This window comes from Anopheles coustani, chromosome 3 (genome assembly GCF_943734705.1).
Source record: "Anopheles coustani chromosome 3, idAnoCousDA_361_x.2, whole genome shotgun sequence".
Lineage (NCBI taxonomy): Eukaryota > Metazoa > Arthropoda > Insecta > Diptera > Culicidae > Anopheles > Anopheles coustani.
Genome location: NC_071288.1, coordinates 26,453,916 through 26,742,273, shown reverse-complemented (window position 1 = coordinate 26,742,273; position 288,358 = coordinate 26,453,916). Strand labels below are relative to the sequence as shown.

Genomic DNA, 288,358 nt, shown 5'->3' with positions numbered 1-288,358 from the left:
GCCCCAATCGTGGTAGTGAGGAAACAGAACGGCAGTATAAGAATATGTGGAGATTATTCAACTGGCCTGAACTCAGCTCTCCAGTCCCATGAGTATCCACTACCACTTCCAGAGGATATTTTTGCAACACTTGCTCAGTGCCAGTTTTTCAGCAAAATTGACCTTTCGGACGCGTTCCTGCAGGTGGAAATAAATGAGCAGTATCGTCCGTTACTTACGATAAATACGCATCGCGGACTATACCACTACAACCGCCTGCCACCCGGGATAAAAATTGCACCAGCGGCATTCCAGCAGCTGATGGATGCAATGCTCGCCGGATTGAATCGTACATCCGGGTACATGGACGACGTAGTCGTGGGAGGAAGAACAGAGCGTGAGCACGATGAGAACCTGCTAAACCTTTTCCGGCGCATCGAAGATTACGGATTTACCATCCGCGCGGAAAAGTGTGCATTCAAAATGACTCAAATTGAGTATTTGGGGTTCATCGTTGATAGCCAGGGTCTCAGACCGAATCCCGAAAAGATAGCAGTAATTCACGAGTTGCCGGCGCCAAGGAATGTGAGTGAAGTACGATCCTTTTTAGGAGCCGTGAATTATTACGGGAAGTTCGTTCCAAAGATGAGAGACCTTCGGTACCCTCTGGATGTGCTGCTGAAAAACGAGTCACAATTTGAATGGACACGCGAGTGCGAAGATGCCTTTCGGAAATTTAAAGAGATACTGGCCTCCGACCTGCTCCTGACGCATTACGACCCCAACGCGGAAATAGTGGTTTCTGCGGATGCTTCGTCGGTTGGTCTAGGCGCAACGATCAGCCATAGATTTGCTGATGGATCGATGAAGGTGGTGCAGCATGCTTCACGAGCCCTAACGAAGGCAGAAGCAGGGTACAGTCAGATCGATCGTGAAGGTCTAGCGATCATTTTTGCCGTTAAGAAATTCCATAAAATGCTGTACGGACGCCATTTCCGGTTGCAGACGGATCATCGACCACTGTTGCGCATTTTCGGCTCCAACAAGGGCATACCTGTTTACACAGCCAACAGGTTACAGCGTTTTGCTCTGCAGCTTCAACTGTACGATTTTAGCATCGAATATGTTAAAACGGATCAATTTGGCAACGCGGACGTGCTCTCAAGGCTAATAAGGGAGCACGCAAAACCAGATCCAGAGTACATCATTGCAAGCGCTGAGTTGGAAGAGGACGTGAGTTCCGTTGTAATAAACTGTATTAACCTATTTCCGCTTCATTTTAGAGATGTCGCGAAGGCAACGGAATCCGACCCGGTACTGCGGCAAGTAACAAAATACATTATGGAAGGTTGGCCGCGAGACAAATCATACGGCGAAGATTTGGCTCGCTTTTTCCACAGAAGCGAGGCCTTATCCACGTTCCGGGGAAGTATTTTGTTCGGGGAGAGGGTGGTCATCCCAAGAAAGCTACAGCGGCGTTGCTTGGAGCAGCTGCACGAAGGACATCCAGGGATCCAAAGGATGAAGGCGGTGGCTCGCAGTTATGTGTACTGGCCAAGCATCGATAGAGACATTGCCGAGTACGTGAAAACATGCCACGCCTGTGCAGTAGCATCGAAGTCCTCCCCGCGTGAGAAACCCGTTTCCTGGCCAGCTACCAAGAAGCCCTGGGAGCGCATCCACATCGATTATGCCGGTCCAGTTGACGGTGATTACTTTTTGGTAATGGTTGATGCGCATACAAAGTGGCCAGAGGTGGTAAGGACGTGTAGCACTACGACAAAGGCTACTATTGCGATGATGCGGGGCATCTTCGCAAGATTTGGCTATCCCGAAACGTTGGTCAGCGATAATGGACCCCAGTTCGTATCGTCCGAGTTTGAGGATTACTGTTGTAGAAACGGCATAGACCACGTGAAAACCGCGCCGTTTCATCCTCAATCGAATGGGCAAGCTGAGCGTTTCGTGGACACGCTAAAAAGAAAAATGCAAAAGATCCACGAAGGTGGAGCCACACGAGAGGAATCACTCGATATTTTCCTTGCATCTTATCGGATGACTCCCAACCCGGTTGTAAGAAATGGCCAAACTCCGGCGGAGGCTATGCTGGGGCGAAAGGTTCGGACCGCCCTAGAACTATTGAAACCTCCCTCCGCAGAAAAGGAAGCACCGCCAGTGGGTGATAAACGGTTCGGTAGCGGTGACGCCGTTTATACCAAGATGTATGCTAGAAACTCTTGGCGGTGGGTTCCAGCACGGATTGTACGAGAACTAGGTACGGTGATGTTCGAGGTGGAGACCGAGGATCGCAAGGTGCATCGCCGTCACCTGAATCAGCTTAGAGAGCGCGGTGCTGCCACGCCAATTAATGCACCTAGTAATACCGTAGAGCCGAACCGATTGCCGTTGGATTTGCTCATCGATCCAGCGCCGCAGGAAACAAGGCCGATTTCTCCTGCAGGGCAGCAAATCAACACATCGGATACGGTTGCATCTCCACGTCCAGTCCCTTTCGTGACTAGCAGACGACGGCAGCCGATACAAGAGCCACGCCGGTCTTCTAGGCCTAGAAGACCCCCACGTAGGCTCGACGAGTATCGTCTCAATTAAAAGGGGGAGATGTTGTGATAGGACCTGACCCGATGGATAAGCTTTGGGCCACTCACTGATAACTCGCCGTTATCAGCTGATGTGGGTTCCTGCTATCCATCGGGGTCAATGCGCAGCGTCCGTCGATCAGTTGCCTTCGGCTGGGGATCGCTAGAGCATCGGGCACGGACGAGCCGCGCGAGGCGTCCGTTTTATGTATCGTCAATTACCGTTAAGTTTTAGGCCAAGGACCTCTGTTTTAAAGTGTACGTGATCGTCATAGTAAATATAGTTCTAATGGTTAATAATGTAATTTATGTGTACTGATTGAAAAGACCAGAGCTACACGAAAGAACATAAAAAAAGTAATGGCAGTGAACTCGGTCGACAAATGGGGGGGGAAAAAACAAACAAACAAAATGGAGTTCTGTTACGCACAACAGCAACTGAAACAAAACACATCGCGAAGGATGAAGGAAGGGCCTGTGTGTCTGCAAAAGTTCGACACCAGGCTTTTGGTGCATGATGAACCGTTGACGATGTTCCTGGCCGGATCGTTCCCATGGCGGTAATTAACGTGAACCCCGCTCGTCATCGTCAAGGGGTGGGAGATCTTCTGTTTTTTTTCTTCTATCCCCCCAGCGACGACGACTGATGAAACTTTTGCATTCACGTTAGCAGGATCACGTTGTTGTTGTTGGCACACGAGACGGAAAGCACACAAAACATTCCACAACCGGTTTTGACGACCCTCAGGACTACCGTTTTGCCGCTCAGTTGGAGATGTTTTGCGGACGCGTTTCTCAGCCCGACCCGAAGCATTTTTACGGTGCCCGTTTTGCGTGTATTTGCCCCGCTGCAAACAATACGTTTTTTTGGAATAAAGCCATGAAACACCGGAACGAAGCAAATCCTGTCCAAATTAGAAAGATTAAACGAGCTCCCGTCCCGAACCCGAGCGATAAGCCCAATCCGACTTAGTATGTGTGTGTGTGTATGTGTGTGTGTGTGTACTTCCTTCAATCCGGAATGAACCGCTTACCCACTTACACTCTTTTTACGCTCGCCACGGATGACAAACGACGAGGACAGAAATACAGAACGCCAAACCAGCAACAAGCGGAAATAGAACACATTAGCGGATGGAGATGGTAGTAAGGTGTGGGGGGAGAGGAGGGTGGAGCAAGGACCAAAAATCAAGACTATCATTATTGTCATCATCATCATCATCATCATCAACATCATCAACGTCATCATCTACCGTTGTGATTATCCTTCCCAAGGCCGGAATTTTGTCATTCGGGAGTCGTGCTCTAAAATTCTCTTTTTGGCATCCCCCATCCCACGGGACGACGTCACGCTTTGGCAGTCCTTTGATGATGACCGTTTTCGTCTGACACGGGGAGGAGGGGGTAGGGTGACGCAACGTTGCCACACCGTTTCCGTCTTAACTAGTCGTAAGTTGACTCCGCATGCATTGCGCTTCCGGGCTTTGCGTTCCGGGCCGGCCGTTCGTCCGGATGGCACTGTCTAATTCCTTCCCTCCTCCCTCCCTCCTAGGAAAGGAAGGCCATCTCCCGGATGCGAGTGTATTTACATGCTATTTTCTGCTAAATATTTGCCCTGTTCGCTATCGCTGTTTGCATTGTCTGCCGGGTTTGTCGGGCGTCAATGTCATCAAGTTGCTGCGCCTTTGTGCTGGTGGGAGGGAGGGGGGGGGGGTCACCGAGTCGGTCGGGGGGTCCGTGTACTTGCCGAAACCGGGTCAACTATTTCACTTTACCCCAGCGACACGTGGACGAGGGAGGAAACATGAATTCGACACCGCAGTGCGGAACGGAACAAAAGAAACACCATTCGTAAAAGCCGGCGTCGATCGCTTTTCCCCCCAGAGCGTGTGACAATCGTTTTGCATTCCCCTTCGCACCCCTCCCCTTTCCCGCGGACGTGACGCACTACGGATGGCGGCAATGTCGGTAGCGACTTCCGCCTTTTCTGGCACTTATCTGGTCCTCCCCTCGACCGACCCTGTCTTGCTACACTGTTTCGCTTTTAACCAAGAAAATCCAACGCCACCCGAGAAAGGAAAGCTTGTTTCATTTAATATCTTTCACTCGAAAATGCTTTACATGCTTTCCCCCGCCGTTTGGCCCTTGTCTTTACGGCCAATATCTGCGATAGGCCTCGGGAGGATCAACAGGAGAATCCCCTCTCCGGAAAAGGGAAAACACAGCATTGCATTGCTCAAGCCCGATGCTTCGACACGCAACGTGCGGAAAGGGTCGGTCAAGGAAACCGACCGGATCTTGGCCGCATCGTTCGCAAATTTGAAGCAAAACGGAGAACGGAACGCCATGCGAAAGGGACGTTCGGATGCTTTCGGAGTACCGGTTTCCGGTGGAGGCCCTAACAATTGCTCCCGACATTCCCGACAAACAGTTGTCATGTTTGTCATGGCCAAGTGGCCTTTCACCATCCCGTTTGGAGTCCCCCAACCCCCCCACCCGGGGCGAGATCCCTTGAACAAAACACGGATCACACATCTTGCGCATTTCCGCAAATCGTTCGGGTGAAAGTTTTCAAACTCTCATCACACTTCGCAAACAGACTTCCTCATTCACTCACCGCTTCCTGCTTTCCGGAAGCTGGGGGGAGGGGGTTCAGTTGGAAGCATGTGGAGTGCCATGTTTTAAGCTTTCGTGCCCCATTTTGCAAATGAGTACAAATTGTAACGCCCGACGATGCACGACTTTGAAGCCAACCGGAAGCAGAAGCGTCTGCGTGTGCAGTGGTAAAAGTAAAAAACATTTAAAAAAAAAACAAGAGGAAAACAATCGTCACTGTCGCTCGGAGGCACGTCCGGGCGCCTTTCCACGTTCGATGCAACGTCAAAGAGCTGTATTTGCTGCTGTTTAACTTTTGCAAACGTTCGCTCCTCGACGGAGGGGGGAAAAAAGGCACGAAAGCCTGCGGAGTAAATAGCATGAGAAAAGTTCCGTTTTTGCATCCGTGATCCATGCGAATGTTGCTGCTTGCTAAACACGGCAGAAAGTCACAGTAAATAGGGATGGAATCAACAAAACTAATCATGAAAATGGGTTCATCTGCACACCGAAGGGAAAATACCTGAGCGAGGGTGTATGCACGGTTGTAGCATTATTAAAGTAATACGATTGATGTGAACCAATATGTTCAAACAGCAGAAACCAGGATGGATATTAACTGATAAACCTGTATGATTAGTTTTGTAAGGTATGCAAAAATTACAAAAAGTTAATTTTTGTTTCGTTGCTAAAAATGTTCTCTCGTATCAATTTTAACCTGGATTGATCATATTTCCGTTCCTAAGGTGTTTTAAAAATTTATTCAAAACAAAACAGACAACGAAATTGACAAATATTTTAGAAAAAATTTCTGGTAATAGCAAAAACTAGCGACTTTAATTTGTGATAAACTTGAAGTAAATATTACAATGTACGTTTCTGAAAAAAACATGCAGCCAACACCATTTTAAGTACTGGTTATTGGGTAAAAGTTTTAAATTGAAAATTTGTTCATGGAGCCACATATGAACTTTATTACAACTGAACATATTACAGTCGAAAACTTTAAAAATGATTGCTTGTATGTTTAACTTTTAAAAATACTTTAAAAAACGTCCTGAAGTGAAATGTACTATCTGAAATACTCAGCTATTGACTAAAACAACGGGTAATTTCATCGAAACACAGGGTGTTTTATTTATAAACGGATTTGAAATTTAAACAAATTCTTTTCAGAGAAACAAATTTAAGAATTCCCATGTTATAAAAATGTTGGTACACACCGAAACAAAATGTCTTAGATTCCTCTTGCATTCATTTCTCTATTTCGCTGAAATATTCTTTATTTTTCCCCCTTCCTCCGGTCGGGTCGGGGTTGGCAGTAAAACGATTTGGCTGGACGCCGGGAACGCGCCGCGGCACGGCGGAACGTGTTTTACGACGAAAGATAGCTGATAAACTGTCACCGGCAGGACAAATGAACGGACCAACAATTTGTGGAAGGGTTAATTAAAATTCGTGCCCTCCCGTCAGCGGCAAAACCCGTGTCTTAAGGACGGGGCCACGGGAGAAAACGGGGCGAATTGTTTTCGTTGCTTCTTGTTCCCGTTTTTCCCTTCACCCTCGTCGTTCGCTTTTCTTTTGCGGATTAGAATTTGACCCTTTTTTTCTGTACCTTCGCATCGGAGGATGGGTGATGTTTCGTTGAACCCGCCCGGAGCGTCCGCTCCTTGGAGAGCGTACCATATCGGGCACCGGGTACGATCTCTTCCATCTTGTGCGAGTCAAAGGCAGCGTTAAGCTGGACCTCCTTGGTACGGGGTTGGTTTTTTTTGTTGCTTTTTCCATTGCCAAGGGCCTTTTTTTTGCCATGCACCACAAAGGAAACAAGGTGTCACCCTCGATCCCACGCTCTCCGTGGGAGGGTCGGTCCATGCGGTCGGTTTCCTTACGCAAATTCATCTGAAATCCGCACGATAAGAGAGCAAAAAGGAGGTACACAACAACGAAAGTTTTCGTTGTTAATTTCCACCCCGCAATCCCAGCGGAGCACAATGGAACTCTGCAGCAGCAGACGGTCATTGTGGAACAGAAGAAACGGCATGTCCGACGCAAACATGCAGACACACGCACTCACAAGCACACTTTCCGAAAGGTCGCCGAGTGACGTTTGCCCTCTGGGAACTTGTTTCTTTACTGCGGGCGGCGTTGGCGTTGGGGAGGGCGAACGGGGATCAAGGGTGAAAATTAAGAAAAGATTAAAATACTTTATCGCTCGCTTACACACACTAACACACACCTATCGTCCAGCATACCCCGCCACCAAGGCCGGGGCACATTTGAATACCAAAAACCAAACCTAGAGCGGTCCGTCCTTTTTCGTGCGAATGCCAACGATTGCCGGCCCTTTTTTTGGGGGGGGGGGGTCTGGACCGATATTTTCTTTTCAGATCCCCGTGTTTCTCCGGCGGAATTTGCGTTGTACTCTCCCTCTGTCTCTCTCTCTTGTTCCTGCTCTCGCCCGTACCTTTCGGCGATCCCCGGGTTTGAATTTTTCTCCGAAACGAAAGGCAATCCCCGGGAGACCAAGTAAAACGTGACGGAAGAAGTCCTTCAAGGCATCATCAGCACGGGCCATGATGGATGAAAAGAAAACATGACCTGTTTACCTTTGCCGTCGTAGACCTCCCCCCGTGTCAGGGACCGGGATCCCTTAAATGAGGAGCAAATTCTCACCGAATTGACATAAAACCTTTCGCTGGGTGTCGGTGTGAATGTAGCCGTGTTTTCTTTTTTACTCCTCCCCATTTCTCTACTACTTTCTTTTCCCTCAGTCAACTCAACCACGGGCCAACTTCTTCTTTTCGAAAAGCATATTAGATTGCTTTCCAAACCTACCTTCCCCCCCTCTCCGGATCCCCACCTCCGCTTCCGGACCGAATCGGTCCGATGCAAAACACTACCGAACCTGTCCCATTCCATCGGCACGAACGGAGGATAAATATTTAAACAGTTTTCTGATGAAAAATGACCAACCATTGGAAAGAAGAGGGGGGGAGGATGTCGGAGCGTAGACCGGAGGCATAGTGTCCCGGGTTTGCCTAGAGCAGGTGCGGGGCGTGCGGTGAGCCTTTTTTAAAGGCATTAGCTTTCGTCACGTGCAGTTCGTGTGGGACGCATTTTGCCGCTTGTGTTGTGTTCTCGAGAAGGACCAGCACCGGGTAACGACATGCTATCTGCTGTTTGGACAGTAATATCACTGACACGCAGATTTTGAGTGGGGGTGTGTTTCCGGGGACACGATTCTTCCAGGTTCGAAAAGGTACCACACGAAAAATAAGTCACTGAAAGTTTTATTCCTTTTGGATTATGTTTTCCTTTTTACCACAGCGCTCTAGGATTAGGTTTCCCTGTTATGAGATCTGTTATATTTATCCCTTTAGACCAGAGATGTCAATGTTCCCCATTGGCTCTCTTTGAAACAATACATGGAAAATTTTAAACCTAGAGTATTTATTGTCGTTTAAATGGCTTAAATTGGTTGCAAACGTGATATCATATGAGCAAAAAGAACTGAGCCACCGTCAATTTAATCCATTTCTTTAACAAAGTTCGTAAGAGAGTACGGTGCCACATGGCGACGGATATGAGCAAGGATTCTACGCAGATTTTTCGAGACAAGCGAACAAGAGCTTTCTCAAAAAACACTTTGCTTCAACTTCCTGCTCTGGAAGAAAAGCTGTTTCCCAAAAATCGATAAACTGTTTGCGGCTACTTTAATTAAATTTTAAATAATTTGGAATAAGCTTTTTATAGAATGTACTTGTTCAAACTTATGTATACTTCTCCTTATGATTCGTGTAAGAAAGGGGTTTCATTAATTGGAAACGGTGAGCAGCAAGAACTCCGTCCTAAGCGCATTGAAGACATGCAATCGTTTTCCAAATTCTAACGAAATCATATCAAGTTGATTTAAACATATTTTGCATTTCAACACTATTGCTTTTTGATAGAGAGTTGCGATAAGTAAAAGTGCATAATTACTGCAGCCAACTGATTGCAGAACATCTGTAATTTCAATTACAATTTTCTTGTACTTCGTCCGCTTTATTTTCCATGCACACAATATATTTGCTTGCTCGAAGAATTCGTGTAAAACACCCCCATATGTCGGCGTGATAATGAAAAGTTGGATATAATTCATAGCAAATTTATAAAAGGTAATATAATACACCAAACACAGAAAAGTGTAAATCATAATTGTTCAATTAAAATGTAAATCATAATTGTTCAATTCACACTGATAAGAACCTATTTTCATAAATCCAGCCAGCCATGTTACATTTTGGCCTGCAAAGCTATTGTGGTAGGAAATTCGACCCACGAGGTCAACTTAGTTTGGCAGAACTCTCTTTTAGTTAACTCTGATCCAAAAATTAAACTTATTGCAACCGAATGAAAACTCACAGTTTCAACGAGGTACCATTCGCAGCTTCAATGATACGACTTAGGAAACAATCCGAATTGGCACCAAATTCATATCAATATCCCACTCATTGCGGGATTTCCGCCAAATTAAAACGAATGGCCGAATCCGGCGAGTAATCAAAGTTTTCCCACTTTGTTTCGGAAGCCATTTAATAATAACCGAATGCGAAACAGCATCCTCCGGAAAATGGCGCGTCTAATGGCACGCTCATCATAACAGCAGAACAAAATCCAGGTAGAACCGGGTTCGGAACAATTCTCCCAGGTGTTATCGGTTGGTTTTGTGACCATATCTCGTTCGTTTGGGTTTAACTTTCGACTGTAACCGCGCAGAAGTATGACGATCAAATTATCCCCAAAATATTGTGGATTTCCCTCGGTGGTACGGTTTGGAAATATCTTAGTCACGTTTATTTTTGGAACCTTTCGATTGGATGTGCCCGAGGACTCGTGGTAAAATCATCATCCTTTCACCCATCAGCCACGAACCATTGACCGGGTGCGAGTTTCTCGCTGGCGGAAACACGAGTGTCTGTCGCGTGGAGTGTACGCCTTTCATCACACCAGAAGCTTTGGCAGGAGAAAACATTGTAGCAGTTAATTTTAACGGGCTACATAATCCGTCCGTAATTATCTAAATAAATGCTGATGTTTTCCTCCCGGAGCAACCTTTGGGCCGTTTTCTCCGGCGCCTCGGACGGAGCCACTGCGTCAGCGTGCCCTTGACTGGCATCGACAGCATCGCGGCCTCGGGATAAAATTCATATCCCGAGTTTATGCGCCCATTTGCACCCAAAGCACTTAATAAGCTCTCGTCATCTTTGCCATCTGTCTGGCGCAGGACGGGGATTTTTGTTAACGAAAGCCTTGAACGGGAGTGGAGTGGCTGGTTCAGGGGAGATTTTACAAACGGAAAGTACCATCAGGCGTTACGTTAGGCATTAGGGATAAAAGATGTTTGAGATTTGGATGACATAAAATTATCGGCATTGTTGGCATTCTCTCGTTTCCAGTAATTACGGGTTCGAGTTTGTGAGCGGGCGCAACATTTCGACGCTTATTTGAGCGTCTTAATTAGGCCTTGTGCTGCGAAGGCGTTGAGCGGATAATCTAGCGTAAAAACATCCCGAAAAGTGTGTATAAAAGTTCAGTGCACGCATCTTTTAACGTTAGGAAAAGGTCACACTCAAACATCTGCTCGAAGGTTAACACACAAAAACGCTCTCAATAAAAACACCACGGATATGCGACATTTAAATGCTTCTAATCTTCTCAAATTAGTTGGTTCACCTTCTCCTAGGAGAAAATGATCTTCAACAACAACACCAACTTCACCGACAAAAGCACGCCCTTAACGTCCCTCGCCAAATCCGGTGAAGGTCGTCGTTTGTTCACAAATGCCGTGTTTTTTTACGCACAACGCATCCGCGACAACCTTGGCAAGCATTAAACGAGTAATGCTCCAAAACGACAGCAGTCATAAATTCACCATAATTGTCCTCCGGAGTCTCATCGAGGTCAAAGTGCGGCCCGGCGGCAGGCAGTGGAAGGTGATAAATGGCACAAAAAGCGCGCTACCTAATTGACAGCGAAAAGGGTTTCAATATGAAGAGCTGCTCGAGCTGGTGGAAAAAAAGTAAAGAGTCACACACACACCAGAAGCCTGCAAGAAGTTGCCTCGTAAACAAACGAAGTGTCTTCATCGGAAGGTACCGTTCGGTCGCATTGGAGACGCACTAAAGGTGTCTGGCCTTCGAACGAAGCCGGCGGTTGCTTAGGCGAAGGCGTCCTTTATCCACAATTTTCCACTCCTTTAAACATCCATTTTCCACCCCCCCGGAACCATGATGGCGGCGAGAGGAAGAAAAAAGGGGACACCCAGCCAGCCGCGTTATTCATTGGCCGAGCAAATTGGTTCGATTATTAACGACTTATTGACACGGTGACGGTGCGAGAACATCGACTCCGCTTCGCCGGAATTAACCCCGTTTTCCGAGCACCGAGGATAGGTGCGAAAATGGAGCCATAATCGGATTTTTATCACGGCTCATTTTTATCGCATTATCCAGCCCGGTGGGTACGTGCTGCTTGATTTCGCTTCAAACGCGGGTAGAAATGGATACGCAAACTGTTTGACAGCACCGGAAGGGAACTTGTCAAACGAAAGGATAAAAGGTTCCCACTCTTTGGAAATTTAAATTCTACCAGAATGCTGCATTGAAGAAGAGATATGATGGTGAACGTAATGGACAAAATTAAAAGTTCTAAGTTTTACACAAAGAACACTGGTTTTATGAAGTAGTGAACATTCCATGTAGGCAGAGGCAGATGAAAACCCCAGATCGCAAAAGTAACTACCGATTTTATTTATTCTCGCAGTGGTATACATACTTTTATCAAAGTTAGTACAGATGTATTTTGATATTGCTAAACCATTGTTAATTTTGCACCTAAAACCTTTCCAGAATATGTTTTCATGAATCTTCTTTCTGATCAAATAACGTCCGTTTGACTTAAAATGCTCTCAATTTACGGTCCACTAGCAAAAGTCTCCATTGTTACTCTTTTAAATTGTTTTCGTCATTGCTGTTAAATTTGATAAAAAGATTTTATAATTTGAGAGCGATTTAAAACCCCCAATTGCAATTTAACACACAAAACATCAGTGAACAGTAATTAGTCATTAGTTTTCAATATGTTTATTTGATTTAGGATGTGGAGGTGATAATTAACAGCACGAAAGGAATTTTATTAACTTGTTCGGATTACTTAATTCAGAGCGGTTATTTTCAGATAATGAAGATCTAATATCTAATTTCATAAAATAAGCAAATTATGCGAAAGGAAATATAAGTTACCTATCTCATTATATTAATTGAATTCATTGATTTATTTTAGATTATTTGAATTAATATTTACCCTAAGATATGTGACGAAGTTATGGATATTAACGAAAAGATGTGTAGAATTTATACCTATAAAATATCATGGAGATTATATCCTAAAAATATGTATTAAGGATTGCTAGCTGTTGTAAAAACAAGTCCAATTTTGGCCATAAGTATAGAAACATTTAGATCAATGGAAATGTCTGGAGAACCCCATCCAACCGCTTGGGGCCCCCGAACGGATTGATCCGCTTCTGCATGTAGGTAATCTTTACACCATTTGTTTGCGAAATATTCGATGAATTTAATTACAAAAAAAAAAACAATATATTCTCGCTTCGGTAAGCCATGTGTTCAGATAAAATAATATTATTACCTCAGCGCCATTTTGTTCAAAGTGCTAACCGAACGTGGCAAGAAAGGTTCCCTGCGAGACGGAAGAAGAACGACTTTCCTTTCCCGGTGGTTTGACCCCAACAAAGTATAAATGAAATGTTACACGAAAATCCATCGAGCTGATTGCATTTCCCACCCCCACTCCTCCCCGCACCAGTTCGACCTTCGGAAAGCGGGTCACCGGCGGGATAACCTCGTCGGAATTGGAAAACCGGACAAACCGGGACCGGGAAAAGTTCCCACAAACTATCATCCAAAAACAATCTTCCCAACATCGGGCCCCGGGGTTTGGCGGTTTTGTGTGAATTATTCGAAGCTTTCCTCCGGCTAACGGTCACTATTAATCACCGTACGGAAAAGTTAACGAGTAACGGACATTGTGGCCCGTTCCGCCCTTCGATGGATAGAAACGGGGTGATAAAATGAGATGGTGCTCCAGCGAGGGTAGGGAGGGAGAGAAGTTGGCCGCACGTCGAAAGTAAATGAGCTGAGTTGAGCAAACGCTCGGGCCATTATTTGGCAACCGGGGACGGTTTTTCGGGGGCTTCTTCCCGGCCGTTAAGCAACTGAGAAGCTGGAAATGGAATATCTTCATTGGATGCGCACCGCCCTCCCCGTTCCACCTCCCCATTCCATTGTTGGCCACTCGATCCAGTGTCTGATTTTTCCGGTCAATTACGGCATGAAAAAGTGTGATCCAGCCGATCCCGAGGATTTGTTCCTTCGGCCAACCCGGTGGCAGTAAAATGAGAAAGAAATGAGGGCAAGAAATTTTGCTCCTTAACTTCTAGAGGGCCCTGCACACACACACAAGCACAACCGGGAAACGTCACTAGCAGCGATTGGAGTTGAGGTATCATCCCAGCCCTGGCCTCTGTGTTTCCCTTAATCCCGATCAAAGGGGCATAAGCCTTCACCGGAGCCCTCCGGCAGCGAAATGACTGCACGGCACCGGGCGAGTTTATTTATAGTGACGCGTTCGGGATGGGCGGGAAAAGTTTTTCACTTAATTTTTGCTCCAACTTTCTATTTTATTATTCGATTATCTCTCTTTTCTGCTGTGCTCCTGCTGGCGGCTCGGGGTGGAGGATAGTTTGGATCGCTTGTGGCTGGCCGACGGTGATGGGAAAAGGAAAACCCAAGGCAGCAATCGAATGCCCAGCGTTGAAACAATATTGCTCGGACAACGGAGTGAGCACGTCAATACTGCACGATTTCAACGATTTTCCTTCTGCACCGAGCTTTGGTTGATGGTTGCCGGGCTAAAAGGTTAAAGTATTCGGACAAAGTTTTCGTTTTCGTAATGTCCGAAATTGATCAAAGCCAGCCGCAAACCTTGACTTTACCCTCGACGCTGCAACGAGCATTATGTTGATCTAACTTTTCCCAGCAGAACCGAAGTTTTCCTATTGGGTAAGAGAATACAATACAACCTTGTACTGAGCAAAAAGCAAATGGTCTCTGTAAACATCTTCATTTCAAACAACTGAAACTGAAAGATTGACCAAGAATGTAAAGTAATCATATTTGGATAATGGATTGGGGGAGTTCACACCAGGCAATAAAACAACTTGTTTGAAAAATATGTTAAGACATAACTCGCGTTACTAAAGTTATTTGACTGAATCTACTCTGCCAACTGTTTCAAAAAGTTTGCTGACTCCAGGAACCGATTTTCAACCACCCAAACGAAGCCCATTAGTCACGCTGCCAGTTCCCTCCTGCGGTGCGTTACTTTTGCATTAAATAATGCATCGCAAAATATGCGCGCGTGTAAATAAGAGATGAATGTGATAATAATAATCATTTTAATGCCTCATGCACAAACGAGCCGACACCGTTTCGGGGAAATGGACGCAAATTGCAATAAAGTGCAACAGCAGGTGTGCATCGAACGACGTATGAACGTTGGAATTTTACCACGCTTTTCCTCCGTTTTACCTGGCTCCATTTTCTCGCAAAGAAAAAACAAACTACTCGTGAATTTGAATAGTTCCGGGCGGTTCAACAGAGTGTAGGAAGGATTACTCTGGATTTGGGTTTGGATGAATATAATTTGTTTCAAAATCGGATCTAAACTGTGGACTAATTGTATACTATGATTTGACATTTAAATTTCTAGACGACTCAAAATTATGCAATAAATATTCAGAAATTATGTATTCGTACATATTTAATGAATACTACTTGTCCAGTTTCATTTTTTCAAATTCTAATAAATTTATGAAACTATATTACATTTTATGGAAATTTTTCCTGTTTGGCGTTCGTTGATTGATTTCTAGATTGTTGAAGCATTACAATACCTCGCTTTTTAATTATCTCTCCCATTTTGTAAAAATGTTCTAAAACTCAAAGTATTACATTCATTTAAATTTTGCAAAAATGTGTAGTTTAAAAAAAAGTTTAATTAAAAACCGCGTTCTCTAAAAGTTAAAGAGCTAAATGGACGCACATACCCGACTCGGGACTATGTAATTCTTGTGTTCCTCAAACTTGCATATTTTCTAGCATGAATTATATCATAAGAACCACAAATTGGCAGCTTAATTAAACTGGCTCGCAACTTCAGTAACAAACGCACGTTAACCTCCTCGGTTTGAAAAGCCGAGTAGAAATCTTTCGCTCAACTACAATACATTTGTCATCTAATCCTGAGCCCCTGTTCGCAGAAGGAGGGAGTCAAATTTACCTTCAGCTTCAAGGGAAACGTAAAACTACTACACTACAAGACATCAAACAACCCCATTGGAGTACCGTTTCCTCAGAAAAATCATTACGAATTGCTTTTCCCGCTACCTCGTTGAACCCGGTGACTGCTCCTTCAGTTCAGCAAGAATTTTACCGACTTGCGATCGTGAAACAGAAGAAACGAATAGTGAGCGAAATGCCACCGGTTCGCTTTCGCACAACTCGTAAAATCGTCCGTAACCGGATCTGCTGGTGCTATTGCTGCTGCTGGTTGCTGCCATCCGAGGTAGGGACGTGCTTGAAAAATATTCCGTGGAAATCAAATCGTTCGCCTTGCCGGCTATGCCGGATCCGGTTGATCCGGTGGAGCTTTTCTTGCCCTGTGCCGCTGTAAGGAAACCCGGTGCAATTGAACCGAAACTGGACCGAGACAAGCACAAGCGTACCCCATCCAGGAGGACCAGCACGAGCGGACCATCGAAAGGGACCACCGGATTCCGGGATTTAGAGTCCCGTTTCACCGGCCATCGACCGCACGGTCCTGAAACGAATATTACAGCACTCGAGAGCACGTTGTGGGGGGAAACAAAAAAGTATGAAGCGCAACACTCGGCTCTGGTTCGAGTTCGAGTTCGGCACAAGGGCGCCTCGAGCAAAAACAAAACCGCCGGAAAGTGAACTGGCAACGATCGACCAACAAAAAAAAAAAAAAACACGCGGGCAAAGTAATCTCTCGTCCACAAATCGGACCGTAAGAAGTCGCCGTACAACTTCACTTTGATGCTGGTTTATTCGATTCCGAAACTCCTTCGTTCACTTCTTGGCGACTTCTTCAAACGTTGGGAGTGTTTTTTTTTCTGCATAGGTATTGGGTGCTTTTTTTTCGCTCACTCCGATTTCACCAACTCCAAGCGTCGGGTAACGTCGGGTGTCTCCGACCTCGAACGGAATATCGGCTTACTCGCAAATCAAAGTAAAACGAACCTGGAGCGTTTCTTTCGACCGGCGGAACCCAAATCTGAAGAGTCTCTCTAGTTGACAAGTTGGATGCTGCAACTTCTTATCAACGTCGACAACTAGTTTACTGACGTAACTGGCTTTATGCTATCAGCTTTTTTTTGTCCGTCCACACTGGCAGTCCACTTAAATCGTGCTTCATGACGGGAAAAACTTTCCCTCAATCCTTTCGTTTGATCGTGCGCACCCTTTAGCTGATAAATGTGCTTCATTTCGCACCGTCCCGTACACAACAAAAAGCTCCTAAATGATGGATGGAAGGTGGACGCGGTTGATATATTCAAATTCATGCCACTTCCGAGTAACACTGGCCATTGGGGGGAGGTCTCCGGAAAGCCCCACACGCAGGTCACGGGGTTTGGAGTTTTTGCTGCCCCGTGTTGGCGCTTTTTCGTGCGTCCAATTCTAATCGATCACATCTCGAATCGATTTGATGAAGAACCTGTCTTGCAATAAGCCACGTTTCTCAATAAAACAACCTCCGTCAGACCTCGACCGGCCATTCATCTTCTCGTCGGGTCTTTGCGGTTTTTATGAGGTTGCCTTACGGCTGAAGGACAAACCAATATAGGCGCCATGGAAGGGTTTGACCCTAGCTTGGCTTGTGTTCTTTTTTCCCCCGAAGCTTTATAACCAAAAAAGGCGTGCATCTGTTCGTATTAAGTTTACCGCTGTTTCGTAGGGAAAACCGCATTAAAAAGCTTCTTTTCGAGCCTTAAAATATGTTTATCCTTGTATCACATCAAGTTTAAACACTTTATCAATCATTGACAAAGGAAAACTATCCGTGTAATGATTTCTTTTTGCTGGAAACTTATAGTGATGATAAACAAGAGTGACTCCAGTAAATTCACAGACTTAAGTCTGTTTCATTTTACTTTATTGACTTCAGAAAAAAAAAAATGAGCTGCAGGTTTCACTTGATGGATCACTGAAGGGAGCCACAAGAAATGGTTGCAAAACTAACACACTCCTCGAACACACAAACACTTGGAAAAGGTATCGTGAAATGAAATTTTTAAACCGCATCTCCTTTCACCAGCCACTCGAAGCGCAATAGAAATAGACAAAACTAAAGAAAAAAACCCCCATTCAATCGGATCATCATCATTCACTTCATCACTCATCCGGTCTCAACGTGTCATCGTGTGGTATTTTGCGAGCGCGCGCGCACCAAACCTTTCCTCCAAACGAGCGGCTCACAATCGTCAATCTTTTCCCCACTTCCGAGGGAAACGTCATATGACGTGCGCGAGAATCGGGTGTTACCCGGAGGGATGGCTTAGGCCTTGCTTTATTTTGTGGTTTATTTGTTTTTTTTTTGCAGCCCCCCTCCCACCCGGTACGATGTTTCCCCTATTGCTTACCCTCCGAAAAGGGGCATCATTTTCGCCACCATTAAAGTCATTCAGCTGACAGCGAAAATCCTTCAGGGGTGGATAAATAAATCTGAACCAATTTTTTCCACCCACTCGGCGTGGGTCTTCAATTTATACGATTCTTTTTCTCGATATATCTTTTTTACTTTTTGCCATTCACCCGCCCACCGCGAGCTTTTACCCGGCACTCGGCTTCTTGGAGAAAGGCGATGAAATGTCTTTCCGTATCCGTATCTTTACCGCTAGCACGTTCCCAATCCCACACTCAAACGCATTTCCTCCGCAATTGGCACTGACGTATGGGGCATCCAGAACCGGGGCAGGGAAAAATACGACCTTCCATCCCTTTTCCGGGTAACAACCGTTCCCTTACAATTGACGAACCGGGGAGAATATTCATTCCCGAACCCGAATCAATTCCCCCCGGTTTGATGAGTTGGCGGAGGGGGGTTGGAAGGAAGCGGGCCGCTACCGAATGGGCAAATAAATGTAACCAAAACGACCGCAACTGACAATTGACAGTTTCCTTGCCCGGTAGGGGGGCGGTGCGAAGGTGCGAAAGTGAAATTGTCCGCTCCCCGTGTCCACAAATCAACCCGGAGCAATCAAATCGGGAGCTGGCCGAGGAAGTGTCCCGGGGGTAGGAAGTCCATAAAAGAGAGCAAAAAAAAGGGAAAAAGAATGATGTACCTCCGTGCCCTTCCCTCGGTGGCCATTTTCTCCGAAGGCCGGACGTTTATCGGTCGTCTTGCGGGAGGTGAATGAATGAACATTCGCACCTTGGTTGTGCATTCCTTCCATCATGAAGGATTTTTGCTCAACCGGTGAAGGCAGGTTGATTAAGAAGACCCGATTGGGGGATGGAGTGGTGTGCTTTTTTTTACGATGTGGTCGAGTTCCGCCTCGGAATTGTTACCGCAATGAAAGAATGATGACATCAACGTCAATTTGAACGCACGGTGGGGCGAGGTGTCGCATTTGATGCTTCACCAATATTCACGCACCATTTGATCGGGCTTGGACAGGGCGGTTCTTCACCATCCGATTGGACACTTTGTGCCGGAATCAATTGTGAATTCGAAATGTGCCGGGTTTTTTGTTATCCCACAAATCCGCTACCGGCGAGTTACTTCGATGAAAGACTTCCTGGAACGGGTTGGCCAGGAATTATGGGCGTCCACAACGATAGGCATCGATTATTTATTACACTTGACGAAGCAGCGGATTGCGTTACCCAAATCCTTTGAAAACCTTAGCGAAAAATATAGAATAAAAAGGTCAGGAAACCTCGGAAAGATTTCGTTTCCTTCCGCCACTCGATAACTACCATCGCAACATCGACATCGAAGCAAGCGGTAATCATAAAAAAGGCACAACCACGGGAAAGGTAGCGAATTACTTTGCTGCAAAAACTTACCAACGGTCAATTGGATTCCATTGGTCCCCGCACCGGAGTCGTGAAGATCGTTGGGGCTGGACGCGCAATCATTTTCCTGTTTCAACGTAAAATGTGACGCAATTTCGTCCGCAAGAAGTTTTTTTCCACCGCCTGCTGTTACGGGCCACTGGGCGTCTCCATGGAGATTGGACGGACGGCTGGGCCGCTTCACAGCCAACTTTTATGGGCGGCAATCAACGGAAGATTCACAAATTGCGATTTGCGTTGATTCGTGCTGATTCACCGGTTGTTAGCTGTTTCGTGCGTTTTGTTCCGGGTCCGGCTGAATTGGAGTGTGTGGAGGGGGGGATGTAAACACTAAAAATTAACTATCGTGCTGCAGTTATCCCCGGGGCACAAAGTATCGTTGTGTGTTACGATTGATCCAGTTTTTATTACTACCATGTTGTGTCAGTTTACTTCGTTTCAAATTGTCAAACCGAATTTGTTCAATCAGCAAAAACCCACCCGATATGATGGTTTATTATTAATAAGGCCACATCATTCTATCGTAATGAAGGAAATTTAATAGTGTCATCAGACACTAATGAAGTCTTCAATCAGGTCACATGGACTCTTGAAAGAAAAATAAAGAAGAACATTTATTGAACTTCAACTCACCTGAGGTGAGAAAACACATTGAACGTAATGTAGTACCTTTATGAATTCTCAGTACAAGGTGTTCTGCAAACCATCCAACAGATCCATCACTCTGCTATCATAATATATTATATATGCTTACATCCATCACCTGGCCTGTAATGAATGAGTGACGAATGCATTTCTTATAGTGCATCAACTTGCCAACACCATAAAGCAGTCATACTTCTGACGTTTGCGATGAAATTTGCAACGTGTGTGCATGATCCCACCAAGTAACAAACGAACTTGTTCTCGTAAATAACCGCTTGAATGAATTGCCGAGAGTATTGCGCGTGCAGCCGCACTTCCTTTTTTTCATTTATTCAGCTTTTAAAAAGTGCACTTTCTTGCCCCGTCGATCCGCGGGATAAGGATCTGCCCTTTGCCGTGGCTTAACCTAAAGTATATGCTAGATATGCCGGTCCGTTGGTTGGTTTTCTCTGAGGGGAAACAATTTATCGCCACTCATCTCACGCCACGCTCTATCGCTCGGCTTTAACCTTTTTTTCCACGCCCGTTGTGAAAACGCGGGATATAAATCGATTCCCGGAAGTGCTAGGTGCCGGTTACGTATTTCTTTTAGAACACCTCGTACACTCGGTCCAATCTTGCAAGGATGCAAGTTCCCGTCACGGTGATGACTTATCCTCACCTTGTTATGCTCATGTCTCTCTGGTGGGTTCCGCGAACTGCAAACGAGTTCTTCGCGCGAAAGCGGTCTGAGAAGCACGTGAAGCACTAGGATGAAATACGGTGGTATGCACTTGAAAACTTCTTGTTCCGCATAAAACATAAAAAATCTCAGGCTTGCCCACCGTCGGGTTGCATTTTTATGCACAAATAATTCTTTTGCAGTGTTTTTTCGTTTCAAACCAAAGGGGAAGAGCCAGGAGGCAATAGAATGGCACTAAAAGTTATGACCCGAACTCCACGATTTGGGATGTTGTGTTTTGCTCTTCTACATATATCTTATCTGAGATAAAAACAAACAGGCTTAAGTGTTGTCTTGGGAACCCCATGATAATATTTCAACACAGATTTCGTACATACTCTTTGTTCGAAAAACACATGTTGGAAAAAGTAACGCTTGAGTATTTTTAAGAGCATCTCTTCTTGGTAAAGTATATGTTTCGCTAAATTATTTTGTTCAATTGTTAATAACCATCTCTTTGACCCCAAGAGTGATCAAAACAAACGATTAAGCTACAGTGAAAGAACAGCTGTACTTCACTGACCGGAGAGAAATCATTCTGCAACCGTTTGAACGTTAATTTAATTATGCTTAATCGCAACTACATGCACCACGACAATTCCATCTACGTCAATCGTATGTCGAGTCTCTCAATGCCTCACTCGATTGGCCCCAAAGAATGCACCAGCACCGAAGCACGTCGTTTTCCTTTTCTCACATTTGCCTTTCCCTGCGGGAACAATACATAATGAGAAAGCAACTAGCTACTTAAGGGGCTACGATTTGCCTGTGCAAAGCTCCCCAATGGCATCAGTGCGGAAGGAATCGGATCCCATCCACGGGGGAGGGGGATGTAGTAAGCGTGGGCTGCAGGGAAGCATAAGCGTGACGGGACAGGGAAGCAGATTAAGGACAGATGTTCTGGGTCGGGATCAAATTCCATGCCGCCATGATTAGCATAATTATCGTCGACGGCACAGCCGAGCCAGCGGAATGCCAACGGTAAGCATCAACACCAGATTGGAGGTGGAATGTGGCAGAAAATCTTCCCCTTTTCCTCACCCACCCATCCGCTACTCCTCTCCTCACTCTTTGCCTCTTCTCGGGGGGAACGGCATATTTATCAACATTCCAAACATTCGCTCCGCGGCAGCCGTGTCGGGATGCGAGCCAATCCCCCAATCCCCCCGGTTCATCGCCTTCGCCTTGGCGCTGCTCGCTATCGAATCGGTTTCGCCCGACGAGTCGTCAAATGAAACAGGCAAACAAAACGCCCGAACACCCCTTTCTCCAGGGCGAGATTTCGCACGAGAGGAAATGCGTGAGATATGCTTATCCATCCGCAGACATCAGCGTCGCTGGCAAGTTGTCTTACATCGAGTGCTTCTGTGGGTTGTGTAGCGTTGGGTGTGTTTGTCAAGCCGTGCCAACACACTTCAAAATAACGCAAATTCCCCCCTCCCACACCGGTAGCATGATCTCTCCCATCCGAACGCGCCCGCTTGATCCCGCGCCCGGTTTGAGGGCGTCCGGTGAGCTGCAGCTGCGTTGACTGCGATAACCGCAGGAAACTTATGCCACACGTTTGCGGTCGTGTAAGTTTCGGGCGTGCCGATCCGGACGAGTCGAGTGTCAACCACCGTCGTGTCAGCCATTGACTTCCGCTCGGCACGCCTTGGCCTGGCAACCGCAGAAAGTTTTTCCCACCCTCGGCCGTACTATCGCAGCGAAGATTGAGTTGCAATCCGATTTCCGATTTTCCAAAAACCCCAAACCGATCGGCGCGGGCTTACGGCATCGGTCAATGGGTTTACAGGATCGAGGGAGGTTTGGGGGAGGATTTTCCAGGACATTTAAGTTTTTCTTCTATCATCCCTACCAGGCACATCGTATCAGACACCATTTAATACCATCTTATCTAGCACAGCTTGCGGTATGCGTGAAAATGAAACGGTGTGAGCAGACGGCTGTAAACCACAACGCAAAACGGTCACCAAAGGGTGTTTCTGGTTACCGCAGTGGTGCACCGATAAGCGTGACATTTTGACACCACACCCGGGTGCAGCACAAAAACACCGTAATTCATAAAAATATTTAAACTAGATGCGAACTTCATAATTGAATAGTTTTTGTTTGCTGCAATAGTTGGTTGAATTTTACAAACATTTTGAAAATAATTTGCTCTGTGCTCGCTTAACACTTTGTCATCCGGTAACACACACAATCGGTTTCCGATTACATCATTACGGAGTGGACTGTCAACACTGTCACTTGGCCCCTATCACATCACCCTGGATGTAAACAAACATCAAATAGACTGTAAATAAACTTCACAGGGTACATATCCGTATGCAGAATGAAAGATAGGACATAAACAGCCGGCCAAACCCCAAAGGTATTGATGCTCGTAACAGTGCCAATTACATTCTAAGATAACATCAACTAGATTTAATAAGGATATTATGAAACTGCTGCAACGTCCATATTAAATCTCGTTGACGTTATCTTAGTAAGTACGATGATAAAAAAATAATGTCATTTCTGTGTTTCCTAAAATAAGCTTTTAAGCAGTTTTTACTCAACACCAAACTATGCATGCACCTATTGCATGCTGCTTATCGAGAAAAAAATATTATGTACGAGGCACCAGGCGCCTCCATTACACCAACATTGCTGAACAAAAAATTATTAAACTAGACTCACAGAGAATTCAAAATTTTAGATTATTTCAAATCATAAGGTTTACATTCTTATGAAATCTTGTGATTTTAAAAGTAGAGGAAAACAAAGTGGATTTGTCACAAAGTAACATGGTTTATGAAGGAAATATTATTAGTTTGATAAAATGGACAAAAACTGTGTTGACAAGACCTGTACGTTAAAGTCACTGCAAATAATGACTACTCCTGAAGCACGTTGGTTTGAAAGAAATCGTACACAATTTGATTGTAGTCCATCGGTAGGTAAATACGATGTACAATTCACCAGGCGCCTCCATTATACAAACAATACTGTATAATACAAGAACGTCGGAAGCAGATAACCAAAATTCTAAATGAGTTTGATGCAAAAATTCTCAACCGAGAGATATACCCTCCGTTGTTCGAGAAGACTGAATATGCAAGTAAAAACTTTAGCAAGCCATTAAGGTCAAGAAGAAAAAGATATGTAAAAATATGTAAAACTTGATCCACTTGAGCGAAATGAATAATTATTTTGATAAAATGATCAAAATTTGTTTTTGTCAAAAGTTGCTCATCAAATTTGACGTATTTAATTACCATTCCTCAAGCATGTTTTTTCTTTTTTGGAATGATGTCGTGCAAAGCGTCGTGACCGATAACATCTACACACCGAAGGCTCGCGGACCCAGGGCAGGATAGAAGACGATATGAACCGCCGGCAGCCAGGGCCGATGCCAGTGAAAAACACGACCGTTCCGAATCATTCATTTGATTGGATTATGCTATCTTGTTATCAACCCACTTACATCGGGCGCCTTTCGTAAGCGTGGCAAAACAAACGCATCGTTCGCAACAGAGCGTGTGGCAAGCCGTGTCCTCGCCCCGGACGGGACAAGTTCCGAACACACCCACATGCTCCTGTTTAAGATCCCAAAGAAAAAATCCACGCTTCGATGCATTAATTTATGATAATTGCGCTCACCAGCCCGCTTACACGTCGAAGCGAAAAATAATGTACACTCCGCACGCGCTCCGATGAAAGTGGGCGAAGTTCCGTCGCCGCAAGGACATCGTTCGGCTGGTTTGTGCATGTATGTGTGTGTGTTTTGTTAGGTTCTTTTTTCGCCCCCACACCCCCCTTTGTGTCCGTTTGTCGAATGTCCCATCCCGGGGAGTATTTTTTGTTACGTGATTCGGTTAGCCTGTCCTAATACTGCTCGACCGATAAGTGATGATTGACATAATTCGCTGGGACATGTTTATCTTTGCTCGTTATCGGGGCCTATTGAAATTGACAGTACACCCCGCCGGCAGCACGTGAACCGGGAGGCGACGGGACGAAAACGAGGGACCAACAGGACCGACAGAGCCGACGGTTGCTAAACGACGAAAATGATGACAACGCGTTCGCCGAAGTCCAAGCTACGGACTTTGCCGACGCATTTTTCACTCCACCGCTTGGCCCGAGTCGGGGAAAATGTTTGCGACCGGAATTTTCGATCAGTGCCCAACAGCAACACGGACGGTTACTGGGGAGTGACATTTTGTGCACGCTTGTGCTAGAACGCTGGCTGGGTGGCTCACAACGTTATTTGATGAAGTATCTAATTAAGTTCCAGTGAGCAACGTTTCCCAGCGGAGTCGTTGTAGGCACTACGCGGTTACAAAGTTACAAGCGAGCTGTGCGCTTGTGCTGATCAGTAAGGAAGCTGTTTTCTGTGCCAAATCTTGTGATGATGGAAAGAAACATATTAAAATATGCTTAAGCAACAAAGATCGAGTAATCGACCACGCGCATCGTTCGTTACTGTGATTGGAACGAATACTTTGCATGTATTAATTTTCACCAATTAAGAAAGATGCCTTATTTATGTTCGAATTTCCATACCCTTTCGGAGAGCCTTTCGAGCAAACGTCAGACTAAAAATGGAGCACAAAAAACGCAGCACAAATTTGTCTCGTCGGCGTACGCTTATTTTTCCGTTATCGATCGACACGGAGCGAAGGCAGCCAGGCCACCCGAGGGGGGTAATTTTATCGGTTCGCCACAGTAAATGTTGTGAGCCCCCGCACCGAATGGAAATTACCTAATGGCAGCCGCTTCCGACGAAAATGCGCACACCAAATCCAAACCCATGGCAGGGGGTTCTACTTTCAAAATTGGGCCCACGTAACCCATCGTAACGAGGGAAACCGTTATCGAACCGAAACCGGCGCATCGAAACCCTTCTCGTGCATCCTTCGAGACGGCGCGCGCGCTGCCTTCGAGACAATTCGGAATACTAATTAGCCCCCGAAGCGCACGCCTTGGCAGTTCGATTTTCTGCTGAACCCGTTCGAAGGGGTTTTTCTTTCCCAGCCACCCGGCTGAGGCAGAAGATTTTCCACACACACACACACATACACACCCCTGGGCGCTCTGGCCGTGGTCTCTAAATCCAATTCTCATTCGAAAGCGTCACCCAGGTTCGTCCGGATGGCTCCCCGGGGCGGCTAGCGAAACCTTGAGCGAAGGATCTAAATAAATATTATCCTTTGGCACGCCGCCCCTCCTCAAGCCGACCCTTGCGAGGTGTGGAAAAATGGCAGATCATCGGCCGGGCACCGGCGGGTCCCTCGAGCGGAAAGGCGTCGAAATCTAAACTCGAGCATTCCGCTCACGTCCCGGGGCGTTACGTTTCGCTCGTCACCGCCTCGGATGGATGTGTCGAAGTCTGTCAGTGGTTTGAGAACGGTTGATTTTGCGTTCGCTTGCTTACTCGCTTTGTGCCACCACACCGTCTAGTTATAAGCAAGCGCAAGTAAGATATGCAAAACGTGATTGCCGAAGTCATACTTACCGGCGCTTAATCATACCAGCATGTGGTTGACTTTTGAAGCGCCGCTTTTAAAAATTTTCATCCAAATCGCAACCCCATCGCACGGAATGCCCTTTTTGCTCGCAAATGAATTGAGATGCTGTGTGTTGTTTTGTTTTGTAATTTAAAAGCAAAGAAAAAACAAAAATTTCCCATTCATCCACAAACCAAACCAACCGAACTAACTCTTAAGTGTTCTCTTTTCTTCTGTTGTAAAATTTAACAAACAAACTCTTTTGAAGTACCCATTAAAATGGTAAAGTGGCAATTACTCAGAATATAAATTTACTCCCGAGAAAGAATCCTGGCTTCGTGCGAACCAGCATTAAAACTTACACCGAACTAGTTTTGCCCACTTGCTTGTGGAGTTAATGAACCTAGGTACATCTAAAGTTGAAAATGAACCAGGAAACGTGAAGGACCAAGGACAAACGACCGAGTACGAACAAAAAGGGAAGATGATTAGCTTTAATCACATCATTTAAACGATCTTTCAGAATGTTAAGGTGTTCGTGAAACTGTAAAATTGACGAAGAGTTTCTCACCATTCAAAGTTTAAACAGAATATTCAAGTTTATTTGGAATGGAGAAGAGAGGAGACAAAAAAATGCCAAAATAAGCACATGCAATCGACAACAATGATATTAAACATATTATTACTTAACTGATTTTTTCCGTTGGTTAAACAAATTATAGATATTTTCATTTTTATAACGATTTCAAACAATTAGATAACACTTTTTCATTTACTCGCATTCCTTTCATTTATCATTCATCGAAATCTATAACGATTTCGTAGGATAAATGAAATGAAATTGATTATTCAGAACATACTATTTTTCTTCAAAAGGTTTTTTAAGGTTGAGAAACACGAAAACATAGTATTCAGTTGATTTCCGTTTAGGAATCTAAACATAATCTACGCGAAAGTGGTAGGAAAATGGTTGTATACAAAACCTTAATTTTGTTCGTAAAATGCTCTTCCCGGAAGGTATTATTAAAAAGCAAACTTTCACTGAAAGATAATAACCTTTCCCTCAGCTGTCGCAGAAGAGCTTAGTACTTCGCCTAACTTACCGCAAAGCGAGATTCGTGGCCGTATTTATTAATTGAAACTTACGCTCGCATCTCCGATGGTATCTCCGAGCGCAACCACAATGATCCGCACACCGGGAATGCACCGCAGGAGGAACACTTAAGGACTTTGCACGCCCACCCAAAACCCGGAAGCACTGCCAATGCGAGCGAGTCAGTATTTCTCTCCAGTTCGCTGTTCGTTCCACCGAAACGGTGGAACTAGTTTACCGAACGGTTCAGCACACACCCGCCCAGCCGCACACATTTTCACACTAACAGGCAAACACCGGAAGCACACCACCGTCCCGAAAACACTTAATCGTTAGTGCAGATAATATCACCTGGAGACGGCGAAAGGCGGCAACTAATGGAATTAATTTGCATCTCACCTCGGTGGCAAGTTGGAGGCTGCGCGGGGTGCCACTTTCTGCGTTGTGGGAAATTTGCGGGAAAATCGAATCATCCCGGGGAAAGTACGGCGCGGGAGCGGGGTTTCCCGCCTGCCGTGCACGCCCGTTTCGTCGATCACTCTGACTCCGAGTTCGCACGGCTGGCCAGGTGGCAAAAGTTGGACGTTGCTGTCACAACGAAGTCTACGGAGGTTTCTTTCCAACGACCACCCTCACTCCCTCTCTACTTGCCTCCTCTTCTTGCCCGCATTTCCAGCGCCAAACTGGACAAGATTTGTCCAACATCAGTGTTCGGAAGCGTGTTCCCGTGACGCTAAGTAGCTTGCCGACCGGTCGCACCAGGATCAAAGGCACGCTGGCGCAAGTTTCCACCCAAAGTGCTCGTCTGTGTGTACCAACAGCCAAACGTCAACAGTGTCCTGCTGAGGGAGAGAGAAAGAGAGGGGATCGGACCGCGATACGGCTCGATGTCAGCTTTGTGTCAAAACCGATCGAAAGTTCGTTTGAACATCCCGGAGCACTCGGGCGTTTTTGGCGAGGTGGAAATAAAGTGGCCTTCGCAGTCTATTCAAGGATGCCTTTCACCTGCCCTCGAAACTCTTTGGCAACAGCGCCATCCGCTTGAAAGGTAGAAAGATTAGAGCAGTATAACTAAGAGGAGTGAAAAAGCATGCACACTCCGTGAGGCTCCGCTTTTTCCAAATTCTTCCCCAATTTGGCCATCCATTTTTAAATCCTTTTCGAAGAAAAAGAAGCAGCTCCGGTAAGATCCAACGGAGGGCGGCACAATCTCGTAGCACAAATGTGACATTTTCCAGCTTTTCCAGCCTGTGACTCGTGGAGGCGACTGCAGCAAAAGGAAACATCAAACCAAACCGCCGGTCGCCATGAGCCAGTGGTGGCAAACCCGGTCCGAGAAAGCCCACCAATGCCCAGTTCCGACCGATAACGCGCATGAATTATGGAAACGATTTATGACTTTGATGTTTTCTTTGACTCCCCGGTCCGGGATGGCCCGGCCCGAAATGTGTCTGAGGCCGGCCGAACTTTCCATTCGCAGCGCCGGCTGGTTCGGCAATGTCCCGTTCAAAGGACCTGCAGCTCACCTGCAGCTGCGGCCCAGCAGTTCCTCCGATCTGCTTGCAATCGATCGGAACCGTTGAAATGTGAAATTTGGCCGCATTCGCTTCGATAAGGTATTTTCCAGCGTCGCTTTCCCCGATGCCCGACCGGCGTCCGGGCCATCCATAATTAAGCGCTAATTGAATCGAATCCTACCGACTGGAAATTGATACCGGACGCTGGGTTTGATAGGTCCACCAACACACACACACACACACACACACACACACACACACACACGACGTGAAGAAGTTCCATCACACGTGAAACCCTCCTCTTCATCGCCGACATTATCACCAGCATATCATCATGCGAAACCGTTCGGGGACGCCTTTCAGCAGCACGAGGTTCGCAATTTGATTGCATTTGGCCAATGCCGATATCGGGGAGCGCATCTCTCGTGTTTTTTTTCCCTCCCACACCGGTAAAGGCTTCCTTTCGGACACCAAGAAGTCTCGGCTTCACGTTGGCTACAGCATCTCAAAAATAGCTCCGGTGTGCCTAATTGAGTTTGAAACTGATACCGAGCACTAATGACCGACGGATTGCCGGACGGTTTTCCCAAAAGCACCAGAGTTGGAATTTTCCGTCTTCGATAACTGTATTAATTCCAGTTAAATCCCCCCCCCCACCCCCTCCGTTCCCCTCCTCCACGGCGAGGTCATCCATCATGCAGGGGAAATCTTTTGAACTGTTAAACTGAGCCTCTGCGAATGGATGCAAATTAAATTGATTGATGATACTGTCGATTCTGATTAAAGTGATTCCATTTTTCGTAACGAAACTCGAACAAGAACAAGTAGTATTACGAAACCGGCTGTCTGTATGATTTATCATCACTCAAACGACAAAATATTTATAGCGTCCAAGTGATTAGTTAAATATTAAACTCCATTTCGCCTGATCTGAAAACAATTTTCCAAGCAACTTATACTAAACAACCTAGCTGCGAGCAACGGTACACTCTTATTTTTCTTCCATTGCATTTGTGTGCTAGTGATTACCATAAGCTTTCGGAGTTTGCTGGACAAATTTAAAACAATCCACTTGCTGATACTTTTTAAGCCGTAGCACGATCGGTTCCTCAATCAACGGCTGCCGGTGTGTGTATACATACATGGTGGCGCAGGAATATTGCAAACTTTCCACCATGCAACACTAAGCAACGAAAAAGAGAAAGCACAGGGAAAACAAGGCAAACCCCCACCCCCCACCCCCGGTTTTCCGCCAACAAGCTGATCAACTTCATCACAACAGATGTTGCAAGCCGAGCAGCTCTCTAAACTGCAACAAAACTTTCCCATTCACTTCGGCGAGCTGCGGCGTGTGTGTATGCGCGCATTTGTGTGGGCTTTTCCTACTCAGCATGCATGGCCCACGCTGGTTTTCACGTCCATTCGTCGATTAGTTTGACTTCGGCGAAAATCCCGCTCGAGCAACTTTACCAACCGGGGCGACTGTGTGCGAGCAACTCGTCCGTCTAAATTGAATATGTTCTATTTCGGTCGGCAATATGCGCATGCATATATTCACCAGAACGCTTGCCGCCCCTCCCCACACCACCACCCTCCAAAGCGGTTCCGAGCCGTTGTTCTACTCAAGGACTGCTCAATAAAGTTGACAAACGACGGCACTTTGTGGGGCAGAAAAACTTTCCGCTTTGGCACCACTACTCCACTCATCCATTTGTGTCGGTAATCACACACGCACACACACACACACACGCGCAGATAAATGCACAGCAAAAAGTTCAGATATTCACCAAGCCCTGCCTCCGGCCTGCTCCAACCACTGCTGCTAACGATCGTTTGGCATTACCCGAACGGACTCGATGAAATAAAGAATATTAAACCATGCCGTTGCATGTATTGAGCATTTTTTTCCCTCCTCCCCGCCCCCCCTCCATCCCAACATTGTCGCACTGCCGAGACATTCCCGGGGCAAGAAAAAGGGGGGCGACTATAGTTTTCCCACATCATCGTACGTGATTTTCCTTGCCAAACGCGCACCCCGTCCGTGCTTTTCTCAGCATCACTTTACTGACTGACTGACCGGGCCGACCGAGCTGCTAAAGTATGCGCTTGTGTGTACGCGTGTTTGTGGGGAGATGGGGTGCATTTGGTGGGGGTACTTAGCGAGATTAAATCCTTTCTGCAAACCCCCCGTCCAACGGACACTTTCCCCGCTAGTGTTCGAGGCACCATTAAGCCGTTTGATTCGAATAAAAACTCTACAAGCGAACGACGAGGCGAACGATAAGAAGAGAGCATAAAACTGTGTGAATTATGAAAAATCATTTGACTAACACTGTGTGCCGCTTGTCATTATGAGTATGTCTAGCAAAAAAAAGGGATGTGTGGATGGGAAACTCTCCGACCGTGTAGGACATAAACATACAGGCAGATGAATACAAAGCATTTTCAAACAATGGTGGTTTTCCATCTCTGCTGTGTTTGCAATATGTTGTGATTGATTTTAAATTAGTTTTGATTGCCATTATTCTACATAGAATAGTTACAGCAGCAAATAATTACTTCTAATGGCAGCTTTTATGAGCTCCTGTTGCTGATTTAATAGTAAATATGCATAAACGGAATGACATCCATCTAAAACCATTTCCCGCTCATTTTCGTTGTGTGGCGTAATCCTCGCTGAAAGAGCATTTATTTCAATACTTTTATGGTGTTTTTTCATGTTGTTTGCGGTTAAAAAAATGGTTTGTATCACGTAACTGTACGAAGTTTTTTTAAATTACTAGTACGAACTTATTTCCACTCGAAAATGGCTTTCAAATCTATCAAAAACCTATAAACCAACACCAAGAGCTACGGTGTGATTATAAACGCCGAAGCATTGAAAATCAAATATTCATTCTTCATAAAGGAGCGTGAGAAAAAAGTTCTAAAATGATTTTTAAATCATTAAAACATCCCTTTTTTGCTTCACATTTTCCAAAACTCTAAAATTGTAGAAAACCGTTTCGATGCAGCCCGAAAGCTTGGGTCAATGTGGGCAAAACCAAAAACAAATAAGATCCTCTCAGCAGGATCTATCTTTCGGACCGTTCAAATAAAATACACTCGCATGCTTTCCCGACCGCCCGAACAAGGGGCGGAACGCTTTTTAGCTCAGCCACGAAAAATCTGCAAACGAAAAGCTCTTAGCCAATAAAGTGCTCGACTAACATTTTACCCTCCGGGACACGAGGGGGGAGGAAAACGGTGCCCGAAAACGAAGCATCCACTTTCGGGCGGCAGTGCAGCTACTGGAGTGCAAGTTTCCTGCCGGTTCCATAACTCGTTTTCACGCTCTCGAGGGCCGCAGGACTCGTCGAACCGTACGCGACAACCCTTGAGCGGTTCCCGCTGCCAAACAAATCGATGGTTTAGTGAAAGCTTCTTTTCTTTAATTGAAATTTACCATCTTCCGGACGTTAGTTACATCCGGTCGGTCAGCGTCCGGACAATGGCGGGTGCTGTTCGGGTCTTGGGCCGCTTGACTCGCACTCGTTTGGTACTCCCTGTGGTAATTTGCATTGGAGGATGCCTTGGCAGACGCTAAGTGCATTAGGGATTTCGTTGCAAGTTCGAGCTGGTACGACTTCAAGCCAAAAGTTAAATATGTGGCGGCTACTTGAATGGTGAATAGATTCATTAGTAAACATGCCAATTTAAATGCCCGCTGAAAGCGTAAAATGTCTAACGAACGTCTAGACGAATGTTAAATGGCTTCTATTTCTATGATTTGGAGGATAAGACAATACATGCAAATATTTTTCAATCTTTCATGATAAAAAAATATTGTGGATGTTCTCTAAGGAACATTACAAACTTTGAATTTATTTCTCTTGTTTCCTTAACCTGTTAAAAGTTTTACTCATCGCAAATGCTTGCAACCACAAGTTAATGCTTTTCGCAACAAAAATCATAAACTATAAACCGTTTTCAAAAACATTAGCTAAATGTATTCAAAATTCTACAATGTACCAACGTGTAAGCAACAGTGTGAAAACCATCACTCCTTCTATTCCCGAGCCAGTAAACCATCGACGGAAGCTTCCACCACCGAAGCCAAAACCGCACCAACGTTTTCTTCAACACCGTTTGCACACCCTTCTTTTTGCTGTGTTTTCCCGGGTTTTTCCTCCCCACCCCATACCTTCGTTCGTTTGTTCGGCTGGATCGCGCCAACGAAACTTACACAAGATATCGTGCATATTTTAGCCATAAATTTTAAATGTTTTTCCACATGTCAGACGGAAAAAGGCATTGGCCGCATTTTCCCCCTCACGGGCGCAGGCTTTTTTCCCTTGTCGAAGCTGTACACAGCTAGCGCGGGCATTTCGAACCGCAGCGATCATTCTTCTCGCCGAACCACGACGGATCTTGCCGCTCGCATGCTCGCCTTTTCCCCCTTCACTTCCAAAAATTCCTCACCACCCAGGGCCAGTGTGAAAATGCGTGCAAGTTTTTCCCCCGCTTGTTTTACTGCATTCGAAGCGCTTTCGATATACCGTCGCCGGGGAAAGAAATCGCCAAGATTCCCACACCGTTGCGGAACCCTTTTTCCGCACTTCTGGTTGAGGTGAGATCGAACAATGCTTCGACGGATGCAAAAAAGGAACAAAGAAACCTCAAAGCTATCATAACGCGCCCCCATTTCCCCGAACCGCGTCCACCGAGAAAGTTCCTTGGCGTGCGTTTTGTGATCATTCCCAATTGGTACATGATCCTGCACGGTACGGCAACCGTGCAGCAGCTGTCTCGTGAACGAATGATTCATTTCCCGAAGGCGACACTTTTTCCCAAACCACCAAAAATGTCGCGCAAAAGGGTGACAGCAGCGCCGTACAAGTTTTTGATCAGTTTTCCTTAGTCAAATTGGCAATTCTTTTCACACCCTCGCGTTGCAAAACCGGGAGTCATCGGGATCTGTGAGGAGACAACGTTTTGGTTTGGTATTTTCGGGAAGGAACAGGGCATTTACTGATTAGGCAAACCAACAAAGCCTTCTCTTCCAGACGTTGGCCACAGATAAACGGCTCGAAATCGATTCCAGTCACGTTTCGCTGTCAAATATTTATTCGATATTTTGTGAGAAGCGGAAGAGAGAGGGAAGGAGAGGGTGGGAGATTTTTGGCAAGAAAATATTTAAACTAGGCCGGCCGGAAAAACAACAAGGTGTCATCGCACGCGAACGGAACCACACAATCGTGCATATGTTACGGGATTTTCACAAAGAGTTCTGTTGGTTTGATTTTCCTGTAGGAGATAAGTTTTGATTTTTTTTTTTGTAACGAATTAAAGTAATTTTTTGTTTCTACTGATATCCAGGTTTACCTGCTTGATGGAACAAAAATCATAACCTAACACAACTGCCCCGGAATGTTAGTCATTTCACTAAAAATCGCAAAGTTTTTCGGCATTGGTTTGTGCGTGCACTTTTACCTTAGTTTTTGCTCGCAAATTTATTTTCCAACTCTCCTACCCGTGTAGCGGTCTCCAAATACAGTCGTTATGCTGGCCCCATATCGTTACACGGAATAGCGACCATTGCGCATTCGGAAAAACTCCGCTTTATATTTCGATCACCGGTCATTCCGGGGAAAACAATGGCGGCAAATAAAAGTTCAAAAGTCGTTTCCATGAATTGCACTTTTCTCACACAAACACACACACACACTCAGGCACCACCCGCTTTTCACGGTTAGCGTGTTATCGATGAGTGCTCGGGGACAAGGTGCAGAAAACGAACCGATCCATTCAAAGCGATTCGGCTGCAGAATGCTGAAAGGGTCCGGAAAATGGGCCACCAACCGCCACCAACCGTTTTGGCATTTCCTTTCTCTCGTTTTTTTTTTCTGTTTGCTTTGGTCTGGCCGAAAGTGCACTGAATGGAACCACTCGGTGCCGTCGTGGGTGAAACTAAGAGACCATAAAATAATTAGTTAGTGCTGTAAAAGACGACGGACCAGCTCTGGACGGGAATGAATGCCAAATTTCACGCAAAGGATCAGATTATTTTCCGGCAAAACGGAGAACCGGCGACAGGATTGTCTGGCCGGTGGCAAAACCATAGAGAGAGAGAGAGAGAGAGAGAGAGAGAGAGAGAGAGAGAAGGAGAACAAAACAACAGTTCCATTGAAATGGAAGAAGTTTTTAGGAAGAAAAACTTAAAAAAAACAGCTCCAGATCGCAAAGCAGATAGCGATGCGGGTGTTAGTATTACTTACATCTTCCACCGTGGAATGGCTGCGTGCTTTTTTCTTACGCCCAAGGAAACCACGAACGACCGTAAACTGTAATGACCAACTAATGTCGTCTTAATGCAAATCTTGCCCCTTTTCCGGCCGATGCGCTTGGTTTGCTTCATCTGCCCCTCCCTCCTCGCCAGAGGAAAATGAGAAAAATATAAAGTTTGCAAAAAAGTAATTATCATTCCCCCTTTTTCTTGATGAAGTCGTTCCGCCACGAAGGACAATGTTTTAAGGTCTAAAGATCGGTCGGTCAGAGATCGCTGCTGATTTTAGTGAAACTATCCGCACGATAGGGGATATTTTCCGAACGTCCGGTGGAAAACAGATCGGAGTGCGAACGGTGCGGTAGAGTCTAGAGGGAGACGAATTTCCTTTACCATCAGGTAGTTTCGATTATCTTTCCTTCCCTAATCTGAAACTCAAGTGTGCGAGGATAATTTCATGGCATCTGATCAAAGGCAGAGTAGTTTTAGTGTCAGTGGAGAATGTTTACGGAGTGGTCATTACCAGGGTAGGACGTTTGCACCAACGTCGGTGAGGGAAAGGAGAAGTTACACACCCTTCAATATTTCCATTAAACTACGCTGCTTATCATTTCTTGTACTCACTTGTTTTCGCATCATCTTCGCAGCTAGCAGGGCGCTTTCGCAACTATTATCCGGCGTTCTCAACCCTCCCTCTTGTTTTAACACTGCTTTCGACAGCTCTTGACACCAACCTCGAGAAACGGCCACGGTGGCACGCAAAACGGACGGCATCATCGCCCCTAACACTTTCTCATCTGCTTTCGACGGGCTGTTTACGCGATGTCGCGGAACTTGTCGGCCCCGCCGCGTTCGTCCGGTGGCCGGGGACAGTTTTCTTTTCCTCCAAGCGGCTCGAGTTGTGAGCACCCGCAGCTGCGCGGCGGTACAGCACTAGGGAAACTAAATTAAAACTCAAAAATTGAAAAAGTTACCACCCGGCCGGGGGCCGAAACGAGACACCAGGGGGGGACAGGGTAGTTTGTTCCCCGATGAGAAACCAAGAAAACCATCGGTAAACCTGCCGTTGGCAGCATCGAGAAGAGTGAGTCGGAAATGGGAAGGATAAGGGATGTTTTTTTTTTCGTCCATCTCGCAGCTTTGTGTGGGATAATAGGTTTTACTTGTGTTTGATGGTGCTATGATGCGAAAGACACCCTGCTTATATTATGTTGATACGAAAACAAGTTAGAAATATGTAAAAATGTTGTACAAAATAGGGCACGAGATATGATCCTAAAGCATACACTTTTATATGCTTTCTTTATTTCGCTGCACACGCACAAAATGGATAGGTTACATTTTGTTTTATAAAAGTGCGCAGAGTTTAGTTTCAGCTGCCAACCACTAAATTTCATTAGCGCACCATTTTTGAGAAGATATTTAATTTCATAACCATTAACGGGCTAGCAAAAGCTTAAATTTATTGGGCGCGAAAGGACGCATCATATTACTGCACATTATGAAATGCGCTTACCACACGCGTCCGTGCATTTTGAAACGAAGTTTTAAAAAACAAAATCCCAACCAAATGGAAATCCATCCCAAAAGAAACCACTAAATTTCATTAGCGCATCATTTTTGCTAAGATATTTAATTTCATAACCATTAACGGACTAGCAAAAGCCTAAATTTATTGGGGGCACTCAGAGGCGAAAGGGCGCATCATATTACTGCACATTATGAAACGCTTACCACACGCGTCCGTGCATTTTGAAACGAGTTTTTAAAAAACAAAATCCCAACCAAAAGGAAATCCATCCCAAAACAAACCACTAAATTTCATTAGCGCATCATTTTTGCTAAGCTATTTAATTTCATAACCATTAACGGACTAGCAAAAGCCTTAATTTATTGGGGGCACTCAGAGGCGAAAGGGCGCATCATATTACTGCACATTATGAAACGCTTACCACACGCGTCCGTGCATTTTGAAACGAGTTTTTAAAAAACAAAATCCCACCCAAAAGAAAAACCATCCGCCCACCGCACCTGAAAGTCGTGCACTGCAATTGGATCTACCGGCGGGCATATCATTTACTCGCTTGCCGAAATCGCAAATAGACTACACAAACATCCTGCCACACATATGCGTATATGCACACACACACACCGCGGTGCAGCGGAAAAATTGGTGCCACAAACTAGCGCCAAGCGAAAAGGCGCATATCTCATTAATGCACTCGGTGGCTTTATGCTATCAATCATCATAAATCATTCAGCCCGTATTCCCGTTACGCCGGTATCGAATGACAGATCGATGGTGGCTTTGCTTGGAAAATGGATTTCCCCCCGGTGGTCAGGCCCATTGTCTCCGGCGCCATCCTCGCCGGGCCATGCGGGAGACGATGCACGAGGGAAAAACGCGAGCTAATTGCAGGCTAATTAGATTTATTATTCCAATGCCTGTTCGAATGCAGCACGCAAAACGTCGGCCGGCTGCCCGATGAAAACGATAGATTTGCCGCGGGACGGTGCGAAACGGGTTTTTCCTCACCCCACCGAACTGGTCAAATTGTGTTTCCACCATTTCAACACCGCTGGGACAACACATCCGGTGGTGTGTGGCGCAAGAGGAAAGTAACCCCGGGGAGGCCAAAGTGAACTGGCCAAACCCCAAACGCTCGCAGGCGATTCGATACAATGTTTATTCTTGCTAATTTATTTGCCACCGCTCTTAATTATGCCTAAACAAACACGGTACAATTTACTGACCAACCATGCAGCGTTGCACCAATAAGCAGGTCATAATAAGCGCAGGCCGAACAGGACTCGGCTTCCACCGTTGATTTCCACTGGTCTGGGAGCGTTCCCTTCTGTCCGGTAGCCGGGAAACTCGCCGTCAAACACTCCGGCCGGTTTTCGGCAATGAGCGGCTTTTGTTTTCCTTTTCCTCGAAACTCGACAACGCGACAAGCGGAATGCACCGTACGCGGGATGCACATTGCACCGTAGCCTGCACCGTGAGCTTTCCACTTTCTTGGAACAGGATTCAACAGCAACACACCACGGGCTAACGGTTATTGCGTTCATCCACATGAGATGTTGACCGAATAACGATCAGCTCAACCTCGTCGTCCCATCGCATAGTGGAATTTAAAATTCAGCTTAAGCAAGCGTTCACCTACATTTATTATTAACTGCAACGATAACTGCGTGTGCATTAGATTAATATTTTTGGGGGAAACTGTTTCCGATTACACCTGAAAACTTCCACTTTTTAAATTATTTTGTCATGATTTGAACAGACACACGGAGGTAATTTCAAATTTCAGTAGAAAACTGACTTTCAAACTGAAACCAGGTTATTAAACTAATAAATATAAAATAATCAATCCAAATTGGTAGTTAAATTTCGGCCATAATATGTTGAATGAATGTTGGTAAGGAATTAATAGGCAAGTTTGCATATTGACAGTAGTTTTCATATACGATTGCTTGGCAGAAATGTTATTCAAACTGTCACCCTAATAAAGAGAATTCCCTTTATAGTGAGCGTTTCGAGACATCGTTGGCTCGTGAAGTCATCTCTGAATTTCCCAGCAACTTGCCAGTTCTCGAAGATAAGATGACAGGATCAGGATGAAGATATTGCTAAATTAATTTTGCAAATATTTACACTCGGTCGCTTGCCAAGGGGAAATTCGCTTAATTAGCCTACATCTTTTCATCCACATGCCTGTCCCTGTTGATGCACAAAGTTCAGACATTGAGAAGAATTGTTAAATAAAGCGTTCTCACACATATGGATGTATACGTTTGAAATGCTGCCATGCTAGAAAATTTCATGAATAAAAAATATATATCGATTAAAAATGTTTTCAATGTTATTAATCTATGGCATTCTCATTTTTAAAATACGTATCTATCATCAAAGGGGGTCCGCGACAGCCGAGCGGTAGCGCCAGTTAGAAAATCGACCCATGAGCGCCGGGGCTCACCACCTCGGCGACGTGGGTTCGAATCCCAACCGAGACCGGACCTTCCCCTGTACGAGAGGACTGACTATCCGAGTACAACAGGCAAACAAGTCTCGTAAGCCCTTACGGGCAGGCATGACCAAACAAGGTCGTTACGCCAAGAAGAAGAAGAAGAAGAAGATCTATCATCAAAATGGCCTTATTCTGTTCTTCAACCTAGCATTGAGCAGCCACTAATACATATCAATTGATCAAGAGTGATATACACACACCAGAACACAAGAATAAATTAATTGACTCGCCATCTTTGCTATCCCTTAAAAACTTCTACTTCGAGAATACAATAGCCCACCCCAAAAGTCAAACGAATTGAACACATTTCTCTCCATCTCCTTCTCTCGAGCTATATCCGCCATTTCATAATGGGAGAAAAATCCAAACGAATTTACCATCGCTTTTAATCTTCCATTCGTTCTGGAAGCAGTTAATTAAGTTTCTCTCTACCAGTCGTCGATTATACAGAATTTAACAATCAACTTACTTCACCTCCTTCCATCTACTCTTTAATCCGACTACAAAGGCTATCAGAGCGGGAATTACTGTGACGTTCCGAGCAGGCTCCGAGGTGAGGGTGTTAGTTGAGAAGAAATATAATCATTTCTTTTGGGTTTCCCACTGCTACAAACGATCGATGGTTCGGTAAATTCTGTTCAGATCGTTTTCCCCCTCCGTATCATTGCCAAACCCATTCGTCTGCGTTGTTCATCACCCTTTTCTTTCATAAAATTTCATCCTTTCAGGATTATTTTTAACGATTGACTCCTTGTGCAAAAGACCCAAAATAATATAGGAAGAAACGGAAAAGAGCGATTTGATTTTAAAATCTATCACTTCACATGCTTCTTCACCAATTGATAGAGCATTATCGTCGACTTCATTGTTACTTCTACAGCAATACAAATATTTCTCACTGCACAACATGCGATGTAATTAATCTGTAAATCGGATTTATATTTTCGCCACCAAAAGAGAAGCAAGCACACCTATTTTCAATTAACCGGTTTCAACATAAGCCATGCACATTTACCCAATTCTTAGTAATCGCAACCAAATCCTTTGATCTAGATTATCACAGTTCAGTTGAATGACATAATCCTAACACATCCTAGGGTTTGCGGAAACAATAAATAAAAAAAACTTGTTTAATAGTTCTATGGTGGTTCCATTGAGTTAGATCCATAATAAATATTTTATACACAGAACAATGGTGTATACGATTTTGGGTTTACAAAAACCAAATTTTAGAAGCATTCCGTGTTAACATTAAACTTTGTTTTTAGCTGAATTTAACATTGGAAAATGCAATTTGGATTAACATTCTGTGTTCAATAATTTCGTCAAGGTTTTGGTAGCATGTTTTGACTCACCGCCTCATTCGGTCGAATGTAATCATTTCCCCGCAAAAAACCCCTCCTTCCAGCATTCCTCCACCGCGTCGACGGCACCAAGAGAAAAGAAATAATCTTAAGTGAAAATGACGCGGGCTTCGGGAGGCTGGGCACGAATTTAATCCGAACAAATCGTACCCTATCACATTCGTCACTGCACCGAAAATAATCGCTCGGATTCGTACCATTCCTTCCATTATTTGTACCCCGCCCGTGCCGTCCCACAGCCCCCGTTCCGTTGATCCTATTGTCAATCAATTTAACCACCAACACCAACTATTATACGACGAATACACACACACTTCAGGCGGCTTACACCGAACGCGCTGCCCCAGCTGCCGCGCCGCCGAAGAGTCTCTTTCGAAATAAAGCAATCCCGCAGCGCGCTTCCATCGAACAATATAGTTGGTTGGGTGTGGAAAAAAAAAACGAAAAGGCTGATAAATTGTTGCACGAGCAAAAACAATCCCTCTTCTTCCGCCGTGCTGCATCCCCGCCCGACGGCTACCCGGATGGCGCACTGTTCTTCATCACTTAGCAGTTCTTCTTTCGGCGAAGCGCCTCGCGTTCGGTTCTGTGGGGATAAACTTCCAACCCCTTGGCCCTTGGCGGGGCAATCGTGGGGACAACAGAAAGTAAAAATAAAAACCCGACCGAGCGAGTAAGCAACACAGTTGCGAACAGCAATGTGGGGGCTGCCACCAACCTTACATTTCCACACCGAGGCCCTCCGAAAACTCCAAAGTCCAAACAAAGTGGATGTGCGAAACGAAAAAATCATACAGAGCCGGCTTTTTAGCTCCAGTAGAACAAAGCAAAAACTAGGTGCCACTTGCGTCCAGAAATTTCGTGCAGCTCATTGGCAAAATGGAGACTCCCGACCGGAGGACGCGAGGGAAGGATGGGAGGACGGATGGAGTTTGTACGTGATAAGAATTTAATTTCGTGGCGCAGGATCCGTCCCGGCGAACGGTCCCGAACTGTGCGGTGGATGTAGCAACCGAGTGTTGCTGTATTTTTTTTTTTTTCATCCACCCTTAGACATCCTCAGCATGCAAGTGGCGAAGCCGGGAGTGTCAGTTCAGCTTACAAGGCGCGTAAAACGAAGTGACTTTTTCGACATGAAACCGACACACGGAACGGCAGAGTAAAAGTAAACGAGAGCAACAAAAAAGAAACGCCAGATCCGCACACACACACCGGAACATCCTGAACCGGGCCGGACCATGTGACCATCGTTCCCATCCATAATGCACCAGTGACATGATCTTCCGGCGACCACCGTCGACTCCGAACGCTGGCCGGGGGAACCTCCAGGGCGAAGTGAGTGGGTTATGACGAACTGTGCGAGTCCAACTCCGGTGGAAGGGGGAGAGTATTATCCACCAGCGACGGCCAGCGACTCGGGATGAACGAACCACCCCTCCCGGGGGGCTTTAGGGTGTCTTGTAGCAAAGGACAAGAAGGGGGCGGCAATCATGACTCAGTTGTTGCAGCCTCCGAAGCAGAATGCGCGAGATTGTGCTGCACTTCCCGGCGAACGGGGGCGAAAGTTCTGGGCGAAGGAACCCGACACCGGCCCGCATGGACCGGCGTAGCGAGAAGTATAAATCTTTAACAAGCCGAAGAACTGGAAGCGCATAAGATAAGACGGTGAAAATAAAACCTAGGCAAGTGCGCCGGTGCACGGCGGCCAGCCTCGGCCTGCAGTGCACTTTGGCATGGCATGAAAATTTAATGAATCACACATTGGGTTAAATCAAATTCCACGCTGCAGAAGAACCTGGCTGGTGCTGCGGGCAGAACTCTGTTGAGGCGGTGAAAAACAATTTCTTCGAGGCCGAATTACGTTGAGTTTTTTTTTTCGTCAGCGTTAAAGCTTCCCATACCTAGCGTGCATCCTGGTGAAACTTTTGCCTGACGAAACCGTTTTCAACTTGTCATACTAAGTTTCTCGATAGAAAAATCGTCTCCTGCCAAAGCGTGACAAATAGTAATGTTAATTCCTTTTTAGTGCATCCTTGCCATATACTCTCCATCTATCGTTCTTATGTTGGTATCTTTAGAGTATTCCAACTAGAAGATAAAAATTCATTAGTTTAAACAATGTGAATTTAGGACTGTTGCAGAAAATATAAACTTACCTAAACATGTAATATACAAGAGAGATAACAATTATACACTAAGAACTGCTGGACCTTCCGTTGTAATTAAAGTGTTGTTGATCTTGGCATATTGAAATAATTTACACAAAATGGTAGCTTTCCCTACGAAAACAGATGTTTTATGACAATCATTTCTCTCGAAGCACATCTGAATGAATAATTCAGCTCTATAAATCTTTCATTGAGCGAAGTTTGCTACTGTAGAAGTGCTTGTAACTAAAATTCTTACCATAAGTATATATTCAAACATTATTTCAAACAAAATTCATGAAATACACCATTTTTTAAGGTCCGTTCATTACATTTGTACCGAACGAAAGAGAGGAATTTCGTAGCGGAGAGGAATAAATTATTATTAGCAATTACCTTGGACACCTGAAGAGCCACGTCAGAGACAGGAGAAAAAAGAAGCAAGGTTCGTGTGTGGCAAATAATATCGTTATAAATATGGACGAGCCTCCGACTCGTCCGGTTGCGTAGTTGCCAGGAATGTATGCACTCCCATGGCAACCGTTACGGTCGCATTCGTAAACCTGTAGCTTTGGGGCGCGTTCCCGGATCAAAGGGAAGCCGTCTAGCTTCGAACATGAAAAAGAAACACACCTTTCCCCCCGCACCGACCGCGATTCGTGCCAGCTGTCCTTGTCGCGCGGAAAACCCTGCTACCCTGTGGTGTTGCTTGTTGATCGACTTGGGTTTCACCTTTTGTGCTTGTGTGTGTGTGTGTGTTTGTATGTGCGAAATCACAAATGGAATGAGTTTTGAATTCGTAATGAACGGGAGGATAAATATTCATCACCGTCGACGACTTCCACGATTCATCGGAATTCTCTGGAACTATTTTTGTATTATGATTTCTTTTGCCTGTATATTTGTCCCAGTGTGTGAGTGTGTGCTTTCCTAAGGCAGTTGGAATGTACCGTTTGTTGACCTACTCATTGGCAAGTCAGCAATCCCGAGGCCGTACCGAGGGCGAGCTGCTGGTGATGTCGGTTATTTTCCTGAAAATGTTGCATTTGTTACATCTGCGAGTGATTAGTAAAGCAAATACTGCCGGAAGGAAGGAAGATGTTTTTTTCAGATTGCTGCCCTTCTATACTACCAGTAGAATCATAAGCAAAATGTTAACCGTTTGTTCGTCAAAAGGATGTAAAACAGGGTTCACTTCAACCATCAACTCCCCCCCCCCCCCCCCCCCCTACCGTTGCCTTCTCAATAGGTGTGATGAATCAATCCAGCCCTTTAAATACTCCTATTTCCGAACGAGCTGGAGCCAACGAGCCGCAACGGTAAACGAACGGTTCGCTGTAATCAACCGAGGTTGTAATTGGAATACAAATCATTTACCACGTTGTTCGGTTTCCATTTCACAACAACCATTGATTATGCATGGAAAACGACAGACCGGTTACGAATCGAAACGAAACAACTGCATGTCCGATCGCATTGGACGGACGATGTTGAAAGGGAAGCATTGGAGTGTGTGATTGTCATTGATTTGCTTTCCGTTCTTTCTGCAAGCATTTAACAGCGTGCGAGAGTTTTACTTTAAAAGCAATCTATTTTATATCATTCATTATTATTTACAGAAATGATTTTTGGCAACATTGGAGTATGTTTGAAATCATTTAAGCTTTTGAACCAATACTCTTAGCTGCTTCCGAGAAAGGAGCTCTCTCGACAAAACAATAACGGCATGCCAGAGCAAACTGAGTCGAGGACAACGTTCAATTCGTGCCCGGGGATCGTTTTACTTCACCACGGGAGAAACCGGAAATCACCCGCCCCGAATCCCGGAGTTCCATTTTGCAAAAGCACACAAACAAAGTGCAACAAATATTGAAAAAGTCAAAATGAGGACGAAATCACCACGGGGATTGGATTAACGGTGGGTGGCATGCAAGGAATGCCGAAGAGCAGCCAAAAGCAGCCGGTCACCGGGAGTGATGGCGGCAAGAAGAATAATGCGAGCGGTCGGAATGCGCACCCGGGAATGAGAGGGTAAAACAGTCGGGAAGCTCATACGAGCGCCAAGATGAAATTTCTTCGAAACGCGATATTATTCCACATTATCTGAATATATATTATGTTATTTGTTCGGATTTCCAGCTTCCCTTCCGCACACGCAACAGTCCACCACTCCCGGATATGCGGTCAGGATCGGGGAAGCTTTCCTATAAATATTTATAATGCTCGGCAGATTTGCAGCAAAAAGCACACTCCACCGTCACTTGACATCCTGGGTGGGAAAAGCCTTGGATCGGGCTTGCTGGCGGGACGCGGGACGTTCGGGGGACGGGGCCACGAAATGTTCCACTCCGAGCACAACTAACCCAGCAACGTTTGACTCCCCCGGAGTGTAAGGTGGTTAGCTAGAAGGAACCGGTAGGCAAAAAAAACACACGAACAAGGGAAGGAGAAAAAGAGCCCATAGAAGGGAACATGGTAAAAGTACACACTCTCTCTAGAAGCATTCGAAGCAAGTCCGATGGTACGAACCCCGCACGCTTTTGCAGGCTCGATTGGGTTGGGGCTTCGGGCTCGGCGATCCAGAAGAGTAGGTAAACCTCGGGAAATGTGTATTCCTGGTGGGTGCTTTTACGTCAAACAAGAAACTGGAATGGGCCTCTTACCCGTACGCGACTTCGTACAACGTTACCCCTCCGTTACAAGGCAGGCATCCCGTTTGTGCTCTTACTCCCTATATTTTTAGAATTGCTATACCTCATGTTTTTCTCGTCACACTCTTCTTTGTTTGTTCCATTCCCAATGGAAAGAAGAAATGAAGCCCCAAAATTCCACTCAATAGGCGTTCCGTTTCGTTTCATTCCATTCGTCACGAAGTGCAACGGAGCTTGCTGCCGTCGCTAGAATGATGATGTGATGTGGTATGTAAAAATCTCAAACATCACACACACACACACACACACACCCTTGGACATATGGAAAACGGGTTGCAAACAATACGATTTCGCTAAAGCTACCGGATATCCTCAGATCGTGCCTCAGGAAGTCATTCGGAGTGAAACCAACAACTACGGTTACCATTAAACCATTAAACACTTACAGTAAAATGAATACCGTAGACACTACAATATCCTACACTACCAGAATTTGAATGCAATGTATACAATGTATGCCTTTTGAATAAATAGATCAAATCCGATAGCGAGTCGAGTGATAAGTCATTCGACGATAAAAGCTCCATCGAAAAAAGTGCATTAAACGACAAGAGGGGATATTGTTTTCCACTAGCTTGATCTATGCCCGAATACCGGTTACATTGAACCGATTTTTATTCATCGTTCATCACATGCGGTTTTTCCACTTCATATGACCCATTTTGTATTTCTGAGTGGAGTGTATTTATTTGGAGAAAAATGATTCGTTTACCAACCATATTCTTTATCATAATGAGTTTTTACAAACAACAGCCACAAGATAATAGAAAAAAAACCATTATTTTTCACAACAAAAATGTTGTTATCACGGTAACTACCAGGCGCCTCCATCGCAATTTCGCCGCTAAACGAATTGAACCACACCAACGGCAACGGACATCAACAAATGATTTTCTCATAAAAAGGCGTAGTGTCAGCAATAAGCGCTCACTTCCGACAAATATTTTCAAAGCTGCTGTTGGCATAGAAATCCTATCAGAAGTCTTTGCAAACAATTCGCCGTCGAAAGATCGTACATCTAGAAGTCCTTGGAAATTATGTGTAAAGGAAAAACAATCCAAAAGACGGCACCATAGGTGGAGGTTGGAAATTTCTATCCCGTCTTGGACGGCTGTCACAAAGTCCTTCTGTTCTGCTAAATGATATAAATTGCACATTTATTACACATGCTCCACGGTGTGGTCGGTTTTCTAGCCTCCCGCTGAACAATGGTCTCAAACGAAAAAGGAAACGAAACAAATGTCCGCTGGCTCGGTTTGTAGCATAAAAGTTAAAAAGAGCCTAAAAGCTGAACTGAACACGGAGTTACTCGCCAGGAGTTCACAGCAGGAAACCAAAAAAAACCCACACGCACAACCAAGTAATAAGAATGAAACAATCAAAAGCTATCAGAATGGGAATGGCCACCGCTAGGTAGAAGTAGACATCAGCGCCAGAGCGAAAGGTAACTTAGCAACGGGATATAAAATCCGTCCGGTTTACTACAGATTCTCCACAGGAGCGGCAAGTGTATCGCAAAACAAAATCAAGTTACCATGACGCGAAGGACGAAATAAATTAGACAACAGTCTGGGTAGCAAACGATTCATCACTCCAAGGGATACAAAATGGTTTCCGGCAGAGTGCACTCTAATTGCTCGTGAACGCTTTGGTGTAAGTTGTTCAACTCACACGTGTTCACCAAAGTTATGTGCGTTAGAATTGTCTGATTTTGTCACGAGTTTACAAGAACACCTACGGTTTATGAACTCGTTTGGCATCTTGTTTTTCCCGTGGAAAAAGTTGAGGTTCTTTTAAATGCTTCCTTTATGTAGCAAAGCCATTCCCATCCTTCCACGGATAAACGCTAGTACGTGGTAATGTGATAATAATAAATCAAGAATTCCAACCTTCACCGGCTTCGCTGCAAACGAGCAGTCGGATATACATTTCATCACTCGCCGGGGGAAGCGGCACAGCTTCGTTCGCAATTATTCGCCATGCCAAATCGAATGAACATGCTACAGGCCACTAAACCTCACACCGGCCATCCCCCCTTCCACGCCCTTATCCAGTGCAGCTAACGTGCCGGTTTTGGTGAAGATAATTTTACCACCCTTTAGCGACTTCATGCCGGTCCAGTGATGAGTAAAAAAGAACCACTTGGTCGATCGGTTAAGGATGTAAGGGAAGCAATGGGATGAGTGGCATGTGGTAATAGAAATCCTGTTCCCGCTTTCGCTAGCTCCATTTCCACTCCGACAATGGCCGGATACCGAACCGGAGCGCGGGAGTGGTACGGGAGGCAAGCGGTACTGGTCGAAAATAAATGTTGGACATCATAAATGAACGCCAGCTGGAACTGCGTCGGCAGGAGAGATTCATTTCCTACGGAAACCGGAACTTCCGTTTCGCACCGACGGTGATTAATTGTTTGCGTCTGCGAAATGAACATCGGCACAGCGAGCGAGCAAACCCGAATGGCCCGTTCCACATTTTTCCCGAAGCGTTTCCTTCTTGGCCGCTCGGTTGTTTTCTATCCTGCTGAGAAGATCGGTGGCAAAAATAAAAGATGTTACATGCTCCGACGAAGAAGATTGGAGGGGGAAAAGTTAATAGCAGGCACCGTTTTGTAACGACCACTAAACGAGACGAACACGAACCGCAACTGGATAAACTGGAGCTGGCCTCGTGGCTTTATGACAAATCTCAGTTGGTGGTTGAGCAAGTTTGGAATGAACGGAAAAAACAGAGAACTTGAACGTTAAAGAAAACAATGGTACAATTTCAAGACCCATCGAATAATCCATCAATTTGTGCTGTAAATGAAGTAATGGTGAAAAGCTATAACAAACAAACACATTAAAGTTTTGTTGTATTACAGTAAATCCAAAATATGTTTTTTTCACTACCGTTCTACATCTAAGAGCTTTGTAAATACTTGTACAGTTGTTATAACTTTGCCATTGGTATATTATGTTTCAAAACTTTAAAGAAAACCTTTCCCCTTGGAGAAAAAAGAAGGGAATTTAATTTCTTGAAAATAGATCCCTAGTGAGATTTCCCAATCGACAATTGACAGTAAAATGCCACTTTTATGTACTGGACCGAATTGAACAGACTTATGCCTCCGCAGAGTAATCGCATTAGTTTAAACGATCTCTACCCAACATAAAATCAATGAAAAGTTTGCCATGCCAACGATAACACCGAACCCGGCAGGCATTCCATACACTCGCACTTGCGGAGTTACCGATAAAAGCAGAGTTTAGAAAATTCATCGATTATCCGATACCGCGCCACCGTTTTCCCCGGTGCGACACGGGGAAAGTTAAGCTCATATTTAATTACCATTATCGTTACACATGTGCCCGAAAATTACTACATTCGCATGTTCCCAGTGCTTTGGGCTCCGTTTTCCACCCTCCCATAACCCGATCGTTTCGACGAAGAATGTGGTTTCGAGTTTTCCAACTCCCCAAAACCCAAGGCCCCGTCGGCAGGTTGCTTCGGGGTGAAGAAAAAGGGTCGCGCTGCACGTAACTTACATGCGCTTACTGCGTTATCTTAATCGAAATCAATATCGCGATCGTCGGTGAGCGGGTTCGCAGCGCGGCGGAAGTAAATGTTTGGGAAATCGAATGCCCCGAGCCTTCGACGATACCGTATCGGCCGTTCGGCCGCAATTACGCCACGCTTCCCGTCAATCATTGGTCCGATAAAAGTCACACACGCCCGTCCAAATCGACGCACCACTAATCGCTGATTGCAGCCTAATGCCGTGGCCGGAAGCTACTTCCGCTCCGACGCCGGAGGTGGTCGAACGTGCAAAGGTGCGTTTTGAATTTCCGCCCTTGCTTCCGGGCGAGGGCACTGGTTTGGCGCTGGTGAGGTGACGTCGGTCCGCCAGCATCGCATCGTGCGTGGCATTCGCAACGGCTACGGCACGGAAACGTGTTCATTAGGGATATGTGTCTACTTTCGATCGATTAGTTTGCAAAGCGCTCCGCAAAACGAACGCGAACCGCAGCCCGAACGGTCCTTCATCTTGCCGCGCTCACTAATTTTCACTCCATTTTGGGCACCGCCCGGTAGAACCGGCTCCAATCCAACAGTTGAGTGTTGAAAGGCTGCCGGTTTCGATTCGGAGGCCATAAAAAAGGACCTCTCCGTCTGGCTGGAAATCTTCCGCCAGCCGAGCGCCGTCGGTCGGTACGGAGTCCCTGAGCAAGGGTCAAAGCAAGGGTTCAGCTCGGTCGAGAAAGTGAAGCCGTTTTTTACCACGAAGCCGGGATTCCCCCATCCACCCGGACAGCGTCGAGCCGGTCGATCCTTGTTGATTCGAAAGTGTATCCTCATTGACAGGCACTTGGGCACGATGATTAGTGAAGGATTTGGTGTGGCACCCAGCGGAAGATCCCTTTTCCGGGCGACATGGGTCATCGTTGAAGCTTTCCGTTGCTTCCTTCCATCCGAACCGACCTCTTCTATCACCACCACCACCCAGCCGGCCATCTACAATCGCAACCCAAGGGCACTCTAGTCGTTGATCAATTTTGCAGAATATCTTAACCCCTTGCCGGCGTCGTTGGGAAAACTACTACGCACCGCCTCCATTCACTCCATTCATCCTTAACCTTCATTTTATGCACCGGTCGCCCGCCGTAAGGGTCCGGAAACGGGCCGGTTCGTTCAGGACATGGTTCGGTGGTTGATTGATTGCGGGCCGGCATGTTCCGGGAACGGTTTGGGGACAATGTTCCGATGGAAGTGAACCGATTCTGACCACCTATATTCCCTCCACATCTGATACGGTTTTCATCTTGCCAGCATAGGTTCGCTGTTCCTCTACTACACTAAATATAATCCCATTATGATGAAGCGAAAAATAACGTTCGATCAAAAGCCTATGATCTCAACAATGGATTAAAATTGCAATAGTCCAACTTTTCATTTATAGCACGATGTATAAGCAGTATGACGACACAATGATAACATTACACAATTATAAAACCAATAATTCATGAGTAATTTTCATTCCATTTCGGTATGTAAACAAAAACCGTAACCTCATTTTGGCCTCCATTTTCCACGTTTCCCGATTGCCAATACTTTTTGTGCATCTTCTATCGGTGTTTCTTTTCAAATTCATAATGGTGTGTAATACTAGAACTTTATGTTTCCATTTTTATGATACATTTTACTCTCAATACCCAAAAAATGATTCTCAATAGTCCCACTCTATGAAGCAACATTTTTCAGCTAGCGTAAGTATTCTTTATCCTATAGCCAGGCAACAAGTTCCTTGTACTTGTCAGTACATGCCCATTTGGGTCGGTTGATCAAATGTTGCTTTCTTTACCAGTACACTCCATTCCACTGTTCGCTTTCCCCTTCGAGCACAACCGAATCTCGTTAGAAGGTTGTGATTTTTCCGACTGACAGTACCCATCGTCCAGTTTCACCGCAAAGCTGGTTGTTTGCTTTGCTTAACGATACTGTTTATTTCCGGCAAGTCATTCAGTTCCGATTCTACAGTTTCCACCGCACACTAGGAATGAGGAATTGGTGCGGAAAACATAAAGGAAAATAAAAATGGCTTCCAGCTCGAGAGCCGCTTTCCCGTGTTTTCGCTGGCCCGTGCTCCAATTTCTGGGATTCGGTGTTTTACTCTATTTTACATTTTCCAAACACGTGCCCTAACGAGCAGGTCCCGTTTTTCGTTGGCTGTTTGTTTGTTTGGTTTTTTTTTTGCTTTGTATTCTTTGTTGTCCTCGAAGAAGAAAGAACCAACACAGCACACCAATGCAAATGGGTTTAGCAATAACAATGGAGCCTGTGTTCTAAGGCGAAAGTAATGGGCAGCATCAGCAGAAAGAAAACATTGATTTTTCCCGCCCCTGATAAATGCAGAATGGTTTTGTAAATGACGATTCATCGGCGGCTAATGAAGACAGAAACTTTAGCTTTGATTCGCTGGAACAAAATCTCCACCGCCAGATGACGCAGCGTTGGTTTGCGTATGCGTCCCGTTCGGGGAAGCATTTATCAGGACACTCCAGTCCCGGCGACCGACGATGACGGTGCCGAATCGCGGTACAAAAGCCCCGGCAGCATCAATTTGTTGCCACACCGATTGACTTGTCAAGTGCGTGCTCTCAATAGCAACGGGAAAACGCTGAAAGGTGGCCTACTCCGATGCTCGCCCTTATTAGACTGCTTCGATGGTCGATCCCGTGACATGATGCAGCAAAACGATATAAATAGAGCGAGGGAGCAGTGAATTAACGGGTCCATTCTATGCCAATCAAGGGTTTATTGAGTAATAGGAAAAGGAATATACCGAAGTTAATATAATCCAAGTCAGGACCACAGTGTCACAGATAAACATAGAGAGAAAAGTATATTAAACGATAGCAAAACTTGTAATTCCCGCTTGCATTTAATGACTGCACCAAATTACAGATAGGAAAAATTATGTTTCCACCACCACACACAACAGTACTGGAACCCGGGAAAACCTTCTCCGTTGGCTCACGAAAACCCACAACCGCCGCTAACTAGAAAGACAGTTCAAACATCGATTCATCGATGCTTTCAACTGCCAGAGCGGAAAAATTGTTGCCAAACCACAACCGCCGCTAGACAGGCCGGGAAATGAGCTAGCTAGCCGTGCTTGCGTCATTCACTCCTGGACAGAAGAGCGGTCCGGTTTTGGGACAGCGCTTTTGCAACTACGATCTGTTGGTAGATGCGAGAAAAAGGGATCGCTTTGACCACGGCCAGCTACGGGCAACGTGCCAAGTGTGGGCTCCATTCCCGGAGACAACCCGGAGGGACCCTCTTCAGCGTCCCGATGATTTAAAAAAGGAGCTTTTCCGGTCGGCTGAAGACAAGCCTAAAAGCTACCCTTTTTGCCACCGAGCACCGTCCAAATGTACGTGTGTGTGTGTGTGTTTGTTATGTGTGGGGTTTTTCTCTGTCCACTGCCAACCGGCACACGAATCGTCATCGATTTCCTAAGCTGTGGACTACGGATTTTTGCGGTACGCTCACAAGAAAAACAAACACCGCACGCACAAAGGCACCACAACAATCCGAGTGCAAAGGGGGGGGAGAAAGCGGCTCGCTTGCCAGTGGAAAACTAACACCGACTGTCAACGTGGCCACCGTCGTCGTCGTTGTCGTCATCATCGTCGTTCACATTCGGCTTTTGCCTCCCGATGCCAAGAAGTGCACGGACCGTTCCGGAGGACATCCTAACTCACTAATGCTCCCTTCCGGTCAACGACCAAACAGGGGTTATGCACTCAAACGAGCAGGCAGACCGGAAACGGGCGAAACTGGTTCGGCATTCGATGCTTGTCTTTAGCTCGAGCGGCTCGAGCCCTCCGGGGAATAAATAACACATTCACATAAATATAACTTACAATCATCGGGCGTTCGTTTTTCCTGCTGTACCACTTTCGAGCGTGGACAGTTTTAAATTAGTTCCCTGTAATCCTGTTAAAAGGCACCTCGCCTTGTGAGTGTTCAGTTCCTCTCGTCGCGTAAGAAAATGTAAAACTAGACCAGCCCTATGCACCTTTGCAATAGTTGGGAAACCCCTTTGGGAAATCATAAAAACTGCACCAAATGGGATTTCAGCGCAAGTAAATTACTATCAACAGCCTAAATGGCCTAACACTCTGCTTTCCCGAATGGTAGGACTGTCCTCGGAAAACTTAAATAAGAACGAGAACCCATGTGGAGGTTGTTTCAAATGGCTCGCATGAATTTTAGTATGTCGCTTAATCTTGAGTTTCCAGTTTTGTCGCTCGCGGTGAGATTTTCGTAGGTAAGTTAATAAGGGATTTATGTAGGATGCAGACAGTACCGAAATGCGCTAGACACCAACTCAAGAATCATAGAAACGTCAATTAATTAATGATACCTTTGATATGATCGGTTTTATTTGCTTTTTCAAAGCGCTCATTTCATTAATTAACTATATTATTTGTTCCTTAGAGAGGATATTTTTTTATTGTTACATTATTTTATCAATTTACACTGTGACGAGAAATATAATTTGCATGAGTAACAATACTATCTAGTGAATCGCAGGCACTTCAAACGGAAAAATTAGACCGAAACAAGGCAAAAGAAAACGTATTTTACCATGGCTTTAAATGTGAAAATTAACAAGGATAAAGCAATATCAATCTTAGTTCTGTAAAGGGTTGGATCCGACGCCTCCTGAAGGCTACTATAGGCTCTCCTCCCCAACTCCTACTCAATACGTCCGCGACGTACAGAACGGTAACTTGTCGCCTAAATATCCAAGCTTGGGTACACGGGGAAACCCACCCCCTTGGGCGGATTGGCGGCAAGGCTGAATTGAGAGGGGGAATGGACTGCTACTTGCTAGTAGTTCATCCCCGAGCGTCTGTTCTCCATGTTAGGAGCGGCTCGAACCAGCGTCTGTTCCCCATGTTAGGGGCGGCTGTACACCCTGTCCTGGCATCCTACGGGACGTAAAACAGCTAGGATGCGTTGTTCCACCGACGAGATAGGAGGCGGGGGGAGAGGCCTTGCAAGCCACCCCCTGTACATTTGCAACGAAAAGTTACCAAGAAGAAAAACCGATTTGGACCAATCATGCCCGACCCTCGCAACGGAAAAAGGACTACGATTGGAAACTCGGTACATGGAACTGCAGGTCTCTTACCTCACCCGGGAGTACCAGAATACTCGCAGAAGAAGTGAGAGCCCGCGGCTTTGAAATAGTAGCACTTCAGGAGGTTCGCTGGAAAGGAGTCTCGGAGCGCCCCTACCGTAGCGATTGCATGATCTACCAGAGTGGTGGAGACAAGCACGAGCTCGGTACGGCGTTCCTTGTTATGGGTGCTATGAGGAAGCGTGTGATCGGATGGTGGCCGATCAACGACAGGATGTGCAGGTTGAGGATACGTGGACGCTTCTTCAACCTGAGCATTATTAATGTGCACAGCCCGCACCTTGGGAGCAGCGATGACGACAAAGACGCGTTTTATACGCAGCTGGAAAGGGAGTACGACCGCTGCCCACAACATGATGTGAAGATAGTCATCGGAGATCTAAATGCTCAGGTCGGGCGAGAGGAGGCCTATAAACCTACGATTGGTAGCTTTAGCGTCCACCAGCTAACCAACGACAACGGCCTCCGGCTCATCAACTTCGCATCCTCGAGGCACATGAACATCCGTAGCACCTTCTTCCAGCACAAACCTCGTTTCAGCTACACCTGGAGATCACCACAGCAGACATATTCCCAAATAGACCACGTTCTCATAGACGGAAGGCACTTCTCGGACATCATCGACGTACGTACGTACAGGGGCGCAAACGTCGACTCGGACCACTTCCTGGTTATGGTGAAGCTACGGCAGAAGCTCTGCGCTGTCAATACACTGCGTCACCGGCCTACCCCACGCCTAAACACGGATCGGCTGCGAACACCTGCTGTTGCCGAGGGCTACGCGTCAGCGCTTGGGGAAGCGCTACCGGACAACAACGCGACCGCCACGATGTCCCTCGATGACCACTGGCGTATGGTGGAGCAAGTCATCAGCAGCACAGCCGAGCAGACACTGGGCCATAAGCCACGTAACCAGAGGAAAGAGTGGTTCGATGACGAGTGCAGGCGGGCACTATCCGAGAAGAACGCAGCGCGCGCCCGAATGCTGCAGCGCGAAACCCGTCAGAACGTGGAACACTACAAACGACTGAGGACACAGCAAACCCGGCTCTTCGAGAGCAAGAAGCGCCGCTTCGAGGAGTCGGATGAACAACTGATGCAGCAGCTAACTCAGTCGGGGGAAACTTGCCAGTTCTACAGGATGTTGAAGAAGACACGAGGCGGCTACACGCCAAACGTCGCAATGTGTCGTGACGAGGAGGGCAACATTCTTACGGACGAGCGAGAGGTGATCGAAAGGTGGAAGTGCTACTTCAACGGACACCTGAACGGAGCGGAACTAGGGGAGTCCAGCAGCAGCGCAGACAGAATTGAGCAGCACATTAGCCAGGAGGTAGATGACGATGTGCTCCCACCATCCTTGGACGAAGTCACTAGTGTCATCAAGCAGCTGAAACAGAACAAAGCAGCTGGCAGCGATGGGCTGGTGGCAGAACTATTCAAGATGGGTTCGGTAGAGCTTGCCGTCAGTATGCACCAGCTAATTGTGAAAATCTGGGAGCAGGAAAGGATACCGGAGGACTGGAAGCTGGGTGTCATCCACCCAGTGTACAAGAAGGGTGACAGAATGGACTGTGCCAACTTTCGAGCCATCACAGTCCTCAATGCCGCCTACAAAATCCTATCCCAGATACTCTTCTGCAGACTCGCGCCCCTTGCTACTGATTTCGTCGGAAGCTACCAAGCTGGGTTTGTTGGAGGCAAATCCACCACCGACCAGATCTTCACTCTACGGCAGATCCTCCAGAAGTGCCGGGAGCACCAGATCCCGACGCACCACCTCTTCATCGACTTCAAGGCGGCCTACGATACCATAGATAGGAAGGAGCTATGGAAGACCATGCGGCAGTACAGCTTCCCCGAGAAGTTGGTTCGACTGCTAGAGGCCACAATGGAGGGGGTGCTGTGTAAGGTGAGGATTTCGAACATGCTGTCGGATCCGTTCGAATCTCACCGGGGTCTGAGGCAAGGTGATGGACTCTCCTGCCTTCTATTCAACATCGCTCTGGAAGGTGTCATGAGAAGCGCGGGCTTCGACATCCGTGGCACGATTTTCACCCGCTCTCTCCAATTCCTCGGCTTCGCGGATGACATCGACATCATCGGGCGGAACACTAGGACGGTGTGCGAGGCGTACACCCGACTGAAACGCGAGGCCGCAAGGATTGGACTAATGATCAATGCGACGAAAACAAAGTACCTGCTCGTCGGAGGCTCTGACAGTGACAGAGCCAGGCTGGGGAGCAGTGTATCAGTGGACGGCGACGAACTTGAGGTAGTAGAGGAGTTTTGCTACCTCGGCACTGTCGTAACTCCGGACAACAACGTGAGCTGTGAAATCCGGAGGCGCATTGTTCAGGGGAATCGTGCCTACTATGGACTCCACAAACTCCTGCGGTCCAGATGGCTTCTCCCACACACGAAATGTGTCATATACCGCACGCTGATAAGACCGGTCGTTCTCTATGGGCATGAATCCTGGACTCTGCTCACGAAGGACGCCAACGCCCTCGCAGTCTTCGAGAGGCGCGTGCTCCGGTCTATCTTTGGCGGTGTGTACGAGCAGGGCGTGTGGAGGAGAAGAATGAACCACGAGTTAGCTGGGCTGTATGGCGAGCCGGACATCCTGACGGTGGCGAAGGCCGGCAGGATTCGTTGGTTGGGGCATGTCATGAGGATGCCGGACTCATGCCCCACCAAGAAGGTGCTCACCAGCGACCCGCCCGGCACGAGACGACGAGGAGCTCAGCGAGCTCGGTGGATGGACCAAGTGGAGCAGAACCTGCGAGACATCGGATGCGACTGGGGTTGGAGGGCTGCAGCCATGGACCGAGCTACCTGGAGAACGATTGGTGACCAGGCCATGTCAGCACGACGTGCTCAACTGCGAGCGGGCCATTAAAGAAGAAGAAGAAAGCAATATCAAAGTATATCAAAAACCTAACTGGAAAAATCTCTTTGCTGTCCATATCTAGAAGTGAATCATATAAGTGAAAGATAATATCGATAGATTCTGGGGTCTTAAGCCTGGGCCCCCTTTAGCCCGGGGCACCCAGCGTACGCTCAGTCCACCTAAGTCCACCGAATCATATTTTTGAATTATTAAAGTCATAAATTTCAAGATTTGTGTGAAAAAAAAAATACTGGGAAATTATCCTGCAACATCCTTGAGAGTTAGTTTCTCTACTTAAAAACCAATGCACAAGATGTAAACAACCAGTTTGAAGTATCCCTCGAAAACTATCATTGTTTACATAACTTTTATCGTCGAAAATTAGCCTCGCTGTCGTAGAAAATCTCACCGCCCAATGGAAGTCTAAAACGGTTGCCAAACTGTATGCAAAGTTTTCCCGGTCCGATCCGCTGGGCAAAGTTACGCCAAAGAGTAGTAACTCTTTGAAGCCCTTTCAGTTCCGGTCGCTCGAGTCCCGATACACCCTGCAACTGCACCGTGCACCGCTCGGACGATGATGCATTTATGATGCATAAATTATCTTCCCACCGTCCTCCGAAGCGGACCAGCGTTCCCCCTGCGAATGACACAAACCAAGTGCTTCTATTATTTTATTGCCATTCCGAGGACATCCCCACCACTCTCTCGACGCAGTCCGCCCAAGTTGGCCAACCTTGCCAACCTTCATCGTTAATATTATCTGCTGAAAAATTGCCGGACTTTTCGCCCGAAACTTTCACCAGCGCTTACGTAAACACTTGCTCTTTCAAACGCACACACAAACTGGTGCCACAGGAAAGGGAAGCGAGAAAGTTCTTGTGCCTTTGCAGTTTGCTCAAACAAACCAACCCACCTACGGGGTTCGTGTTGTCGCGTAATCTGTTCGAGCGCTACGATCCTCCGCCGAGGGCCGGGAAAAGTGCCGTGAAAATGGTCAGCCGGCCCGCGCATTACAAGAAAGTTCACACGGTCACCTCACGGAGCGACATAATTAATTTCTGTCATAATATTTTCAACAAAAGATAAACACACTAAATTGTGGGCGTTGGTAGAAAGAGAAAAAAAGGTTCGGGAGTAAATATTAACTTCGTCTTGGCATCATTGCCTCACGCAAGCATTTTAAGGAACAAATAATTCTTCTCCTTTCATTCTGGTTTACGAAAGATGTAAAGACATTTTTCCGATGAATCAGAAGTTTTGACAACATTAGAAAAGCTAGCTAGAATATCAAATCGCATAGTTAATGACAATAAAATAAAGTGCTATACATTCAACGAAAATAATATCAGCTTTAATCACTGTTCCAATTCCCTTAAAGTGAGTAAACAATGTTCTGGTACCGCAAAAAAAACAGCCGAGTTAATTTTTCACAAGTTCACATGCTGTATGTCCATGATGCCCCTATCCAGCATGAAAAGTTTTAACTGTCCCTCCTTCCGGTGACCGATGACAGTTGTGGTGAAGTTTATCAGCGTCAAATAAAAGCTTTTAAGCTACAAGCTTTCTTTTGATCGTTGCGTTCAGCCAGCATTATCCTGCTCAGGATACGTGTGCTTTGTTTCCAGAAACAATATGGAAAATAGTACAAAGGAATAGCTCTCCTTTTATAGTTCAAAAATAACAGCTATCCGAAACAGATACAAGTACGTATCTGATATGGATATTGGATAGTAACATTTTTTCTAACAATGCAGATACAGATATTTACAATCACATAACATCAAATCAAATTGTACATGTGCAGATTGCTGATTTCAACCAGTTCCGTTTGAGAGTCTTGTAATGGACGATTTCTCGTTACAACCTCACCACAAATTCCATTGAATTTCAATGACATTTTACAGATGAACTCTTTGAGGTTAAGCCTCAACCAACTCATCTTATTCCGCACTAATGAAGTCGGTGTAATTCAATAACGCTGACCATCAGTTTCGTTTCACGGTAAAACGAGTGGACGCTTTTTAATTATTTTTTAACATTCCGTGGTTGCATTTTAATTGTACCTGATTTCAAATTGACAGTTTTTTTTTGTCCCATCTTCCAAAGAACCATCGCGCGCAAAAAATAAACCAGTTTCCAGTTGAGTTAAGTGAAAAAAATACAGTCACGTTGCATTAGGCCGGACGAAAATAGAACGAGAAAGCGATCGACTGCAAACATAATTGCATCGAAATCACCACCAACGGCGACCGGGGTGCGGCTCACCGAACAATAAGGATGCGGTTTAGGACGATGCACTTTGATGCATCAATCAACGACCGCCAACCATTATCTCATACCCATCGGTGAAGTTTAATAGCTATTGTGTTGCGCAGCACAATTTAAAGTGAGTACGTTCGACGATTAATTTAACATTGTGATTCGCACCACATTTGATGAACCGTTGAAAAGGAGATCATTCCAACTGCGTTCACTTTAACCAACACGTGGTTAAATTTGAACGTAAAATATATGCGATAACCAACATTTGCTTTAGTTTAAATCAATTATTGCAAAACAAAGCCCTTGCAATCACGTTTCATTTCAGCTATTATTTGCTATACACTCTTTATATCCTTCATTTCGGGCAGGTTTCTGTTTATCATCAAACTTGTTCATCCCAGACTTTAGCATGCGCTTATTTGTTTGCCACTTTCCCATTACTTCTATTTACCTTATGCACTTTACGATTTTCAATCTTGGCTACGGTAAAGATTGTCATCTGTCAAACGGTTTGCGTATCTCCGGGAGTTCGTACCCCACTCTTCCATTGCCTAAGCAAACTCCGACAAACTGAAACCCTGCACCGTCACATTCTCGGTGCCAAAGCGAGTCGGGTTAACAAAACACTTCGCACAAAAGATAGGAAACGAAAGGGGAAAAAAATCATTCCAACCATCAAAAACCGAAAAAGCACAGAACCCTCCGGATGGGAAAAGGGGGTAGCGGCATTGCGCCACGGCCAAAAACTTTTCATCAAAACTTGCCAAACAACAGTGCAGTCATTCATCAAACTTTCTCCGTACACCTTCTACCGGCCCGCACGAAAAGGTGCTGCTCCAATTTCCGACGATTTTCCCACTGTGTGTTACCTCGTATCACATGCGTAGCGGGCGGGAGGTGGGTAAGTGGTGGCGGGTTTTTTCTTATTTTTTTGCTTTGCCAAAATCACCGATGCCGTCGTTTGACACTCCGAAACCCGGGCGGGAAAGATCTTTGTGCTGCGTCTCGAGCGAAAAATCTTGTTGGAAAAGTAATTTATGTTGTTGCGCTAGTTTGCCTGCACGGTTTTCCACCACCATGTGGATAGGATTTTCCTTCATCCCTCCCCCTCCCCCCAACGGTGTACGGCACATCAAACAAAAGTCCCTGTCTTGACGCGGCACCCCTGGTGGATGGAAAAGAATCACGAATTACGTGCATTACCGCAGCCACGCCTCGTTCCGCGCCTGTAAAGGTGCAACCAACCCCCCCCCCCCCCCCCCCCTCTCACTGCTGTTCCGGGCTGCGAAAGTAGTTTTCGGCTGTGTGGCCACCAAACTTCCTTGGCCCCATTTGCCTGCAGTTTTACGTCCTTTCATTTGCCGTAGAATGTGTTAAACTTTTCCTGACTTTTGTAGCTCTCGACTCTCGACACATCGTTCGGAAGATTCCGTCGCTAGCGCTTGGTGCCAGCTTCTCGAGAAGGTAGATAAACGGCCAAGGAAACATGCGATGCAATGAAAAACTAACCCGCACGTAATAAGGAGCTTTTGTTTTATGACTCGTGCAGTTTAGTAAACGTAATTAAAGAAAACCTCTTCAACTTTCTTTTCCGCGCAGACGATGAGCTGCATTTTCACCCTCGCTCGGAACCCGTAGAATCTGGAAGTCCCAAAGACAAATACCGGATGCTTCCAGGAAGATGATTTACAAGAATTTCCACAGCTGGTGCGTGGCAGAAATCAGACTTCCTTGTTCCATTTCTTTCCAATAAATTCAATTGAAATCAAATTCCCCGCTTTCTTATAACATTGTAGTCGATTTGATTATTCCATTCCATTTCTTTGTCAGCACTAAAGCTCTTTGTCTAGGTGCATATTGTTAAAAGCTTCATAAAGGCGTATCGTTTTACTTCCGCTTGTTCCGCATAGAAAACCAGTCCCACCGCTTTTATCAGCACTACAAAATATTTGAAAGCGAACCACCAGCACGGAGAACGGATGGAAAAACTATGCCACAAAGCCGCACAAAGTGGAAAAAAATGTATCCCCAACCCCTGAAGCATTCCGGTGTTCCACTTCAGTCGCAATCAAATTAATGACATGCATTATTTATATTTTCTCGAATAACCTATATAACTCTTCTCTCCTCCTCCCTTTTGCCCGGTGGATGCAGTTTGAGTTTTCCTCCATCTCCTGGCTGGCGGAGGATTTGTTTTTATTTCGCTGCACGTGAAGGTTGCGTACATTTTTCACCCCTCAACTGTGTTTTTTGCTCCGTGCACCCCGTGCCAGGGTGAGACCCGGCGGCCCGGCGGGACCTTAAACAAAAACCCCCGTTCTCCTGCTGCGCCACTGCGGAAAGAGATATGATTTTCGTCATTATCATTTATCTAGTCCTTAGGAAAGAGTTGTAAAATGACGCAGAAGCGAAAGAGCGGCGCAAAATGCAATGAAAAGGAAAGAGATGGGAAGCGAGCGAGAGAGACTGCACTAGGAATAGAAAACAAATACATCCTTAGGAGGCTCCCAGGGTTGCTTTGTGCTGTGAAACCAAAGTGGGCCACAACGTTCGAGGAACGGCATGGAGGCCGGGTTTTTCTAAGAGCAGATAAATTCGTCTCGCCGTCTCTTTGACGATTTTCCCTATGACCCCACGGAGCGATATCCTTTTGCCACCTAATGCCGATCCGGATTGCGGCGATCTTTCGGTCGGCCCCGAGGGCCATCGGAATAAAGAACGGCAAAAAGAAAAAACCTAACACCAACGACAGCAACGACGAGCAGGAAAATCACAAAGCAAAATAAAAACAAATCAACCTTCGAGAAAATCCGCTGCAAGCTCGAGTACTCTTGACTTTCCCGTGGCAAGCGGCCCTTGATTGTGCCCACTTCCGGTGGGCCGATCGCGAGTCGATAGCTTCCGGCATTAGTTCGCAGTTAACTCACACGTCCGACGCGATTTCCTGCACTCGGCCCGGCTGCGAGGGCAAAAGGAAGTCCCAATAATAGTGCACAAAAGCAGGAACAAAAAAAAAGGTCGTCTAAAAAATGAACCACCTCCATCAACTAGCGAGCATTGGCCAACTCCCGATGGGGATCCCCATTTTCCGTGCGCGGCGTTGGCGCAACAAAAAGACCTTCTTTCCGCCAATTTTATTTATCATCCCCCATCCACCTGCTATTGCTACCGATCGGGGTTTCAATGGAGAAATATTTCCCTATTTTTTTTCACCCTCCGCACTCCACCTTCTTCGCCCACCCTTCGGCTAGACCTCGGCCCTTTCGATCGTCTCGTTATTTCGGCTTCGATGCATAAAACAAGCTGAACGAGAGAGAGCAAGGAACGAGAGAAAAAAAACGGTATAACCCAACAAACGCCACCATGTCTTCTACCGGAAATGACAATGTCATCCTGAGCACCGTTCCCCACCGTGCCATCCTGTTCCATACCCCCTTCCTCTCACCCGCTTGACTGCGCTATTTTATTGCAGCCGAGATTAGAATGGAGATGAGCAATAAATTTGAAATTGTTTTCCGTCGTTAGTTTGCGTTTCGAGAGCTAGAGCACACCCGCGGCACACATACACACACACGCAGGGAGGACTCCGAAGCTAAACACTCACACACAACCCATCGATATACGCACCCGGGGCGGACGCACTTTATCATCCGAACGAACGTCAGGAGCGTCGCGTGACGGTTGCAGTTGTCGCACCATCACGTCACGCCAAGGATTGCAAGGATAATCGCTGGGTGGGGGGGAAGGTTGTTCGATTTCTGCTCGACTTGTTTTTGTGGGATTTTAGCCCCTTTGTTTTGTCACTCCTTTTCGGCGGGATAACGGATAAACGGATTCTACTAACAACCCGGTTCTTAACTCGGAATGCTTGCGAAAGGCTAAAGTGAGGTGAGGGCAACGGGAGAGGCGGGTTTGCTGGCTGGTTTTGGCTCAATGTTTGTCCCGATCGCCCGATTCGAGATGGTTGAATGGTTGAATTTATTTTTCTTGCCTTGGCGTTGGCGACTCGGAACGGGTGGAACGTTTGATTGAAATTCAATCAAAGTTAAAACGGCACCGATCCGATCAGTCACTGATCGGACTTTCTAAATCGCTTGAACGAATAGATTTTCGACAGTTTAGAGATAAAAAAGAAGGTGAAAAAAATGGGTACAAGTGCCCTCAGAATATGACTGTTGTCGAGTCGCTTGTCTCGTTTTACTAACAAAGTAAAATACCATTATCTTGCGTTTAGTATCACGATCACCATTAGAATCGCGTGCATCCAAGTGAAATTCACATTTTCGTACCTCGAGAACCGTTTATCCAATCATCTGTAGTCAGATATCTAATGGTGTGTTATTTATGCGTAGAAAATGGTCGCTTCGAGTCGGTTCTTTGTGTGTTTTAAAATTTAAGGATCTCACGCTGGCGCTGCTCCAACATCACTTATTATTCAAACAACACAGACCAGCGCTAAGTGCACCAGCAGCGCGTCACTTTGATTGTCCCGGTAAATATCGTTACCGACAGGGCGCTTCAAAAACCGTCCGCTTCGGGAAAGCAAATGTAAACTTCAAAATGTAATTTCATCCTACAGCAAACTTCGCCGGTCCATATTTTTGGGGCCACTCCCGGAACCATGTGCTCTCCGAGTGAAGGATCCTTCCGGGTTCGGGACGGGCGCCACGTAAAGTAATTAATCATTCCATCAAAATGTACACCAACCGCCCAATCCGGTGCAGGAAGCCGGAGGCAACACGGCCAATAAAGACCAACGTACCAACAATGACCGGGGGCCCATCCCGGGTCGCTAGATCCTGCCCGTTCCGGGTGGGTGCGTTTTAGTGCGCGCACAAAGAACTGGTCGCATCGTCAACTGTCTCCGCCTGGTCGCCCCTTCCGGGGACAGTACAGGTCCGGCTTTCTCCCCGGTGCAGCATCTGATTCGGGGGGACATTCCGAAAACGGTTGGCCAGTAAATCATTTCACCCATCAGCACAACGTTTGATGGAGCATTAACGTAATTAGCGTAGCCTTTTCCCTTCCCCACCGGAGTGCCCCGGAGACGCTCGACCGCTACACGGGAAAACACGATCAACCGGTCCGGAGTGGGGAAGGCTTCGGAAATTAGCCATCTGCACCCGGGAGAGAAACTTAAACACACATCCACAGCAGGAGTCAGGGGGGTTTTCGTCCGTTTCGATCAATAAATTTTGAACAGCCACCAGCAAACCCGAATGCGATGGAAGTTTATTTACGATCGGGCTCCGGTTCCGCAGTCACATCGCAAGAGCATCTCGTTTACGATCTCACGCCGGGGTCGAGAAGGCAGTCCAGCTTTCCATCATCGACCGCCGGCGGAACGATGATGATGATGGAAAATTCAGACCTACCACCAAACGGGTTTGCCGGAAAAACGGGGCCCCTGTGCTGTGTCGCACTGTCTGTCGGTGATAGATTTATGCTTCACTTCCGGACTTCCCATTGGCAATGCCTTGCCCGCCGGGTAACTTCCGGGAAGGGAGGGGGAAACCATTTTTACAATCCTTCAATCCATCGGACCCAAGAGTAGTCCCGAGTTTCACCTCGAGAAAACACATAACCATTTGGGGGAACGAGAGAAAACACCGACGCAGATCCCACCACGTACGCATTGGACATGAATTAAGCACGAACGGGGAGCTACGCTGCAATCGGACGTCATTCGTTCCCGGGAAAGCTATGGGTGGAAAATGGACCAGCACCTGGGCACAAATGCATTCCGAAATACACCGCAAGCCATCAATCATCGGAGTTTTTGGATACGTCCGTCGAGGTGGGCGGTGCACGTCCTAATCAATCGTGGAGAGTGTCGACGAAAGGAAATCACAACGCCGTAAGCGGCTACCGAAATCCGGTGGAAATCCTGTGGCAGGATCCATTGGTTCCAACCGAGGGAACTTCTAGCCACTCTATGACTGCTTCCCGGATGGTAAACATCAGAAGTTACAAATCGTGGAATGTGATCTAATTAAATGCAGCAGTGTGGGAGACTTGAAATCAAATTCGATTTCCAACATAATTCCAATTTCACCAAACACCATGCTTAGAAAGTCGTGTTACGTCGGCTCGTAAAAACATTTTGGATCCACATAGAAACAAAAACTATCGGAATTATCATTAAATTCATGTACTATATCACACTAGTTTCTTCCTTAAATTGTCTGTTAAAACTGTTGAACGTGATAAGCAATGACAGGAAACTAACCCTCATATTTGTATAACATTTTTCAATCTCATTTGACTATTAATTACTCTAAAATTTTCTAGTCTCGCAACTCATCCTCAATAACTAGTTTAGGAGAACATTTTTCACCACCGTTACGAAACAAAATATGATTCACATTAATCGAATTCTTTTTAATACCTGAGAGTAAGCCAGAAAAACATTGATACGGAAACGTAATTTGAATAAATAATGCTTTTGAAATGTAATGCAAGAAATTTATTTTAAGTACAAAAATCAAACAATGTATTAAAATAGCATTACAATTTATGATGACAAAGAAACGTTGAAAGATTAAAAATATTACGTTTATGTTTGTTTTCGGAGAAGAAAATTGATACTCAATTTAAAAAGAGTTAAATGTCGCATTCTAAACATTAAAACATCGTTTAAGCTAGCTGACCCGTAGTTTTAGGTTCTTTTTCACCATCTGACCCTTTTCTGGAAACGTGTGCCGACCCCTGATTTAACTTAATAGAATGATGTTGAAAGCTGATTGATTGGTACATTCAACTGTATTTAACAGATGTTGCGGTTGAATTGTATATTTCCTTACTTTACTTCCATTTTATTTTCCGATGAGAGTGAAGCCTTATTCCTTAGAGAAGTTTTCCGTAAAACTAAAGGCTATTCCAACATAAATATTAGTGAACTTGGCCTTCCTCATCATCGTTGAACTTGGGCATTAGCCGTGTAAAATTTATAAAATAAAAGTAAAAGATATTAACTAGTTAACAGACCAATTCATCAATGTTTCATATTGTCGTATCTTACAATATTATTTTTTCGATAGTATGCTTTTGCTTATTGTTACATCAAAGTAAAATTGTTTCACTGTCCCCGGGAGTAACAGTTGAACTCCGATCGATTCGGTCAATAAATCTCCGCACAAAATAGGTCCTTACGAAAATACGCTTAACGCCAACGAGAACAACCGTGGCGCCCTCTGCCTTTAAGCCTTCCGGCAAACACTCGATCGCCACCCACCCCGGACCTCCAAAGGCCAATCGCGTGCCTGCCGGGAAGCCATCGGCCACCGAACCGGTTGACCTTTTGCGCTCCATCGGTCGCACCCGGTTATCCCGGGCAAAGTACGACCAAACTCACCTCCAACTCCTTCACACAGGCAAACAATAGACCCCCGGTCCGCAGGCTGCCCGAACGGTTCGAAGATGCCGGCCATTCGCCACAACAATCGACAACAAATCGAACGGTCACCCTTCGGTGCCCTAAAGTGTCAGCTTCTGCTCAGTGCTGGTTAACTGTCGTGGCGGGCAAAAAGGGGATTCCCTCCGAACCCGAAGCGGTGGACTTCCAAAGCGATCGGTTTTCGCTCTTCGCCCACCACTTTGGGCCATTCAAAACAACAAAGGAAAAAGCGCAATCTCGCCGGGGAAAAAACGGGGAAAACTGCTGAAAACTGTTTGGCTCCCCCCCTTCCCAGAAGGAGTGACAGTTTTATTTGCCAAACGGACTCTCGAGTGCCGTCAAACGGTTGCGAAGAAGTTATTTTTCGGTTAACTTCTTGCGATGACTTTGCGCGAACTTTGGCGGAGCGTACGGATTGTTTGCCCCCAAAGTTGTGGGCTAGTTTTTCCTCTTCGGGGGTGTCGTATTTTTTTCCTGCCTCACTCACAGGAGGGACATCATGTGTCTGGCAATAAATCATGCAGTTGTGCAAGGGTGTGTGAGGTTAGGTTTTGGGAGAAATAAATCTGACCCGTTTACGTCCGCTGTAAACAATCTTGAAATATCAATCATTTCGAAAAGTCACTTCTTTAAATTAAACCAAACGGGAAATGAACATCCACAAAAACAGTTCAACTGAATCCTATCTGGAGGGAAATTATCGAACTGCTCAAGCTCGCATTACCTGCCGAAGGAGAGACATAATAAATCTCCCCATCGCAATATTCAACTACAACGTGTGACCCACATTCGAGCATCCTTTCCAGTGCGATGTCGTTGAGTGTAAACATATTCATCATCGTCTGATGTTGGTCTTCAATTTTATGTGTTCTTCTAAACCATGTTTATGCCCCAAACGTAGGCATACTTCGGCCGTTGCCGATTGATCGTCGCAATCGTTTCCGGCCTGTGAAAAGATTCGCCAAAGAAAACCACCCAACCCCACCGTCGTCCTCCGCTCAATCACTAAGTCGGCAAAGCCATGTGAAGCGGACAGGTCCCCGTCGAAAGGTGAGCTGGGCTGCAGTACAACGACGTCGCACCTGCGGATGAGTTTATGTTTATTTCCGGTTGCTTTTAAAACGATAAATCACCACCCGGTAGCCCGGTGGTGACCCGGTGCAAAACCGAACTACAACACCAATAAAACCCACCGCACCCTTTACCCTTCCGTTTCGGAAGGGGCCTCACCGGGCCGGGACAGGTGAGTGAGAAAAATGGCACCAGAAGATTTGCCTTCCGTGCTGTCAAATTCCTTCTCCCAGGTCCAGGGCGTTCCGTTCCTTACCACGTTTACTGGAAAAGAAAGAAAATGCGTTGCAAGGAGGGGGGGGGGGGGGGGCACTCCCGGTCTCCAGTGGGATGCAGGTATATATTAGTAGAAAAGTGTGCCGGCCGCACATAAATTAACCCCAACTTATTGGATCGGAAAATGTTGGACACCGGTTCGGGACCCTGTTTCGAGTCACTTTGGAGCAACTTTCAGCTTCGAATCCGACATCCGACCAAACGACCCCAGGTGGGACAGACGGATGTCGTGACCAAGAGGCTCAGGAAATGTGACTGAGCATGTACAAGACCAAATCCCCCACCGACTTCTTTGATGGTGTACCAAGAAATCCCCCTTCCCGCAGCCCGCGCTCTAAGGGTTGAATCGAGGAACTACCGCACACAACAATGCCGTGATGGAGCAGGCAAAGAAAGAAATGATTTCCATTAGTGTCGGGAGGGTTAGGGAAGACTAGCACGGAACGGAAAAACCGAACGAGTGTACCCTTAATGTCGACCAATTGTTACCGAGCTGTCTGCAGGAGAGCTAGGAAAAATTAGTCCCCCCCATACTATGGGACATTCCAAACATGCTCACCAAACCGAACGAGAACGGTACGATCTCTTCGGGGCTGTAAGCCGCCTCCCGCCGGGACACATAGACATGGTGGCATTATCGGGTGACTTCGATCACTCCGTAACCCATCCACCTTCCGAAGAAACGCTCACTGTGCAACACAGCTTAATGGGTACTGTAGCCGGTGCTGTGTGTTGAGCTTTCCCAAGCACAAAGCCTCGGACATGTCCCGGACGTAGATTCCAACAACTTGTCCGATCGTCGCAGGCTCCTGAAATCCACTACCGAAAAGTACCGATGTCAACCGGAAGTTCTTTCCATACTACCCCCCCTCGAAGCACAACTGCTGGCAGATGCTGTGGTTGTGTAAACACTTTCCAAAAATTTCCCTCGTAATGGTAATGTCTCTCCGGACACACAGCCGGAGCTTTCCTCTACCGAACTCGAAGCCCGACTGCTGAGGGAAGGGTTGGAAGCGGGGAATTCTTGGACATGCGGCACGACATTATGGTTGTGGTTTTTCAACGCGACGGAAACTTTCCAAACTGCTACACCGACAGGACACATTCAATTTTCGATTGGAACGAGAGGGCTGGCGTGCCTTAAAATTAATGAATGTACAATATTTCCCGCAAGGTGGGGGCTTTTGAGTGGAAAAAGGATTATTCCGTGCCTTTCCGGGGTGGAAAAGAAGAGGTGGTACATTTTTCCAACCAACCACTTCCATAAACCTCTGCAAAACTCTTGACATAATCTTGGAAAACACCCACACGGGTTAAGGCAAGCTACCGGAAAGTGCCAGACAAAAAGGAAACGAACCTGAAAATAGCATTCATTGCAATCTCTGCAGGTAACAGTATTTATTCTTCCAATTCAAGGCAAGTGCAATTTAATGTGATAAAATTATAGCGGAATCATAGACGATCGTCGGTAGAGCAGAGGAATATTGTAAAAAAAAACCCCCCCTATCTCCCTTCTAAAGTCATTTTCCACGTCAGCGGACTTATCCTCTGGCAGGCGTTTCGGTTCGTCAATAATGTACATTTTGATTAGATTAACTCCGCGTCGTCGAGCAGTCGAGTCTGGCTGGGGTGGTGCTAGTTTCGGGCGAACACTCTCACTCGATGCCCTACGCCCCCCTCATTCCCCTCACGTGTATTTTATATCTTCCGGCAGTGAGATAAATAAATAGAAGAAAAAAAATTGCCATTTTGCCCTTCGCCGGCGGAAGAAGTGATTGAGGGGATCGAATAAAATCCATCTGCCGTGCGGCAAGATTTGTCCTATCGGCAAGACTTGCGCATCGAAATTGTGTTAACGTTTACTTGAAAGCGAATTACCCGGCCCGGGGACCGTGATCCGTCCGATGGGGGGGGGGCGGCCGTATTTGTGTCCTCAACGGAGCGGGAAAATCGGAAAAGATCAAAGCATCAAAGCGTCCGCCGGGTACATTTTCAGCCCTCTCTCTCTCTCTCTCGCTCTCCCTCTCGAGCCCATCAGGACGAGCCGATCGAAAACGGGATCGAGCCAAAACGAGCATTCTTCAGCAGCGCTCGTCGAGGGCCTATGTCGGGGGCACCATATGCTTTTTGCCGTAAACTAAATAGAATCAGCAGCGAACCTATTCGTGTAGGTTTTTTTTCGCTTTCCTTCCTTTTTTTCTTTTGTCGAGAAACCTCTTCAACATCCGCATCGAAACGAGATCCCACCCGATCAAGGTTCACGCCCGTCCATAAGCCGAGGAAACTGATTTAAGGATCTTATGAATATTTTCATTGTATCTCAAACAGGCTCGTGAAGTGCCCTCCCTCTCCGCACGCCCTCGTTATGGACCAGCTTAGCTACTTTCGAGAGAGAAAAACCCGAAAACCCAATCGTCCGTGCATTAATTCAGCACAACAACCGAGCCCATCCCGGTAAGCTATCCATTGCAGGTGTTGCAGGACGAGTGATCGACTTCATACGGCCGGTGAGCGATACCCCAATCTACTGCGCGTGTAGAGGCCACCTTTCCCGGGGGGAGGGGAGTGAACGCTGCAGGTACAGTTTACGTTTCCTCCGTTACGGCCAGAGGATAGTATGAGTATCAATTTATCAATTACCTGAACGAAAAGTGTTCCCCGCAAGCGATACGCCTTATTGAAACTAATCCCAGGAGGCCGGGGGTGGGTGGGTTTTTAGGTTATGTCCGAAAATTGCTGAAACGCTCGAAACGGAAAAGAGGGACGGTAGCACACATTCGACCCCGTTTGCGGCGGAAGTGTTCAAGATGTATGCGATGGGTGCCGGGAGTGTGGGAGTTGCTGATCCGGTTGCCATCAAGGGGCCCGGCTCATAACTTCCGAAAGCTCAGCCTCAGAGGCTCCGAAACAGCTGCAGGACGGTCGGTGGATGGGTGAGTGTGTGTGTGTGTGTGGGTGTGCGGTTTCTTCGTATCTGCAGTCGGCCAAAGAAGCAAAAGGGCAGAAGCGAACTGAAACTTCATCTTGGCTGTTCATTTCAATCCGGCTCACACGGCTCACTCCACCCCCAGGGGAAAGGAGGGAGGGTGAGTGGAAAAATTATTACTTAAAGCAGATTTTAAGTGCTCTCCTGATGCCGTTATCCGATATGCGTACATTGGGCAGGATTCATTTATTATGCTGCCGGCAAGAGAGCATCGAGCGAAGCTCAAGAAAAAACACGGACGTATGCCAGGGTGAAGGCGGTAGAAACAAAAGGCAACTCTACATTCTGCTGCAAAACTCCCAACCTGCCACTTCCTCCGGCGCCAAAGGCCAACCACCCGATGGGGGCGAACGTGGAAAACCCTTCGGGAGGCGCTCGGCGCTCGAAACGGAGCAAACGGGGAGCGAAACTCAAGACGCAGAGATAAGTAAGAATAATGATCTCTGACGTAAACATGCGTCCGACTATTTGCACCATCCGGTAATGGGGTACGGCGCCTCACGGCGTCCCCCCTCCCCAAACTCCCTCCACTCACGGGGTGTGTTTTTGTGCGTACTGAGCATGTGCTTCCGTTGGCAACTGGAGCTGCTGGTGCTTGATTTTATTTTCTCGCTCTCCTCAAGCTCGACTCGCTACCCTAATGGTGCCTAATTTTACCGCACAAATACAATTAATTCAACAGACAGTTGATAAAACGCTGATGAAGATGGAACACGTGAGTGGGAGGGGAGACAGGAACCCACCGGGGGTAGGGGGTGGAAAACTCACTTCAACGCCGGAAAGCTCGCCGTCGGAAAAACGACACGATGCCACTCTATTAAGCCGGTGCTCCGGCGCGACACTGAATAAAGTACATTGAACGTGCGAGAGACCAAAAAAAAACAAAAAGGAAGCTCGTTGCGGAAAGATTGTTTTCCACCGAATGCGTACATGGGAGCATTTATCTTGCTCAATTTATATCAATGAGTCGAAGCTCGCACGGCAGCTTACGCAGATTTACTTGCACTGTGCGGGAAAATAGCGGAAAGCAGAGGAAACGCTACCCGAGATTAACCGGAAACGATGTTCAAGTAATAATCTACACACGGGAGGGAAAAACGAGTCCGGAAAGCCGAGCCCGTAAAACGTGTAACAATCATGATGATAGCAGTCTCCCGCGTGCTTTACGTAATGAACGCTGAAGGAATCTCGTACAGATTTCATTTAAATTAATGTGTATTCGAACGAAAATATGCTATTTTACAGGCGATTTTAAAGCCCTGCCCTTTCAAAGAAAAGCACGCTTTCCACACGAACAGTTTGAATCATTCCATGTAAAAATTTGTTATCCCCGTTTTCTGTACCAAAATTTTCAGTTAATTCCATCTTCCATAAAAATAAAAATAATGTAGGTAAAATGTAAATACTAAGGAGAGTTCCAAATGGTGATTCAACAAAGGGTGGTGTTAAGCAATCGTGAACCGAGAACAGATCATCCAACAAAAACTTATTGTTCAGAACCTTTTTGGTTTTGTTCGATGAAAATTTACCTTCGTTTGCTGGCGGGGTTTTTAATAGAAATTAAAAATTAGAAATAGAATAAAAATATGACTAGTCCATTACTATTTTCCAAAAGATTTTTTGTTGTTTTAACGGGGCCAGTAACGCTCTTGAAAATGTGAATAACAATATCTACAGATCAACCTTCTCGTAAAATTAAATTTCGATCCATTCGAATATAACATGGCAACAATGAAAAGAACGTTTATCAAACCATCAACACTAGTAAAATAGTTTTTTGAAAGCACAATTAAACAAGTAAATTTAACTCCTTCGGATAGAACGAACACTTGCTATAAAATCGTTTGTCGCCATCGTACCGTAGCCACACTTTCCAGTTTTCCGCGCGGCAATCAAACAATTAACCTGCCCTAACGGTTGTAGTTTGTCTTGAAAATGAACTGCAAATTGAACATCGCATAAATGGACAAATGATGAACAAAACGGGGGTTTTCAGCAAACGACCGGCACCGTCCGCCCGGCCGCGTAGAACGGATCATTTCGTGGCGCGCCGACCCGGTTTCCAGGCGGGAAGTCATTAAACATTTCGGTTGTTCGCGAAGGGAACAAATAAAACTGTAGAGCGTTGTACACACACAGACATACACGGACAAACACCGAAACGACGCAGCGGCAGAAAGATATTTCTCTTCGTTCACCATCGACACGGACTTCACGGAGCGAGCGGGAAACTCAGCTTCGACGCAGAAAGAAAACAATACAAAATCAAGACTCTTTCTCGTCAGGTTGTTTTGGCGAGCATGTTTCCATCCCTTTGCTTTCGCGACGCAGCACGGGGAAAAACAAGGCAAACCCGCAAGGTCCGTAAGCCGGCAATCCGGTTGGGTTTGGCGAGCAACAATAACATTAGCAGCTTAATTTGGCGTGGAAAAATCATTAAAACATAATTTATTGAAGTGGCTTTCCACCGGCGGTACAACACCCTCCCCTCCGGGCGCCGTCGTTGGAAAAGCTGCGTAGCCAATGGCCCGCATGGGAAGGTTGAGAGGTGGGGGAAGGGAAAACCTCAGACCATCCTGTTCACACACTACCACCTGAGCGTTGTAGGGGGTTGTGAGGAAGAAAACGGAAAACGGGGAGGCGAAAATTATCCAACGGAATGCCAATGATGATGTTGCTGGCTACCCTTGCGCCTTGCCCGCAACTCACGCGGACCAAAACGCCCCCGGGGCGGATGGCGGTGCACGCAAGGGAGAAGAAATAAACGGAGGGAAAACAGCCGAAAACATTAAGCACGCTTTTCCTCGCCCGAACAAGAGCGAAAAACAGCGGTGAAGGATGCTAAAGGACGAAAGGAGCAAGTGAAACGGTCCAGTGGCGGCAGCCCGATGCTGCAGGTGGATGGATGGTGGCAAATGATTTTACCGCCAGCCCAGACCTACCCCTGCCCCATCGAAGTTCGTGTGATAAAGTTTTCTAATAAGGAAATTATTTCTGTAATATTTTCCCTCGCCCGTTCGCTCTCGTTGCCACTCAGTTACCTTGTCGATAAAGGCTGGTGGAGGGTGGGGAGGGGGCGGGGGGGGGTGGCTACGTCAACAGCACACGAAATCCACAACCATGAGCACACTACACGTGTACACACAAAAACACACATACACAGACATACTACTTGAGAAAACAGGAAAATAATCAAACGGGGACGAAATCTCCTTCCGATGGCGTAGCGAAATGAGTTTTACTTCGAGTGGCTGTGTTGTGTAAAATAATAACTCAAGCGTAACAAAGAAAGAAAAACCCAACCGGTAGAGGTAAATAGAAAGAGACCCAAACCAAAGCGAATAAGGGAAAATTTAAAGAACTTTGTATTGTCATTAGAAGAAGTAAATTGAGCTAGAAAGTGAAGGAAAATATCAAGAGATCGTTTGGATATGAAACATTCAAAGGTGAAAATGGCGCATCCGAAAGCATAATAGTCCATCACAACATAACTCCATCGGTACGGTACGTACCAAAACTGATAAAGAATTAGAGAACACATAGAGAACGCGTTTCAAAAATATTTATAATTGTTGAGTTTCCGTCGATTGAGATTTGCAAATTTTATTTTAACAGAAAATTAGGTAAAAATATGACTATAATAAATTCATAATAAAACACTATTTTGGTATTACCACTTTCGCCATCAATATGTTTTGTAAGCCACAGTGAAAATTAGCATTAGTTTTTGCTTGTTGGGTTTCAAAATTCAACCCTATCAGCTAATCGGACTCTCCCTAATCGATTACCCTCCTTGCGTTTGTTTGCACAAATCGGAGCACCTTCTGTGCGGTACTCTTTCTCCGAACGACCCCTGCGATAAAAGGGTGAATCACTTGTTTACGATAATATTAATCGCCCGTTTTTCCGCCGATTTTCCAGCGCGACCATATTGGCCGTAACAGGGCCTCTGGCGTCGGGGTGATGATTTGGAAGATACAAAAAAAAATGAGAGTATCCAATGGCTTCGAGCTGGAGCAGAAGGTGCGTAGAAATAACATCCTCCCTAAAATGGACGTCATTCCGTCGGCATGATACACGGAATAACCTCATCGACCATGCTCCGTTCTCGAAGGTCCCGTCCCAAGCCACCGCTACCGAACGCAATGGGTGGGAAATTAACGCCATTTACGGGCCCCGGGAAAAAAGGAACCGCAAGGAGTAGAGATGAACAAAACAAAGAAGAACACAATAACAACTCGGAATTAATGCTAAAACCGGCATGAACCGATCGTTCGCTTCGTAACGGTTCTGTGCACTGGATAATAAGCGCACTAATTGGAAAAACGGTACCATAAAAGAGTTAGCCGAGCGGGGTGGAAAATGGCCTTTAGTAGGTGGCGCAACGACCGCCACAAGGTGTGGTCGCAAAAGTTTTCCATTTTATTTACTGCGAAGCGCCGGGGATGAAAGGGAACTGGATTTCAAAGACTTAAACACCATGATTGCAGGGGGAAGAAAGCGTTCTTCTTAAGACCGGTTTCTTTTTACCACTCCGTTCATCCCCAGACATGCTCCGCACATGTCGATGACTTGCGAAAGGGGGAGGAATATCAAACACAACTGGATGATGAAAATTTCACCACCATTCCGCCAGTGAATGGGAAAGTTTACGGGCAAACTTGCTGTACCTTTTCCGACTGGAAAAACGTGCGTGAACGGGAAAATTCCCAACCCCTAATGGGAGCATCCCACGAGTTCGCGCACCTCGTGCGAAGACTCGACCATAAAGTTAACCAACACGCGATACAAATTTCAATCACCTCAACTCCGTAGTTCGGTTTTGAAAAATTGAAAATTTCCCTCACATCAACTTCAAAATCGCAAGAAACCGATGCAACGGGGCGTGCTGAAAGTTGTGCAACATCCATCGGACATTCTTCAGCACCCCTAAAAAAAGAGATAGACGAGCTGCCGAAATGCCTCAACTTGCTCATCACGCCACCACCATCAAGGGGTCAAACAAGCTGGTGAAAATTATGCCAAACAGTTCCGATGAGCAAACCGGCCCGGGCGGGTCAAACTTTGTCCAGCCGTGTCAGCCAAGGAACCGAAATAAAAACGGAGACGGAACGAGGTGTTCGATCGGACGGAACAAACTGGACAACACAACAGCCTCTTCATGTGAACATTTTCCCTTCATTTCTTCTTCCGCTCGAGCGGGGTTTCTATTGCATTTTCGGTAGGAAAACGTGAGCGTAAAACTTTGCTTGAAATAAGTCCACTGACAAAGTCCCATTCCGAAAGAGTTCCGATTTTGCGAAAGCGTTTGTTGTAAAGATGAGAGTGTGACTTTTACCAATCTTCTACCAGAGTGGGTCAGCTTTATAGTGTACCAATCAATGAAAATATTTGTATGCATCACAAGCACTTGTGTGAAAATACTATCGTTTCAGTTTATGTTCACTTAATCAGTAAATGTTGAAAAAAGGTGAAAGGTTGGAACAATTTGAAACATGAAAAAGCATAAAATATGGCGTAATTTTAGGTCGGAAAACCCTTGCTTACTGGCGGTTCAAAAATATTGGAGCACGCTTTTAGGCCATTTAATGTAACAACAATAAACAAATCTTTTTTATTGGATACCTTCTTCGCTTGCCCTTAAAAATGCTTCAACTGTTTGCCAAAAAGGGCTCGCGGGTATTATTAAATGCAAAACAAAAAAACAGTCCTAGTTCATTAAAGGTAATAGTGGTCGAAACAATAAAGTGGCTGGATCTGGAGCACTCCGAAACTTTGGCTACGTAAATACTGAACCCCCGTTCCGGGGTCGGGATTGGCTAAGCGGTGGTTAATCAGGCGATCCTTTTTTTCTTGTTTGTTCATTGCGTTGCCAACACAACGACCTCAAATAATTTAACCACAGAATGGTGTATCTAAATTTTTACAATCCCTGAGGCAGGCGGAGGACAACCCAAAACCCAACGACAGAATTCCCTAACCCCAGGCATGATTAACATCCGGAAAAGCCGTTTTGCTCTGTGACGTCTTGCTGCTAGCGGGGCTGGAGGAGGGCGAGATCGGAACCGCAGCGCACTGCGGTAGGGCAAGCGAAACCGAGATCCTTTCCCAACCTATTGGTGGAAAGCGAAGCTGTTAGAAGAAGAAAATAAATACATTCGATACCCATTAGTCGTACGAAAATCCAACGTCGACCACGAGAATCGGTCATGCCCCGAACCCAGCGCGGGATTGTTCTATTCCTCGCACTCGTTCGCACCGTTGCTTTGGAAAACCGAACCAAAATCAGCAATTGAACGGTACTATCTCCCGGTTGAAACCCCGGAGCTTCCCATCGGACCATTGGGAAAAAGTTGTGTGTCCAGTTTCCATCAGTATTGTTCGCGGTTCGAGTTGCCCTTCTTCGAACCCTGAAGGTTCGGCTGGCTGGCGAAAGTTCGATAACAAAAAAAAACCCCCGAAATAACCCGGGAGCGGGGGTCCCAGAGCGGATGCGATGGATCCATGATGGTGGTACGGACGGCGAGAAGGGTCGTTGGCAGATCAAAGTTAAACAAAATTAAATTGTTTCACCCATGACCCGTGCGATCAAAAGGTGATAGAGATAGAGAGATTTCTGATAAGCAGAACACTGTGACGGGTTTTGTGGGTGCGGTTTACTTTTTTTAATCTCCCCCCCCCCCCCCCTCAACCGCTTCCCCTGACCATTCATAGGGAGGGGGGGGGAGGGGGAGGAGAAAGAGATCCTTCTCCAAAACATGCTACATTGCCGAACAGGAGGTTGGATGGTGCTCACCCGTCCGAGCTTTGTCGATCGCTCGGAAAACGTAAGCCACAAAAACTTTGACACTTGCCACCGGGAGGAGCCGGGCCCCGGTCTGACGGGCAGATGGAAAATCCTCGAGCGGCTTGCATCCATTGCCCGCCGTGCCTTCGATACAATCGAAGGCGGGCGTGGACCGAAACCGACCTTGCTGATAACGAAGAATTCCAATTAACTTGCCACAATATTCAATTATACTTTCAACTCGCACTAGCACAAACGTGACTGAACCGGAAGGCTTCCGGGACTCTCATACGGACAAAAGCACACACACACACACACACACCCGTTGGGGTGGTAAAGTAAAAAAGTAAACCCCGGCGCCAAACGGACACCACACCCGGACCACATTTTGATGCCACCGACGTTTGCTAGCCGTTTTTGCGAATGGTCACCCTTTCACGGGGCGTTCGAAGTAATTAAGTTGAGAATTTACTAACGAAAGCTTTCCCCCTACACTACACACCCGCTCTAGAAGCCTAGACGAGACGAGCGAGTGACCAAGCGGTGGTCCGAGTTATTCCGATCATCCTGTTGCGGTCAAAGGCGGAACGAACTTTTAACACAATTTTCCATCCGCACTCGGGATGCAGTATGTCATCATGCATTAATAATTGTTTATTATATTAGAGCCCGGGCGAATATGTTTGACTTCCTGTCCCGCTGGAGTGGTCGGTCTTGCGAGTTCTAGGAACCCATTCAATCCTCAGTGGGGCGAGGAAATCATAAATTGCTAGATGCAGACAAGTGCATTCCGATTCCGACAGGATCCAGGGTCGAAAAGGAGAGTGTTCGAAACAAGCAATCGTATCCTTGGGGCGGAATGGACGATTGTCTTAAGTTATTTTCAGACGCCATTTATTCTGCACCAATGAATCATAACCAAACGTTTCTCAATTACGAAATAATTTAGCAAAATTATGGTCATACTTTGAAATCAAAGACAAATAAAAATAAATTATATTTGACTAACATCAAATAGCGATGTCCTAAAATTGTGAACTTCCGATCTAATGACAAAGTATCGACATAGAAATTGCTTTAAAAATATCTTCAAACATAAGCCAATATAACCTTCAAAATCCGATTCAAGCAACATCCCAAAACAGTTGATGCAATTCGGTTGGATTGTCATTACAATAATCATCATCTCAATCGGTCCACGCCGTGCCCATCAGTGTCAACCTTTGCTAACACTCTTTAAGGAGAACAACATCCCCATCGAGAAGAATGTACGAGTCAAAAGGCAAACCGAAACACTTAACCACGCTATTGTGTGTGTGTGCTTTCGGCCTCCACTCGGACTCGGTTTCCTATTTCAAGCAATTCGAACGAATTTGTTTGGATTATCTTTTTTATTGCATCGATTAGATTTGACACTTTCGCAACGGTTGCCGTCATCCGTTCGGTGGTATTTTATTTTCCTCCCGGTTTCCTTTTAGCGTGGGAAAACCAGGAAGGAACCGGAACAGTGGCGCACCGGAACTCCGACCCAAACCGAACCGAATCGAACGACCAATTTTCCCGTACCGGTCCCGTGGGACCATCGTGAGCCCCTCCCCGTCTGAGATGTGTTCCCATTTGACCCGGTTTCATTTCATTTGACCCAAAACACATGGCACGGGAAAAGGCGCGCAACGAAAGGTTAACGGAACGAAGTCCCCTTTCCCCTGAGATCGTTTCCGGGGATGTCGGTGGGTGGAAAAGGATTTGAATGTTGGTGTGTCTCTCCCCCCCCCGAACCATCACGAACCCATCATCTGCTTCCCAACGAGTGAACCGGATGGTCTTTCTGATTTCTCGCCCGGTTTTACCTTCCGCTCGTTGTCGTTTTGTTTTTTTTTTTTCGATGGAAATTTCGGAAGCACACATCGGAAAACAATTGCCAAAAAAGGGATCGGACCGGTTGACCGGATCGGTGATCGATTCATCGGGTCCGATGGAGAAAGGAAGGGAAAACCGTTCATTTCAACTCGACTCCGACCGAGCAGAAACCATAGTGAAACATTTTTAACACAAAAGCGACAACAATCATACGTTACAGTTGAGCCTTGAGCTAACTTTCTAGAGGTCTAGAGGTGAGGTGGCGGTGTGGTATGAAACTGAGGTGAGAAGCAGGCACCAATAGCAACTCATTCACTTATCGGATGCTGGCTGTTCGACGGTTCCGCATTGGTTGCCGTCGGGAATAGTTTTTGATTTTACGATACCCTTTTTTAACAACCGTTTACGAGTACAATCGTTATTATGGGAAAATTCTGGAAAGCATCTTTAAACGGAACACGGTAACGGATGGCTTTATCCTTGAGAGCATTTCGTGAAGGAAGGACACAAATATAAAAATAGACAAAGTGTTTAACAGGCATGTTAAAGTATTTTAATGACTTAAAATTTTAATGCACAGATTTTATAAGACCGCAAAAATTTAAAAATAATTCTCTTTAAAAATTATTTTTGTTCAACACTATAGAAAGTTGCAATAATAATATGCTCTTCAAGTTGTCGCAAATTCATCTCGTATCCTTATGGCCATCTTCAACCATCCACCCGCGGAGGAATCGTGAAGAATCTGGTCGGAATCTTACTCTTGGCCGATGGAGGACCGAACCGGGAGATTCCATCCAGGATCTGCCACCCACCGTCGCCCGCTTCCCATTCCTTTACCATGTGCTCCGTCAGCTTCGCCACCATAAGCTCCTCTATGGAACATCCGGCAGATACGTTACACCGCTTCCCTCCGCCCTGCCGAGGTTCACCAGCGTGCCGCTCCACTCGCTGTCCACCGTTCGACTGCGGGTCCTTTGATGTGCCCGCCACCCGCTGATGGCCGCCGGAAGTCATGCGTGAACCCAGTCCACCGATGGGGAAGAATTCGCGATCCCGAAACCGTGCGCTTCCGCTGAGAAACGCCACTTTCCGGTTCCGTCGTCCCTTCCGGGGTCGCAAGGGAATATTGATGGAATTCAACCGGAGCGTAGCGTCCCGCCGGGGCTGGCCCACGTAGGTGACCGCCACCGGAATGCGAATGCGGTCCCGGTCGTGGTATGGGCGGCCGGGTGGCAGCGGAAGCAACGGTGGGCGAAGGTCGTACCGGCCCGGGGGCGGTCGGAAGAACGGTTCACGCCGGTAGCGGTCGTACGTGTAGCCGCAACAAACTGGGCGCCCTTCCGTCCCACGGTGGAAAGATGCCACCGCCATGTCGGGTTCGTAATGTCCGGGACCCGGATCGGCCGGATTGCGCCGGCAAACGGTCAGTTCCGACACCGCCAACCGAGAGATCGCTCTTTCGTTCATTCTGTTGCCTGCGTGAATATAATTTTTACTTTAAAATAGTTCCGCACTCAAACGACAATAATTCTTATTTTCGTATGAAAAACGCCACATTTTTTTGTGTCTTTTTTTAAGAAACTAAAAGGCTTTTTCTTCCACCACTACAACATATCACAAACCCTCTTTGAACGTGTTTTAAGATGACCCCACAACCGCTTTCCCAACCATCAAAACGGGTCTCTATTTCAAACACGCGTTTTTATCCACGATAGAAATCCCTCCAATAATTCATCTCCCGAAGCGCAAAAAAAAAATAAACACGCATAAATCAACTTTCCCGCTGGAAAGATTTGACATAAAAGCCGCCTTTCTGGCGGCAGCGAAAAGCGAGCGAAATCCCACTCACGTCCGCAAGTCCTTTCGTTCCGGGATGTTATTGCTTCTGCGGAATGTAAATTGAGGAAATGCCCTGAAGTATTACTTCCTCCCATCAGATTAAAGCGTAGATTCTTTTGGTATTTTTTTTTTGCCTCTCTATCGCTTTTTTTTTGCCTCCACGCATGAACTTTCCGCGTTGGATGTTGTTACCGGATTTAGCTTTTAAATCGAATAACCAAAAGCAGGCAACGAACCCCCACCCAAGGGCGTGGGAATGACGCACTTATTGCGACTTCGGTATAATTATACCAACAATAAGCTGGTGAATCATAAACCAAATCAGCAGCCGAGAAACGCTTTCAAAGGTGAGTCCCCACGAAGAACTTATAAGTGAGCGAAACTGAACGAAAACAACTTGTACACCGTCGTAAGTGAAAATGCGTTACACCGGAGCCCGTTGAAAGTGGCTGGAAATATTTAGTATTCCGACCTCCAAACGGCATCGGCTCACGTACGAGCATACTTAGCGCTTCGCTCGACGAATGACTGGAATCGCAATGAAGTTCAATTTATTTGCATGCGTGCATGGTGCCTTTCATTAGCTCAGAAGCATGGGATTGGATTCCTCGTCACGAAGTTCGATGGCCCAGGGTTTCAATGCTTTTTTCTCTATTTTTATTTTCAAAGAAAGTAAAACATTGGAAAGCATTAATGGTCTATTTCGTGGACGGTCACTTTGATACGACCATTTTGTGATGTACTTAACAAATCCTTGACAAATATTTTAATATAAATCCACCATTCTCAAACCTATGTTGGGGTTAGAGGCGGACCTCACCATCATCATTAATCAGAAATAGCAACAAGATTGATGTAATTCTATGATTTAAAAAGCGACATATCAATATGGATTATTAGTACAACACATCAACATGTAATGTTTAGGGAGCTTACAAAAAGAAACCCTTAGTTTCCATTGTTCAAAGACAATGCGATATGAACAACGTTTTGCTTGATTAAAATATTCTATTGTAAAACATGTTGTCATCGACATGATCCTTGTACCGTTCCCTGGAGAGCGATTTACAGGGAAAAGGATGTCACTCAGTGCACATCCTAACGCACACCAACACCAACTGGGCCAGCGACCATACAATCAGTTCTAATTTCAAAGTTTCCACTTTCCTTTTTTCCACCCATCGCTTCCCTCGCATCGCTTTGCACCCGTACACATCATCACTTCCGGGAATGTTTTATTTGCAAAGGCTTCTTTTCTTCCGCTTCCGCTCGTGATACACCGGCCCCGATCCCCGTTCCTTGCCGAGCTGCTATTTAATCTATTTCACAGCATTCTCGGGGCGGATTTTCCGCCAACACAGTGCCAGCTCCCAGCATCCTCTCCCGACGTCTCCCGGGCTGGGACTCCCGAAGAAAAAAAAAATACCGAGGAAAAGACGGGTCGTGACTCGGGCTCAGAACCGGCTTTCAATAGGTTCAATGATGTGTGTACATGTGGCCTGACGTTTGCACGCACAGTTGCACACGTACAGCGGCCGGTTACACACGACGAATGCTTTCATATTCATACCGCTCCGGCTATAAATCATTCGCCGGGCTTCTTTCAGATCTACATCTGCGCAGCCACCTCCCGGGAACCATTATTCCCCGGCGTTGGGATTTTCCCAACGTTTTTCTCTGCCGTTTGGTTTCAGTATTTTTTTTTTCTTTGTTGCCTCCTCCCTGCGATACCGTTCCACATTTCCATTTCCATAAGGCACACCCATCCACACCCAACCAATCAGCTTAGATCGCCCTTAAATAATCTTTCCTTCTCTGCGAACTCCTTCCCTCGACATCCCACGGAAGGATCCAGCGGCCAGAAGAAGCATGTAGCTTCGCTTTTCTCTCACCGCCCCGCCACAGCGGGAAACCCCTCGGACACAGGACCATTTACAGACCGGCGTCGCCGTATCGTGTGTCACATAAAGCATCGGTTGGTTTATGCTTTCGCACCGTTTCTCATCCTTTTCATACGCGGTATTTATTTAAAGCAAGGCTTATATTTCACCGTTTGCACCGTCCGGTTTGGAGAGCTAACCCAAGCCAAGATTTTTCTTCAAAAGCCCCCGCAACGGAGCATAAATAAATGGTAAACAAACCGAGGCAGACACAAACGCTGAAATAATGCAAAGTTTTATGAACCGTCTGGAAGTAAATGTATTTCAGATAGACAACGAAACAAAAAGGCTGGTCAAAAAGAATAAAGAATCTCCAGAAAAAATCAGAAGCAAAAAATGGAGTATGGGACACTTGAACTCATACCGAAACAAGCAGTGCGCATTATAAAAGCTGCCATCCTCGGTCTTTCCGGCAGCGTTGGCTTTGGGCTCAGGTAATAAACCAAAGTAAAAAATAAAGCACTATACGGAAACGGAAACGTTGGCTTACGGTACATGTGTTCAGAGATCACGATTTACAGGTAACCCAGACATACCTACGGGAGGTCTTTTATCCACTCGGCCACGTCGTCGTCAGTCTTTTATGCAAAGTTGAAGCAATGTAAAAAAAGGAAATTCTAGTGACACCAAGGCAAACAAGCAATGGAAGAAAAAGTGGAAGTAAATAAAGGTTAAAATAAAAATTGGAACCATTCACACACCGAAGCACGGGACGAAACAAATATATACACGTTTGAACATAAATAATACTTACCGGGCCGTATTTTACCGACAAAGTGTTTGCGCGGATGTGATAATTTATTCATCTCCATCGGAATGTTGATCCCGTAGTGGACCGCTCGAGCGGAATGCATTTCCGTGGTCGGGTCCGGAGTCGTCCGGAGGTCCTCGTAAAGCACTCCGCTTCGAACGCCCCCGTGTGACGATGGCCGGACGATTTGGGCAGGGGCTGGAAAAGCGAGAGAACGCGAGAAAGACGGAATCGGGAGTGAGAAATCAAGTGAGAAGGTGAGAAAATAGCCCGCTGTACAATTGTTTGCGGGCCTCCCATGGGGGCTAGAAATACCGCCCCGATAATCCTTATAGAGGATTATGACGCATTACGGATGTGGAACAGGTGGAAAATTGATCCTATTGCTGCTTAATCCCACTTGCCTTTTTTTTCAATTTCCCAGAGACGTGTTTAATATTTAATAACACCCCGCTGGGGACGAATCTTCAACGACCAGTAAATAAAGTGATAGTACTTTGAACGTTGTTAAAAAGGAAAGTAATTTGAAGTACAAATAAAAAACAATTAAATAACAACCACTCTTTGGTAATTCATGAACACGGCACTGTCAATTTTCAACCATGTAAATGAAGCACCACCAGTTCGGATCTGCTTGTTTCCGTCGACCGGATCATCCCTGAACTCGTGCGAAGCTAAGAAGAAAGAATGAAAGTAACCCCTATTCTATTTTATTTACCAAACCTACTTCAGTCTTAAATCATGATCCCCAAAAACTCCCACCCCAACCGCTGGGAAACGCGCCTAAACTCGTGGCACTTTGGGCCAACTTTTCCTAAATTTATTCACCACTCACACATTTACGAACCACCGCGCGCACTTGGCTTCGCTCCCTTATTTATATTCCACATCCATCATATCGCTGCCAATTTGAGGAACAGCTTTACCAATCAAAGCCGGTACCACCATCGACAGCATTCTCCCTACCACCCTTCGGTGGAAGGAAAAACCTTAATCCTCTCGATTTCACACAGTTCCGTTTTTTCCCCTGTTTCTTCTTTTCTGCCAATGGAACACCACCTGTTCTTTCTCCCGGACTCCATTCGTTTACATTTGTTTGAAAATGAAAGGAAAGATAAGGATGGTTTACCATCCTGCACCTGATAATGCGGGTTGGATTTTTCTCATTCACCCCCCTATATTTCTTTCTTTAAACAAGAACCCACGGCACGATGGGTGAAAGGACAGCGCATGGCGTAAGGAAAAATGGTGGAGGAAAATGGTAACCTACCCATAAAGGTGCGACTCGGTCGTCCGCCGGTACCTGTTGATATGTTGACCGAATCGGCGATACTTCCGCCTAATCGATATCTACCGCAAAGATGCCATCAGCATCGCCATCATCATCATCATCATCATCATCATCATCATCGCCATCAGCATGACGATCGTCGCCACGGTTTTCGCCATTGTGGTGGGCAGGTAAATGTCGGTTTGAGGGTGGAAGAAAACAGAAGAATAAGAAAGGATCAAATTTTGCCCACAATGAAGGTGGTGGAAAATGGAACACGCGTACTGGGGAAGCTCTAGGCTCTAAGAAGTTCCAAGGAGTGGAGGAGTGGACCTACCCACGCGTGTTCGACGAAAAGATCTAAGCCGAAGCGGAAAGGGCGCTCCTGAGCTGAGCCGGACCGGAAAGGCCGGGAAACCCAAAAGCAATCGGATCCGATCGGATCAAGGTGATAAACATTAGCACACGGATACGAAGGAAAAGGCGCCCAAGCTAGCTGCCGATTGGCTGCGAATGCGTGCCCTGCCAGGCGTTGTGGAAAATCCCCTTTCTCGAGATGGAAAAATGGTTCCGCCCGTGTGGGTATGGCCCGGGCGTACGAGTGCGTGCCGGGAAAGATGATGGATATCGATTCGAAATTCGTGCCACAGGCTGGGGTGTAGAGCATTGGAAAGTGGATATAAATTTCATTCCTCTACCCCAACCCACCCTCCTTCCCTTCCGGTGCCTTCTTTGCGCCAGCGACTTGTTTAAAGGACACGCGCCTTCCAATTTCACGGGGCGGAAGTGAGCTTTCAAGGAAAGAATTTTCGTCTGCTAAATCCACTTCGCCATCGACACGGGTTTTTCACGGGTTTGGCACGGCCGACGGTGTGTAGATGTTCTCCTTCTCCTCCTCCGTGTCCACACTTTCCCCCCCGTCTTTTGTCAGTGGGGAGTGATAAAAATATCCGATACAACATAAACGGTAATAAAAGGGAAAAATTTAGATAAATTTGATTGAGTGCCGCACGTGAGACGCCTCGGAACGGCCGGTAGGGACCGAAAAAACGCCTGTAGGACTTATAGGTATCCGAGGTCGGCCGATCCTTTCGCTCGAGCAACCCTCCGCCGCTTGCTTTTCGTTCGGTTCGTTGTTTGTTGTTAGTTTGTTCGTGGCTTACCTGCCCGGTGGAAGGAACCAATCCTTGCGGCTGTCCCGCAGCGAAGACTTCGAACAGTGTGGCCATTTTCGACGATAAGCAAAACGGGAGCCTGGTTGGTTAGCGCTCGCCGACTTCCTGTCATGGGCGATCGAATCTAGAAGATTGGTGGACAAGATGATGATCAGAATGAGTGAACTGAAAGTTCGTTTTATTTATTAACTGTTGGGGGGGAACATTGTTATAAATAACTCTACAGTAATGTTCAATGTACATTTCCGGAATTATAAATCAAATCCTTCCTTTAGTAAAGCCCGCTTCTGAGAAGCGCGTAAAATTCAACCAATTTCGCGCACAAAAAGTGTAAAGTCGTCGTGTTACCGCCAACTGTTAGGGCAAAACTTATTTAGCAGGAACACTTTGGATCGAACGGTATCGTACAATGCGCGAGGCTTCCTATTTACGAGCGGAATTTCAAATTTATTGTCCTCCGCCACCCTTTTCTTCGAATTTCCAGTAACGAACCCGGTTGGAAGGCATTGTTATCGGCTCCCGTTTTCCACTCCGGTTGCCTCGGAAAAACTCACCCGCAAAACCGAATGCCAGATAATACCAGGCGGTCGTTCAAGGGAAAAACGCCATAACGCAAAGTACATCCGGTTGATGTATCGATACGGCGGTTTACTTTACATTGGTGTGCCGCTTTAATGATGACGGTTTATTTTTCACGACTTTCGGTCAATTTTGAGCAATGAAGAATGGGCACCGTCGGGTACGATAAATAACTCCCGAGGCCAGGTCGGCAGGTGGAAGCGAAGGTTGCCAAACGAGCTATAAAAACTTCAAAATTGCCTATAAAGCCCCGCACGCCAGCTATTAAATTCAATCGTGTTCAATAAAGCAACTAGCTTCCGTACAGTGCCATAAGGGATGCAGCAAGTGGACGAAGGGAATAGCTATACGGGTGGATCATTGATGTTTTCGACAGGATTCGAAACATAGCGCAATAATTATAGGTTCACAATCGGTTCGGTTATCGAGACCGGATCAAACTAATTTTATTAATCTTTTCATCACAAAGCAAGCACAGTTGTTCCACGACTAAAATGCGAATAGCATGAGAAAAGCCATCATCAGGCTGAACAAACCCATCGCCTCCGATAGGGCAAAGCCGAGGATGGCGTAGGAGAAAATCTGCTGCTTCAGCGGCGGGTTGCGTGCGTAGCCGAGGATGAGCGCACCGAACACCGTCCCAATGCCGAGCCCGGAACCTCCCACGCCAATCGTGGCCAGGCTGGCTCCGACGAACTTGGCAGCGGTATCCACGTCGCGCCGACCGCAGGACGTTCCGAAGCCTCGCCCGTGCACCGCAAGAGGCCAAACAGTACCGCGGAGACGTTTGGATGTAGCTGCATCTTCTCGGCGAGCTAGGGCAGAGCCTTGCAATGCGATTGTGTCGTTGGTCGATGGCATGAAGTGGAAAGGGCGAAGCCACGCATGGGCAGGATTTGAAGCTACCGGAAGCGGAACAAAATCTGCAGGATTATAGCAAGAGATGTGTGGAATAAAATGTGACTTCAAACTGTATTTTTATGTTGATATCTTATAAACCGAAAAATGTTAACACTATTTAAACTGAATTCAGTTTACTAATATTATCTACATTACCTTTCGTCTTTTCCTCTATATGATATTTTCGCATACGTTCCAGTAACGAGACACGTTGCAACTCTTTAGGACACGATGTAGTAAGTCTCTTGTCAGCATCTTTTGTTATTTGTAGTTCTGAAAATATAACCGACAACAAAACAAAAATAGGGAATGAATATATAAGTGTTTAAATAGAATCAATAATTTTTATGGTTCATATTTTGAAAAACACATTTTTCGATCATCTCATCTTCAAAATCATTGCATCTCTAAACTACAGGCAACGGAAGCGAGTTAGATCCAACACATGCGCTACCGCCCAAAAAACACCAGTACAAAACTAGGCACCGCATGGCTCCGGGACATTGTTTTTGCGCCGGAAAGCGGAAACAAATTGACGCTCAAAACCGAGCGACCGAAAGGGAAAAGTTTATCCCGAGGTAAAGAAAGATGTGCAATAAAACTTTGTCTAGCGCTTCAGCGCTCCGCCGAGTTCCGGTTCGCCGAACCAAATGCCTCCACGCTACATTGTGCCGGTTGCACACCTTTCGGAAAATGAAACGAAATGACAAACAGAAGCCGGTGGCGAAAACCTGGCCCTGTTGACGTCAGAAACGGCACGAGCTCTCCCACCCAAAGGCCGCTCCGGGCAAGGGAATCGATCAGTGTCGTTGCCCTTCCGGTTGCCGTTCGCCGGGGGCGGAAGCGAGGCGGGATTCGGCAAATCCACAACCGGAATCCGCACGAAACAAACTGAGCCAGTAAATGAGAAAAGTAAACTTTCTCGTCACAACCGGAACCGGCTGGAAAAGACGCCAAACGGGACGGGGAGGCGGCTGGTGTCCGGAAGGGTCAATTCCATCCGCAAAGCGAAGCTGTACGGCAGCACCCTCCATCCCGAGCAGCGCTTCCTTGACCATTTCCCCCGTTGGTTTTCCGGACCGAAAGGTGGTTTCCGGTGGATTTGGGCAATTGTTTTCGCTGCTTCCCTCCGTCGTGCATCCAAACCTTATGCCAATTTAACTCCATCGACTTCCTCACTCATCTGCCTACATCCTTACGCTAAGTTTCACACCGATCCGAAGCTGAATGTGTCTGTTTGGCTCGCATAGGACCGGCGAAGCATTGTTGCGATACGAATACAGTGCCAAATGACGATCCCAGCAGCCGAAACGGTAGAAATAAAACCATCAAAAAGTCGAAACAACGCCGAAGGATAGCGAAAGGAAAAGCATGGTTCAGCCAGACGGAGGAAAAACCTCGTTTCCGTGCGGAGGGAGGGTTTACGAGCAGCCACTGGAGCTGGTGTATAATTTTCTCACTAACTTTGGCACAGGAACAGCGGCAGATGGAAGCGGGTCGGGGTAAATATTTGCTTCGAAATCGTTCCACTATCGATGAAATGGACGGACCGGGTTGCCATCGTCGGTTGCCTTCTGCTTCCGGGGGACACTGGTTTCGAGGGCCGAGTCAAGATCGAGATGGGTTTCGCGCTGCCAAGGAAACGACATAAAACAGTGGAGTTAATAAAGAACGAATCGTGACCCCTCGGGGGAGGGGCAAGGTCCCAGGAGTCGGGTGGTCGGTCGGCCAGGTTTTACAAGCTGTTGTTGTCAATAGTTTCTTTCGATTCCACTATTTTTCCACTGACTAACCTTCAAGCGGAGTGTTTGTCTCCTTAGGTTTGTGAGGAGGTTGAAGTAGTGGCTTCTTGGATCCTAAAAATATATAAAATAGGAAGGACGATACGTAAAGGATAATCAAGACTCGAGAGGAGCCATTCTTCTGGCCCAAGCAATCTTCCGCCGCCCGGTGGACGGGCTGTTAATGGTTTTATTATTTTCTATCCGATCCAAAACAGTCTGCTGCTCGAACACGACACCAGCGAGCAGAGAGTCAACGATTGGCCATTCCTTTAACCTGTCCCCAGCAGGGAGGACAGGTATGCATTGGCACAGCACATTTTCCCGCCTCCCCCACATCTCGCCCCACCGAGCTTATATTGCTTTCGCAAATATTGTGCTATCAGAAGTAATAAATTGTCAATTTGGAAGTTTCTCCCTCGGAGGTCGGATTCGGAAAACGACGGAGAAAAGGAACCACTTACCAGCAAATATCTGGTGGAATCACGGTGTGACGAGGTGGCAGATTTGGGCACGAGTGGTGGAATGCGCCGGGTAGGGTTTTTCTCGATCGCTTCGACTCAGATTGCACCCGAAAGGGAACTGGAAGCGACAACTATTTTCTTCAGGAGGCAACGATGAACGAAGCAAAACCTGATACCTGCCTACTGGAAGCTGTAGATGATGTCTGCTGCAACCTCACACGATGGTAGCTGAGGAGTATGCTCTATCAAAGGCTACTGCGATACTCTGCAGTATTTATCCTCAAACGATTGGTAACTTGCAGTAGGCGGGTGGATCATTTGGAAGTAAGCGTTTAAGTTTTCGTTGCAGTTTTCTACTGTATCTATTTTATTTGTTCATCATGGATCTTGCAAGCGGGAGGCAAAATGGAAAAGTTTATAGACCGTATCAGTAGTTCAACTCCCAACGACTCATGCCAGCAGACGATGGGAAATCTTGCGAATGAAAATTCATTGTGGAGCTCTTCTTAGACGAGTAGCGTTTCAAAGTTTCTTTGAAATCTTTCAACCGACCGCAAATTTCGCCTAAAGGAACACTCTTGCGAAATCATTAGATGACCAAGCAAACGATTGAAATTAAACGAAAACGATAGAGCACTCACTTCGCAACCAGACGATGGCAACCAGTCACTCGGTGTAGCTGTCGGCGGGTCAATAATATTGGTTGCATCACGCACGGGTCACGATTGAAAGTGATTCTAGTTGTCCCTCACGTGCCGACCCCCCCTGGGGGAGCTGCATCACGATGGTGTAGAATGGTTCTGCGGCGTACGGAAAACCAAATAGACAAACACAGCGCGTAACCCGCGATGACCGAAGCTAGCCAACCGGCTGCGCTGGGGTGCTAGATTTCTCCTAAACCAATAATCCAAATTGACTGCCCGACCAAGGGCGGTGGCGTGGGCAATCGAAAGCACGGCACGAAGTCAGCCCGTGGACGGAGCGACTCCATTAGGTTCCATTTTGTTGCGGTTCCGATAACAATGCGTGGATGAAAATAAACTCCCTCTCGCTGGCTCTGTCTCGCTTTTCTTTCTCTGTTCGACTGTTCGGAAAAATAAGCTCGCAACCATCGATTTGCACAAATGGGGTGCGGCTTTGATGGAAATTTTATTTCACTTCAAGGCAGCCCCTGACCGCCATCCCACATCCGTTGGAGTGGGTGGAAGCACTGAGCGGGCACGCGGGCAAGCATACCGAGGTTGATGTAAAACTCAGCGCAAAAAAAACAACAAACTCGACAAATGGAAAAATCGAACCGAAAGAATGGATCAACCGACCGGTTTCGGTTTCATTTGTCCGACATTTTCCCCCGGCATTTCCCGCGGGGCAAACCGCATTATACGCGAACCTTACTACTTAAAAATTGCGAATTCTGTTCGGATATAATCATCGTTTTAACATTATCATTATTACTGTTATTGTTATAATGGATAGCATCATTTTACGATGGCACTTCATTACTGCCGTTTATCGAGCGCTAATAGTGTTTTTGGCCGCAACACCGAACCGCACATTTGGTGAAAGGATATGGAAGGATACAAATATCCTTTTTTTACTGGACATTTGGCCATCATCGCTAGAGTTTTAAAATGGAAAACTGCAAACCTGGAATAAGATAAATGTGAAATCCTAATTGAAATTAGGTATTAAAACTAAACAATAATATACTTGAGGTCACTTGCAAAATATCAAACCTGTTGTGTAAATCAGGAAAAAAATAGTTGACACATGGACTGATAAAGCTGGTGATAGCTAGCTGGTTACAAACCAGCCTTTTCATTATCCATTCCCACACCTTCCACGGGGTTGGGGTGGTTACGGAAACCGCGAGGGAAAGCAAATAACCACACGAGTACAATTACGCACAACATCAGCGGACATTAATCGATCGGTTTGGTGGAGTGCAAAACAAAAATCGCCGCCATAAACCACCGGAAAAAGGGGTGCGGGGAAAATGAAATTTAAACCCCATACGAAGGCAAGAACGTATAGCGACGGAACAAACACAAAAATAAATCACCGAATAAACCGGCACAATACCAAAATTCACCCTTCATTTGTTTCAATTTAATCATTATTGCATTATCGAAGCAATTTAACGGTGTTCGAGGTGAGGATTTCTCCCCTCCTTTTCACCCGCCTGCCCACCCCATCCTTTTCGAGTTTGTGTAAACTTTTTTTGGGTTTTTGGATAACGCATTTTGTTTGCTTTTTTTCAGGATTTCCATCACCCGTGTACCCTTTTTCCCATTTGGGGGGTTTTACTCCCTTATCAGAGCAACCCGCATGCAACGGGAAATGACATGAACCTGTCCGATGTCGAAATTTGTGGCCCCGCGGGTTTCTCGTTCTGGTCGGTCGCTGGCGCACCGTCGCTAATGGTGGTTGTGATCTCCCTTATCATGTTGCCATAAAATGCCGGTTCAATTCAATGATCCGTTTGCCTACGGACAGCACAGGCCGAACAGATTATTTTTTAATCAAATTTAAACTTATGGCTAGACCCTGCCCTTCGTAATGTTCATCACGGAACAAGATTACTGGAAAAAATAAATGCTGAACATAAACATTAGGAAAATATCTACATTTCAAAGATTGATGGTAGAACTAAAGACTCATTTTCAAGTCTGGTTTTTTATTAATGTTGACTCGGAAACATTTAACGTTTTGTTTTATGTCGTGTTATACTTTTCCTTATAATCTGAAATTATAATCTGAAAATGTACAATCCTTAGCCCAGATTGTGGGAACTAGATTTATAACGACAATATAAATTATGCGCCTCGTTGTATGAATTATAATATTGCTAAAACCCTCAGCAAGTAATAAAAATGTCTACTATTACTTTATTTCCCTAAAGCTCTCGTTGCACAGATTGTATTTTTAATGGTTTTTATTTGTTTTCTTGAGCACTGAACAGCATGAGTCCTCATTTCTTGGAGTGCTGCTGAAGCCTTCAATGACCAGCCGAAGTGGTTTCCAGACAACGTTCGTCGAATTCCGATTGAAATATTACCGAATGTTCTGCGCGTCTTGTCGCTTCCCAACCCAAAGTACCACCGGAAACTGCTCCCGGACGGAAGGAATCCGTTTCGATCGAACTAAAGCACTGCGGTGCTGAAGTCCTTCCTCGTTGGAAGCAGAAGCAATGTCCACGCGGAGCTTTCGCGCTGAAATCCCGAAGCCAATCGACAGCCCGAATCGGATGACGGTGAAATGGCTTTTACGACGGAACCATCCGCGCGCCCCTATCCGCGGACGTCGAACAGACGCCGAGATGAGGGACAACGTGCGGACACGAAACGTCGGCGGTTGAAGCTAACGAAGCGAATTAAATAAATTTCATCCGAATCTGGCAACGTGTCTGGTCGGCTGCGAGGCGTTCGGAATCGCTGCAAATTATCTAATCATTTATTCCATTTATCACGAAACCCCATCAAAATGGCCACGAGCCACGGTGAAAGCAAAAAAAAGGCATAAAGGAAGGGCACACGACAAAGCGGTCATTTTTAAAGTGAATCTGCTGATGGGATTTCTCGGATTCATAACGCTGGAAGGATTGGGAGGGATTGCCTTATTAATTCTTTATTTGAAGGAGCGTCTTTAGGAGAACAGGCCGCAGATTGGCCGCAGGAATAATTCTTGCCTCCCTTACTTTCTGCTTCGTGTGCAGAACATTTGACGCTCGTAAAATTCGCCGGAACCGGAGCCTATCCTCTCAGCTTCGTCTGCGGATGCAGGAAACGCCACAAAGGAAGCCCCAAAACACGAACATCCGATGTGGCACTTCCGGTGTCAATGGGAGAGAGTTCGTAAGATGGATTGTAGCGATTGCGAGAAAACGGCCTGCACGGATCGGACGAACGGCCGAGAATCGGATTATGTTTGTGCGGCTCGTGCTACCAATGGACAACGCTGACGTACACGCCGGGATCGATTCTGGACGCCCAGTGCTCTGCAACCCTGGGACCGATTGTTGCGAGCGTAGTTCTGACGCCCCGAACGGATATCGAGTGGTCGTGAAGGGACAGATTAAACCCGGCAGTGGTGAATTTACGCGTTGAAAGCAGTCCACCCATCCTTATCAGCTGTTTTGGAGAATGCGCGGCATCGCGAAGGAATGGAGAAATTATCGTCATAAAGCGAAACCCCATCGTTCCGCGGCAGCGAACAAAGTGAGATTAATTTTCTGTTAATTTCCTCGAATAAATCTGCCCATTTGCGACTCGAGAGCTTACCGACCGTCGAATCCTTCTTCGAGCTTCTCGATGGCGATAATTCGTCAGCAGAAAATACGGACAACGGGCCCGGCTTTCTTCGTGTTCGCACCCGTCACTTAAAACTTTGTCTTTTAAATTTAATTTAATGAGCACATTTAATTTGGAGCTTTGCTGGGCCCCCGTTTCTTGGGAACCACAAACAAAGAATTCTGCTGAGCAGCAGAGCAAACACGCTACGCTTAAATAATAAATAAGGCCAACTATTCGCACCGTTCCATTGATTTATGCACTAAAGCTACGAATCGGTTTCGTTTCCTGGAAAAAGAAAGGCTGGCAAGCAGATACCGGCAATCCGTACCAAAAACCCGCGGCTAGACATTCCACCTGACTGACTTTGGAAACGGCTGTGGACGCAATTTATCGTACCTATGGTAGACACTGGAACTTACCTTATGGCCTTATCACACTGGTCACCAATGGTGGCTTTGCAAAGCCACCGAACTGTCAAAATTTGGTTTTGGCATCCAGTTTGACATACTGGTGCGTCTTGGTAGTGTGATAAGGCAGGCCACCTGGGAGTGGGAGTTTATATAATTCACTTTCGGTTCATGCGGTTTTCGGCAGTTTAAGATCAAAATACCGAAATTTTATAATCTTATTATGCTTATAATTGATTATTAACAAAATTAAAAAACATGAATCACTTTCAAATCAAGCTTAACATGCCAGATACACCAAACTCCACACAATGACAGCTCGGTGATACGGGCAAGCTCATTCACCAACGGACCCCCAGCCACTCCAATGTCATTCGTTTTCGATGGTCGTTTGACAATCCAGTGCTTTTTCCATGCCACCATTGGTGACCAGTGTGATAAGGCCATTAGGACGTCTACTCCTATTACGGGTATCCATCAGGAACAGAACTCGAACGTAGGTGGAGAGAAGGAGACGGTGAATTCGATATCGAATTTCGTTTCGGAGAATCACCAGAAAACGAAACGCTCAACATGGTAGGAATCTTACGGTAATCCAAAACGTGACGATTCTTTATTGATAACATTAAATTACAAACTCGGGCTGTGCGATTGTTTCGATAGCAGAGTAATACACGGTGGTTTTTTTTCTAGAATAATACCGGATGACAAAAGATCGGAATAAACATGCTTTCGATGCACTCTTACTATTATTATATGTACAAACAACAAAAAGGTTTTCCATGTCAGGCTATCGTAGGAAATATTTCATACACCAGGCGCCTCCATTGAAATGTTTCATTTCAATGTTGAATCCATCCTTGCAATATTCCGATGAATTAATTTCTATGGTTACCAACTATGTTTACAGGTTATCGAAGTTGTATCGATCTTTTAGCTTCTTCCTTATGCACAATCCCATTATCAACCGTTTCCAATTCCCATAGATCCGCTTTCGGCGCCGTTCGTCGTCTTTGCGGTCCAGCTCCACCTGCTCCTGATACCACTCGTCCAGCACCTGATCACGGAACTCCTCGCAAACCACGTACCCATCGTACACGGCCTGGCAGCTTCCATTGCGGTACTCGAACCCCGTGATGGCCTGCGCACAGTCGATCCGTAACCGCCGGCAGATCCGATTCAGCCCCGGCAGCTGCAGATGGACAGTGCCCTTCGGTAGCATGCACGGTTGAAACAGATCCACATTCCCGTACGCACTGCGCGGCACACGTCCATCCTGGGCAACGGGTGGCTCGTAGTCCTGCACCTGCCAGGATCCAAACAGTTCCATCGTCTGGCCGGTGATGGCCGTTCCGGTGAACCGATCGTATTTTGCTTTCGCCTTCACCACCTTGTACGGTTGTTCGTGCATTCGGACGGTCTTTGCCTGGCGCAGCCAGGATTCGCGCGAGTGTAACGTATGCACACAGTCCCGCAGGAATATTGGTTCCTCCCGGATGCGGCCAACGATGGGCGCATCGGGAGGGTAGATTGCTTCGTTTCGCAGCAGATACCGCTCTATGGCGTACCGCGGGTGGTTTTTATATTCACTGATCTGCTCCGGGAAGGGCCGTTTGTTCAGTAGCCGATCGAACTTAATGTCCTCAATGATGTCGCGCTTGGTGCGCTTTCCCCGGTAAGGACGCAATGCCCGCTCGAGCCACTCGTCTTCTACTCGTAGCTTACTCTTTTTGCTGCCGAACCGGGAGATGTACCGAGGGGACACATCCTTTATCGAGCCCTCGTTGTTCCAGGCCAGCACATAGACGATCGGTTGAGTTGCTTGTTTCTAAAATTGTTTCAACACAAACGGACCATCCTTAGTTCAATATTATATTGAAATAAAACGATTTAAAAGTTACCTACCACGATGTCCTCGAGTTTATAAACGCTACCATTTAACACATCAATTGTAATCCATTTGTCTTCGTGTTCGCAGAACACTTCAACCCAATAATCGACTCCAGGCGACTTTGAGGTTCCCTTCTTTTTCGTTTCCACACCGCTCCGGGCATTCTCGGACTTTTTTTTGCGCCCAAATTTTTCCGCCCTCGCCCGATACGCAGCCAGTATTCGTTCCCGACGTCGCCGAACCTCGTCGTCGATATCGTCCACGTCACCTATGCTCGCGGTGGACGATGGAACTTCGTCCTGCTTTCGATTCGATTCCGCCTTCAGAAACGATGCCGACATTAGCTTTAGCTTTTTCTCCCTCGGTGGGACCATCTCGTCGGCTCCTCCGTCGAGCTGCGGTACGGTAAATCCGCCCAACTTCCGCTTGCCCCTGCCCATAGCGGTGGCCTTTTGTTTCGTGATAAGGGCAAGCAGTTTTTCCTTCGCCGCGTACACCATACTTTCGCGCGGTGCCTGTCGGAAGTCTTGCAACAGCTGACGCTCCATTGCCATCTCGCGCGGCGTACGGGGGTTCATTTTGTACAACTGTTCGGTCGGAATTTGCTTCGGGGGTACGGCCGGCGAAATCACTAACCGACAGTGGACGCCGAGGGTACGCAGCAGCAGCACGAAGAGGAGAATGTAGTCCCGTTTGCAGTAAGCGGCCTTCTTGGCGATGGCAAATATGAGAAACTTGCCCAACAACGGATGACGCCGCTGGCGGTAGAACATCGTATCATCTTTCAGCATGATTGTGCGCCGGTAGTATCGTGTTATCTCCTGAAAGTAACGTAAATTAGTGAGCCCATTCGGCCGGGACACTTTGCTCGTTTGACCCATCGCGCCGGGGAGCAGTTTTTTACGGGCAAACTGCATCAACGATGGTTTCCGGAGCTCGTTGTTCACGTACGTCCCGTGACCGATCCAGCAGAGAAGGGACGTTTTATGCAGGTTGATCTGACTGTTGCGTTTTTCGCGATTCATGAACCTTTTCAATGCCGTCAGGACATCGAAGGTATGTTTCTGGGGGCGTCCTTTGCTACCAATTTCCGGACCTAGCTTTAGCGTTATTTCGACATCCTTCGGAGCATCGGAAGCTACCGTCGCCTTGCTTGGCGGCACTGCCACAAAGTCTTGTCGACCAAATCCTGTGGTAAGCGATTTCCCACCACGATTAGGTATCTTCTCTCCCGTCACTAAAAGTCGATCGATGTCCTCCGGAGAACTACTCGACGAGGGCTTTCCATTTTCTCTGCTCGTTGTTGCGTCTTTCGAGGAACCGGACGGTTTTGCGACGACTGATGTGGCAGCTTCGGCAAGCCGCATCATTTGCACAAACGCTTCACTGGACTGATTAATCTGCTGAATCAGTTTCTTGCCCATCTCCACGTCGGTAGAGAGCTGTTGGTTGTCCCTTGCCGTGCCGACTACCATCGCTTCCGCCGTTTCATTGTCATCTTCCGAGTCCGTCAACTCGACGCCGGCATTACAGTCGAAAAACAAATCCACCGCTTTCCGCTGCTCGCTTTCCTGCTCCGTTGGGCGGAAGAACTCCGAATCGAGATCCAACTCGCTAGGGTCTACGAGATAATCATCCCCACTACTTTCCGAATCCCTGTTATCACCATTATCGTCGCTTCTCTTTAAACTCAATTGTTTGGAAGGACCGGGTTTATCCGACTGTGGTAGAGGATGCGCTAGATCTGGCCGATATTTACGGTACAGCTGTTCAACGGTAAAGGTGGTTAACTTGATCGGTTCCTCGTCGATCTCAACTTGGTCCTTTTTGCGCTTGGCAGGTTTTCGTTTGGCAGGTGCATTTGTACGGGCAGTCTTTCGCTTTGATTTCTTGGGTGGTTTCTTCCCGCCCTCGCTGTCGGAGTCGTCCTCGCTCGAAGAAGCAACGATTGTTGATAGTTGTTCTTTAGCTTCATTCTCCGTCTCCTCGGGTAGTGTGATGCCATTTTTCGCAGCGATCCTCCTCGATATTCGTGCCGGTTTGAGAGGGATTGTCCTGCAAAAACACACATTATGGTTACAGGTTATTGTGCAATAATCAAAACACTGGCCCTCATTACACTTACGGTTTCTTTGTCCGTTTTTTACTGGGTTTATCCGCTAGACCTTTTTTAGCTGCTTGTGGGGATTCCAGTTTATCTGGCATCCATTCATCTTCACTGACGGAAAAATCATCTACTGACTCAGACTCAGCATTCTCGTTCTCGACGTCTGTGTATGATTCCCCAGCTTCCATTTTTAAACAACTTTACCCCCTACCAGGTTGGGAACAATTCAACACGTAAACAAATATTCACTAAACACTACACACGCAATAAAATGGTTGTTCAATCGATCGTACAGCATCCGAGCGCTTTTCCGGCGATCTTCTCAGTTTGGAAGCAAGACTTTTAATGAAAACTGTAAACAAACAACATCAACAGGGTACTTTGATGCGCACTGGAAAACTACAAGAAACTGCAATATTCACTTTTAAAAGACCCGTTGTAGATTATGGAAACATCGAGAAACTATTAATTTATGCATTCAAATTTCAACATTACGAGTTTATTTTACAAATATTTTGCCTAGAAAATTTTGCTACAAATACATGTTATTTTTCATGGCTTTTATTAACAAGTTTTGCTTTCTGTTTCCACCTGTGGCTGGTTTTGACGAACACTCTCAATAATGTTTTCCACAAATTTTGTAAGCCCAAAGCAAATATGCTGAAACATTCTGTCCTCATGGTCGTTCATCGGTTCACCCAGTCGATAAATCAATGTACTTCGTAGAGTTTCCAACAGGCATTTTGTATCGGATGGCAGTGGTTCTGAAGCCTGCCGTTCCATCGAAAGTATTAATTCAGGTAATTTCTCAAACATCTTATTAGTCAACGCGTCGAAAGCAACTCTTCGGAGCTTAGCTTGAAGTTTTTGGTAAATCTCGTGGGATTTCGATGATCCTCTTTTAACACCGGCTTCTTCAATAGCCTGTTTCTGCATTGGAATCGTCCCTCTGCGAAATCAATCATTTCTTTATCAAATACCAATGTGAGATCGACTTAAAACACCTACCTTCGCTCACGAATCTGCATTTGGATACGCTGGACGTCTTTTGATTTGAAATGTTGTCCATACTTCGACAACGTTTCTTGCAAATGATGTGTCTTCGGTCGGGACAGTAATTCAAAACGTTCATTGGCTCTGTAACCATCAGGGACAGTTTCTTCCTCTAGAATGGTCGACAGTTTTGGCACGAAGCGTCCGGAGAGCTCGGACATTTTCGATACAACTGGTTCAACTATTTCTTCTCCGTTTTGAACCTCGGCTAAATTGTTTCCGTTTTCTTCGTTGGCCATTTTTATACTTTAAATTTTAACACGACTTTTCCAAAAGGTAATCCTAACGTTTCTGAGCAAACGCACCGTCCGCCACATGAATGTTTACTTTGATCTTTTTTTTTTTAAACTCTATACTCACAAGCTACTTTGTTTTTATGTTGTATTTAAAGGTTTTATTTTACGTTGACTTAGGAATATTACGCATTGGCCATTAATTATTAACCAGTATGAAATGGAGCAAAACATGTAGCACACTACAGACTTATAATTCTCGTCAGGCTGCCCTTCCCGTACAGTTGATTTCACTCCAGAGGTGCAGTCTTCTGCTTGTTTTGCGATTCGTGCCAAGCCTTGTTAATCATACGCTTCGTTTCCGGATCTCCCGAATCGTACAACTGCTGCATGATGTTCATCAGTCCGGATGATGGATCATCGGAAGCCCCCTTCTTTCCGTCCGACATTCGCTCGTCTTTAAGATCTTGCAGGCGCTTCGCCGTCAACGTCAGGTGTGCCCACTTGGTCGTGCTCTGTTTCGCCAAATAGATCGCCACCATGTCGGACTTTACGCGGCGGTAGCTCTTTTCCGAATCGATCGGATTGAGCAGATTGTTTACCACGAAAATGTAATCCTTATTGTTAAGATCGCTGATAACCAGCTGGAAGGAGTTTTCTGTGAACTCGACGTTCACGTTATCTTCCGGCACCTGCTGCACGCCGTTAACGGTGACGAATATTTTGATAAACTTATCGCTCTGATCCCATGCGTATTCCTTCAGCTCCACCTGGTACCGTCTAATGTCACCCGGCGCGGACACCGGGGTCTGTACCGGGCGCGTTACGCTCTGCTCGCTGCTGGCCTGGGCGGCCATAAGATCCCGCTGGCGCTGGATATCCGTTTCCAGCTTGCGTATATCTATCGCGAGCATCTGTTGCACCCGGCTTCTCTGCGCAGTTCCGGCCAACTTTCGCATCTCCTCCAGATCCAGCGTCAACTATCGAGACAAAGGAGAAACGCACAACAATAGTAGCACATTCGGCATTTTTCACTAGACACACCCCGTACTTACATTCTCAATCGCTTCACGAGACATTGCTGGCTGTAAAATAGTCGTGCACTGTGTTGGATAGAACGAACTAGATTGCAAGTAGTCAAAGAAACAAAATGTGATTCCTAGTTAGACACTTTGCACGCCCTTTTCTATCTGTTCCGTTTCACGTTTTGTCTTGAATGAATCAAACTTTCCGTAGAGTTTTGACATTAATGTTGTTCTGGGCTTTTCGGGAAGCTTCTATCGCCGCGATGTTTAGGCACACCTTCTCCAATGCTACAACTTTCATGTTTCGCTATCGTATGTTTTCTTACGCTTTCGCTTTCGCTGGAACATAGCAAACACAATCGAATGATTATTTAATTTTTGATTAGTTTGTTTATCGAATATCAATATTTTTCAACAAATTCTACCTTTTTATCGTGAACTGGTGAGTAATAACATTGGACTTTTTCCCGCGCTTCAAACACCAGCCAAACGTCAAACGCTAAACCTTGCATCGATTTTCTCGCGACCACAGCAAAAGTAAACAAAACAAACGTTCAGCACGCTCGGCACTTGTTGGTATTTGCAACTACTCCCAGCATCTGCATACTAAAGAGGCAGCTGGAAAAGTAAAAGAAAGAATAGTGTAATCAAATTCTAGCCAAGTGCTTACTTCTCCCTTGAAGTGCCATTCAAGCCATCTGGTAACGTGGTCAGCAAACGATTTGAAAGTGGTTTCTCTTCTAATTACATAGAGCGTGCTCACTTCGTCGAACAGTTCTGTTAGTTCTGGCCAGCTGCTCTGCCTCAACGAGGTCATCCTAGTACTCAGGAATTCATATTATCGTTGCTTTCAAGAGGAATCTAGTCATCAGTGCGCCAGTGCCCAGCGTAGCGCTGTCATCTTGGTTACCTTTCGGTGAACATCAGCGGCAGTCGTTCAAGATAGGTCAGAGCAGAAGCATGTCCATGAACGAGGGCATCGCGGTCGTGACGAAGGTAGTCCCCAGTGTTAAGCGCGCCAAGGACCCGGCGGCCGTGCTAACGCGGGAAGACCTGGACGCGGGTCCCATTAGCCTGGACGAAATCGAGCCCGGACTGTGGTTGGGTAATGCTTCGGCTGCGGCCGACGTTGGCACGCTCAAAGCCCACGCCATACAGAGCATCTTGTCCATCGATTCCGTTCCCCTGCCGGTGCACATCACGGACCACCCGAATCTGCGCGTTCGCCATATCCAAGCGGCGGATGTCCCCCGGGAGGATCTGATACGCCACTTTGAGGACACCAATCGCTTCATAGGGGACAGCCTGGCCGAGGGCCGGCACGTGCTGGTGCATTGCTACTTTGGAGTAAGCCGTAGTGCAACGATTGTGATCGCGTATCTGATGGAAAAGTATCGTCTCGGGTATGAAGCCGCCTTTCAGCGCGTCAAGGCGAAACGGCGCTTCGTGATGCCCAACCCGGGCTTCGTGAATCAGCTGAAGCTGTACGCCCGTATGGCATACCGGATCGATCGGACCAACGAACGGTACAAGCTGTTCCGATTGCGGTTGGCCGGTGATAATGTACGCAAAGCCAAACGGCTTCCCACGGAGTGCATGGACGTGGTAAAGGCGGATCCGGGTGTCACGCAGGAATCACCGGAACCGTACGTGTACCGGTGTCGCAAGTGCCGCCGTGTCGTTGCTACCAGAAGCAATCTGCTTCTGCACAAACCAAAGGCAGCCATGGTGGCCCAATCGCCGGCAAAAGTTGGACGCGAACCGGAAGCCACGCTGGAGGAGGTGGGCACCGACGAAGCGGTGGATTCGAATGGAGCGGAAGGGGCAGCAGAAAATAGCATGCCTTCGGATTCACCGGCTGCTGGGATGAATGACCTAACGGAGCAGCTACGTCGTAGTTCGATCAGTAGCGAGCATAGCAACCGTTCGTCCGAGAAGGATACTGCGATGTGCAGCAAAATTTTCTTCATCGAACCACTCGCCTGGATGACGGATATCTACCGTAATACACAGGGACGCTTGTACTGCCCGAAATGTACCGTCAAGCTGGGAAGCTTTAACTGGGTTATGGGTAAGTCGCTGATAATTGCATGTTTAATCGATGACCACTCAATTCTTCCACGTTCTCTCACTCTCTCCCTTTATACTTTATCCTTCCAGCGACTAAATGTCCATGCGGTGCTGAAATTTTCCCAGCGTTTTATCTCGTTCCCTCGAAAACGGAATATTCAACCGTGGTTCAGAACGTCCAGGTAACGGTGTAAACACGATGGCAAAACTTTGGATATAAACCTAGTCCCACTGACGCCAGCCGACAACCAAAGACAATGGAAACATGGGTACGCTTCATTCAGTATTTATTGTCATCATCATTTATTATGATATCTATTAGTTGTCCCATTTGCGTCACGGTGCTTTGAGTTATTTATAACCATCGGCCACCGCAAGCTGATGGCCGGGTACGCGTTGCCAAGCTAAAGGCAGAAAAAAGGATTAGTGCATAGTGAAGACTATGAGAAAAAAGAAAGCATGCAAATGAGCTGAGGGAAAAGGAGGATGCCCAAGTGAAGCTGGAAAATGGAAGGCCGACAGAGAAGATAGATCAATCTCGCCTCATCATGCTCCGGAAGCTTGCTACGGGAGTGTAGGACAACGTACCATTCCACCCACCCACCGCAACCAAAACGTTTCGCACGTCGTTTCGCCCGTTGATCGATGGAGGACTACTAAAAATAGGTCAATGGACGTATTTTCCAGCACTCGCCCAAACGCGCGCGATGCTGCTAACAGATGATACAATCGACCCGCCGGCAATGGCAATGACAATGGTAACAGGCCTTTGGGCACGGCGGGGAAGGATGTATGAGTGGGAATCGCACACTCGGAAACTATTATTCGTTCCGCGAAGGGCAAGGATTGAAAATTAAATCGATTTTGTTCCTCCAACGATAGGCGAATGGTTTGTTCACGCGAACAAAAAAGATGCAATACTCCTATGGGGACCATTCTTTGAAGTACACGAAGCGGAACCTTGATTCTTATCAGTAAAGAGTTTTTTACGTGTTTCCATAAGTCGCCACATGCGGCCGGTAGGCTGCTTCTGTTGTCATTATACTTTTCGGTGGTCTTGTTCATCTCGGTTGATGCGTGCATGTGCTGAAAAGTACAAACTGTACCAGTATGATAACTGAACGCAAGGCAGAACAATTTGACAAAAAGATGGCCAAAATGCGGCCAAGCATATGGACGGGGGTTCTTAGGCGGGCTTAAACGAGCTTCACTATTGGAAAATAATACGCCATCTCGTTATGAGTTGCATTGAGTACGGCACTTCAAAAGTATAAGTACCTTTGGCAGTACGAAAATTACGGAAAACGGGTCACTAAAACTATATGTAATATGACTAGAAATTATTTAACGGAAGGCAACACAAAATATATAAGCCAAGCTAACGTGAGTTTGAAAGTACAGGATATTCGTAGTGCTACCAGTAGCTTAACGTGCGCCTATAAGTGTGCAATAAACTGATACAATAATCTATACACTTTACTAGCGTGCTTACAAAATTCGCCAATTGATAAACTATCGTGTACAAAGCGGAAGCTGAAGCGTAAAACAAAACATTTGAAACTCAATACTCTTTAAATGAAAGCAATATAAATTAAAAGCTTTCTTAAAATTATTCGACGTCTTCTTGTATTACAAGTGTATGTATGTGGTGTTTGTCTCAGTAATGACATATTTTAAGTAAAATTTACTAGCGCTAGTAGTAGAACAGACCAGCTTAACGTAACAGTCGAAAGGCTCAAACTCCCAATCGAAACTCCAAGAGAAAATCAAAAAACCCCAAACAAGAAATTAAAGTTATCAAGCTATTTCCAAGAAGTTAAGAAACATTAATGTACGCATTGACGCCAAAGTGTGGAAAAATTATGCAATATTTAAAAAGTATATTGGACGATATGGACGTGGATCCATGTTACAGTACTGTTACTGTAAATCAACATTAACGATAATCAAACCAAGCATTTATACAACTTAAACGGATCTATGCGCACAAGTGGATACGTGTATGAGTATCTCGATTTTTACAATCTGCCTGTCGTAGTGGAAGTCCAACAAATAAGCAAAAAAATCAACATTATAAACATTACGGAATCAAAATGACAAACCATAAGGACGTTGAAAATAAAACAATAAATATATTATTTGAACTAATATACCCAACGATTGTACGATGAACTTGAACCCAACAACCAAGGGAAAACATTTCCTTCAAATATCACCTGTTTTCATGCACGCATGGCGGCTTCGGCATCTGAAAATAAAACCCTAGCCAGTCAATGGCATACAAGAATCATTTACAATTTCCGTGTGTATTTTGTGTATATATGATTTTTTTTGTATAAAAAAGAGAATAAATCACTATCATTTCGTTTAAAATCTAACAATCTAAACTAGGAGATAAACTTCTAACGGTAAGATGAAAAATTGTCGCGAAAATTACCAATTCAAACGGACGCGGTAGTTAAGCCGGAGGAGGAAAGATCCTACAATAAAGAAAAAAGTACTGGTTTGAATAAACTGAACTAAACTCCGGAACTCTTTCCCATAAAAGCCTATTTTTCAACGGGGTTTCGTAAGCTCCTCCCACGTAAACACCATCAAATTGGTAAATGTACGGTTGAGCGTTCCTGCTGGGCCTCTCCTCCGGGGTGGTCTACGAGTAAAGAATGTTTTCTAGAGTGGTTACGCTTTAACGGTGGACAACGGGGGTTCTCCCTACTGTGGCGCGCTTATTATCTACACAGCATCTTTTAGCGATTTGTAATGAATTTCTTCTAATGAGGGAAGAATAAAACAAACATTTTTTCTGCTTATTTCGACCAATGGGAATAAATTGCTTTTCAACGGGCAAGAATGGAGTGTGAATTTAAAGGTAGATGCTATAACGATTATGCTCTATTTCTTTTCTCCACTCCAACAGCATGCTTAAAACCAAAGAAAACAAAAAACTTAAATAAAAGAATAAAAGGATGGTTCCTTTTCTCTGCCAAAACTAAACCCTCAAAAAAAAAAAAACAACAACAACAATGACCAATACAAGGAGACACATGGATTACTGTTGCGAAGTGGTTTCTGGATCAAATCGGCCACCGCTCAGAATTCGTAAAAGTGTAATAGTTTATCGTTTGTCTTTCTAGTGTCTTGTTCACTTTTGCGTTCCGCTAAGCGGGAGCCCTTCTTTACACCTCAGGTTTTAGGATACACTGTTTCCACCGGTCGCCTCCTCGCCAGTTCCTGCCAAACGCAACATCTATATGGTTTTTTGTTTGAACCTATCACCAACAGCTATTCTCAATTCCTAACCCATCGAAGGCTGTTTCTTCCGCATGCTTAATATTTTCTGTTTCTTCTTGTGAGTGTCTGGCTAATTTTTCTCTTTATCAGACCCTCTTTTCGCTACTTCCTGTACAAAAAGCTCAGATATAGGATTTTGTTTTGTATATAGTACGATATCGTCTTTGTGTGTGTGTGTGTAGCATCATGCCGCTTCCGGTTTTCCGGAGAGGTTCGGAAGCGCACGATTTTTGATAGTGATCAATCCTGGTTCAATCATCAGCACCTTCGATTATACTATTTACATTTACATTCTCCAACATTTAGCATCATACGTACTTTTTTGTTTCATTTTGCAAACAATGCTTACGGTAACCGTTTTTCCAGTATCCTAATCTGAGCGTATTGCCACCCGGTGCTTCTAGGCGTGGGTGACACTTGAGCATCGTCACTCTGGGGGTATTAGGTGGTTTAACTTTTCTAGAGATAAAACTTATGCCAATCGCCGGAAGCGTGTCTGGCATACTCGCGAGAAACGCTAGATTGCACCCAACTATCCACACCTTTAAATTCGTGCCGGTAAATTTTACACTAAACTCGATTCTTTTTGCGATTTTTGCTCATTTATGCTTATCCATCTCTGACACGTCTGCATGGTTCCACTCAGACACAGTTGTGGATTTGGTATCTGTGCCGGGGTTAGGCCTCGCTTCGCTCTTACACTAGCCGTAGATTCGTGGGATATGCCATCGCAGTGGAACGTGACGAGCATCGTCGACCTGAAGTCAGACGGCAGTTCTATGACCATGGTTGTACGGTAGTGTGGTTGGCGTGACTGCCTTAAAATCCGGCTATTATTAACTAACCTACAACGAGCATGCTCTTCCAACGCGACTACGATGGTCGGCTGGCGCTACACCTTCCCACCGTTGACCAAAACCGCATCGTGGTATTCGATTCTGCTCATGCTTTTGTTGGCGCCATTTAGTGACAGTGCTCGGTGACGTCGACGATGACGGACTTTTTCCAGCCGAACAGGAAGTAACCGAGGGCAGCACCCAGCACCACCGCCAGACAGAGCCACGTGTTGTAGGTCATGAAGATCAGCATCAGCAGGAAGCTCAGCGTCACCTGCAGGATATGCAGCAGTGTTTGGTACAGGTGCATCAGTGACAGCATCGTAGGTCTGCAAGTGAAAAGGAATCAGGGTGTCCAGAGAGGAGAGTGTGGAAACCAAAAGTGAAAGACGTTAGCGTTCGATTGTGTTGAACTTTACTGCATACTAACTTCCATGCCATGCGTTGCAGTGGTCACTGGTTTATACTTAGAAGTACTTATAAACATATCTTTGTGCTTCGACAATTTACAATGTGATGGAAAATAAACGGGACAAAACAAGGCTACTCTACTTATCTTACTCCATCATTTCGAAATCATAGCAACCGGTTCACTTTCTTAATCATACTCGCTATCTATTACCCGCCAAAATCAACGGACTACTACGCATAACGACTTCTCGCTTCTTCGCATTCAGTACAGGATGGTGCACGGGGATGCATTAGCTTCTAACATTACGTGCCCATCTTATTCGCGCACCTTTCCGCGAAGCATACCATGCCTACTAATTGACACAAATTGGCAAACAACGACAGCCGTTGTTGTTGTCGTCGTCGTCTTGAAAATGAGTGCACGGCAAATTAACGTATCGGTTCGTCATATCCGGGAACGTATTATACACCTTATACACAAAACCGGCTTGGCTTGATTACGATGGCAGGATAACAAGGGATTGCCCCTTGTTGGTGGGAAATTTAGGAAATCAATTCTGGAAATTCTCTGCGGCACGAACAACCTTCATTTGCTAGTTTTCCTCTGCATTTAATTTAATATCCTGGGACGCGGGTGTGTTTGGTTGCAATCTTACATTTTCCGATTATTCCATCAGAAGTTTAATTAGAAAGGACAGTAAAGGCCACCGGAACGGGAAGGCAAATGTACGGCAATAAAATGCATCTGGTTCAATAAAGGAATGTTTGCGAACTGGTTGCAAGTTCGCGCCACTAAAGACAGCTTCCGGTCACAACGGGAAGCTACGAGAAACAACATAAAACACGACGAGTGTACTTCTACAGCAGAATAGAAAAAGCTTTCTTTGGCTTGTGCATAAGCGTTGAAGGTACAATGGAAATGAAGAAAAACACACGTTCGGCCCATAAACTGGGCGCAACAAAATTGCACTCTGCGCCTTAATGGCCGCAAGGGTTTGTCCCTTCAGGACAAACATACATAGTAAATCATTCTAAAGCCTTGCCACGATTCCAATGCAATTGGGTGCAGTAGAAAAATGTCAATTCAATATTGCAAACACGTTCGTCGTCCTTCGCCTGTGTATCGGGGCGTGATTTATGGATCCCCAGAAAAGTTCTACAAACCTTTTAAAAAGAGGTAAAGTAACAAAAAAAATAACTTCACGTCAGCAGACATGACAACGTTTGCATCTATTTAGCCGACATGAAACGGTGCAATGAGAACGATACGAATTACTTTTTCATTTCCGGCGCTTCCTTTGACTGGCGGGTGGAAAGATATGCTAATAGGATTGAGAAAATTGTCGTGCACATTGACAACTTTTGCTGATAAGTTTCGTACGATCGCTTTTCCTACACACATGCACTACATGAATCATGCCGGGATGAAGTTATGGTTGAGAAAAACATCCAAGAGCTACATCCAAGATCAGGGAATGGAAAAACAAATTTTCTGCACAGAGCACTCCCTACATTCTAACGTGTGTCTTTTTTTTAAATATCTTCCAAGCAAACGGTGGTCAACATTCGATTATAATTTCTCGTGCCCTCTGGTAATGCACGGGCAAAGGAAAGCTGCCACTGTCACTCGGTGCTTGGCTTACTGTCGAGAATTTCAATTCGTTTTGCGCTCTCGGGCTTTCACAATGATGCCGGGCGTCTTTCCGAGCTACTATGTTTACGAGTGGACATTATTAGCTATAACGAAATCTATATTTATGCTTCAACTGGGGCGACGAATGTTGACCACACGTTCGCCAGGACGAAAACCCGAAAAAAGCATCGACAAAAAAAAACATAAATACTATGTACAACAACCAAACAAGAAAAGGAACGGAATCCAAGCAATCTTCCCACTGCCAGCGGTGGACTGGCCGAAACTTACGGTTGCTTGTGGATCACCTCGCCAACCATGCTGTTGTGTTGGAAGAGGGATGGTGTGTGTTTGTTCGGGATCCGGACGGATGGAGGGAGCGTAAATGTAAGTGAACCCGCGCCAGGATACCAGAGCAGCCGATGACATTGGATACGATGTGGTGGTTGGTTCGAAAGGTCGAAAGCGCCCGATACGAGGGAGGGATAGTTGTTGTGCGTGTGTGGGTAGGTATTTTTATGTACATAATGGTCGGTTGGATTATGTCGAATGTATGGACAACAGGCGAGATCCAACGGGTGAAAATCCACAGCGTGGTTCCCAGAAAAGGGTAAGTGTTAGAAAACAAAACGGGAGAGAAAGGAGATAAAGAGAAAAAAATGGAAATTGTAAGAAAATGCATCATGGTGTACATCTTTTCCCTCCCGCCCCCACAAATTTCCACTCTACACACGAAAGACAAAACGGATGAAGCCATTCCGCTGAAGATGCAGCTCCCCCCGTTTGGTCGATTTTGTTCGACGCAGGACCACTTACTGTACGACTCGGTTGGTGTCCTCGTTCAGGATACTGCCACCACTGCTGCCACCTCCAGTACCACTACCGCCTCCAGCTCCCGTGCCCATCAGTACGTTCAGCCCGTCGGTGGGGCCGCTTCGTTGGTCACCGTTGGTGGATGTGCCGCCGGCCGCCGCCACACCGTTACCGTTGCTCTTTTCCGTCACCGTGACCGGGCGGTACTGCAGTGCGTTGTACGTCCGCCAGAACAGATGCTCCCGGTAGTACTTGAGGCCCTCGTACAGGGCGGCCATCACGAAGATGACCAACATCGACCACAGCAGCCCGCCGACGCTATCGATTTTCCACTGCTCGAACAGGATCGTTTCCTCGTAACCGCCATGGAACTGAAATGGAAGCCGAAGTACGACAGTAAAACAATTAGTAAAATCCTCCTACGGCCGGGGAATATCTTCTGCCGTATGGAAAAAAAGCAATTAAAACTCACCGACATCGACATCATATGGTGCACCATGGCGCCCGGGCCGCCACCGCCGGGCCCCATCGCAACCGCCCCATGGTGGGCATGACCGTGCGCCCCGTGCTCCATCATCGTGTGATCGTGTGCACTGTGATCAACCATACCGTGGCCGGCGTGTCCGACCCCACTGCCCGACATGTTCGCGTGCCTACTGTCGTCGTGGTGCTCCGAGTGGTCCATGTGTTGCCCAAGAGAGAGCGAGCGATGCGTTCGTCGTTTTGCCTTGTGCCTAGTTGGCTATGCGCCCGTGGCTCTATTCACGGATGATGTCCTTTTCTGGACAGTAGCAGCTTGTTCTCGCCAGCTATCTGAACTCAACTTTCCCAACGACCTTCCAGTGCAGGATGTGCTTCGATCCGGGGGGATTGTAATGGTGTTCCGGCGTAAACGACCGCCTGCAGAGGGAAATTCCGGAAGAGAAAAATAAACGAAGGCAAACCCCAGGATCGGACGTTAATGGATGTCATAACTCAACACAAGCCCGCGTCAGGCACAGTGGTTATACTTTGGTGGGGTTATAAATGGCCAAACGCTGCCCACTTGAAGGATTCTTATGTGCTAACGTTATAAAACTATTTTTAAAAATTTCTTTTTATTTTCACTTATCATTAATTAATCAACTATTTTGTTTGCGAAATTTCATTGACGCAAATCTTTCCGTGTGGCAAAACGCTCAGCTATTCTGTCTGCATTGATAACGGAATAGAGTCACAGATTTTGCGACCACTTGAAGGCATCGTTGGGACAAACTTTGACACAACAACTTAGCCCTACTTGACCACCGGTGTTTCCGGTACCAACCAATTTTCCCTATTTTGTCCTAAGGATCAGCTCTTGCGGACAGAAAAAAGGGTGGTAAACTTTTCCAAATTAGATAGCGCACTACCGTCGTTACGTGGGAGTGGATTCCTTGTCTTTCCTTTATTTCTATCATCCGTTTTCCCTCCACTTCTCCACCGGAAGCACGACGAGTACGGATCCGGGTTTTCTCGAAGGGTGGCAGTGTGAAAGAATGTCGCCAAGAATTTATCACGTTGCGAGCGTGTCTTGGCGGTTCTTACGGGATGCGCTCGGGCAGACGCGATCATTGGGAAAGTTTGTGCCCGTCGCTGATACCCCTTCAGCTTCATCCAGCCCCTCCCGTGCTGGTTGGGGAAATCGGTCTATGAAGCAAGCGATAAAAAGGGAGAGGCGTTCGACAAGATTCCGACACTGTCGGGAAAACGTACGGTCGTTCTTTTCAATAATGCGCACTCCTAGTACGTCTTTCGTTGGAGCTACGAAACCGGGGAGATGATGACGTTTTCCCGGAGCTCCCGGGGAAAAGGTTTTCGTTCGCCGGTCTAGCCCTTTTAAAGGAATCATCCACGTAGCTGGCAAAAGCGATGAACCAGATGACAAGCAAATTTTTCAGTCGGAGAGAGAGCCATTTTGGGCATCGGGTTTAATCTCGTCTGCATGCACAGCCAGCAGCACGCAAATAGCTTCCATTCCGGGTGGCGCAATTTGGTGTGGAATTCGACATTTAGCTTCAACGTTGAATGAAAAAGCAGTGAATTATCCGCCATGCCTGACACCATTCGTTTGCCACAACCATTTTTTATTTGTCCTGATGTACCGGGTAAGTGGCGGCGGATCAAAATTAATATAATTTCCCTGATGTTCTTTTTTATTGTCCTCGATATCGCCATGCACAACCGCTCTAATATGTGCCAGTATTTAATAAGCTTTCGAAGCCGTTTCCAAACAGGCGTAATTCCCCATAATCCAGATGCTAATATTCGGATTCAATTTCGCTAATACGCCCTGCTGGTGATTTTTAGGGAAAATCTTTACTAATAGTGCAACAGGGCAATGTTGTTCGTACCACCGTTTCCCGGAGCCGGGTTTTGCAATTGAAATTGCAAATTTGACGGGCAGATTTGGATACCCCATCGGAACTTGATACCCGGAAATCAAAATTTTAGAAGTATACTCGAACATGGTGGATTAGCCAAGGCTTGGGAACCACACAGTAATTGGTCATCGTTTTATATTGTCCTACGATATGTTTTCCGGTTGCAAAACATGTCCGCGTCCGGGTCGCTAATCATATGCAACACCATCGCTCATAATGTATGCAGCTTTTTGCTTGGTTGGTTTCGTTTAATTATTTTCCAAGAACATGCTTTCAGCTAAGTGATCCGAAATAACAAAGTGGATTGGAAAGTCGGTGACAAATTCCCACGTCGTTATGAGCCACCGAAAGGGGTATGCAGTGTGAAAAACTAATTTAAATTTTATTCCAGAGATGCACAAACAATTTGTAGAGGTTATATATTCTACGCATTTACCACACACTTTTCCCGTTGATCTACAACTAGGCAATCAATTTCATCTAAATTCTTGGCCCTCAACTAAAACACCTCTACATTTTCCTCCGTGCAATCATCCGTGCAGATAAACTAAATTTAATTGGAAAACTTGTTTGGATTTGAACATTTATATTTATCTTTGAACATCCTCCAGAGCATTTTATGAAAAAACAGGAAGCTTTTCCATTTCATCCAAAATGATAAATGTTGCATGAACGATGAAGCAGTTTCCCTCGGAATTCATGTTTCATTGCAAACACCCAGTTTAGAACGGGTATGAATATACTAATATACAAATATACCTTTCGGTGCAAATAGGCTATTTAAATAAATAGCCATTTAGTGCAAAAGGTTTTCATTGTTTCATTCGTAACGATATTTTTGTCAATGAAAGCAAACATAACAAGCTTATGCGTATCGGAAAAAAACCCATTAACATAAAAAACTTTGTTAATAGTAGTACCAAATCATTGTGGCAATACATGAACCGTTTATTGTACTTACAAGAGTAGTTTCTAAGTGAAGAAGGATGAAAAGGAACTCTTCCCCCATGTCCGAGCGATGAGATTAAGTACTATCGTACCGCAAACTAATGTCACCGAAACGCATGCGACTCGAATGCATGCAAGTAAACCGCATAACCACCGCTTCCTCTCGATAGATAAAGAATGCGGCGTGGAACACTAAAAAGGGGTTATGGTGCGAGTGTCTGGTGTGAGAACTCGGAGCATTGATACAGGGCCGAGATGTAGCCGCACAACAAATGTGGGCGTGATAAAGACAAAGAAACGCATGATACGATACGGCAGTGATTTTTGCTACCCCGACTCGTACATTGCGTAGCCCGGAGCAATATGTTCGTTTTTCCGTGTTCCATACTTCAATTTAAATTCAAATTTAAATTCATTACAGCTGGAATGTAAAGAAGACCCGCTGATTGTTGAATCGAGCCGCGTCGATGGATGGCTGGTCGGTGGGCGGAAATGGTTGCCGACACGTCCGCCGAAAGGAGGCGGGTTGCTGTGGTCTGTTGTACGTCCCGTTGGCAGTTCGAAAACAATCGGGTGCACATCTGTTTTACCGGGAAACATGGTTTCAGCCCTACATAAATCAGACTGTTTGCAATGGGACATAGAATAGAATATGATATAACTAGAACTGCTAAGGTAGAGTTAGGGAAAATTCTAGTTAATTAAATGGCCACTGCTTTTCCAGCAAAAATTAACATTTCCCCGCAGAAATTAACTGTTCCAAGTCAACTAAAAATAGTATTTCTTGAAAACGCGATGGACAGGAAAAAAGATCAACGGCACAACGAACTTTAGCATAAAGCCAGGGAACGTGGTTTGCATGATTCGTTCCTTCGTTCGATGGGACCCAGGTCATTTGCAGAGGGTGGGCGGCAACCTGTGTCTGTGGCGGAAGGCTATCTTCCAAACGGGTTGAGTGTTGCGCCCCATCGTCGCGCGCAGAATTGTTTCGATTCCTCTCAATTAGCGGCAATTGTCCGCCGTGAAGTGGGACGAGCACATGTAATGCAATCACTGTCGCGATGCAAGAGCTTGATGCAATCTAGACGCGAGAAAACACGGTGGTGAGGCGAATAGAAGCGAGAAGTATAAAATGGCCGGCTGTCACGCTCTCACAAAGCCTGCCAATCTTTTAGCAATATTCGCTGCTATCCGTCGGTGTTGTTCCGCACGGGATTCCGCACTGTTCCATGGGTCACCGCAATCCAAATTGAACGAACTCGTTGTCACACCAATTTTTTTTTTTGTTGTCTTTATACAGCCAGTGCTACGTGGCATAAATCCACTTCCGTACATGTTCGCATCATCATCGCCGTCCGTCGCTGTTATTGCAGCGTTATTTTCCCATAATGCTCGCGCGTCCACAGATTCCTCATTACGTCCACCAACGGCAGATGTGCTCGTAGGGCAATAACAACCGTCACGTACCGGGCGGACTCTCGAACCTGCCTTTGATTTCAAACTCGATGCAACCGGAACTGTTTTTTTATCCTCCAACATCCAACAGCGCTTATCATCAACAGCCCACTCGTTGGGGCGATTCAATTACCAGGGTGCGTAAGAAGTGCCGGGGTTATTGGTAGTTCGGCGGTACGCTCAGGCATTGATTATGTTTACGTTCTCACGTGCTGGAGAGTGAAATTCAACGAGGACGGAATTCGACCGACACTGGAGACTCGAGATGTTGGCAAACATGAAACCACCTGTGCTGCACGACGTGTCTAAAACGAGTAAAAATTACATGCGGTTGTAGATGATTTAGGGTAAAATAATTCTATTATCGAAAGTAAGGCGAACAAACAGCATCACGACCCAGATGAATATCCGCATCCGTTCTTCTCTCAGTTCAATCACGTTTGGCTGCACCTTCTGAATGCAATTTCAGATCAAAGACGTCTCGATCGTAGCCGTGGCAAAGGCGATGCTATATTTTAATTGCATTATTTGTGTGATTCAATTTACTTTAACGCAAACTACATTAGCTACACTCGGCTCAAAGCAAAGTGTGTGCATGAGAGATGCATGGCCAGAAGTTTGTTGATTGCTTTATTTACATTTTTCTGGCGTGGTTGTGTTGTTCCGTGTTTCCGGCAAGTCAACTTTCAATACCACACGGATGAGGAAACTTAAATTCTCCAAAACCTACACGCACACACAGACACAAGTAATCATGATCTCAGCTGGAGTGTAAAGCCACCGCCGAGCAGCTGACGATAGCCAGGGAAACTAAGGCACGACATGAAAATCGACCAAACTAGACGGGCAGCGGCCTTGAAAAGTGATTGTACCGACGATGAGGCGGCGACGATGGCAGCTTCTGTTGCTACCCTGCGACTAACTTCGCCCAGAGTTCGGCGTGTAGTCGTGCCACGTCGTTAAGTAAGAGTGGTGAAACCGCACCAGCTTTTAAGCCCCAGAAATGGTAGCACCGACGGAAATCAGGACCACCATCATGATGGTAAGCTTTACGAAACACCGTAGTAATGTGCCCTTGCTGTTTAGGGGTTGTTAGATCCGGATTGTTGTCTGTGTGCCGCTGGCAGCATACGAGAATGGGGGCCAACGTTTTGCTTGGAGTTCGCATCAGTCAACGTTCTTTCGAGGGTTCGTCGAGATGTCTGAACATCACTCTTTAATATCATGAATCTCTCTCACTTTTGACACCGCTGTGCGCAACAACGGGGCTCATATATCGTGTTCTCGATGGGGATGGTTTTTACCATATCTCGACCATTTAGAGCAAGGGTCGGGAAAGTCTGGCCCGCTGGCTCATTTTATCCGAAATAAGAATGTCCTTTTTAAGAATATTTAAGTGCAACATACAAAAACGAAACAATTGAAAGATTTATTCACTGTATTACACCAATTGTTTTAAATAACATGTTTACTTGGTATGCCGAATAACTACATTCAAGTAAACCAATTTTTGACACCATCACAAAACGAAATATGGTTCCCAAAACTCAAGCCGAGTTATTTTAATAATTGAAATTACTGCAGCAAAATCTTCCTACGGTAAAATAGTGTAACCAGATGATTTATTCCAAAGTATGATAAAAGAAACTAAATTCAACAAAGATAAGTATAAAAGTTAGTGGAAAAAGGTGTAATTTTGAAACATTTCATCTCATGTTTACCGAATTCAAACACTGATGTTCTTCTTTAAAAGGGTTTAATATTACCAACAAAACATTAAACCATCGTTTCAGGTATCTGGCCCGCGGGTTTGAGCTCTTTTTCATCAACTGGCCCTTTTCAGGAAACACGTGTCGACCCTTGATTCAGAGCGAAGGTTGGCAGCAACGTGTACCAGCTTTACGAAATGTTTCATAACAACCCATGGTCAATAATCAAAATTAAATGTATAACCAATTATTCTCCAACATCTTTTGCCTAGATTCGCCCAAAGAAAACTCTCCTCGGGTGGGAAAGGTCCGAAAGATGGAAAATGATCAAACTGACCCCAAATTCTGTTAAAACATATTCAGTTTCCTCTTTCGTTTATCGATCAAGCTTCAAGCGCCCAACTGTCCCCATTCCGGGATGTTTTAATTTAAAATCTCTGGCACGCAAAGAATGTCGAATGTTTTTATTGTCGAAAACACTTCTTTTTCTCCCGTCGTATTTCTTTCGCCCATGATGAGCCAATAACAAATCGAAAGCTTGTAAACAATCGCTCGCAAAACAAATGTTGCACGTAAAGTTCTACAAAGCTTTAAGAGCAGCATAAAATCAGCTGCCAAGGGACGGGAAAGTTCCAGTCTGGAACTGGATGGAGCGAAAAATGATTGCTGAAAATGTTTGTACAAGTACCAAATGGCAAGAAGAAAAACAGGATACCATTCAGCGGATCACACGTAACAAACCAAATCTAAAAAGAAGTGAAAAAAGCCGAATGTTGAAATTTCTCTATTCAATCTTTACTCATTCTTCCCCACGCTGTCGCAAGAAACGCGCGGCCCTGCTTTAATTATTTCGATTCGATTTCAAATTTGATTAATTCTCCTCCCCCACCTGCCACTCCTGGAGATCCGTCATCGTCGTGCAAATTGCTTTATTTGCAGTGATTTTAAAACATTCCCAAACATAGCGTCAAACGTTATCTACTCGTCGCCTTCCCCAGAATCTTGCACGATCTTTCGAGATAGTTTGACGAATTGAGAAATCAAATTGAAAGTATTTCCCTGCCCGCTCGTGGGAAACGAGACACACAACGGAAATATTCTTGGAAACCAGAACTCGGCTATTCCTCCGGCAAACAAACAGTCTCAATAGCCCCGAAAGCAGTTCAGCGTGCAAGTAGCACCGAAAGACCTTTTGCGAATGCTGATGTGCTTGGTTTTCCATCGGTTGAATAAATTCACACGATTGCTGTGCAAGTTTCCACTTCTGGAACCTGCTGCGAATGATCTTTTATGGTTAAGGTCTGCCCCGAAAGTCAATTATCTAATGGTATTCATTTAATTTACACAAAATTAGAGAATGAATTAATTATACTCGTTTGAGGAATTCACGAGACGTTGGCTAAATGGAGCAGTTAGCTTCTTTTCTGTAGCCAAGAAATATGTTTCACTTAAAAAACGAATGGCACAAGTGTTTTCCGAAGCGAAACGCAAGTGCAAAACTTGGGGTGTCGTTCTGTTCACGGAAAGAAATCAATTTGGGGAACAATCGGTGACCGGCCTCAAAAGATCTCCAGGAGAATACTATGAAAAGTTTAAGACTAAACTATTGAGTAAAAACACTGTAAAAAAATTATAACATCCCCCGCATTGACATAATATCCCTTACGAACTATGATCCTTTTTGTCTTTGTTCATTCGTCAAGAGGTTAGCAAGTTTGATTAACATTGAAACTATTGCTTGCAGCAAACTCGGGAAGGAGAAAAAAATACTACGATATTGATAGAAAAGAAAGGCGGAAACCGAAACCACGAAGAGAACATAACCGTTCATTTTCAATTTCCGACATTTTATTTGCTTTTCCTTGCGGTTATCCTACGGTTAAGGCTAGTCTGCCTGCAGCTGATTGGTGGCCACATTGTAACATCCCAATGACCGGAAAACTGAGACCAGAGAAAAATAAGCTTAAAAGCAAGATAACGTAAAAAATGGGTCCACACCTGAAGTTTATCGGGGAAGTTTTGTGCGCAGTGTGTATATTTAGAAGATTAAAAGGAGTCGGTTACACGGAGTCCCTCCACTCGTTGGAAGCCGAACTGGAAACCTAAATCAAACGACACATTCAATAACCTATTTTTCCACACCCCACCACCTCGGCTCGGCAGAAAACTTGTTCAATCGCAAACGAGCCCGTCTGTCCAAAAATAGGCTCGGCTTTCCATGTCCTTGGTATGGATAAGTTGCGAAATGTGGAAGTTTTCCCGCTTTCCCGCGGTATGCTTCGTCGTACTAGCACTGGCGCAACAAAGCCTCGATGTGGTGATCCTGGTTCGAAACCAATTGGAAACTAATTGCAAAACCTGCAAACCCTCGAGACAGCTTTCGCTCATTCTGGCCAGCAAACTATGTGAAATTAAATGTTTAATTGAACAAGATAAATTGCAGCACATCACGGTTTTCCCTTAGCCGTCGTGTGTGTTCCAGAATTCCCGACAGGTAACGAAGAACGAACAGGTTCGGTGGCACCGGTACAACAATTTCGGTGCAAAATTGCACGGATAATTTCGCAGAGCAAACACTTTACTTAGTTGTTTGAGCGCAAAAAAAAAACAAGAAATAGGTAGCAAACAATGCTACACAATTTATACTTTGGAATAGCTCGGAACGGAACGTTCTTCAGATCAGCACCAATCCGCGCTAACGATGACGGCCGGCAATTCAGCAGATTAAACAGCAAGTAGTGCAAAATTAAGCAGTGGCAGTAAGTTCTCCAGGGAAAACTGAGGAATGGTTACGAAAAATTATCAAATTTCATCACGCCGGCGAGTTGGTGGCTTGATAAATAAATACGGTGTCGGGTACGGGTGTTTTTAAGGCAGGACTAAATAAATTCACTGAAACATTTTTCAGGACAATCCTTTTTCTCTTGTAAATCCAAATATTTGAAAAATTAATTAACTTCTTCAGCTCGCGATATTAATTCAAGCGGACGGGCTCAAGAGAGCCACCGAAAAATTAATTACGATGCACTGTATTACGCGGGTTTGTACATTTAGATTCATAATTAATTTCATGCAAGCAGCTTACGAAGCAACACAACACAAATTTGCTGAGAGATCGCAAGAAAGCGTAAGATATCCATTTCGGAAAACATTTTAAGCAAAACGTTTACTGGGAAAAAACTTTTCTTCGTGAACATAATGAAAACTTTTATAAAAAAAAACGATTGTTGCGTATCACTTCAACTGGAAAAGAATGTGCAGGTTGTACGAAGCGTGCATCATTGCCGCTGAAGTGGATTTGCGACCAGTGAGTAGCAAGAACTTACATTTGGCGGATTATAGTGGCGCACTTTTTACCAACAATGTGCAGATGAAACTTAAACACGAAGGACCTAGTTTCGACCATTCTGCAAGCGCTTAAACCTTGATTTTGTTCAACCGATTGACAGTTTTTGAAACGGTATATTGTTGAAGTTACATTTTATTTAGCGTGAAAATTAGTTGAAAATGCATTCTTGTTTAGCACCGTAGGCCGAAATCAAGGTTTGAGAGCTGTCAAATCGACAGCGAGATGAAACATGTCAGATATTGAATGTGGCTTTGTAGAACGGTAATGTTGCCATGCCAACGATGATGCGTTGTTGCCGTTATAGAGCAAATTGTTAGATGAAACCTGGCACTTGTTAGTGTTTTGATGGGACTTTGGAATAAAAAGCCGAGAAATACTATAATTAGATAAATTCCATTTTCGACTATGAACGAGATTATGATTTCGTTAATTCTAGTCACAAGCCGCCTCAAGTATTGAAGTTCTACAAAAAGGTGTCAAAACAAATAAAATGGTAAACATGTATAGAGTTACAATGGTAAACATGTAATAGATAATAAACAAGATAGAAATGAAATGTAATGCTCAACCCACGCAAAACCTAACTAGCTCTGATGGTTATAATAATTCAACCCATTTTGAATTCCTTAGAAACTGTAATAGAATATCCATCAATATAACCAAAAATAGAAGAAAATAATACTTCAAAACATCCCTTTCAGCAGGCAATAATCCGTACTTCATTTTACAGTTTCATCAACCTATTCTAGCAACTTCAAAGCCTATCCCGTTGTCCAAACGAACTCGGACGGAAACGTAGCTAGAAACGATTAAACGATTTATGCGAAAACTGGTGACCCATTTTTCGATGTACCAACATCGCAAGGCAACCGCACGCAATTTGTCCCAGCCCTCGGTTTTATACTCCCGGAACTCGGAGCCCTGTGTTTGCGGTCGGGATTATTGTGCACTTCACCGTAGGAGTGCCACAGTACGGCGTCACCTAGTTCTCCGCCACGTAACTGTGCGCCACTTGAAGTGTTGTTTTGCAGACAGCCTCGCCGTTGGCGCTGTTGTTCTCGCTGTCACGGGCTACACGCGTTCAAATCCAGGTTTGTCACTCGTCACTGGAATGTCCGGATCGAAGAGAACGTGACGTTACGGGTCGCAGCAACTGGCCGTTACACGCTCGGTGCGTTTCGAAGTGGAGTCACTTTTAAGGAACCACACACTATTTCGACTGTTGCCACTGGGAACGTTCGCATCGAACTAAGTCGAGGTCGTTCGACGAGGGATATCGTAAGGGTGAGTTCCTGCGTTGTGCGAAATTTCAAACGATACCAATCTCTCAAGGTCAATCCCGGAAGCGGTTAACCACCGACAAGTTCGTTTAGAAATGAGTGCACCGTTTTTTCACCCCGTTATCGGTTTCGGGCGAACAACGTGTCTACAACTATTTCAACCGATCTCGCTATCACGATTGCGGGCGAACCCGATTGCGCAGAAGGCGCGCTATCGTCGTCCGTGGCCGTAACGATTTAATCGTTATCTCCAGTGTCCAGAGCGATGGGCGCGGGGCTCGATCAAACCGCAGCCGGAGGTGGCGGCGCAGGGATGTGAATATCGCACGTCCTTTCTTATCACACAACAGGAGGGTATACGGCAGTAAGTGTAAACAAGCGAGTCTGCCACTCCTGAATCGAGCTTTACTTGGAAAAAAGGAAAAACGAGAGCTAGAGAAGGGACTAAAATAAATGGATCAAAATCTTACCAATGCCCACCGGTTGGGATCGGCCAGCAGATCATTGGTGATGGATGGCGCATGTGACGTTCTGTCCGCTCAGCAGTGTATTAAATTGTACCATTGCATCCACACCCACCGTGGCATAACGTGCGGGCATAAAAACGGCTTCAAAAAAATCGGTCGGACTCGACGTTACCGGATAAGCTCAGCTCTCCGGCCGGATTGACAGTGAGTGGCTCGCAGTTAATTATTATTTGCTAGGGCGGAATGAATTTTTCCAATCTCGTCATTCTTTGTTTTTCTTTCTCCACAGCTGAGAGTAAATTTGCGTGTGCACATTTTTTCATGAACTATTCTAGCCACAGTTAATGGAATGTGTAACAATTTAAAATGTTACAATCAAAGTGACAGTACAATTTAAAACCCTCTCTTGTTCTCTGTGAGGTCCAATATTTACTTTCTGTTGCTGAGTTGCATACATCTAGGCGCATCAAGGACTCAAAGAAAGTGGACTCATAGCAAGCGGGATCAATTTCAATGTAATAACATAACTACGGGGAATACTATTTTTTTCTTAGCGCTTAAGTGTTTAACTATTTGTCTGTAAATAACAGCTCTAATTCTAGAGCTTCGTCCTTTTTTGTTATTGAAACACCAGACTATTTTTGCAAATGTAAAATTAAAATCACAGTTTGAACCAAGTCAGCACTTCGTTGGTTAAATTATATTCTTTAAAGAAAGATCTGTTCGTACGATTTCAGAACTTTCAGATTTGAAAACGACGAAATTAAAAATCAATTTTTCAAAAATAATAAAAATTCCATGCACATTTTTTCACGTTTTTCCTGCAAGGAGAACCACCAGGTGCGGAATCATTACGATGGCATGCCTTCTCCTGATCAAGAACTGGTTAATTATTGTTCAACAAGCAAATAAAAAACATCCTGTCAATAAACATATTAAACAGTCAATTTTCCATGAAATTGATGCAAAAAAAGTCACTTAATCATAGCGGTCGAGTGTGTAAAACTGTTATCCTCACGAATATAATGCATCAATTTATGAAACAATCGCCTCGATTCGTGAGGAAAATTAAAAAAACCGTTGCCCATTTGATTGCATTCGACCCCAGCGGGCATCGTCCTGGGTGTAAAGTGTCACCGGAACGCCCACTCCCACGAGGGCATCGCACAGAGAGAGATCGCGAACAGATTGCGGTTTACGTATCGCACATGGCCCGCTGCACAACAACCGTTGATTATCGACACCACATCCGGAGCATGGGGCGTAAAAAGGTTCAATGGGGGGATGCATCAATGGACAATGGGTAAACTTGACACCGGGCGAGTGTCTGTGTCGTTAGTTCGGCGGTGGTGGATGGATAAGTTTAATGTTTATGTTGCTGTTCTTTTTTTTGCGCGACAAAAGGTTGCAGTTTTTTTTTTGCATTTGCTGATCTTGTTACAACATACTTAAAATACTGTAACGGCTGTATTTGTTTGGATTCATTTTTTTCCATAAGGGCATTGTTTGTGTTGGCCAATCCGAATGTAAGCGTTGTCATGCGTTGGCGATATGGTATTGCGGATTGGAGTACAACCGATCGGCCTGACCGGTGGTTGTAATTGATGTTTGGTGCCGCTTCAACTGAGCGAAACATGGAAGTGAATTTATTGGACAGTTTCAAACAAGATAATGGCGCTACGGATGGGTTACGGTGAGTAGATTTATAGCAATCTGTTAGCAAACCAAATACAAATTAATTGATCACATTCTTCTATTGAAGTCACATGTTTATTTTTTATTTTTTAAGTGTTAAGTATTGCTATATTTATCTACTAACCAGCGGTGTGTGAGGCGACACTTTAATATACAGCAATACCCGTGCAGTAGCACTGGAACATTCGAGCAATGGCTTCAAGAGCGATGATTCACTGGAGATAGAAAATCAAATTACCCTTCCCTTGGCTTTAGTTCGACACTAAACCACCACCAACATCCGACACTTCCGGTATGGTGCGGTTTATAAATGAGTGTGAACGATTCAACACACAACAGTCATTAGATTTGTCCGCATTCAGACAATTATTTCCCAACGATTGCCACCCAGCAACGGGGTGACAATGTGGTCTGAGGATAATGTCGGTAAACAAAGTAAAATGCACTTCACAGCATCGCCTCCGTCTATCTAGGACGACAGAAAGGATGTTGCAAACGGTTTGCAGCTGCTGGCTCCGTCCTACGGTTGGTTGTTTCAAAATCGAACGTAATCACCGCCATACTGGAGCGTTTGGATGGCATGTGTTTAAGGGATACAACAAATATAGTAGTGTGCTACGCTCATAGTTCGTTCGTCGAAGTAGATTTAAGTTCGCCGTTCCCAGAACTTAGGAAGGATGCTAATGAATCACTATATCAGTTGCTGAGCTTTGGTTGGATCTATTCATTTGATATCCAATGCGAAAGTGCATAAAGCGAAAACCTCCACAAATTTTTGATGTGGCATAAAATCCCAAATATTGGGATATATAAATTGATTTCGAATAGAACAGGTTTTCTGTATAGTAAGAGAGAGTTTGAATAGCACTTTATAACATCAATTGTAGCAAAAATATTGCCCTGCCTGGGGAAATATAATTCCACGGAAACAAAACTAAAAGCGAATCTCGTTCGTTCTCGGAAAGCTAATGAAATTGCATGACATGAAGCCGCTTAAATATCCGGTTATGCACCACCAGCTCAACTCACCGATCTATGGTACATTGACCCATCCAGAAGGAGGATTTCGAGGGAGACATCCGGCCGGGGTAGTTATGCGAAAATCATTCACGAAGAATCGCACGATTTTCGCAAACGGATGCCGACGTTTACGTTTCTGCGTATTGGAATTCCGTTCTGAAAATCCAAGACGCGTTTCGTTTGCTTCGTAGGAGTAGAGAATATATCCCTGGGAGCCAGTGACTCCGTGGCAAAGCTTATCATAAAGCAGATAGCGGGAAGTTTCCATTAAGTTATCTGATCCACGGTAATCTGGTTAACGATGATAGGCAAAATTAAAGAAATATTAGGTGCTTTTGAGTAGAAAAATTGGTTAATTTCAAGACAAATTCGCGTCACAGAAATACCCAAACGTTTATCAAATATATAATTTAATTGGCAAGCAAAACGAGCTTTCTAAATACTATGAAACGTTAGAATAATGTGCTAGCTAGCTGTGTCCATTCGGTAGCAGAAAAGTTTAAGAACTCTTGTTATCGTTTCCGACCGCATGTTCAGTTTTCTGCTGGTAAATAGACACAATAAAGCCGAGCCAAACATAAACTCTTAAAGTCCCTGAAGGCATTCGTGTGCTACCCCAGAATACCCAGCGCTAAAGCCATGGATTACGGAAATTGCGGCATTGCTCGACGATTTATCAATTTCTTCCAGCCGACCGATTGTTTGCCAACCGCAAATAGCAGCAAATTGAAGAAGCCTTCGTTGGGTACCGTTTGGGGAATTCAGAGACTTATTTTTAGCACGACACACAATTTCTCACCAAATCAAAGAAGTCTGGCGAGTAAGGCACAACGCCAACCGTAGAAGCCATAAGGAAAGAACGAACAACTTTCACTTTGCACTAGAGCAACTTTTATATCTTGAATCGCTTGGTACCCGTTGCATAACTCTATCTTCTGAAAAGTGTTATTTCCCTCAAATTAATTGGCTATCTAACTAAGGCAACTCAAAAGCATCTACCTTGACAATTCTTTATCGAAACTCAATCCATGCTGATGATTGTAACAGATAGGGTAAATGGATACGTTACACCATTTAAGCTTCTACCGTTGCATTCAACATAATTTCAACCTCCAAACTCTTCTCGCAAGTGGCTCCCAAACCGAACAATCTTATAATTCAGCTCAAAAACATCACTACTCTACCGGATCCGGCTAGCTCAACTATTAATCAACAGCGGTCACCTTCAAGCTCCTTTCACCCGTCAGCCAGCGGGTGAGGCTTACTACCGTACTGGTGTGTATTGTCCGGAACGCGTTGCCAAAATTCTTAAACTTCGGACGTTCAACATCGAGACAAGGTCCCGAAAACCGATGGGAAAACTAATTCCTCGAGCCAACTGGGCTTTGATCAGTTACCAGGGGTTGGACAGCATGGCCAACTATGTTTTGTGCTACCGTTTAATCTCTCAATGTTAACCAGGTGTTTTGGGGGGATTTTCGGTGGTCGAAGGAGAAACTTCGGAGGGCCTCAAAAAGAGAAAGGCCCCGTCAATGGCCGAACCCGTTGCCATAGATTTTGCAGCATTCCGAAACGAGAGAAACTGGAGCGGTCGTGATTACTCTACCACGTCCACGACATGGTGGCCTAAATCTCGAACAAAGTTGTTAAAAAAAGGCACTCGAACTAAGCCCGCATCCAAAAGCGATTGTGTACGAAAGAAGAAAATCTTAAAGGTAAAAGGGAGAATGTAACAACTATGACTTTTGAAACAGAAAGGATGTCATATATGTTTTCTTAATGCACCTGTAATGCGTTTTCATAATTTTATTAAAATGTCCTAATACTTTACCAAATGACCTAATATTTTAAAACCTGGAAAACGATCTAATCCCGGGGGTTTATAAGCGAGCGACAATGTAAAAATAACCTTTTTGGAGAGAAATAAAAGGGTACGAAAATTTTAGTTCACTCGTGCAAGTGTACTCGTAATGCGTGTATTTTTTCCTGGTGAAAGAGTTTTCAACAACATCATGAAGTCAACCGGAATCCATAAACACCTTGTTTTCCTCGCATCCTCCAGAATCATCCAACAAATTGGTTCATTAGTGCATAATAATGAATGCAGTTGTGTAATAAAAGCATACCGGAGCTAGCTGCATCCAATCAGATAAATCGCAAAAGTACCGAACGTTGCCAACCAGAGGAAGGAGGACGTAAATCATTCGATTTTGCAGCCGTGTTTTAAGGCTGCAAGCTGCTGCGGAAACCGGAAACTTACTTCAACCGTCCAGGTGTTGCAGGTGTTCTCACACCACTTCAGTATTTTTAATTAGTAGCCAGGAAAAATGCACACAATTAGTAGACGATAAACTCGAGATGTGATAATAAGGATAAACCTACAAGCCTAGCGTCGCAAAGGATCCAAAGGAACGGAAAGAGAAAGACGCGGATACCAACGTTTTATCTTCGCAAACGGGCACGTCTTTTGGGAGCGATGGTTCATTGCTTCCACGGACGTACTTCCAAAAATAATGCGAAATTTATTACATTTCAATAACATAACTCTCGCGAGCGTAGGTGGCATACAGCTTCGGCAGGGTGTGAGATAAAAAAAAAATCCGAATGTAGAATAGAAATTGAACCTCCCCAGCCGCCGAACACGGAATGAAGGCGAAAAACTCTCGAAAAAGGGCCTCCGAAATTGAAAATAAACCATTCGCCGAACTGAAGGCAGCAACCGGCCCTTGTTGAACTTTTGTGCGACATCCTCCAATTTTCCACCACATTAGGCTCGGTGGCAATAGAATCTTTATACTTCAAACAGTGAACCTTCCACCTCCAACGTGCTTTCGGTTCGTTTTCCTTTTTTTTCCAACTCGAGCTGTGATTTGTTGCTGCGCCACAGCTATGGTAAGAAAAAAAGAAGGGTGAAAAATTACGGCACACCCGAAGAGCATCAGGATAGATATTAATATTGAAAGTGTAAAATAAATTTTCTTTTTACAAGCTCTCAAGCCAGTAAACCGGAATTCGAATGGTAAGATTATTATGAAATAAATGTTTACTCAGTTACAAAAATGCATACCTCGGAGGATGCTTTTCCTGAGGATGCAAAAATTCAAGAAATGTAACTATTCTACATGAGCTTTTAAAGCCGTTTAATATATTTGCAGTGGAAGAAAAAAAAACAAAACATCCCGAAAAAAGAGGAAAATCACATTCAAAATCGTAAAAAAATGTCCACCCTCATTAGGAAAAATCTACAGTCAGCGATTGTAACATGAGACATTTGAATGCGAAAGGAAAGTAAAACAAAAACACATTTCTTTTTTGACCATTCGGGCACAGTTTTCCCACCAAGCCGCCTATTAGTTGGCCTGAACCCGCAGTTGCTTTTCAGGGCCTGTCGCCGCCTGCATATCATACTAATTAAATCCACCTCCAACCTAAATCCTTTTTAGCGTTGGTGTACAAGAAACGGGAGCCGAAATACTCGACCAAGAAAACAAATCACGGCAAAAATTTAATTCCCTGCCACTTTTAAATTTTTAGTTCAAGTTCTTTTGGTTGATTCAAAAAGCATAAGATAGGCAGGAAATGAATGGAGTTTAAATATGGTGAAAAATGAAGCATAGTTGAGGATATTCTTGACAAACTAACAATATTGTAAGCTTGCAAATTTAACGGTTTTGGCCATTGTCAACATTACTCTTGTATAGTTTCATAGCATAAGCAACGAGCATTTGGAAATGGTAACGAGACTTCAAATCATACGCTGACTCGCGATTTGCGACCACACGTTGCGCATAGACTTTACGCAACCAGCTTAAGCGCTTTCAAATTCGTGACAGGACACCGGCAGGCCGGTCATTAAACTGGACACGTAAGGCATTCCACCCACCAGCACTCCCTTATTTCGAAGGAGAAAGGTTTGCCACTCCGTCGTTCTATACGTTTACTAAGCAAAAGCGAAACAGAAATTGACATTTTGTGGATTATGTGGGTTACTTTGCACCAGACGTAAATATTGTCAAGTTCTCCGCCAAAACCAAAGTGGCAAAAAGTGTCTTGGATGCAACAAATGAAAGGTGGTGAAGACCCAGGCCAACTTTTCGTCCAATTTGCTGACTACAGTTTCTACGCCAGTAGTAGACGTTTGCCGCAAACGCGAAGTAAACCGCACTTCAAGGCACAAGTGGAGCAAAGTTTAACGTACAGGCGCTTCGCATTGATCTCTTGCGATGGAGGGTGTTCGAAAAGTAAACCCCCCCCCGGGCCCTTTTCACACCACCATGTACTCTTTGCGTTTGGTGGGGGTGAGATGGCGTAACATGAGATGAACAAAAAAAAAAAAAACAAAAATCGCAAAGCTGGTCGAAGAAAACCGGCGGATCGGTTCGTCAAAAATTCACGTGCGCTGCTGCGTTTATGTAACGTTGGATACAACCACTTGTGCGAAGGTGATAGCAAACGCCGGGAGAAAAAAATAACAACAATGAGAAAATTTTAACATCATATCGCGGGAAAAAGAATCCAATTTCCAAAGATTACTGATATCCTATGGTAACCCCCAAAACATATGGAACAATTTCGTCTATTCGTGTTGATTGTCTCCTTAGTGCCTACGCACTAGTTGCAATGTTTTTTGGCCACCTCAATATGTCTTCCAGACGAAGGATATCCGGCAACTTTTTGCATCAGATCAAGTGACCGGCACCGGTAGCCCTCGTCTCGTTCTTCGATTGCATCAGACGTGCGTACCCGGTGAGACGGAAAGAATCGAACAGCGCGGTCACGGTTGCATCACCGAAACACGATATGCACTGCTGGTACTGCAAGAGAAGGAGAGTAAAAGGATGGGAGCGAATGCACCAACGACAGGGAGAGAAACAGCGAGTAGTGGATAGCATGGTGTGCTCAGTGAACCGGGATGACGTAATGGCTACGCGGCCATCTCGTGGCTCCAAGTTTCTGTGGGGAGATTGGAATCCGGCCGAGCCCCGTCAGCAACTCCAACCTCGAAGCATCTCAATTTCAGCCACGTTAATTTGCACATTGAAGTGAGTAAAAGCACCGTATGTACCGTATGATGGCCTGGCACCACCACTCGACGGTTCGATCGGGAAAGCCCCGTTGTTATTGTTTTCATGCAATCGCATTTGATCTCTGCTCGCGGTTGCTCAGCCCCCCCTGAAGTATCAAAGCAGGCTACCTTTGCTGAGAGCGAATGACGTTTAGTAAACGCCGCCAGGTTGATTTTTTCGATGAAGATGATAAGATAGGGACTCAGCTTCTTTTGTCTTCCGTGTCTAGCAGGTTTATGCTGTGTCCTTCACCGATGGAAACTTTGAATCCCAGAGCTTACCGCTGTAGAAACGAGTCACGAACACTTTAGACACTCTAGCACGCACTTCTCCACGCGGGTTCTTTATCTCGTTATGCTGCCTACACGTTTCAACGCACGATGGAACTGATTGCCTTATCACCGATACAAAGGCATTGAAAGCATATTTTCGGCAGGCACAATCGTCGTTAAATCTACCTACACACCTTCGCCCGAGGGGGTAAGAACCTTGGCTGGCCTCGAACAGCCGCCATACTCTTCGAGAAATTGAACCCTCAAGATAATACTGATAACGCCACACGATTCCCGTCAGCCAACGCGTGTTGGGACCGGTGAAGAAGTGCCCCAGACACCTCACTCTTGAAAAATGACACGTAAAACGCTTTGCGAAAGAATAAAAAAAACACGAGAAACTAAATGCAACCAAGTGTTGACATTGACTGGCGTTTCGTTTTTCTTTACTCTTCCATTCTTCTTGCTCGTTTCGCAACAACTGGTTACTGCACACTTACTTTTCACTGGTACACTGCAACTCCGCTGTTCTGTAGTAGACGATGATGCGAATCAGCAAACAGAGGGGCAAATCACCGATAGTAGAGAATATCAATTGGAACCATTGCGAAATCGCCGACACTTCTGCACTTCTGCCTACTACACACGCTACAGGGACCGGTTTTATCGTACAGGGTTGAACGGCGGAGGAAGGGGGAGAAGGAAACTCCACCGGAGATGTATGGACCAAGCTGGCCAACAACACACTTCGCTTCGAGGAACGACTTGCAACCTTGCGTAGTATCTTCGACCGACTGACCAGTTCTGGTTCGTTTGTGTGCGCGGTTTGACTGATCTGCAAAATCAGCGCAACTTTGACAGATATAAACAAACTGGTTTACACGCGCTAGTCGAGTGCAGCGTACGAATCAGGATGACAAACACGTGCTAGGAACAATGGTTGAAAATTTAAAAACACCGTTAGAGGTATATTGTAAATTACTGATAGACGGGATCGAACTTTTGGATCATAAAACATGATATGTGTTAGCGCTGCCAGAAAAGTTTAAACATATTATCAAAGGAGGCTGAGTAAAATAAGATAGAATAGGTCAGCCAAGAAATAAGTTAGTTGCAATGAAGACTTTGAGAGAGGAGGTTGGAATAGTATTTTTTTTAGTTGATGGTTTTGATGGTTTGATGGTTTGATGAAGGCTTGAAGGTTTGAAGGTTGATGTGAAATATAGCTGCCATTTGAACTATCTACTAAAAACAGCTATTTCGTTATTTTTCGAGATAACATTCTAAAAAAAATAACTAGGAATTATTCTCAAAAATAATTCACAAATCTTCTCGAAGAGTTTCGTCCCGAAAAAGTAGTGAACCTCTTCACAAGTGAAAATCAAAGACGAGTGAAGTGGTGAGCTAAAGAAAGGCAACTCCGCCATTGACATTGGACAGTGAGTGTTAAAAGAACCAAACCGCGTAAATTTGTGCTAACGCTGAGAAAAGATACGATAAACGTATAGAAAGAGAGTGACAGTGCAAAAAAGAGACGTGTGTGAAGTTTGAAACACTAACCAAAAAGTCAGTGAAAGTGTGATCAAAAAAGACAATGGAACAGTCGGTGAAAAGCGGAGATGATTCTCCGGACAAGAAAGCCGTGCTGAAAAAAGCGAAGAAGCGTTTAGAGTTCCTTAAGGAAATTGAAGATAGCGATTCTGGAGAAGGAACATCCCGGCGGATAACACGCGGAATGAAGAAATTAGAAGAAGAAAAACAATATGTGAAATCATCTTCGGACAGTGAAAGTTCTTCTAGCGAAGAAGAAGAAGAAATCATGGACGAATTGCCAACCAAAGCTCAGCGTCGTGCTCGGCTCGGAATTTCCCAAAAATTGCCGGTCTTCAATGGCAAACCCGAAGATTGGCCGCACTTCTACGGATCTTATACAGCCTCGAATAAAGCTTGCGGATTCACCAACAACGAAAATCTTGTTCGATTACAAGAATCTATTAAAGGTCCGGCATATGAGCTTGTACGCGGAAAATTAATAAGACCAGATTCAGTGCCACACGCAATCGAAAAGTTACGTCAGGTGTATGGGAGGCCGGAACTTATTTTGAATAACTTATTGAAAAAAGTGCGCGACGTTAAGGCACCAAAGGCGACGGAAATGACCAGCTTCCTGCCTTTCAGCATCGCGGTCGAAGAGCTCTGCGAACATCTTGAGGCAGCGCGGTTAAAATACCATCTTTATAACCCACTACTCATGCAAGAGTTAGTAGACAAACTCCCAGATACTGACAAGCGTGCCTGGTCGCGTTACAAAAGAGGTCAGCATTCGGTATCATTGCGGACATTGACGGATTTTTTAAATGAAATAGTCTCGGAAGTGTTAGATAGCACCGTTGAAATACACGAATACTTGGCGGAGCATGCTAAGTCGAAAGATTCGCGTAAAAAGGAAGCAGTTACACATCATACAGTCCAGAAAGAGAAAAAAGGATGTTTTGCGTGTAATAGAACCGAGCATCGCCTGCGTAATTGTACGTCATTTAATGAATGGCCCGTGAAGAAAAGACAAGAGCTTGCTACAAAGTACAAATTATGTGAGCAATGTCTCAACGCTCACTATGGATCATGCTTAAGACCCATAAAATGCAACGTTGATGGTTGTATTAAAAAGAATCATCCTCTGCTACACGAACATGCACAATATGCAGCAGTGAACGTATTCAGTGCTCATGTTGGTACGGGCGACAGTATGTTATTTCGTGTAGTACCTGTGGACATTCATCATGATGGTCGAAAACTAACGGTACTAGCCTTTTTGGATGAAGGTGCAGCTATAACGTTAGTCGAACGTCAATTAGCGGATCGTCTCGGGGCAACCGGAGTACCAGAGAAACTGACATTAACATGGACTGCTGGGATCGAACGTGTAGAAAAAGGGTCTCAGAAGCTGAGTCTCACCATATCATCAAAGGACTCTACAGACCGACAGCTATTGAAAAATGTTCATACCGTAGAAAAGTTGGAGCTGCCGCATCAACGCCTGGATCCTAGAAAACTAAAAGAACGGTACGACTATCTGAAAAACATTCCTTTGGAATCCTACAAAGGACGACCCGAGATGTTGATAGGATTGAACAACATCGATATGTTCACTCCGTTAGATGTAGTTTCTGGAGAAGAAAATGATCCAATAGCCGTCAAGACAAAGATTGGTTGGGCAGTTTATGGCTACACTACATCCGGCACCTCAAATACCAACCATATAGGGTTTCATCAACGAGTGACCAACGAAGATCTGCACGAACTCATTAAAGAACAACACCAGTTAGAAGAGTCCGTCATCTCGATTCCGAATGATTCTGCCGAAAATAAAAGAGCTAAAAGAATCATGGAAGAAACTACGAAACGAGTAGGCGAACGGTTCGAAACAGGACTTTTGTGGAAAGAAAAAGAAAGAAAGTTGGCTACGAAGAAATTTAGACAACTTGAACCGAAATTGAAGAAAAGACCTGAATTGATGAACAAACAAAACCAAGTGATCCACACCGTAGGAGCAAATGAAAAACTTTCAAAATTACTGAAATATCCACTGAAAACCCAGAAAATACCGCTACAACGAGAAGAACTGAGAAGTGCGGAAACTATTTTAATACGGCAGGCTCAGTGGGAAAGCTACCCGGACGAAATGGAAATTCTAGAAGCTACCTTGCAAAAAACAGATTCAAGTGATATGAAAAAGATTAAAAAGCAAAGCACAGTGTACATATATTCTCCAATATTAGACGACCAACGAGTAATGCGAATGGATACCAGATTGACCAACAACCCCGATCTTCCATTCGATCAACGGTACCCAATTATAATGGCAAGACAACATAACATCACCAAGAAAATCGTTGAACATTATCATGAAGTCTATGGTCCTGCTAATAGTGAGACAGTTTTCAACGAGATACAACAACGATTTAAGATCCCGAAACTTCGAGCAACAATTAAAACGGTTTGCCGTCAGTGCAATTGGTGCAAAGTGTATAAGTGCAAGCCCAACACTCCAAGGATGGCACCTTTACCTGTGGAGAGGATGTCACCAAATCTTCGTCCTTTCAGCGCAGTTGGCATCGATTACTTTGGACCACTAGAAGTTACAGTTGGACGGCGAAAGGAAAAACGGTGGGTTGCTTTGTTCACCTGTTTGGCTGTGAGAGCGATACATCTCGAGGTAGTTCACAGTCTGTCAACTCAGTCGTGTTTGATGGCGATTAGACGTTTTGAAAGCAAGTTTGGAAAGGCGAACGATATCTACTCGGATAATGCAACATGTTTCAAAGCGGCTGACAAGGAACTTCAACAGATGAAACGGGTGTTCTACGAGTGTGCCGAAAAAGTGACCTCAACTTCAACATCCTGGCATTTTAATCCACCAGGAACTCCACATATGGGCGGCGTTTGGGAGAGAATGGTGCGTTCGGTGAAAGAAGCGATGCGAGTCCTTAATGACAACAGAACACTGACAGACGAAATATTAGTAACCACTTTGGCGGAGGCTTGCGAAATGATAAACTCGCGACCATTAACATATGTCGCTGAAGATTCATCAGAACCAATAGCGCTTACTCCGAATCAATTCCTAAGGGTACCAGGGGCATACACTGCAACTTGTGAACCATACGATTTAGCCAAGGGACTTAGGAACCAATTTAAAAGGTCGCAATATTTAGCAGATAGAATGTGGGAGCGTTGGATAAAGGAATATCTGACATCTTTGAACCAGAGAGGTAAATGGCTCAAGGACCAAAAAGATTTGGAAATCGGAGATCTAGTTTTTGTCGTTGAAGGAAAAACTAGAAATGAATGGATGAGAGGGAAAGTAGTAAATGTTATAAAAGGTAAAGACAAAAGGGTAAGACAAGCGGATGTAGAGCTAGCGAATAAGAAAATCGTAAGACGAGCAGCCATCCATCTGGCAACGTTGGAGATTTCGTAAGTCTTCGTTAGAACCCGAGAGACGTTACGGGAGGGGGTGTTAGCGCTGCCAGAAAAGTTTAAACATATTATCAAAGGAGGCTGAGTAAAATAAGATAGAATAGGTCAGCCAAGAAATAAGTTAGTTGCAATGAAGACTTTGAGAGAGGAGGTTGGAATAGTATTTTTTTTAGTTGATGGTTTTGATGGTTTGATGGTTTGATGAAGGCTTGAAGGTTTGAAGGTTGATGTGAAATATAGCTGCCATTTGAACTATCTACTAAAAACAGCTATTTCGTTATTTTTCGAGATAACAATATGCTTTGTGTATTTAATGTAACTCAAATCAATGAAAATTGGAAATGAAAGCTTTGGATTTATGCATGCTAGAAGTTAGTATGATCACTAAATGGATGAGAGCAAAAACGATCGAAGTTTCGTAAAAGACGAATTCTATGTTCCAGTGTACATCAAAACGTTACAGTACATTGTGTAGGTGCCTTTACTTCTTAAGATTATTCAATAATCCTATCAGAGAAATATTTTTAAAATATTTAAAGGGCATTGCGTAAATTCCACAAAGAGACTAACGGAAACGTGATATGCTGGACGTATGGTTTTCCTTGAGGCTCATTTGATATATCCATATACATACCTGTTTACAACCCAGGAGAGAAAATAAAACACACAAGTCTTCGTAAGTTTCCATTTAATTTAACTACGCTTGGTTTTTTGCTTTATTTTTCCATTCAGCTGTGGGTTTACGTTAAAAATACAAACATTTAAATTTTGCTACTGGTCGTTGGCAGCAGTAGCATCACCTTAGGACAAGTGTGTTGTTTTAGCTGTGCACAGTCCCTCCGCTTCATACTAAATATTATTCGTTCGTATGCTTTCCAGCACACTGCTGCTAACTATACTGCACTACCAGACTCTTTCTCTGTAGTTTAATGTTGTTGCTTTTTACTTCGCCATGTGCTGCGCCCATGCACAAATCCCCAATTGTATCCAGTCACGTCTTGCGATTATAAACGGTATCCCCCTACCACCTACCAACTACTACTGCTGGTGCCTCTTGTTGTTTCGATGGAATCATTTGTTCTGCCCTTTTCCTGCTTGTACGCACAACCGATGAGATCTTCACTCGAGAGATGGAAAATTAAAACATATAATGAAAACATACAGTAGTACCAACAGTGATAGCAGAAATACTCGTTACACAACAGAACAGAAAACACACAGCTATTCGATTCGATTGCACGGTGGGTGTGCTTTCGTGAGTGTACAAATGGAATCTAAAAGAATACAACTTTCGCGGATCGCACGACGTTGGTTCAGACGTTTGTGCGCGCAATTTCACGCGCGGACAGATCGTTTTCTCGTAGGATAAAACAATGCTCACGCGGCCACGCGAGGCCGACGACGACAACGACGACGACGATCACGGAACGGTTGCGATCGCGTTCGAAGCTAACATATACAAATTTTAAATATATATAGATAGATAGATATACATTTATAGCTACTACATCTCAGCCATAGCTTTTATCTTCTCTACCCCACCTACTCTTCATGATGATGATGATGATGATGTATTTCTCTTCCCCTCCCTCCCGGGGTTCCCCATTGGTTTAATGTTGTACTTTGAAGTGTATTTGTGTTGGTGTATATCTGTGTATGTGTGTTGTGATTTTTTTTTCATGTTGTGACCTCCGCACAACATAACACAAAACAACGCACAGAGCTGGTAGAATTATTTGCGTTTTGCCCGGCAGGAGGAGGAGGTTCACAACACAACAAACATACTGCTGCATAATGCCTCGTCCTTTCTTCCCATTCCCTACCACTAGCACTACACTTCCGCTGAGGGTCCTTCTTCTGCTTACGAACCGCTAATGCACTTGATGCTTTTTTGTTTGATTTTTTGAAAGTATTTTTATTTGATCTTCTAGCATAACGATTGCGTTGAACTTGCATTCTTAAGATACCGATTATAACCTCTCTCCTGTCCTCGGCCTTCGTATCGATGTGCAACGAGTCCGAAGAGCGAATAATTTAATAAATAGATTAAAAATTAATGCCCAGCGCGTATAAGGTTTTCCTGCATGGTGACGGTAAGCAATGTTTCTTAATGTCCTTCACCGAGTCCTTCTTGCTCTGTGTACACCATGCCCCCCCGCGGGTCGCGAGACGGCAAAAGCGCCTCAAAAATAGATAAAATAAATAATAACCCTTTCGCAAAGGGCTCTCTAAGGGCCAAAATGCTTTTGTGTGTTTTTTTAAATTAAATATGATAATATAATTTAAATATGATAAAGAAAACAAAAATCAACAAACATTGTATGCATTTCTCTAGTCCTGTTCCTCCCCCCCCCCCCCCCTCCCCCTCCCCATCCCACCTACTACACGAGGGCTACCAAGAGGGAACAAGTCTGCGACATGGTGGTGCCGGGGGTGATAAAAAAAACATTAATCAGATGGCAATCGATTGTTTGTAGTGTGTTTGTTTGCAAAACGGTGCGCTACGCTGCATTGGGAGAACGCACCACCGAAATGCATTCCTGGTGTCCTTTGTGCACACAAAAAAGGTGGAGAGACACAAAAATCACACAAACCGCGCACATACACACACATACACATGCACACGAACATTCATTCATTTATCAGGCACGCACACTGTGTGTCACTTGCGATTGTTTTCGCTTCGGTTCAAACAGCAGCAGTTTTCATCCTCATGTTTTTCAATTTAACTTCTGTACACCGGTAATAGAAAAAAAGGAGTGCTCTGGAATGTGTGAGTGTGAGTATGCATGTGCGCCCTTGCGTGCGGAAGAGGTGGCGGTGGCGGCGCGAACACCGCGTTCCGTTGCCGGAAACATTCAGGATCCTCGTAGCATCCAGAGAAGCTGAGCGTGAAGGAGTAAGTGGTAATCTATATTCGGTGGTAACTTAAAAAGTAGCGAACTATTTAACGATAATCTCTAAACATTTCCTTTACATCTCGGAGGGATTTTCCGTGTTTCCCCGCTTTCCTTTAGCTTTCGACTGGCTTTTTTTTATAATTGACCGCTGGGCTTCCAACTTGCTTTCATTCGTTCATTCCGTCCGATCTTGGCTTACAGCAATCTTGTTTGTACCGATGGTGCTGGTAATGGCGGTGTGTGTGGTAGCTTTTCTTTTTTGCTTTGCGTTAGTAACGTAGTATGGATACTGACTGGTTGGGGGTCTTTTATACCTCTCTCCCTAGCTCCCTTTCTCTCTCTCTATCTCCCCTTCTCTCTCTCCGTTGAACGTGCGTCATTGCTCACCTGCTCAGTACTGCACCTCGAAGTAGGGATGCTGCAAGGCAGCGGCGGCGGTGATGCGTTTACGCGGATCAACTTCTAGCAAACGTTCGAGCAGATCGTACGCTGCCGATCCGTACTCATCGCAATCCCCGTCCGTCCCATCGTCCGCCGGGCTGGCGTCATCTTTGGGCACCCGCCGATCTTGTGGCCGCTCCTGGCACAGGCATCGTCCCGGTGGTCGGTTGCAGTTTGCGCAGCAGTCTCCCGGGTTGCGCGCATCATCTGCACCAGGTGGGGGACTGGAACCACCGGACGGCGGAGCGCCGGTTGCGGCATCGGCGGAGGACTCACGCTGACGGTAGAGGGCACGGAAGTGCTGGCAGAGGCGCCGCAAGCTGAGTGCCTCCATGCGCTCCTGCTCTTCAGCCATCACCAACCTCATATTGAAGCTGGTGGCCGCCTGACGAACCCGCTCGTATCCGAACACAGAAATGATTTGCGCCAGTGACGTCATGTCGTCGGTGTTACCGAAGAACGGGTAGCACTTCGAGAGCAAACTCACGAAAATCACCCCGGCGGCCCAAATGTCCACCGCTGTCGTTTGATCCGGGTACTTCAGTAGCACCTCCGGTGGCCGATAGCCGGGCGTTCCGGCTCGAGGTGCGTGCATCTCGCGCTTCACCAGGCAACGGGTGCATACTTGCGGCCGGCCCGAGCATTCACACGACGTCAGATCCGACGGTTGACGCTGCTGCTGCTGCTTCATGCCCGCCCCTACTTTGGCGGTCAGTTTAGCTCGTGGTGCTTCAGCAACATCTTTGTTTTCCCGCTCCGAACAGCCGGGAGCGAGCGGTGATTGGGTGCTCCCTGCCATGGCAACCATCGAACCACGATTTTTCAACCTATTCCCAATACCGATGGCGGTCGACTTGATTTGCCGAGCCAGCGGCGACTCAACGAGATCCTTGAGCGTGTTATTCGAGACTTTCAGGGGCGAGACGGTGCTGCCGTTGCTACCCTTTTGCTGCTTGTGGAGCGGGTTGCGGAACACAACTTGATCCCTTTGCGGATCGCCGTTTGCCACGGCGCCGTTAGAGGGTTTGGGCCGTTTAGCAGATGGCATTGGCACTACCGAAGCGTGTGCCACCTCGTCAGACTCCTTCCGCTTATCGACCCGGTGGGCGCCGCCAGCCGATGGACAAAGCGTCAGCTCCCCGGTGTTTGTCTCCTGCGCCAGCCCAAAGTCCACCAGCATGTAGGTGCCCCCGTTTCTGCGACTGTGCAGAAAGTTGCTCGGCTTCACGTCCCGATGGATCACGCCGTGCCGGTGCACGTGCCCGAGAGCGATAAGCAGTTCCTTCATGTACCGCTGCACTTCGGCCGGGCCCAGCTGCGCGTAGTACAGATGGAACGGTTCGTGCGGAATGTAGTTCATCACGAGCCCCGCCGAGTCCTGGTGCCGGAAGCCGTCCACGATTTGGGCCACGTTGCACCGGCCGCCCATCGTCATCATGCAGCGTACCTCGCGCTCCGTGCGCGCCGGGTGACTCGTTTGCGTGATCAACTTGATGGCGTACAGGCGCCGCCGATCCATCGGAAGGTACTGCTCGTCCCGACGCGTCGCCAACGTGACGAAGCTGAATGTGCCCCGATCGATCTTCCCGTGCAGTACGTACTGATCGAGAATCGCCGGGATACGTTCCACCACGCCGCCGCCACTCGATGCCGCCGTCGCCGCTGCTGCTGCTGTGCTGCCGCTCCCATTGTTGTTATTGTTGTTCTCCACTCGCGCAGCCGTGACGCAGCCTGCTGTGATGCAATCGAACAAGTGGCAAACGTCAAATGCACGTCAGTCGCGTCAGGAGCAGCGAGCATGCGTTATGTGCCGAACGTAAGAGAAAAAGGGATAGAAAAAAGAACAGGACGAAAAATAGACTTAGCATTTCATATTGCCGACCTTCACAGCAGCTACGATGATAAACAACCTGTAGTGCTGAATGATCTCTTTGACGGACCAAAAATAGCCCCAAACACACATACACGCACACGCACATACATTCGATGACACATTATGAAACGTACTGTAAAATAACAGTCCAAAAGGACAGTTGTGGCTATTCTTACCATCGATCTGATTTCCCTGGACTGTCTGCATGGCCATCGCCGTAGCTTCCCCTCGTCCACTGCGACGAACCGAACCTTCCTCCTCATCGTTGTTTTGCTGGCGGCGCTGAGGCTGAGGCTCCTGATGATGATGCTGCTGGCCCTGACCAACGTCCATTTTTGTTCGCTTCGTTTGTTGGCCGCCGAAAAGGGCACACGTGTTGTAAGTAACCGTCGCCGTTCGCCGTCGTTTTCCGAGGAAGTAACTCCTCGCGTGTTGCCTGCCTTCGTCTGATGGGTCGGTTAGCGATTTATTTTACTTCTTTTTTTTTAAATTCTCTACTTATTCACGAGCCTCTTAGTGGTTGATGTTGTTGTTGGGGAGCGTTGCGTTGTCTTTGTACTTGTTCAGTGAGAAAAAATAAACCCCCCTCGAAACCGCGTGGCGTTGGCCCGTCTGGTACGGCGGTGACGTGATGCCAGGGAGGAATTGTGCGAATGTTGTAATATCACTAGCACCAAGTGGCCACACAGCGAGAGACAAACACTGTGAGCCCTCGCGTAGTTGCGCTGGGTTGCAAGCGTGCGATGCGTTTTTCTGCTATTTCTTCTTTCGCTTCGGTCGTGGTGCAGATGAATGCACACACCACTATCGCTATCTAGGACGCACCGAAATGGGCAAGCGAAACGTGTTTTTGCTGCTTCTCGGTGGACCGTTGCTCGAACGGCGGCCGTGTGGTCGCGTAGTGGCCCTTCGTGGTGGGACGAGTACTATTTTCGCGTCCAGCTCCTTTCTCGTGGTGCGTTTTTCTCCTCTTCTCTTCTGCTTCGTTGATGTGATTTTCAAATTTTTCCTATATTTTTCTCTTAATCTTACTCTCTCTCCGTAATGGTGTAGGGTTGTATTGCCTTGTCGGTGGTGGTGGTAGTGGTGATTGTGATTGTTGTTGTTACTGTTTCAGTTGTTCTTCAGAATGATTACGGCCGTAGCTTTGCTGTACTATGTTTTTTTTCGAAATTCGCGAAACAAAAAAGTGCACCACTGCACTAACGCGCACTAGACAAAGCGGGCCATCTTGACGTTCCAAATAAAACGTTTCAATCCAACAAACAAACAAACAACAACAAAACTGCGTTGCACTTAAAAATGGCGTTCTGATGCGGCCACGGCCGAAATTGTGACTGAAAAACCTTCACGATGACCTCGTCACGCGGATCCGCGAGATCCAGTTGTGCCGTGGTGAATCCGCGGTATGGGATGAAGGAGGGGGTGCCGTCCGTTGCACACAGCCGTACCAGAGCAGCGCACACACAGTTGCACCACACTGCTGTTCTCGTTGACCGAAGTTGGATGCACTCGGGCAGCGGGCAGAGCAGAGTGCAGTAGGCGATGCGACGACGAAAACAACAACAGGAGAACGAAGAAAACGAAAAAAAAGCACTGCCTCTCAGCTGCTATCGTTGATGCTCTCAGCTGGTACGATGTGCTATCTCCTTCTGGCCTATAGTTCCGGATGTTCCGTCTCCGTCGCGGCTTTGACGTTTCCGATGGTTGCTCTGTCGTTACACTAGCTCTCGCTCACACGGTATTGTTGTTGGCTTTGTTTTTGTTTTCGTTTCTTTACGCTGCGCCGATTTTTTTTGCTCCTTCGGTGCACTGTTGAATCGATTATCTTCTTTTCGGCGCTGTCACGTACGATGCGCGAGCTGCAACCCCCCCGGGGCCAGTGCAATATGATGGTGTGTTTGTGCAACGGCGATGAGGATTAATCCGAGCAGCAACAACAATTGCAACAATAGGTCGTGTCGGTGCTAAGCAGCAAGAACAAGTAGCCAATGGCTACTAGCAAAACGCAATCGAACGACTTTGTCCACCTTCACGCGATCTGCTGCATTCGACTAACCACGGTCCTGGTATGTGTGTATGAGTAGGTTTCCAGGGAGGATGATGGTGCGAAGAAGGGTGGTCGATATTGTCGTTTCCCAGCTATTACTTTTTTCGCGATCGCGTGGATGCAGGAAAATAAAAGTAGAATCGCTAACCGTCCAAGGCCACCGGAGCGAAGCGATCACCGCGTTTCAGCGATCGGGTTTATTTTCGTCCGCTTCCGTAGGTTCCCGCGGGGCCCGTTCGAACTCTGCGCTCTGTGGCTGGAACTGGAAAACGGTGGCAAGAACAAGAAACCCTTGCACACTGGGTGTGGACGAAATCGACGGGTGGCAATAAATATGATATCGAAGAACCGATGGGTTGGCGACACGCGGTGCTGCGAAGGAGATCGTCTGAGATCAATCCGTTGCGCAGTGGTGGATTGCTGCGATGGGCAAGAGGGCTGTTGTTTCGATGTCGTAGCAGCCGCTGCGATTTTGAATGCAAGCGATGAGCGAAAAATACTAGACCCTGACTGACCACTTGCTGCAAGTATGTTACCAACGCTGCTGATGATGATACTGATGATGCTGATGAAGCTGTTGCTGTTGCTGCTGTTGCGTAGCCTCGGTGTGGTGTGTCTCCAACTGCATACGCACCCATACAACCTCAGAGTGCCATTTCCCGTGGTGTGGCCGAGAGGCGCAGAAAGCACATGTAAGTTCCTGCGCTGCTCCGTGTGGTAGCGAAAAAACGCGTTTCACGCGAGCAATGCGGCGGGTTGCAACGGCAAGCTAAAGCGACGAGCGGTGCTGTCTCTGCTGCGTCGTGGTCATATACCCGTTCCACCTCCTACACACTGCCTGGTAAGGCAAACGTAAAGGAAAGTGAAATTCCTCGTCGGGAGTAAAATTTTCGTTTAATTTACACAGTTTTAGCACGAGGTTGGGCCGACTAGAAAGCGTTATTAGTGAGAAGAATCCTTGCTATTCTTACCGCTCCTTTGTGCGGAGGGTCAATTATCCTTCCTCTTTTGCTTGCGGTTCGCTCTGCCTCGTGTAACGCTTAGCGGAAGCAATCACCAACCGCGAGGCGCTGCATTTGCTGTTCCTTAGAGATGGTGCACGCGGTTCCGTTTCTGCACACCACGAGGTTGCCACCTGGTCGTCGCTACACACACGAGTTTTTCCTATCGCCCAAATCGACTGGTGCAGTGATTATATATGGTACGTATTCTTACCACATGCGTTTTCTTCCGCGAACGTCGCTGCCGCCGATGCACGTTTGGAGAAAAGTTTGTATGTGTGCCACCTTCTCCCTCCTCCTAAGTGAAGCGAGTGGGTGGATGGGTTCTCAAACTGACTGATGACACTTTCCGTTTTGCCAGGCGCCGCGTGTTTTCCACTTCCGTTTGATCCTTTCAGCGATGGTGATGGATGAGTGTTTTTCCTTTTCTTCTTTCTCCAGTAGGATGACCTTTGCCAGGCACGGGTTACGGGCGGGTGACGGCAAGAAGCACGAAATGAACGAGATAAAATAAACTACAACGACGGCAACAAAACACTTGGCACGCGGACGCACGCGGATAACTTCATCCGTTCATCGCTCTGCTTCTGTATCCAAATGTGCTCTGAGATTTGCTGCAGCAGCATCAAGACAGCATCGACTTCCCTACCCGTCCGCTGCTTCTCCACCTCGCGTCGTTCGCGTTCCCTCGGGCTACGATCAACTCTAGGCGAGCTCGCGCTACCTAGTACACCATCTCGATGCCTTTCTCGCTCGCGCGACACGCTATCTGCTGGCTTGCTCGCACTTACTGTTGCACTCACGGCCGTCGTTTGGAGGGTTACTAGGCGTGTGACTGTGTGTTACTGCTCGCACACTGCGCTTTTCCTTCGCATTTCGCTGCCTGCTCAGCTGGTCCGTCTTCCCTCCCACTCGATTTACTTCTTTAGTACATCATGAATCGCAATCGCCGCGTTCGTTGGACGATGGCACGCCTGACTTAGTTAGGGAAACGGTTGACTCCACATTAGCTGGGATGCTTCGAATCGGCTGTTTATCTCTTTCGCGAATGCAGCGGCAATATGCGTTGCAACGAATCACGGTAAAGCGAAAAGCATGCTTCTTCTTTAAATCGATTGTACACGGTAGCCTCTTCTTGTTTGTTTTCTCACGGCCTTTGTTCTTCCCGTTGTCTTCGCGGCCGTTCCTCTCGTGGGGTGAGGAGTTTGAGAACGATGTGTGTGGTATGATGGAGTGCAGCACGCCTGGAGTTCTATTGCACTGATTACAGTGGGTACTGTGATTGCAAGCTGGTGGTGCTTTCGACCTGGTCGGTGCTGATAATACACACGTTGATTTGGGACGGTCAGAGGGTTGTCAATACGAATAAAATTGCATTTTAACCCAACCAGTGGGAGTCGTGTGGGTGGTTTCTTTTTGTTACTTCAACTCACTCTTTTTTAATCTCTCTTTCTCTCTCTCCCTCTCTCCTACTCCCGATCTTCGCCGTTACGTCCGCTGATGGTGGCCACTGGTGAAGACTCCCGAAAATCCCGAACGTTCGGAAGGAAGAAATTCCAGCAGCTCCAAGCACAACCCAAAACGGTAACCGCGTGTTTTGGCGTGGTTTCGGGAAGACACGCGTTCCGCGCTGCCTGACTGAAGTAACAACCGCAGCCGTCAAAAAACACGCGCTTTGCCCGTCGTGTGCCTGTTTTGACGTTTACCTCTCGCGCGCGCACTTACACACGCACACGCTACGCCCAGAAACCCGGAGAACAAAGGGATTCAACTCACGGATAGCGGAAACGCAGGGCGGCGGGATGGCTGGCGGCTAGCGAGAAAGCGGTGGGGCGTCAACTGCGCACTCCCTCGACGTCCAACAGGAGGGAGAGAGAGAGAGAGTATGTGTGTGTGTATGTCTGAGACAACCAGCTAGCGAGCGAACTGTCAGTGTAATCAACGCCAACACCGCGTCACTCCCCCGACGAACGTTTGTTGTTTTTGTTGTTTCTGCTAGTGCTGCTGCTGTTGCTTACTGAAGGAGTGGCAGAAGGCTGGATGGACAGGAGGTCACGGGCAGTGGGTGGTGCAACGAAGGAAAAAATGATACACTGCTCAAGCGGACCGTGTTGAAGATGAGCAAACCAACAGCGAAAAATGGAGGAAGCGCCGTCGTGATGATGATGGCGATGATGAAGACACAGAAGAAAACGTCGTCGTGACGATAAAAACAACGGGATTTCGCAGCACGAATAATATGATGGCGATGGAGACGAGCTAACGCGAACGATTGCTCTCGCTCTTGGCCGCTTGGGTAGCGTGGTTTCGCGTCCGTGCCTTCGGTGAAATGCTTTCGGATGGATCGATGCGGGGTTGTTTTTCTACTGGATTACATTAAAAAGAAGCTCACACACAGTGTCCGATTTGTACAATAGAATTACACGACGATAACATTTAAAAGAAACACGTTTTACAAATGACAAAAATGACTAGATATGAAGCTGAACTTCTACACTGCAAAACGGTACGTCACAGCGTACTTCGCACGGGAAACTAACGCACTGCTGCTGCTTTTGGTGCGGGTCCAGGCTTTTTAATACTTCCCTCTCTTTTTCGCTCTCACTGGCGTGCTCATACTCACTCTCTCTCTGTGTTGAATGAAAGCGTAACCGCGAGATTGTAAGAGCACGGCTTGAGAAAACGAGAGAAAAAAACGGGATAGATCGATCAGAAGAACGGCAATAACAAACGTGTTTTCTCTCCTGCTTGTTGTTGTTGACCGTTTTGTTGATGCTGTTTGTTACGCGAGCGCCCCTTTGCTGGGCAGGGGTCGTTGCAGAAGCGAGAGAACATGAAAGGTCGTTAAATGGCGTCTACGAACGGCCTCAACGAGTTCTTTCATGAAAACAGGTGAAAGGGGAGGGAAGGGGATACTCGGAAAAGACAAATCGAATAGAAAACTATCTTTCTGGTAACATAATTTACCATGCTGCGAGCATAATTAATGTAAAATACTATATGTTTGTGAGTGCGATTTCGGGCACTTTTGTACACAACATGATGTTGTGCTTCCTCTCCTCTACTTCACACCGCCACTCCGACACACCCCTTTCGTTTTCTTGGAGAGGAAAAGGAAGTTGTTGTTTTCTCTCGCTCTCCACCTCTCTCGCTCGCGTCAAATGAAAACAAAAAATACGTCCAAATCATCTGACATCTGTCAAGCAACGGTGGGGCAATGTCATCACAGTTAAACAGCGGAAAACAGCTTCCGAAAAGCGTCTCGAGAAGGAGTAAAATTTAAAAATTCATCTGTGCAGTTTTCCATTAGCGCTCCATAAGCATTTCGGTGTGATTTTTGTGGCAGAAATAATGAGCTCTGCCGACGAATTAAATGAATCGATTCAGCAGTACACAGCACAGGTATGGTTCGAGAGGTGTGATGTGTTTTCTGGGCGAAGGTAAAGTTCCCAAGAATGTTTCATGATTTGCTGATTATCGGTATTCCACTTCTCCGTAGATTACCCAGATTGACCACGCGTTGCAGTTGACGACGGATAAAAATGAGCGGCTGGAGTTGGAAAAATTGAAGCACGATTTAACCGAACTGCTAAACCTTACGCGAGAAACATTGGACCATGCAAACGTCGATGGGGCGAAACGCTCGGAAACAAAGGACACTCCGGATCAAAACGGTGGGGACGATATTGAAGATGAGTTTGCACAGTTCATGAAGGAAATCAAACAGCTCGACAAGGAGGAAAGTGGTGGGAAAGAAGAGCCATCCTCCGACGATTCACCCCCAGCAACGCAGGACGACCTGGATTTGGACGGTCTAGTCGGCAGCAAATGTTCGGCGCCGCACGTACACAGCTGGGGCTCGAAGGTTTACCACAATGCGATGGTATGTAGCCTAGACACTGGCGAGCTGGCCAACGCGACGGCAACCGTACTGTTCACAAACCCAACGCACCAGGAAATGATACCCTGTTCGTACTTTCTCGAGGGTGAATGCCGGTTTTCCGAGGACCGCTGTAGGTACTCGCACGGTGAGGTCGTCCGGTTGGACGAACTGCGGGACTACCGTGAGCCCCAGTTTGAGCGATTGCGTCAAAAGGGTAGCCGGGCGCTGGTCAAACAGCAATCATCCCGGCTTTGGTGCAGAGGGACGGTACAATCGGCGAATTTTGAGGCGAAAACTTGCAAGGTCCAGCTGGAAGAGGGCAAACAGCGGGAACAGCAAGAGGTACCGTTCGAGGATCTATTTCCGCTAGACGACCAAGGCGACCGTTCGGATGTAGACAAAAGTTCCGAGGAGGACGATTCGAGCGACGAAGAACTTGATGAGGAAGCAATAAGAAAAGCACAACTGGTGGAAAAAAGCCTTTTCCAGCCGGCCCCCGATCGGCGGTTGGGCGAGTGGGAAGAATACACACGGGGTATTGGTTCTAAAATTATGCAAAAAATGGGCTACGTTGTGGGCACTGGCCTGGGGAAGGAGGGCGAAGGACGGGTAGTACCAGTCAGCGCTCAGGTCCTTCCGCAGGGACGCTCGCTCGATTATTGCATGGAACTGCGCGAGCAAGCGAACGGCGACAAGGATCTGTTTAGCGTGGAGAAAAAGCTGATCCAGCTAAGGAAACAGCAGGAGCGCAAGGATGCGCGTGATTACGCCCGACGCTCAGCGGCAGCCAGCGGACGGAAGGATGTGTTTAGTTTTATCAACGAACAGGTTTTTAACGGTGGCGAGAGCTCCAGCTCCCGACAAAGCCAACCCCAAGGGAAGTCCAGCCTTGGGGGTGATTTGAAGCAGCATTCATCGAAAAATCTTAACATCGCCAGTTTGAAGCTATCGGAAGAGATTCGTCGGGCGGAGGCGGAGGTGGAACGGCTCAAAATTGCCCTGACACGCCACAAAGCTGGAACTCCCGCATCGGATAACTTGCTGAAGCAGATCGAAGCGAAACGGGCGGAAATTTCGCGCCTCCAGGCCACGGACTACAACATTTCGGTGGAGCAGCGCCTGCGGAATGACAAACGGAAAATGACAGTATTTTAAGATCGCTGATTACCACAAACGGAAATATTTATTACGGCATTAAACGAATCGATAATGGAGGATTAAATTCGTTCAACGACATTAATTCAGCTATTTATTTATTTTCTCTCGATCGAGTACCGCCTTCGTCTCTCGTTTGATAGTCTGGGCGATCAAACGAAGCACTTGTGGATCGGTTATCTGATCGCATAGCTGTTGATAGCAACTGTTCATAATTTCCTTCACCAGCGCACTGCCGGGTGTTTGTGACGCCGAAGATCGTTCTTTTTCGCTGTCGATCGTTTGCTTTAGCGTTTCGTTTTCTTTACGCAGCAAATCGATAAGCGTTTTTGCATCCGCCGATCGACTGGTTTCTTCCGTGAGTTGTTTTTCCAACTGTTCGACCTTCTCCTTCAGTTGACCCATGGTCGAAGCGAGTTCTTTGGTGTTTCGTTCCTCAGTTTCCTTGGTCTGCGTTAACTGCTTTTCCGCCAGCTCGAGTTTTTCCCTCACCCGCTCATATTCCGCACGGGATGACTCAAGTTTTTGTTCCAAATTAACAATCTCCCCGTTCAAGCGTCGTTCCATCACTTCCAACGCTTGCACTTTCTGCTCGAGTTTGGCATCGGCATTGCGTTTGCCCTCCGTTTCGGACGCCTCCAGTGTGCGCACCCTGCCCCGAAGCGAATGATTTTCGCGTTTCAATTCCAGCAGCTTTTCCTCCAATGCTAGCACTTCCGCTTCCCTGTCCGCGACACTCGCCGGCCGGTCACTCGAGCTGTGCAGGTTGAGTAAATCAATCCGGTCGAGAACGCGATCGAGTTTCGACTCAAGCTTCGTCATGTTCATTCGCATTTCGGTATTTTGCATGCGCGTTTCGCTCATGATGAGGTTGAAGTTCACGTCGGCTACACTGGAGGTGCCCTGGCCGGGTGTGTTGTGAGTATTTCCACCCGAAGCCACCATCCCGGTTAGCGGAACCATCTGCATACCGACTGCGGCAAGCATGTTTTGCCGTCGGATGGGACGCGTGGAAATGGTTTCTATCTTCGAGTCGGACGTGTCGGAAGAATCCGAACCGGGACCTGCGGTTGGGATTGGTGGGGCCTTTGCGGCACGCTCTGGTAGAGGCATCGCTTGCCCACCCATACGTGCCATCCGTGCCACCAGATTCGATCGTGTGCTAGTTGGTTCGGGGTCCTTTTCTGCCTCGGACATCGGTTCCTCTATCAGCGGTTCTCTTTCGATCACGGTCCAAGATTCCAGCACCGTGAGCATCGCTTGCCGATCGGCTTCACTTTCGAAAAGTACGCTCCAAAAATCGCCCGATTCGTCTGTGCGGAACTGCAAATAGTCCTGCTTGAGGAACAGCTTCACTTCGGGGGTGAACGAGACCGCCCCGAGTACTTCGGTCTTGGTGCGGTATAGCAGCAATCGGTGGCCACTAGAAGACTTGAGCAACGCTAGCCCCACTTTGCCAAGGAACACATTATCACCATCGACTCTGGAAGGTAGGCACATAACTCTGTTTTTGATAACGTTCTAGTGCTTATAACTGCTTCATTTTCTTATCAACACTTACAGCTTATAGGCGGTTACAACTGTGGCACGCACAATGGCCCACTCTGGTGGTTTACCAGTGTCTTCAGCCATCGGTTCCACCTCAACCGACTGCGATGGAATGTAGCGGAAATTAGACGGGCCGTATCGGTCGGAAATCTTTATCGATTTCGGCCCCACCGACGGTGCAGTGACCCGTTCATTATTGTTAGTGGATGATTTCGATGAAATCCCGAATATTTTAGCTAGTGTTGATCTGCGGGGCGAATATTAAACGATTTACAAAAGAACTCCAGATGATGAATCATAGCAAGCAGAGCACTGGAAGCAGAATATTGGGTGCACTCACTTGCCACCGGTGGTAGGCGGTTTGAAGAAGTCCTCATCATCATCCGATTCCTTACGGCCGTTGTCGAACATTAGATTAGTTACTGGATCATAGAATCCAGACGAGGTAAACACGAAATTGAATTATACGGCAAATAGTCCCAAATATTTTGATTTGTTTAATTTTTTTTTCTAGTGAATCGATAACACTTTGTTTTGACGGCAGCTAACCAAGGTTACTTGTTACAAGTGAAGACGTAAACCAAGGTACATATCTCTAGTAACGCCAATGGTCAAATGGAATGAACCAAACAAAATAGACTTGCTACGGTGGAATATATTACTCAAAATGGTTTTTAAATTTAAACAATGCTTTTGGACAATTTTCCTCGTTTTCTAACTCACTTGGAGGCGTAAGGAAAGCAAAGCGTATTTTTTTTGTTATTAATCTGCCAAACACGCAACACACACATCCGCAAACCGTTGCTGTATTAGAATGCACCGTCACCTGTTTGAAAGTTTACTAGCAGACACGAACGATCGATCATCCTCCTCTAGTCGAACGAGATAAGTTCAGCGAGAACGTCCCGAGCACACATTAGTTACCATCATTTACTAACCGCGTTTTGCAAGCGGCACAAAGCAGAGTCAAAGGAAACCAGCATTACTGGCCAATTCATCGAACATCTTCGCCCGCACCGGAGTAAAAAATGGCCCCCACGGAACTGAAACAGTACAGCATCGCCGATGTGGCCAGCCATAATAAGCCCAACGATCTGTGGATGATTATTCACGATAAGGTGTACGATGTAACCAAGTTCCTCCAGGAGGTAAGTACTGCACTCGGTGATAAGTCCCGGTCAGGTGGAAACACCTCTCCAACTCGCCGAATCGTCCGTAAATCCGTCTGTTCTGTTTTTTTGATCAAAGCATCCCGGTGGAGAGGAGGTGCTGATCGAGGTCGCTGGAAAGGAGGCATCGAGCGAGTTTGATGACGTTGGCCATAGCACCGATGCCAAGTACGTATAGAGTAGTCACCACTTGGGTGGCGTGGCCTTGACATGGTGCCCCGAATGTCCACCACGGACGGAACCGCATGCGAACTCGTTTGGCGCGGTTTCTCTTTCGAGCGGAACAATGATGCCTATCGCGAACGAAGTAGGTTTCATCAATCGATCGAGGCATTTTTATCGGTCGATAAAGTTATCTACTCGAATTTTGCATCGCGTACGCTTTTTCTGAATCTGTCGATATAAATTTATCGGTCGATAAGGCAACCAGTTTTCTGGCTGCTAATTAGCTGCTTTTCTATGGATCTAAAAATCGCATGGATGACAATCGTCATCCAGCTGGATCCAAGTATCCTTTTTTTACTGGTCAAGTGATACATTTGGTAAACAGATGAAATCAGATGAAAAGAAATAATTAATAAAATCAATGAATTTGGTAGAAATAACGAATTGTGATGCTCAGTGGTGTTAGTTACTGTGGATTCGTGTTGATTTTTTAGTGTATCATCATTAAAAATGATCTTTTAACTCGCTATCGACTGGTCCATGGCAGTGGAAAGTATATCGATCGATTGGGTTCATCTTCTAGCGTTCGCGATAGCAATATCTATCGATATAGCATCTGCTCGACAAATTTGTTCGCGTTTGACACCCGTTTTATCCACTGATATATCGATAGATAACTTTCAACGTTCGCGATTGCTAAGTGAACCAAGTATCCCGAAAATGAACACTTGTTGGTCGATATACCATATCGATCGATAGAGCAAAACGTATCCGATAGCTCCCAATAATCGTGAATTTGTGATATGTTTCAGGGAATCTATGAAGCAATATCTCGTTGGAGAAATAATCGAAGCAGAACGAAAAGCAAAAAAGAGTAGTGGGTAAGTAAAACCTTTTCTGTTTTGTTCTAGAAAACACCTCTTTCGATTGACCTTCGGGAGGGCCGCGAAGGGAAATTCTTATGACCCGTCCACATCATGCCTTTGTTAAGCACCCTCGTTTTAAAGCGGCACAATGAAATGATTCACAATCTTTCCCATCTTGTCTTTGCTGCTAACACTTTCACTTCTTTTTATCTTTAGAACTATATTATATCCACTCTTTGATGCCTATCGCGAACGAAGTAGGTTTCCCCAATCGATCGATGCATTTTTATCGGTCGATAAAGTTATCTACTCGAATTTTGCATCGCGTACGCTTTTTCTGAATCGGTCGATATAAATTTATCGGTCGATAAGGCAACCAGTTTTCTGGCTGCTAATTAGCTACTTTTCTATGGATGTAAAAATCGCATGGAAGACAATCGTCATCCAGCTGGATCCAAGTATCCTTTTTTTACTGCTCAAGTGATACATTTGGTAAACAAATGAAATCAGATGAAAGGAAATAATCAATAAAATCAGTGATTTTGGTAGAAATCACGAATTGTGATGCTCAGTGGTGTTAGTTATTGTGGATTCGTGTTGATTTTTTAGTGTTCCATCATTAAAAATGATCTTTTAACTCGCTATCGACTGGTCCATAGCAGTGGATAGTATATCGATCGATAGGGTTCATCTTTTAGCGTTCGCGATAGAAATACCTATCGATATAGCAACTACTCGACAAATTTGTTCGCGTTTGACAGCCGTTTTATCCACTGATATATCGATAGATAACTTTCAACGTTCGCGATTGCTTAGTGAACCAAGTATCCTGAAAATGAACACTTGTTGGTCGATATACCATATCGATCGATAGAGCAAAACGTATCCGATAGCCCCCTTTGTTTGTACTATTTTTTTTTATTTGCTTAGTAGTGCCCCCACCGCCTCCTCAACGTCGTCGTCGTCGTCGTCGTCGTCCTGGCTTGGATCCCTTAAGACGAAATTTTTCGGTTAATTCCTTTTGTCCGATACGTTGCCCATCCACAAGCCTCGTTGTGCCTGCCTGGTGCTAATATGGAAGGGAAAGATCTGTATATTGTGGCGTCTAACGCCTCGGTGGCCGATTAACTTAAGCCAAATTTCTCAAATAGGGAACAGGGAATCGTGTAGCAATTTTTTTATAAATACATTTGTATGTCCATTTTTGGCTAGAACCTTTCGTGCTGATAAGTTGATAAGTTGATGTGATGGAATTTATTTTATGGTCTCTTCCAATGAATCTAATAAAAAACCCTAATCGTCGGGATTGGCAATAGCTCTGCTGTGTAATTGCTGAACTTATTCTTATCTTATCAGTAAGAATATTGTAATATATTGACTTTTTGTCTATCCTCGGTCTAAGGTGTTAATTTGTATAATGTTAGGATTAGACTCCTTTCATATTTGATTTTATTTCTTTAAGTTTGAGAAACTAGCAACACCACATTACCGTTCTTTGTTAAACGTATTATTATATTTACATTTTATAACACATTTTAAGCAAGAAATTCTTCTACTTTTTTCTTTCAGCTGCAAAAATTTGTCGGCGTCCGCACGGACAGCTCTGGTGGCAGGATCGGTGATGGCCATCGGAGCCGGATTGGCGATGATCTTCAAGGCTTCTGGAAGTAGAAAGTGAAGCGGGACGTCCCAATCCGATGGCGTCATTAGATTTCACCGAAGCATTCGAAACGCTTAGCCAATCGTCTACATTTCCTCGGGCATCTTTGTGGGGGTCAGCAGTTTTTAAAGCGATTTTTTGCGAATTGCAAACAACACCAACATTCTGCGATTGTGTGGGACAATCGAGCGACGTACTATATTCGCGCCATTGGTATTTTTATAGGATAGTAGAAGTTAGCGAATGGTTCACTGATCACTTCGCGTTTGAGAACAATAATTTAATAAATATTAACCGTTGCCTAAGAGCTTAAAAAGTATAAAGTTTAGCTTTCTTTCAATAAGTGAACACCATACGCTTTAAACATTTCTTTTTGTTAAATTTAATATATTTTGATGCTTCTTCACACTCCCCTATAGTATGTACAAACCCATACGCTTCTCTTCTCTCCCTGACCATCATCGGCTTAGTTGCTAATGGAACCTTTTCGGTGCTAGACTTCAAGGTAGGCAGTACTGTGAAGACACTTTTCTTCTTTTTAGAACTTTACTTACTTCTAGCAACGTACGTAGCTAAACCATCAAAACATTATTCAAACGAACACACAGAGACACGCACGCGTCTTAAGGAAAATGTCATGCTCAAATGGGAAACCGCTGCGTTGCCTGCCTATTTCAGGGCGTATTTCTTTTTCTGAAAAGATACTTTGATAGTGCCGTTGAGCGCACTATAAAATAATGCTTTCAGATGAGGATGCTTACTGGTTTGTTTGTGTGAATATTTCCTACTACTTTTGCTCTGCAAACATTCACGACGAAAACAAGCGGTAAAATCATCCTCGATCACACATAGTTCCGTCGGTTTGATAGATTTCGCACATAAATAATTTTCTTATAACCTCCTTCCCCTAGTTACATACTTTATCACCTTTGTAAATGAGAATGTAGCATCCGGAGTGTACAATTCGTCTACATCTTTTCCAGTGTCCATCGGGCAGCTTATGAAAGAGATATGGAATAGTGGTCAACCTTAAAAGCAGCACTTCGTAGCGAATGCATCGGCTACATTTCGCTTACCAAAACACAAGCGTGCAAACGTTTTATGAATAACTTAGAGAAAAAATAAGTAGTGCTTTTCAGGTTCAGACTGTGGGCAAACGCCTTTCATATTCACATACTTTTGTCCTGCCACTTTTTATGGACACGAGGAAACGAGTAAAGGAAAAGTGACTCAAAATGTACTCCTATTTCTTGTTTCTGGCATACCTTCACGGCAGTAGTGGTTACCTACTTCCTTGCTTTATTGTAAACACCGTAAATAAACGCATTGATTTGGTTGAGAGAATCTGTTCCATTAGATTCGAATGCCAACTGAGACGAGATTAAATTGAATACCCTAAATTGGAAGTAAATTTAACTTAGTTGTACGATAAAAATAAAAAATAAACCCCAAAATATTTCAATTTGTTAACCTAGTTCACAAAAAAAACGATGCCTCCTAAGTTCACTCACGCAAGAGGGACACATGTACGAACAGAAAAGTGGTAGCTTACTGCGATAGTAAATGGTAGTGTGTAAATCGGTGCTATTGTACGTACCAACTAAAGTTGCAAATATAACGAAAATATTTATACAATAAAAACATATACAACACCCCGTTACATGCAGTACAATCCTAATTCACCCCATGTGTCGATGACACACCCTCCGACCCGGCACTATGCCGCCCATGGACTAATACGTTCCACAAATGGAACCCCTATCTTATAAGGAGCGGAACAAAAAGGAAAAGTAAGAAATAATCTAATTTAGCAAAAAAAACGGTTGGTGTAAAAAAACTAAAAAAAAACATATAGGAAACTGCATCTTCGATACGATTCTGGCGCCCAACCACTGTTGATTTGCTCACTCACCACCACCCTCCTCCGGCACGGAGTAGGCGGCTTTACCGAATGTTCGTGAATAGATTGAGTACGGATTTGTTCTCCTTTTGTGAGCGAGCCTTGCTGAACACGTTCCAGAAGCGCAACGTTTCGTCGCCGGCTCCGGTAACGATCGCTTCGCCGTCCGGACTAAGCGCAAGGTACAGCACCCGGTACGAGTGGCCCGTTAGTTTGGCCACTTGCGTCAGCGAGGGGTACTTCCACACGAGGATCTGGTTCTGCGAGTAGCCGTGCGTCGACACGAGCTCCGACGAGTGCTTGGACCAGGCGAGATTGCATACCTGCGAGCCGGTGTCAACGCACTGCATCGGTTGGCCGGTGAGCGTGTTCCAGAAGCGAATACACCGGTCGGCCGTTCCGCCGCCGCTGGCCAGCAGGCCGTGATGATGCGGTGACCACGCAATCGCTTTCACTGCCGCCATGTGCTCCGAGTACGAGTGCACCGGCGTCGACGAGTGCTGGTTCCACACGTACAGTCGGTTATCGTTACCACCGCTGGCCAGGTACTGGTTGTCCGGGGACCACTTTAGACCGCACACTTCCTGCCGGTGGCCGGCGAGCCGCCGTTCCGGGACCTGCGAGGGCGTACGTGTGTCGCGCTGCATGATCAGACGGTCCCGAGACCCGCTCGATAGGACGTCCCCGTTCCAGGCCAACGCACCGACGCGCGCCGAGTGGCCTTGTAGCTTATTTACCTGCGAAGAGAAAGATGAGTATCGACAGTGAGTACAAAATTGCAAGCAAAAACACCTTTCACAAGAATCTATAAAATAGCAAAGTGCGTTCCTCCGGGAGACAAAAACAAAAAGTCTAAACCCATCCAAAAGTAGGCCACGTACTTTCCGGATCTCAGTTGACGTGAATTGCAAAGCCTGTTTCCTTGCAAAAACCGCAAGCAACAGTAGGCTAGCAAAAACTCCCACCCCCTCCACCAGCGCACACACGCGCGTTTGATGGACGAGTGCGTTTGGTTATTAAATTCATGTCACGCCGTGACGCGATGCGTGCGTGGGGCGTTAGATCTCCGTGTGTGTCGCTGAAGTGCGTGAGTTTGCGAATATAAACATTATTTTCGTTTTCCGCACACCTCAAGAAGACTTTCTAACCGAGTAAAAGTGACAGTGAACAGGTTGGCAAAAAGGGAATTTGAATTTGGCTAGGATTTGGTTTTTATTTTTTTTCCCCCGGTACGCACTTGTGCGTAAACGGTCGGGCAGGTCATCGATTATATTTGCCCTGCCTTCCCGCGGAGGTGGGCAGCAGTCGGAATGAAGTTGCGAATTTGCACTTCGGAATTCGTCGCTAAAACCATTGAGCTCATTTTTTCTTCTTTTCTTTGCTCATGTCAATAGAAATGCGGATGTGTTTTTTTTTGTTGGAATTACGCAGGCCACTGTTGGATATGCCTATCCCATTACCCTTTTCTGAGCGGAAGATGGAATGAAAATTCGCAAACCACATTGCTCACGGAAGCCCGATCGAAAGCTACCGAGAGGAAGCAAGGCGTGAGTTGTGTGTTTGGGTTTTCGCAAATTTTGGCAACTTTTTGGTCACTTTCCTTTTCGTGACGAAACAAGATGTTGCTACGGAATTGTTTGACAAACTTTGAACCAACGACAAACTTTGGACATTTATCTCCCTCTAGTATAACATGAGCAAAAATGATCTTCAAATATTTGTTTTGGATTGCGTTCAATTGATTCGGTTCTATGGAAAATATTTTTATTTCCCTTCAACATGTGAGTAAATGTTACTCAGTTAAAAAGTCACCATGAATAACAGATTGGGAATCCATGATGAATAATAGGGCGCGCGCAAACAAAAAATTCACATATGTTTATGACTCACAACTGTATAGAAACTACCAGTATGTCCAAAAAAATGCTGGCAAAACCAATGCGATTTATGATAGCAAGAAGAAAAAAAACACATAAATGTGATAATTGTTTAATCAAGAAAAGAACATTTTGGCCCCAGTTTTTTTTTATAATGTTTCATTATTTATATGAAACAAATAACCGTCACCAAATATGGTACAGATTGTTTGGTGATTGAAGCACACAAAAAGTAAAAAAAAAAATGCCAAAATACACAACTTGAATGTCAACGAAATTTATCATGCAACAGTAAAGTGCAATAAATACCCCCGCAAAACGGGGGCCGCCACAGTGTTGACTGCGGGCAAACAGCTTACGAATTCTCCTGCACACACAATGCTCTTGTCAATTGTCTCATGAAATTGTCTTCTTAAAGAAGTAAGATAGAAAAAATAACATAAAATAAAAACCACATGCGAACAGATGCGAGGTTTCCGCTACTGGAAGCGCAACACGTTCGCTACCGACTGTGACGCGTGCACCACCGCCCTCCTACCGGCGGTACCTCCTGTAGGCTCGCGGGATTTTTGTTTGCAAATACATAAACGTGCCACAAACGGTGCCGCCACCGCCTGCGCTCGCAAGATGGTCAAAAGATCAGGAGACGTGCGCACGACCGGGCCCCGTTCACCGCGTGAAGTGCTTGTGTAAATAAAGATCAATTAAAAATTCGTATGGAATGGAGAGCGACGGATGGGATCGGTCCTACTGTCCGAAGGCGGGTCCACTGGTCGATGCACTCGAGAATTGTCTCAAAACGATCGGACAACATAGGTATGGTATGTTCTTGTCTGCAGAAATCCATTTGCCATCGGTTACTCCCTCGGCATGCAAACAACAGCCGAAGGAGAAAAGTAAACGGATTCTGTCCATAATCCCCGCCCCACGAGATGGAGGGAAATTCCTGCCAAACGACGGTGGCACTCCACCAAAACAAAAAAAGGGGCGCAGCAGCAAATAGTTCGGCAGCCTATCCCTTCGTCAAGTGTATTTGCGAACTACTTTCGGGACATTACATTTCGCTCGCCTAGCATCATCCCCGGATCGGTCGGTGTGTTTGCCTGATGCGTACCTGTTTGCTCGCGGCCACATCCCATACGGTGACGTATCCATGCTGCGTACCGACCGCCAGCTGGTGGCCCCGTTCGCTCCAGGAAACGGAGGTGATTGTGTTCGAGTCCGAGCTGAGATCGCAAAGTCGCGTCACCTAAAAGCATAAAAATGGAGTTGTTATTTTCAGGGAACCGTTCAGCCGTCATGATCGCGCAAAATCGATCCGTACCTGACTCGTGCACGCACTCCAGAGATAAACGCAGCTACCGAGACCGACGGCCAGCACGTTCTGGGCGGACCAGTCGACCAGGTTGAGGTAGAAGTCGTCCTGCAGCTCCGGTGCGTCCAGCACCTTGAACGGGATCTTCGAGATTTTGCGGGTTGCTTTCCGGGGCGATCGTAGCAGCTTCTGGCTCTTGATGCTAACGGGCGACAGTGAGTAGGGACACTGTTCATTGTAGTCCTGAAAGCAAAAGAAAATTGAATTATTAGTAAGACGATGAAAATCAACATAATTTTTAAAGTGACCCTTAAGCCGAATGGCCCGTTTATCAAAGATATTTGAAAGCAAGCAACCCCCCACCGATCGACAACTATAAACATTTAGTCCAATTGAACGTTTTACCAAAGGACGGTTATTAGACCGTCTGGCACGTTCCACCAATTTCTTGCTGCCCATTTGGATTCATCTAAAACCCGTCTGCGAAGTAATGTACGAACAACAAGACATTTGTCGGGCGAAAGAAAGAACTGCAATTGGACCATTCGTCTCGGTGTAGCATCGCACAAAGAAAGTCCATCCTGTTGTCGATCAATCCCGGCCGTTGAGTGCGCTTTACTTAGGTCCAGACAGAGTTCGTAGATCACTCTGAAGAGCTGCATGCAAATGCACGGGAGCAAGAGATACGATTCCAAATTCAAACGGATCCGTGTCCGGACGATCGACCGGCGGGACGCATAATGGGCGCGCATGCAATTGGGCCGCAAATGCAATGCAGCGACGACTCGGAAGATGACGCTACCACAGGATGTCTTATATAAATTTGCAACCGTTTTGGCGTCATTGCATTCGCTCGAGGTATTTATGGCGTTCGTCTGATAATCTGGAAAAAACTTTGTTATTCCAATAAACCGCAACACACATACCGCACAGTCAATCGGCAAGACATATGCAAATGCACCAAGTGCACAACACAACGCCACACAACAGATGTCTAGACACGCCAGCATTAGGAAAAATTTACGATCATTTTCTAAACGATCGTTCACTAATTTGCACCACGAGGTTGCGAGTGAGCGAGGTAATGAGCGTCGGAAAAATGGTCCGCCCATTTCGGACCAGCATTACCGATCTTCTGACCCATTATCAGCTCGCTCGCCGCCCCGGGTGACGGATTGTCGTTGGATGTTTTTCGGCCCACCGATTCACGCCCCATAGACTTTCCGATGCAATTTGAATTTGCTAACAAAAAAAAAGGATTCCTTGTTAAAATTTATTAATCTACAATCTTGACTGCAACAAGACCAGCGACGGTAGCTCGCAAGAACGTGCAAAGCATCGCACCGGTCTTATCAGCTGACGACGGTTAAGCTCTGGCCCCGGGAGCAGCCCAACTATAAACATTGCAACCGGTATACGGGTGGAGGGCGGAGAGGGAGAGAGGGATACGGTCCAGTGCGTGATGCATCGACGTTTGTGCCGTTTTTATTTGCCCTCAGATGTTACTCGATCTCGTAAACTTGATCGAATGGCGCTGATAGTTCCTCACGTTGGCTTTTGTTGTGGCCGTTTTTCCATAGTTCGCGCATCCTGAGCTTGTGGTGCTGGTGCATCCCCCCCAGCCCGCGCCGAGTGCAAACCCATCTAATCGGACGAAAGCCGTATCGTTTGGTGCGCGATAAGGTGCACTACTACTCCCCGGAACCCTCCCCCCGCGAGCGGCTTCATGGCTCATCAATTTCCGCCGCTTCCAACGTCCTCTCGGACACAGCAAAAAACGGGCGTCGCGTGCGACCATCAGAGGCGTTTTTCTTTCTACCCTTCGGAGAGAGGGAAGAGGGGTGGAGCCGAAACAAAATACGGGCTGTTGTTGATGGACCATGACCAAGCCCAACGACGCGCCCAACATTCGGCGGCGGCCGAAGGCAACAACCGAGATTGGGACCAGTTCTTCCAATTGCCCAACACTCCAGTGTTCTTTTACGACAGTCTTCACAGGGGTAAGGGGAAGAAACTTGACACGGGTTCTAACTCCAACCCCGCGGAAAGCATTAGGATCGTGTTGTGTACAGATTTTTCCTAGAAAATCGTTAGCTCATCCAGTATGAATTCGGTGCAGCAATGCACCTGGTCCGGTGCATAAGGTGCTACATTTCACAACTCCAAACGCGAAAACTGACTCCGAAAGCCGTAACACCGAAGAAGGAAAGAACAAAATAAAGACCGACCAGCTCCCGGTCAGCATAAAATTGAACCGTCTGAGCCGTGGGGAAAAGGGCGGTGGAAAAAGTGCCGACGGGCGGTTCTGAACCGAACCGACCCCGGGGGGCCACAAATCGGTCGTTCACCGCAGTCAATGGGTGGAAACAGACACACGATGGCGCACTCTGCACCGCGGGAGGTGCGCGTAGTTGCTTAATTTAACTACCGTCTTGGCAATTGGCAATAGAGTCGTCAAACCAAGGCGGTCAGGCTGAGGGTTTCCGTCTTTGCTGGGGTGGGCTGCAGTGGGTTGATCGTCCAGTGCCATCGATCGGTGCTTTATTGTTTTGATGATGGAATGCTCTCGCCCGGGGATCCAGGGGGTCCATTAAAACTTGAAGTAGTTAGAATGACGTTGTTTCAACTCGAGCGGATGTCGTTTGATAACCGGAGGTATCAACTTTTTTAATTTTCCTTTTTAAGGAACTTGAGCTCCCGTTTTTTACGAGCCACATATGACGGACTAGGGGGTCACCAAATTGGACCGCAACACGTGACTAACGAATTCCGCGCGCCCGAAACGCCGTGAAGGTGGTTCTCGATAGACTGCACTCGAAATCGGGTTGGTTTTCGGCCGTTTTTTTGCCTCCCCTTTGATGAGTTTGCGGTTTCGATGCGGGTGCATTAATTAAGGTGCACTTTTTTCACATTTGTTTTTTTTCCTATGTTTGCAACTTAGCGGTGGTCAGTAATACAAAAGTCGAGTTTTTTTTTAAACTTTGAAATTTTATATCGCTTGCACAATTCCACTTTTCGATCAATGAACTACGGCAAGAATTTTGAATGATGCCATTTTAGAGTTTTACCTCAAAGTTGGGTAAATCGAGCCATGTCTTTGTTTTTCCCCGGTCAGTGAAATTGCAAACAAAACATACGTCGCCATTTCGATAGGATTTTCCGCCACTTTGCATATATCGACTTCGTTCGGCAATGGGCATGGAAAAGGCGAATGACCCATTAATGAGGGTCGCCCCGTCTGGTGTGGGACGGGGTTTGGGACGGGTGTGTGCACAACAAATCGCGTCGTACTACTAATGACTTTTCCAGGCGTACCAGCAACAATCATGTGGAATGTAAATTAGGGACATTCAGGCAGGCGCGACTTCTATCGTGGTAGGATGGACTAGATTGTATGGAAAAAACGCACACACACACAACTCGCGATGAGATCATGTGATATATCCTTTCCGCGTGCAGCCGTTAAAATGTTAACTAAACTGCACTCCAGTGGCCGGGAATGGCGTCAAAGTCGACTCTTAGAATGCAACAAAAAAAATACAAATCCATCGCACGGCGTTGAGTGCAAAAACGGAAAAAATTGTCAAATTGTTCCGACGGGGGGGTTCGTGAAACTGCCAGCATAAATTACGGCCGACCATAAAAGCCAACCGGATTGCCGCCGGGCGAGTGTAATGATCCTCCTCCGCGGGTCTTGCATAAAACAATCGTGTATTTGAATATTCGTGCGACACCTTTTTTTTCGTTGGCACTTTCCGGACAAGTGGCCAAGCCATTTTCCGCCCCCTACACTCAAGGGAAGACCGGGGCGTCAGGTGTCGAAAGTCTAATGGAAACCGATGCAAAAAGCAAACCCTACTTTTAGGCAAAGTGTTGAAGAATAAGAAATGAGAAAGCAAATGAGTAATCTTCCTCCCACATCAAACAAAAAACTTTGGAGGATACATTCTGCCGACTGGATTCGGGGTTGCGGCCATTTACGGAGTGTCAAATAAAGTGTAACTTATATGGAGATAGTTGTTGGCGAACGTGTATTCTAGGTGATGGATGCCAAAAAAGAAAACTCGTTTGCAAGAAAAAGATATTAACCTCGCGAATATATTAGTTTTTATGCCTTGTTTGATAGGAGAGAAACAAAAGCTATCTCTTATCGTTTTGTACAAAAAATCTTGTAAGTTTTTGTTGATTTAAAAATGTCGGATTCGATATAATACTAAGTTGTTTGTAATCGAACTACGATTGATCTACGATTTCAAGTTCAAGCTCATTTCTTTGTAAAAAATAATAGAACTTTTTTAAAAATTAATAGAAAGAATAAGATGCACGGATAGTGTGGTTACTACTAATTTAATTGGCATTTTTTTAAAGAGATTGCAATTCGCGACAAATTTTGCGATTACGCTGTATTTGTGATCAACAAACGGCGAATAAATCGACGTAATCAGAAATTGAAATTTACAGATCAAATAAGAAGAAAAGAAAGTGAGAAACGGACAATCTCGCGGTCAAACTGTCCACGCTCGGATTTTATTTGCGTCTGTCTTAAATTACTGTACTAAATGCAAATTTTATTATCAATTCCCCTCTCCTCTCCATTCCCTCAATTCCTTTGGGTGAGATTTGGGTGAGGTTTTTTGAACCCGTTTTTTTGTTGTTGTTGTTGTTGTTTGCCTTACCTTCCTTCCGTTAACTTCCAGGTTAGAGGGTTTGTTTGTAGCACTTTGCGAAATGCACTTTCTTACGTTCCCTTCGAGGCGAGGACACTCCCCTCGGACATAGTAGGTTCCGCCGCAGAATGCAAAACCGGTAAAAAAATCACGGCATATTGCACACGGCTTTCAGATTGTGTTTTTTCACCAGTTCTTTTCCGATTTTTCCTTTTGCGCTACCATGCGTGGCCCCATTTACCGGCGAAAGATGATTATGAGCCAGCACTTATCGCGCTGTTTATTTTATGATGCCCCTTTTTGCCGGCCAAGCGCTTGACCATTCTCCGTTTTTTTGCTGCAGCAACAGCCGCGAAAGTCGTTGCACTCGGGAATGCACCTCGAGGCATAGAGATTCGTGTGGCGGCAGGCGGCAATAGGGAAGGAAACTACACGCCAGACTTACAGTTAGGCGGACAGGCACACCGGACGATGCATTCCACTTTTTGATGCGGATTACGGTCAGAGTCAGTGCGTGGAAATGCATATGCACATGCACCGGAGCACCGTTTCGTTCCTCCTGCACCTTTCCCAGCAGCATTCGATGTGGGACGAGTGGTTTGTTTAGTTTTTAGCACCTGTATGCTGCTTTCAACATTTGCTGCATCGAAGCAAAAATAAATCTCGTACTTGGCTACACTGCGATCGGAAAACTTTTACTAAATAAGCGCACAGTAACGGCAAAAAAAAACCTCGATGAGTTAATTTATCAATATATTATCCAGTTTAAACAATTGATCAAGAAATACATAATTATTTAGAACGCATCCCAAGTTCCATTAAATTTAAACCCTACTAAAACATGTTTTCACATGTCTGCACAAAATCCTATCCATCGTAAACGGTTCTTGCGTTTCAGTAACTGATATTTATAATGTTATCTGCAAACGCCCCTGGACAAAGTATAATTCTCATGCAGCATAGCAGCGATAAACTGTCGGTTGCGGTTACCCATCAGAGTCCGGTAGGCCAAAACCACACTATCCCACGGGTTAGGCAACCCCTTATGCAATCTCGTCCGCTTATCAACGTGTGAGTGAAATCATTCTTCATCTCAAAACACGATGGAGTAATTTATTTTATTTGAACTATTAAAACCTTTCTATTCGTGAGTTTAGAAAGAAATGCTTTGAAGTCTTTTTATTATCTTTTTCCATGCAGCATAAGGCAGGAATTGGTAATAAGATTATGACAAATAACGGCTGCATTAAACAGCAAGTTCAAGTTTATGCTTTCAAATAAACGACGTTCGAATTTACGATCAGCTTCATTCATTAGCCACCAAACCGGCAAATCTTGATCCTGCCCGGGCGGAAGCAGGTAACAGAAAGTGAAACCACGATCGATTAAGATACCCCCATCGAGAATTCATGTTTTCCGTAACGCAAAAGGCGCCACCAGCGGCAAAAGTGGTCAGAACATTAATTGCCGGTTTCAAACGAGGCAAAACGACGCAAACCGGAGCCCTGGAGTTGGTGGTAGAATTTCGCGAATTTATTGGCCAGTGCTTGGGACGCTGCAAGATAAAGGATGGCCTCAAGGTTTCCCCTCGCCGTCAAGGGGAGTAGTAATGAGTGTGAGTGGGTCATAAACTTTGACTGTAAAGTAACAAGAAAACAAGCTCGGAACAGAAAAAAAGCACCCCACACACTCCGTCGTGCGAGTGCGTGCACAAATTGGATCCCCGCCCTCGTGCCAAACTCACCCCCCTCCGGGAAAATGGATGTCCGGGGCAATCGGAGGTAATCGAAAAATAAGGTCGATCGAGAGCCGGCCACGGTTCGGTGGCGTTGCGTGAATCGGTTCCAGCGAGCTGAAAAGTAAAGCGGAGCAAATCTGAGGCAGAATCACGTTCAGCTTAGAACCCACCCTTACACCGAACGGATCGGGGTGGGAGAGGAGGGCAATAGAATAATTTAGAGTTTACCCCTTTACCAGGGGGCGGCTTGGGAAGGGGACCGTTTGCAGGGCTCTCCGGAGAAGGGATGCGTAGTAAATCAATCGAAAAGGGAGCGCAGATTTAACGCGTGAAGGTTCTTTTTTCGCCTCGAAAGGAAGTTCCATAAATTCAAGCTCTATGGCAGGCGGAAGACCAGGTGACGTTTGGCAGAACCATCGTAACACCTGACCGGCCATAAAACACCTTCACCGTCCACCACACGACACACCGACGATTCGAACGACCGAACCGAAGGGAAACCCGGGCCAAAAACCTACGACGTTCAGGGGGGAAAATCGGTACAATCGTGACCGTTCTTCCCTTATCGTCGTGACCTGAAGGTGGCTCGTAAACGTACGGACGTTTGTTGCAAAAATATTACCCGATTGCAACGTACACCCGAGAGAGCGCGGGCCTAATCAATATGTTATGCGATGGCCTAGAAACATCGCTCAAGAAAATCCGCATCGGATCGGAGGTGCAATGGGAAGGCAAGGCAACCTGTCCCGTGTAAGACCGGGACCGGGAGAAAAAGGTGAACGCAATTAAATCTTATCACCCGGCGGCGACGACGCAAAACGCGGTCAGAATAATGCAGCAGCCGAATATTCATTTTGCAGTCATCTAAATTTGCAATCACTCCGCGCTCCGTGGAGTACCGGTGACCCCGGGGGCCACCCGGGTATTTTACGGACTAGGAAATTGCACCGGGGTCCACCGATAAGCAGCAAGCGAACGCTCCCGTCAACCTTCGGCAAATTGGACAAATACGCAAAGCATCAAGATGTTTCTCCCCAAAAGTCAGTCTAGCCCCGCCGTTCGGGTCATTTGATGCCATTATCCGTGTGGCGTATCATTGCAGGGGCAGGGAAAAACAGCTATAAACGCCGGCAAAAGTGGCGCAAGTATTTTGGACAGCCCATTTGGCTGATTAGGCTGCAGCAGAATGCGCAAAAACCAATCGGAGCACTTATGCACTCGGGCAACTCGTGGACGTCAGAGACGATTAGGAATTAAATTGTGATTTTTGCTTAAGACATGGTTCAGCTCCGACTCGGCAAGGATCAGTTGATCGAGGACCTAGCGGTATCTGTCCGCTATACGAGGACTTTTTCCAAACGGTTCTATGGACGCTCCATCGAGCTTTTCGCCACATACGATTTGTTTCCGGAACGATCGTTTACACCATCTTCCAAAAAATTGATATTTTAATCACCAGTGTGACAAATGCCGTTTCACGCCTCACCGACGAGTTTGGTCGTTTTGTCTGACACAAATCCGAACGATCGCACGATCGCATGATCGAGGCCCCCCTCGCCACCGCGCGTCTATGCTCCGTGGAAGGTATGTGCTCCTTCCCAAAAAACCGCAGGTATGCGCCAGCAATTAACGGTGGCCAATAAAGTGGATGAAAAATGATGACATTTGCCGGTTGGAGGTTGCCACCGACAACAGGATTTTCCCGATAAGACCTCGGTACGCACGCACACACGCACCGCTTCTCCACCACCCGGTTCCCTTCTTACGCATGGCCACTGGTGCGTGCGGGCTGTTTGCTTTGGCGAATTGAAAATAAAAATATAAAAAATGCAACATTAATAGAAAACTAATAAAACAAGTAAAACAATCACCACCGGCCACCGACCAACCAGCGTTAACTTGCCGCGTGATACAAGGTGCGTGCCTTACGGGAAGGGTTGTTGAAAATGGCTTCATTTTTTTTCTTCACTTTTCAATTAACGGTTATCATTTAACGAAACCCCAGCCGGACCGATAGGAAGGTGAGGGGAGAAGGCCATGAGGGGTGCTTTGGCATTAAATTCGGGCAGTTCTTTTTCTTCCCCCCGCCCCGCCGATGGCGCCGCGGCGGAAAACCATAGAAGAGCGTCCAATTTGTTCAAGGAGTATGATTTTTTTTCCTCTCTAGTGCGTGTGGTGCGTGTGTTTTTCGCCAAGAAAACCGACTGACCCGCGCGCGCCCTCGCAGTTGCGGTTATGGATGGATGAGTTTTGGAATTATTTTCGCAACCGAAGAGACGAGAAAAAAAGAAACAACCAACGCTCGCGGGGAGCGGTTATAGGGAGGAAAAGCGCAGCTCGCTCACGCACTTACGCACCCGGCCATAATATACAGCAATTAATTGTCACCGAACAACGGGAGAAAGGCAGACGGCAGCGAGGGGGTGGAGGGGGACTACTGGAGGTCCTAGGCGCTCGTTATCATACACCCGACCCCGTCCGATTGCGGATTTCTTAATTACCCTCATCGGGTCTTCTAGTTTATTTTTCGCGAAACCCGCCCCTCGGCCAAGCAAGCAAGGTTTCTTTTTTTCCGGTTGCAAAAATGGGGTTGCCAAAATAATAATAAAAATAAAACCGAAAACGGTGCGGGTCTGTGAATTATTCTTTTTGGTTCGTTTTTTTTCCCCTGCTGTCTCCTACTGTTGATACGCATCATCGTACGCACTGTGGTCTAATTCACGCACTGGGGCAACTTTTTCCCTCTTTCAAAATAACAAAAAAACAAGACCTATGGCCAACCGAGAGTAACCGCCGGTGGAGGATTTCCTAAATGTTTCAATCAAGTAATTAGTGGATATTGATTAGACCATTTAGACAACAGCGGGGGGAGGAAAAAAATCCGGATCGTTTACATAGTAATTCCTCCCAATGACGCTATCTTTCGGGGCCGATCCGGGATAAATGCATCGTTTTGGGAAATGGCACCTTTTGATTTAATTTTGCTACCCCATATCAACGCAACTTTTCGGTGGCCGTCTTTTGTTTTTTTTGCTTACTTTCCTTCTCAATTCGCCAATCTAATGCAACCGAAGGCATTAGAGGAGGAGACATTTGCAAATTTCTTTTCCCCACAGTGCCACATCACAATAAAATACGCAAGATGCGTAGCGGGGTGCGTGGATTTCGCGACCGGTGGCGAATATTTTATGCGTTCGATTTTTGCAGAGCACCCTGTTTTTTTTTGGGCGGACAAATTAATATGTTAAACGTGCAACTCTACGCTTCCGACGCACGGAACACGAAAATGTCGATCCGAAATTCTTACGCACACGACGTTTGCCAAAAATTCACTTTCAACCATTCCGGCCTTCCCACCTTTGGCAACGATTCGTATGATAATGGTTTTAATTACGGGATCGCCTCCACCGTTGCCGGCTTATGTCCTCGTGTTTCGCGAAAGAAAGTGCGTTTCCGATCGGATCTTTTCAGCCGATGCTCTCCTTCTTCTCCTTTTTGCTTTTCGCAAATCTGCTTGACGGCTTCATCAAATCAAATTGGCGCACGCACGGTACGCACGCATCGCCGATCACACCGACCGACAGGCCGAATAATGTCTGCAGTTTCTGTCCCTCCCCTTTCCGCTCCGACCATTCGGCCTGCGTGTTGATGAGCGCATTCTGTCAACGAGAAAATTAACCATGAGCTTCATCGACCGATCGCGGGCCCGGACCCAGCTCCTCAGGTTACTTATGCTACTGCGTTTAACATATATTTTTCCCCCCTTCTCCACCTCCTCTATTCTTTCCGTTCGTTCGCGAATTTTTGCTAAAGGTATGCCGGGGATTTTGCTTGTCTGTTTTTGTGTGTTTCACATCTGACTGCTGGCCGATCTTTCTTCGCGGGGGTCCTCGCGGTCTCGCGGTCGAGATGGATGCGAAAAGATTTGATTAGCGTTTCGCTGATGGGTTGAACCGCGCCGGCTACTGGCCAACGCGTACCGGCGCCGGGTGTTGGGCCGCGTTCAAAATCGGCGACGCCACGATCGGCGGCGATCCGGGAGTTCGCGATAAGGATCTAAAGCCCCCATACGTGTGGTGGTTTGCCGCTGCGAGGTGATCATTTGGTCACAATTATTTACTGATCATAGCGCTTCGAATGACGGGGTCCCCCGGAGTGTGTCAACCGTGAAATTATTATGAGGTGCTTGAACAATCATTTTGCTACTCATTTCTCGATAATTTTGAGTAGAATTTGCATAACTTACTGTTAAAGAAAACAGATTACTTTTAATTTAAACATTTTTCTTATTGCTACTTCTTCCCGAAGGGTTTGCCCTTGTTGCCAGTTTACCAAAACGATCCGAAAAAAGAACTCACGTCGTCGTCTCAGGTCATTGCTTTCCCAATGGTCTAAATATGGTTGGCACTTCCTAATCAAATTCTAACTACGAGCGGTGTCACATAGGAAGGAACTGCAAAGAGCAATAACAACAGGAACCAGTTCCCTTTTCGGGGCTTCCTTCCGAGTTTAGGGCGACGCATCACGATGGCATCATTAGACATTCCGATCATGCACCGCACGAACCACTGGTCAGTAATAAATTAAAGATAGAAAGAACCACCAATAATTACCGTGGCCATTCGGTCAATGCTTGCCAACGAACCACTCGCGGTTGGGAAGTGGAAACGGAGAACGCGTAGAATAAAACATAAAACTACTCGAAACCTACTTCCGACCCATCGTTGGTTCGCTGGAAAGGATGGTCCTGGGTACTTCGGCGAACGAAGCAGATCTATTTCCAGCCAGTTTTGCACATGGGCTGACTGGTTTTTCCCAGCTTTCCCGGCACAAGAATGTTGCTGATAAAAATAAAACCAAATCGATGCAGAAATAGACTCACCGCACCGGGGACATGCGTTTATTTCATTGGAAAGGAGAGGTAGGAGCAAAATGTAGGTCTCGGTTTGTCTGTGGTAGGACGCTTTTCTTTTCGAGTCAAAGATGAAGAAAAGTGTGTTGCGGAAACGATACACGTTTCTATTTATAAAATTCGAAACGATCGAACAGAACCAAAAATAAAAACCGTCATGTTTGAGTCGGTACTAAACAATCGCTTCAAATCCCGATCGGATATGAAAATTGTAAACCTTATTTTTCATTATTATTTCAGCTGCAGTGACTCAGATTCTAGTCATAAATATGACAGAGTAGGACTCTCGACTCCGTCGTTGCATCAGTTGGAAGCCGGGAAGGTCGGCCCGGTTAACCCTGCTCCAATGGGCGTAGCCCGTGTGGAATTTGTCATGCACAATTGACATAACTCTCATTGCTCACACTGATTGCATTGCTAGCTCTTTTTTCCCTCGTCACGTTTGTGTGCCGTCGACCGAGAACGAGGAACATGTTGTTACATGAACTGCTGTTTGGTCTGGACTGATTGAAAGATCATGATTTTCAGGAGAAAGCAGCCACAGATTACGAATTTTAGTTGGGAAATTACTTCTCCCTGTGCTTATCGTTCTGTTAGTCATATAGTGAAAATTCCAAGGCCGGAAAAGAGTCTTCTTTTCATCAAACAAAGCGAAACCTTGCTTGCACACCCTACCCGTTATCGCAACCACCTGAGCGCTTTATCAACAAACTGCACCTAGCTTGTAAACGGTAGACGCGACATAGATTACGAAAGACGGTACCTGTACGAGGTTCCTTCTCTAGTGTCCCACAAAGGCGGACAATGTGGCGCCCGTAAGTAAACGGGCACAAGCAACGTGTCCCTATCGCCGGCCGAGTGCTGATAAGAGAACCATTTTATCGACTACATAGGGAACCAGCGCGCAATCCAAATCATGAAATGGCGAATTGGTAGGCTCGAATGAAATAAAAACCTGTCCAGCAGGACATCGACTGGTGGACAGGTGATCTTTTTGCCCATTAATACGACCCCTACGTTACGGCTTGCGAACTTCCGACGATAATTAGTGCTAATGGTTCCACATTCGGGGACGGCCCATCAAGACGTACCTGCTTCGTCGGGGATTGATACTTGAACAATCCTGTCCGGATAGTGTTCGCCTGTAGGCCACCGCTTCCGCCACTTCCTCCGCTGCCACCGCTGCCACCACTGCCGCCACCTCCGCCCCCGCCAACCTTATCGTCCGTCACCAGCTTCACGTCGTCGATCCCCGTGCCAAGCAGCTCGTTTTTCAGCAGACAGCTGTAGGCGAGACTGTCCCGGGTGTTTTCTCCACATTCGCGCTGCTTCTTCGTTGACTGGGGCGAGTTTTCGTTCGATTTGGAGCTAAGTGTGGCAAAGCTGGTCGTCCAGTTGTTGTTGACTCTGCAAGTGGAGAAAAGGAAACGAATCGAATCAGTCAGTGTCCTATTGCATTCTCTTCAAGCAACTGAAGAGGCTCCCCGGGATTCTCAACTTACCGACAGGGGATGAAGCGATCGTGTGCGGAAGACGTTTCACCGGAACTGAACAACCTGCGCGCTGCCGGGGAGCGGTGCTGCAGCATCCGTTTCTCGTATTCGGGACTGAACATGTTCGATTTTTTAGGTGTTTGCTGGCTCCTGTGTGCAAATGTGTGATGATCTCACTCTATTTATTCCACCGCACGAAGGGGGAGCGATTTGTTGCTAGCCAATTTGGTACTACCCCCACACTGGCCGCTTTACTTCCTGAGATGGTTGACCAAAAATTTGCAACGGTTCGCGAATGCACCCACGCCGGCTGGCGACCGTTTATTGGGCCGGAAAGTGCCGAGCGCGGAGGACGACGACCTCGTTCGTAAATTTGTCTCAGCGGCAGCACTGGGACACAGTGTTTTGCTTCAAATTTGGACAATCTATCCTACTTTCCGTGCGGAGGACGATGGTTTCTTGATGGCGTGGCTGCAAGCTGTTTCAACAGACACCTTCCTTTAGCGTAGTAGTCTGGTAAACTACTTCAGCTGTCACAACCGTCACGCGACTAATTTTCTCGGTTGATGCTGCTGTTTCGATTGACGTTGGGATGAGGCTTTGGTCGAATCTGCCGCATCCGGCTTTCGATTCTGATGGTATACCGGGGACGTTAACTTCTTGCCTTTTTAGACTTTTTGTTTTCACACGACGCACAATCACATTTATCCAATTCACGGGCACACACTAATCAACTGCAGCTGACTGTCGGATGAGCACAGAGTGTAAAATATAGCGAATGTATAAAATAAATAAACTTTTCTAGCTATTCGACAACACCACCCTACAAACGGTCAGTTTTCCTGGTGTTTATTGAAAAAAAAAAAAAACTATTAACCGTCTCGATTTGCACTGGGTTCACTGTTCATCATCGAGATGTAAAAATTGGGCGTACAAAAATTCCACTTCAACTGTAGACCACTGAAATAATCTTGTCGGTACGAAAATAAAACTGAAGTGCGCGCGCGCGTACGCAAGTTGCTCGTCTTCTGCAACCGTCGACCACGTTAGCCGAAGTTTGACAGAGGAATGAAGCAGCGACAATTCATCCGATGGTTGCTGCGACAACGGAAAACGCCAGCAATCGTGTGCGACAGAGAGAGAGAGAGAGAAAGAGAGAGAGAGAGAAAGCGAGAGAAAGAGAGAGAGAAAGAGAGAGAGAGAACTTTCTTCGCTCTCCTCACTCCCCTCGACAACTCGGCAGCTACGTAAGAACGTAACGGTACGAAACAAGAGATCTCTTTAAATCTACGTTCTCAGAACGTGTTTTCGTTGTAGTACTACCCCATCCAACACAAAATGAACATTTCTCCATACAAAATGGGTCCCGGTTTTGTCAACGGTTCTCTCAACGATCGTCCAGTTAAACCGGGATAATTCATTCGGAGCAAAGCCGGCAAAAACAAAAAGAGGAGAGCCCTGATGGGCCCCCTTCTCTCTTCTGCCTTCTACAACACTCTCATGCCTCGAGCACACAGCGGGATTCGAACCCAACCTCTCCAACTCCGGTCTGTGTACGCTAACCACTAGACCGGCGCTCTTGCTTGAGAATGGCGCGCTAAATGTACAATATATATCTAGCTACATGCGTTTGCATGCATCGTTAGCGATCGCTAGCGTAGGCCTCAACCAAGAGCAGGCCATTTAAGGCTCTCGCGGGGTCTTCGCGTACACTCTCTGCACTGCCGTACGGTGGAGAGCGTGTAATTGTATGGAGCGAATTGCGCTCTTTGAGGGCTTCGCACTTGTTTGTATCCACGCGTGCTCAGGCTTCATACAAGTTTTGCTCACTCTTCATATAAGTTACGCTCGCGGGCGGGTCGAAAATTGTCGGCCCTACAGCGCGAATGCGACGGAGCATAAGTCAGTCGCTGCGTCTCGCTCCGATCCACGGGGATAGGCTTGAGTTCATTCAAAATTGGTAGTAGGGACGCTCTTTTTTTTGTTGCTTCTCTTTCACTCCTTGATCCCGTTTGCGTCTGGTCGACCGTTGTGGAACTGGTTCGATTAAAAGTAAATGGTTCTCACAAAATATTAAAAACGCAGACGAAGTGCCCTAATGGTTCTACGTTTAATGATAGGAATGGCTTTGAAAGGGTGGAAATAGATTAGGTGATTACCGAAACATTCAAACGAACTTTTTTTTAAGTACCGCCAGCCACATCATTATAAACGCATTACTGATAGCACTTGTTTGCGTATAATCATTTGCTTTTGTTAAAAGGGGCACGAACAATCTTGTGAATTATTGTACATCTCAAATGGATACTTTTGTAGACATTCGAACGATGTAAACAAACAATTTCGTCGCTTTCAGGGATTGCACATTTTGCGCACTGGAGCAACAGCGAGCTCCAAGTCAATCGAGATTAGAAGGAGCGTCTTAAGGAAGTAGAATAAGAAGAGTTATTGATAAGACACAATTTAAATTGCTCCGATTTAAAGGGATACATTATCAATCTATTAAAAAAAGCGTGACGGAACAAAGCCGTTGGAGATGCTTTGGACAACTTTTTAGAGAAGGGGGAAGTTATGTCGTAATCAGTAGAGTACCAAGTTGGTAGAGAAGAATGTTTTGTTATTGCTGTCCTCGTGCATAGTATGGCCTTTGGGAGCAAAGCCTTGCTTGTTTCTAAGCAGTATGGACGCGTAGACACTTTTATGCTTTGCAGCTAAGTAAACAGCTGCTGCTATCCATACTTCCACTCGGCGACGCAAGGAAAAAAGAATTTTCACACCGACACTTTCTTCTCCGTCCCAATTCAACACTGGCGTGTACAAGTTGTAGCAATAACGGGTAGGTTTATTGGCGTCAGCAATTATTTTCACTGCCCGTCGATTGCAGCACAGTTGTAACCAGTGTAGCTGGATTATTACCCTTTTTTTCCTGCTTGTTACACACCATTTTATCCACCTCTGCACCACTGCACCGAATAGGCGCAAGGTAGGGCTATCACTTTGAAGTCGATTTCACTCGCGCTCGTTGCACTTTTTCGACCGAAAACGCAACTATCGAACATCCGACGGGGGAAAACACTGCGTGCAGATCGGTACTGCGCCACTTTTCTCGATTTTTCCCTCAGAAAATCGTGAAAATGCGTTTCGTCTGTACGGATTCAACAATCCGTGAGTGACGTTTCTCGAAATGCTTGTGAATCGACTGGATTAGCTACTCGAACTGCAGCGCAAACGGGACGGCTAACACAACAAGCTTCACATGCTGTCCCGTTTTGGCCGCTAACCGTCACTTATGACGTTTTATAGTAAAATTACTTTTTATGGCAAATGTGCCATATTCAAGATGGTGGTAAAACGATGGCCAGTATGGTCGCGTTGTACCCATTTGTCATCCACGCACATTGTTCGGATATAATAAATAAAATGCGATCACAATTGTTAAGCTTTTGTACGAATAGTTTGTTTCTTGCATTTTATACCAACATGCTTAATTTCCCTTGTATCCAGTGTGTCTTTTCCATCCATTTGGCTCGCGTTTTCCAACGATCATTCAAATTTGCTTCACCATTTGCAATATATAAACATCCAATATTTAGTGTTTTTTTTTGGTTCAATTTTTGCTTTCCCTCATGGAATTATCTGTTTATGCCGTTTCTTTATCGAAAGGATATTTTTGTTTAGTTTGGTTCCATCTTCTATTTACATACACATCGACATTCATTCAACATGAATAAAATGGGATTAATTGGGGTGAAAACGGGCACGGGAGGGTTAACACAGAGAGAAGATAAAGGTATAAAGCTGGCGGGGATAGTTCGCCCGCGTTCGCTTTTCCTATCGGTTTTCCGGATGTTCGTTGTGGCTCTGTTAGTTAATTGTCACCGTTACAGCCATTTGCGTGACACTAAAGCACGGATTTGAAAAACTCTGTTCTTGTTCCATGTTCCAATTGGTTGTACGATTTAACATTCAGCTTGCAGTTTTGCTGTGCTCGTCTCAGCCACGAGGATATTTAGATTTATTCGTTTGAATGTACGGATGTCCACTTCGTTTTCGCTACGCTCTCACGTTTTATCGCCTCATGGTTTATTAACTCTGATATTTTCTTTGCTACCATTGATTTTGTTTTGTTTAGAATTCATTGGATCAGTTATGAGTTTGAAGCGGCTGTTTAGTAATGCGTTTAATGATGCTTCGCTAGTTACCTTTCTGTGTATATATTTGAGGACTCTATCCGTTCGCTGCCAGTTGTATACATCGCGTTGGCCTTCCACCAGGAGGAGGAGCGGTGTCCTCGTTGTTTAAAATTGATAAAATTGTTTGTTGTATCATTCGAAACCTCCGAGAAATGGCGTGATCAAAAGTGATTGATTTCTTTACTAGACCAGTTCAGTATGGTTTGGATTGTTCTAGTCCCTTGGATGATATTTTGCTCCATTCAGCACAATTTTTCTAACCTTTCATTTTATTACGTTCTCTCTTTTTCTCTCTCCTACTCCCAGCACCCTCCCTCGCGTTACTTTGCATCCTTTTAAATTTGTCTTTCTACTTTGGCATCTGAAATATGTAGCTGTTTTCGAGTACACAGTTAATCTGACTAATTTTCCGACCATATTTAGACACGTTCTGTTTGCTCTTCGACCCAATTTCAACTATGATAAATATATATATCGTATATGTATATATCTATATATATGTATATATTGTATATGTATATGTATATTTATGTGTATGTATGTACATAATCATAATAAATATTATGTAATAATAATATTCAACAGCCATTGAGAAAGTGTATTTGTTTTTGGTTTTTTTCTTCATTGATTTTTCCTCTCCTGCCGCGTTGACTTTCCAATTTTCCTTGGCTTCCGGCTTTACACCTTCTTGAGTTGAGTACAGCGTTGCCGTGTTGTTACGTTTGCTCTATTGTGTCTTTTCTATTTCGTCCTAAACCTTTTTGCGGGACATTCCAGGAACTAAGAACACGTGTGTCGGTAGAGGAGCACCAGTGACTAATCGATCGGGCATTGAACGGAAGAAGATTAACACGAAAGGCATTCGAGGCAGCAACAACTAGGTGGCGAACGATGCGCACAAACATAACGGACCACCACCACGACGCTGACGGGATTATTGGTGGCGCTAGGAGCAGGATTTGGGTTGCTATACTTTTCCAGGGTGGCACAGAAACGAACAGCTCTAATCACAACAGGACAACAATGTACAGCTAAAACACAACAAATACGGGTCGTTCCCCACGGGCTTAGGCGGGCCTTTTCTTGTGGTTTTAGAGTGGTTCAGTATTATCATCTTCTTTTCCTCATTTTTTTCTGGGGGTTGTAGCTTTGTTTCTCTATTTCCTCTTCCGTTGGCTGACTCCACGACGGTTTTGTGCCCCGCAGGGTCCTAGTGAACATTGGTTGGGCCGAGAGAACAACACCAGGTAACAGCGACTTTAAATTTCTTATAATCGATTTTCTCTATGTCCTAGCTCTGCAATTTAGCCTCATTTCATTTAGCCTCATGACATTTTTGCTTTAAACCGTTCTACCATTTCCTTCTAAGAGAGAGAATCAAAAAGAAAACACACCGTTACCACATCGAGGGGTGGACGAGAACCACGCTCGGTCGGGAGAGGGACAAGGGTCCATCGATATCAGCATTTGGCGCATACTGGTGGGTACATTTGACATCGAACATTGACTTCCGACACGTGGCGACGGGGTGTTTTGGTGACCGAAGAGCGAGTGGGCCGTCCCAAGAGCATCATCCTTGAGTTGGTGCTAGGCAGGGACGCCCGTTCTAGCTCGCTCCGCTTGGACTCGGTCCGGTTGGTGGTTGGTTTTGGTGGGTGGATTCTCAGCTGTACTCGTCCTACAGCTGATCCTCATCCTATAAGCCGCAGTCGAAGCTTTCGCCCCACTCGCTGTAGCGCGAGTCCTGCTTCTGGAGGCGCTGCTGGCAGGCCTCTAGGTAGCTGTCCTGTATCCGGTACATACCGCTGTTTGCCTGGTACATCAGCGTCTCGAGGATGCGCTCGTTCTTGATCGCCTTCGATGGTAGCACGATCTTGATCAGCTCCTGTGGTGATATGCGGTGCAGCTTCAGATCCCGCGCCAACCGTTCCATGATGCACCGGAACTCCACCTTGGCGTCGGTCTTGGCGGAGGCTTTCGATTTGACCTTTAATTCGGGTTATGAAAAACAGGTAAAAGGGGGGTTATTTAGCACCATTCCTCCACACAAGCCGACACACATTACCTTATGTTTGGCCCACGCGAGCATCGCTTCGAACTTGCGAACCTCCGGTATCTCCAGGTTGCGGCACATGATCATCTGCACCATGCTTTCGCTGAGCGTAAGAAAGTCGGCGTTTTGAAAGAGCGCATAGGCCCGCGTTTCGACGAAGGCAAGTATCATGTTGACCAGCTCCGAGGCGGACGTGTAGCGCCAATAGTAGTTCTCGAGGGCCGTCAACATCGTGCAGACGACGTCGATCCGGAGGAACTGTTTCGCGTGGTGAAAGCAGGCCTGTAGCAACTCCGGGAGATCGTAATGTTCGGCGGCACAGATTAATCCTACGGGAATTAGGAATGATTAGTTACGAGATCTTTTTGGGGACCTTAGTTTAGGTTAGCCTCCTCACCGGGTATCGAGGTGCAGGTCAGCGGACAGCTACCGGTGTGCAGATAGTCCAGCAGCACCCGGAACGTGTCCGGATCGAACTCGATGATGGTGAACTCGGTCTGGGCCAGCTTGGCGCGATCGACCTTCTGTGCGTCGGCACACACCGACAGCCTCGGTACGGCCAGTTGGCCAGCGTTAGCCTTGCTCTTGGAGCTTGTCTCCTTGCCATCCTTATCTGGAGGGCATTTAACAAACATTTGAAACATTTAGCATTTTGAAAAACACAACTGTCCCAACTCCCACATTCCAACCTCACCTGAACAGTCCTGCGAGGAGGCCCACTTCTTCTTGTCCTCCGCGTTCAGTTGCGACTGCTGCTTCCGTATCGAGCGTCCCCAGCCGGCCGTGATGGTACCGAGGCGGGAGAAGGCCCGCTTCACCATCGGCGAGGAGGGTACGCTCTTCGGACGGGGTGACTCGATGTCCGGCACCTGCAGGAAGTTGCTACTTTTGGGCCGCTGGTTTTGCGGTGAAAGGAGGGTCGGTGCGGGGCGTGCCAGCAGCTCCGCAACCGGGACTTGGGGGGACCCGAAACCGGTTTGTATGCCGTACAGCATTTCCTGCCGGGAGGAACAACAAAAATCCGCTATAGTTCCTCGCTCTATGCCGAGTTCCCGCAGGCTTTCACCTACCTGAAAGACACGACTCCTGACGCCCAGGATCGCACGGACACCGATGAAGCGGGCCCGCTGCTTCGACTGCCCGACCAGAAAGACGACATCGAAGAGCTGTGCGTTCTGAAGACACGATGGTTCGCAGTTTAAAAATACTCTTGTAAAATCTTTCGCTAATTGATCATAGTCCTCGAACTGATCTCTAACGGAGTCTAGTAACGGTGACGAAGGCCTCATGTGTCCTGCAAATGGGTACGAATGGAAGAGACGCATCGCCAAGCGAGATGGCCGATGGCAAAGGGTGAGCGTTGGTGATTATTCATTTCACATTGCTTAAGTATAGGTCACATTCAGAGAAGACGGGGGAGGGAGAGGGTTGGCGGGAAGTTGGAAGTCCTCAGTTGGGAGTTCTATTTGGGGTTAAGTGCTGGGATATACGCTATCGCTAGGGAAACTGAGGATTACTACAGGGCACACCACATGCAATGAGGACGGGGACGATAACGAAGGAACCACGAAGGGCATGGTATAATAAAAAGTTTAAACTATTATTATGGCTCATAAAAATCTCGGCTACAACTCATTTCGAGGCGCCATCAAAGCAATTCGCTACAACTGTTGGCAACTGTCCGTCGGTGTCTGAGGAAGTCAAACCGACAGCGGCATGACAAATACGAATGAATCACACTAAAACAATAACCAAAGCAAGCAGTGGAAGGAAGTAAAACACAGGACTACATGACTACAAAACCACAGGCAAAAAGCGTGAAGCAGAAAGGCGCGTTGAAGATGGCAAGCACGCTCGAGAAAACGATAGGACAGAACGGTTTCAATCGAAACACTCGACAAGGCACAGACAGTTGGGAAGGCGCGCGCGAACACTGAAAGCTAGGCCGGAAAAGGAAGCGATACCATGGTGAAGTTTTCGAATGAAAAGTGTTTTTTTTTTCTACAAAAGTGGCTGAAGTAGAAGAAGCAGGAAGGAGGAAGCAAGAAACAGTAGTATTCGGGTGCGGCCCACGGATAGGCCAAACCGTTCCAATTGGGGTTAAATACTTCATCATTTTATGTGGCCCCCAACTGCATCGACTAGAGGAAACTCAAGAAGGACTCCATGTTTGGGGACCGTAGGATCGACGAGCGTTTTTAGGGAGGAACGGGTTTCTTCCGGAGAGTGGCGAGGATTTTAATGAATCAAACACTATGAAGCTGTATGCGACGCAGATGTCACCTTCCGACGCTTTCTAAGGGGCGGACTCTGGAAAACTGACCAGATTTGTTCGTTTAAGTTTTCTTTTTTCTCTTCTTTTCAAACCTCCATAAACCGAAACCGTTGACGCTTCGGTGTCACTGGTTTATAATTTGGAATAAATTAAGTTTCGAATTCGGTTTTCCAGTTCCTTACTTCTTTTTTTTTCAATAAGTTTAGTTCGTTATGGGTACGCCTTGTTTTCCCGTCCTTACGGCGGGACCTTTCCTCCGAAGGGTCTCTCTACTCTCTGTCGTTACAGTGTTTGGACGAGTGCAGGGAACGAAGGGTCATTGGACTCCGACGGTCTGAGCCGTTCGAGCTCGGGTTTGTGGAATTGAGAAATGATTCTTGAGACCGGCCAGTGGGAAGATAATAAATTTTCACTTTAATGTCGCAGCATGCTTTGCTTTGGGTGGGAGAAGAAGAAAAGCACACCAAAACAGGGCCAATTTTTCACAGCCAACAACCATTTGATTAATGTTCATACACTGCTTTCGCGACTCGCAATTATGTCGTCGTTTGTTTTATTTTAAACTACCCACTCTTTTGAATTATAAATTACTAAAAGCTCCTTATCAATTCCCCCCATAAAACCCACTATTCCAATCCCAACCCAATCCTCCCAACAATCGTTCGCCAAATGTAAATCCGTTCGGTCGTAAAAAGTAAACGATCGTCGCGTTACGGTGGCCATGAGATAAACGAGATCCTTCGGTGTGCGCTTCTGAATCGGTCGCTCGTTTCGGAAAAACGGCATCGACACGCAACGATAATGATTTCCCCTCCCTTTCCACGGATGAAAGGACGATTTACCCGAAAGCTACCCTTTTTTTTTGGGGTGCTTTTCCCCTCCTTTACCGAGAGCTCGGAACTAAAGGGTGAATGAAAAGTATCAAGGAGCTTCGATTTTCCAAGAAGTTTGCGATCCGCTGTGGAATGTGTCGATAAAATTTAACGTGCTCGAAAAGAAAAGAAAAACGAACCCGAAAAAAAGGGAAAGGAGCAACCGACACCGACCGGCACTTAATCGGTGCGCCACTTTTCGTCGTTGCCGCTCGTTAGCTTTTGGTGAGGGAAACTGCTCCTGGCTCTGGTATGGTTGGGGGGCAGGGGAAGGTTTGGAAAAACACTTTCCTTATCCTTTGTACGGGGGAACCAGTGCAGGACGCGACGGGGACGTGTGCTTTCTTTTAGTCACGCTCCGTACGCTGCGCCTGTTTATATCAATTTGCACCGCAACACAGAAACGCTGCCAGGCCGCTTTCGGGCATCACCATTATCGGCAGCATACCGCCTCCTAACACACCCCTTGAATAATTGAAAGCAACACTCATTGCCCGCGCCTACCGGGGAGGAAGAAAAAAAAAGGCATCGAGGAGGGGACAAGGATTTTCCACTGCTCGCCTAAAAAGCACCCGATAAGGCGGGCAAATTGGTGGAATTTTTCTTCTCGAACCCGTCGGTTCGGGTTGGCGAGGGTCGGGCTTTCTCATTACTGTCCTGTGACCTGTGGCGTGGCAACGGATTATGGCTTTGGAGACATTTTTCGCTTTTTTATGCGACCCCCCTTAGAAGCCGTCTTCAACCGGTATGTGTTGAAAACACGGAACAAGTTTCAACACACACGTACGGCGCTGTAGTTATAGGCATTAAAGTTTAAGGGGCGAAAATGTTGCTGCCTCGGGTGGCCAGCTTTCCACATACCAATTTTATCTCGAGTTTATCAAATTATAGTCTAGTGTGAGAAATCTACCGGCTGATTGAGGCCGGTGGACGCTAAAAGGGGCGAGAAGCGGGCATCGTAACGATCGTCGTTTGTGATTGGCTTCTCGGTTGACCAACAACCGACACCCACCACGGGACCTCGTTATCGTTTTTAGATGGCGAACACACATAGGGTAGGGAAGTGACCAGGGCCCGAAACCTGAAGCGTGCTCTCGGTCACCGGTGTCCTTTAAATCCCGCCTCCGGGCTTTCGAGCAGCAGGGAAGCAATGGCGTTGCTAATGATAAATTTTAATAAATATTTAATCTCCATTAGAGATACCACCGTCCGGACACTGTGTCCGCTTGAATCCGTTTGTTCGTTCGTTTTAAGAGACACAGGAAAAAAAAACGAGAAATAACACACGAAAGGAAGCCGGCCAGTCCTTACGAATGCTGGGCGTCGTATCGTTAGTGTGTGTGTGTGTGTGTGTGTGGACCAAAAGCGAACCGGACGCACGAGCTCACGAGCTACCACCAGCTTCCGATGGAGTTGGGATGTGGGGGGAAAATTCAGCGCAAGCTGGGGCAAGGGTGAAAATCCGGTGAAGCACGGAAACCAGAAACTAAATAAATAAAATGAAATGAGATAAAATGATATAAAACAAAATAAACCCACTCCGATCCCAGCGGAGGAAAACGATAGCCCGGTCCGGTTTGTGCGGGGAAAGACACCAGGAAAGACATGGACAGCGAGCATGTCTGGCGTTGGCTTGTTAGTCAGTCAGGGTGGGTGTCTTGCAAGAAAATGCTTCCCCGAGCGGCGACCACCGGACCGGAAAAGGATATGAAGCGAGGTTCAATCAGCGTTGAGAAACAAAGAAAACGCCGGCTGTGGTCCAGTTTAAAAACTAAAGCAAACCCCGGCAAAGTAAAGCTCAGGCGAAAAAGAAACCACAATGGGAAACAAAAAAACGAAAAAAACATAATACTTGAGCCCGGAAATACTAAATACAACCCCCGAACTCCATCGTACCGGAGTGCCGGTGCTTCCGGTGCACTCATGATTTTAAGTTTATTTTGCAATTTCATTGCGAGAAATCTGCCACGTTTCGTTCGTACATTCTGGCGTTTTCGTGTTCCCTTTCCCGGAGACTGGGAGCCTTCGAAACCGAACACACATCCGGGGGGCGAAAAGTCCCACATCCGCTTTCGCCAGCGCTCGCAGGCGGCGGCATTAAAGGTGGTTGGGCGAATAACCGAAATAGGCCAAACAACCCGATCCAAATGATGGCCTCGGTGGCGGGTCTAATAAAAGCAACACAACTAATACATTTTAATGAATTAGTGAACGCAGGCGAGAAACATTGTACCCCCGTGCCGGGAGGACATGTTTCCGCTTCCGTTTAGCTTTATCCCGCACCGGAAAGCGGAAAGTCCGAGATAGCATGTGCTGTCCAATTATTTTTGCAAAAGCATTACTAAACTTCCACCGGCGGATCTGGTTTTCACCTGGTGTAAGTAAAAGGAAAAAGCGGGGGAAAAAAGAAAACCTTCCGCCCGCCTTTTGAGGCCAACCGGCGTGGTGTTACACTGTTCCTAATGAGCTTAGTGTCCGTGGAATGAGTTTCGCCGGTTGGAGTAATAGGACTTGGGCAAGATTTCAGCCCATTACGGGTAATGCAAATAGGTGGATTTAGATGGCCGTATTTGGCTGCTCTCCCTTCCCGAGGGTTGTGCGTTGGCGTTTGTTTTTTCTTCTGTCATTCCTTTTTTTTATGAACTTTGCAGACCAATCTCTGCACTACTTACTTCATCCACGCCCAAACACACCCGTTCGCTTTCGGTAGTGTCGTTACACAATCATTGAGATAAGTGGCGGAAAAGTTACAAAACTCTAAGAACGCCATCGTTTTGCTCTTCGTTTATTGTGAGCTGCTGGCTCTAATTCTCCTTCTGTTCACTCGAAAGAAAGCACATGGCCATCGTGGATAGAAACGGTTGCTTCATTTTCGGGTTTCGCCCACGTGTGCCGACATTTGCTGCGCGAACGGTAGTTTTGTGTGGGCAACATTTTTATAAAATTAAAACTAAAACACTTTGATGGAAGCGTTTGCATTGCAGGTGGAATGCGCCCCAATGCAAAAGGGAGGAATATAAAATAAAAGTATTAACATAGGTAGCAGCATCCATAAGGATAAAAGAAGTTTCTAGCGCTGCAAGGTGGAAGGAAAATAGGGTGGAAAAAACAAAACCAGCGAACGAAAGCTACCCCCGCCATGCTGTCGGACGGCGGGTCGACAGGTCAGTCCGATGTTTGTGTAGGAGAACTTTTCGCTAGTGCTGCTTCGTGGTGCTTATCTTCAGTGCACCGGTGATAGCCGGTGCAAGGTAAATGTGCACTTTCGACGCACCTTTTTATGCAGATGCATAGTGCAGCTGCACGTTGGGTTGCGCTTGAGGGGAAAAAAAAACATTAGAGTCGAATTACAAAGCAAAGCAGGGGGCTGGATGAAGGCGGGCTAGCCGGTTCTTTATGTTTAAGAGCAAAGAGCAAAGTTAAACATGGCGCCGAGAGTTGCTCGACGCTGGATTGGAGTGTTGTGTTTGCATTTTATTAATGTTCGTTTATATTTCTTGCGGGAGCTATGGTGTTTATTTTCGCGGCGAACCCTGCGTTTCTAGAAAAAAGGCCTTGAAGCCTTTGACTGAATGAGCTTTAAAGCCTTGAACGCAACAATCGGCATGAACTGAACATATAAATCCTTATTGGAAAAATAACTATTTCAAGAGCAAGAGCACCCGTTTGAAAAGGTGTAAGAAAGAGATCCCAAAAGACCACATTGACACCAACCATGAAAAGCAAGTTGATACTGTGCACATTATTTATTGCCGAGGAAAACTTTTTCCCATCCCCAAAGACAAAATCGATAGCATACAGATAATGGCAGAGAGTATGCAGCAAACGGGTGAAAAAAAAAGTGGTGCCCAAGTAGATGCAGCAACGCTAGCAAAGCCTGAAGCGTGACCGGAAGCGCCACTGTTAGGTGCAGCGGAACAATCTCCCACGAAACAATGGGCCCTGTTCCCCCCAGGGTGTGTAACGTGAGAGCTCAACCAAGCGAGCAACAAAAGACACTGCCGAGAAATGCTGCGAATAAAAATGTGCCGTAATAGAGGACGAAATGGAGCTGAAGCGGAAACTGTCGTAGGAGCGTGTAAGAAAATCCCCGAGCAGACGGCCTGGAAATACGTTGGTCTCATTTTTCTGGCAGTTTTCGTACAAAATAGAAACTTTCACAAAATGGAAAATAGCCAGTGAAGTGTAAGAAACTGGAAAATTGTCTAATGGTCTTCAAAACTGCAAGATGTACACTGTACAGCTTTCCCAGGGACCGAACTTGTTAGGACGAGCAGTTGTGTTGCATACTTTTAGGCGTATACGGAAAATTAGGGAAGCAAAGTACGCAGCCAAAACGTAAAAAAGGAGTCTATGTGTTGTTCGGAATGTGTTACTCAGGATGCTTCAAGCGTAGCCACTTGCTCAAACTTCTGATAACAAGGAGAAATAGTCATCAAAAAGAACGGGCAAACTCTGCCATTTGAATTCCTCGCATGGGCCGGCTGTAACGAATATGTAGACGTGGAAGAAAGACCGAAAGAGACCTTTCTGGTTGCCATCAGTGGCTGGATTCTTGTCCACCCACACCGCCGAAGGTGTGACAGCACAATAAGCTGGCTAGTGGTGCTGGTTGAAAATTTTCGCGACAAACTGACAACGGAAGTCCAGCGAGAACCGAGCGCTCCACAGATAACACGCCCCCGGGAGGGATAAAGCACGTGGGTTTTACTTTTCGTTCGCGCACAACCAAAAATCGGTCGCCTCGCGCGCGGTGTGTATGTGTGTGTATGCAATCCATTCACTGGCGAAGTGGGGTGAAAATGTTTGCCAACCCTTCAGGCGGGTGCTTTTCCCGGGGATTTTTTTCCCCACCATTTTTTACTCCACCGAAAACGTCGTCGTGATCTCGCATGTCCTAGTTACGGTCTCGGTAGGAACCATTCCCCGATGCTCCAGGTCTATCACCCACACTTGTCTCCTTCATCCCTTTTCCGTTCGTGTCCGGGTATTACAGAAATGTATATATCGAGTTACGTCGCGTCTGCTGCATTGTGTGTCCATTCAACACCCAGCTGGTGCTTTGCGAAAGGGACCATTTTTTCCATTTTCCACTCACGAAGTTTCAAATGGCACAGTGGTGACAGTCCAGACCATTGTCCACCCACGGCAACCACGGCAACGCGAAGGGTGTGTCCTCCGATTCCGATTCCCTTTTTAGCGAGCCACTCGTTTCGTTTGCAACGAGTTGTAACACACGTGAATGGGCATGTTTACATTACTAATGGTTCGACAGGAGCCGAGTGACAGTTCGGGCTTTGCATCCCCGTCTCGGTGCCCAACAAAAGTCGGGGACAGGCAGCTCTCAAACTAGCTGAGCGTAGAACGCTAGCTCCTCCAGCGCAAAAAAAAAGAAAAAGAGAAACTTTTCAGTTTTATATTTCACTTAGCAGGAGCTTAATAATTCTCCTAATTTAATTGCTCTTGAAGCCCAACTTGAAACCAAGCTGGACTGGCTGGACGTGGATGAACTTTCGTTACCTTTGCGAGACTTGCGGTATAGGGGTGAGTTTTTAACTGACGTTTACTTTCAGGACTCGCTGAGAGAAACGCGGTGGGGTGTGAGATCCAGGGGGGCATTAGTTTAGAGATCGCACAACAAAGGGGTCGCCAAGGGAAAAGGAAAAGTTATGAGCTGACGGCGTGGGGGGGAGTGAAAAGTTTCCATTTTGATGATAATGGAAATCGAACAAGACTCCTTTCGTGCAGAAGGGATACTTTCGCGCGCCACGTCCAACGGAAAGGAATGTTGGACTTTTGCGGGTTCTACGGGGCGCAGGGTATTTCACAATTTTCCGACATCCGACATTCTGCCAAGGAAGTGTACTTTAAATAAGTTTTACGCTTGAAAGACAAGGCAGTTGTAAAAGCGATACGTTATGAGATGAGTTTGAATGTTGGTATCTTTGGTATCTTCCCTTCGCTTGCGAACAGACTTGTGCTGTTTAAAAGGACCATAATTAATGGAAGATACAGAGGGTACCGGTTGAACCACGTCGGCACCAATCCCCATTCATCGTTCTGGCGTGCGTAATGTTTTGGTTTGGTGGTCGGTTCATGAGTTTTTTCAGGTGTTAGCCCTGTGGGCTCCTTCAATGTTTTGTCGGAAGTTTACATTGAAGGCACACGAAACAATGTTCCTCTAGCGATGGTACGAGCCCTGAGGAAAAGGAGAACAAGCTGACGAAAAGTTTGTGCGGAGAGGAACTTTTGTGTTCCATAAAATTGAGCATTTGCTGTGCAAATACACGTAAAGTCAATTTATGGAGCACATCAGGCAACAACAAGTTTGCTTGAGAGTTTGCAAACCCGGTTGGCGGAGGATGTCGCTCGCTAATGGGGGAAACGAACCGTAGCGCAAGTAGAAGTGCAACCTGTTTGCCAGCTTGAAAGAGCAACAATTAGGCGATAGAGTTTGCTGATGCTTTGACGGTACAAAGTTTCTGAATGTTTCTATTCCGGGGCTGCATGTTGTGCCATGCATTGTAAAGCAGTTCTCCTTTGTTGCACGCTGTTGTTAAGCTTTAGAGAATCTGGATTGTATCTCGATTTGATTAAATAATTAAAACAATCTTATTAAGAACATTGGATTCAAGTTTTTGAAGCGTTTAGTCCAGGCTAGTAAAATGATCCAATAAGTATTAGTGTTGTGCCTTATGCCTCTTGAGGCGAGATTCATTCAGATTGTTTCATGAATCTTTTAGGATTGGAATCTTCAAACGTTGATGAATCTTACGAAACCTAAATGAATATTTACGATTCTTTCATAGATTTTTCACGAATTTTAATGATTCTTTCATTGGCGTGGATCGATGAATCTTTCTCATTACAAGATTTGTGAATCTCTAAAACGATGCAAAGAACCATTAAGATTCATGAATCTAAATTAGAATTATACAACACTAATGAATATGTGTTTGCTGCTCGGAAGGTCCCGGAGCGATACGAAATAAAGTTTGTGATAACGGCTTTAAATTCGGACTGAAACAATTGCAAACAATTGCATTCACCTGCCTTTAGAGGGTAAAAATGAAATTTAACATAATCTGCTATATGTTCCTCGAATCAAAACCATCGTTTTTCCGACTTTGTGTTTCCAATGATTCAAACGGTCGATGATTTGATATTAAAACAAGAAGTGCGGAGCGAAAAACTTGAATTATATAATTTACGTTCGCTTATTCTGTATTGTAAAAAAACAAAATAATTTGACTTTGAAGAGAAATGCGACTATCGTCGATCGAAATACACTTTACACCGGAAAGTTGGCATTGGAAAATCAGCAGTTAGTAACAAAAATTCGATTCGAATGATGAAAATTCACATTGTTCAGATACCCTAGAAAAAAAACCCAAAAGTGTGGCAACTCGATAAAATCTCGGCGAATTTAAAGCTGAACAACTGATCTGAAGCAGCGAGTGAAGAACCGGTGGAAACAAATTGGTGTACTTTGTTCAGTGTGAGGGTTGGGGTGGAGAGTGCTTACAGTAATGAGGCCAATTCGGGGGAAGGGGGTGGGTGAGTAGGTGGAAAATTTCAACCAAATACCAAAAAAAAACAAACTGGACGAACGAAAGCGTCATGAGGCACGTGGTGCGTGGTACTGCGAAATGGTGCGTGGAGCGAACCGTAACGTAGCACACACCTTGGCGTAGTGACAGCATCGTACGTGTGCAATTTTGCAGTGGAAGATTGTTCGTGGGCGAGAGTGAGCAAAAGTCTGTGTGGGTGAGTGAGTGAGTTCGTGTGCCAGTGAGAGAGAAAGAGAGAGAGAAAGAGAGAGACAGAGAGATAGAGATAGCTTTCAAGTACATACGATGCGGCACATAGAGTCGCATACAGCAACTAACTGTCACGCGTAACATGCAAGGATCCTCACCGATGGGTCTCCACGAACCCCTTCGGTACGGTTTGGGGATTTGTCCGGTTTCCGCGTGGTTGGCCAGGTTGGCCACGATGTCCTCGAGCATCTGCGACCGGGTGCGCTCCTGCATGCGGGCGAACTTGGGCGCCGAGTACGAGGCCCGCTCGCCGTTCACGATCTTCGTCAGCAGCCATTCTCTGTGCGTTAGTGTCCGGGAGAGGGCAGAGTAATGTATTGGTTTGCCGAAGAGTTTTGTGCGTGTTCGCTACGTGTGTTTTTTTTTTTTGCTTTCGTATGCAACCGTCCCACGCATTAGTAAATTGGCATTAGCCAAATGAAAGACAGATTGCTGCCGGCGGGATTCACCTCCAGCGTGAAGCCACGGAACCAACCTCAGCAGCCCGGTTGGCGAGAACCCACGGTATAATGGGGGGGTTTGGTTGGTCACTTACCTAAACATCGGTCCCTTCTCGAACACCGACTGCTCCCAGAGGTACGGCTTGTAGGCACCGACTTCGTCCCGCGTCACCACCGACACCTCGTAGCGGGTGGGTTTCCGCTTGATGCGAGCCGAGACACGAACCTGCGGATAAAGGGAAAAACCAAGCGACGTGGATAAATAACTGGCCTCCATCGTGTCCAACCCATTCGGGGGGCCCGATGCAGCCGAACGGACGTGTCCCCCCGGATCGGACGGGGGCAGATAAATTCACGGTGAAACAGATTTTCGTCCTCCGCCCGCAACGGCGGTGGCGTTGGTGGTGGTCGAGCAGGAAAAACTTTGTGTTTGCCCACGCCCGTGCCTTTGCAAAAGGTGCGCCCGGTTGGTTTGTGGTTGGGCGGGAAAACTACGATGGTAATTTAAATGGGGCCCGACGTTGGTTAAATGGGGGCGGGTAAAACGAGGAATAGCAAATGACACGAACAGAGTCGAAGAGAAAGAGAGAGAGAGTGGGAGAGAGAGAAAGGGGAAAAAAGGACAAATAAACCGGTCACAACTGGTGCCATCTTGCAACCCTTATTGAACCGATACGACATCGGCCGGCAAAGCACACAAACAGAGCCCTACAAAAAAAAACCCTACAACTTATGATCATGAAATTTATTCTCTCCGTCTCCGTTTGGCGGTGGTTTTGTTTTTTTTTTATTTCTCACGGAAAGGCATGTTTATGAGGCACACGGACCAGCCCCCCATGGCTTGCAGAAGGTCCTCCCGAATCTCTTCTCCCACAGATTTTCCACATCCTTTTGCTCGTTTGACTTTCGGCATGAAAAATGTACACCGATTTGGCCCAGTTCGGGGTCCGGCAGTAGATTAAAGATCAAAAGGATGGGACAATTTGTGTACCGTTGTGGCGACGGTAGGGAGTTCATTCCGTCCGTGCGGGGGACTAATATTTGAACAATTACTGGAGGGATTTTGTGGGGTTATTTATCATCGCACCGGTTGGACCGGATGCGGCCGAAAGGAAGGCCCGCCAGGATGGATAGGATAGAAGTTTCGTTCTTCTCCGAAGGACACTTCTTGTTAGGTAGCTTAATGGCCAAAGGAAGGGGAATGGGGGAGTCATAGGGAAGTAATTTAATTTAAGAGCGCTCCGCTTTTCTTGGACGTGAGTCAAGAGGTTTTTCTGCGCGAAGCAAACATTTGTACAAGTACGTTAATGCAAAGGTGAGAAAGATCTAAAGCTTTTAGGGTGTAGTTTTAAAACGCACTATAAATATTGTCGTTCGCTGCGATGAAGTCCTTCAAAAGATATTGGTTTTCGACCCGCCCTGGGTTGCAGTGGTACGGTACGGTAGTGGAAATTGTCTGCATTCTCCCTCGGGGACCCCGCGGTTCCAATGTCCACTCCCGCGGTTAAATAACACAGCATCAGCATCTCGTTAAGAAACAAACGGAAACACTACCCAGAGGGACCGGTACCCTGGTCCTCGGAACATGGTTTGTCCCGGTGTCTGGTGTCGGGTTGATAAGGTTCCGGTTGCGGACGGACCGAACACGACAACCACGCGCTCGGTGGTCAGTTACAGCTAGTTACACGTTGCACGGGTCGATGTTGTGCCCGTGCTCGCACAAATTAGATGAGATTATCGCTGGCCGCGTGTACCGGGCAGGAGTTCGTCGTGATCTAATGCTCTAATATTGGGGCGTACGGTGGTACGTAGTTCGCACCGTCAGCACGGAACCGGAGTTTCGCGGCTTGCCAGAGTGGTGTGCGCTTATAATCTCCAGCCAGCACAAACCAGCGGGCGTGGGGTGGTTTCCGGGGAGGACGAGAGATTTCATCCTCTTAACTGGGACGCTTTGATCTGACCACACACTCTGGTCCCAATACTTGCGTGTGTACACATTTCCCAGATGATTTGATTTCTGGACGGGCGTAACCGAACCGGATGTCCGTAAGACCTGTCGTCCACGCACCGCATCGTGGAAATCCTCGCCTGGTTGCGTACGTTAGCGAAAGGCATACACACACACCCAGCCAAAGGGAAAAAAGGAAACATTAATGCTACGAAAGCTCCACTCCGACCAGCGCCATCGGAGAGCGTTGGAGTGAGCGTGTTCCAAGCAGCCGGAAGGGGAGGTAACTAACGGGCCGTGGCCGTTGTTATCGCTACTAGGGAGGTGAAAACAGCCACACTGTCATAAAAATAATGGTAAGTTCTGCTCTCGTGCTTTCTCCCACGCCTGTTGGTGCACAAATTATTCAGATCCTTCCTTGCGATCGTTCGGTTGTGTTAGGACTACGTTGGTCCTCGGTACAGCGGGCCGAAGCAACACACGCCACCACGTGACAGTGTTAGTGGGTTGGTGGGTGGGAACGGGAAAATAGGGGCTGGCGAAATGGAAACCACCACCGCAGAGGCACGGAGGAGGAAACCACCCCATGGGCACCGGCCCGGAGTGGCTTTGGCAGCGGGCAGCAATAATTTGCTGGCAGCTTCCCGCGTTGGCTACTTACCAAGATGAAGGTATGTAAAAAATGGCTCTTGATGCAGGCTGGGCTGAACGCGGTGTTGTCCGCCTCGAGGAACACCACGCAGACGATGTCGTTGCCGATGTGGCGCTTCCGCTGGAGCTTCTGTGGGTCGTGCTTCTCGTACGGGAGCTGCGTGGACACGTGGAACATTATCTCTATCGAACGCCAATTTGTATAAACCGAGTAAAGTCCTGCAACGGGGAGCAAATTAATCGAACTGTTTGGCGCGTTACCTGGTGGTTCGAACGCCTTACCTGTCAAATCGTGAACAGTGTCAAGGCCGCCTTTGTATTTATCAAAACCACGTAACCTAACTTTATCGCCTAGTAGCTGTAAAAACTCCTCAAACAACGGTGAATTTTCGTTATTGTCTAAAATTTGTTCTTCGGTATATTGACCCTCCTTCACGTAGATCACGCCCACCTTCAGCTCAGATTTTATGAAAACCTGCAAATGACAAAAGATGCCAAACGGAAGAAGTAAGGCGTCGTTCGTGAGGGGGTTTCCATTTTACGGTTACGTGGCAGCGAGCCAAAAGTTCGTCTTCGTCCACTTACCTGATCCAGCTTGAGAAGCTCTTCCGGTGTGTCGGGCAACTGTCCCAGCGTCAGTGGTGGGTTCAGATTGACTTCCTTACCTAGCGACCTAACTACTTCTTCCCTATTATACCTGTGCGGTGGAAGAAAGGGATAGCAAAAAGGAGACGGTTTCAGTGCCATACCCATTGTTAAATTATAACTTTACCGACTGCCACAGAAATGGCTCGCAAATTTCTCGGCTCGTTTCGTGGGGGAAAATTACAACGCGTTGTTGCCTGCATACATCCAGGCGACGACGGGCCGCTTGGGTACACTTACCTATCAGCAAAAACACAGGAGGCTGGTATCAGTCCATGAACGGTGTACGAGATGGCTCGCACTAGGATGCGGAACTGGTCGCGCCCGTTGATCGTCTCCTGCTTGATCGACAGGATGACCGGGCCGAGGTCCTCGTCGTTGGTGAAGTAGTTCCAGTGCTCGGTGCCGTAGAAGTACTTCTCGTACGTTTCCTGCTCGACCGACGTCAGCTCGAAGCCCTGCTGCTGCTCCCACTGCTCCTCGATGGCGGTCTTTTTTCTACGGATACGCTGACTGCTATTAGCAACGCGTGGCAAGGACGGTTGTTTACGAGCCCAAATCGAACCAAATAGAGCAAATTCCCGTTCCCCCTCAAGCGATGTTGGTGCAATATGTTGAATGATTTGTTGTGTGTTGTGTGGTTTCAGTTTACATATTTACCATGTGTATGAAGTGTGCGAGTGGAATGCATCAATCGATGAGAGAGCAAAAACAAAAGCAAAACAAAAAATGAACGAGAAGGAGAAATATAGAAAGCGAGAGAAAGAGAGAAAGAGAACAAAATAAAAATCTACTCTACAGCTACTGTAAGAAAATGCGTTTATGAAGTTTGTGAAGAAAATTAGAAACTGATGGTTGTTGTTTCAAATCTATATGAACTCCATCCAACCATCAAGCGCAATTTAAATGATAGCAACTTTTATCGTCAATCAATTGAAACCTTTTAATTATCTTGGTTGCACTGATCTAAAAGTTTGCTAACGCTGTTTCTGCAAGCATAGGCGCGTAACATTCTGAAGCATAGAAAGAGTATATAAGTAATTCGCTTTGTTTCCACACCCAAACACTACAATGTAGGGTTTCGATCTATATAGTGGAATGTTTCAAGTGGTAGAGGGAAAGTTTCACTGGTACAGAGGATGGTTACAGACGCATAGGGGATCTTTGCAACCATATAGGGAAATATTACAAATAGTAAGAGGAATCGTGCAAACCCACTAGAGAACTTTGCAATCGATTTGGAGAGCAACTTCGCTAAGCTAATCGTGTTTGTTACTCAATGATGTTCCTATCGACAATAATACGTTTGAAAAGCGTTTTTAGCGTTGTTTTCTACTAAAATACAAACTTCTTCTTCTTCTTCTTGGCGTAACGACCTCTTGGTCATGCCTGCCCCGTTAAGGGCTTACGAGACTTGGTTCCCTGCTGTACGTGGATAGTCAGTCCTCTCGTACAGGGGAGGGTCCGGTATCGGTTGGGATTCGAACCCACGCCGTCGAGGTGGTGAGCCCCGGCGCTCATGGGCCGATTTTCTAACCGGCGCTACCGCTCGGCTGTCGCGGACTCCCTAAAAAATACAAACATTCTCCTATTTTTCACCATTTTTATTTCGAGTTGTTATGGTAGTTGTCCAAACAACAGATCTTTCATGGTAAATACTAAATGCCATGTCGATGGGTAACATTCGATGCGAGGTTTTTCACATTTACCGTGCCGAATCCGATGCTTTTATACAATTTTATTTTAATTAATAGGTGAGTAAAAATACACAGTGATTAATTTACTTTTCTTGCGTGAGAGTATCGACGCGGAGTAAAGTAAACAAAAAAATTACAATGAGGACCTTGGTGAGCATATTTTCCTTAGCTGTCTGACACATTGTCCTATATGACTGCAATGTTCTCTCTACTGGTTGAAAAAATCCCCTATGCTTTTGAAATGTTTCCTGTACCTATTGAAACAGTCCATTATATAGGTCGAAACCATGTATACCAGGATATCGTTTTAAATCAAGAAATTACGTTTTACCACGATCGCATACGAATGCTATTATATATTTTGTGTAGTTGCAAGAACCAAAAATAACAATCTGTTAAATGAATTTATAGTGCATAGGAAATTCAGGAAATATTTCATGCTATCACGCATAATTTGAGTTAATAGTAAAGATTCAAGTTCGATAGTTCGCCTTAAGTGAAAGTTGGTATCGTTTAAATCGACCTCTAGATAATAAACTGCATGCCAGCATGCGAATGTTCACTACGCGAGTGACACAAAATGACGATGATCGGTCCCCAAAAGACCTGGTGGTGTGGGGTGGAAAATTTAAAACCGGTCCCTTACCTTGGCACATTGTCCGAATCCTCGTCGTCCTCGTACAGATCGCTGCAGTTGCGCTCTAGCTGCGGCTCGACCGTGATGCCCCGCGCCGCATCCTCGTGCTCCGACTCGCTGTCGTCCCAGATCGTGTGCTGGTTCGGGAAGGCGATCTTTTGGCGCGAACACTCGATCCAGTAGCCCGGCGTCGGGATGAGATTGTGCGGGTAGTCCTCACAGAATTCATCTGCGTTGAAAAAAAAACAGAGTGGAGTGGTTTCAGTTAGTCAAACGAGTCCGTGATTGTACTTGGAAGGTAACGAACGATCACGTGTCGATCAAGACAAGCGCAAGCTGTGAAGTATTTCATTTGGTCAGGAACATTTGGTCTATTATGCGCACATGAGGTATCGAATTTTCCTCTAAATCCAGTCTAGGAAAGTGACCACTTTGCATGTTCATCCATCATAAAACAATTTGCGCGTTTTCCAGACTCGGATCGAAGGATGACAGCCGGAGCGGGTGGGCAAAAAGTTGGAGGATTGGAGCTTCCGAAACCCGCGCCAGAAAAAAAAAGTGATGGCCCAGTCAACGGTAGCCTGCTCAAAACGTGACCGTACGAAACGCCAGAAAATTTATGGCGAGTGATTGTATAAAATTACCGTCCCAATTAAAGCTCGTTGGACCGTGACCGGTGGTAGGTCTTTTACCAGCCTTTCGCCCCAAAAGCGCGAAACCAAAAACGGTCGAAACGGTCGCTCACAAGCCTTGTTCGGCATGTTTATTCACGTCCTGTCGTAATTCCCTGCCGCGAGCAAGCGAGGGCCCTTGAATGGGCTGCCGTTGGTCAGCGGCAAACATCGACCGGAGTCGGAGTTTTCGGCATGTTTTCGGGCCCGCGTCAAGTGTAATCTAATAAACGGGAAATAAACGCGCCCGCTCGGCAAATAGCGCGTTCTCATGCGCGAATAATTTTCACCCTCCCTGAATTTGTCCACATGTGGCAAGACGAATAGCAGGGGATGGGTGGATGTGTGGGTGTGCTTGCGCCCATTTTTCACCCATTTCTTCACGCTTTGAGACAATTTAGTTCACGCGTGTGGCGCGTAACGCATACTCGGCGGGTTGGCAACCGCCATCAATCTTTTCGCAAAATGGTGTATGAAAGTGTCCCGCACCATCGCCCTCCTAACCACCCTCACCCCCGTAGAAGGGGGCGGCATCGTTATGCTAACCGAGTTTGCGTGCGGTAATCGTGGGCCGCGGAAGTGTTATTGTTGCCGGAAGTTGCTCCGTCGGTTGCGTGACGATGAATGAAGACAAACTTTCGAATAATTCTTCCCACTGCGGGAAGGGCGAACGACCGGTTGGGGGCGGTTTGAATGATGGAAACATTCAATATCTAGATCGATCGTCAACGGCTGAATGTTCTTTTATCCCTCGTGGAATGGAGCACTCAAAAACCGCCACCCCTTGGCGCTTAATGGAGACGCATGGTGGTTGACGGATAATGACCGCGGATGGATGGATTGTTTTCCGTCTGTCTGGCGGCCATTTATCAGCGATATTATCAAGGGGAAGTGGAAGCAAAAATTTAGAGAGTGGCTGCTTGTGCTGCTGAGTCATGTCTGGCCAAAAAATATTACTGACCGTCGGGGTGGAAAATCGGCTATAGTGGAATTTTTATTTACCATCGAAACTAGATATTAAGGACTATGGTATAGGTTATTTTGGTCCATTTTAAAGAAAAAAATTCAATGAATAAAAAATAAAAACATGAACAAACATTGTTTCACGCCATTTGGAAAGTACACAAAATGAAGTGAAAGCCAATCGATTGAAGTTGATATTTTTATCGTTCTTCGGGACAGTGCAGATAACAACTTTACTAGGTGCCCTTAAAACTCACCCATCCCGCACTCAACCAAATCGAACCACTTTAGCAAGGGGTTGCTTGGTGGAAAATTCCAAGAAATTGCCATTAGTCCGTTTTATGTACCGCCGCTTACGCAGCAAATAAAACCCTCATCAAGGCGACGGGGCACATCGAGTGGTCCCTTATAACCTTCGTTTGCCGCTGTCAACGAACTGATTATTTGCCGTCGGCGCAAAGGCGCTAGGCTCCGTTCGAAGCGACGAACGAACACGAATCCCTCGCCTGCTCCTCGGTGCAGTCGGTGGCGCGTTTATTAGCGAGCGCCCCGAATTGAATCCGTCCAATTGAGGCGGGTGTTAATTGTTTTATTAACGCACCGGCGAAACGAAACCACCAGCGCAGATTTTCCAGTGTGAGATTTTTCTTCTCCTCCTCCAAAACGTTGTCTGCTGGCTGATGCGGTGGGAGTTTACTTCGAGCGAATGTCGTATCTGGGTTTCCATCTGGTTTTTTGTTTTCTGTTTTCCCAAACCACGCTACAACGTTCGCCAAAAACCCGGGCCCGGACTTCATGGTGTGCGATTTTTGGGTAATTTAATTTTAAACCAGCGGTTGGAAGGAAATAAAATGTAGAATGTCTCGTTTATGTACGACGAGACGTGGCGTGGCCGTGTATGGCGTGAAAAATGCGCCCAGTAAGTGGCTCGTTCACATGCTCTGGAAGACGAGGCAGTGTTCGGTGGTGCCGTGTGAGGCTGGTTTGTGTCGTTTCGTCGCGATACCAAGAACCAGAGAAGAGCATTACCGTTTCGGCCATCGTCGTTTGCCGGTTCTAAGTATGTTTTCCAACGGCCGCCAGACGCCGAGACTAAGCTGTATCGTTCTGAAGTGAAAAGCAAACAACAATCACACCGCTACTGCTGTTGCTGATGATGATGATGATGATGACGATCACGATCAGCGGGAGTTCGGTGGTTGGCATTGTACTGGCGTTTTTTCTTTTTTATTTTTCATTCTCCGTTTGAACGAAACTGAAGACGATAGCGTTGGCAATATTTCCGAAACGAAACCGCGGCGGAAACACGAGGGTGCCATGAGAGTGGATCACCATTTATGTTGCAACCATAAACGACAGCACCAAACGAACGAACCTTGCCATCTCCGGAGTCCGTTTCATAATCCGGAAAAGTAAATTTTTCCCCCCGAAATGCGAACGATGTGAGCGCCGTGTTTGGATTCATCGTTACGACCCGGTGTCTTTGGGATGATGGTGGTTGTTTTTCTTATATTTATTTCGTCTCGAGCCAAGCCAAGACGGTCTCCACAAAGACAACAAGCACGGTTACGGAAGGAATTTCGGGTGACGATCCTCTTGCGGTAGCATCAGGTTTTTCACCCTCTACTTTTCCTCGGCGGGGCAGTGATGATCCGAAGAGAAATCTAAAATAATACCACAACCTCTGTAGAGCCGTGTCTCGCGGGCTCTCCGAAGACAAGGTCAATGGTCCAGGGTGAAGGGAAGGGTGTGTAAAAGTTGTTGACCACCGGGCTCGTTATTCTTTATTTTATAGCCCTCGGTCTGCCTGTTCCAACTGAAAGCCGTCCCCACGAAATGGTTTCCATTCGCATTACTTTATTTATTTTACAATTATCCCCTCCACCAACGCGGGTAATGGTTTTCCCGGTGGTCCATTTGTTTACGGTGCGAAAAAAAAAATGCGAACTTTTCACATTCGAAGTTCATCGTCGAGTGAGATGCTTTCTGGTGCCCGAAATGACCGACGCAACAAACGAACGTCAACCATTAGGCAGCATTTAATGTGCGCCCGATGGTGGAAAAAGATTAACTCCCGGCGCTCGTGATAATGATTTGTGTAGTTGGATCAAAGTGGAGTAGCTTTCGGCATCGGATCGCATTTGGTAAGATTTATAGGCCCCGGGCCCCGGGAATCATCTCCGCTCGCTAAATCGGCCCCTTTTCGGAAGGATCATTTTCCCCACTTCACCGGAACCGAGAATTGAATCTTTCGTTCCGAAAGGAGGGGGGAGGAAAAGGAACTACTTTCCATGGTGCTTTCCCTGCTGGAAAGGATAATACCCCGGACAAATCTCTAGTGGAATCTCTTCCCAATTTTCCCGTCTTCTTTTGCTCATGGTATCCGCACTTTCCCTTACGCACACTAGTGAGGTTGTTCGCTTCCGTTTACGAGCAGGAGATATATATTGATTTTTACTTAATTTTGAAGGATCCATCGGGAATGTAGTGGCCACTTTAGTGCCGTTTAGGGGGCAAGCTCCAGCCGACGGGAAGCTACCACCGATCCACCGACCCGAGGGTGAATGCAAACTAAACAAACATAATGACCATTAAGTAGGGACTGGTGGAGTATTTTCTTTTGATGTAGTACCTCGACCGGTTACGCTCCAGGTCTATTTTCGTCAAGAGAGGAAAGCGTTCGGTTTCCGCACGGCAACGGGGACGGGAGTGGTTCTGCCTGCTGTCGAGTTGCGTTTCGGTCGATTTGTACAATTTGTTTTCCGTTCGGCTCGTTCCGTTTTATTTGCCTCCCTCCTCACCCCACCTTCTTTTTCTGACCCTTGTCTCACAGGGAAACACTTTTCCGAAGAGGCACCATTACCGGGAGGAGGGTGTGCAAAGGATTTGCGGATCCGGGGGGGTTTTTTGGGGGTTTTGTTGTTGTTGTAAGGATAATTCCCGCTTCGTCCTAGTTTTTTCTCCCGGCCCCGTTCTAATGGCATCATGCATCACTCGATTGGTGAGCAACCGGGTTTGGCCTCAATGACAGTAAGCGCGGGTGGAAGGGGAGAGGAAAGCGGGTGTGGCAAGCCAACCGGGACAGTCCCGAGAAAAGTTGGCAACATGGCCGATCCTTCCCAGTAATTAACTCATCAATTATTAACGCGCACAAAAAGGGAACGAATCGGAACCTGTGGAGGTGGAAGCAAGCCACTCCAGCTGCAAACGGATAGGACAAACTGCCATACCCTCGTCCGTAGCTGGTCGGAATGCCATCCTTCCTTCCTTCAGCTCAATCGATTGAATGCGTGTGAGCCGACACTCGGAGCTGGCAAAGTGTAGCATGGGAGGGAAAATGGATGAACGATGGATTGTACGCTGAAAGTGATCGAGTTTAGCCGTAATGAAAATTGACGAATGGATGATTGATGGGGCAACGCATTGTTCTTGGCGCGGTGTCCTGCGTTGCCAGCGGAACGGAGCGGAAAACTGCCCATCGATCCATCGAGCATCGATCGGTCTTTAAGTGCGCTTTTCGTACAGTTCCTCAGAATTTCCTAACTTACTTCCAAAAGATGCCGGAGAGAGCATTTACAGCTTTTGAAGACATAAATAATCCACCAGGAATATTGCGGGTGTGTGTGTTTGTGGGGGGCCCGAGTTTTCCAGCTAGGGTTTATTTCAGATGAAGCAAGTACTTAACCTTCCGTTAGGGCAGCCATAAACCTCCAATCTGGCCGTCAAACAGGCAAAAGGAACGGTTTGTATTTTCCCGTTTTTCCCGAGCAAAACTGCGCTAAAGAAGGCTTAACGAACCGGTAGGTACACATTTTACAGCCACCGATCTTCCGCTCATTACAATGCCGTCGCAGAGAAAAACCCCATTCGGTGGCGTCCAAGTTTTCCCCCACTTTTTTCCTCAGCCTCCCATCCTCCAAAAAACGGATGGAAAGGCAAATACGAAAGGCCGTCGCGCAAAAGTGCGCAACTTTTTCGGCCATGCACATAAACATGGGCCGGCGTGCCCGTGCCCAAAACATGCTTAATCTCTTCCCGGCAGGCAACACGCGGCACACGCACACGCTGATCGTAAAGTGCATAAATTTATGTTGACCCAGCCGCCGGGGTTTGGGTCGCCATTTTTAAGCCGCACGGGGAAGGAATGGCGGTCGGTCCACGTTGCGTGCGGGGCAAGGAATGCGGCCCATAAAGTTCCGGAAAGTGAGCTCAGTTGTGCTGCTTCGTTTGTGCTCGGAAAATGGTTGGCCGGTACCGGTTGCGCTTGGGTTGTCAACCGGGTTTTTCTTTTCTTTTTCCGTGGAATAAAGTTATGTTCGTTTCGCGTGCGATTCTGTGCACACATACATACACACACACACCGCTTTCTAATCGATTTTGAATTTAAAAAGTAGCGATTATTAGTTTCCATTCGTTCTCCCAAAAAAGGCAACGGCTTGTCGTGGAGAGGAAAACGGTAAGATTAGCTTTGCAGAGTTGGAAGAGGCAAACGGACACGTTCGTACTGCAGGGATTTTTCACCGTCTTGTTACCGACGCTTTTATGTGGAGCTGAAAAAAAGCGTCGTTAGAAGCGCTTAAACCACTGCCGAAGGTGTTGGAACTCGTTTGAATTCCTACCAAACGACTTTGCACATTCTCCTCGGTCAAGACAGCGAAGCCGTTATCTTCTCCAAAACACGGATGACGCTCCAAGAAGGGACGAATGATTGATTGCATTGCTCGAAGCGGGGTGTATTAAAAGGTTTGATCTATTTTCCGATTCATCAACTCTCTTCTGCAATCTTATTAGTAGAGGTTATTCGCAGAAAATGAGTTTAAAACTATTAAAAATATTACAAAACAGCTGCAAAGAAGAGCGAATAAAATTAAAGCATGAAAGGCTTTTGGAACATTGGGAATAATTTCACTTGCAAAAAAGGCGAGCAACACAATCCTAACAACGTACATGGCAGATATTAATCCTAAGTAAAACACGGCCCACCTAGGCGTAAGTAGCTGTCCTTTGCAGACTTTATGCTTAACTTTATTATCCTGGTCGTACGGTCGAACGATAATCCTTCTCCGAACGAAGCAAGGCGACAAAAAAAAAGCAAAACCAAACAAAACTTGTGCACAATAAAAAACCGGCAACGGTTGTTGGTCTTTTTGCTTTTTCGTCAAGCCAAGTGGTAAATATTTAATCCGGCCTTAATTCCATCCCTCCGCGAAGAGTAATCGTCGCTGGGTTTTACCTGATTTTAATGGGAATTTTCCTTTTTGATTCTGTTTAGATCATCAAACTGTGACTGTGACTAAAAATGGTGGATGCGGTCAATTAAATTAAGCTGGAAGGTCAAGAAATCCTTTCCCTAGGCAGAATGATTTACTATCCACTTTTGGAACAGATCTTTTTTTCGAATTTCCTTCAAGTAGAACGACAAAAATAACAACGTTTTACAGTGATTAATGAATAAAATTTCAAAGGAAAACAAAACCGGTACGCCAACGTTAGCGTGAAGATCTGGCTTTCGAGCGGATTTATTTTGAATTTTAATGCTTTCAGCGGTGAGCCCAGGAAATCCGGTACAAAGTACGCTGATTTTAATGAATAAACCAGCAATTTTCTGTAGAAAATGTCCGCAACAAACCGCTTACAATTTAAATCGGGCCCGATTATGAACCGCAAGTCGTTGAATCAAGTCCATTCGAACGTGCTAGAGCTAGCGGTGCCCGAAATTTTCACTGGCGCACCGGGAACACCGGGCTGTAAATCGGAGATTTTCACTCGTTACCGCCGGGAGTAGCGTCGTTTTCCATTTATCGCTGCTGGCCATATCGTCCCGGTTGAAGCTAACCGTTAGCTTCGTTGCGCTTTCGCTCGGTTAGGATAAATTTACATATCAAATTTAAACAAACATCGGCAAATGCACACAACTACGGGGGGAGGTGGGTGGCAATCGGGAAAATGGACCAAAAACCCCACCCCAGGCCCCCCTCTCGGTTTTCTGGTGTAGCTTCATTTAACGACGAGCTACGTTCATTTACGTTCGAGGATGGAGGGAAGAAAAAACATGCTTGTCTACCGGAAATGGTCTAAATGGGCAAAGTTCCGGTATTTATATTTCCTCGTACACCTCATTCCACGCGTTTAAGGCAGGAAGTGTCGTAAGAAACCCATTTTGCTTTCATCCTGGTTAATTTTTTTCGCACGGCTGACCGTAACCGATGTTTATCGGACGCCACTGCAACGGGAAGCCGGGTCGATTGTAAAGGTTTTGTTTTCTAATTTTCTTATTCAAATGCCTAGTTACTGAGCATCAAAATGAAAATCCCCTACAGATCGTAAGGGAGAAAGTTCTCGGCTCGCCGCAACAGCCAGAAGGTGTCTGCGCACCGATACTCCCGATCGATAACGGGAAGGGAATGTACTTGGCCGTAAAACCGGGAAATTTAAAGGCCCGCTTAGGAACAATTTGAAAATTGTTTCCCTTGAAATTGGACAGCGAGATTCTGCCGATTTTGTTGTTGGTACTGTTGTTGTGTTTTCAGCAAAAGAAATATCAAAAGAATATCGCTACTCGGGCAGGATCGATGGAAAAGTTTATCAGAGGGAGGTAAACATTGACTGAATTGGAAACCGCCATCGCAAACAGCGCACCCGGCTAGCCGCACTTTTCGCGAACAGAATGGAATAAAAAATAAGACGCACCAAAAAATAAAAAAGAAGGAAGAGCAATTTTAACATCGACAACTTTTCACCATCCGCTGCGGAAGTTGCGGCACCGTCTCATGTCAGGCGGCTCGCGGAAAAGGAAATTGGATTCCGAAACTTCATCAAATGAGTTCATATTGAAGTTAAGCATCAATCATAATTAGCTCCGGCGTTGGATGATAAGCAAGGGGCGAGGAAGGACGAGCAGAAGGTGGTAAAACCTCCGTTGGTTCTGGGAAGAAAAATTAAAAGCGTAGCTTTAACATTTTCTTATCTTAGCGTTGGTTTTGCTGGTGGGATGGTTTTCCCCGGCCAAAGGAAACGGCTGTGAGTTTCTCATCAGCATGGGCAAATAAATATGTTCCGTCCTATCCGTTGGCGCGCGACTATAAATAATAATCCTTCCATTTTTGCACGGGTGAAGGAACCGGTGTGAGGTGAAAATTAAATTTTCCTCCATATCACAACCGAACAAATTGTTTCATATTTTTCCCTGCTGCTGGATGGTGTCTACGGGACGGAACATTCTGCTAGCATGGCAAGCTCTGCGTGAGCCGAGATTGGATTTCGAGGAAGAAAAACCTTCCGCCTGGTTTACCCAAGACTCTCTGCCGTTTGTCAGGCACGTTTCCTACAGTCCATCGCCGCACGGGGCGGGGACGACTTGCGCTCGCTACGGTTAGACAAATAAAGTTTAATAGCAAAGATATGTTTAATCCAACGGTGCGAATTAATTATAACGCTGTTGAGCGGCCGGGACGAAGGTACAACCCAAAGGTATGAGAGGCCGGATGGGTTTGCTTTCATCTCATCCGAGGCCCACCATCGGTCGTTGGGATGGAGTTAAAACAGCTGCCAACGCCGTTGGCTCCAATAAACGTGCCCAAGATGGTGTGTGGCATGGTGCTCGGAAAACTCGACCCGCCTGCGTTAAGACTGATCCCGGTGGAAACACTCCTTCTCGAAGCGAATGGTTCTGCTCAACCGTAGTTCTGTGTGCGTAGTTGTGTTCGGGTCGGGTAGGAGGCGATGTTGATGAATTTAACCGCACAACCGAGCAGACGAGGCTCCAACGTTGGCGACCGCGACGGTTGCGGTTTTTTGCCGAAATTGGGCAATGCTTTGATTATGATGATGAAGATGATGGTAATGGAATTTAGTCACCACCACCGAATGGATACCTGCGGGGGGGGGGGGGGGGGGGGGGGGGTGTGTGCATGGTAGTGACATGGGGTAGGTCGTTGTCATGACCCTCTTAGTTTTCCAGGCAAACCCAAAAACCGGTTTCAGAAGGCCACTTATGGCGGGGAACCCTTAAATGAACTGAAAGTTTCAAAGCTGGAGCCAAAACGACCCCGGAATGTTTCGCCTCCGCTTCGGCAACTCGAGCCTCGACCCCGTGGGATGCTATTTCCAAGACACCGATATCGACCAAAGATCCATCAAGCGCACCTGCACCGATGGCAACGACCCCCGGGCGCAATTGCAAAATCGAAACGGAAAACTTCGCCACGAGTTTCAACGTTACTTATAGTGACGCCGTGGTGTAACAGTTTCCAGTCCCCAGTGGGTGGTGCACTTGTTGCCTCAGTCAGCAGCCAGGTACCCGACCCTTACTTGGGGGTACTTTTGTGGGTGGAACACGCCACCAAGCACGAACGCCGTAATGGAAATTCCATCCGATTCGTGAAATCTTTTCCGCGGGTCTCCCGATCGTCGGGAAAAGTAGGGCGATACTGAAGCGCTGATTAGTGACGGGTTGGCGTGTTGTCCCAGGGAGTCGTGTCGCCATCCGGACCCCGGCGAACGATAATCAAAATAGGGCGGATATTAAAATTGACTCCCGCGGTGGCATTACTTCGGTCCCATCCTCCTCCTCGTCGTCGTTGATTTATTGCCAACCTTACTTTGGGTTGCCGCAGGTGTTGAGGGCTCTTTGGTGCCGAGCCGAGAGCCGGCGCGAGTCAACGTGTTGTATTTTCACGTGTTTCCAGTGTTGTGGACGAGGAACGAAACCGTTTATTAGTGGGGGGGAAGGGAAAAATACCCATTTCCGGTGTGCATGTTTGCAGCTAATACTTTTCGGACAAAGAAGCTCGACTTGGTTTGGCGACTTTGTTTGATATCGTTCGCTTGAAAATCACTTCCAAACAAACCCTTTCTCTCCCTCTTTTTCTCTCTCTCTCTCCTTTGAAAGAGCTCCTTTGAACACTCCATCCAGGAACCTAAGAATGCAATTATGAAGCAAACATTCTACCGCAGTTGAGGTTGGGATTATGAAACAGGGGTTTTCCCGGCCCCCTCTGTCGACCTTTTCCATAGCGAGCTTAAGATGGGGTTAAGAAAATAATTGTACTTTCCCTGGCATGCGAACCGGCAGCCACCGCCGTGATGCCGTGCGGGACTTTAGGAATCCGCAGGATAATAATCAACAGTTTGCCTGCCGGCCTGCCTGCAGCTGCTTTGCTTAAGGTCCTGGTGCAATACGCTTGTTCGGCGCCAACCGTTCGGCGCCAAACGGAGCAACAAGGGCTGCAGTGTAGCCACACATGTAGGACATCATGCGGTTAAGGAAATCGGTTAGTTTGTAGAGCAAATGTGTGTTTAACGAAGTTTTGTTTTGGTTTTGTTTTGTAAGCGGTGTTTGATTGGGGGTTTTATTGCCGCAAAACTTTTTCGAACCCCTTTCGTTTACTTTTATCATCACGAAAGTGGTGTGAGGATATGATCTTTAAAAATGGATAAAATGTTGAAGTGATTTTCCTCTTCGTCAATATGTGCAGCTGATAAAACAAATCATAAACAAACAAGGCAACTCAAAAGCTTAAAGATACACTGATCTACTATTCCACCGAAACTTAATGATATTACAACGCCGACGAAGAAGAGTTCATCCGGTCCACTCTTCTAGAGGACCCACTTAAGCGGGTCGGTTATTGTCGTAGTCAAAAATGAAAAGATGTTTCCTCCTCGTCCATTTTCTTTCCCCCCACCCCTCGATCAAACAGGACACTTCCAAGCGTTCGACAGCTGGTCTGGCAGATGTGGAAAACGGCAAAATCAATATCGGCCCCAGTCTGTCTTATCGTTTCGGCCAGTGAATGTCTCTTCGGTCCCTTCGATGGCATGCTCACTGGAGAAAGCTGGCCGACTCGGAAGCCGTGCCAACACTATGCATCGGTCCGTTTGCTGAAACGGAATTTTCTTTGCCCATCTTTCACCCGATTCGATGCGGGACTTGGGCGCACGGTTTGAATGTCCTTTTTCCGGATTTCAATTCCCAAAAGGAGACGGTGGACACCGTGCGATACTAATTCGGTAGGCGCTTTGGCGATGTCCCCCCGGGTATGTTGCTTAACTAAGAAGCAATTACCGGAACGTACGGGCGAACCGAAAGGACCGTGTCGCCGAAAAAGCGCTCACTGGCGAGCAATTTTACTAATTACGAAAGCATCAGCTTTGCGACGGGAAAGCCCTGCGACTTCCGGCTGTCCATGGAGCAGTGAGCAGACACGAACACAATCGAACGACGTGAAGGAACGCTAAGGCAGTAGAGCAGGTTAAAGTGCGAAACGATCCAAACGAAAGGGAAAGAGTTAGCCCAGCGGACGTGGCCGAAAACCCGACGGCCGTTTCGGCGGGTTCGGCGCGATCTTCTCGGAAAAGCCCCCCGTCTCGAGGCCAGTTTTCCTGCTCGCCCAAAGGACAACAAATGACCGCGTCGAAGGGCAGCGAACAAAATAAGCTCCCCCCGTGGAGTGGTGTTGGGAGGCAGCGAGTGGGGTCCAAGGTACGGGTCCGAAGTGAAAAGTTTATTATCACTAATACTGCTTTTATTTACCTCCCTTCCGCACCCCCCAGTACTCCCATCGAACCCTTTGGTCGAGGTCGGAACGGCCGGGATCCTTGCCGGGAATTAAACGGGCAGAATAAATAAAGGACGGGGATTTAATTCTATTTGCCCAAAACATCCGGTTGGAGGTCCATTGTCTTTCCCTTTTCGTTCGTCCCTCCCCCCTCTCTTTCCCCGCCCTTTCCATTTGGCCGCATCCCGTTTTGTCCATTCCTTTTTTTATGTTGTTGATAAAAATCAAATCTTTCCCCTGTTTTTCAGCCGTCCGTCGGCTGTTTTTCCCACCTTCATTCGGTGTTTTTTTCACGAGTTCACCAATCCACGAGGAAATGTATGGTACATGTGATGGAAAATCTCTCTCCCCGCCCTGTTGCAAAATCTCACACTTATTATTACGGTCACGAACGTTTATTGCAATTCGGACGGGCCGACGTTGGTGGTGGTTTTTAATTGGCAAACATAATCGGCTTTTTTCCAGTGTGATGTTCATCCTTCATTACGTCCCCCCGCCGCCGTGCGTGTGTGAGGGGAAGGAGTTTATGGTTTGAGTGTGTAATAAATGATGACAGATTGGTGGCATATTTACGAGCTTTGGCACATCGACAAAACAAGCGCTCAAAGCGACACAACTCCGGCCCGTCGGAGGGAAGAAGGGATTGTAAGTCAAACCGGCTTACGCTGCGGGAAAGGGGGCAGGGGGTGGGTCACAATTTATAACAGATGCTCAGTAAATAGTGAATCCGCTTCACACTGACCTCGTTTCCGCAATGGGCTCCGCAAAGTAAGCCGAATCTCGTAATGAGCGACATTTAAGTGTGGGAAATTAATGACCAACAATTGAATCGCTTTTGGAAACGCTTCCGACGTTGGCTGCGGTTCCGGGGGAATCGACCGCAACAAGGTCAACCGGGACGGGCATTAAATCCGTTCATGAAAGCACTATTTGGCATAGTCGCTGTTGTGGAGTGGGCAATGATGTTGAATAATTATTTCGGGCAGTTCAAAATCAATCGAGTGGGAAGTGGGTGACAGTTCGCATAAAATAATAGCCATTGGAATCGAAACACAAATTGACCGATGGAATAATAAAGGGGGATTTTATATATTGGGAGTGATGAAGATGAGTCACAGGCTGCTTATAAAATTTTGATCGTTTTAACTATGCACTGAAAATGAACAAAAACCAGCACACAATTCTTGTTGGGTTTTTGTTTTCAATCAACCGTACTTTTCACTGCAGACACATTTTCACAATCACTGTTAGCACTTTTGCACGCTTTTCTCTATTTTAAACTCGTACTTTTCCACTTGTCGCCGTTGGCACTTTTCCACAGTTGGATCATCCGCGCTGAATCAAAATGAGTTTCGTTTCGGTTCATGTTTTAAACATTTACATCCTCTCAAACTATCGTTGCACTACCGTTTTTTTTTTGTATCAAATACTTCGGCCACCCTATTTTTTTACAACTGAAATTTGAATTATGTTCCACTTACACCAGCTCATGTTAAATTTTGCCTCATCACCACTCGAATGAAAGTTGATTAAGTGTAATTGAAATTGTGCTTCTCTTGCCAGATTTTCCCTTCGCTTGTCGTTTTGTGACGTTCCTTCCTTTTTCCCACCACTACTGTGTGTGTGTGTGTGTGTGTGTGCTACTCCTGTTATCGTTCACGTTCGGTGAATCGTCCCCGGAAGGCTCCGGGAACAGATGGTTTCCGTTTCGTTTCGTTCACACTCGTGCCCCGTTCGGTGGTTTTGCCCGGCTCAGCTCACTGTAAGATATAACACCAAGCAAAACGTCGTCCGGTGTACGCAGTACGAGCTTGCTGTTCTACTTACAGCCAGCCGGGCTGGGTCGGTTTTGGGGCCCCGCTTCAGAGTTTTGTTTTTCTCGCTTCACTTGAACCGGCACTGCACCGTACACTTCACTTCACTTTTATCACCACACACCAGCAGCAGCGTTCGGTCCTTCGAGGAGGTCGTTTGGTTTCACCGGGGTTGGAAAACTTTTCTCGTGTCCGTTCGTGTGTTCGGGTACAAATTTGTTCATCGGTAAGTGGGAAAGAACACACAGGGAAAAAAGGCGAACACTTCCATCTCTCATCACATATCCTTCCGTATGGGTTATGGAGGTGAAATTCGGAAAGATAATTACGGCTCCATGCGACGCGGGAAATGAGGGTCCTCGTAAGGGACGCTTGCTCCGAGAAACCGGCCAACGGGTATCTGCCGGACCGCACCGGGGCTTTAAGAGATGGAGATGAAAAACCGCAGAAAGGATTCCGACCGGTACCTTTCGTTTGCCCGGAGGGAGAAATAAAATGGGGGAAAGTTTTCCCCAGGCCCTGTTAGCCTAGGCTTTACATGCCGACAAAGGCTCACAAAAACCGACCGGTCATCTATTCATCCCTCGCGACGCCACACGAGACACCCGTCACTCTCCGCTCATTAGGAAAAACCTCGATCCTCGATGGGGGGGAAAACTTTGTCACCAACCGTTTCCACCCGCCCCACACGAAGGGTGTGCTCGTCGTGCGGTTTTAAAACCCGGCTTCTTTTGATGCCGAAATGAACATCGGACCCCGGACCGGAGGCACACATTAAGATCCACCCGCTTGGAGGGTCACTCTGGAAGCGGCACAGATTTTCGGCAGAGAAACTCCGCCCGATGAGGGTTTCGGTTTGTGAGAAGCGCCTCGGAAGTGATGTGAAAAGTTTCGTCGGCGGTTTGTGATTTTATTCGCCATGCAAAGCAGGGAGGCTCGGGATGGGATGGGATGGTGTCCAGCTGCAAAACCAGATCCGAGAAAATTGTCCTGCTAAGAAATTGGCAAAAGTTTTCCCTCTCCAACCACAGGGTTTGGAGAAAGACACACCTCCGGATTAGGACCGGGTAGAATTATTATACAAAACTACATTATCCTTCCGAGTTGCTGAGACGTAGTAAACCTTTAACACTGTGCCCTATATATTCACGCCAGAGCAACCTCTTTGCCGGATGGTTGTGGCCGATTCAATTGCATTCTAACGCGGTGCCTTGTTTGCCAAGTGTCTCACGGATGAGTTACTGACGCCCCGAACGAGGCACAGACCACTTCGCACTTTCCGTTCCGGCGGACCGCCATTGAAGTCATAAATCCACTCTCGATAAATCAAACAAACTAGCTCCGGCCACCGCATCGTTCCGCGTTTCGCGATGCACGATAGTCACGCGCTCCATTTCGAGGCGGAATTGGAATGTTGCATCGTTGTTAAATCGTCCACTGGCCACCACCTTCCTTGCCGGGTGAAAAGCGGCCCACTTTCTTGGATGGCACCAGTATCGATTCTGGCCTGTGTGAGTGTGGGTGTGTATGGTACAGCAATAGTTTTATTCGCGCTTCACGGAAGTGCATGATTTACGACCTCGCAACCACCGTGCAACCGATGGACATGTCCTTCACTGCGCACCCCCGCACACACACACATTCAAATGCATTCCTTGTAGAGGGGCGCGGTTGCCATCGGTTAGTGGACGGAACTGTGCGGTTGTAAGGTACTTCGGTTTTGTGAACCTGGCGAATGTCACACCCTCGGTTTAGGCTCTTGTCAATAATATCCCTCCCAGCAGGAGCTTCCGGTGGGAGCGGTAAGGACGGGGAGAATAGGCCACCGCACAATCGAACCTCCCCCCCCTTCTACCGCCCACCATCGGGGCTGAAATTTCTCAAGATTTCCAGCATCGGTTGCGGTTGGGCGCGTTTTACGAGTTTACGTTCACCGTTCGACGTGAGGTTGACGTTGTCATGGGCCGCAAATGGGCGGAACGGAGTAAAACGGGTGGGTGGGCGGGGGGAGGATCTCGTGTGACCCAGATAAAGGCACACGGTACACAATTTGAATACGGAATGCCGAAACCACGAAATCATTCGGCATTCGGGATGGGTTTAAAATATGCATAAAACCGGAAACTGGAAACCGAAACCGAAACACGAAGACCACGGGGTCGCCCGAACCGGGAACGGGGTCCTGAGACGTGTGACATGCCATTCGAAGAAACGGAGGGCAGAAAGGGGGGAGGGAAGGGGGGGGGGGATGAGAGCGAAGGGGGGATACGAATCGGTTTACATGCGTTTGGAATTTATGGGAACTAAATCGTTTCCTTTATGGCTTTAACCCTCCGACTGGGAAAGTGTGCACGTACGAGCATGTGTGTGTGTGATGGAGAAAATTATTTTCCAATAAATTGAATAAAACATTCCACTGCCGACTTTCGATAGTTTGAAGGCCGTTTGATGAGCCGTGTCGTAACTGAGGTTTTCGGGAAAATCCGTCGAAAATGGTTTCAGCCTCGGATTTAGTATGAGCGACGTTTTATTATTTAAGCGCAGTGTGAGAAACAGAGCGAATGGCAAGTGTAGCAAGTAGTAAAATGAGCGGTGTCACTGTGCCATTGAATGTTTATAGCTGTTTAACGTCTTTTCTTAGGGTAATTAAACGCGATTAGTGGGTTTATATGACCTGGATTCCTGTAAACGAAATTGAAAGATACTGCTTTCTAAGTAGTATTGCAGATATGCAGAGCTGAAGTTTAAGACATAAGACAACAAGATAAAGTCAACATTAAAAGCTGACATTTTGAAGCATTTTTCAATGATCTGAGGGTGTGCTTTAACGAATTCGAATTTTTATTCGCAGTTGTATTTTCATTTCAAACTTAAAACTCACAATTTTTTTGTGACCACAAAATTGAAAAACTAACCAAGTGGATGTTTTACCAAGCGGCTGCCTATATTGAAAACAGAAAACAACCAAAGTCAGCACACTGCAATCTGCCGACCCAATCTTGTATCGCTTGTTTTTCAAAACCACATTCACAAGTGCTTCACTGGGCAAAAAAAAAAGTCGAGAGTCATTTTACGGCATAAAACCAACGGAGCATGCAAGCTGTCGCAAACCGACGACCCGATGGTTCGATGGTCCTAGTGCGAAAGAAGCCGAAACTTCGGCCTCTGCCAACGTCGGGCGGTTTAGAAATTCGAGGCGACTCTTGACACCGATAGTGTAGGAAACTTGCACCGATTGACATTTTCTTTCTTACGCCACAGCAATTCGGTACAAGCCCACTTGGGAAAACTAAAAACAAAAAAGAAACAACCATGTGCCATGTTTAAGCGGCATGCAGAAAGCTGAGAAGAGAATGAATTTCTTCCCGCCCCCGATCGGTTGACATTTTCCAGATGCTTTGAACAGAAATATGCCACTCGTTGTTTCATTTAACAAGCCTAAGATGTGTCGCAGTGTAAGCTGAAGAAGGAGGCAAACACCCTCGATGTACCATTTTCGTGGGAAAACAAAACCGGGTTTTGTTGCGGATGAAGACGGATGGTTTGTGTACCGTGTTGAGCGCAGGGCGATCATCAATTCTTAGAGCTGGAGGAAGCCCCTGGTACTGCCTCGGAGAGGATTTCATTCTGCGGGATTGATCCGCGTAAGTTCCCAGATCCCATCGGGAGCCGGACCATTAACTCTTTTGCTTGAGCAAACTTTGATGACTGGTTGGATCGGCGATGCGACTCGCCCGAGATGAAGTCATCGACAGAGATTGAACGTTCGTTCGGCCGCTTACAGGCAGAACAAACGTCGGGAAACCAACCCCCCCCCCCCCCCTCCCAAGCCACGTTTGCTTTTGGTTGGCGAAGAGGACGAGAAGATCCATCATTTAATTGGACCCAGGCGTAGGATGCGTGTTTGTCCTTGCCTTGTGACTCATGCGACGGCCCGGGGATGCCATATGATAGTGAAAAGGGGCCTTTAACTGGTCCAAGCGAGGAAGAAAGAAAGATAGAAAGAAAGCAAGAAATAGGAAGTGGAAAAGTGAGCACATCCTTGCAGGCGTGCGGAAATGATGGCCACAGTTAGTTGATTAAAACAGTGTACTACCGGTCGGGCATGGCCGGTGACGAGGTCTCCAAGGAGACAAATGGCAAACCGGGTGAACGTTTACAGCAAACGCGACGGAACTTTCGGTCCTTGGGCTGCATCAGGGATCTTTTTGTGTGGGTCGGTCGAAAAGAAAACAACAATCAAACAAAACAAACGGAAAAAACGATTGCGCACACATCGGGAGAGGCTGCTGCGTCGTGGACCAGGATGCGTAGGTAGGTGATACGGATTGATGTGGCAAATCTGGCCGAACTCGACCGGAAATTAACATCCCTCAAGACCCATCCGGGCGCTCGGGACAAAACGGACCGGGCCGGAATGGGGGGGGGGGGGGGGGGGGGGGAGGAAAGCGCGGGAAGAAACGAATCATGAGCGCAACAAAACAAACCACCCCCCGGGAGTCACTCGGGCACAAGGAAAACATGGACCATCATTATTCGCTCGCTGGGGTTCGGGTTTTGTTTGGGCTTTGTGCTCCCTGGTTCGCAACCCCCCTCCCCGCTTCTCTTCTCGCCCCTTGGTGGGCCACGTGTTCGGGAATGATTTTTCCATCAATTTGCTACTTTACCAGTGGATGCTGGGGAGGGGCGGGGGGGTGCACATGGTGCGCTCCAAGGGAGTTGGAAGAAATCAAATAATTTTCCTCGAAAATTGCACCATTTTCGCAGCGATGATGTTAATAGATGTGGGCGGGTGGCGGAAAGTGTGCGGAGTGACCTCCTGTTGCGCCATTGTGTGTGGCACGAAACGTGTTTGGATTTGTTAAGGGAAAACATTTGGATGCATTAGAAAAAGAGCAAGGGAGAGGGAGAGGGAGAGCGAAATGAAATGAAGTTGTGTTGGAGGAAGATTTTGACTTCTGTTTCGTTGGCGCACAAAAAAAAAAAAACGGAAGCTAAAAAATCTTCGAACGAATTCCACCGCTCGGAAAATGTGGATCTTTTTCTGCGTTGGAAGTTCTGCGAACCATTTTGATTCTTTTTACTTTTCTGAGCTAAAAAGGAAAAATCTTGGATTAAAGTTTCTTGTCCGCTTCCTTTGCCGGAATGCCCGGAATAATCGAAACATTTTTCTGCTCCTTAATGTGCGCGGCACGCCGTACGGAAGGTGCGGGTGGACCAGGGGGGGTTGATGGCCGTCCGAATAATGGACGAATGACATGTTCGTGCGGGGAATGCCTTACGTGGGATAACGTTTCGGTTTTTCCCGACCCCACTCATTGGTGGAATGTAAGGGCGAGGGAAACAACTTTTGTTTGCCGCTCAACGAGCTCGACCGTTTTCCCACCCAGTCCGTCCCAACCGTTCTACTCCTGCCCTCTCTCCCCTCCTGGCGCGATTGCTATCTTTCCTTTTCACTGCATGCCTTTATCTCGTGCTTGTTGTCGTTTCCACAAGTTGCAGCGTTCGAAGCATAAGGTTCATATCTCGGGACACCGCGGTGGAAAAGTTAAATCATAAATTTCTGCTTCGAGTGGAATTGTTTGCATTTCCTTTCCAGGCGTTCAGGGGAGGCGAAATTTGAGATTGTATTTTTTCCGGATCATTTTCGTATCCATTTGCAGCTGTTTTCTTATCCATTTTCCATCTCACATCAATTTGGCATCCAGATGTTGATCAAAACGACCTCGCCCACACAAACCCCACCCACCCGCTGGTGGTCCACCGCATTGAGGAAAAAGAAACAGGAAAAAGGACTTTCCGTTGGAGTAGGAAGAAGGTAGGGACGGTGGAAAGGAAGGGGGAAATGAAGAAAGGCTAAGATAAAAATAAATAAAACCCTCATGAATCCTGTGGGTATTTTATGGTGGGATTCTGATAGAAGTCAGGTGTGGGGAAAGAAAAACTGCGGGAAAACCCAAGCCAAAGTATAGATTTTGTGAATGAAAAAATCCCAAGTTTTTCTTCATCCGATTTACATGGTCCCTGAGGCGCACAGTGGCTCATCGGACGGTCGTTCGGTTTGAGGTTGTGTAGAAAATTATATTTGTTATATTGAGTTGCAGTTTAATAGACATAAATGAGTGTCGGTGTTCATTTTCAAACAATACTCCTGTCCTTGTTCCGCTTGATTGTCTTTGACAGCATTGTCTTTATAATGTAAAGAGCGGTTAGATTAATATCGACAAGATCATTTGGCATAGTTTGTCGTATTTAAAAATAAATAAATAACTCAGTCTAAATGAATAATGTCTTCTACATATACATTGTATAAAATAAACATCATTAATGATATCGTAGTGCCAGCCACGATGCTTTCAGATTGAAATTAACTTTTGTATTTTATATATATTATAAAAGACCCGAGTAAATAAACAGTGCGACAAGAGAGATACTTATAATTTCCACTGTCTCAAAAAATAAGTACACTTCTTTATCGAAATTTATCCTTTTAGACACCAACCGAACCACTGTGTGGCGAGCCAATGCTGGAGATAATGGACGGTGAAAATGTGCAAATTAGGATGTAAAAATTGAAATTTTTCCTGCAAAATAACCGGGAGGGGGGCAAAGAAAAACAAAACACACGCGTACGCGGCGAAAGGAACGAACGGAGAAGAAACTGGCATTAGAAATATTTTTTCTCCAAACAACCGAAAAAAACATACACGCGGTTTCGTGGTACCGTGGGAAAAGAAAAGCTGCGTCCGGATGTTTTCCATATTAACCACTGCCCGTGAAGTGTTGTTGGAAGGAGAAGGAAAAATGTGATTTTATTTCAGTTCTATTTGTGGTTTTTTATTACTTTCCCGCGGAAAAGCTGGTTACTGACTAGTCGGTCTGTAGGGCTTTATTTTATCTCGTGTTTTCCGCGTGCTCTTCCTTGCATTCACTCCACCTGCTGCAGGATGCTTTGTTTGTTGGTTGGAATTTACGTTACGTGAAATTTTCCCTTTACCCGTCAGCTGATAGTAACATTTCGGTGGCAGTATGGAAAAATGGCAATCAAAGTCGATTGTGCCCGCTGTTAACTCTTACGCTGGTAACCGATGGCAAACAAACAAACGGCATTATTGGTTTCGACCGGCGAAAAAACAAAACGATAGAAATTAAATTACCACCAATAGCGAATGCAGCAAGCAACCCATCTCATATGCGAGTGAACAATCCGATTGGAAGACAAAAAGAAAAACCTGTGGGTCGTTTTAAACACGCCGCGTGCCCGAATAAATATGGCATGTAGCGAGCATAAATATACATTCCCATGCTAATGTGCGTTCCGCGATGGGGTGCGCTATTGTGTGGCAACTGTTGCCAGCTATGATTGTAGCGTGCAAAAGTGTAACAATCGGGACATTTTGCGGTGGCCCTGTTGACACGTTGGTAGCGTTCTTTTTTCCATTTTCCATCGACGTACACAAAAAAAAAACAGGAAACTAACATGCTTGTATGATTCACCGAGAAGGGAAATGTTATTCCGTTTATTACAAAGGGAGCATTCAAATGAAGCATGGTTTTTTGTTGGCCCGAGCGAGCATAGCATTCGATGGAACAACATGACAAACAAACAACCATCTATTGATTCCGGGTGGTACGATTCCGGCACTGTCATAGGCACGGTTTGTGGTTTCGCCATAAATCAACAACCGTCAACGAGTCATCAGTCAGTTTCCCTTTGGAGAGGAACCGAGACGGGAGTGTGTCAATGTGTCCCCCAGTGGTGATCTACTCGGCAGATTATATTTTCACTCATAGGAGAAATATTGGCCTATTGGAATTTTTATTTCATTTTATTGTTTGCTTGGTGGTGTTGTTGTTGGTGGGGTGGAACGGGGGAGCATAGCAAGAGCATATGGTACCAAAACAGCCCTGGGACATCTCGGACAACATCTTCACATCCCCGAGGTCAACGAGAAACGACGGGTGTAGCATCCGAAACGGGAAGTGTTTTCTCTTATGTCATCTTTATGCAAATATAAATACCCCAATGAAAAACTGTAAGTCACGACCACTTGTAAATGGCGCCTCCTTATGGGCCCCATGAAACGGTGGCAGCGCAGTTAAAAGAAGCGCCCATTTGTGTTCGCCTCCTTGGGAGCCACGCTGGAATGATAATGCAGACGGGTCCTTCCGGATTATTCATGCCCTGGGTCGTCGGTGGAGGGAAGCGGGTAGGAGGTGGGCAAATTCCATCGAGACCTAAACGGTCCTTCGACGGTAGCCTGCCTTGCGATGAGCGTAGACAACCGGCCCATCAAACCATCAACGGTTGACCGCATCGGTCCTCCGGGAAACCGCACGAGCGACCGGGCGCCTCCATTCGAAGGAATTTTCCAACCCCACGGTACGTGGTTGGTCAAAGTTCGAGATGAATCGATTTGCATTTTGCTGGCCGGTTGATATGCCACTTGTCAGTTTGAGTTGTCAGGGTGGCTCCGGAGGTTATGCGAGATCCATCCGTCTTGACCTTCTTGAGAAGAGGGGTGCGTGAGGATGATGAAACCCGCACGCGCCATTATGCATAAGATAGCCCTTTCTTCCTTGGGGGGTTTTCTCGGGAAGTGGATCTTCCCAGGCGGCCCCTTCTAGTTTACAGGCAGATGCAAAGAGCGGGCGGACAGTTGAGATGCTGTCATCGGACTTCAGCCAGCAAACTGACAGCCGTGTGCAGCCAACCAAGTGACCGCGCGGTCGGAAAATTAATCGCTTGCTAGTCTCGGCAGGATGGTTTTTAACATTCTCGTCCATGCCTCGAGGATGGGAAATTTGATCCACCAAGGAATTGAGCTTCAAAACGTAGGCGTGATCGATCCGGTCCGGGATAGAGCTGTCTTCGAGTGCTGTGGAGGGAAAGTCGAGCGAAAACCATTACCAACCTGTAACGAGAGGAAAACAGATGGAAATCAAAACGTTAAACATATGATTCCAATCGGCACGGAAAGGGGATGATATGTTCGCCGTACGTGAGAGGAAAGAAAACGAGCAACCGGTTCAATAAAACAAGCTGGTAATTTGTCTAATGACCACCATTTGGCCGACGGTGGCGAGAGTGGAATTGGGAAAAGCTATCGGTCGAAGCAATAAAAATACATCAAACGCATGCTCCCGTACTTCCCGCTTCCCGTTGATTGGTGCTCGTACATTTACATACAGCCAGTGTTTTTTTTTTTCGGGTGCTTCTATACCGTTCCGAACCCGAATGCGAATAAAGTGAAACGGAATCCAATTTTCCTCCCGGCCCCACCCCACCCCCAAGGCCAGCACGTGTGCCTGCAAGGTATGCAATCTTTTCGCATTACGAAGATAAAGTTAATGCCATTATCGGCGTTTCCGTTGTTGGGCTAGCGCGATGGGTTTTCTTTCCCAGTCCTCGTGTTATCTGGACGTTGGACCGAGCTACAAACTTTTCACCACCCGTGTGGCGAGTTTGGTGGAAAGAGCGAGCAAGTGAGCCATGTCACTATAGCAAAAAAAAGGTAACAAAATAAAATAGCAGGGCAGAGGGGCCGGCCTCTGAAGCGCGCACGATATGGCAAACATACGATACACTCACACCTACTGCGTGGATGACATCACCGTCATTATCAAAACCATCATCATCATCATCATCATCTATGTGATCAGTGATGGCCTCGGTTCGAGCGAGGGCAGGCGTAACAAATCGAGATAAAATCTGCCTCACTGAGCATCCTCATTGCCATTTGACTTTGTTTTTTTTCCTTCTCCTTTTGCGTTATGTTCGGATGCATAAGTTCCATGGGCTCCGTGACGGGGTAGATGGAGCTGGTTGTGCGTGCCTTGTTTGCATGCTATGTGCGAATGACGGCGAGCAATGGCGCCACGCACTACCTCGTATGTGGGAGTGGTACGCGTCCCGGCAACCCCGGGGCGGTTTCCGTACGTGCGTGATCTCGATATAATAAATGAAATCGAGTTAAAATTGCATACCAACAGGCGCCAGGGTGAAAGGATCCGTACGCGCTCGTGCCCGGCTGCCCGAGAGGCTGCAGAGTAAGTTTTGCACTGACGGGCTGGTAAACGAATGGGAACGAAGGGGGGGAGGCATCGCCAACGACCGCAGGCGCCAGTGACTTTTTTTCCATTTGTTTTTCTTCAACATTTTCCAGCACGGCAAAAACAAAGTCACTTGTCGGGTTGGAGGCAACGTGCTCTCACATGTGCAAGGTGGCGAAGAAAATCCACCCACCGCTGCGTCTCTGTGTGTTTGTGTGTGTGAAGTGAACCAACTTCCGGCACAGAAACACAAGGGCGAAGAAGAGGACGGGGAAAGTTGTACGGTAAAGGGGGCCCACACGGCGCTTGACGGCGGAGTTCGGGCGATGATAATGCTCGGGGAAAGTAATCATGGTAAAGCGGATGGGATGGTACGTAACACAGTTGACGCATCGGGTTTCGCCTCGACCAAAAAAGGGAGGGAAGCGGGGGAAAAGGAGCTGCAACGAGAGGGGACGAACCCCTGGCGTTGATGGCGCCTGCCGGCGGAAAAGGTCGGCGCAACAAGCTAGTTCAAAGGTTCGGTTCATTCCGTCGCACGATGGCGACTCGAAACGAGCTCGGAAGGAACATTCCCGGGCGAACCGGAGGAGGTGAAGCGCGTTGTGAGGGGGTGGCGCATGTTTGTGAGTCAATTTTCATGATCTCATCGCGGGATGACAGTGATGTTTTACGGTGCGAAAAGGGAATTTGATGGCCACTCTTTCCCCTCCCGCACTCGCTCTCCGGCATTCGCCTTTTCCCGTCTTACCGTTGGACGGCAGGAATTCGTTCGCTTCGGTTTTTGCAAAGTGGGTAAAAACAAGACACGACGAAGCGTGATGAAGATGATCGTAATAAAATCAATTAGCTAGCGCTTTTCAGCAAACGGTACGTTCAAGCCGAACCCCCGGGATCTTGTTTGCACCGACTTTCGACTCGTCCAGTAGTGAGAGAGAGAGAGAGAGAGAGGGGATCACTAAGGCATACAAGTGATGTCAACTATTGCCATGTGTTTGTGTGTGATAACCTCCTTCTTCTCGACTGCAGCAAGAGTATCATTTCTATCCGCCAGTTGATCGCATCGAAACCGGAGTCCGAAGTCACGAAGCCCCTGCCGGGGGGTGTTCAGTAATCGTTTGGACAAATCGAGCAAATCGGGACCGAGAAACTCCTCCGGGCCAGATTGGATGATGCAATCTGGTGACTGGCGCAGGGAAGAGATTAATTGGATTTTAATAATGCATTTGCTGGCTCGGTGCATCGAAGCAATTGATGTGTCTGTGTGTTGATGGGATCGGACACGTATGATGGCCGATTGTCGATGGACTGAAATCGTGTTCCTTACTCGCTGCAAAATCTTTATTCGGCTGATGGAGCAAAACGGTATGAACCACCAGGCGCCTCCATTGAGAATTTGAAGCAAAATGGTATAAACCACCAGGCGCCTCCATTGAGAATTTGAAGCAAAATGGTATGAACCACCAGGCGCCTCCATTGAGAATGTTTTCTTCATTGGAGTATGGTTATCCCAGCTTATGTTCCAACGAACTGTTTATCATTGACTCTAGTTTTAGTCACAACTTAGAAATTTATGTATCGAATCTAATTAAGGAAAATAAGTTAAACATCTTCCCAACATTAAAGCCTTGTAATGATATATTTGATAGCGATCTTAATAAAACGCACTTCATTGGACTAATTTGCATCCTAAATCGGCATTCAATGGCGTGAGTAAACATTGATACATTTAGAAAGAGGGCTAACTTTTCTGTTTACCCTCCGGCTCGTTTAGTTGGCGACGTTTCTCGCTGAGCATGCGTGTGTGTGTATTTGAGTGTGGGTGAATTAACAGGCGTTGTCTTATTAGTGCAAACTCAGCGGGAAAAGCGAGCGGTTTGTGATTTGTATACTAGGCTAATGGGTTCCGTCGGGGCGCTGGATGGAACTAACGAGAGAGAATTTCCAGCGGTTTACCGCAGGTGTAAACGGGTTTCGGAACGCTCTGTTGGATACACGCACACACACATGCATGCGCACACCCACCGCCAGTTGACGGGTGATGGTAATTGATGGTGAAAGTTTGAACTAATTAGCGTCACTGTGCCGTGCGGATGTCGTTTGCGCCGACGGGAGGCGATGGTGGCGATCGAAGGGGAAAGTGCTGATGTTTGACTAAGACCGTGGCACACCGAGCTGGATGTGGATTAGAGAAGTTCACGTCCCCAACTCGCGGGTAGATAGTTTCCATTGAGCCGCAGAAGCAAGTGTTCACCGACACGCGTACACAAACACACACAACCAAGTGCAGAGTACGTGAAAACCTGACGCAAAGTGTTTAGTTTTGGGGTTTTATAACAAAATATTTACAGGCGATTTGATGGTAGAGCGAGCGTGTGGGGAACTTCCGTGAATAGTTGTCTGCAAATAACGTTGAGGTAGTTAATTTGTTTATTTGGTTATGAGGAAATATGCAAAGTTTTTGTTTGTTGACAAATTTTCTCCCGCAAACATATTCATCAGAAGTGCCACATAAGTAACGTCGTTCTTGGGAATCTGTCCTGCAGCAAAAAGAGACATATAAATGACATTGGAAAATTGGCACTGCCATGGAAAATCACTGTTTGTAGGTTATACGGAAAAAGGTGAAATACTACAAACCAAATCAAGACGATTTAATCATTTTCTAAAAACTAATAGTGTGCACCAATACGTAACATGATGAACCACAATGGAGAAAAAGTTTGACTTATTTATCCTTGAGATATTCAACACTGTTTTCCCAGTGATTTCTGCATCTTATGTTTATGAAGAAAAAACCTTTGCTAGGGAGCATTGAATTTTGTTAAACATCTTTCCGGTTGCGCTTCTGACACCGGATTTGGAAGGCCACAAATTTCCATATATTCGTTGGAGTTCGTGGTGGTTGAATTTTCCTACAATAGCATCGTCGACAAGTTGAGCTTCGTGGAAGCATCGAAGTGAAACTTTGGCCACCTGGTTAGGAAGAGTGCATGCAAATTTCAAAACTTGCCCGAATCTGACGAAGGATAAAGTCTCGCGGAGGGGCAGTGTGTGGAAAATCGGGCTAGATCTCAAAACCTTTAAGCCACAGCTGAAGAGGAATGGAAAAGCGCCCGGTAGAAGATAGGGTGGCAAAGGCGTAGACAAGCACTTTTGCTTCCAGTTTGCAGCTGACGTATGGAAAGAAGCAGTAACCACGCCCGGAGAGTTTGTCGGAAAGTTTTCGTCCGTGGAAATCACGCTCGCGTACCGGTGGGAAAATCTATCCCAGAACGCGCAGGGATGGAACCGCGCGCGGAGCTAACAAGGAAACATGGGTGTGATTTTCAGGTGATTAACATCCATTATTCATAATTCACTCAGTTTTAGAAGTCTAATTCCAACTCGCTCCGAACCGCGAAAGCGCGAGACGACTTTCTGGACGGCGGTGATTTAAGTTTCCGTGCCGCGTCACCGCGCGGGAAAAGGGGAGGTTTTCCCACATGTCAGCCCTGTTCGACCACGGCGATCGATCATCGGCTTCGCCTTGCCGGATGTACCAGCCCGGTGGGGTCGTCAACGAAAAAGGGAGGGGAAAACCATCGACATTTGGTTTGGATCTTGGAACGAGATCCGATGGAAACTTTGGCCATCGTCAACTTGTCAACGACCATCGTCGAGCGCGTTCGGCGATGAGTTACGACGGTTGGCTTAATCGGGGCCGATCATTTTCATCCCATCGCTCACCCCGCTCGCTAACCTCTTCCGGCGCCCTTCGATCGGAACCGAACGCACGACGTCAATCAGGGAAGTTTCCCGATCCATCCGTTCGGAAGGATGAAGAGAAGTGGTTCGACTTTTCGGTTGATGTGCTGTGATTGTGCTGAGGAAGATGTAGGTGGAAATTTACCAGAAGCCACCCAATCTCCCCCGTCACCCCTCTTCCCCCAACTAACAAAACGCGTGATTGACCACTGAATTGATTGACTTAATTAGGGCGGAGTGGAGAGTCAACAAAATCACCGGAGCGAAAGTTTAATTGCGTGAAGCGCTCGACGATGAGCTGGACACAGTTTAGCCACCGATGTTAGCGTCAAAGCAAAAGCCTTCTCAGAGGACATTCATCGCTCGCTTCTTTGTACGATAATTTCCTCCGCGGAAAATTCGATTGTTTGATTGTGCGAGGTAAATTTGATTTTCTAATTTGTTTTCTTGTAAGATTGAATCGTTTATATAAACGCTGGGTGGATGGTTGATTAGATTATTCCTTCATTTTGTGGTGTGGTGATTTGTTCCATTTTAAATCATTTAATACATTTCTATCATTCTTATGCTTAGATTTCAACGTACTTCTGTTTTGGAAATAATTTGGTTTGGAAACAAACATTTTCAATCCGAATGTTGATTGGATTGATCTTTGGTCATTTGAACAACCACAACAGACATGAATTATACAGTATTTTTTAAATTGAGTTAATTAATAAATAAGAACAGCTTTTAATCATTCTAAAATGGTCTTAAATCCATGATGAAAGTCTAATTGACGATGACGGTAGTGCTGTCTTTTCATTTTGTTCCCTGTAATATTTCTTTCGTAATTTTATCGTCACAACGTATAAAATTAAAAATAAAACATCTATAAAGCTACCATCCCACAAAACGGTTGGTGATCAGGTCCGGAAGCTCCGGCAAACTATTCGCCAGTAAATGTTGTGAACCTCCGAAAGGCTATTAATTTTGACATCCGGAACGCGCCGCAAGCCCGATTCGAAACTAAAACGGTTGCCTCATCGGCCGTGCGGTTTGGCTTCGAAACTGCCAAAATATCGCTTCCTGTTTCGGATTCGGCCCAGGGTGAACGGCCTCCGATTGTTGTGAAACAACAATTAAGCCATACACCCCGGTCGCATTTCCCTTACGCGCGCGCCCCAACCCACCGTGACTGGCAAGTCGCTTTTTAATGGCAATTAAAAATGTATGCAAATCAAGAATTTAATCGTCCATTTAACCGTAGGCCGTAACCATCAGCATCGATGTTTGTTCGGCGAAATGTTGTTTGCCTGTTTTCAACGTCGTACGCTTCCTGCGCCGGGGGTGGTGGTTTGCCTTCCCGCGCCGACCATCCACCGAGTTCGCGAGGTTGCCAGTCTTTTCAAATGTAAATTAAGTTGTACGAGCAAGTCGTTAAAGGCGTATCCCCTCCGGACGATTGTGCGGGGTGGCGCTTGATTCGCAATACGACTCGCAAAAGTGGCCTTCTCCCCCCGCGGTAGTGCGTTCTGCATGTTCATTTCTTCACGACGCTCGGCCTTGTCGTTTGGTTTTCTTTCGTAGAATGCATAGTCAACCGAAGCGACTCTCCGATAGTTCACCGGAAGCCATCAGGCGGCCTCGAAGGGTAGCCACGCCATTGAAACGGACCCTGCAAGGTTTCCTAGTGGCGAGGGTGTGGGAGTGTTTGTGTGTGTTTGTGCTGCTTGGTAGACCATTTCATCCGATCGATAACCCATTTTTCCGCCGCGTTCCGGATTCTCATAAACATCGTATCAGCGAGGGGAATTCGAAAAAAAACGAAAAACCAAACGCTACGAAGCGAATATTCGAATACACGCGAAAATCCTTCGATTATCGGTTCGCTTTCGACATTTTTTCCTTCCGCTCCCCACCGACCGATGGCTGGATGAAGCTATTGACTCGGGAGTGGTTCTAGCTCAAACGATCCCTCGCCACTCGGAATCACTTGCCCCGATCGATGGCGATGGCGTGAAGCGAAGGAAAAAGTGGTGGTTTTCACTTTGTTTTTTGTCTTCCTCTTCCCCTTTCGACATCCCCTGGTTGGCGGCGCGGAACGGCTTCCGGGTGAAGTTTTATTTTATTTCATTTTAATCTCCCTCCTGGCCGATGTCAAAATAATCGCACTCCGTTGGAGCGCACGAACGAACGTCGGTGGGGGAGAGAAACGTTCCTGAACGGTAGGGGGGAGTGCGGAGGAGATGGTGTGGCGAAAAGGGGGACTGCCGAACGGAGGAAAACAAGTGATTAATTAGAAATGACAGGAAGTGAAAAGTGGAAATCGTCCTCGTAATGACAGATATTAAGGTCTAGCTGGTGGATGAGCAAGGCGGTGGGCTTTTCGAGCGTCTTTCTTTGACGCGCATTCCGGCATTTTCCCGCACCGAACCGCACTTTTCCCGATACCCTCTTACCCTCATTCTTCATTCACCTTCACAAGGGACGATACACCGACGCATACACAATGCTAAGCACATTTAATTGGACTCATCATTTGCATTCACGCAACTCGTCCGGCGCAAAGGAGTAGCATCCGCTTTTCCACAATATTTTCCAATAGACAGCCGAGCGCACATCGGAATGGATGGACGGAATGGAATTTAACGCGATCGAACACAAAATGCGACCGGGCGTCCATTTCGTTTCGTGGCTCGCAGACTCACAAACAAGACACCTTCAGCGAACCGGAAACGTGCCGGGAAATGGGGGGGACAAGCGGGTTCAGGGGCAGCGCACTCCAATCATGGCTGCTCGCTGTCGGGAAAGGAACATCCACTCGGAGATAATGATGAAATATGTTAATTAAATTTCAAATTTCGCTCTCCGCGCGATGAGCAACATTAGTGAAAAATTATTTCGACACCATTTTTGCTGGAACGGTCAGTTCCTGAAATGGATCGTTGATTTAATTGGAATATTTTGTTACCACTTGAAAAAGCAACAGTGAGGATTCGAGGTTGTAAAGTTCAACGAAAGTACTTTACTATTAACTTAGGAGCAGCGCAACAGCTTTCGAAGTACGATTGCTACAGCACTCCAATAGCACCAAATAGAAACTACTTCAGTGCTCGATTGGGCAGTCTTTATTGCACTGATGCTTCTTTATCCTCGTTTTTAGTCAATTTGAGCTATCCGGAGGGTTCAGGGATGTACCGTGAAGCATAAATCTAGGTATTCTTGGGTAAACATTCCTTAAAAAATTACTAAAAATTATTACATCTACCAACTATGCGGTAAGGTTTTGTTTTGGTTTTGCCTGCTGGATTTATTTGCAACAAGTCTGTTTATTTTTACTCACTATCGTAAACGTCATTAAGTAGATTATAAAATTTTGTAATTGAAAATTAATATTTTTAAACAATTATACGTTGAAGAGTATTAGTAAGGATAAAATCAACTAGGTTAAAATTCAAAGATTATGTTGAATATATTAGAAAATAAAATAGTAGTTAAAACCAGGGAAAATAAAAATGTTAAAAATAAAAACTCGATTAGATACACCCCTGGGAAAAATGTGCAAGGTGTTGCACAAAATCGAACAGCGAGCTAAGGTTTGAGAGAAAAGGAGACGAAAGCATAGTGAAAGCCAAGTTGTCGGAATCACCCAACAAATCTTGCACTCGGATCGATAGTTAAAGTTTTCTCCTCTATATAATGGTTGCGATTGAACGAAAGGCACTTCAAGAAGACCTTCGACCCGAACGTGAGGCTCCAATATAGTTGAAAGTTGTATCATAATTAAGTTTTGTGCGATTATTCCCCCGTTTTCAAACGTTAGAGATGAAACTTTTGCTCGGGCAAAATGTGTTCTGCATATTGAGAAAAGTGTTGTGAAGAAGTTTTCAATTCTGGTTATTGTATATCAATGAACGTTTATATGAAGTGAAGCGTCAAACTGTCTGAATCCAGGATTTTATATTCTTCCTTCTTTCCGGTTATTTTTCAGGACTAGTTCGATCCACCCATCAAACGTGAGGCTAGAGATAATCGAAAGCTAGCTGTGGAAAATTTATCGAAACCAACGCCATTGTCATCACGTTTGTCAGGTTTGCCAATCTTCTCTCGATCAAACTAGCATTTTCCAATCATCATTACCCTCGCATTCGGCACGCTTCGCTTCGTCGGGCCGTGGAAAATTGGTCGTGCAAAATTGATGCTTGTTCATTTTGGATGGTTTCGTGAACAGCGTCACCCAACCAAAAAAGAAGAATAAAAAAGCTGTCTTCAAAGACGCAAACCGGTTTGACAATGGCTAAGAAAATTTATAATGGGATTGCCATCGGATGTCACCCCGTTTTGGGGGGGCGGGGTGTGTGCCGTTCGGGAAAACGGAGTCTCTGTTTGCTGACGGGAAAATGCAAAAAAAGAAGAACGAACATCCCAGGCATCAGAAATTGACAGCCATATGGGTTTTGTGCAGCAAGACGAAAGGGACGCGAGGCAAATGGACACACTGTATATACATGGAGTCCCAATTTCTACGTTGTCAGCTGGCGCCATCTGTTGGTCAGTGTGTGTGATGGCAGCGGCGCACTTCTGGAAGAAACTTTTTTGCAAACGAGAAAACTAACTTCATGGGCTGGCAAACAGAGTGTCCGTGTGTGTGTGTGTCTGTGTCATCTGCGGTGGATGTCTGCTCCAAGACGTGGACGGACGGACACCAAGGCCAAGGACGAACCATGCACCGATGTTCGGTGACATGTTTGCGCTTTCCCGGACGTGCATCGGAGCCGGAGCCGGAACGGCACACAATGGCAAATATCGAACGACAAACGGACGGAAAGTATTTATCAATTGAAGCATTCTTCCCGAGGAATCGTTGGTAAAATATTTGAACCTTAGTTTTGTCGTTCTGTTTCTGTTCTGGTCCGGTGTTGTGTGGAGCTGACGTACAGATTCACTCCAGCAGGACATCGGCCGGTGGCGCCATCTCCAAGGGGAACCAAGCAGGGGAAGGGGGGCGGCTTGGGACACTGTCCGACAGACACTGGAGAGCTAACTTCCAGTCCCGAAACTCCACACAGCTACGGTCTTGTTAACCCGGGGTATTGCATCGGACTTGTTGTTCGAAAACGGTGTGTGTGTGTGTGTGTGTGTGCGCCTAGTTGTGGGAAAAATTTCAACTATTTGACGTTCGGTTCATCCACCTCCACCTGTATCTCCTACCGGTCCCTGTAGAACGGAAAAGTTCTCCTTGTCCGGTGCGATCAGTCCGGGCTCGTGTTCGAAAGGGTCCAAAGCCGGAGCAGAGGGAATGTCCAGTACGATGACGATCCTGTTGCCGGGGGAATTCGACCCGACACGAAATAGAAACATCATTCCCGATCTCGCTGTCCCTCTCTCCCCCGGTCCCGGACAGGGAACTGCCGGAAGTCCCGGGGAGAGATATTGAGCTATTTTTCGGCTTCACCAGCAGCGCCAGCCGATTTGCTGGACGCTGTTTGTAGAACGTGTTTTGAAAGTTTGAGCAGATGGACGTTTCACGCGGGTGCACGTGCGCGCGTGCATGTGTGTGTGTGGTACCGATGCACTAGTTTATGTATGCATGTTTGTTCAAAAAAGTTTCATACGACCGGTGGACAGGAGAGTTAGCTCAGGGGAGTGAAAAGGAGTGAGTGTTCGGACATCCCCGGGGATGATATGCACGATGTGGACTGGGAATGCAAACTCTCCTGTCCCTCGCTTGACCCGTGTCTGTGTCGGAACTGGAGTTGACACACACAATGCGACTATTACTGCTATTAGTCGATGATGCATTTGACAAGTCGCAGTTTGCCCGAGGGTTGGTTCGGTTGCTAAGTGAAATCATTCGAGAGTCTACTGGAGGGCCAAAGGAGCGTCACTGAATGCTGGTTGCTGAAAGTATCATGATCCAAGTGGACTATCGACTGTTGGTTACTATGGGAATTGTTTTCACATATTTCTAATAGAGCTGCCTACTGTGATGGCGTTATACAAGTAAACGTTTTATGATTCCTAGTACTATTATTACATAAATTATCATGCTTGCTTTTCTGCGAAATAGTTAAGATTCCTTTTATAAAGAATCCTGTTATGAAGTGCTCATTAAGTCGCGCGTACTAATATGTGGATAAACCTTTGAAAATAATATTCTTGGAAAACAGGAGTATTCTATAATTTCCACATCGTTATCCGGTTTATGATAGAGCATGGAAATTACCGTGTCTGTTACTAACTGATCTCGTCGTCAGAAGCGCAATATAAGTCCTCCTCTCTCCCCCGCAGGTTCCAAGTAAATACCTCCGAGATCGATATCCGTTATGGGTTTTATGCTCGCGCCGGATCCATCGCGGTCGAAATGCATTTTTGATGCCACCAACCGACTGCAGCAAACAGCATATGACGGAAATCGAATACACCTGCATCCCTGTTCCACTTTCTCCATCGGCTCGACTATCCCTCTTTCTCTCCTTTTCTCTCTTGCTCGGTGAGATTTTTTTTTTCTTCTCCCAACCGGAAGCCTCAGAGCCGTGTGAATGACGTTTATGAGTTCAACCGAACGTCGAGGTTAATTCCGCCCGATTTGTGGTCGGGACAGAGGGACGGCGGAGGCAGGGTGGCTCATTAAAAAAGGGATGGCTTTCAGCGGAAATTCCACCTCCTCCGTGCTCGATGTTCGACGAATCCTCGTGCTCGATGTAGGGAGAGAGTGTTCCGCTGAATGTTGCGTGATTTCCGACAATCAATCGATGGCAAAAAAGGCCGCTCCAATCCGTCCAACGTATCTCCCTCCTCCACCGTCCGCCACCGTCCTGATCCCGGAGACCTGGGAGAGCTTTGCTGCACATAATTAATGATGCACACGATTGGACTGATTTGTGGTCGGTTGATTTGCTATCCACGCCGTCACCGCCTGTGAACGCTTTCCCTGGATGACATCCGATCCTCCGGATGATCGATATCCGAGCCCGGTTGAAGGGGGAGGTCGAGGCATACGCTGTGAAAATCGAATCGCATATCGCATTCCACCCCAGTTCGCAGCCGGTTGAAAATGTCGCGCAAGTGAAATGTTTATGTGTCATCGTTCTGTTTCGGTGTTGTTTTTTTTCCCTCCTCGATCTCCCTATTTGTTTTCCTATGTTCCTTTCCTTTCCCTCCCACGGTGGGGTGGGAGTTTTATTTCCCGCCACGGGGGAAAAACAATTCAACCTTCACCTGGGCCGACGCGCAGCGAATTCCGAAATTAGCCAATCACGCGTGCGAAATTAATTTTGCCCTAATAATTTCGGTCCCGTGCAATAATGCGGCTCCCATTTCCGCGGCTTTTCCAAGCGTGAACGAGTTGCATTTTGTAACTGCCAGTCCCGTACAGAATTTAGTTCACGTCGAACAAAACCATGGAAACTAAAGCGAAGAAATATTTGCATGCTCTCGCTGAAGCTGAAGCTGACCTTACCTGAACACGCTTGCGGTGGCAGTGGAAAGATGAGCGTGGTGGAGCTTTTCCGGCGGGCCACAGCGCAACCCAATGACTGTGGCTTGAAGCTTCGCAGCTGCTGCATAAAATCCGAGCACTCCATCAGGGCAACGTCTGCGAAGTGCAGATCGCACAGGATTTGATTCTGCGAAAAAGAAGGGGGAATGAAGCGGAGGAGCGGGTTGAGTGCGCTGCTGTACCAAACCCCCCCAGGGGGGCTAAATCACTCACCTTGAACCGTCTTGCTCGCTTCTGATTGGGGCCAGTGAGGTTGAGACCACATGAGTTGCACCTCAAACATTCCTCGTGGTAGTGATTGTTCTCATACAGCGGCGAAGGCTCTGTGTTTGGAAAGAGAAAGAGGAGGAAGGTTTTAATGAATATTCTGGCTAAGTGTTCGGAAAGAGGTTAAGTGACGTTTCATTTGGACCGCATTCTAAATACGGTCGTTCGGTCGGCCGCTCATAATTGACTGCACGATTTATTTGAAATTAAGGACACGTGGAAGTGGAGTGACACAATTTTCATTACGCGAATTACCCTTGACGGAAGATGGTGTAATTTATTAATTTTGAAAACTCTTTGCACGTTTGAAAAATGTATTATTCTCAATCGGTCACGAACAAGGAAAAACTTAAAACCCAGCAAAAAATAGATACTCTCGATTCAGCAAAACCGAACAAAATGATAAGGTTAACAAAGTTAAAGTAGTATCTCGGGCAATGGTAAAGGGAAACCAAACTCTTGCGCATGAAAGGCGAACAGCAAACCTGCTTTCCCGGACGATTTGGACGGTAAATTTCCTAAGGGCCACTAGGCAAACGACGAGTAGGAAGCTATAAGAGAACATCATTCGTATCGAGTGCGAGTTGAGATGAATGGACAGACACACAGGCAAAAAAAAAACCCCTCATCGTAAGCCGATTATAGATATTTTCCAAGTGCTTGCTTTTCGCTTAACTCTGGCCACGTTTCTTTCGAAGTGGGTGTGCTTTGTGTTCACTTTCTTTCCACACCACGAACGGAGACAAACGGAAACACAACGTTGTCGATGTCGTTCTAAAGCGGTGAAAGTATGTTTTCGTTCTACGAGGCTTGGCAATGGAGCCGGGATGTTCGCCGATGCATTGAAAATTCTTGTCGTGTCGTTAAGGTTGTGGCGCGAACTAGGCACACGCTCTCTGTGTGCTAGATGAAGTGAGGTGTGCGATTTAAAATCGTTTTCCTTGCAAAGGGTGTTCGGAGTTGTTTTTCTTGAAGCATTAATGCTGTGGGAAATCTTTTGGGAGCGTACAGCAACAGGGAATATAGCAGGAACAGTGAGAAACATAATTACTCGTCGGTAAGCTCGTACACGCTTTTGAAAGCGATGAATTTTCCTCGTTGAACTATTTTCCAACGTTTCCTCATCTGAAACTCGACGAACTGAATACACTTTCGATGAATCTTCAAACAGATCGCGACAATCAGTGCCAACGTTTCGCACTGGACATTATTTTCCTCGAGCATTTCCCACCCGTTTCTCCTCATTTGACTCCCCTTCGTCTAAGGATGGTGGAAAAATGGTTTGATTGAATTTAGAAGCGTGCCGATGGGGCGAACATTCGCTGGAATCTAGGCCACGCGGAACGAGGAGAAAGGAAACGATGTCCAATGGTCTTGTAAATTGATGCATTCGATTGGAAAAATGGTACATCAAATTAAGTTTGATGATGTAACGACCGTAACAACCCCCTTGGGGGAGGATAGGAAAGGAAAACCAATGGGAGAGCGCTCGACGGTCTAGGAAAATGAGGCACGAAGCTCGATTAGATGTTCTAACTGATCATTTCCCTTTTTCCTCCCACCAGCATAGGCACAAGCCAACAAATGGTTTGCGAGAAAATGGTACACGGGAGTTATTTGGCCGTTTCGGTTGGAATGCGAAGAAAATGAATAATCTTTTCTTCGTCGTTGCGTTAAATTCCGTGGCGTTTGGTAACCGGGCGAAGGCAAAAGGAAGAAAGCGGTTCAATGTACCGGAATCACTCGTGTAATGCATCATTTAGGCAGGATTTAGGTAAATTGAAACAATTGTAAAAGGATGTCCGGGGGGAGGCTAGTAGAATTTATCGGTTTCGTTCGCTTACTCAATTGCTTGCAAAACATTAATGGGGTCGATTATGCGACACAAATTGACATTAAGTGTCGGCGAGCGTGGCAGTGTCTCGTGTTTGGAACAACGAGTTAAATTGGTATCGAACAGTTGAACTCTTTGTTGAATAAATTGCTAACGAATAACCATCTAGAATTAAATGAATAGATCAACCAGACGGTTGTCTATTATTTTCCTATTAAGAAGTTTAAGTCCTATCTCGGTTTAACAACTTCACATCTCAGCCCATTCCATAAAGAGAGGATGTTTCTAGCAGACTTGTAAGTCATCGATTGACACTAATTACGGTTGCTCAAAGATAAGTTTATCTTCACTCTTCAGCATTGTTCGAACGAACAACATTGGCCAACAACCCTCAGCGGTCACCCTTCCTCCCCTTTGCTTACGCGTTTTTTTGCCATTTCCCAAACCTACCGACTCATTGTCCACGGAGCGGAGAAAATATCTCACTTCGGGCTAATTAATTATGGCGTCTTTTTATGGCATCACATGCCGAATAATTCATCCAACGGAGGCACAACAAAGGAAGCGAACCACGAACCAGGGTTTCTACGGAGCGTCCCGGGCAATAAGGAGGCAGCGATGGAGGAAAATCCGTGCCCTGAAGTGTATGTCTATGGCCAAGCAAACACACACACACACACACACAGCGTATATAGTTAATGGCTCCGCTCGGAGATGAGCCCGACAGCTGCTAAAGCGTAAAAGTTTATTATTTATGTATTGAATTATGGGTGCGTAACGGCCACTCGTGTGCATTGGGGCTGATGAAATAGGGCGGAATATATGAAACACCTTCCCAGTGGGCTCACCGCAACCCCTTTTCCTCGCCCACAGACACGGCTACGGCCTCGTGGAATTCAATTACTCTCCGGCCAATAAGGCCACGCTTGAGCCGAAGAAGGACGCGAAGGCTGATCGGACGGAACGTGGCGTAGACCACCCTGGCCAATGTATCTATGAAACACGATCATTTGTTATTTCTATACCAGTCATCATCTGCTTGGTGCCTCCACCACCTCCCCTCGCGACCAGGGTTCGTGCAGGGTCGGTGCAGATCGATGATGAAAATAAACGATTTATTTGTCGGCCACACGCCGAATGACCCATCGCCGTAATGTGTTCCCACCTTTCGCGCACTTTTATCGCTAGCGAACGTGCGAGAAAAGTGAAGGAGCAACTTTTACCATCGAAGAGGAGTCTAATTTTCGCACTCCCCCCACCCCTCTCTCTACCACACCGGGGGCCATCATATGATGCGTCGAGCTAATGGCGGCTAGGACATCAAGCGAGACTGAGGTTTTCTTTCCTTTTCCAAACCACAAACGAAGAAAAAAATGCCGTGCTAATGGGGGGCGATTTTTCCTTCCCCCAAACCGTCCGCCACCCCGACTTTCCTCCTGTGCGAGAGCCTCTCCCCGTTTGCCCCCGGGAAAGAAGATGGCCGGCGGCTTTATTGACCACCGCGATGGTTTTCATGGTGGCTGCAGACGGTTTCGGCGTGGGAAGAAAATGGCACGGACCGGACCATGTTCACCTGCGTTCATCCCTCCCCCCCCCCCCCCCCCCGGAAAGGTGGCACCACCCCGGTACGGTGCGTTTTATGAATGTTCGAGGGTGTAAAAGATGAGTTTTGGCCATCGCAGAAGAAGTTGCTGAATATTTAACGCAAATCGGTCAGTCGGTAAATCATGGCGCGTGCAAAAGAACATCGTAAAGCGCAAGAAGTGGTTGACCAGCGAAGGGATTTTTTTCCCCAAGAGTTGGCAACAGTTTCCGTCCCCTCCCCTGTTCTTGGCTCCATTAATGGATTCAACTGAACTTTGCTTCACCGGTATCGAGCGAAGTCCTCAAATATATTGGAAATCTCCCATGCTGTCAAAATAAAAAAGCGGTATTTTTCGATGAAACATACAGACTCCCCTTGGTGCCAACAACCATTTTACGATTTCTCATTTCGAGAGCGAGCGCCGTATGTCCAGCAGCCAAAATCCAAAATGGTGTGCGGTGTTGAATCGGGTTCATTTTCTAATGTTACTTCGTTTCTATTTCCCTCCGTTCCCGCTCATATAATCTCTCGCCTTTTCCCTCGAGCAAAGGAAACGGAACTTCATAAACTTTTCTTTATGCGAAAGGAAAACCGAGAGAGAGAGAGGAAAAGGGCTACGCAAGCATCGACGTCGGGGAGAAGGTTTCCAACTGCGTGAATCGTTGATGGCGATGGTCATCAAATATTGATGTGACAGATTGGAAGATTGGAAAGTGGCCAGATGGACCGCAGGTGATCGTTGTGTGCTGAACGCTTACGTCCTCTTGGGGAAAACCCGACCAGGATTGGAATAGTCGTGCGTGGGGGAAAATGGAGAGTGCCAACCGAGTGCAGGTGAGTCATGATTTTCTTTTCCACTAGCGTCCTCGAATTCCAGCATGGTGGATTAGAGCGAAATGATGGAATTCATTATTTACCTTGTGGTCATAATTGGCTTTCTTTGACATATGGAACTATCGGAATGGAGGAATTTATCGGGGAAAACGATAGATTTCATTGAAAGGGAGCAGTGTCTGAGAAATGGTTTTTCTCTGTATCAGCTAGCAGCTGTTTTGAGTGATGTGATGTGAAAATTTTATTAAAAAGGTTCGTCAGTGGCTTCAAACAAACATCACTTAGTATCAAAGAAATGTTATGTTTCCGAAAGCACATTGTCCTTAAGCTGTCATTTTCCTTCTGCCAGCATTCTCTTTTGTCATTTACTGTTCAACTTGTCACGTTAGCGACAAACACGGCTAAAAAGAAAGACTGACAAATTTTCCACGAGGAAAATGTTGGAAAAATAAGATGTTGCTCATCGCCAGTGTCACGGAGAAAAATCTAACTTCTGGACGGAAGGTGACAATGAAAAACAAAATCCACTTCAGGTATCTCCAGAAGTGTCAAGTGACATTGCGGTCAAGCGGATGAAGTTTCGCTCACAAGACACACAAAAAAGAAAAGAAAAAAAAATGTAATTCCGTAAAATCCGTGAAAAGTGACAGCAAAATAAGGGAGATAGAAGGAAAAAAATATATATTTCTGACGCTCGGATAAGGATGAAAATGCTGTGCGCATCGTGGCGGTCAAATCAAGTCGACTTTTCACCTCGAACGGTGGAACTTTACCGTCCAACTAGAAGAACTTTTCCTTCCACCCTGACCGGGATCGAAAGCACCAAAGCATCATCATTTTGTTTGACTTTTCGCTGGTTAAGTTTACCAGCGGGGGAGGAAAAAAAGCAAAGTGGCTTGTTTTCGCCAACTTGATTCTTGGAAAATTAACTGGACCTGTCCGATTGACTCGTGCACCACAGGGAGTAGGAAAAGCACAAGGATAGAAATATATCTGAAACTCAGTGGGTAAATGAATATAGCACTAAAGTTTTATCAACAATGGATAGCTGAGTGTTCTGAGATACTTTTTCGGATTTTCCAATATCACTATATAGTCGCAAAATAAATCACTAAACGTTCTCTTGACCCTATAAAGCGCTTTCTGGGAGCCGCATATCGCGTATCTGGAACTGTTTGCCGTTGTTTACTCCTTGCCTGCCAATAATCACTTCATCAAGCGGTGTGGTTTCTGGTAGCTCGTAAACTCTGGGCGTCAGCTTACCATTTATATGCCTCGCAAGGTGGTACGTATACTGGGCGCCACAGGGCGGAATTATTAACATAATTTTCCCACAACCACCAACGCCAGTGCGTTCGACTAAAACTAGGCAGGGCAATAAAGCGTACAGTTTCGATGTAAGCTGATATGCGAAGGAACGCGGCGAGGCTTCGTTCTGGAAAGTATTTTCACGTGACTCGCCCTCGGTAACCTTAGCCGACTATTTTGAGCGTGACCCTGTTGCTGAGCGGTTTCATCAGCAAAGTAGGATGGAGGAACGGATCGTTACGAACGCGCTCTGTTTTGACAAGTCGTGACTGAGGCCAATGTTCTGTATTTATGACTTGAATAAGGATGCGATAAATTATGTTGATTCTAGGTGCTTTTACCAACGAAGACTGTTCTTCTTGTATAAATAATAAATATTTCTAATCACAAACATACTTTACTAACGAAGATTCAACCATTGCGAGTGACTTTGGTGTAGAATGGAAGATGGAAACGGTACATCTTATTTAGGTATTCTTGAGTCTAATTTTTATGTTGCTAAGTTTATTCTGTATCCAAGAAAGGTATTTTAATATCATGTTATGTTCGAAGATTCGACTTGCCCTAGATTAGCTTGTCTACTATTGAAAAAAATATTTAAAAAAAGTAAGTCAAATAGACAAGTGGTGTAACATGTTGTAAAAACATAAACATGCTTTGCAATAAACCATTCCGATAAAGTCAAGAAGAACAAAGCGCTGGCTCAACAAATAGCTGTTACATAACTCGTAATTTAAGAGCGTCGAACGTGGCAAGAAGTGATGAAAAACTAGTAGAAATTGATGGAAGCGAATCAAGGCAAACAAAAAATAATGCTATCCTGCAACCTCTGATAAAGAAGGTCCCCCTCGCCAAGCCTTTCGCCAGCTTCCACGGTCCGCTTCGTTCGTCGCGTTTATGTCACAATTACGTTCATGAAGCGAGTTTTCCAGTTCATTCTTCGCAAACTAGTTTATCATCATTACGTCGCTTGGCTGCAGTCTCCGGCCAGGGATTCGCCTTGTGGCTTTGCCGTGTCTAAGATCTCTCTCTCTCTACGAGTGCAAGAACGCAATTTGAATTCGCAACGAATCGCCCGAGTCAGCCCGAGTCGTTGGGCGATCTGCGCGTTCAAAAAATGGCGAGGCAAAAGAACGCCTTCGGTGGCCAAAGCGGGCTCCGAAGAGGGTGACGAAGACGTTGCATTATGGCTGCCACCCGCTGCGCCAAGTGGTGAGTGATGGAATGCACGCTCTTGTCGAAATCCTCTTGCATATATTTCAAGTAGCTCCTTTCTTTCGTTCGAAGAAGAAATTTTTCACGGTTCACTGTTTAGCACTCGGTGGTTCGTTTGTGCTTCGTTGTTCGCGAGGCGGGATGAGTTCCCCCAGAACCGGTGCTATCAATCTTGAATATTGAAGACACTTTGCCCGTATAAGGTTGTAGCTGATTTAAACCAGGTCGTGAGGATTTCTCCCAGTTTTGCTGATTGATGTCAAAGGAAGTGGTCTTTTTGAGTTCCGTAGCTCTCGACCGACAGGAAAATCATCCATACTTTTCATTTAAATTAAGTTATGACAATTGTTATGCCGAGCAAACGACTGGATTTTAAACCACTCCTTAAGCAAAACTACTGAGAGCTTCATTGTATGAGTATTTTCAAAACAAAGGTCATTTATTTTCTCTTTCCTTTGTAGCATTTGTTTCTAACCCATTTACAGCTTTTCACAAAAGTTGTTCATGTAATTGCTTCAAAGAACACATACTCTTGTCACTCTTGCGGTATTCGGTAAGCTTCTCTGTGAGCAGCAAATCATCTTAAGAAAATATATACGTGAAACACACATCCTTAACCACATCCAGTTAGGAGGACAACGTTGGTACCAGCGGTTGAACGTCGCCAGTGGTGCCTTTAGACATAAATTTAACGAAACAGATGGCTGATCCCGATTGTACATTTGTTACACGAAAAGTTTTCCCCAATTCCAGCATCGGCTTTTCGTGTCCGTGGCAAAAGGCTTACGCTCTACGAGCCGATAAATTACGCTCCATATGTCAGAATCGGAGTGCAGGAATGCCGGCCTTGCTTCCGGGCAGGCTGGGAGAAATAAAAAAAAACAACATCGTTACAGATAACAGCACTAGCATGGGAAGCGAACAAAGAAAACAGAGGGAAGAAGAGAGGAATGAAAAGAAAAAAACATACACGCCAAAGCATATCCTATATTCGAAGTGGTGCGAAATGGAAGAAATAATCCTCCTTGGAGAAAATGCGACCCGTCATTCGAATTCGCAAGCTCAACACTTGTTGCTGTCCAGCAGTGTGTGCGAGTGTGGTCGGTTGGTTTTTGGGAAAGCTGGTTTTACCCTGCCCAGGGTGACGGGGGAAGCATGTTTCGGCCGGAGGGAGGAGATAAGAACGCCACAACAGAGTCGAAATCGTTGCAAAATCCCAAATGCGAGTGAACATGTCCTATTGCAGCACAAACATCAAGGCACGGCAGTTCCGATCCTTTTGCAGGATTGGACAAGGAAAAAGTAAAACAACGAGGACAGTTCTAAATGCTCTGCTTCCGTCGTATGGAGAGTTAAATTGGACACGAGCATAACGTTGTTGTCGTACATGGCTTTTTTCTCTCTTCCGTTTGGGAACGATGTCCGATTCAAAGGGATCGATTTCGCTTTGTTTCGAACGACGACGGAAAAGAAAAACACACAAAAGCACGATACTGCCTTTGATATGAGTTTGAAATTCAATTTTACATTTTTGATTGCATTACAGCTCCCAGCTCGAAGGGACAAGCAGCAAGAAACGTTCTGCACGGTCACAAGATTTGCTTTCTTTTCGTTCTCGCCGGCGAAAGGAAGTGGCGAAAAGGTAAAACCACCTCCGTTTGATGTCGAATTCGGATTTGGAGCGTTCGCCGGAATTGCCACAATCGGTTGCCAGCGGTTCGGACGGACGGAGAACGAACCGGCTGGCTCCATCAGGCAATCAAAGCACCATCAGTCGAGAGGGATCCGGTTTTAAAGTCTGCAAGAGGCAGCCACGAGCACCACTCCACGACTTCATCAAAGGCGGCGTGGCTTCTTCTGCCGCCAAAGCACGCAGCCAGCTCCGTTGCCATCGGCTACCGGGCGTCTCCATGGGCTGCATTCGTCAGTGAACGGCAGGTTCGTTCTTCGTTAGCTCTTTTCTTGCCAGAAGCTGGAAGGAAATTCCTTGCCCAACTGAAGCCAACGAAGGTGATAGCTTTTTATCATTCCGTTTTTTCCAGAAAGGAGTGGATGGATTGAAGATGGTAACGGGCTCGCTGACTGACTCCATACAACCCGTGCACACATACACTGACGAGCACCGTACCACTCGGAAGCTTTATGAAGCGTGTCTCTTTTTTCTCCAAAAAGCCGGTTACAAGCGGAACCTTTCGGGTTTCCTCGCGGGACGGTTCCATCCAGTGGGGAGGAGACCTTAACGAACCCAAGGAAAACAGCTGAACACAGCTCGACGAGCTTTTCGAGGGCATCGAGAACGTGATCGTGGAAAAAGATATGACACCCAGCCAAACACCACTGTCACCCCTTGGCACCGAGGAGAAATTCGAACAGACTCGGGTTTTATGGATCGAACAGGTTGTGTATCTGGTGCGACCCACCGGATCATCGTGCGCCGGGGCGATAGGGAAAATGGCAACGATTTGCTTAACACGACGACGACGACGACGACGACGACGACGACGGTTTACGAGGTGAGCCAGAAAGCCATGAACCTTTAAAGTTTGGTATCAAAATGGGGAAGGAACGGAAAGGGAAAGAACGGGGGAGGGAAGAATATCGAACGCCGCCGAAACGGTTCACTTCGAGGTCATGAATTGCCTTTTTTGGGGCAGGATCATTTTATTACCCTCCTCCATCCATTGCGATGCCGAAGAGGTAAGGTCGCGAGGTTAAGGGATATGTTGTAACCCTTCCTTCCCTCCGCCACGGTCCCTTGTGGAACGGAATATGCTAATACGGTCCCGAGATATTGCTGGCCCGGCTTCGTCAAAGCGCCTCCCCGTAAGTTATTCACCTATATGGAAATAAAACAAACTGCTCATCGATTGGACGGCAACGATGGAGGAAATGGAGGGTTCGTCCTTGGAAAGGAGTGCGAACCAACAAACTACTGACACTCGCACGTGGCCTCGGCACACACACACACACACACACACACACACACACATATATATATATTGAAAGAAGTGGAAAGCGGACACCAAGTGGAAGGCGTTGGAGCTTTAACGACGATACAGGATCAAATCTATATCCTTCCCGTTTCCCGGGGTTTCGCCTTGCCATAGTGATGTCGATTGTGCACAATCCACCTACCGAGGAACTTGTTTCAGTTGAAGGTTTCCCCCCCTCCCCCCCCTTCCCTCCGGTAAGGCATCATAAAAACCCAAACTCCACTCCGATGACGGCCGTCCGGAAGGGTTCGAAATCAATTATCGATTTCCGGGACGAAACCGAGCCCGAAAGGCATGTGAGCTTTCCCGCTTTTGCTTCCGAGCTTGCCGGGGGTCATTTTCTGGCGGGGTGCGGGGTACATTTCCCGAGCCCGGCTGAGTCGGGGTGTTTGCAATTTATTTATTTTTATTTCCTATACCTTTTATGCCCACCAATGCATCGGATCGAGATCGGGATCGGACGGTACGCGTTGTTAGTGGCTCCAATTGGCGTCGCTTCCACATCCACTCCATTCCTAACCCCTAACTCCTGCCGCTCTGATGCAGTTTAACGTTGATCATAAATTTTTCTCAATTTACGCAAATGCCGAACACTCCCTCCACGTTCATAAACTATTTACGGCACCGGAAGCTAGATTGAGGTTCTTAAGGGCACCAATTTGCACCCGTTGACTACGGACGGGGTGATTTCACGTTGGGTGTTGTTTATTGAACAACTCGCGACGGTTGTTTGGTACCACTCCATCCTGTTCCAATGTGTCAATAGGGGATTTACTCCTCGTAGTGATTGAATCCTCCTTGGGATCGAGTATCGCGTTTCGCATCGAAGGAAATATTTTCTTAGGAAACTTTGCAGACTTACAGGGCTTATTATGAAACTCGAACGTTAGAGAATTTCCAACTCAATCGTCACATTTGCATTATGTTTCCGTTTGGTTCCTGGTCGAGAACTTTTTTGTCGATCAAATCAATCTGTCAAAAAATGTGGGAAAACGGTATGCATTACGTTTCTTGAACGGTCAAAAGGACTCGAATAGGATAATTTTTTCCGTAAGTCTAGTACTAACGAAAATGCCAAACAGTTCAATCGAAGTCCCATACGGGAGTTCAAATAGTAAATTGTAATACATAAAATGCATTCAAAGTAAAAAAATCGTTCGCTTTAAATTGTAGAAAAAAACACGACAAACTCTTCAAAGATTTTTCATTGTTTACAAAACACAACAGTCGTTTGACACCAGTTTGACAGTTGCGCATGGAAAAAATCGATGAAACTTTCATCGCCTCGAACAAGTGGCCATAATGCAATTTACCCTGACGTTCGAGTTGACGGTTTTCGTGTGACGTCACAATTGTTCGAGAATCGTAATAGGCCAATATATCTTCAATTCTTCGGGCAGTTGTGATACCATTTTACCCAGTTTCAATGATGTTAACTTTTAAGGTGATTTTTGAGTTGATTCGATGAAGTGGTGAAATTGATGCTAAAGGTCAAGAAAAAGAGCTTACGAGTTCAATGGGTTTCTAAATGGTAGAAAAATGAGTGAGCTTGCTTGCGAATTGGGAGCTTTTATCGCCGATTTGACGAATTCACTCAATGATATCTTCGTTAACATTCATCCACACTTTGTCTTTTGACGAGGTTGGGAAATTTCAAATATCTTTTTCTTCGCGCTTTTTCCCCTGAAAAAGGGAATTCATCATTAATTCTTTCGAGAAGATACGTTTTTCCCGTGAAATTGTACCAAAAAGTGCGACGAGTTCGAGCTGCTGCACGTAATTAATGGGTAGGTTTTGGCTCGTTAATTACAACGCCAAGCAGTGCGTAGTCAGTTCCAAATCACCTCCTTCCCATCCCAACGTCTCATCCCGCGGTACTCAAATGTGTCGATACTCGAGTGGCAACACGGTGCGAGAGAGCGCTGTTCGCAATCGATCAATCCCAGCGCCCCGACGGAGCGGGTGGTGGTAAAACGGTCCGTTTGATGTTGGTGGTAAAAATTAACGTCATTAATCTTAACGACGCCTGTCGGCCGAACAGATGAACCGTGCCATTGTGTCGTGATTTCCGGCTCCCTTTTCCCCCTGTTTGGCGTTTAATGATGGCTGTTTTCCACCCCGTATGCTTCTTGCGAGGTAACGTGGGAGAACCTGGGCAAGGGTGGGAGGAAGGGTTACCAGGAAATGGAATCATTCATCAAACATCAAACCCGTGGCGCGTCTTGTCTGATCGGGTGCGGTGGTTGTTGTGTTGTGGGTGGCACAGTGTGCGAACTCGATTGATGAACATCGCGCGCGACGTAATCGAACCACTACTATCGGAACAAATAAAATAAGAGGGGGAGATGAAAACACGGCCGGGGTCGGGAGATGTACCTCAAGCCGAGAGGGAAAACCCTCCCCCTTTCTCATGCGAATGCCTTCGCGTTCCTTTTACGCAACGAAGCGCTCACCTGCAGATGGGGGTGTGCCATTTTCGCCGTCGTTAAGGGAAACTGCCTGGAGGGTGCTTTTCGTGCCCCAGGACCCCCCCCCCCCTCCCCTCACCCTCTCGGTCACGTAGCCCCGCTCACGCGTTCAGTATGATTGACGGCAGATGGAGCTCATCAAAAGGCTCCCTCGGTTGATTGAGTGGGTCGTCGCCCGAAGGGTGGAAGAAAAGCCCCTGCTTATAGTTGCCACCCTCTGGCTTACCTTCGGTAGCTGGAACCGGGAGCGTGCAAAACGTTCCGGGAAATGTTTCGCGCCAACTGTTCGCCCTCGTTGCGCAAGGGCAGGAAATGCACCGTGGACAAATTGTTGGCAAGCAATGAAAATGAATATATGTGAGCGTCAACCCATCCCCACAGTCGGTGGGGGGTGGGCTAAGGAAAAAGGCCTTGGAGGTTATGTTGGAAGGGGAAAGCTTTTACCTCGCACATTCTTCGGCGCGTTCGAGGTTTTCCATTCGCTTCGACCTCGGTACGGCTTCGGAACGTTTGTTGGGGTGTGTGTGTGTGCCTCAATCGGTGCACCAACCATCGGGAGGCAAACACACAAAAGCATCCTTACGAGGACGAGCATTCCCTTCGAGACGAGCCCACCTTTTGACCCCCACCCTCCCACAATGTCCCTTCTTCCGATAAGCCTCCATTGTAGAGGAGTTCCTTCCATCCTTCGTTCCATTACGCCATACTGCTGGAATGGGTGGGGGAGGATGGTGGATCTATTGTTTGCACATGCCAATGGAAATTCTATCTGGAGACATAAATCATCAGCTTCTTCGACAGCGCTCCGAGGTTTTGCGAGCGGGCAAATGTTGATTCCCATCCGGGCGTACCATTTTTGCGTAAATTCACCTTCGGAAAATGTGCCCCTTTCCCACCCTCTGTTCCGTACGTGTAATCCCCACCCCCCCCCCCCTTCCCTCACGGGTGGAGGATATTTTCATCGACACGGAGCACGTAAAAGGTGCTCCGGCATACATTGAGCCCGCTGTCACGGCAGCTCCGCAGCAACAAAACGTATCATATTTGAGTGTCCTCGTCACGTGAAAGGTGCTTCATTGCGTTTTGTTTGTGGTGTTTGGTGGTATCCCCCTTCCCCCTCCTTTGCCCTGCTCGTCTTTCAACGTTCGGGGAACCATTACGGACGGGGCGATGTTACTTACCAAGTCTTACACGACGAGTCGTGCGCCGACCGGTACGGGACAATGGTGAAAAGCGATATGGGTATGACACTTGACGCTTTGAAGCGGAGAGCGCTCTAGCACTCCGTCTAAGATAGACCCGTGAAGCTGAAGGATGAAGCGCCAGATAGACATCGTTCCATACCGGGACGCACATTGGTTTTATGTGAGGCGATGGTGAAACTATCTTTCTTCCCCGTGGTTTTGATTACGCCCTGCGAAGTTACTCGTTGTCTTTCATCAATGTTGGATGGTGGATGTGAGTGTTTTACGGCACAATTAAAATGTCTTATGGAACCCCATTCAAATGGGGCAGAAGCGATCGAGCGCTAGTGTTTTCCACATGACAAAGCAGACAAGACTTTACATTAATCCACACGAAATCGATGAATATTTAAAGATTTCTTCAAGGTTTGTTAACGTCTTGTTGTATAGTTTGGGCGCACATAAAGTCATTTTGATTGAAGGGATAAGAGTTACACACCGTTTAGCATTGATTACTATTCCTCTCCTATTTCCTTGTCCTATAGGTCGGTGTTTTCACGACATTGAATGTTTTTTATTTTTTATGTGGCACGACATCCCCTAGTGGGACAAGGCCTCTCTCCGAAGAGAGTTTGTGTGACCGAAAGACGGTATATTATAGATCGGTGGTCAGCCGTTCGTAATACCGGAGGGTGCCAGACTCGAGATTCGATCCCACACCTGTGGCGTGGTGTTTCCTCGCGCTACCGCTGCGCCATGGGCACCCCCCATTGAATGATTACATTATTTAAATTGGAGTGCAAAATTGGAGATATGGCTACGAATTCGGAACGAAGCGGTGTCTTTCTCCATATGTGAAGCACAAATCTTACTTGCAGAAACACACAACAAACATATCACATCGTAGAAGCATTGTTTTCTAGTTCCTTAAATCTTTAAAATTGATAAACCATCTTTGCAGTTGTATAACCTAACTCTCTCTACAATAAAATTTATTAAATCATCTCCGAACAAGTATTTGCGAAGTAGAAATCAAATTAGCTTTCCCTCCTCTCTTCAGCCTAAGACAAAGGGACCGTCAACTGTTTGAACTTATCCATTGCGAGCCTCGGCATGAGTTTTGCATAGCCTCAAGGTACCATTTGTGATTTTGATTCCAATTAGGATTGTGGCAAAGCGTTCCTAACGCAGCTAGGAAAATTCCATGGAATTAAATTTGATAAAGGTAAGCAGATGTCAGAAAAAGGCGCTCTCCTTACAGGGGCAGACGTTTCGCCCATCAGCACAATAATTATCCACATCGAGGACGATGTGCTTGTGGACCTGTTCAGCGATAGAAAAAAAGAGGGTACTAGCAAATAGTGGATTTATGGTAAATAATTTTTCTGCGTTGTTTAAATTATCATCTACGAGGTAAGGAAGGTAAGTTGTCCAACGAAACATTATTCCACTCGCTCGAAAGATCAACTTCTCCAACGTTGGAGCCAACGATGAAATTAATCGACTCGACAGCACAAAACACAACTCACGGCTGCAAATGGAATTGCTGAAAGGTCCGTCGTCGGAGGGAAAACTGGAAAGAATTATATCCACCACCGTCCCGGACGCAGTGCTCATCCGAGAAGTATCTTCATGTTGCTGTCTGTAATTTACTGTGACTGTTGCAAATGGAAGTGAAAGAAAAAATGCCAACCAAAACCCCGGTCAGACTTTGTTCGTTGGCAAAATGAAGAACAAATGCCGCTTGCGTGTTGGTACTCGGGGGAAAGCTCTACCCGCTTACTACCTCTCGGACGCACTCACCCAGAAGTGTGCCGGCACACGGCTGGATGCAACTGACAACTGGACCGGACCCGGTTCCAGTGGCAATCAAAAGACGAGCCCGCCGTTCACGGTATGAACGATTTGAAAGAAGTACTCCGAAAAAGAAACCCAATATGGCTGGGTTTGGATTGTAGTTTTCGGGCATTCCTTGCAGGGCCAGCGGGTATTTTCGGTGTGTTTCTGTATTTCCCATTTGCCAGTGCGTGGTTGAGTAGTAAGAATTCTTTTTTTTTTCGCCCGAGAAAAGTGGTTGTTTTTCCAACAGCCAACTACTGCCGGAACGGAAGGAAAATCGCCAAAAAGAATCGCTACTACCTTTTCGCTACCAAGAGTGGTCTGTCGCAAACGACACATTTGTGGTCCCCGGTGTGGAGTAGTAGTTTTTGCCGTGCGCGCGCTTTTTCTTCAGTGGAGAGGAAATCCTTTTTTTCTTTTTGGATTTTTCTTTCCCGACTCACACGCTTTCCGTAGCTGACGGTTTTCGAGGCGAGTGGCTCAAAGCATCTGCAAAAGGGAAGCACCACACATTCGCACGTTTGGGAAAAAAGCGGGAAAATAAGAAGAAGAAGAAGAAGAAAAAAACTACCCAACCTGAAGGAAAACCACCGTTTCCGTGCAGGGTCACCGCAGGGCCGGCCATTTCCCACCGCAGCAAGGCCAATTATCGCAACCGGATTTCGGGGTTGTTGTTTCGTGTACGAGTGGCCCCCTTCTCTTTGGCCTTCGTCCATCCTTTCTCTGCCGCCGGTTCCGTGCGGTTTGGACCGTGTCTGAACCCCCTTCTGGGTTCCTCTGTACCGAATGGGATAGAAAAAAAAATAGGGAGTTCCGGACCGTGGTCAACGCCACATCGTTTCAGTTCTTTTCGCCTTCCGAACACCAGGGAGGAATGCCACCTTTTTCGCCCGGCCCAGCCTGCGTGAAGGTTATTTCTCCGGTTCCATTCTCACGGGATCCTCATCGGCCTGGAACGGAGCTGGCACACCTAGCGGCCACCAGAACCAGAAATCGCTTCGGCCCTTTGGCACCGTTTGTTTCGAACAGCCGACTATTGCTCAAAACGATTCCAGCCCGGGTGTGTTGTGTGTATGCTTGCGTTTTGTTGTTTGGCTCCGGGGTTCTGGTCCAGGAGCAGCTTCCAAATAACTTGCAAAAAAGATGAATCCGGCCTCGCCTCCGGGCACTCCAGAAGAAGGCTTCCCAAAAACGAGGTCAAAGGCACTGGCTGGCTTTTCGGGTTTATGGTTTTCGGAGCAAAAGTTTCCCACAGGAAACATTCCCGGGGTTTTCTCGGCTGAGGTTTTCGACCCTCGCTTCCTCCCTTTCTATTTTCTCTCCCCCCTTCTCTCTCTCTCTCTCTCTCTCTGCGGCTCACTTGTGTGAATGTGTGGATGGCATACGAGAATGATTTTTATTTCCACTCCTCGAAAAGTAATGCGAACATTTTTGCTGAACCGGAAGAAATGTGTCCCGTTCACTTGTGGCACTTGTGAGGTGTAGGAAAAGAAAACCCCACCTCCCGCCAGCCCCTAGTTTCCTGCGAACTGTGTTGGGGCCGCTTTTTTCAAATCCACTCTCCGCATGGAAACCGGATGGATGGATTGGTTTCGGTCCGGGGCGCATACGGTAAACTTACGCCCGCCAGAGGCCTAAAGCGGAGGGATTTCATCGATAATCCGGTGGGGTGCTTTGGCCCCGTCGCGGAGGTCAAACGGAAAAGCCTGGGATCACCGGGGATTGTTGAATGCGTCCGCGATGAAGTTTTGCTGGAGCGAAAGTGAACTGCAACATTTTTCATTACTTTTCACTCCCGGGGGTGGGGGGGGGGGGGGCATGTGAGGAGGGACGGTGCGGGATGGAGGTGGTTGAGCTTGTACCTTCCTTTTCTTGCTTTCCATCTTTTCTTCGGGGATTGACTCAATGCGAACAAATCCCCTGCATGTAAGGTACAAAAAAAAAGGCAAAGTAAAACTGCAGGAAAAATCGATCGTCAAGTTACTCGGAAAACGCCCGACGCTATCGGACCGATCGAGGGCATCCTCGTGCCTGCAGTGCACGGGAAAAATGTGCTGGATTAAGGAACCGCCGAGATTCTTTCTCGTGCATGCGGATGAGATGACAAATCACGGTCCACCAGCTGAGACCAGCCCGGCGTTCGTGGCGCAAGGGCCGTAAATGTGACAGGGATCAAGTAAATCTCTCCGGGTCGTACAATCCGGACGGCTTCGGGAGGCGGTGGAAGCGGGGAGGGTGATTTTTCTTGGAGACGGAGAGAGGACGACCCGTCGAGAGTCATCCGAGTTGGGCGCTAGCTTAGATTGGCAGCTTAGGATAGGGAAGTTTTCCATCGGAGGCCACGCGTCGATGGGATTTGCGATTGAAAGCGTCGGATTAGTCGCACACCGAAATAACTCCACCTTCCGGCGGACCACTGGTTTTGAGACAAGTGACAAGCAGTCCCCGGGACGAGCTTCGGACGAACGGAATCGAACCGACTGACACTGGTTTTCGATCGATTGTTTGTCGCTGAATGTATCTTCATTCCAAGGCCACCGACTTTGCTGAGCTCAGGGTGATTGTTGTTCAAAGGTTTTCCCCCCGAAAATCCCGCTCCAGCGAACGACCCGAGGAACGGATGGAAAAAAAACCCTTGTGCGGAAATGAATCCCGGAAAAACGGCCGTGAGTTCGCGTCGCGCCCCAAACGTTCGTCCATTTACCTGACTCGTGCGATTGTTGCGAGTTTCCACGCAGCCGGTGGAGCTTACCTGTGCGGAGAAAAACGGGAAAAAGAGAAGAAACGAAACGGCGTCAGCTATTGTGAAAATATGTATCGAAAATTAAGACTGTTGAAGAATGATTTTTCATTGATTGGATTGAGTTTGTGTGGGCGCATTGGTGGTGTTTCGCATTTTCTTTTTTTTTTTTTGCTGTGTTTCATTTCCATTTTCCACCCTGGGCCAGCGACACCGTTTTCCATTTTCGGCAGCGCTGCTCTGATGGAGATAAAATTTGAATGTTATTATGCCATAGGCGATCACACCGGCCTTCGTCGAATTTTCGTCGGGCCAGGTTTGGAGCCAGGAAGGTGCTGATTGTGTTTTTCCATTTTCACCCTGTTGCCTTGCCGTGGGGCAAAACCGGTCGCGCTAGGAAAGGCTGACCTTTAAAGGGATTGGTTTGTATTTGACTTCAGCCCCCTTCGGCGTGCTGGGTGTTGCAGGATTATCTTTGGAACTCTATAAAAATCGGTTCCAAAATCGAAGTCCCAGATAGGAATTTTCGTAGAAGTGGGCTTGTTTTCATTCCGAAAAAAACGGACTCATCGTATTTTAATGTTATTTATCCAGGGTTAAGATTAAAATCGAAGAGTATTGGAAAAGCGTCAAATTCACAAAAAATTGGAGGTCAGCGAACTAAATCAATTTGTTGTTAGTTTCCAATTTGTCTGCAAACATGATTTTAGGCTTTGCCCGCAAATGTTGCGCGCTCATCGGCGAGAATTCAATTACGGGGAAACATTTCAACTGACCTGAAGAAGAAAAACGGACCAAACACGTGAACAAGCGTGACATCGAGAGAAAGTAATACCCGCACGCCCAATTCTTTCCGTTGCGAGGGAGAAAAAATCGATGGGGGGTGAGGATAATTTTATCGATTAACTAACTCCCGAGGAAAACCGGTGATCGGTGGGGGGAAATCCAACTCCCTTGCGGGAAATTTTGCCTCCGACCGGTTATCCAAAGCGAAGGAATGGGCGATTGATTTGTCCTTCGGTGTAGTTCAAACCCGTGTCCATCGTTCGGGTGCGGTTTGGTGGAAAAAAAAAACCGTGGTCGGTGTTTTTGTTTCATATTTTTCCGGTGTTTGCTACACCACTTTCCACCCCTCACCGGGCGAGCGGGGAAACATAATCAATACGAACGGCAAACGATGATGCCGACGATGTTGATGATCACGCCAATCGAGTGAAACGGCAGGGAAAGGGTGAGCCATGTGTTCCTTCCGAGCTTTGCTCCCTCGAGAGACACAGACCAACATGCGAGTCGATAGCCGGTCCGGACACGGCTTTTCCCGACCACAACTGCCTCCCGATGGCATTGGGGGAAATAGACATATCTACTCAAAGCCCCCACGGCGAAGGGATGAGACAGGGCGGAGGGCAGGAGTGGAACAACAACATAGAAAACCTAACCAACATGTGGAAAAATCGCCCACACTAGTCACGCACGATGAAGCTGAAATGTGAGAGCTTCCCAATTTTCCCGTCCCGTGTTGTTGTTCGACCGTGGAGGTTGTTTTTCTTTTCCCCACGTTTATCTGCGGCCGCGCCGAGTCCGGCTTTCCCCCGAAAGAAAAGGGAAAAACACAACCAGCCCACCCTTAGGACGAAGACTTTCTATCGCCGGAAAACTTCCACCGAGAGTGACGACAAAGTTTGAAAATTGAAATTCATAACCTCGTCACCGGGTTCGGATCGCTGAAAGGGTTTTTTTTTGTTTTTCCACTTCGCCCCTTTCCACTTGTCGCTCTCTCCCTCTGCCTTTGTTTCTAGTGCATCTTCACCGTGTTTTTTTCGGGCTACCTGTACACCGGACAGGCTAGCCTGTCCTTGTACGTCCATGTACGATACAGTTTCCATCAACCGGCTTGATATGGCGGCCAATTTCCGAATCAATATTTAATCAGGTTTTCACTCAACCCCCCCACAACTCCCCCAATCGATAGATCCATACGTAGAAGAGATTGGAAAATGGAAAACTGTCACCGAAACTAACACTGTTTGCACGGGTAGCGCTCATTTTCACGGGGCGGAGGGGTTCTCGTTTGCCGACGGGAATTGGAAACATGATCAATTACATTCGCGCGAAGGGAGGGAAAAAATACCAAAACCCACGGGCCTGCCCCTGGAAAAGGGTAGAATGTTGCACGACCGGTCCCGACCGGGCGGTTGGAGTTGGGCGGGGAAAAGCACACGCGGCTAATGTGTATCATTATCGAACCGTTCGGAAAGGGATTTTTCTTGCCTTGCATCAAAGTAACCGTAGCGGGCGGAAACGGACACCCGGGCAACACAAACCACCCAGCCATACACACATGCTCTGATTTCCGGCGATTTCGGGCGAATCGTTTTCCCGGCCAGCGTAGACATGATGTAGAACATACAATAATCACATTACTTCATCAAACATGAAACACCGGGCAAAAGCGCGACTACCAACGGTATAGAGGACCGTTCCCTCTATTAAACACACCCTGCCCGGTAGTTTGGAAATGGGTATGGGAATTTAATTTCCCGACCTGGGCCCGTGTGGATGACGTGTCGGAGGGTTTTGTGCGCCGTAATTACTATCGCACGGGATTTGTTCGCAACACGGAGCATTGATTACAAAATTGTAATGTAATTGAATGCCTTACAAACGGGGTAACACGTGTAAATTGTAGTTTTGGAAGGAACCCGCGGAGGGTTGTTCAATCGGAATTCCCAGGGGAAAGCATGGTTGGTAACATTTAAATTATAAAGTATTCTCCGGGTAAAAACTGAATGGAACCATATTGAAACAATAATACTGTTATTAAACTACAATATTAATTATTGCATTATGTGTGATCGGATTATGTTTTTGGTGATGAATAAATATGGCTTATTATTTCTGAAGACAGAAGCCTGTTTTTCCAACCTTGCCAGCCCCGTCTTTCCTGGTGCTTTGATAAATCAATTCCTACCGTACGATGACGCTGCGAATTCCAATCATGTGTACGTTAATATATTTATTTATCAACTATCCACGCGCAACTTTTTTTTCAAACCCAATCGGTCGGTACGATATGACGAAAACGAATGGGAAACCACACGGAAAGGCGCCCGAGGAAACTGCTTTTGCTGTCCTGGGTTGCGCCGTACTTTTTGTGCCACTTTTCCACGGAACTGGAAAGTCATTCTCGTTTCCCGGTTCGTGTGGGTTGGGATGAAAGTTATTAAATCACTACCTCTCCGAAGGGGGGCAGAAAAAAAACAGGGAAAACGATGAGATAGTCCCATCACAAAGGGACATTGTTTTGCCGTGTATTGTTTTGTTTTTCGTCTCACAAAATTCGGCGGATGTTTTTGCTGATTTATTTATGTGAACATTGTGATTTTTCCTCGCAATTTACGTCCCTCCTATTCGTCTAGCATACACGAACGAAAAAGTGAGGTTATCAAGGGACGCGAGCGAAGCAAATTACCGAACACAATCACACGCGCACAGGCAAGATTCCAATGGAGGGCAGTGACTAGTTGATTCTCCTGCTGAAAAACACATGGCGACAGCCAAACACGAAGCGTCGATGCTTTCAAAAGTGGCCTTGGCCAGAGGTTGTCAAATATTCTCTCAATTGAATTGAAATATTGTATATCAATGTTTTGCCATTTCTTATTTTGGTTAGCCTTTGAAATTGACTGAGAATATGATATAGAAACAAAAGTAATGGGACTGAAAATCCTCCCAAAAGTGGAATATTCTTATTAATTTGAGTTTTGTTTCCATTCAAAAATGTTATTCTTTACTGATAGCTTGAAGTATGATAACAGATTTTTTTTTTCTTCGAACAATTTGGAATAAACTTTAAAACTAATGCCAAAGGCATTCCGTTTGCCAACCCCTGGACCGGGTTTTAGAAGTTCGTATGCTGAACTTTTATTCAATCCCCCCGCAGCTCCAACTTTAACTGTGAAGGAAAAATCGCGAAAACCCCCGATCAAAAATTGATTTATGATCTCATCTTTGATCACTACGGCCGGACGGACGGTGGCCATCTAGGAAACAGAACTAGACAAACAGAGGGGATGCCTGTGGGTTTGTTTTCCTCCATCGAATTTCCTAGTGTTTTCCCGGTAGCAAAAACTTCTTCAACTGGTGTTGTTTTGATTTTATTGATTTAGGAGCTTTTAGCTTCACATACTTCGGACCATTCTCCGGCGGACACTCGGAAGCATAACATACAAGCAACGTTGGAAAAATTGGAAATTGGCCCGATGGATGGAACCTTCACGGCGACAGTAAAAAACCTTTCCATCCGCTGACAACTTGTCTATCGAACGAAATAAGCGGATGGTGGACGTGGAAGAAAAAAGTCTACCAATATTCTTAAGGTTCTTGAAAATAAAACAGAAACGCTCGGTAGATAACGATGCGCGACGTGTTACTATTTGTTTGTTACCCTACCGATCCGATAACCCCTCCCGTTTATAGTGCGGTGTACAATTTCTTTTATGTGTGCCATTGTGTCAGTAACGATCGGGAGGGTAAAAAGGAGGTAAAGTCGCGAAAAGCATCCACCACCACCACCACCACCGAAGGACATTCCCGGGCACAGAAATAGTGCTATCGGTGCGGTATTATTTATTGAGCCCGTCAAGTCGTTTGTTTTATGCCGTCGGAGGCGGGCGCTGGCGTGCGCACAGTTGGCAATCGTAAATTGTTGCTGGCAGCCCTCGGGGTGGCCGCGCGCAAAGATGCAGGAAACCCCCCCCAGAAGGCGGAGAAACTATTTGAATGTTACGGCAATTCTTAGCCAGCGATGCTCGTCTGGCTGAAGCTGATCGATAAAATGGACGTGGACGTGCACAAATGGAACAGTTCCACGGAATCAGAGCGGAAGTGGGGGAGATCATAAAAAATAACCATGTTGTTCAATGAAAACTATCCTGGGAGAGGGTAGGAAAATTTGTCGGCGAGAAACATGCGTGTTTTGTTTGCTCAAACCGCTTTTATGAATTGATCATCCGCGGACAAACACAGCTAATGGAATGGCGTTATAGAAAGAATGCAAACATATTGGACTGGATATCGAGTGATTGTTTAAATTAAAATGAAGTAAACACTTTATTAATTCATTAGCGGGAAAATAAAACATCAAACAATAGCGCGGGATGACAAGTAAATAAATTGATGTAATTCATCAATTATTGATTCCCTTTTATGTTTGATGAAAATTCTAAAAAACACTGCTGAACAAACTAAATTGTACACTACCTTCAATTGTACGATCGAACACACCGTGTATGTGTACTCATCAAACATGAAAAGCGTTGTTGATTCGGGCACGATAAGTGCGTGGCGCGCATTTTATCTTCGCAGGCGGTTTGTTGTCCCAGCCCTTCATTGTGAATGTTTCTTTTTTTTGCAAAACAAAACCCGCACGCAAACGATGGCGATGCAACACGCAACCACGTTGGCCACGTGTATGCCTCGGTAATCGATCGGAAAAGAAAAGTGAAAAAAATCGTTTCGCAAAAAGAAATACACGCGCGGCAGGACGTGCCCGAAGCTGGAGGGCATTTTCGCAGAAAAAACTCAACTTCACGTGACATGTACGTGACAGTTTGGGGTGGAACAACAGATGGGCGCAGGGAGAATACACACCGAGTGGACAGGAGGACGACAAACGGTGGCGTTGGCGAGCGGAAGGTAGCGAAAGTATTCGTCCACAAAATCGTAAACAACCGATGACACGTTCTCGGTCGCGGTTTCTTTTATCGTTCGGCCGTCGTTTTCCACTTTCTCCATTTTGTGTTTTCTCCACCGCTCGTGACTTCCGTTCTCGGTGGTAACAGGAAATGGAATCTCGCTACCCGCTTTCGAAGCCTCGAAGGGGGCAATTGTCTCGTCGCACAATGTGTTCAATGCAAACATCTCTCCGCCCGTCCGGATAACCGATAACGATAACCGAGTGGAAGCGAGTGAGTTCGATCGTAAAGGCAGAACCGAAACATCGATGCCCTAAATCGGGGAGGAGGGCGAGCAAACAGAAACTCTTTCGGCAACTCGGAGCTCATTTGAGTTTTCCCCAACCCATCCCCCAAACCGGAAACCGAACCACCCATTCTGTCAAATCCACTCAAAGGGTGGGCGGGTTTTTTGGGGAAATTTCACTTTGCTTCTGCATCGGCTCGATTTGAGCGATCGAGCTGACAGCTGGATTGTCCCGGCGGAGGGCTTGAGGGGACGGAGAGAAGTTGACGTTGACGGCGGAAGCGGATGGTTGGATGCTTCCATCAGTTCCGATACAAAGTTCCAAAGGCGAGACGCCCGGTTCGATATTAGCGGGAAAGTAATATCCTTTATCCTTTATCCACACGAAACCTTCCTCCCTCAAAACCGAGTGCCAAGTTTTTCCGAGCACCTTACTTTCCACGACCAAGAGGAGGATCAGAAAAGCTGTTTCGCGACGTTGGTCGCAAGGGAAAGCGAAAGGAAAATGGACGCAAAACGAAGGTGCACAATGCGCGCTGGAGGAGGAAGGATGGTAAAATTTTAATCTCCTTTCTAATTCATTGAACAATTTCCAATTTCACGGGTATTATAAAACTTCCCGCCATCTTCCGGCCACTTGTCCCCGTTTGTAGTCTTCGGATCCGGGCCAAAGGCACCGGTAGACAATACACACATTTGGCCCAAAAAGGAAGACGCAGGAGAAGACGACGAAGAAGAAAAAAAGGCTGCCTCCCCGAAAGCAAACCAAGCAACGAGCCGTTAAATCTATCGGGTTTCATCGCCCGTTTTCCACCGGCTGTGTTGTCGTGTGCTCCGTTGTTGTTGGCTAAAAATATGACCCAACCCGAAATGGGGTACGAACCCATCGACGGAAACCGATACTCGGCACGTTTGGAAAAAGGCTCCCTCCGTGCCCACCTTCCCGCCAACTTCCCGGGAGTCCGGTTTGCCGAATGGCTTCGGTGGATTATGAGTATGCCGCTTCCCCCCGTCCCGCCAGCGTCCGGAGGGTTTTAAGCCTGGGCGGCTAAACGCAAAATGTTTGAAAAGTCTCGTAAATTGAGGACGCAATTTTCGCACACTAACCATAATGGCTCGTCGGTGGTTAGGTGCGTCGGTTGTGTGCGGATGAGGGTGTACCGATTTTCATATTGGGGAGCATTTATTTTAGCCCGAAACCGGCTTCCGAGGGACCGGGTGGGGCGGAAGATGTGTTGTTGCACGCCGAGAGGAAGCCATCGATTGTGGGGTTAAGCGACAGCAAAGCGGCAGACTTGAATCCATGAAGGTGATGAAGGTTTCCCTCCGGTGGCTTTTCGTTCGCCAGCGTAAACATCTTCAAGATGGCCTCGTTTTGCAATGGCATCGCAACGAAGCCACCGAATGACCATGATTTGTGGCAAACGACTCGTTACAGACAGGAGCTCTGTGGGGAGATGGCACTGAACGTATATAAAGGAGCCCGTATTGGGTCATTTGTTATTTTATGTTCAAGGTTTTGTGCTGCCATTGGGCTTGCTTTCTACGATGCAAAATGATTGGTGAATCCCCAGCTATTCGGTATTATTTATTTTAAACTTTTATCTCCCTAAACGATGTACGTTTAGAAAGGAAGTTCAAAACAAACAGAATCAGTCAACACTATAAATATTGACATTCAATCGCAAACACTTCAGTCCGCTTGCAAACGATCGGAAAATAGCCCTAAAACCCTATCGGGGTCACATTGTTTAATTGTTTCCAATCAATCGCCTCGGGAGCTGGGGGAAATCCCTCACCCATCGAAAGATTTATTATTTCATCCTCGCTCCATCGATGGCTGAATCTAAATCTATCTCCGGCAACCCGTCATCCGGGCGGGTTGTGATCCGATTAGGCAAAGCCTCCGCACGCCGGAACGAGCGATCTACCCATCACACACCATTAGCCTATTGACTACCGAAATGCGGTGAAAGATAAATGGTTTTTCTCCCCAATCACGGGTCCCGCGGCGGGAAATTAACGGAAAAAATAGATCCTCGATTGAGAGGAGAAAAAAAACAAATAACACTCACACACGCACACAAACCTCCGCGCGTACCAGATTTATGTATGTGCAAAGTAGGGCGAATGATAGTGGCCGGAAAAGCGGGGCAGCATTCGATACTGACATGATCCAATCACCAAGCGTTCGTTACCGTAGCAGGATACAATTAATACATTCGTTCCGATTTTCTCGCCGATACGTTCGTCATCCGTCGGGGCGGCTTGAGGGACGACTGGCAATGTGATTTCCCAACGGAGAAACAACTCTTCCACGGTGGTACTTCGATGTAGCCCGCAGCGTGGCATTAACGAAGGACTCGAAGCCAATTCGGGATGTCTTCGGGATGGGCGAAATCGTGGCTATTGGTCAATCAAGGCTAACGATTGCTAATGACAGAGAACCTTTCGAATCCTTCGTCAACACTTACTGCGCGATTGGAGTTTGGGCGGGTCAACCTTTTTCAAAGACGGTTACTTTGCTATTCATCCTACCAGCATTATCTTTCTCTAATGCGTATTCCTAAAGAGATTGCTTTACTAAAACCCAAGCTCGGAAGAAACAGAGGTTGCAGAAAATATTGCAAACCGTGGAAATATTGTGGACAGTTAGTTTGAAGTTTGTTTACCTTTCCTGAGCAGCCTGAAAAGTGTGTGTGAAACAGAAATTTTAGTGAATTTCACTAACTAAACAAGCATTGAAGCGTTCGGTATATGTTCCGGAGCAAGGTTGCAAGTGAGGAAGACTATCACACTTGATTTCGACCATATCATGGCGACCAATAGAATCCATATCCCATGACTTTGCGCCTAGGAGTAGTAGTAGTGAGGTCAGGGGCCAAATGTGGAACACTGTTGTCCCGAATTTTGGATAACCTATTTCGTTTAAGAGATTGTTGTAAAGATCTATCACATAATATGTTGCGAGTATGTTTGTAAACACTTTTCGAAGTAACTGTCAAAACAATAGCGCAGAAAATGGCTTTGCAACGACCTCTCTTTTTACCGACTAAAACCAAAGCCATCGCCGGTGCAAATGGTCATTTCTAATGGAGATGGTAACAAAAACACTTAGTTTGGTAATTTTATTCATATTGAACTTATTCATTTACATTAACTTCAAAAATGATCTGATAATAAGCAAAACATTCCTAGCCGTTGAAGTATTTAAACGTTTCCAAGAGTGTTAACAATTCTAAAAGGGATGTGCAGAAGATAGTCAACACGGATATCCACAATCGTGCCATCAACAATAACCAGAGAAACGAAACGATTACCACAAATTACAACACATCATTACTGGGCGACCGTTTGTTGAAACGAGAGTCGGTTGAAAACTGAAGAAATGATGGGATTAGCAAAGCATCCCGGAACGCTCCCGGAACACTTTCGACTAGCATCTTCCCAGTGGATGGATCTCGTAGGCTTTAGACGAAACTACTACCATGGAGCCAACGCCAACGTATCCCCGGTTCATGCGTTTGCGTCTCAGATTGTTCGTTATAATGCGGCCCCATTATTCAAACAAGCGAAGTGACAAGCCCTCCGAACCTCGGTCGGTTGTTGTTTTTGGTCGCCGATGGCTACGCACATTCTGCGAACTGTTTACCAATATACAAGCACACACACTCACCACTAAGAACCCTCCCGAATTCCTCACACTAGGCTATAAAGGGATACACTCGCTTCGGATGGCGAGGGAGAAAGTGGGTGCCATTCAATCTTGTTATCTTTCGACCTCGATGACGACGGCAGAGGGTGGGAGGGAAGGGTGGGGGCACGTGTACGCCAGCGTAATGCGGGCAGCGATGATGATAATGTGCTTTTTTCTTCGTTCCGCCGTTCGGCCGATCGGTAGTGATATCTGTTTTTCCATACTCGACCGAAAAAGGGCCGCAGCGTGCGGGAAACAAACAAATCGAACGTATCAAACACTCACATCACGCGCATTGATGGTGATGATGATGGATGATGTTTCCAGCGCCTCCCGCCACCTCGCGTGGCATGTTTTCCAAACCTCCTACGAACGGGACATAGGGATTTCCCCCTTCCACAAGGGTGGGGAGGGTGGCAGGTGAGCGAGCGAGTGAGTGACGTAAACATGCTGGCATCACGTCGTCGTTGGACATGATCTTCCAATTCGCAAAAGGCTACTAATGATGGAGGACGACATTCACGTCCCCCCCCTGATCGCTCCCGTTTCTCCGCTCGGAGCATCCAAGAAGCTGCGAGATCGGCCAGATGAAAGGATGCTAGAACATGCTGATTTCCTTGCGAGCCCTACTGTGCCGGTATCATTAGTGATTTGCAAGGAATCTGTTAAGCATCTTGGCGAGTTTGAGTTTAATCGGAATCCATGTCATGCAAAACACATGAATGACAGAAGCACAGGATGGCTTCTGATTTAAATATTTTATGCACATTTAAATGACGTTCATCGTCGTTTCCATCTTTTTTTTAATTCTTAGCGAGGAGCTTTTAAACAGCAGATAATATGATTCCATACATTTTGATCAACAATATGATGCGAAAGTTGTTTTTTATTGGTTCTCTTATGAACAATTATGTTGAAGCACTAAATAAATACTGGCGCTTAAAACATATGAGATTTGTGATAGCCGCTCTACCAACAATGCCTTTAAAGTCTCAGTTTCCAGGAAATAAATAATACAAGCTGTTGCATTTTTTTCTCAGTTGTAGTAAAAATATTACATAACGTATATCACAAAGTAGTTTTGCATGAGAACAAATGGAGAGAGCATTACAAATTGAAGAGAAGTGAACAAATTATATCATTACTAAAAGTCTAAAACAAATTAAAATCTGCAAACTTAGTAATAATTGGAAAGAAAACCTTCTAGGACCGTTTTATTTGTTTCACAAAGCTGCAAGGTGGATAGAGCGTCAAAACACAGCTTTTCCATTTACCATTACGAATGGAAAACCGTTACAAGAAGTCAAAGAAAAAACGACCCATTGTCGCGGAATGATGTTACGCAGTGAAATTGAATCACAAAATCATCGTCCATCGAATTCGAAACCAAATCAAAGCTTGCACGTGAAAAACAAGGTCTGCTGGGAAACGGAAGAAAAACAGGAACAGTGTAATAGGAAGGAAAAGAGAGCACCGAAGAAAGAAATAAACTACAGGACGAAATGGGAGCCCGCAGTAAACTAAGCACTAACGAGTTTCCGAACCCAAATTCACGGCAAATCATTGGTCGCTGTTGCTGCCGTTGTTGTCTATTTTCCAATTTCCCCGTTTGTTTTTTCCTTTACGCCAGCATTACGCCTGCCGTTGCTACCCTCCACACTTCCTTCCGGGTTTTGGTGGAGAAATGTTTCCAATTTTCTTCCACCGCTCGAAACACTGTTTCCAGCGGAGCAATTTTCACCGGCATCGCAATTGTGTGTACCTAATTCAATTGAATGGGAAGTTATTTTTTCAATTCGCTCCTTTCACTGTCTGTGTGGCGGTTTTTTTGTCTTCCCTCTCTTCGTCTTCTTTGCCACTTTACTTCTCGTTTGGAAAGCTTTTCATCCGAAACAAATGGCAAATGCGACACGGTGGACGGGAGCGAGGGAAGGAAGGAAAAATTCCGATCTCATCCTCGCGGCCGATCTCCTTTCTATGGAACCTATTTTCACGCTTCGTTGACACGTGCGTTTGTCACGCCAACAACGGAACCGTACGGGGGAAAAACAGGCGCATGGCTAAACAACGCAGGGTGGAAATCATCGCTCGGCGGGCTTAGGTCGCGAATGTTCCTATCTTTCGGGCTGCCCCGCGAAACGAGTCGAGGAAAATTGAAAATAAAAGAAAATGGAAAGCATTAAGCAGCGAATGAATGCGTGCGTGGCACGGGGCCAGGGGAAAATGGGCGATGAAAATGAAAATCGTTGAGAAATCATTTTTCACGCCAGACTAAATGTGTGATCCAAGCAACAGTTTGCGTTATGGTGTTTCGCTTTTTCCGACCCATACCATTATAATCGGGGTGGCTGGGAGAATATGGAAAGCTCCAATGCCAATGTGAGCTCCCAAAGCATACCTCGTTCTATATGCGAAGTGAACGAAACATCTTTATTTTGTTTAAATTAATCCTTTTACTACGATCACCGCTAGAGATTTTGAGGTGGAAACAAATACCCAAATTCTATTGATACAATACTGCGCCATAATGAGGCCAGCTAGAGCCAATTTTCCCATTTCCACCAGCGAACGATTGCGAAAAGACACGTACCTGGTTCGTGGTCGTACGGACGCTGTCCGTCCGTTGGCTTTTCATTGGCCAGCGATATGGTGCCGCTCGGGTGGGGGAGGTGGTGGAGAAGGAAGAGATGGAGGAGGACGAGAGGGTGGAGGATTGGGAAAACCGGAATAGATGGATGGCTGAAGGTGACACCGTGCGGTCCGCTACACTGTCCTGTTCTTGGCGGCTGCTTATTTCCTCGTTAACGCGTCTCACTGGCCGGCGCTAGGTTTTTCCTGAGCAACGCTAGGTGAGCTTCTGGCGGCACACTTTTGTTTGTTTTCAGTTTTCTTTTGCTGCGTTACTTTCCGCTTCGTTTTGTTCACTTCTCCAACACCAACACCAACGCACGCACGGTTGACCCTCGCGCCGAGTAATTATGGAGTCATTTGCAGCGGCGAGGAAAAACGCTGTTTACGACAGTACGCACAGTGGAAAAGGTAGAAGAAACACCGGGCACGTGGCACGCGCTAATGGGGAAATTATTGTGACTCACACTTCCACTTCAAAGCTCGCTAGAAAATAGGACGGATAGGATCAGTGTTTGAGCTAACTTTAAAAATCATGCAAGTGAATAGAATTTATTAAAGAATGCAAGGCTTGCTTTGTCCCTAACAGACGTCTCCAGTGTGTCAGCGTGTCGATCAAATGACGGACCGGAAAAGGAGACAACATCCCATTGCTGACAGCTGCCATCAGCTACCGTGACAATTGTGCAAGTAGGCTGTGAGTGAGTAGCTAGTTGTTGGGCAAACAAAGTATCCCCTGTTTACCGAACATCTCCGTCTGCACGCACGCCCCAAACTTTCACCCGGCGGCATGAGTTTTCCTACGTCGGTCCGCTACCTCAAGTCCTCTGTCTTGCTTTTTATTTACTCTCACTTTGTGAATGAGGCAGGATGCTGATGCAACATAGCCGAGTGTGTCACCCTATTTGGCAGCTAACTTTTGGTCGTATCTTGCGCGCGGACGAGCACGCTGTCGGGAACTTTTCCGAGCCACGCCAACGCTGGTACGCTCTTCCGCGAAAGGATTACGTGCACTTGCCTGCACATAATGCTGTCCCCTTGTCTCAACCCTGTGGCGCTGCTGCGTGAGTATTTGTTTTCCTTTCCTGTGCTGTGCCTTCGGCTTAAGGCGAAAGAGTGAACTGCCCATGAAGCTGTGCGGGTCGTTGCGGGAAACGGGCAGTACAGATTGTTTACACTCAAGCTCGAGTTCGTCGCTGTGTCAATGAAGGCAAACTGGACGAAAAGAATGGAAAACAACCGAAACCCTCTTGTTCCAGCTGTTTGCCAGGCGCGCAAGATGGACGCACACTTTTCCCCCGAGCGAAGTTCACTTCACCGGAACGTTTCAAAGCGTACAACTTCTGTTTGCCAACAGACACATTTTTCTTATCATGTCATTTGGTCGGTAATATGCTTTCCTCGAATGCCCTTAATGGGGTTTTTCTTCACTCGCACACACACACACACACGCAGCAATATAAAAGGAAAATAAATCTCACATGGTGATACTGTAACGCACGGGGGTTTTCACTGGGTAGGATATTTCCCGACAGACAGGCCCGTTTTTTTGGAAGGAAAGGAAAAAAGGCTCCCGTTCGCTTGCTTGCGTATCGGCGGACGTCTCAGAGATAACTGAACCGGTCGTGTTTGGCTCGTATGCTGAAGACACCGCTGAACTGCGCTGCGTCCCTTACGCCACTCCCTTGCACTCCCTCCCCCAAACACTCCCCGTTCGGTGGAAGTGGCTCGGAAAACTCGGCGCGGGTTCGCGTCGCTTACGAGTGTGTTGTACTTTTTCCTTTTTTTCCATTTGCTCCCCATTTGTATTGAGTGTTCAAATAAACTCACGAGGTTGCGTGAGAGCAAGGGCACGGTGCGGGTGTTGAGGGACGCGTACAACAATGTGTGCGTGTGCGTGGCGCTTTCGTCATTCGGGTCTTCTCCAGCACCGGGTATCGGTTGCCTTTTTTTTTCGTTGGTTGCCTGGAAAGTCCAACAAGTTGAGCCCGAAAGCTGATCGGACAGTGCAGAGAAAGCGGCATCCATTTCTCTTCCGCCGGAAACGTTCCCGGGCAGACGAACGAGGCGGCAAGACTTTCAGTAAGCTTTTCCCCTCCTGGAACGGTCGGGAAGCGTGAGCGTGAGAAGAGTTCAACGTTCCCGATGTTACCGCTTCGGAAAATGCTCAGACGTGGTGGGTGGTGGTGCAGGGAAACCCTCGCACTCGAGGGAAAACAAACGGGAGTAAAGTAAAGCGTACAACGGACTCATGCGAACAAACTGACAGCTGGCGAGAGAGGATAACACGGCGTTATTTTGAGAGAGAACTTCGGCTTCAACGTGGAGAAACCCTCGGTTGGAAGTGAATTTTTCCAGTGATAATCATTTTCCCTACCATCATCTCGCTGGAAGTGTTGCTCACCGGTCGCCACCCGTTCACAGGTGGTAGATTTTCGGGGCGAGCTGTTGCTGGTCGTTGCCTTTTTTCTCCTGGTTTTTACTCCTAATTTGTTTCGTTTTGTTCGTGTCGAGTTTTCGTCGCGCTGCTCCAGGGCAACTCCACCCGGTGGCTCTTGGAAGGAAAACGGGTCACAATGGGGGATTGCTTTTGTTTTTCCTCGAGCCTAACCTGATTTCGCTAGAAGAAAACACTCCAATATGTTGCTCTCACGCTGAAAACCGACGTTGGGAGCTTGCAATTGATACTAAAGTTGCAGAATTATTCATCATGCGCAAACAGTGAATCTTTAAATTTTGTGTGTCAAAGGTTTTGTTTGAAAATGAATGCATCTTTTGCTGCCTATGATTTGTTATGGTATGTTTTTATCAGATGAAGACTAACAGATTGGAGAGGTAACTAAAATTTAGAGAAAGAAAAACGCTCGAAAAGAACAGAGGATCTAAACAAAAACAAAACTCTTGTTTTTAAGTCTTAGTTACACAATCCTTTCAAATTAATAAAACCGTTACACTTTTTACACGTTCCTCCAGAAGTGATTTAGAAAATATAGCAAGATAGATCGAACTAAATTTGTATCATACTCAAATAACTTTTTCTTAACATTCAACAGTTATTATTGGTAATTAAATTGCCTAAATTATGATCCCGGAAACGAATGTTGTAAATTAAACAAAACGCTTATTAAGTAATCAGCTGACGCTCGAATGAATCAATTGTTGTATTTCCTTGGAGCAAATTCGGAGGAAAATTTATCAATCCTTCCAGCAGGGCAACTAGTTTCGATTGAACACTTCGGCAGGATGTCGCACTCTTCCCGCTTTTGTCGAACTTTTGCGCGACTTTCTCTTCCCCCCAGCCGCTTCCCCGCCCTCGATCTACCGCTCGCCGATCAATATTCCGCTTCGACTGCTCGTTTCTCATTCATGACCAACTGATGATCCCACTTTAACTTTGCTGGCGCCTGCAAATGGCAGTGGCATTAATTTCGGGCGCACACGGGCTTTGCTTCGAGCGCCATAAAAACTTCCCACCGAGCAGGGTGCATCCTCTCGCTGGGGTTGTCGCTTCGTTCGCCGTTCGAGCTTGGCGAAAACCCCGGCCTCGGTGGTCCTGGGAGGTAATGGATAACGAAAAATTGATGGAGCTTCGTGTGCCGTCGCGTGGGCGGAAGGAAAGGGGCACGGAACGGACGCCCGAACAGGGGACATAGTCTAGTGTCCTAGTGGATCACGGTGACAGCGACTTACGATTTACGATGTTTTTCGTTCGGATCGTTCGCTCGCAGCAAAACGTCTCCAGCTCCGGCTCCGGACGAAAAACGAAATCATGGCTTTTCCACACAACCGCTCCACCGGATGGTTGAAGGCACGGAAAATTGGAAACTAAGGACGATCGATTACTCAACCGGGTGTGCGTGCGGAAGCGTTGGGCTTGGGAAAAGTGTGTTGGTTGATGGCTCCAGCAACGAAAAAGAGTCCGAATGGGTTTGTGAAGTGTATTAAAAGTGCGTTTGATTGCGAGCCGAAAATGTGCCCCGGATGAACGAGGCACGGGGGGAGAGGAAGAAACATTTCGTCAAAATCACCTCGCATCAACGGTAATGATTTTTATGTTTACCTTTTATTCATGCCAGCGTGTGCCAGGTGGGTTTGGTTGGACGGATTCGCTTTCTTTAAATTGGATCCGCGCCCGAACGACCGATTTGTCGAGTACACTTAGGCCCGGGGACTGGAAAGGGGCATAAACAGCTGGCGCTAGCTGATGGTTGTACGATTCATTTTCACGATTGACTGATGGTCTCGTTTCGAGGTATGAATTTTCCGAGAGAAAAAAAACACAGATAAAGCAAACCTACCACATTTCCGTGCCCCGAGCTGGTCGGTTGGGATGGAAAATAAATGTGATGAATCGTTTGGGGAACTGCCAGCGACAGCGAGGCTGAAGGCGGAGGGCATCGGTAAGGAGATCATCTTTCCCAAGGCCCATCATCTTCAATGTCTTCTCCGACCCGACAATCGCTCTCGACGTGCCCCGCGGGTCCGTGAGAAGGGGAGGGAGGACAATAATGCAACCGTACAGCATAAATGAGTGATGTTCAATTAGGTTCCATTCGTATCGGAAATGCTACCCGCTACGTGTTGGGGCAGGGGGAGGGGAGTCTGTCCGGGTGGCAGACGGTAAGTGATCCGCACACGGAGCTATTTGTCTTCATCACTGCGTAATACGAAACCCGATTGTGTATGCGATGTAAGTGGCACACACACACACACACACACACACACGTACCCCTTTTCACGTGAGCCACCAGGCGCCTCCATTCGTTCGAGCGACGATGTAGAATCGCATTCTTTGAACGCACTCCCGTCTATCCTATTTTTCTCTTCGCTGTAAGTGTGCGTTCGGGACAAAGCGGAACGACGCAATGAAGTAACCGCCCCGACAAGCTTCAGTGCAATCTCAAACTCCCGCTTGTCCCAACTGAACACCATGTTGTTTGAGGCACGTACGTAAAAGTCAACGTCCTGTCATGTGGAAATATTTGCTCCATATTTTCCTTCCCGGCGAGGTCATACACACGTACAGACGCGCCGTCCGCTTGCTTTCGATTCAGGGTAGGTTGCATAGCGTTTGTGGAGTGGGAGACGGTCAGGTCTTACTGCCATCAAATCGTGACCGAAGTCAAAAATGCAAAAGGTGAAAAGCTTTACCTCAGTTCAAGGAGATTCTTCCTTTTGGTGGGATGCATTCCGAAAAATACAATCAGTTGAAGATGATCTGATTGTTGCCTCACTGAACGATACAACAATTCAACATGTGAGGACAACTTCCATCTTCTGTATTACTACAATAAAGTGAGTTATATCTTTCATGGCGGCTCCATTCGAACATCTTATCAAACGTATGTTTTATGCAAATATTTCAATAGATACAGTTGATTGGAAGAAAACATTTACGTAATAAATAAAAACTATATGTAAATGTTAATATTTGCGTGTAAAATTAAAACATCAAATATCGTCAAAACAGTAAGAAAATAGCTGCTTTTTTTAGCTTACTATAGAATCTACGCCGCTAGGGGATGGTAAGAAAAATAAGCATTGTTTTTGAACGAGAAGAAAACTTCATTTCCCGTCCCTTCCGAAAAGGGAATGAAGAAAAACTTCGGCACTGTCCTTGCCACTTGACTTCCTTAGGTAGGAGGACATTTTTATCTAATTAAGAAAAGACCGTAAATTCTGCACGTTACTTTTTGCGTTTCTGCACCGATCGATCCACTACAACTTGAAAGGTTGGTTGGCGCTTTCCGGAACAAAAACAAAAACCAACGCTGTATGTGTTGTGGTTCGTTGCGCCACTTTTTAAGATGTTTCCAAATGGAGGCCAAATAAAGCAAAATCTGACTAAAATCTGGAATCTATGCGATGAAACTTCACTCCGCATGAGGCGCTTTCGAAAGTGAAGGCTTCGAAATGAACCTTGGCCGTGGCCGTAAACGCACCACGCACCTCCCAACACCTTCGTCGTCCGGTGGGGGGAGGGTGGGGTTTTTTCAATCTTTTCTGCGTCATTAAATTCCGTTTTTGTGACCCTTCGACACCCTCCGCGCCAACTCATCAACGCTGCTCCAGGGAAGGACAGCCGGACGGCAGCACTGAAACTTGGTGGCCAAGAAAATTGGGCGCATCGCTGCAGTGCGACCCACCGGAAAAAAGGGTGCCTACCAAGCCAGGGGGGGGAGGAAAAAAGGCCAGACAAAGTGCGAGTAATGACAACACTTTCTCCGGAATGCCCCCGAGGAGCATTAAACGCTGCAAAAGGACACACGGGGGCGTTGCGAAGGGGTCATCAATGTCGGTGACCACGGCATTCGTGAATGATGGTCGAAATGGAGGCGCCTGGTGCTTCGTGTGAAAAGGGCGTTTGGAGCCAAAGTTACGGCCACGAGATCGAGATCGAAAGGGGGGAAAAAAAGGGAAAACAGCCTGCTTCACGATAATATCATTACTATTCTCTTCATAGGCTGAACGAAAGCACAAAAAAATCCTCCATCGCAATGTAGGGCGGCTCAAGGATGACCTTTTTTTCCTACCCGTTTCTGTCAAAGGAATTTGTGTGGATCGATAGAATTGAAGCCACCAAAAGAAGGCAGGATTGGCGAGGAAGCAGCAAAAATTTACCTACCAACAGGAAGAGTTATTCGTACCGAAGAGTGCCAATGAAACGGAACACCGGCTTGATTGGCGGAAAAATATAAACCCTGCAGGGCTGCAAACCGAGAGGGGATGCCATTGAGCGTTAATGATTTATTCATCATCGTTGCTTTCGTGTGATTTTCGTTAGGAAGAGGCTAGCGGTCAGTTGGATTTAGGGTGGTAGCTACCATTTTTTTTTTTCTTAAACTTCAGTGTCATTTCCGGGAAAGGTAAAAGTATCCCATTTTGTGATAACATTTTGCTCGGGTTGAACCACTGAGTCAACCTTTTTTTTGGTACGTTTTCAGTTTGTCCTCACCGTAGAGAATGACATGAGAATATTACAAAAAGGACGAATTGACAAAATTCAAATTTGCATGCCTTGCAAAACATGTATATTTTAATTGTGTGATTTTTGAGAAAAAGATAAATTACAAAATATTCTTCCTATCGGTAGTTTTCAACAAAAACAAAACCTTGAATTTGTATTACTCGACTCCGCCTACAGTTGATTTCTTTTGTCTTCCTTCACCAATATGCTCGCGTCATAAGTTGGCCGTTCAACACAATTCTGAATTTTGTAAATTAAATATTCTAAACGGCTCAAAATCTAACCAGCAGACACCAAATTATATTTGAATAGGTTTTTAATAGCACGAAATGGAAAGACAAAATATGATTTCAATTTCAATCGGTAAGAGTAAACAATCCAACAAATCAATCGCACTCAATGGTAACTGTGGATTTCCAATTTCCATCTTCCCGTTGTTAAGTTATGCTTACACGACCACATTCGGTGGCAACGAATATTCCCTTTGGGTCCGGTTGGATATAAAAAAACCGGTCACCGGTGCATTCACCTGTTCGAGGGAAACGAATGCGAGCGAATTTCGGCTTTACTTTTATTCCAATGAGGTTATTTTCTCCCGCCTTGCAATCGATCAAATAAATCGTTCGAATGATCGAGGGACGCAGATAAAAGCGAAACCCATGGGAAGTGATTTTCCGAGTGTGATAAATTTGTTTCCCGTGTTCGCACCCGCTTTGCGTGTTTTATTTTCCGCAGCCCCGGCGGGAAAGCCATCGAGGGATTTCGTGTCGGCCGTGCAGAACGGAAGGGAGGAAAGTTATTTATGTCTGCTGCTTATGCGGCTGCAGCTGCTACTGATTTTCCTTCTGCTGTAATGCATTTTTAATTAAAGTGCATTATGAAACCTGTTTGCAAATGTCCACCACCAGTTCGCGCAGGTGACGGATAAAGAATGTGAAAAAATACTCGGTCCTTTCGCTTTCGATTTTTACACCGAAAAGTAAGCAAAGATGGACTCCTTTAGTAGTATTTATTGTCTTTGGTGGAGGTTACTTTTGAGTGCACCGAAAGTTTGATGTATTGCTTTCGCTTCTACGATACATATTAAAAATGGAAAACACCATTGTTGCAATCGAAATGGCCACAAAACATGCCTTAAGGTTACCCAGAACCAATTTGCTTCGTCCAAAATTGTTTTCCAAGTAATTCCATTCGTTTTTCTTTACAGAAAACAGAAAACACTATGCACAACTCGGCGGTCGAATATAATTCCCCACAAACATAATCTCAGCCTTCGTGGGAAACATCAAAGGCGCCACCGTGACGGTACGAGCGACAGCGAACTTGTTGATTTTGAGGTGGAAAAGTCCTGCCCACCCTGTCCCGTTTTTCCCTGCTGCCACCGCTTTCGAGTCGAATCGAATCGGGTCGGGATCAAATTTACGGCCCAGATTGAACGCTAACTGGAAGGCCGAACGGAGGCACACACCACTGCTGGCTCGAAAGGTCGGAAAGAGAGCGGTCTCTTGATGATGATTTCGGATCGCCCGATTGGCAGTAAAGAAAAACCCCAAAACTATGGAACCCAACAGCCCGCGGGTGCGGGTTCGATTCCGGGGCGCACATAGTTGGGCCGCTTAGTGCGTGACTGAACATCGTAAAAAAAGGCTTAGTTTGTAGAAGGGTGGGGAGAGGGGAGTGGGTGATGGAAGAGGTGAAAAGTAACAAATTCGTCCCCACCAAACCTCGCTTCCCCATCGCATTGTCATAAAAACGGATCAACTTGTAGCCGAAGAAGGACGGTCGGCCGTGCGAATGGCGTTGTGTTGTTTTTTTCCATCCCCCCCCCCCCCCCTCCCCCTTACCCATCTCTCTCAACTCTTTCCCAAAAGGCACGAATTGTTGTTTTTCTTTCGGATCGAACCAAACTTTTTCTTTTTCGGTTTCGCTTCAGCGCCACAGCCATGACGGCCCTACGTTTCGGCAGGTGGATCCGGCTTTTGTACCTTCGACACGGAAGCGTGTGTGGGTGTGTTTGGTGACCTTCTTTTCGTGGCGCTTCTCCCCTTTTTGTCGCTCCCGTCCGGTGCGTACGTACTCTTTGGTTCGATCGGTTTCGATCGAATGGCGATGGAAACGGTGGAGGCGCAAAAAAATTCGGAAAGCTACCGTTTCGCTGGAAACCGGCATCCTTTCCTTCGGCATTTCTGACCTTTTGGCGGATGGTGGGAATGGTGGTAGGGGAGGGGGAAAGCAGAAAAGAATCTTTAGAAAAAGGACACCAGGGGAGGGAAGAGAACGTGATTTTATGCGATTTTCGATTGAGTTCGTGGTAGCCAGTCCCGTTCGGGGATGTTATGAGGTTAGAACGATTTCAGAAAAGATCGAGAGGGAGAGAGAGAGGGAAAGAGAAAGAGGAACAAAAAAATATACAAAACACACACATTCGGGGAGTGTCATTTGAAAGGGGTTTTCACAGGTTGTTGTTGTTAAGCAGCCCTACAATCAATGTTCTTTCTCCCCAGATGGGTTAAAAGTAAATTCTGTACCATTTTTTTGATCATTTTCTTAACAGTTTGCTCGTACAAGACATGCCTTGAACTTCTTTTTTGGGCTCGCAGTGAAAAGGGGACAGATTAAGCGATTATGCGTCCTAAAGTAAACGAAAACGATGAAAAACGGGTACGTTTTCCTGTAGTCGTCAATTGATAAGAAGGGACTTGAGAGCGAGAGATATATCTATAAAGAGTTGCTGGAAACATTGTACAAACATTATTTTGTAACCTCTAGAAGCTACAATGGTACTCAATATATTATTTTTATAAATTACAGGCTGGCCCCGGTTTTCGTCAGCATCGGTTTTCGTCGTTTGACAAATCGTTCGAAGCTGGTTTATAGTAGCGTGCTTTGTTCTTTACTCATATGATTCAATGCATTTTGTATGACAGAGGATCCGAACATGGACTCATAAACGGGTAGTGCAGGTTTTCTGCTTCAGACTACTTTGCTCAATTAAAAATATCTTCCAATTGAAGCACTGAATGTATTATTGGAGGTCCGCGACAGCCGAGCGGTAGTGCCGGTTAGAAAATCGGCCCATGAGCGCCGGGGCTCGGCGGCGTGGGTTCGAATCCCAACCGTGACCGGACCCTCCCCTGTACGAGAGGACTGACTATCCACGTACAACAGGGAACCAAGTCTCGTAAGCCCTTAACGGGCAGGCATGACCAAACAAGGTCGTTACGCCAAGAAGAAGAAGAATGTATTATTGTAAACCTACACGGCATGGAAACCAAAGAAGTAAAACGGAAAGTTGGTGGCCATTGATTTGATGATTAAATACACAAACTTTGTTATAGTTTGAAGAACACCTTCATATCAACCACTGAAAATTCAGACGAGAAGAATGTACACAACCAACGTTTGTTTTGTGTTAGTCAAGTCTTGAGTAGGTATTATAAACGTAACAAATTTAGTCCGCTAGCCCCGGTTTTCGTCGCTGTCAAAATCCCGTTTGGTGACGAAAACCGGGGCCAGCCTGTATTTCTATTAGAATAGTAATCGATATATTATTTTTGTTTGAATCTTTTCAATGAAAATGTGTTAAATAAATTTGAATGGCCCAATATATTAACTTCTGGTGTCCATAATCAATTTAAACACTTCAAGCTCGGCTTCTTTCGTCGTTAGGATTTTTTGCAACACAAAGTACACATTTTTGCATCCATTTGATCGTACAATATCATCGCAACGTAATTATATACCGACGTGCTCTTCCAGCAACTCCGAACTCCGCGCCATCCGCTGGGATTTGGGAATGTTTCAGCGTATAGAAGTGAGAATTTATGTAAAACAATTTTCGCCGTTAAAATAATTTAACAACGCTCCCCCCTTCATTCTCGCAACTGTTGAGTCGGCTCGAACCCTGCCCCCTCTCCCGCCACACTTGTTTCGCCACGTCGACCCAGGGTCTCATTGGTATGCAAATCAGATTTATGGCAAGCAACTTTCCTTCCGACCGCCTTTCGCTTTCAGTGCGGAGCGAGCGGGGGAACCGACAAAATCTCTTCGCCCCGCATTCATGGCGGAAATCTTTACGAAAGGAATTAAAACTCGCCCTGGGTATCTGACGGAATGGCGTCAACGCACGTGGCTTTTATCTTCATCATTTTGTTTTACTTTGCGCTGAATGTCTTTTTCTTTTTATTGCTCGAGCCATAATTTTTCGCCGGCTCATCTCCAACGAGCGAGATTTGTGTCCAGTGGAAAAGGTAGTGATGAAGGCTCACGTGGAATGGAGCGCTATTCCAGGTGAATTGACGATCGAGGCGTTTGCTATTGACACATTTCCCGACCTCTACGTTTGCTCCATTTCCCTGTCCGGAACCGGGTAATTTAACTACGTCACCAAGCCAACGTGACAGATTTTTCCGTTGGCGTCATCGTAATTTTGAAACATTCTGTAAGCGGCCTCTGAGATCCGTGACGCTTGCGAGCGGAGCCGTTGTAACGATTTTTATAGCTTTTCCTGCCCACCTCAGGCCCCAGGTTTCACGCTGGCGTGGAAAAACAATCCCTCACGAAGTGATGTGCGGTTTCCCATTTGATTTCCCTCAGCCAGCCCCCGATTCATTCACAAGATTTCAATCCCACGCCTCACTGGTGCGTACATAGTAACCCCGGGGAAAATCGATAAGCTTGTACCGTGGGAGGTGAAGCATTTTCCCCCACCCCCACCGCCCACGGTGGTATGAATGAAAGTATTTATATTTTTGGGACAACCATCCGCGGTATTTGCGTATTACAGTGGGCGCTGCACCAAATCCGAATGCGTGCGCAAACTTCCGATGAACACACACACACACACTTTTTGAGGTCTCTGAGAGGCCTGCCGCAGGATGGGGGTAGGCAAAAGGCGGTGGAAAATCGATGCGAAGCAGTCAACCCCGCGGGATAATCGATAGCCCGCCCGAAACGTGGCCTTAAAGATGGCGCGCTAAACGGATCGAAAGATGATGGAAGCTGATTACGTTGATGGGTTCGCACACCAAAACCACCATCTCGGGGTGACTGCTGCATGAACAAAAAATAAACACCTCCTTGGAATCTTCTTTTCAGCCAGTTTTGGGGTGGCTTTTCTATTTGGTGGCGTAAAATTAGCATCCCCAAAAAGCCCAGGTATCAAAGGCCCCGTCGTGAATGAAGTGTCAAAAATAGAGGATCAACTGCTGTTGAAGCCGTTTAAATATAGCGCATCAAGGCAGAATTCACGCGGCGGACTGTTTTCCCATTTCGAGCGTAAAAAAGTCAGACGGTTCGCGCGTACGCAATTCGGAAGCCCACCCGGGGTTTCCCGGAATCGGCAAATTAATTCGATGCAAACAAATATTCAGAACGCCATTTCGGAAGGTATAATTAGAAAACCTAAAATCTTCGTCGCCGTGCGAAGCGCGTAATAACATTAGCTCTGTCACATGGTCCGTCGATGGCGGAGAGACTAAATTAGTCTTCTATAATTAGCGAATCGTAGCAACGTTTTCGGACACATTTCGTGCATTCATAACAACCTTCGGTGACGTAAATAAGAAGGATTTTCACCATACACCAGATTAGGTGAGAGTTGCTTCTTCGAAATCACGCTTACGTCCAGTAAATGAAGTAAATGTTGTCAGAAATTGAGGGAGAAAAAGATAGTTCTTCAAGAGCCTCAAATGAAGGAGAAACTTAGTTCAACGATTTTTATAAGGTTAAATAAAGATTTCGCCTCACCTGACCTTCTAATTTATGGCCCTGTTATGCTGCACGTTAGGTTTAAAATCCCTTGTCAGAGGTAGAACGTGACGCTGGCATTTGACCGAAAGGAATTTCTTCTGCTTCAGAGTCGCCTTCAACGAGACGACATAGTTCGGGTCCAGGGGGCTTGAACTTGGGTGCAATCTTTCCGGTCGCATGTTCTCACGTGGGGACGGTGGGAGGGGGGTTGCAAAAGGACAATTGTCAAACCTGTTCACTGCTGCCGTTGCTGGTAATGTGAAACGCACATTTCCTCCCGCCTGCAAAGTGTAGGAAAACCCGTCCGCTTCAGCCACGTTGAGCCCGGATCGTTGGACATTATCCGTACGCTTGGCACCTCATTAGAAGCACGACAAGGGGTTGGTTGATGGCGGGTACTCGGAGAGGGACCCTACCGGGTTCACCTGCCGGCCATTCTGTGTCGCAACAAATGTCGAGGACAAGCGTGACAGAGCCGGGCGAGCGACAGGTCATTCGTAAAATTTAATTAACCGCATCAGATAACACCTAGCACCGGTTCAAGGGCTGGCCGGGAGGCCACTCGAGCCTCGGATCATCGGCACCAGGATCGGTTGGCTAAAGTTGCAAGTTTGAACGGCACCGATGTCAACGGCCACAGGTCCCGCCGCCGGAGTCGTTCCGTTGCCGAAGGGTCACGATGTAGGTTGCGCGTTTCTTGCTTTTGCCAAATTTCAACACAAACTCCACCGCTTCGTAGAGAGACCACCATGGCAACGAAAATACTTTCCCCGGGACACGTCCACCCACGGCTGGAATCCGCTTCGGTAACAACAAATGGAACTAATTGTCCAGCACCAGGGGGAAGAAGCGAAGGGGCATCGCTTGAAGCCACCGCATGGAGAGGAGAGTTTAGAATTTTCTTTGAAGTGTTTCCCAAACGCACCGAGGCTCCCGCATTCTTCCTCTTCTGATGCAAGCCCTCTTTCGGGTGCTTTCTTCCGAGTGGTGCTGTTTCACGTGCAACCGGTCACGCTTCGCCAAACTCTGGCGAATTTACGCAACGGTGGACGCGAAGAAAGGCGGCCGCACTCCAACAGCAATAAACAAAGGGCCGCACGTTGCGTGTGCATTGTTGGTTCGCCGAGTTAAGACGATTTTCTTTCGTTCTCCACTTCTCCGCAATCCGTTTCCTTTCACGTGCTTGAATTTCTCGGAACCCTTTTTACTTCAATGAGGATTCCTACAAAAAACGGGGCGACGGGAAAATACAATTCACCCCACGACCGGTTCCAGGAGAAAGGCATCTCTTGAAGTAGAGATGAAATTACTCTTATTTTTTATGTATTTTGTTTCCTCAAAATTGTCTGCACCAAAAAAGAGGGAAAACTTTTGGCTTTTTTCGAGGGAGGAAAACGAAACCTGATGACCTGATTGTGATCACTTCGACAAACCGATATTCGAGTTATCATGCTCAATTGGGCTTTCGAAAATTAGGTTGAAAATGGTTACGACTCGAAAGCGATCTTTGTTAAACGAAGCCTTTTTAGTTCCATTAGGATTTAAAATGCGTAGAATGGTTTACGTTATTGTGTTGCATATGTTAAAATAGCATCCTCTAAAGTTCCCTAAAGAACGTTATGACGATTATTTAGAAACTGCCGAAAAACCATAATAAAGCACAAGTAACCTTTTTTTTTCTTAAATCTTTCTTTTCAAAAAAGCTAACACAAATCCATCTACGAAAGAATTTTAAGGTGCTGGAAAAGTAAGGTATCTAAATCTAGCAAAGTATCAGTAAGATTAATCACACGGATCAATCATACTGTAAAACGAGTATTTAGACTCCAGCTGCTAGAAGATAGATGAGCCTCAGCCAACCATTCCTGGCCGAGATTAAAGGCTAAACGGTATAAGCCTTCTCCGTAGAGTGTCCGGACATTTTGGCATTGACACTTTCCATTTCATTGTTAAAATTGTGACTTCATCGGATGGGCTTAAATATGGCCAGGGACAGAATATTGCAACCTCTTCGAATAAGTCGATAATTCTGTTTTCTTTACACACTAGCTGCGTTTATCAAATTCTGAGAACATCCTTCGAGCAACAGATGGTGAAGAAGTGCAACGAGCTTTCTCCAGAAAAGCTTTCCATGTTCATTTCCGGCGCGCGACAGGGTAGCTTCCGGTTGGCGGCATCCGCGATGGTCAATCAGATAAATTATCTCACACGCACCATGAAAGGCGGTGGAAGGCAAACGACCCCGGGGGAGGGTGTCGGAGATTATTTCGACGGAACGCTGTTGTAATCCATAAGCCGAAGCGAGTGCTGCGATTTCGGTTTCGGGAGGAGGAAAATGAAAGCAAAAGGTTTCTGGGACACACCGTTGCAACCCACGCAGGACGCGGGACAGTGTGGGGAGGAAGGGGGAAGAAAAGGATCCGGCTTGAGCGTTCTCTATCCGTCCGTCGGTTGACATGACAGATGAATGACGCAGGGAAAAGTCTCCACCGAAAGGAAGTTTCATTCATTATGCAGTCCCAGTCCCAGTCCCACCTCATTTCCTCGTCAACGTCGTTTCCTGGTTGTTTTCCCCTTGCGAACCCCTCGAGGAGCGGAGGGATCACTGTTTTTTTTTTGTAGCAGGAGAAATTTGGAATACTATTATCACCGATGCAGATAACGCAGGGGCGCCAGCGAAGGGAAATGAGCGAAGGAAAAGAGCTCCCGGCAGCCCGACGCTAATGACACCCGGAAAAAGCTATCCAACCATCCCGGGCCGGGCGGCGAATTCCCGGGCTCGAGCAATGTAAACAACCAGCGGCCCGGGAAAGCGGTAGGGGGAGGCGCAAACTCACACAAACTCAATGTCGTACGGAGTGAGGACGACTCGCGGCGCGGTCAAACTTTTAGTGGCTATAGTTGCTGGCGAAATCCCTTATTGAGCTTACAGCTACTAGCCACTCATCGACACGGACACGCATACACTCAGACACACACACGAACAGACGGAATCACACACAAACACACGTACACACACGCACACGAATCATACCTGTTTGTGTACTAGAATCGAAAAACGTACTCGTGGTTTCCACCGTCATCGTCCCGATGGTGCCGTCGATAATTTGGGCGCTCGAGTCACGCCGACCACGGTAGCTGTGTTGAGGGTACGGGCAGGTAGGTGGGAAGGCGATCCAGACATGAAAGAAACAGAGCAACAGAGAGTCAACTTTGGTGCCACAGTACTACACTCACGGCCACAGTTCACTTCCGCAAACGCTGCGAAATGGAAAGCTTAGGGCGAAAGCTTTCCCATAAATCCCCGTGAAGAGAGAGAGAGAGAGAGGAGAATGGAGAGCTTTCGCAAGGACTTGCGCCAGGACTTACCGGCTGGTGTCATCACTTTGCGAGCTCTGGCGGCGAAAGTTGCGGCAGCGTATCATCTCCTCGGTCGTGCTTTGGCGGCGAAAGCCCCGCGCGATGAGGATCTCCTCGGTGGTCGACTGCCGGCGGATGGAGGGCCGGGGGGCACACTCGGCGGGAGGCGGAGGGCGTGCACAAGGGCTCGCATCCCTATCGTGTCGGAGAAGGGGCAAGAAAATCGACATCGATGCACGTTAGCCGAGACACAAACCGGAAGCTTTGCGGGAAAACTCATCGTTTCGAGAAAAAAGGCCGCTGGGTGGGAAAACCCAACGTGAAAAGCTCTCTGTGAGAGTTCCGAACCGCACGTACCTTGACGAGCAGCAGCTGCTCGAATCGGGCGAACGGGGTTGTCGAGCGGCGGAAGAGGATTGTCGGCGCAGGCGACGGCTTCGCCTTGGGCTTCCCTCGCGTTCGTGGCTTCGATCGGGCGATAGGTGGGATCGTGAATCACGGCGTCCTCTGGAAATTGGGAAATTTGAAGCTTTGTTATGACCGAATCGTTACATTCTGTTTGTAGCACAATTCATCGGACCCTCTTGAAACCATCTGAGTAAAAGTAACTGTGTATCAATCTATCCGTGTGCGAAGTGAGACTGAAACCTACTCTTTAGGTTTTACCTTAACGCCCTACAAGTTAGATGTTAACATCTTCAATGATGCAATTATCATCTGTAAACCCCTTGTTTTCCTACGATGCATTGAATCTTACGTTTGTCTTACGAGTGTGAAGTTACATGCGAACTAGAACTGCACTGATTTTTTATGAATAATAATTCTTACTTTTTTAAGTTGGATACGAAAACCTTCTGTTTAACTTTTTTGTTTTATCCTATTTTACACATGCCATAATTCACCGCAGTTCCGCTGATTCTATATTTTAGCACGCTTTACCTTCAATTGAACCGTGGCCTATAGTGCATGATTTTGCAAACATGTTTTGTAATGGTAATTTTATAATTTCAGCCATGTTATTTTATCACTAGAACTACCGACCATGAACGTTAGTTTAAACTAGATTAGTTAATACAGTTTTTTAAATCAATGAAAATTGAATAAAATGTCCATTTATTTGGTATGAAAATTATTTGTCGTGGAAACTAATCCAGCTCTTCGTTGTTATTGACGAAAGAAACCTGCCGTTTTAGTTGATTGGGATAGAGTTGCACGCTTCAAAATCCCGCAAGCTCGAAAAGCTAGTAGAGTTTTAAAGGACATCCGTGGTTATGATATTTTACTTTTTAATGTTATTCTCTTGTAATAGAATCCCTAAAGAATCCATCTTAAAAGCTCAATTTCTACCAACAACGAAACTAAGGAAAACAAAGCCGTTAACTAGCTTCAAAATCAGTCTTTCCTCGCAGACCAGGATAGAATGTCCACTATAACTTTCGAAGGAAGTGCTTGACACTCAAAAGGGTAATCTTCCATCCTTCACGGTCAAGTGTAGACAATATAATTTCCATTTTTGGACGCATGCCCTAAGGGACGCCCGGAAAGCGCCCGTCGAAGATGGGACAACATTGTAATGGACTCTCTATTAAGCCTCACCTTGACGCACTGTCCGGGCTGAGGCTGTCGCGGCGCGCCTGTCGCTCCGGACCCTCGCCGTCGGGACTGAGGGCCGGCTGGGAACTTCGCCGACTCCATCCGCCCGGAGGCAGGCACGATTCGTCGTAGGCGGTGGCCTGGCAAAGAGCAGAGAGCGAAAGCGATCCATTAGGCCGGAACAACAAAATGGAACGTGCGAGAACTTACCTGTCGCTGGAGCTTCGAGAGACGCTGGGCACGCTCGGGCGAGACGCGCGAGTCCCGCCGGTTCATCTTCGTGCCGCACTGGGTGGTCGAGTCGCGGCGACCCTTCTGCGCGGTGGGGCTGGTGGCCGGCGGCGTCACCGAGCTGGTGATAATGGTCGGCGGAGGCAAGGCCTGGCAGCCGGTGTCCACGTGTGCCACGGCCACGAACAGCGGCCCGGAGTCGGACGCAGTCGAGCTGGTCGAGGGGCGCTGCTCCTGCCGGAAGTTGGGCATTTCCGCGACGACCAGCGAGTCCTTACGCTTTCGCTGCGCACCGACCACCTTGGGAGGGGGCGGTGGCGGGGTCGCCGTACCACCGATCGTCGAGTCACGGCGCGACGACCGATCCCGGCTGGAGTCGTTCGAGTTCCGGCGCGAGCCCTGAAATGGCACAACGGGAAAATCATGTCAAATCGGCGGTCTCCTTTAAGCTGGTGTCAGTGCTTTGTCGCACGACATTTTATCGGACGTCAGATTCGCCAATGTTTCTGTTGTTTTCAAATCTCTAAAAAAATTACATTTTATTATTGTTTCTAGATGAAAGTCTCGATCCTGGATTTATAAAATCCATCTTTGTTGACAGATAAAATCGATATCATAAATTCGTACGACAGCTTCTAGCTGTCAAATCCCATACGTCTTCTTCTGTCAAACCCTGACGCGGTAAAGCACTAACACCATCCTTATCGTACCGGTTTTTCACTCACATTTCGATAGTTGTCGGCAGAGTAGATGTAATCCTCACGCTCCCGATCCCGATCCCGCTCCCGCTCTCGCTCCCGATCCCGCTCCCGATCCCGCTCCCGCTCGCGTTCCTTCTCGCGTTCCTTCTCGCGGTCGCGCTCCCAGTCCCGTTCCTTGCGGAAGTCGGACACGTGCGAGTCCCGCCGGTAGGACCAGCTCTTGACGCCCGAGTCGGCGCTGGACTCGCGCCGCTTCCGCGGTGGAGGCGCATGGCTGTTGTTCTGGCTGTTATTGTTGCTGTTGTTGTTGTACGAATCACTGGTGTTGGCCTTGTTCCAGGGCAGGCTGCGGGCCAGATCGGCCAGCGTTTCACGCCGGTTCAGCGGGGCCTTCTGGCGCTTCGAGCCACCGCCGCTCCACTCGCGCAGGATGTCCGTCAGCTGGGCGAGCGAACTTCGTCGGCGGCGCTGCGCACCTGGGGTTAACAAAATCAGAGATTCAAAGACCAAACCGGGAAAAATGGGGCGGGATCATAGACGAACCTGGTGGCGGTGAGGTACTAGGAGGTGATGCGCCGGAAATCTGTGCCGCCGAATCCCGCCGTCCGCCGAGCCGTTGCCGGATGGTAGACTCTTCGACCTAGCGAACGAGCGCACGATGTTAATATTGGATGCCGGAACATCACACAACGCAGACCGAGACTTACCTGCTCTCGGACGAGGTCGTCCCAGCCGTTTCCTCCCTGCCATACCAGTCCCACCTGGTGAGACATGATAGGCAGGTTGCAGACAAAGCAGATCGCCGTCATAGTCCTGCTCCGCGGCATCGATTGACATAATAGAGAGGTAAATAGGAAAACACATTTGTTAGCCAAAAGGAAAAACCACACCCGTCGTCAGTTAGTGCATGGTGTTAATGTGGTGAGCAGTTCAATAACTTTAACTTTTCTACACTAACATGCGTTGGTTGATTTATTAGTTAACGGATAAGTTAATAGCGAGCTCAACCCGTTTAAAGGGTACCGTTTTTTTAAGGCGTTGTTTAAGATAACCCAGACAACATAACACTACAACTAGGAAATGTAAGTTCAAAAATTCGTCCATTAAAATATTAAAAATTTGATAAAGTAAATAAAGTTCATGAAAACAGGATAAAACAGAAACCAAAACAAAGAATCCTTTTCAGTCAAAATGGTGCCGAAGAATGACGCGAAGATACGAGAACCTTGGTTTCCCGTGTCCACTGCAATATGGTCTTATGCTGATAAATACGCAATACATGATGAGCAAGCGGAAGGTGAAATAAATTCTCTCGATCTGATTCAAAAGCGCCGTGAAACGGAATGCGATCATTACAGTAATCAAGCGTTTGCCCGGCGCGTAACAAACTCTAAGAATCAAGCAGAAACACAGCAGCAAACCAGTTGCCATCAGCCAGAAATTATTGTAAACAATAAAAATAGAACAGTGTGAAGCGAAGCGAGCAGACAGCAAGCAGTAGGGTAGAAAGGTAGCACCCGGGGTCGCCCGGGGAAAAAAGGTGAAAAGCATCGGAAAAGTCCTGTAGAGTAGATAGAGTGACAGTGAGTGAGGGTGAGTCTTTTCTGTTCTGGTTTTTTGCTCTCGAGTGCTGCGCGGAAAAGCAGTGCCAATGCCAGGAACACGGTGAAGCAGAAGGAACAGTTTTGCACAAAAGCACAACGAATCGGTGTGGAACCGGGACGCAACGACCGAGCGGCCCGAAACTGACACACTGCGCTCGGTTGCATAAATAAGGAGGAAACGAAATAACACCTGTAATGGCGAAGTTTTGCCATGGTTCATATCTACGGCCTATACTGGAAGATGAGGAAGATGTGGGGGCTTTTCGAAGATGTTGGTGGTGTTGGTAGCGATGGACGTGGCGGCGGCGGCGGTGGTGGTGGTGGTGGTGGTGGTGGTAGTAGTGGTGATGATGATGGTTTTCGTGTCTGTCGAATTGGGTTTGCCTCGCGTTCTATCGGATTGGAAAGTGGAAATCGACGCTTTCCACCTTGCGTTTCACCACTGGTGGACGTCGATAATGGTGTGGAACTTTCCGGTGTGGATTGGAAATATTCTAAACGAACTCTAACCGAATGGGAAACCGTTATGCCAATGTTTTACAATATGTCACTCCTGGATAACATTGCATCCAATTGGCAAAACCGAAGCGGGGGAATGGGAGTAACATACAATTCCAATCCGAGCGAATGGCAATTTTGGTGTTTGTTCTCTATCTGATCCACCACCGACCACGGCTAACCTCATAGCTGGAAGTATAAAGAGATGTGTTGTTGATTGTAGAACGTTTTTTTTACGTTTATAAATAAAATCAGAAATAGGAGATGAACGAGCGAATAAAAAAGGGATGGACGAAGAAGAAAAATTTGTCCCGCGGATTGAGAAGTTGTATGATTGGAGAAAAGATATCATGACGGTTGTGTAAAGGACGTAGAACAGTAGCTTAATATCATTTGAGAGATATAACTGGTAATGAAATTACCTATTTAATGTCTTCGTTACACTAACAATTCAATAATAATTTTGTAATACTCTATTTTATGTTCTACCGCATGGTTCTATAAAAGGATATATTTTAATAAAACAGTTAGCGATCATTTATATTACTTCTAGCATTAGTACGATGAACTAAAAAATGTTATTGAAAAGGATGTTCTACATTGGGAAAAAATACATGTATTCACACGTGGAAGGAATCTACGGTAGGACAAAATAAATCTTTCAGAGGGACAGAGGAACCTGTACATCACATGAGGAATACCCACATATTAATAGACACACACACTTACAGATAGCTAGTAACAGAGAAAATGAAACAGGACGCAAACCGATATTCTTTGTAATCTTCATTGATCGACGTTCGAAAGCCATGGGAAATTTCATAATGCAATCACCCTCCCCTCTCCCACCCTCCTCCCATCATCACTCCCTCGCCCTGGTTGGCTTGGGAAGCATGTTAATTAAATATTTATGAATATAGTGTGGTATGCATTCACTAGCAAACAATTTCAACAAGTGAACCCGGGAAAAGCTGTGCGATCAAAGGGGAAACAAGACAAAAAAACTCATATAAAAGAGGAATATTGCGGGATGAAATTTTCGACTTCATTGTACGCCGTTGCACGGGCTTCAATTGAATGGAATAAAATGAGTGTGCACAAAATAGCGAACCCAATATGCAGCACGCGCTTTGTGTGCGCGTCATGGTAAAAATGATTTTAAATTACGATCATTCCGGGGACTCATAAATGAGCTCCGATAAATGTGACACGAAAGCATAAAGCGGGTTATAGAACGCGAATGCTTTTCCACCACCACCACCCACGTGAGCCTCCTATGCATCGCTCAGTGCGGTGCGCGTGTCAACGGCAGAGCGGATCGAATTGGCACATAATTTATTTTTCACCAGCCAAACCACCACCCGACCGTGCCCCCTCCCTCGATCACACGCGCCGTGATATGCAAATTGACAAGTGAAGCAATTAAATGCATTCCTGTTGCAACCGGGTGGGGTGGGCGGGGGAAGGCAATTGGGCCCGCGAGGGGTATTTATTGCATACCATGCACGGGGCAGTGTAATATAAATTCCACAACCGAAAGGAAGCCGGAAACAGTGGTTGGTGAAAGGGTGAAACGGTGGAACGAAAAGGGGGTTCGGAAAATTATGTCCATCCTGATGCTGATCCTTTGTTAAACATTGTGCAGGTGTATTAATCTGCTTGTCACTTCGCCACGGGAAAGCCGCCCAACTAATAGACTCGCACGTCAAGCACTGGCCGAAGCACTGGCGTGCTTTATGAACTTTACCACGAATTCCTGAGATTCATTTTAGTTTCCATTTTTTCGTTCACTTTTTCGTCCTCTCGCGCCCACCGTTCGTCCACGTGCAAAGTGATAAACGTCAATGTTGCGGGTTGGATTGTGGTGATTTTTACTACCCCCTTCCCTCCTTCTCCCCCTCGCCCCACGAACAGGCCACCCCGGTGGTTGGACCTGTTGCGGTGAACCGTTTTCCGCCCATTCGTCTTCATCAGCAGGCGGCTCCGCAATTAATCCCGCTTTCGAGTAATCACTAGGCTTTGGGCCGGGGTTGAGCCGGCTTTTTTGTTATTGCCGTTGGCGGAATCAAAGGAAAGTCGTCACGCGTCGGTGCGCGACCGACGTTCCAAGAAAACCGAATAAATGTCCCACCCGTTGGTTCGTTGTTGCGGGGGAAGAATATTTTTGTAGGAAATTTGCAACATAAAAGACGTCGCGGTACTTTCGCGCGAACTTTCGGAAACCTTTATTAACTCGTCGATGGCCGAAGCCAGTGGTGCACAATGGACTGTCCACCCCATCGAAGGCCACTGCCAGCGCGCTGGGTGGGAGAAAATTCGGAGAAAATCCCCACCAATATTTAGAGCCCTGTATCGGTAAGCCACCAACCGGGTATTTTCCGTCGCCGGTTCGTTCGTTGGCTTTTCATCATTTTTCAGCCTCCGTTTAGCTTGAACCACGCTCGTCCAAACGGGAAGCCCCATTGCGGTGTCACCACAATGGCGGCAAGATTTTTTAAGGGATGAGCCGCACCGCGTTTTCATCCATCCCGCTGCGATTTAAGCGCCAGCTTAGGAAGCGCCAGTCTTCCCTTCGTTTTATTTGCACCCCACAGAGTCCTTCCATTTTTTTGCCCCACGTTGGGACATTTTTCATAAGCAAATGGATGGCGCGAAGGCAGTCATTTTTCAGACGGCTAATCCTTGGCCGTGCTTACGTCGCGCGAGCAACGGGTTTTAATTATGATTGTACCGTTGTCGCCCACGTGGCGAGTGAAATCGGAGAACCTTTTGCGAAAACCGTGTCATCAAGTCTTTCGGTCAAGGAAAACCAACACTCCTATCTAGGGTTTGTACCTTCAAAGGCACATGTTCGGGGAACCAGAACCGTTCGTTATCAAACGAAACCGGAACCCGTGTCTGGTTTCGTTGGGAAACGTGTATGTCCCAATTACACCATTCTAATGAAACTTTATTGCATTTTACAACTGGCAAACCGGGGAAAATTCAAGAGTTTCGAGTGCTCCCATTCGTCCCAGCTGGACCACATGACACCAATTAAGTGACTTTTGTGCAGCTGTACAACAACGGGTGGCATCGGTTCCCTAAACACCGGAAATCGAAGGTCGAAAGTTGCATTCCCGTTGTAACAAACCTCTAAGAGGCGATGGTCAAGGGGTTCGGATTGAACTTAATTTGCAATACAAAGCACACACCCACACACATGCATAGACAAAGACGCACAGAGAGTGGGAGCACAAGGAGGCAAATGTGGCATCCAGGCTTGGCCAGTTCAGTGTTGTGGTTCCCATTTCGAAATGAATGTTTTTCCATCAAGAGCCTTCGAAATCCCACATTATTGTGTTATGTTTTTTTTCCTTTTTTTCACCAAACCACTCTTTGTTCTCGGGGTTGTGTGTTTTTATTCGATTGTATGCGGAAAAAGATGCATTAGTGTAGGGGGACGTCGAGTTGAATCACATTTTATCGTACCAGAGAGAACCACCTCAACGAACGGACGGACGAACGAAGGTGACGATTTCCCGGGCGCATCAGCATCAGATTGTAAGCCCCCGTCCGGGCCGTAGGGCGGACCAAAGCGGACACCCGGTTATAATCCAGTTACTGGCCGTGCCGTAGCGTGCCCTTCCAGCCTCCGATCCGATCACCTGCTGCCGAGGAAATCATCAATAATCTATTTTTAGCCGCTCGCATCCTTTCGATCCGTCCATCCATCCATCCATCCAGTGCTGCCACCTGGTGTGCATACCGAGCGTCCATTGTGGCTTCCGGTTCGATGGATCATTCAATGACACATTGCCGTCGCGCTGGGATGGGGTTACGAACCCGTCCGCCCGCTCGCCTCGCCGTAAAGCTCGAACTCGATCTATCTATTTTCCCGGTCAGGCAAAACGACGTTCCATCATCGTCGCTGTTGTCAATTCAATGGACCCCCCGAGTACGGGGGGGAAAGGGGTCAAAAGGAGCCCAAAGAAACACACACACACACCACTGCCACACTACCGAACCACAACCAATCGATACACCCCGATGCCTATCCATTCGGGCGGGCCGGGCATGGCAAACATGCGTAACAGCGATTCGGGTACGGATGGCGTTAGATCCCGCCCCGGAAGGACCAAGGGGATAGGAACGGTGGGGGCAGTGAACGAAGTTATTTCAAATGATTTATTTCCAGCACAACGAAACTCCGCCAGCCAACTGTTGCATGCCGGAGCCAGTGCGTTTGCGGATGGGAATGGTATCATTAGTTGCGGCCTGTTCTCCAGCATTTCCGACAAAAGGATGGATGATTCTTTCATACGCTTCCTGGTACGCAGATGAAACCGGAGAATGTTTCCATTGGAAATACAGAGAATTTTTCACCTTTCACAAAGGGGCGAGCACTGAAATATCTTTGTGCAGCCAGGATAAACAATAAAAAGATCAGATTGAGGTAGCATTTCATAAGAATTTAAATAAAAATATTTATCATGCTAGAGCTAAGTTTAATTCGACCGGGCTAGTTATTTTCTAAGAAAAACATTTCCATATTGGATATTCTTCGAAAATAATTTCCATTCTCTGCATATCCTGATAAAAAATTAAAATCATTTCCAGCTGTCAACATCGGTGTTCCGATTTTCTTGCTGCACAGATTTTGAGAGATGTGAATTTCCCCGTATGTTTCTACAATCATTCGTCAAACATTCAATTACTTGCTGTACCGAAACGAAACGGATGCCATTCGGAGAAACTAACCACAACTGACCCTCCATTTGCAACCCCTTTTCGGGCACAAATCTGGGATCATGATTGGGCCGGAAAACTGTGCGCTACATGGATGGAATAATGATGGAAATTCCGGGTAAATCATCTACCCAACCGCGTGCGGTCAAAACGAGCGTCCACTCGAAGCGCCCCCGGAAAATACTTTCCCTCACCACCCCACGAGACGACCGGTTCGTTCCATTCCCTTGGAGTGGAGGAATTTTCCGCCTCCTACACGACGGAGCCCAATACGTTCGAAAGGCATTGTGCTTCTTTCCCTTGATTCCGATTCCGATTGGCGCAGGAATTTGGTTCTCCCGCCAGAACATTCCATCGTGAAAAGCAGCGACCTGCGGAATGCGTGTCAAATTTTTCCCATTTTCCTTCCGGTGGTTTTTGTTTGGCGAGAAGCGGCTTCCGAAGCCGATTAGGAATTTGTGCGAGTGAAAATTATTACGATGGTTAAACAAACGTATTTCCTGTTTTCCCATCCGCCTCTCCGGGAACCGGGCACAAAGGGGCAAATTTCCACCAGGACATCTAGTAAAATCGGGTGGAGTTGAGGCATTATTTCCTTTCCGAAAGGATCCTGCTTCTATCTAGCTTGTTGGAGAACAGTTTTCTCAGAAAACAGTTGCCTCCGGATTGCGCTCCTGTATTTCTTCCTCCAGGAAAAAGCATTCAATCCAGCATCAAAAGGAAATGGTTTCTAGAGCACAGTGTACCGTGTTTTCCCGCTGGCTGGATGACATTTGCAAGCATCCTGTCCATTTCAAACAACCCGGAAGATAGAGCTCGGGAAACGGCAGGGAACGTGTTCCGGCGATTCTAATTAATTATTTCATCTGCTTACGATGTGATTTCAATTTTGCCATTCCGATTGAATGCGTTCGTCCGAGCCACGGCAAACATCGGTCGGTCAGGGCTACCATCTTCCGGGAACGCCCCGAAGGGAGCACTTGCTGTCACAAGGATTCAATCAACAGGTATGTGACTTTGCGAACGCTCGACGTGATGCACTATTAATAAAGATTTCTCGATCCTTCCTTCCATCCTCCAGGCGCTCATCCATTTGCCATTTCCGATAGGGGATGTATTGTGAAGCTGTAAAGCGGTACGATTGGAGCGTTGATGAGTTGTTGGATGAAAAGAATACCGTCCCATCTCGTCGATGGTTCGATAGAGTTTTCTTAGAAACAAGAGGATTCATCTGCGGTACAGGAAAGCTCGATCTCACTCCTGGGAATTGGAAGTCCCTGCTAAGCCTACAACAAAAGGTCCCTCAGGCCGGCGAGTGCAGTATTCACCCGGGATGCACTACTAATTATTGATCCCGATGCACCTCCGGCGGCCCGGAAGCACCGAAAACCCCACCGGTAATGAAACGTCCTCCCACGGGAGGCCGATGTTCGGTTGCGGGAAAGTTGTTTAACTACGCAACCAGGCCTGAAACGGTATTTAGCTAACTGGGTGGACACGGAAATCGCGGAAAATGGTTGGTAAGTGAAACACGCACACAAAAATAAATTCCCACTCCTCGCCTGCCCGCCTCCCTCGGAGCATGCAGTTGCATTGTGGTTAATTTTAGATTAAGCCAGCTAGAGGATTTTCGACCGCAGGTGGTAATGCGAGCATAATACCGGAATTTGTGATTCGCTTTGTACTTCCGGGAGATCCACCCGGGGCTTGGGGGGACGATGGGCGACGGTACGCTTTTGCGACCATTAGCGAACCGCTTTCATGTTTCGATGCATGTCTGCTGAGTGGGTGTTTTGTGATACCGAGTGAGATACCGACTGCCTTAACGCCCCAACTGACCTCCGGCCGTAGCTGGGCCCATTATAATAATGTTGCCCGGGACATACCGGCGATGCTGCACGGGACACTCGTTATATGCATGAAAACGAGCGTTCGGGCGGAGTAAATTCGATGTGTACAGCGATCAGGACGAACCGAAGACGATAAGCACGTTGTGATGTGAAGAGGAAAATCGCAAATTACGGTATTGATTAATCTCGTCACACACGCTCTGACTCAAACGGCATAATGTACAGCTTTTGATAAGATGTTGATAAATTTCTTGAACAAATACTCGCATATGGTTTTGATCCAGCGATGACCTCGGTGTAAGCTATCCAGTACCAGTCATGCGCCATGTACCAATGCGTTTTTAGCATT

The 288,358-nt window shown here is 46.4% G+C and overlaps 12 protein-coding genes across 18 annotated transcripts in view; 4 read left to right on the top strand and 8 right to left on the bottom strand.

The window, feature by feature from the left end:
* LOC131258665 (uncharacterized protein K02A2.6-like) overlaps positions 1–2,589 on the top strand; it is a 4,140-nt gene extending 1,551 nt beyond the window's left edge. Inside the window, exon 2 of the mRNA XM_058260026.1 lies at positions 1–2,589. This exon is cut by the window's left edge and continues 664 nt beyond it. Within this exon, the coding sequence (XP_058116009.1) occupies positions 1–2,589 (2,589 nt within the window).
* Positions 2,590–95,597: 93,008 nt separating this feature from the next.
* LOC131271299 (DNA repair protein complementing XP-C cells homolog) lies at positions 95,598–99,320 on the bottom strand. The gene is made up of 3 exons (XM_058272704.1): positions 99,029–99,320; positions 96,918–98,958; positions 95,598–96,840 (listed from the first exon to the last, which is right to left on the bottom strand). Exons 1-3 carry the CDS (start codon positions 99,196–99,198, stop codon positions 95,917–95,919), a joined length of 3,135 nt encoding a protein of 1,044 aa, XP_058128687.1. The 5' UTR covers positions 99,199–99,320; the 3' UTR covers positions 95,598–95,916.
* Positions 99,321–99,540: 220 nt separating this feature from the next.
* LOC131271798 (uncharacterized) lies at positions 99,541–100,302 on the bottom strand. Its single transcript, XM_058273343.1, has 2 exons — positions 100,019–100,302; positions 99,541–99,959 (listed from the first exon to the last, which is right to left on the bottom strand). The coding sequence occupies exons 1-2, from the start codon at positions 100,300–100,302 to the stop codon at positions 99,575–99,577; spliced, it is 669 nt and encodes a 222-aa protein (XP_058129326.1). The 3' UTR covers positions 99,541–99,574.
* A 130-nt stretch (positions 100,303–100,432) lies between these two features.
* On the bottom strand, positions 100,433–101,521 carry LOC131271797 (calcyclin-binding protein). Its single transcript, XM_058273342.1, has 2 exons — positions 101,352–101,521; positions 100,433–101,276 (listed from the first exon to the last, which is right to left on the bottom strand). The coding sequence occupies exons 1-2, from the start codon at positions 101,373–101,375 to the stop codon at positions 100,587–100,589; spliced, it is 714 nt and encodes a 237-aa protein (XP_058129325.1). The 5' UTR covers positions 101,376–101,521; the 3' UTR covers positions 100,433–100,586.
* A 424-nt stretch (positions 101,522–101,945) lies between these two features.
* LOC131270674 (dual specificity protein phosphatase MPK-4) lies at positions 101,946–105,646 on the top strand. Its single transcript, XM_058272453.1, has 2 exons — positions 101,946–103,392; positions 103,482–105,646. Exons 1-2 carry the CDS (start codon positions 102,282–102,284, stop codon positions 103,583–103,585), a joined length of 1,215 nt encoding a protein of 404 aa, XP_058128436.1. The 5' UTR covers positions 101,946–102,281; the 3' UTR covers positions 103,586–105,646.
* Positions 105,647–105,678: 32 nt separating this feature from the next.
* On the bottom strand, positions 105,679–130,819 carry LOC131272803 (high affinity copper uptake protein 1). 3 transcript variants are annotated; one of them, XM_058274661.1, is made up of 5 exons: positions 130,539–130,819; positions 110,848–111,275; positions 110,379–110,746; positions 109,854–109,883; positions 105,679–107,847 (listed from the first exon to the last, which is right to left on the bottom strand). In XM_058274661.1, exons 2-5 carry the CDS (start codon positions 111,058–111,060, stop codon positions 107,646–107,648), a joined length of 813 nt encoding a protein of 270 aa, XP_058130644.1. In that variant the 5' UTR covers positions 111,061–111,275; positions 130,539–130,819; the 3' UTR covers positions 105,679–107,645. The 3 variants fall into 3 exon arrangements, with proteins under 3 accessions (XP_058130644.1, XP_058130645.1, XP_058130646.1); XM_058274662.1 differs by lacking the exon at positions 130,539–130,819 and adding an exon at positions 115,193–115,444; XM_058274663.1 differs by lacking the exon at positions 109,854–109,883.
* A 6,586-nt stretch (positions 130,820–137,405) lies between these two features.
* LOC131261082 (cell division cycle 7-related protein kinase) lies at positions 137,406–145,607 on the bottom strand. 2 transcript variants are annotated; one of them, XM_058262990.1, is made up of 2 exons: positions 140,409–145,607; positions 137,406–140,093 (listed from the first exon to the last, which is right to left on the bottom strand). In XM_058262990.1, the coding sequence occupies exons 1-2, from the start codon at positions 140,563–140,565 to the stop codon at positions 138,310–138,312; spliced, it is 1,941 nt and encodes a 646-aa protein (XP_058118973.1). In that variant the 5' UTR covers positions 140,566–145,607; the 3' UTR covers positions 137,406–138,309. The 2 variants fall into 2 exon arrangements, with proteins under 2 accessions (XP_058118973.1, XP_058118974.1); XM_058262991.1 differs by having other exon boundaries at positions 137,406–140,090.
* Positions 145,608–146,532: 925 nt separating this feature from the next.
* LOC131261097 (zinc finger CCCH-type with G patch domain-containing protein) lies at positions 146,533–148,402 on the top strand. Its single transcript, XM_058263011.1, has 2 exons — positions 146,533–146,685; positions 146,783–148,402. The coding sequence occupies exons 1-2, from the start codon at positions 146,635–146,637 to the stop codon at positions 148,319–148,321; spliced, it is 1,590 nt and encodes a 529-aa protein (XP_058118994.1). The 5' UTR covers positions 146,533–146,634; the 3' UTR covers positions 148,322–148,402.
* LOC131261096 (uncharacterized) lies at positions 148,325–150,361 on the bottom strand. The gene is made up of 3 exons (XM_058263010.1): positions 150,210–150,361; positions 149,883–150,116; positions 148,325–149,804 (listed from the first exon to the last, which is right to left on the bottom strand). The coding sequence occupies exons 1-3, from the start codon at positions 150,278–150,280 to the stop codon at positions 148,412–148,414; spliced, it is 1,698 nt and encodes a 565-aa protein (XP_058118993.1). The 5' UTR covers positions 150,281–150,361; the 3' UTR covers positions 148,325–148,411.
* A 324-nt stretch (positions 150,362–150,685) lies between these two features.
* On the top strand, positions 150,686–154,043 carry LOC131271573 (cytochrome b5-like). Of its 3 annotated transcripts, none has more exons than XM_058273050.1 (4): positions 150,686–151,017; positions 151,118–151,206; positions 152,016–152,084; positions 153,003–153,384. In XM_058273050.1, the coding sequence occupies exons 1-4, from the start codon at positions 150,898–150,900 to the stop codon at positions 153,082–153,084; spliced, it is 360 nt and encodes a 119-aa protein (XP_058129033.1). In that variant the 5' UTR covers positions 150,686–150,897; the 3' UTR covers positions 153,085–153,384. The 3 variants fall into 3 exon arrangements, with proteins under 3 accessions (XP_058129033.1, XP_058129032.1, XP_058129031.1); XM_058273049.1 differs by having other exon boundaries at positions 153,000–153,384; XM_058273048.1 differs by lacking the exon at positions 153,003–153,384 and adding an exon at positions 153,639–154,043 and having other exon boundaries at positions 150,687–151,017.
* A 79-nt stretch (positions 154,044–154,122) lies between these two features.
* LOC131261352 (fizzy-related protein homolog) lies at positions 154,123–174,805 on the bottom strand. Of its 2 annotated transcripts, none has more exons than XM_058263361.1 (6): positions 174,548–174,805; positions 171,641–172,375; positions 171,230–171,545; positions 158,831–159,064; positions 158,621–158,755; positions 154,123–156,366 (listed from the first exon to the last, which is right to left on the bottom strand). In XM_058263361.1, exons 2-6 carry the CDS (start codon positions 171,751–171,753, stop codon positions 155,674–155,676), a joined length of 1,491 nt encoding a protein of 496 aa, XP_058119344.1. In that variant the 5' UTR covers positions 171,754–172,375; positions 174,548–174,805; the 3' UTR covers positions 154,123–155,673. The 2 variants fall into 2 exon arrangements, with proteins under 2 accessions (XP_058119344.1, XP_058119345.1); XM_058263362.1 differs by having other exon boundaries at positions 174,573–174,805.
* Positions 174,806–175,151: 346 nt separating this feature from the next.
* On the bottom strand, positions 175,152–281,146 carry LOC131261348 (uncharacterized). Its single transcript, XM_058263358.1, has 25 exons — positions 281,124–281,146; positions 280,037–280,142; positions 279,873–279,969; positions 279,354–279,805; positions 278,608–279,027; positions 278,401–278,537; positions 277,162–277,311; positions 276,814–276,999; positions 276,509–276,582; positions 248,384–248,431; positions 230,366–230,475; positions 230,114–230,279; positions 194,872–195,091; positions 192,769–193,044; positions 192,469–192,580; positions 192,166–192,358; positions 191,894–192,102; positions 189,380–189,510; positions 188,943–189,124; positions 188,733–188,801; positions 178,948–179,171; positions 178,572–178,875; positions 178,275–178,490; positions 177,890–178,206; positions 175,152–177,811 (listed from the first exon to the last, which is right to left on the bottom strand). Exons 1-25 carry the CDS (start codon positions 281,144–281,146, stop codon positions 177,521–177,523), a joined length of 4,713 nt encoding a protein of 1,570 aa, XP_058119341.1. The 3' UTR covers positions 175,152–177,520.
* Between the last annotated feature and the right edge of the window lie 7,212 nt (positions 281,147–288,358).

Excerpts from the sequence above, each read along its gene's own strand:
- LOC131271299 (XM_058272704.1), bottom strand. The coding sequence starts at position 99,198 with ATGGAAGCTGGGGAATCATACACAGACGTCGAGAACGAGAATGCTGAG. Across the intron at positions 98,959-99,028 it reads AAAAAACGGACAAAGAAACC|GACAATCCCTCTCAAACCGG; the intron begins GTAAGTGTAATG and ends GTGTTTTTGCAG. Across the intron at positions 96,841-96,917 it reads ATAAACTCGAGGACATCGTG|AAACAAGCAACTCAACCGAT; the intron begins GTAGGTAACTTT and ends AAACAATTTTAG.
- LOC131271798 (XM_058273343.1), bottom strand. The coding sequence starts at position 100,302 with ATGGCCAACGAAGAAAACGGAAACAATTTAGCCGAGGTTCAAAACGGA. Across the intron at positions 99,960-100,018 it reads ATGCAGATTCGTGAGCGAAG|AGGGACGATTCCAATGCAGA; the intron begins GTAGGTGTTTTA and ends TTGATTTCGCAG.
- LOC131271797 (XM_058273342.1), bottom strand. The coding sequence starts at position 101,375 with ATGTCTCGTGAAGCGATTGAGAAT. Across the intron at positions 101,277-101,351 it reads CTCGTGAAGCGATTGAGAAT|TTGACGCTGGATCTGGAGGA; the intron begins GTAAGTACGGGG and ends TTGTCTCGATAG.
- LOC131270674 (XM_058272453.1), top strand. The coding sequence starts at position 102,282 with ATGTCCATGAACGAGGGCATCGCGGTCGTGACGAAGGTAGTCCCCAGT. Across the intron at positions 103,393-103,481 it reads AAGCTTTAACTGGGTTATGG|CGACTAAATGTCCATGCGGT; the intron begins GTAAGTCGCTGA and ends TTATCCTTCCAG.
- LOC131272803 (XM_058274661.1), bottom strand. The coding sequence starts at position 111,060 with ATGGACCACTCGGAGCACCACGACGACAGTAGGCACGCGAACATGTCG. Across the intron at positions 109,884-110,378 it reads GACACCAACCGAGTCGTACA|CATGGTTGGCGAGGTGATCC; the intron begins GTAAGTGGTCCT and ends CCAACACAACAG. Across the intron at positions 107,848-109,853 it reads GAGGTGATCCACAAGCAACC|ACCTACGATGCTGTCACTGA; the intron begins GTAAGTTTCGGC and ends TTTCACTTGCAG.
- LOC131261082 (XM_058262990.1), bottom strand. The coding sequence starts at position 140,565 with ATGGACGTTGGTCAGGGCCAGCAGCATCATCATCAGGAGCCTCAGCCT. Across the intron at positions 140,094-140,408 it reads CCAGGGAAATCAGATCGATG|CAGGCTGCGTCACGGCTGCG; the intron begins GTAAGAATAGCC and ends ATTGCATCACAG.
- LOC131261097 (XM_058263011.1), top strand. The coding sequence starts at position 146,635 with ATGAGCTCTGCCGACGAATTAAATGAATCGATTCAGCAGTACACAGCA. Across the intron at positions 146,686-146,782 it reads TTCAGCAGTACACAGCACAG|ATTACCCAGATTGACCACGC; the intron begins GTATGGTTCGAG and ends ACTTCTCCGTAG.
- LOC131261096 (XM_058263010.1), bottom strand. The coding sequence starts at position 150,280 with ATGTTCGACAACGGCCGTAAGGAATCGGATGATGATGAGGACTTCTTC. Across the intron at positions 150,117-150,209 it reads CCGCCTACCACCGGTGGCAA|ATCAACACTAGCTAAAATAT; the intron begins GTGAGTGCACCC and ends TTCGCCCCGCAG. Across the intron at positions 149,805-149,882 it reads GTTGTAACCGCCTATAAGCT|AGTCGATGGTGATAATGTGT; the intron begins GTAAGTGTTGAT and ends CCTACCTTCCAG.
- LOC131271573 (XM_058273048.1), top strand. The coding sequence starts at position 150,898 with ATGGCCCCCACGGAACTGAAACAGTACAGCATCGCCGATGTGGCCAGC. Across the intron at positions 151,207-152,015 it reads GGCCATAGCACCGATGCCAA|GGAATCTATGAAGCAATATC; the intron begins GTACGTATAGAG and ends GATATGTTTCAG. Across the intron at positions 152,085-153,638 it reads AAAGCAAAAAAGAGTAGTGG|CTGCAAAAATTTGTCGGCGT; the intron begins GTAAGTAAAACC and ends TTTTTCTTTCAG.
- LOC131261352 (XM_058263361.1), bottom strand. The coding sequence starts at position 171,753 with ATGTTCAGTCCCGAATACGAGAAACGGATGCTGCAGCACCGCTCCCCG. Across the intron at positions 158,756-158,830 it reads GGAGTGCGTGCACGAGTCAG|GTGACGCGACTTTGCGATCT; the intron begins GTACGGATCGAT and ends TTATGCTTTTAG. Across the intron at positions 156,367-158,620 it reads ATGTGGCCGCGAGCAAACAG|GTAAATAAGCTACAAGGCCA; the intron begins GTACGCATCAGG and ends TTCTCTTCGCAG.
- LOC131261348 (XM_058263358.1), bottom strand. The coding sequence starts at position 281,146 with ATGGCAAAACTTCGCCATTACAG. Across the intron at positions 189,125-189,379 it reads GAGAAGGGACCGATGTTTAG|AGAATGGCTGCTGACGAAGA; the intron begins GTAAGTGACCAA and ends ACTAACGCACAG. Across the intron at positions 188,802-188,942 it reads GGGTTCGTGGAGACCCATCG|ACTCACTCACCCACACAGAC; the intron begins GTGAGGATCCTT and ends GCACACGAACTC.